Source organism: Schistocerca serialis, chromosome 1 (assembly GCF_023864345.2).
Source record: "Schistocerca serialis cubense isolate TAMUIC-IGC-003099 chromosome 1, iqSchSeri2.2, whole genome shotgun sequence".
NCBI classification, from domain to species: Eukaryota; Metazoa; Arthropoda; class Insecta; order Orthoptera; family Acrididae; genus Schistocerca; species Schistocerca serialis.
Genome location: NC_064638.1, coordinates 930002051 through 930285653, shown reverse-complemented (window position 1 = coordinate 930285653; position 283603 = coordinate 930002051). Strand labels below are relative to the sequence as shown.

Here is a 283603-nt window from a genome sequence, read left to right as displayed (position 1 = left end):
GATGTTTAGTACATTGTGATCCTGCCAAACCAGTGATTTTGCAAGTAGACGCTTCCTCTTACGGAATCGGCGCAGTGTTTTCGCACAGAACTGGTGCACAAGACAGATCTATTGCTTTTGCCTCGAAGTTGTTAACTCAAGCTCAGTGCCATTATTCACAAACTGAAAAATATCTATTGTGTATGGTGCGACAAAATTCCATCACTGTCCGTTTGGTCGCAAGACAGATCACAAGCCTCTGCAGTCCTTGTTTCATCCATCAAAATCGGTTCCTACACGTACTGTTCAAAAGTTGCAACGCTAGGCATTGCTTCTATCCGAGTATCAGTGCGAAATTGTGTACAGGACTACGGCAAAGCATTGCAATGCTGACGCCCTTTCTCGTCTTCCCATCGGCCCAGACTCTGATTTTGCTCCCTCTGACACATCTTGTTGCCAGATCGATACACAGGACTCTGAATTGCTGTAAACTTTTCCATCGAATTAAATAAAAATTGGACAGGCCATGGAAGCGGACCCTGGTCTGAAGATTTTGTTGCATTACATTCGCACGTCTTGGCCTCGCTCATTGAACAGTATTCAGAACTCAGTAATGCGCCGATACTTTGCTCGTTGGCATAACCACTCAGTACAAGGTGTGATCTTAGTACAGTCAGACAGTGGTCAATCGCGTGTGCTCATTCCCACAGTGCCGGCCATTGTGACCGAGCAGTTCTAGGCGCTTCAGTCTGGAATCGCGCTGCTGCTACGGTCCCAGATTCGAATCCTGCCTCGGGCATGGATGTGTGTGATGTCCTTAGGTTAGTTAGGTTTAAGTAATTCTAAGTCTACGGGACTGATGACCTCACATGTTAAGTCCCATAGTGCTTAGAGCCAATTCAACCATTCAACCATTGCCACAGTGTCGCAAAAGAATGTGTTACAACTGCTTCACCAAGGACTTTGGGAAATCGTTGGCACTGAACAGTTAGCACGCCGGCACTGTTCTTGGCAGGACATGGACGCCCACATTGAACAGATGACGTCATAGTGCCGCGCATGCGTGGACAACCAATGAGCTCTGCCACAGATATTCGCAGCTAGGCCTAAGACTCAATCGCCACGGCAACGAGTACACATTGACTCTGCAGGGCCATCCTGGAACACTCGTTGGCCTATTGTGGTAGACTCTTTTAGCAAGTTTCCATTTGCAGTGCCTATGAATTCTAGCATGTAACGTAGCACCATTAAAGTGTTGTCCGCAATTTTTTGCATTGAAGGATTGCCTGAAGTCATTGTTACAGATAACGGATCTCAGTTCACATCACACGACTTTGAATAATTTTGTGATCAAATGGCATTGGTCAGCTAACAATTGCTCCGTTCCACCTACAGTTCAGTGGAGAAAGGGAACGCTTTGTTCGCACCTTCAAACAACACGGGAACAGGCGCTGCAAGTCTTTCTCACTTCCTATCGCTCCCATCCAAGCGACGGACCATCACTGGCGGAACTTCTGCATGGCCACCGCCATCGGTTGCTGCTTCACTTGCTCCACCCCCCGCAGCATCGGCACCGCACGGTGTGATCTTATTCTTTACAGGGTTTTTGGCTGACATCAGCGCTGGGAGCGAGGCGAGATCCAGAAAATGCATTGGCACATGTATGTATCTAATTGAAGGGTCCATTGTTTTGCAGTGCCTTCACCGGAATCAAATTCGCATTTGTCGCTTGCCCCGTGATTCTGCTGCTTCTCTTCCCCCAGATTTACAGCCTCATTTGCCAACGCGGCTTTTGCAGCCGCCCGCTGGTGCCGTCACACCACCCCAGGACGAGTCAATGGACATCACGCCCTCACCTCCGCCGTCGCTGCTCTTTGACCCGATGGACCTGGACCTACCGTTGTCGTCGCCATCATCGCCCCAGGGGACGCCCTCAGGACTGGACACATATCCTGGGCAGTGTTTCCAGGAGGACTTTCCTCTGCTCTCGCAAGCCAGATGGCAGGGTCAGGCTGTGAGTACGCCAACCTCCACAGCTACGGCTCCTCATCTCTACGTCCAGCTTCCTGCCTACCCCCCCCCCCCCCCTACCCTAGTACATGACAATGGTGCGGCCAGCAGACCAGTCGACAGTAGTAAACATTGTATAGTGCAGGGCTTCCCAACCTTTTCAGCTTGCGGACCCCTTCTACAGTCGAAAATCCATGGCGGACCCCTAGTCAGTCAAGAGTACAGTAACTTTAAATGTCAGAGTGAAACCCATGGGAACTGAAAGCTTCTTAATGCAAGTGCCATGTTCCCAATGACCCTCCCCCCCCCCCCCCCCCCCCCCCCGAAGTATCAATAGTCTTTGGAGCTTCTTGTGATTGTTCTTTCTTTGGTCGTCCTCCTCCCTCCTCATTCATTTCAACTGGAAACTTCCCTTGTTGTGAAGGCGATGGAGAAACCGCACCCTTCTTCAATTATCCTGACTTCAGCCACGGATCCATGTTAGAAGTAACAAACTGGTCAAAAATCGACTTATGAAATAGGTAGTGCACTGACAAAGCAAGTTTAACATTTAACGATGTCTGGAGCCGCATACGTGCCAGCGAGTGCTGTGAATGGTCGACAAAGCTCGCTCCGCGCATGCGTAAAAGGTTTCAGCGCATCTAGCGCCGTGAACCGGCGCACAAACGACCCCCGTATTGTTGCGAAACAGTCGATGAGAGAAGCCGCGTTCTCCGGCACTAAACTGTGTATGCGTTCTCACTTAGTAACCGCAAAGGCTGCTTGGGATACGACCTGAAGTAAAAGTACACGTTTTTCACACGAAAAAAAATAGTGATGAATTTGATTTTCGCATTTTTATTCAATAATTTTACTCATTATTTTACACGATTTGGTGAAAGGTGGCCGTGGACCTCCTAGAAAGAGCCGGCGGACCGCTACGGGGTCCGCGGACCACACGTTGAAAACACAGCCCCAGGCTACGCGTCGATAATGCCCCCTGACCAGCGTGCATACAGGCCGCTGCCGCCGACCGAGCTGTCTTATTCTCTCAATCTGATTACCTCAGTACGTCGCATCGGGACTCAGTTCTCATTGCACGTCAATACGTGGCACTGTGCTCTAGTCTCCCACCACGGTGATAGTTGTCGCCTCACATCTTAGCTATCTGTGATATGTACATGGGCAAGATTCAAGAAGTAGTACATGTTATTTGATTGCTGTCAACCACAGAACTTCAGACTGGACATAATTGAAGTTAAATATTCAGTTGGTTCCTGTAATAAAGTGTATTTTAACCACGTGTGCATTTTGTGTCGTAGTGAGAGAAAATTGGCCACCCACCTATCATGCCATCCTCTCCTCACCCAACCAAGAACCACAAAACATTACAAGAGAGCAGAGCAGAACAGTAATTATCTGTTGTGAAGTACTGTCTCAAAGAAGCTGCGTAAATTTCATTGAGGTATTGCTATAATTTCAATGTGGTGTACACATTTGTAATTTGCTCTAAATGCTAAGAAATATAAAATAGTACTCTTAATGAAACGAAAAAAGGAAGTATCCGATGTCTGCAATATCAACAAGACACAGTTGAAATCAGCCAAGTCGTGCAAGTGCCTGGTTGTAATACTTTGTACGGATATGAAATGGAACGACCACATAGGCCCAGTCATGGGTAGGGCAGAGCAGGGCAGGTATCAGACTTCGGTTTATTGGTAAAATACTGGGAAAATGGCGGTTGCTTACAAATCACTCATCTGACCCATCTTAGAATATTGCTCGAGTGTGTGGGACCCATACGAAACAGGACTAACAGGGGATATTGAACTTCTATAGAGAAGGCAGCACGGATGGTCACAGGTTTGTTTGACCTGCGGAAGAGTGTCACCGAGATGTCGAAAGAACTGAACTGGCAGATATTTGAAGATACACGTAAAGCCTACTCACAAACTTTCAAGAATAGAAGCGGCTTTAAATGATGACCCGAGGAATATGCTAAAACCCCCAGCGTATTGCTCCCACGTGGATCGTGTGGACAAGGTGAGACTAAATACAGCAAGCACGGAGGCATTTAAACAGTCGGGTTTTCCTGCGCTCCATACGTGAATGGAATGGGAAAAAGCTCTTACAACTGGTACAATAGAACACACCCACTGTCACGCACTTCACAGCGGTTTGCAGAGTATAGATGGTTCAAATGGCTCTGAGCACTAAGGGACTTAACATCTGTGGTCATCAGTCCCCTAGAACTTAGAACTACTTAAACCTAACTAACCTAAGGACATCACACAACACCCAGTCATTACGAGGCAGAGAAAATCCCTGACCCCGCCGGGAATCGAACCCGGGAACCCGGGCGCGGGAAGCGAGAACGCTACCGCGCGACAACGAGCTGCGGACGCAGAGTATAGATGTAGATTTATGTCTGGATACGCAAAATAAATAAATAAATAAAAAATAAAAAGAAATTAGATCTAGGATACAATTTCGCAGAGGTGTTGCTACTTTCTCTTTCCTTTAAAGGTATTCATTTATTCATGTGTAATACTATAGTAGTCCACGAAACTACCTGTTACCGAGAATGCAACATAGCTAGCTCTGCAGCTAACTACATTATGAGATACTAGAGAGGATGTCTCTGCTGCTACGATATGGTCAGATTGATACGTGTTGACAGAGTTAAGATAATATGCTATGTAGTTGTGCAAAGCTTGCCATATTTTAAAGCAAACTTGCTTTACTGTCTTGAAAACGGCAGAATGTTCTACCTGAAGTAAAAATACGACTGATCTGCATTTGTTCGATTTTGTCAGGTACATGGAAAAACACCATTTACAACAGAATAAATGATAAATAAACTACTGTAGTTTTCGAAGTATTTTTACTTTTTTTACTTTAGTGTTACGGCTAATTTCGTGTCAGGTGTTATTGGATACAAATATCCTACCGAAAGTTTCTTTGGCCAGATCTGGGAAATAGTTAAACTGGGAAGTATTTAACCTGAAGAACTCTCAGAACTTTTTCTTCGTTTCATAAATGACGATTGATAAACGAAATTTTTGTCAAGTCTTGTCTTAAAGATAGGACATGTTTCAACTTCTCCATTATGCGGCTGTTGAAGTAGAATATCTTCATCATTTTCTTCCAGTAGTAAGTACAGTAACAATTCGCGACCACTAATTTGAAGAAGGTGCGTGTATTACTACGAAATGGTCACGACTGAGCTGCAGGCTACGGTACACAGCCGTGGAGCGCTCAGGCAGCACGCTCGGTGCCAGCGTGCACAAATAAACTACTTCCATTTTCTCCAAACTGTACAGAGATATGGCTTTCGTTCCAACTTTAAAAACAATCTCCCTATAATAGCTACACTTAGTTCGAAGCAATATATCACCAAAACCTACGAAACGTAAAACAGCTAGCGACCACATTTTTCACTGAAAATCCTTCAAAATTAATGCTATTGTACATCATACTTGGAAAGTAGGTATCACAGTAATCATCACCAACATCGACAAAATAGACACTCCATCATCAAGCTATAATGTGAAACTATAAGACATGCAAATATCAACTTTTTATGCCAATTACTGTGTTCAGAATCGAATGAAGAGTATTTTATAGCTAAAAAAACGCACAAAACCGAAAGATGTGGTTTCTAATTTTTTAAAAGAAAAGGAGAATCATACCGAAAAACTGACTCAACGAGTTGACGTAGCTTTCCTTCATTTCCGCGCAGAATTTCTTACGGAAAGAAATTCGGAAACTCATTTTTCACGTGTACCGCTCTGTGGGAACCGCCTCCTGTGTGGCATCCCTCGCCGCTTTTCGCCACTGCCAACCGCCGCAGAGTGAACCGCGCAGCCACATAGCTTTCTGCCTGACCGGGCCTTAAACCGGGTCACTCCATACGCTTGTGCAAAGTGGCAGTCCGTTGTGCTTGTTTCGATATGAGTTCGAAGTCGGATTCTGTATTTGTGGTGACAGCGCCCAAACAGGTAATATATGCTACGAAATATAACCCCAACGGGAAAAAGAAATAGTGTTCAGTGGTTGGCTCAGAAACAGCAAGAAAGGTTCATGTAATACCTACTGCCGTGCTTGTGATTGTGATCTAAAAATTGTGTTTGGGAAAAGTGATACAGTAAAGTACACTAGTGGTAAGAACCATGTAATTAATTGTGGTGTCCAGCAAAGACAACCCAAACTTACCGGTATGTCATCGTTTAATGGCAACTTAAGATTACATGACACAGTTATGGCCAGTGAAATTCGCCTTGCTAGTTTTGTTGCAGAGCACGATTTACCACTTCGTGTCATTGAACATTTACCGAAACTAATGCAGGCAATGCGTCCTAACTCACAAATCGCAAAACATATTGATTGTGGCAGTACAAAAGTAGCTGGAATCATAAACAATGTCACAATTAAGGCAAGTGTCGTGAAACTGATGGACATGCTTGAGACAAACAAATTTACCCTCATTGTCGATGAATCAACGCATAAGAAGTGCATAAACTATTTATGTTTAGCAGGACGTGTTCTAAGCGAAGGAAACGAAATAACTGATGTCTTTATACGACTGATTTCATTTACTGATACTACTAGCGATACAGCATATAAGGAGATTTCAGAGTCATCTGTGACAACAACATTACTGACAAAGAGAATGTGATTGATTTCGCAGCGGATGAAGCGAATGCTATTTTAGGGACCAGCCATTCCTCATCCACTTGGTTTAAGCAATATACACTGTGTGATCAAAAGTATCCGGACACCTGGCTGAAAATGGCTTACAAGTTCATGGCGCCCTCCATAGGTAATGCTGGAATTCCATATGGTGTTGGCCCACCCTTGGCCTTGATGACAGCTTCCACTCTCGCAGGCATACGTTCAATCTGGTGCTGGAAGGTTTCTTGGGGCATGGCAGCCCATTCTTCACGGAGTGCTCAACTCAGGAGAGGTATCGATGTCGGTCCGTGAGGCCTCGCACGAAGTCGGCGTTCCAAATCATCCCAAGGGTATTCTATAGGATTCTGTGCAAGCCAGTCCATTACAGAGACGTTATTGTCGTGTAACCACTCCGCCACAGGCCGTGCATTATGAACAGGCGCTCAACCGTGTTGAAAGATGCAATCGCCATCCTCGAATTGCTCTTCAACAGTGGGAAGCAAGAAGGTGCTTAAAACATCAATGTAGCTGTGATGTGATAGTGTCACGCAAAACAACAAGGGGTGCAAGCCTCCTCCATGAAAAACACGACCACACCATAACACCACCGCCTCCAAATTTTACTGTTGGCACTACACACGCTGGCAGATGACTTTCACTGGGCATTCGCCTTACCCACACCCCGCCATCTGATCGCAACATTGTATACCGTGACTCGTCACTCCACACAACAATTTTCCACAGTTCAATTGTCCAATGTTTACGCTCCTTACACCAAGCAAGGTGTTGTTTGGCATTAACCGGCGTGATGTGTGGCTTATGAGCAGCCGCTCGACCATGAAATCCAAGTTTTCTCATCTCCCGCCTAACTGTCATGGTACTTGCAGTGGATCCTGATGCAGTTTGGAATGCCTCTGTGATGGTCTGGATAGATGTCTGCCTATTACACATTGCGGCCCTCTCCAACTGTCGGCGGTCTCTGTCAGTCAACAGACGAGGTCGGCCTGTACGCTTTTGTGCTGTACGTGTCCCTTCACGTTTCCACTTCACTATCACATCGGAAAGAATGGAGCTAGGGATGCTTAGGAGTGTGAAAATCTCGCGTACAGATGTATGACACAAGTGACATCGATCACCTGACAACGTTCGAAGTTCGTGAGTTCTGTGGAGCGCTCCATTCTGCTCTCTCACAGTGTCTAATGACTACTGAGGTCGCTGATATGGAGTACCTAGCAGTAGGTGGCAGCACAACGCACCCAATATGAAAAACGTATGTTTTTGGGGTGTCCGAATAGTCTATTCCAGCGCTGCTCGCGATGAAATGTGTTTGCCATTCATTAGCATTATGCGCCTCTACGCTTGCTTAATTCTTCCTAGAGGCATGGAAGACCTAGCGATGGATGTATATAATTATAAAGTGTAGCTCTAAATGTATTAGTAAACTGAAAGAGTTCCAGAACTTTGTCAAAGTGAAACTGCACAAATTACTTCATCCCACCCGACACACTGTCTCCCTTTACACATGGTTGCATCCAGGTTTCTTTAGCAATGTGATTCTGTGAAACTGTTTTTCAAGTGCTGTGGAATGCGACAGACTTCTGGCCAGCGACACACTTCAGCATAAATTAAATGATAATACTACAAGACCCGTTCCGAATTTTTTGGATTTTGTGTTGACTGTCTTCAGCACGCTTGATCGTAAGATGCAATCAGAATCTCCTCAAATCCAAACTATGTATCGTGACATTGAGGCAACGCTGAAAATGGCGTTAGAACATCACCTGAAAGAAAATTATCTAGAATCAGCTGCTCTGATAGAAATTCAATATCGAAACACCATCAGTTTAAATCTCTTGATGAACTGTGTTAAGGGTCAAAGATTTCGTTGAACATTGATAAAAATCCAGATCTGACTTGTGACAATTAAGGACCTTTAAACTTCGATGCTTAGACTTTTTGATTGAGAGTACTCAACGGATAGGCAAACGGTTTTCTTTCAGTGATAATGTTCTAATAGATCTGGTGTCACTTGACCCAATTTGAGTTAGAGACAAGAAAATTCCGACTGCTGCCAGTCTTCCATCAAAGTTTCCAAGTTTTATTAAAAATGTCATTCAAGAAACTACACTGAAGGGAGCCTGTTGAGAAATTCAGAGGTGGGCTCGAAGTGTGCAGATCCTGCTGAAATTTGGAAGGTGAAGATGAAAAAACGGGGAGATGGAACACATGCGTTCCTCAAGCTAGCAGCCTGATGATGTCGCTGTTGTGCTTAGCCATTCGTTGGCTAGAGTGGAAAAAATATTTTCGGCAACGAACAAAACGATGGTCAAAGTAAGAAACACACTGAACACTAGAACGTTAAGAAGACTTTCACGTTCCAAAAGGAATACGAGATTTGTGCCGTGTTACGGCTTTCCGACTGGCACGGCATTTCTACGTCTAATGACTAATGACATTTACAAGGATGGCCAGAAAGCCTAGACTGGCGAATGAAAATAACATAACTTTCTCTCAACGCTCCTGTTTCTTATATTAACCTATGACTGGTATGGTCGGGTCATGTGCAGTGGAATTTTTTTTTTTGTTGTTGTTTAGTTTATGTGTTTGTGACACTGTTTTGCTGCATGTCTCACAAGGGAATGGTCCAATTCGATATGTCGAAACCCATCCTGATATTTTTATGCAAGAAGAATACAACGAAAGAAATGCAATGTAAAAATGTTAGCTGCTAACACGTACTACAAATATTTTTAAAATTGCTGATGTCAGTCATTTTTGCCTCACGAGGAACCGCTTGTAACATCGTTTAGATCATACAGTTCTTCCTGCTTTAGCGCGCGACTCGGTCATAGCAAGAGAGCTTAGCGCCGCGTGGCGCGAATATCCAAAATGAAACACGTGAATTTTTAGCACCCACAGCATACAAAACTAGCACGCAGCATTAATATTTTCAATAACAGGCAGTTCATATCGGCGACCAAACCGTTGCTGATGTAATTCTTACAAAGATGACTAGCAGAGGAATGCAAAGATAGTGTTTGATCTTACATTACAGTCGACTTCCATCAATTGATGCTTTTTTTTTTTTTTTTTTTTTTTTTTTTTTTTTTTTTTTTTTTTTTTTTTTTGGTCGTCAGTCTACTGACTGGTTTGATGCGGCCCGCCACGAATTTCTTTCCTGTGCTAACCTCTTCATCTCAGAGTAGCACTTGAAACCTACGTCCTCAATTATTTGCTTGACGTATTCCAATGTCTGTCTTCCTCTACAGTTTTTGCCCTCTACAGCTCCCTCTAGTACCATGGAAGTCATTCCCTCATGTCTTAGCAGATGTCCTATCATCCTGTACTTTCCTCTCCGATTCTGCGTAGAACCTCCTCATTCCTTACCTTACCAGTCTACCCAATTTTCAACATTCGTCTATAGCACCACATCTCAAATGCTCCGATTCTCTTCTGTTCCGGTTTTCCCACAGTCCATGTTTCACTACCATACTGCTGTACTCCAGACGTACATCCTCAGAAATTTCTTCCTCAAATTAAGGCCGGTATTTGATATTAGTAGACTTCTCTTGGCCAGAAATGCCTTTTTTCCCATAGCGAGTCTGCTTTTGATGTCCTCCTTGCTCCGTCCGTCATTGGCTATTTTACTCCCTAGGTAGCAGAATTCCTTAACTTCATTCACTTCGTGACCATCAATCCTGATGTTAAGTTTCTCGCTGTTCTCATTTCTACTACTTCTCATTACCTTCATCTTTCTCCGATTTACTCTCAAACCCTACTGTGTACTCATTAGACTGTTCATTCCGTTCAGCAGATCATTTAATTCTTCTTCACTTTCACTCAGGATAGCAATGTCATCAGCGAATCGTATCATTGATATCCTTTCACCTTGTATTTTAATTCCACTACTGAACCTTTCTTTTATTTCCATCATTGCTTCCTCGATGTACAGATTGAAGAGTAGGGGCAAAAGGCTACAGCCTTGTCTCACACCCTTCTTAATACGAGCACTTCGTTCTTGATCGTCCACTCTTATTATCCCCTCTTGGTTGTTGTACATATTGTATATGACCCGTCTCTCCCTATAGCTTACCCCTACTTTTTTCAGAATCTCGAACAGCTTGCACCCTTTTATATTGTCGAACGCTTTTTCCAGGTCGACAAATCCTATGAAAGTGTCTTCATTTTTCTTTAGCCTTGCTTCCATTATTAGCCGTAACGCCAGAATTGCCTCTCTCATCCCTTCACTTTTCATAAAGCCAAACTGATCGTCACCTAGCGCATTCTCAATTTTCTTTTCCATTCTTCTGTATATTATTCTTGTAAGCAGCTTCGATGCATGAGCTGTTAAGCTGATTGTGCGATAATTCTCGCACTTGTCAGCTCTTGCCGTCTTCGGAATTGTGTGGATGATGCGTTTCCGAAAGTCAGATGGTATATCGCCAGACTCATATATTCTACACACCAACGTGAATAGTCGTTTTGTTGACACTTCCCCCAATGATTTTAGAAATTCTGATGGAATGTTATCTATCCGTTCTGCCTTATTTGACCGTAAGTCTACCAAAGCTCTTTTAAATTCCGATTCTAATATTGGATCCCCTATCTCTTCTAAATCGACTCCTGTTTCTTCTTCTATCACATCAGACAAATCTTCACCCTCATAGAGGCTTTCAATGTATTCTTTCCACCTATCTGCTCTCTTCTCTGCATTTAACAGTGGAATTCCCATTGCACTCTTAATGTTACCACCGTTGCTTTTAATGTCACCAAAGGTTGTTTTGACTTTCCTGTATGCTGAGTCTGTCCTTCTGACAATCATATCTTTTCCGATGTCTTCACATTTTTCCTGCAGCCATTTCGTCTTAGCTTCCCTGCACTTCCTATTTATTTCATTCCTCAGCGACTTGTATTTCTGTATTCCTGATTTTCCCGGAACACGTTTGTACTTGCTCCTTTCATCAATCAACTGAAGTATTTCTTCTGTTACCCATGGTTTCTTCGCAGCTACTTTCTTTGTACCTATGTTTTCCTTCCCAACTTCTGTGATGGCCCTTTTTAGAGATGTCCATTCCTCTTCAACTGTACTGCCTACTGTGCTATTCCTTATTGCTGTATCTATAGCGTTAGAGAACTTCAAACATATCTCGTCATTCCTTAGTACTTCCGTATCGCACTTCTTTGCGTATTGATTCTTCCTGCCTAATGTCTTGAACTTCAGCCTACTCTTCATCACTACTATATTGTGATCTGAGTCTATATCTGCTCCTGGGTACACCTTACAATCCAGTATCTGATTTCCGAATCTCTGTCTGACCATGATGTAATCTAATTGAAATCTTCCCGTATCTCCCGGCCTTTTCCAAGTATACCTCCTCCTCTTGTGATTCTTGAACAGGGTATTCGCTATTACTAGCTGAAACTTGTTACAGAACTCAATTAGTCTTTCTCCTCTTTCATTCCTTGTCCCAAGCCCATATTCTCCTGTAACCTTTTCTTCTACTACTTCCCCTAAAACTGCATTCCAGTCGCCCATGACTATTAGATTTTCGTCCCCCTTTACATACTGCATTACCCTTTCAATATCCTCATACGCTTTCTCTATCTGTTCATCTTCAGCTTGCGACGTCGGTATGTATACCTGAACTATCGTTGTCGGTGTTGGTCTGCTGTCGATTCTGATTAGAACAACCCGGTCACTGAACTGTTCACAATAACACACCCTCTGCCCTACCTTCCTATTCATAACGAATCCTACACCTGTTATACCATTTTCTGCTGCTGTTGATATTACCCGATACTCATCTGACCAGAAATCCTTGTCTTCCTTCCACTTCACTTCACTGACCCCTACTATATCTAGATTGAGCCTTTGCATTTCCCTTTTCAGATTTTCTAGTTTCCCTACCACGTTCAAGCTTCTGACATTCCACACCCCGACTCGTAGAACGTTATCCTTTCGTTGATTATTCAATCTTTTTCTCATGGTAACCTCCCCCTTGGCAGTCCCCTCCCGGAGATCCAAATGGGGGACTATTCCGGAATCTTTTGCCAATGAAGAGATTATCATGACACTTCTTCAATTACAGGCCACAGGTCCTGTGAATACACGTTACGTGTCTTTAATGCAGTGGTTTCCATTGCCTTCTGCATCCTCATGTCGTTGATCATTGCTGATTCTTCCGCCTTTAGGGGCAATTTCCCACCCCTAGGACAAGAGAGTGCCCTGAACCTCTATCCGCTCCTCCGCCCTCTTTGACAAGGCCGTTGGCAGAATGAGGCTGACTTCTTATGCCGGAAGTCTTCGGGCGCCAATGCTGATTATTTATCAAAATTTAGGCAGTGGCGGGGATCAAACCCGAGACCGAAGACGTTTTGGTTATGAATCAAAGACGCTACCCCTTGAAATGAAATATTTCTTACACATATATCATTTTATAACAATTCCTATAGTACAGTTATTATCCTAATTCTTGTATATTTTGTGACTGTACACTAATTTTTCTTTCAGTTGGGGCCAGACTGACCCTACCATACCGAGTAAAATATGAGATTTTTCCAAAGAAGTATTTTCTTCTTTTCTAGATCGAATGGAGTTGCCTTCTCGTAATGAAAGAAATCTGTCTGACCCTAAGCTCGATGACTGTGTACAGTCAATGTTTGATGAAGTGGAGAATGAGTTTAACTTCAACAATGACTCAGTTCTTGATCAAAATTATAGAAGCAAACATGACTATAATTCAGAGTTAGGAGAGGGAAGTGATGTGGAAAATGAAGAGGTGTTAGAAACAACTGCTTCAAACGACAGGAAAACAAAAGTTTGCTGTTTTAGTTGTAGCACGCCAATATGCGGTGACTGTTGAAAAAAGTTTGTAGAAGTGTGTATAAAACACTATTTGGGTTTGTTTGCTTCATGGTTGGAGAAGTTTACAATTAATATTATTTCGCTGCAAATATCCTATTGTTATTATCCAGTAACAATTTGTAACTCAACTATTTTGTGATAGTAAAAAAAATGTACCAATTATTTGTACACAGAATTTTTGTTACCGTACCTTAAGTACTTATTTAAGAGGAAAATTTTTACGGTTCATTGTAAGTCAGTTATTTTTAAGTAAGTTCATCATAAAATATTAATAACTATTAAGATTAACTGATTTTAAGACATTGTTTTATTCTAGTCGCAGATAGAGGGCTAATGAAGACTAACTTGCGAATTTTTTTCTATATTTTCCGAAACTTTTATTAATAAGCACTATCTTCTAAAAAAAAAAAAAAATACGAACCTGGCAACATTGCCACAAACACTGTTTTGCTGTGAAATAAGTTAAGTTCTCAAAACGCTCTAGCCGGTAAGTTATGAAAATATGGTTTTGTAACATAAATAATGTTATTGACGATAACAGTATGAGTATATTTTGATACACGAGAATGTTTGGAATTTCATAATATACCACACGACACAAACATGTATAGGTGCAATTAATGAAAGATTATGCAGAAGTGACATGAACAGTAAAATATGCGAATCCAGAACTTCAAATTGGCACACGAATCTTGTATACACGGACTCTCACAAAGGGAAATTCCGAAGTCGGCTTTTATATATAAATATGCATATTGCACGGATTTTTCACTTATCGTAAAACGGGGTGACTTGGGACACTTTTTGTGTTTCCTTAGCTATTTCTCAGAGCCCATGCAACTTATGAAAAGGATATGTATATCAAAAGTTAGGTCTGGGTCAGTAGATTACATTTATGTATCAAATATTATCTTAAATTCGGTCATTTATTTTTAATTTAATTTTTTGTTGCTGTCCCAAGGCAGGGTGGGGTGACTTGGGACATGTGGGGTGACTTGGGACACGTACAAATATTTTCCAAAAAACTGCATTCACCTCACCAAAGAGGTGACTGGGGACAGTGAAAATGTTTTTCTTTTTTCACTTTAAATATGTGACACCAGTTTTAGTGCCTTTTAAGATGAAATAATCAAAATTATGATATATTAAAATTAAAAACAAATCTTGAAAAGTTGAAAAAGAATTAAAAGAAATTTTTATGATTTTTATTGTCTTAAAATAGTATTTCACAAATATGAAAGTACAAAAATGAATTGTTTCATTTTGTTTTTAATTACAGTAATTAGATTTTTTTCACATTAGGTACTCTGCAGTTTCTTACGGGAACTTGTAACAACCACAACGAATAAACAGGGGAACAAGTTTGCACAGAACTTGTGAAATAGAAACTTCTTGAATGTCTTCTACATTTGGAAAAGCATAAATGTCTGATTGCTTCTGAGACTTTCTCATAAATGAAGTTTTCACTTTGGAATCTTTTATGGCCAATATTTTCCCTATGAATGTTTTCAGAACAACCTGGGGTTTTCGTCCAACATAGTTAAACATTACAGAAATGAAGTCTCCTTCATTTAACTCATTCTCTGAAGTGATAGGCACTGGTGTATTAGTTTCTCTAATTGCGGCATCTGTGTGCTCATTGTATTCGTCAGTTGAAAGATGATCATCTATGTCATTATCATAGCTCGGATATTTTTCACTCTCTTATCTTAAATTGTTTTCAGCAGAAGGCTTAGAAGGTGAAGGTAGTAATGGAGCATTAGTGTCACTATTGTCATGAGAGAGTGAGTCATCAAGACCATCCAAATCTACATTTGAAATGCTTTTACCGGGTGGAACAGAAAGTCTCTTTCGTCTCACACGAAGTGGCTGTGTCTCCTTTCTGAACAATTCACGCAAAAATGTATGAAATGCATTTTTCAGCGTTTGAGAATCACCTTCATTTTCAGTAGCTTTGGAAATGAGTTTCAAGACCTGTTGTGGATTGAATGGAAAAACTCCAGTTTTCTTGAATCCGGCTTTTAAGTTGTGTCTTGTTTGGTCATTGTAATTCATAATGTTGCGCGTCTTCTTCAGTGCTGCATGAAATTTGTCCTTCGTAATAGGACCCCGATTCTTCAACTTCCATTCTTCTAAAACTTTGCGCCACTCAACCTTCTGTGTATGGAAGTAATCCATGTCAAGAGGTTGGCACAGATGTGTTGAATTGGGTGGCAGTAATATAAATTTAATGTTATGCTCCCTGCACTTTTGTAAAACATTTATGGAGATATGACTGGACAAGTTATCTCCTATTACAGCCTTCGGCACTTCTTCGGGCAGCATTTTCACATATGGAAGTATGATTCCTTTGAACCAATCTGAAAATATAATTTCATTAAACCAGGAAGTTTTTGAACATCTTAAAGTGCAACTTTTGGGCCGCCCTGCCTCCAAGTATCATACACATGCGATGCACCATAAACTACATAAGGTGGAAGCAGCTCACTACTAGCTGTGCCACAGAACATGACACTAATACTACTTTTTGAACTGTTCATTATACGGTACACACGTTTTGATCCTCTTCGGCCAATGACCCTTTTAACTCCGGGATCGTCAGTAATGTTGGTTTCATCATAATTGATTATTGCTTCAGGAGGAATGCCATCTAAACTTTTTTGAAGTTCAGGAAAATATTCTTGCATCATTGTTTGGTCAATTCTAGCATGTGCTCTTTTGATATTCATACACCATCGCTCAGACAGAATTTGCTTGTGTCTTTTTAGGAAAGACACAATCCAGTCCCATCCTGGAAGGTTGTTATTAAACTTTTTCACTCTTTTTCCCAGCCTGTCTAGATATTGTTTAACAATTACTCTAATATCCATTGAAGTCAAGGGAAAACCCCACTCACTCGCAGTTACAAAATTGCTTACTATGAGGTCTTCGTCATGAGAACTGAGAGAAGTTCGGCCACTGGCTTTCTTGGGTGGAGAGTCTTTTGCTCTGAATAGAGCTCTTGGGGACACCATACTTATCAGCTGCTTGTATTGCACACAAAGTTTTAGCTTGAACATCTGTCACAGCTTTTGCAAGATTCTCCGTAACATATCGTTTGTAAGGTCTACCACCAACCTTCCTAATATACTCTCTAGGCATCTGAAACAACATTAACAGTTTTCTTGTAGATATTGAAAGTAATATGTTCTTCAAACTATACTGCAAAACCAAACACATTGATAAACAAGTACACACAGTAATATCAAATGTGATGTAACTTAACATAACCTAACCTAATCCCTTAACCTAACCATAAAACAATAAGCAAATACAAACAGTGACTCCAATGTGTATAAGAAACACCAACAACTTCATTTTAATGCGCTTTTGTGCATACAACTCTCTTTAGTTAAGTCTAAAGAAAGGTTTCTGCCAATCAGCTACATGTCCCAAGTCACCCCTAGTTTGCTGTCATTTTCAAAATCGAAAATTTCAATCCAAAATATGGGCCTAAATTTTTATCTTTCGTGGTTATTATTAGAGATAGAAGTGGGGATCTCATTTAAACATTGACCACATTTCCACTATTAATCCATAACAACCAGGAGGCCTTTCTATTTCACTATCATTTTTTTGTTAATATTTTGACAATTTTCAAATATTTAAAAGTAGTACTTACATTGATAACAAGTTGTTCCCTTCAACCTGAGGACATCAGCACACCATCACCTAAACGATAACAATGAGCAAAACACAGTTCTGGCCACCAACTGCTGCCAACATAATAAAAAACAAAACACTGTCAAAATGTCCCAAGTCACCCCACTGTCCCAAGTCACCCCATTTTACGGTAGCTGTTTCTGTGCACACTTCTACAGTGACATGTCAAAGAAGAACACTGCAGCGTTAATTCATCTTGGTCACAATCGCTAAAATGTGCAGTTCCAACAAAGCATGTCTTCTGCCTGTTGGAGATAACAATGTTAAATAATTGTATGCACAAAACCTGAAAACCTTGATGAACAGTTACAAAAATTCCGGGTTGTCAAATACCTTACAAGTACTGATTTAAAAAGTTCACATTGGCAGTTAAAACTGTGGAACTCTAGTATGTAGTGACAGTGAACGAGAGATGACACAGTGGTATGTAGTACGGAACACATTCTATTTTATAGGAACTCGATATGCACAATAATACACAGCATAACACATTCGACCTACAGAGTGAACTGAACTGCTACAGTCTACCGTCAGAGACTGTGGGTTGTTTTCTCTGGCCTATGATGGTAATGCTTGCACAGAGACCCTCATCCAGTAGTGCAGAGTATGGTGTGGAGGCAACAACCAGGCATGCAGAAGTACAGGTGTGGCTGATCTGGTGCAGGGTGCAGAGATGATAGTCGCACAAATGGATTGCACAGCCCAGATAGCTAAGCATGGGAGGAGAGATGGGGAAGATGTATCGCCAGACAGCTGTCATCAGTCACATGTGCATCCAGAGTTGCAGGGCCGACATTGTCAGGAAAGGTGTGAACTTCCCAGAACTGCTGTACTGGGGTCTCAGGTGAGACTGTGCAGTCATCGTGGGTCCCTGTGACTACCAGCTCCTTGTCTGTAACCTTGTGTCTAAGCTCCTCTGGGCAGAAGCAGCAGATGTTGAATAGCATCTGGAAAGGACGGGACGCAGTCACAGGAGGAGGAGGGTCAGGAGTTAGGGGGCAAAGACATCGTGAGGGTAGAGGCCATATCGGGGCCTCATCAGTGAGATAACAGGCAGGTTTCAGTCAGTTGGTGGAGACTGTGACTGACTTGCAGTTAAGCAAACTGTCATAGGAACTGGGGCCAAGATGGAGAACTCAGTGCCAGCCCAAATATGTAGGCTGGAGTGGGGTGTGGACAGTATTATCGTGTGGTATGAGGGGGACACATATGGCTAGGTCCTTGAAGGCACAAAAATTTTAAAACGGGTATGGGAGGGGGGGGGGGGGGGAGACGGGAAACATGAAACATGATGGTTGGTTAAGTGATGCCAGATGCTGTCAACCAAAGTGGGAAGCGAGGTTGGCGGTGCGGAGGGGGGGTGGGGGGGTGGGGGTGATCGGAAGAGACAAAATCCCTGGAGAGGAGTAGCATCTCGCCAATAAAATCTCAGATAGTGAGGCATTGAGGTCTTGTTCATGCACCATGTGAACACCCAGAAGCACCCAAGGGAATGTGTCAGACCAGTCACCCCCATGCACATACGAGTGGCCCTTAGGGTGCAACGCCGCCTCTCAACAAGCCGTTACACTGAGGGTGCTAGGCAGTGGTTCTGTAATGGGTAGTGCTACATAGTTAACAGAGTTTGGCAAACAGTGAGGACTCTAACTGTCTACCTTGGTGCATGGTTATGAAGTCAGGACAACCAAACTGCACAAACTAGGTAGGCAAGAGAGCTCTGTTAACTGTTTCAGCAGTGATATCTCGGATGGGGGTAGCCTCTGCCCAGCTTGTTACCCTGTCAACAATGGAGAGGATGTTGCAATAGTTGCTGAATGGGAGAAGTGGGTCAATCAGGTAGGAAGTGCCCCTTCAGTATCTGCAATGTGCCTAGTGGGGCTGGGTGTGTCAGTTGGTTTTACATTGTTGGCATGGTACACAGGCCCTCGTCCACGACTTGCAGTCTCACTTAACAAGGGGCCAAGCATATGGCTCAGTTATGAGATGAATAGTAGGTCTGACAATGGGGTGGGCAAGATTGTGAAACAGGTTGAAAATAATTGTGTGCAATTTTTGTGGGACGAGTGGGAGTATGTACCCCTGGGATGTGTCTCCGAGAATAGGGTGGGTCGAACCAGGAATAAACTTTGGCTCAATGATGGGGGTGGAGGAGGTACTGTTTAAGAGGTTCTGTAGCTGAGGATCATCTGGCTGAGCCTGTGCAAACTTGCTGAAGTTGATCATGGCTGAGATATACAGACAGTGACTAGATTGTCTGTGCCTTTCCACAATGAATTGTGTGATGTATTTGAAGTACGGTAGTGGCAGAGGCACTTGTCCTTGGGTAGACTACAGATGGTGTCAGCTAGGTGCTCGTGGTCTTCAATATTTTCTCTGAAATACTGCATGGCCTTGTAAATGGTCAGTAGCTCCCAGCCATCAGCTGACCACATGCACTATGCCTCAGTCAGCTTATGAGAGAAGAAGCGCCAGGGTTGATTGGAGCCATTGACCTCTTGCAGAAGGACAGCTCCTATCGCTAAACAGCTAGCTTCAGCAATGGACAGGAGAGCTTCTGGAATTGGGTGAGCTAAGGTGGCTGCCTGAAACAGATCATCTTTGATCACTTGGAAGGTGCACTGCAAGTCATGGTCCACATGAGCTTCATGTGACCAGTTGTATTTTTGCCTTTGAGGGTGCGTGTTAAGAGCCCTGCAGGGTAGTGTCATGGGACAAGTGACGGCGATAGAAATTGACCATCCTGAGAAATCAGCAGAGCTCATGGTAGCTGGATCATGGCGGTAGCTTATGAATCAGCTCAGTATGCTCTGGAGTTGGGCGGATGCCAGAAGCATTAATGATGTGGTCCAAGAAGATGACTTGCACCTGACAGAGTTGACATTTGTCAGTGCTGATCACTACACCATTGGGTTTTAGAATGCCAAGAACTTGTTCAAGGTGGGCAGACTGTGAGTCGATGTATGGCAAAAAAATGAGGATATCATCCACATACACATAACAAAAAGAAAATTTAAAAAGCAGGCTGTCTACAAAGCATTGCCAGGTTGTACAGTGTTTTCTAGTCTATAAGGCATAAAAGGAACTCAATACAAGAAGTGTGGTTATGGCAGTGTTGCATATGTTATCTTTGTACATTGGTATCTGCAGATAGGCCTTCTTGCAATCTGTTACACTGAACAGTTTAGTGCCGGAAAGAAAGTGCATGAAGTCTTGGATATTAGGGACTGGATAATTTTCCATGTTTGTCCATGAATTTGGACTATTTTAGCATTCACTCGAAGGTTGAGGTCACCAATGTGAGACTCTGGTACACAGTGATAGTGAATGATAGACAGCACAGTGATATGGAGTACGCAACAAACTTTATTTTATAGAAACTTGATATGTACAAAAATACATGACATAACACACTCAAGTCACAGAATGAACTGAATTGTTACTGTGAACCATCAGAGGTAAGACTGCAAGTCATTTTCTCTGGCCAGTGATGCTAATGTTTCCACAAAACTAATACCAGAATCTAGAAAATATATGGCCTTTATTTTTGGCAGTAGGAGTTAGTGGTTTTGCATTGTACCTTTTGGACTTCATGTTATTTTTGGAGTGTTCATCACTGCTTTAGACACAGTACTAGGTTCAGAACTGCTAGAAAGAGTAGCACTGTATGTTGATGATGTTTCACAACAACAAATACTCAGGAAAAACACCTACATACTCTAGAAGGAATATATAGAAGTTTTCAGAAGCAGAAGTAACAGCAAATTTACAAAAATCTAAATTGGCAAGAGAGGAGATCATATTTTTAGGCCGTACAATATCCTCAGAAGGAATATGATCAGATCCTAATAAAATTAGCACAACCAAGAATTTCCCATATCCAAACACCAAGAAGTAGTTAAAAGCATTATTTTTTAATCTGTGCTCTTTCTTCCAGCATTTCATTCCAGACAAGTTATTAAATAGCACAGTATTATTAGATTTGTTGAAGAAGAACTCTTTATGACTTTGGACTTAGGAATGCACCAATCATTTTAACACAATAAAAGGAGCATTAGTTAATTCAGATATCTTTTGTCATCCTGATATGAGCAAAGATTTTTGCGTCACAACAGATGCCTCATACACATGTTTGTTTCAAATTGATCAAGAACAGAGTAAGTGTGAAGTAAAAGTCATTAGCTTTGAAAGTAGAACACTCACTGAATGTTAGCATTCTCATTCAGTAACAGAATTAGAAACACTAGTAATTGTGTGAGCATTAAAAAGACAAAACAATTACTACATTTATGGTGGAAATGTAAAGGTACCATATATACTGATCATGAAGCTTTGAGCTTTTTGATGTCTTATAGATTACTACATCCATGCCTAGCCCACTGGGCATTATCTTAATAAGAATATTCATTTGAAGTAATTAATGTAGCAGGAAAACAAAACAATGTATCTGACATACTGTTTAGATTGCCACAAGGTCTAATTGAAAATGCAGAAATATTAGAACAGGTAACAGACTACCACATTAAAATCATGAAAGACAAACACTATCGACGATACTACATTGATATGTGCAGAAACATGAAAGAACTGCTGATCCACGTACCTGAAACAGAATAATTGAAGCTGATTAGGGCAATATTACACATTAATGTATTGTTCTGTAGAAGACATCTAATACAGGCACTCAATACATTTCCACCATCTGAAACTGTAGATAAACTTATTTGGTGCACACATCTTGCCTGGGGGCATTATGCTACCACAAAAGTATAAAGAAAAGTAACCTGTTTTTCTACTATCCCTATACATGACAAAGAATACATTGATTGATGAATAGTTTTATCATCTGTCAGAAAGCAAAATCCATTAACAAAACTACTAAGACTGAATTCCCCTTTATTTTACCTATCAAATCTGTTGAAATCATAACTGCTGACACTGCTGATCCAAACTCAATTGCCCATGAAGTTATCAAATACATTATTGCATTATATGACATGGATCTGGTTTGTACCTGTACGAAGATTTGAAGAAGTTTCAATGCACACAAAACTAGCAGATAAACACTATGGAAGATAAATACCAGCTTTGAGAATATTCATTGTACTGATTGACTGTGGATGAACTAACATAAACATCATGTGTCATGACTTTGTTTGGAATGAGTGTTAAATTTGCAGTGTATGTATCAGTGATACGAGATCTACACTAGCTTACCATTTGCATCTCCACACATGTATCAATTTTAAGAAGATCTGCATTAGCACCAACTCATTTTTATCTATGGTTTTTCTACGTGTATTATAACGCTAAGTATTGTCACCTGTATCGCTATAAGGTTGTTTCTGCTGTGTGGAAACAACCTTACACATTGCTATATACTTTCTATGCTTAGTGAATTTTAATACTATGACATTTACTTTGTGAAGAGAGTAAAAGATGGCCAGAACTGGTAAAAGAAGTGACAAGTAAAATGGCAGAGAATGATGTCCTGTCATCAGCTATGCCGATATGCTGCATTGTGTGCCATGTACCATCTAAACACAACATGATCTTATGCATGTATGTAATGTACTAGCCTATTCATGAAGTAAACATCAGTAATACACTCACACAAAACACTTCTAAGCAACACAAGTGTTAGTGTATTGCTGATATGAAACTTGTAACTAGAGGTTTATTTCCTGTGCTCCTTTCGGGTGAGCACTTGTTTGTTTTGAAATTGAGTCATTTCAAAAAGCAGGTGCCTTTCTATTTTCCACTTGCTTACTTTAGGTAGTGAAGTAATGTAGTAACTTTTGTCTGGCCTGACTTTTATGTGTGTATAAGTACATGAAATATTAGCTTCATGATACATGAATCCTACAACTAGACTCTAAAGCATATTTCCAAAGGCTGAAAGTAGGAAGTGAAATTTGTAAAAAACATGTAATAGGTTAATGGAAAAATTTTAGTAGATAAAATGACTTGGACATAAAATCAGTGAATATGAAAGTCCATAGTAAATAAGTAATTAAAGTAATTACATATGAAAGTACCTAGGCTTCTATTACAGTGAAAAACAAACAAGTGGCGTGTAAGTGATAAACAGTGACTGACTGTGTGTTGTGACAGAGAATTAGTGCACTGTGCATGATATGGTGGGCTGCTAAATGAAGATTAGGACGAGTAAACAGCATTTCTGCTGAATATATAGGCACACACTTACGACGTGAAAAAACTGAAGCCATTTCCTCCAAGATGGTGTGCTACCAAAGGAGATCAGGCGGATTCCACTGTTCAGGAATTCATAATATATCTTCAACACCAATCCTTGCTGAGAAAGCTTCACATAATCTATAAACACAATGTGCCGCATCCAGCTGTCATATCTAAACTAAGGTGCAGGCACACCAGAAGTAAAATGTAATTGTTGCCAGATATCTATGTGGTCCACATTATCAAACATTCAAATGTGCACACTAATACAAGTAAGGAAAATTGTGGACATGTTGTTATTCATGTGAATTTAAAAACTTTTGGTCTTTATAAATAAGCAGTGTATTATACAAACAAAGAATGAACTTTCAGCTGTGTCTGAATTTACATTGTTCTTATGCAAAGAGCAATGTCCATGTCTTTCAAGTTGACAAAAATCTAATGAAAAAATAAGTAATTGTATGTTCTGACCTTATTTTGTTATCTATTGCTGAGAAATGAATCCAGTTTTTTATCTATTGCATACGTATTTGTGTAAGCATTTTAACTCTGTATGCACTATAGTAGTGCAGCCCTTCAAAAGACTGATGTCATGGTACAGATGTTTCATGATTCATGGAGCCTTTGCACTGCTGCATGTGTGTGAGTGGATACTAGAGTGAAAATCAATAGGCCAACAATGAGTGTGTTGACTACAGGCGTGCTGAGGAGAGCAAACCACTCAGCCTGACTCTGCGTGGGTGACATTATGCAACATGCATCTGGTGCCAGAGACTGCATCTGAAGTTAAAATTCACATCTGGTGTCATTCCTCTGAAGAACCCACAGCCAGCATTGTACAGTGAGTGCAAACCTACTTTCACCCTCAAAATATGATATTGCTCACATACCATGCTAATACATGCAAATAGGCAAGTCTGTGCAACAACTTCATAATGGGTGAGTTGTACACCTATTGAAATTTTTTTTTATCAAACTAGTAAAACAAGTGTATGCATATATTAACTTTTCTTTCCAAATACATAAAATCTGAATGACTTCTCACTGAAACAACAAATTATCTCGTAGTCATTCAGGGAGCATTGTAATACCCAAGAAAAAAAATTAAAAAATTATATGTGTAAAAATCCAATATGTCGATTAACAGTGAGAGATTTCATATGCAAATGTGATTTCATATGTAATATGTGTAATGAAAGATCGTGTGGCCTTCAAATTTTTTTAGGGTGCAGCTAGGAGAAGCTTGGCTGTTCGCACTGGTCTTTCTTCTTCCAACCATCAGAATGAAAGCATCAGGGAGTTTTGCTATAAATGATTTCTAATATAAAGAATTGATTTTGGCTTACCAATGTGTTGTATCTTTATTAATGCACCAGGTTATATGTTTATTTCAATACATATTGTGTATTAAATGTTATTTTCCAGCTTTTCTCTGAGGAAGAAGCAACACTTCAATATGGGACTGATCCATGATTGGCATGGTTTTATTATTAATTCATTATGTTGATTTTTGCTTACCTTACGACTAGAGCCTCCAGTCATTCAGAGAAGGAGTCTAAGAGTTTTTTTAATCAATCATATGGCACAAAATGGTTATAAAATTGTAATATGCAATTTACATTTTCTAAAACTCCATTGGTCCACATCCTCTGTTGTGCTGCTCCAAAAACAATCCAGGGCACCTACAAACTTATTTCTGGGAAAATTTTATTTGAAATATTTCAATGAGTGGAGGTGGAAGACAACTTACAATCATTAGCTCAGGATATTTTCACAGAGAGATTGAAATATTCCATTGCTAAATCCCCTATAAGAAATGTTCTAGGAGAAATATCAGTAACTACCAATCCATTTCACTACTGACATAATTTTCTAAAACTTTTGAGAAGGTGATGTATTCTAAAATAGTATCTGACTTAAGCAGCAATAACATCCTATGCAAATTAAAAGTTTCTAGAACAGTATCTGACTTAAGCAGCAATAATATCCTACGCAAATTAAAATTTAGTTTTCAAAAGAGTTGCTCAAGTGTGAATGCTATTTACATTTTCCAAAATTTTTGAGAAGGTGATGTATTCTAGAATGGTATTCCACTTGAGCAACTATTGTCTCTTACATGCGAATGACCTGCCATCTAATGTACAACCAGCAAAATTAGTTCTTCTTTCAGATTTACTAGTATTGTAATCCATCCAAAAGTACATACAGCAACAGGGGAAATGGGAAATAATGTTCTTAAGAATATTATTGAGTGGTTTTCTGTTAACAGTTCACTCTCAGTTTCAAGAAGACACAAATATATTCATTCTAGAGGTACTACATCATGATAACTATAGCATATGGTAAGGAAATAATAACCACAGTGGAAACTTCAAAAACTTTAGGTGTCCATACTGGTGAGAATTTAAACATGAAAAACACATTTTGAACCTCCTAAAACAATGTAGTACAGCAACATTTGCTCTTGGATTCGTTACCTAACTTATGGAGAGATAAACCAGTAAGCTGACATATTTTGCATATTTACATTCAATAATGTCATTGGGAATAATGTTCTAGGGTAAATCATTTTTATTGCTCAAAAATATGCTGTAATAATAACAATAATAATAATAATATGTGCTGCCTCCTACTACTAGACATTCATTTAAAATATAGAAATTTGGCTACTGTTCCACAGTATATTTATCGCTTTATGAAGTTTCTTTGTAAATAATCCACTGCAGTTCTAATGGAGCAATGATGTATACATTTACAACACCAAAAGAAAAACTGACATTTATTATTCCACATTAAGGTTGCCTTCAGCACAAAAGAGGTGCACAATACTGCAAAAAAAATTCTCTTTGAGCAAGAGAACGGTGTCCCCCAGGGCAGTGTTTTAAGCGTTACCCTCTTTGCCATAGCCATCAACAGTATAACATCTACAGTGAGGAGTCCAGTACAGTGCTCCTTGTTTGTGGACGACTTTGCTGTTTTCTGTTCCTCCTCCAGTGTTGCAACCGTGAGCCGTCAGTTGCAGCTAACAGTGCATTGGTTAGAGGAGTGGGCTGCAAAGACAGGTTTTCGGTTTTCTGCCGATAAGTGTGTTTGTGTTCATTTTAATCATTCTCGTCGTCTTTTTACTATGCCTGCCTTGCATATGGGGGATACTGTCCTACATTTTAGAGACACAGTGCGGTTTCTGGGCCTAATTTTTGACTCCAGGTTGTCATGGCTGCCACACCTACGTGACTTGAAAGCCAGAACCCTGAAGGCACTGAACATCCTCAAGTGCCTCAACTACAGGTCTTGGGGAGCGGACAGGGCGCGTCTCCTTCAGTTTTATCGAGCTTTTGTGCATTCACGGCTGGACTATGGGTGCACAGTATACGGGTCAGCAAGGCCGTCTTATTTGCAGATCCTTGACGCTGTCCACCATGCTGGGATTCGACTGGCCACAGGTGCTTATCGGACCAGTCTCATACCCAGCCTCTGTGCTGAGGCTGGCGAACCGCCACTTACCATCCGGCGGCAGCTCCTGCTGGTGCGCCAGGCTTGTAAGTTTCTTGCAGCTCCCAGCTCGCCTGCTCACCACCTTGTTGCCCATCCACCTCTGGACCGCCTTTTTTCCCACCGTCCTTGGGCTACGTTGCCATTTGGGATCTGTGTGCAACGTGTGCTAGAGTTGCTCGGTGTGGAGTCTGTACAACCCCAAATCCAGGGTTTTAACCGCCTGCCACCCTAGTTACTGAAGAGGCCCGGAGTGATTTTAGATTTATTGCAGTACAAGAGAGATTGCACTCCTGCCATCGTTTTTAATGCAGCATTTTCTGCTATTTTATCTGAGCACCATGACTATGTAGCTGTTTTTATGGATGGGTCGAAACAAGGGGATTCCGTTGGTTGCTCAGTTGTTTTTCCGGATCATGTCCTCAAGGTCTGACTGCCTCAGACTTTTACCGTCTTTGATGCAGAATTGTCTGCGATCTTGCGGGCACTGGAGCAGATGAGACATTCTTCCTCTCCTAAATTTCTTGTCTGTTCCGATTCACTCAGTGCCCTTCACTCATTGCACCATTTGTATCCAGCAGATAAAATAGTCCAGACCATCCAGGATGCCCTCCTCCGACTACAGCGACTGGGGAAGGTTGTAACTTTCTGCTGGGTTCCGGGGCATGTCGGCATTGCTGGGAATGAAAGGGCAGATCTCGCAGCCAAGGAGGCGTGTCTCGATCCACACGTATCTCAGTGTGCTATCCCCTTGCACGCACTCACCTCGCTGTTGAGCTCACGAGTCATGTGTCGGTGGGAGGATGAGTGGCTGGAAGTGACTGACAATAAGTTCCGTATAGTCAAGCCCACAACGCATGTGTGGTGTACTTCTTTTCAGCCCCATCGACGGGACGAGGTTCTCCTCAATCGGCTTCGAATAGGCCACAGCCCTATGACGCATGGCTTCCTGCTCCGGCGAGAGGACCCTCCAATGTGTAGTGCTTGCGGTGTCCAGGTCACTGTGCGCCACGTTTTATTGGATTGCGTTTTATTTTCTGACCAGCGGGCCACGGCTGACTTGCCAGCAGACCTGCCAACTCTTTTAGGCAACACTCGGATGAATGTGGTTAAAGTTTTAAAGTTCTGTGCCATGTCAAATGTTTTTACAAAGATTTTAGGGAGAGGATTTTAATTTGCTCACTGTGTGACAAGCTCGCCCGTATTTTATGTAAGTAGCCAGCCAGTGACAATTTCAGTGGCATTCTTGTTGCTATGTTTTCCCTTTCCTTCGGTTTTACTTTATTATGTAGCATTTTCTTTCTTTTCCTGCTTTCTTTGCGTGTGTGCTTCAGTTTTCTTAGGTCTGTCCACATTCGTTCCTTTTAATGTGTGTCAGGGCGCTGATGACTTCGATGTTGAGCGCCCATAAATCCCAACACACACACACTAGGTCCATCCAAGCTCTTCCTGTCTCTTCCTTCTTAAATGGATGTTGTAGACCATCCATTATTGCTAACTAGTAAGCTATTCAACTAAGTCATGACATGGAAAGCCATAAAATTTCTCTTCTATGTGAAATAGAGAAGACACTAGTTCCTTTTCCAATACAAGTTTTCTTCCAATTTTGGGTGAAATTAATTTTGAAGGAGAAATGCTTGTTACATTGATTATGGAACATTAAATATTTTAGTAGCCTTCAGTGTCCATATAGTTTTATCTCTGACAGCATGAAACACCTTGGTCATAGCCGTTCATTCCATTTCTTCCTTTTTGCCAGCAGGATATAGGTTTGCTTTTTCTCAGCATTCTAGAAGAAAGACGGCACTGGTTAGTCATATTGACAAAATGGTCAACAATCTTCCTAAAGCTCAAATTTAGACCATACGTAAGTCTGAATTTAGACCATTACTATCACTTAATGTTTAGGTTAATTACAAAATGATGAAAAATAGTAACTATTAAAACCAAATATGTACAGATAAAGGGACCAACCAGGGTGTGATGTCACAAAGAACTGCATCTGCACTCCAAGTTCTGTCTTGGGCATGGCCGTTTGTGAAATCACTCTAATTCTAATTTAATATATCTAAAAACAAAGATGATGTGACTTACCAAATGAAAGTGCTGGCAGGTCGACAGACACACAAACAAACACAAACATACACACAAAATTCAAGCTTTCGCAACAAACTGTTGCCTCATTAGGAAAGAGGGAAGGAGAGGGAAAGACGAAAAGATGTGGGTTTTAAGGGAGAGGGTAAGGAGTCATTCCAATCCCGGGAGCGGAAAGACTTACCTTAGGGGGAAAAAGGGACGGGTATACACTCGCACACACACACATATCCATCCACACATATACAGACACAAGCAGACATATTTAAAGACAAAGAGTTTGGGCAGAGATGTCAGTCGAGGCAGAAGTGCAGAGGCAAAGATGTTGTTGAATGACAAGTGAGGTATGAGTGGCGGCAACTTGAAATTAGCGGAGATTGAGGCCTGGTGGATAACGGGAAGAGAGGATATATTGAAGAGCAATCGTCTTTCCCTCTCCTTCCCTCTTTCCTGATGAGGCAACAGTTTGTTGCGAAAGCTTGAATTTTGTGTGTGTGTTTGTGTTTGTTTGTGTGTCTGTCGACCTGCCAGCACTTTCATTTGGTAAGTCACATCATCTTTGTTTTTAGATATATTTTTCCTACGTGGAATGTTTCCCTCTATTATAATTCTAATTTAATCTACATGAAATGTGTTGGAATAAAAAACTGGAGTCCAAAATGATGTAACAGCTGGTAAGAGACAAGCCAGCTGTGTGGAAGTGATGAGCAGATCAAATTACTGAACAACCTTTGCAAACTAACAAAAGATTTGTTAGACATGTGTATTTATACCAGGTGATATCTTTTTTGCTGCAGTATTGCATAGCATACTCGTTATTGTAGAGTCCTGAGACAATGACCTTCCTTTGTTTTTTATCTTCTTCATTGCAGAAAATAGCTGCTCACACAATATGTTTACCTGAATATGCACATAATTCCAGCTGCATTCATATGTTGCCTGGGGAATGTATTTGTCTTTACATTGCCAGGCGCCATGGACGAGCAGTTCGAATCCTGCCTTGGGCATGGATGTGTGTGATGTCCTTAAGTTAGTTAGGTTTAAGTAGTTCTATGTCTAGGGAACTGAAGACCTCAGATGTTAAGTTCCATAGTGCTTAGAGCCATTTGAACCATTTGCCTTTACATTTCAATAGCATTGGGACAAATTCAAACAACTGTAGTTCAAGTCCTTTAACAGTGTTTGAATTATGTAAGTCAGTTAGTTGTAATTGCATTATAGGTGCCACGTCATCGGGTACAACTGAAGAATTGTAATTCATTCTCTGAAAAGTTCAGTTCTTGGAACAATGATCTAAAACTATTTTTAGTTGATTAATTATATTTTGATAGTTTATGAAGGAGATGTCCACAGGCAAATTTAGGGAATAAAGGTGAATGATGAATGATGGCTTATGAAGATAGCTTATGTGAAGTCAAAACAAGGCATTTGTAGTAGATAACATTGCCCCATAATTACTACATGAGAACAAACTATCATGACAAAAGTGTCCCACCCAATATAGACAAAATATGAAATGGACAAACTACCCTAATTATATGTTGATAGGTTACAAAGGAGATGTCAGCAGGTAAATTTAGAGAATTGAAGTGACAGAATATGAAGACAGATTGTCTGATACTGTGAGAATAAGGAGAATAAGTTGACAGACCACTGACACACCTAAGTCAAAACAAGTTACCTGTAGTAGATAACATTGTCTCATTACATACTGTCGTGAGAACCAGCCGTGACAGAACTGTACCACCTGATATACAAGACATATGAGACAGACAAACTGCACTTGCACATATAATAATTCCAGTGCCAAAAAAGACAGGTGGTGTCAGGTGTTTGGATTACTGAACAATTAATTTAATAAGTCATGGTTGCAAAATGCTAACACAAATTATCTGATGGAGTGGAAGTTGACATGGGGAAGACTAGTAATGTACCAACATGCATGACAGTGCTCACTCAGTCTTATATCTTAGTAGGAAAGTTGAAGAAATGCAAATCCACATTTATAATTTTAGAAAAATCTTTTGGCATTATTTGCTGGAACGCACTCATGGAAATTCTCAAATTATCAAGGATAAAATACAAGGCATGCAAAGCTCTCTACAACTTCTACAGAAAGGAAGTAAGAAAAAGAAACAGTAGTTGAGAATGGAGTAGACAGGCTTGTAACCTATTCCTTGTGTAATTCAGTCTGCACAGATAGAAAATACTAAGTGATAGCAAGGATAAATTTTGGAAAGGAATTAAAATTCAAAGAGCAGAAATAAAAACATCAAGTTCTGCCTATGATACTGTGAGTCAGACAAAAATGGCAAAGGACTTAGAAGATCAGTTGAACATAATGAATGGTGCCTTGAAAAGAAGTTATAAGATGAACATCAATAAAAGTAAAACAAGAGTAGTGGAGTGTCATTGAATTAAAGGCAGATGATGCTGAGGGAATTAGTTTAGGAAATGAAATGCAAACTGTAATAGATGAGTTTTGCTATTTGAGCATCAAAATAAATAACTATAACAGTTGTAAAGAGGGTAGACCTACAAAATTTAGGTTGGAAAGAGAAACATGTTAACACTGAATATAAATTTATATGTCAGGAAGATTATTCTGAAAGTATCTATTGGAAGTGTACCACAATATATGAAACTGAAACAGGAACAACGGAAGTACAGACAACAAGAGAGTAGAAGTTTCTGAAATGTTGTGCTACAAAAGAATGTCGAAGAACAGATGGATAAATCAGGGTACTGATGATGAGGAACAAGACTGAATCAGGAAGAAAAGGAATTTATGGCACAATTTGAGTTAACTAAGGGATACATTGATAAGATACATCTTCAGGCTTCAAGGAATAGCTAGTTTGGTAAGGAAGGAAGTGTGGGATAAGAGCTGTAAAGGGAGACTAAGGCTTAACTAGAGTCAGCAGGTTAAAATTGGTGTAGGTTGTAGTAGTAGTGAAGAGTCTTGCATGGGATGGGCCAGCACAGTGAGTTGTGGGAAACCGCTCTTCAGACTGATGCTGGTTATCCATTGGAACATTATCCATCCTAATAACTGACCAAGCAAAGACAGTTGAATAAGGCTAACAATCTCAAGACAGGTAAAGAAATCAATCTACATCTACATCTTTGTGATTACTCTGCATTTCATAACTAAGTGCATGGTAGCAGGTTCATTGAAACACGTTTAAGCTACTTCTCTACCGTTCCACTCTCGAACAGTGTGTGGGAAAAAAGAACACCGAAATCTTCCTCTGTGAGCTCTGATTTCTCTTATTTTATTATGATGATCATTTCTCCATATGTAGGTGGGTGCCAACAAAATATTTTCACTCTCTGAGGAGAAAGTTGGTAATTGAAATTGAATGAGAAAGTCCTGTCACAGTGGAAAACGCCTTTGTTTTTAATGACTGCAGCCCCAATTCACGTATCATGTCTGTGGCACTCTCTCTCCCACTTCACAATAATACAACGTGAGCTGCCCTTCTTTGAACTTTTTTGGCGTCTTCCATCAGTCCTATCTGAAGTGGATCCCACACTACACAGCAATACTCCAGAAGAGGGCAGACAAGTGCAGTGTAAGCAGACTCTTTAGTAAACCTGTTACATTTCCTAAGTGTTCTGTCACTAAAGTGGAGTCTTTGTTTTGCTTTCCCCACAACATTATCTGTGTGAGCATTTCAGTTTAAGTTCTTTGTAATTGTAATCCCTAAGTATCCAGTTGAAATTAGAGCCTTTAGATTTGTGTGATTTATTGTGTAACTAAATTTAGCAGATTCTTTTCAGTGCTCATGTGGATGGCTTTGCACTTTTCATGATTTACAGCAATTGCCACCTTTTGCACCATACAGATATCTTGTCTAAATCATTTTGCAATTTGTTTTGATCATCTGTTGACATTAAATGATGGTAAATGAGAGCATCATCTACAAGCAGTCTAAGAGGAGTGCTCAGATTGTCCAAGAACAACAGAAGGCCTATAACACTTCCTTGGGGAACACTAGATATTACTCCTGTTTTACTCAATGTCTTTCTGTGATGTCATCGTAAAACACCACTCATGTGTTGCCCATCAAGAGCCCACCAGTGTGAACATCAATATCTGTTGACACCAAGGGGTGGCACCAGCATGGCAGCATACGCAAATCAGGTGCTGCACCTCCTCTCTCTGGGAAGACTTCATGACACCAGCACCCTCTCTGGTGCTGGCATAAAAGACCCCAATGACAGTGCTTGGAGACCAGTTCATCAGCACAGATCATCTCCTCAGTTTGAGAGCTCAGCTCTATGGGACACTGGCTACCAACATCATATTTAGGTCTTCAAGGAACAGCACAGCTAGAAAGGTAGTTTGCTGTTGAGTAGACAAAAGACTTTATTCAGAGATTGAAAGTAGATTGAAAATGCTTGTTGTACACGACTGCTTCTCAGAAGATAAGTAAGCTTGTCTGATTATTCATTTATAGCACTGCCTATTGATATTATGTTGCATGCCCAGCTACACTGGTATGTCTCCTACTTCCATGAATTACAGTTGTGACTACCCAAGATATCACACTTTCTATCAGTTATTGTTAACTATGACCTTGCTGAGCAACGGTTCTTTCGCATTCTGGTCAATACGGTACCAGAACGTTTAAGTTCTACCACTGTAAAGATGGAAGACCCGCAATTCAGAATGTCAGAACTGTGTAGTAAGAAGCGGCAGGAATACCACCATAAAATCACGCAGCACTAACACTCCAAACCATCGAATCTTGGAGAGAGATTTTAACCATTTTCAACCTAATGGTAAAGTATCAAACTATTTTTCTCTGAATCATACAGTTTGTGGGAAGAGCAGTGAGAATAATTACTTTTGGACACCTTTTATCAGACAAAGCCTGTTACAACAATAAACTGTTTTGCTTAATAAAACTGCCGCCAGCCCACATTGAGCACAGTGTCTACACAAAAAGATGAAGTCAATTTTCGACACTGAATAAATAACTACGTAATTGAAACACAACCACTTAATTTCCATTTACTACGGTCACTTGGCAGTAAGTACTATTAATCCCACTTTCTGTTACTTATGGAATTTATCACTATACTTCAGTAATTATTTAAAGAAGACACACATGTTTCAACAAGGATACAAAAATATATTAAACTTATAGCTATCATTCATACGACCAAAACTATTATTTAACACGACTAAATTTCATTTCTTTAGGACTGTTATTGGTTAACATTTTACTAACACCAATATTTGTCTGGCTTTCTTTGACATGGAGAAGCAACACAAACAATTACTGTTAAGATTGTTGCAGTTAAACAATTATGTTATTTTACTTTCAGAAATGCTATCGAGAACTTATCCTCATGGTCACGCAAAGTGGTGGCCCTTAAACTGATACGTGCAAACTTTAGTATTTAATAATTATTTTCAGAATTTACTACAAGAACAGTACTATTGCCAGTAATTTACTATTATTCAAGCTTCAATAAACATCAGGATACTAGGAATAAATTCATTTAGGTAAGGACCCTACTGAGGTAAATGAAATAGGAAAATTACGGTTAAACACAAAGGTACATTTAACACTTATATTCCACTGATTGAAGATGGATGGTTCATACTGTGATACACTTCTAAATAAAGTACTTTGCCTGTTACTGATCTCGAAGGTGGCGTGAGGCGGTGCCACATAATAACATCGCACAGGTACGGCTCTTAATGTACATACCTCTGTCTTCCTCTTGGTGGCGACGATAAAATTGCAAATTTCTGTGCTATTAATTTATTGCCATAGTCATGTAGAACACGTCCAAGGCCAAAACTCAGTCTTGCAGGTAAATTCAGGGCCTCTAGTGCTTGACCAATGTAATGCGTGTTCACCACTTGCAGGGCAGCTACCGACTGTGTGAGCCGCTTGTGCGCCAATTCTCACTTGCGTGCCCCACCACCTTTTTCATTACACCACAGAATGGAGTTCCGTTCTACCTATGATTCCTACACATTTTCAATTTACACTTCTGCTTACAAAAACCTTAAGTATGAACCATCTTCAATTGTATGACAGCATATACATACAAAATTGACATAATTAATTGCAGTTGTTCTTGAAATATTACATAATTATTTACAAAATATGTTTTAATACATTTATTCCACCTACATCAAAGAGGATATTTTAAACAGATAAACTGCACTTAACAAAAGCTTACTCTCGTTATAGTAGTTGCTTAATTTTTCAAAATTATTATGGAACAAAAAAATTTTAAAATATACAGATTAATGGCAGTATTATATTTACAAAAGCATTACAGCTGACAGGGAATCATGAATCTGTTCACCCAATTGAGATGATACTCCATAGGAACACAATTTAATTAGAATCACTTGTGAGGAACAGTGTCACAAGTCTACTGAAAATCTAAAAATATGGAATCAATTTGAGATCGCCTGTCAATAGTGCTCATTACTTCATGAGAATGAAAAGCTACTTGTGTTTCACAATAACGATATTTTCTGAAATTTTTGCCAACAAATCATATTCTTTGAGGTGATTCATAACATTTGAGCACATTATATGTTCCAATATCCTATTGCAAACTGATGTTAGTGTGTAGGTATGTAATTCTGCGGATTATACCTATTTCTTTTTTGGGTACTGGTGAGACTTGTGCAACTTTTCAGTCTCTGGGTACAGATGTTTCTGCAAGTGAGTGGCTGTATATGACTGCTAAGTATGGAGCATATTGTATCAGCATACTCTGAAAGGAACCTGACCGATATACAGTCTGGACCGGAAACCTTGCTTCTCTTAAGTAATATAATCTGCTTTGCTTTGCCAAGCATATCTACTTCTAAGGCACTCTTGTTGGCAGTTGTTCTTGATTCAAAGTCTGGAATATTTTACATGTCTTCTTTTATGAAGAAATTTCAGAAAACTGTGTTTAGTAACTCTGCTTTAGTGGCACTGTCTTCAAGAACATCACCATTGTTATCATGCAGTGAAAGTGTTGATTGTGTCTTGCCACTGGTGTACTTTACATGTGACCAGAACCTCTTTGGGTTTTTTGCCAGGTTTTGAGGCTGAGTTTCATTATGGAAACTATTAAAAGCATCTTACATTGAAGTTTGAGCTAAATTTTGAGCTTCTGTAGAACTTCACTAATCTTGCGGATTTTGCATTCTTTTAGATGTGGCATACTTTTTTCATTGCTTCTGCTATAGGGTTCTGACCTGTTTTAAGTACCATGGGAGATCTGTTATTAACTGATTTGGTGTATACCTCTCAACTGACATTGGTACTATTCCTTTGAATTTAAACCACATTTGGTTTATGTATACATAGGCAGATTGGAAGGAGTGGAGACTGTCTTTTAGGAAGGTATCAAACAATTTAAATAAATAAATAATAAAAAAGGCATATATCGAATTTATTTTTTGGTGGGTTTGGATGTTATGGGATTCAGTCTAGGTACAACAACCTTGTGCTTTCCAATCCCTGCATCTGTCATGCTGCATCTTATTTAGTCATGATTATATATCGCTAAGATGTCAAGTATGTTTTCACAACCATTTAACTATGAGTGAGCTCCTGAACTAGTTGTACAAAATAATATTCTGTGAAGGAATTCAGTAAAATTTTGAACAATGTTTTATGCCTATCACCAAATTTAAACATGTATTAAATGTATATTTTCACCAATGTATTGAGGGTAGATTGAAGTCACCACCAAATATAGTTGTATGAGTGGGGTACCTATCTGCAAAGACACTCAAGTTTTCTTTGAAGTGTTCAGTAACTGTACCATCAGAGCTGGGAGGTTGGTAAAATGAACCAATTATTAATTTATTCTGATTGTCAAGTATAACCTCTACCCATACTAACTCACAGGAACTACCTACTTCGAATTCATTACAAGGTACACTGTTTCTGACTTCAGTGAACACTACACCACCAACTGTATTTAATCTATTCTTTTTGAAAGTGGTTAGGTCCTTTATAAAAATTTTGACTGAACTGATTTCTGGTTTTAACCAGCTTTCCACACCTATAATAATGTGTGACTCAGTGCTTTCTATTAGTGTTTGGAGCTCTGGGTATTTTCAAACACAGCTATGACAGTTTAAAACTACAATATTTATTGTTCCTATATCTACCCTCTTCTTGTGTTTGTCTTGCACCCTTTGAAACTGAGGCCTTTTCTGCACACTCTCTAGACCCTCTAACTTAAAAAAAATTAGCTTCTATAGCACACTACCTAGTCAGCTGAATATGGTGGACTTCCATTCATTCATTCATTCATTTGTAAGTTTCATGAGTCCCATAAAGAAGAGGAACCTTTAGGGACATTGAACTAGTTGACACATACATTAACAAAACACAAACAAATTAACAAAAATTAATCTGTACACTGTATTAACAATAACTATAACTGTACTGATCAGTACTATTTGTACTTATATCAGATAAATACAACCAATTAAATTAGGAGAGCAGTCATTCCCTCAAGGAAAAAAAAAGCTGCTGCTTCCTCTGCTATATTACATAGATAATCTTTATCATCTGTTGGTAGCACAATAGTTTTGTGATTACATTGGTATTTTTCAAAGAAAACAACAGAGGTATCTCTACAGTTCACTCCCACTTCTCATACAGCCTTGCAATGAAAACTTTTACTTATTATGCAGCCAAATGGAATTTTCAGTCTTTGAATGCAGATTGTCAAATAATGTACCAGAGGAGTGGATTATTAGATATATTTATTTTTATTTTTATTATGAATTAGTAAAGATTCCGAGTTTCTTACATGATGTTAGACAGGAGATGGTTGAAGAGCTTTGCACCAGAGTACATGATTCCACTTTGAACCCTAGACATTGAGGCAGAGTCTATATCAAAATTATTTTTGACAGTATTATGAAAAGGATAGTTGCTACTTACCATACCATGGAGATACTGCGTCACAGACAGGCATAGCAAAAAGACTGTCAAACAAGTAAGCTTTCAGCCAAACCTTCATACATACACACACACACACACACACACACACACACACACACACACACACACACACACACACACACACACACACAAATGCAACTCATACACATATGACTACAGTCTCAGCAGCCAGAGACTCTGGTCATGTATGTGTGATGAGTTGCATTTGCATGAGAATGTGTGTGTGTGTGTGTGTGTGTGTGTGTGTGTGTTGTCTAATTCTGATGAAGACCTTTTTGGTTGAAAGTGTACTTATTTGACAGTCTTTTTGTTGATCCTGTCTGCAGCATATCCAATATATGGTGAGTAACAACTATTTTTTTCATAGTATTGTCATTATTCCATCCTAAATTTTTCATTGTTCAAAATTATTTTTATGTTTTATATTGTGATTGTGCAAATTACAGTCAAGCTGCAACTGATTTTTATTACTGGCTACAAAAACCATTAATGGATACATATACTGTAAAGTGAGTGTAAGAATTCCAAAATCTTTCAAGGGATTTCTGCAGGATCTATTTTACACAATATTATCATTGCTCACTTCTGCTGGATAAGTACTTTATTTACTCTTAGTTTATTGCCACAGAAGGTAATTGCATAAGAGTGTACAAAAGTATTGTAAATACGCTAAGTAGGTCAACACACTTTTTTTTAGTACAGCAAAATGAGAAATGCTTCTATTAGCAAAACATGGTGAACTGTCCTTCTTGATTAGTTTATCTATGTGTGGTCAAATGGAGCATAGTGAGATGGGATTGTGGAACTTAATCAGTCCAAGCAGATACCTATTGCTGTAATGTCTGTTTTTTTTTTTTTTCATATCTGAACTTGACTTGTGACTGAGAACACGCCATGTTGGATATATAAGACAAGAGGTATTAACATCACCAGTTGCAGTGAGAATTGTGGTCAAAAGTTTCAGAAGATGTAGGTAAGGAGGATAAATGAAGATGCTAATGCATTTATGTCAGCAAAAAAATAGTATTATGTGATGATATTTACTAAACATCTGACACATTTCTGACTGAGACTAGTGCAAGTAAATGTGACAGAAAGTGTATGATTACGACTATCAGATACTTTATAGTTACTATATTTAATTACAAAAGTGGAGACAATGCTGTCAATTTTATTAATTGGAAAGTCGATACAGCTACTGCCTATACCCTCCTTTTCAACTGTGATGTGTAACAAGCATTTACCTTTGTGTATTCTGTCAACACTATTAGACTTTTTGTTATCAATCATTCTTTGCAGCAGTCTCCATTTCCACACATTCTAATGGCCATCAGGCTGTAGAAAGATACTGATTGAAAGCATACTGCTTTGAAAAACATCTGGGGAAGAATTATTGAAAAACTGGAGGAAAGATGAAGTATGATGAATGTAGCCCAGCAGAGTGGCATAGCTCACATCATTGTTTCACATTCATGGAGAGCATTTCAAACCACAGGCACTATTGTCCAAAGGAGGGGAGCTGGTTGACTATGGTAAAGTTCAGCAACAACTGACTGCTACATCACACAACAGAAAAGAAGGGACCTCACATCAAACACCAGGTGCAACTGCAACCACATTTAACAGGACTGAAGGCACACAATCTCATGCTCCACAGAGGCATGGTGACTGCGTGGGGGTTGTCTCTTTACGTGATGACCAGTATGTTGTGTTCTATTGAAACTTGCACATCAGCAGCACTATTTGTGAGGGCACCAAGAGCGCTGGTACTGGACCAATGGGAGTGGGGTCACATGCTCTTTTTGAATGAGAGTAGATTCATTATTAGTAGTGATTCTGGATATACCTTCACAAAGTAGGGTGTGGGAGCATGTTATGCACCCAGGAACATTGTCAAACATGATCAGTTTGGTGATCCAGGTGATATAGTGTGGGGAGGCATAATGTTGCATGGGCATACCAACCTCCAAATCTTTTAACACAGTACGTGCACCAGTCAGCATTTTTGTAACGCTGCACTCTTCACCTGTTTGTGTCTTTTAAGGGGTTCATTTGACCCTGACTTCATTTTTATGCATGACAAAGCATGACCAAATCAAACAGTGCAGTCGGAGGAGCTCTAGGAATGAGAAAATGTTTGGCAAATGGACTACCCTGCTCATTCCCCTGACTTATATCCATCGAACATGTGTGGGGTAGATTGGGGAGACAGTTTGAATATATCTCTGCACACTGCAATTTTGCTAATCTTGTTTTTGTGGTCGCTATGGGAGTGATATGTTTCAGATGATTATATAATGGTAAGACAGAGATTTAGGAACCAGGTTTTAAATTGCAAGACATTTCCAGGGGCAGATGTGGACTCTGACCACAATCTATTGGTAATGAACTGTAGATTAAAACTGAAGAAACTGCAAAGAGGTGGAAATTTAATGAGATGGGACCTGGATAAACTGACTAAACCAGAGGTTATACAAAGTTTCAGGGAGAGCATAATGGAACAATTGACAGGAATGGGGGAAAGAAATACAGTAGAAGAAGAATGGGTAGCTCTGAGGGATGAAGTAGTGAAGGCAGCAGAGGATCAAGTAGGTAAAAAGACAAGGGCTAGTAGAACTCCTTGGGTAACAGAAGAAATATTGAATTTAATTAATGAAAGAAGAAAATATAAAAATGCAGTAAATGAATCAGGCAAAAAGGAATACAAATGTCTCAAAAATGAGATTGACAGAAAGTGCAAAATGGCTAAGCAGGGATGGCTAAAGGACAAATATAAGGATGTAGAGGCTTATCTCACTAGGTGTAAGATAGATACTGCCTACAGGAAAAGTAAAGAGACCTTTGGAGAAAAGAGAACAACTTGTATGAATATCAAGAGCTCAGATGGAAACCCAGTTCTAAGCAAAGAAGGGAAAGCAGAAAGGTTGAAGGATTATATAGAGGGTCTATACAAGGGCGATGTACTTGAGAACAATATTATGGAAATGGAAGAGGATGTAGATGAAGATGAAATGGGAGATACGATACTGCGTGAAGAGTTTGACAGAGCAATAAAAGATCTAAGTCAAAACAAGGCCCCGGGACTAGACAACATTCCATTAGAACTACTGACGGCCTTGGCAGAGCCAGTCCTGATGAAACTCTACCATCTGGTGAGCAAGATATATAAGATGAGCAAAATACCCTCAGACTTCAAGAAGAATATAATAATTCCAATCCCGAAGAAAGCAGGTGTTGACAGATGTGAAAATTACCGAACAATCATTTTAATAAGCCACAGTTGCAAAATACTAACGCGAATTCTTTACAGACGAATGGAAAAACTAGTAGAAGCCGACCACAGGGAAGATCAGTTTGGATTTCGTAGAAATATTGGAACATGTGAGGCAATATTGAGAAGCTTGCACAGGATAGAGTAGCATTGAGAGCTGCATCAAACCAGTCTCAGGACTGAAGACCACAACAACAACATGGGAGTGATATTTTGGGGTCTGTAGGATACTCTTGGAGCCTCACTTAATGCTAATTCTTGACATGCTGGAAGTGGAATTTCATGGGATGTTTGTCATCACTCTTCAAGCATCTGCCTCTTCAGGTTTTTCAGCGTTTTTGTAATGCTCATGGGACTAAAAAGAGATATTTGATGTATAGAAAGAAGGGCAGCATGAATGGTCACAAGCTTGTTGACCCACAGGAGGGAATAATAGAGATGCTGAAAGAACTGAACTGGCAACTGCCTGAAGAGAAACACCAACTGTCCCATGAAAGCCTATTTAGTAAGTCTCAAGAGGCAACTTTAAGTGACAAATCTAGGAATATACTACAATCTCCTACATAATGCTCTCTTAGGGATAGCATGGACAAGATTACACCATTTACAGCATGCGCAGAAGCATTTAAATGATCATTCTTCCCATGCTCTGTGCATGAATGGATAAAAATCCCAATAACTGATACAGTGGAAAGTATCTTCTCCAATGGATTTCATAGTGATTTATAGAGTACAGATTTAGATGTAGGTGTAGATGCTCTCCCAACCCAATACGCTTCCCTTCTTTCCTACATGCCTGATTTTCTAAGATAGGTCATACAAGTGTGTTTCGTATGCAATCTCCCTTGTAGACTGTTTGCATTTTCTCAGTGCTCTACCTCTAAGCCAAAGTCAGCCACATGCTTTACCCAAAACTGAATTTATGTGATCAAGTAGTTTCATATCCCCACAATTTTTCACACCCAAATATTTGAATGAGTTGACTGAGTCCAGTTGTGGTTCGTTGTTATTATAGTCAGAGAACTGCTCTCATTAATACACGGCCACAATGCCCACATAGTACTAGGGATGGAAAGTTGGCTGAAACCAGATGTAAACAGTAATGAAATTCTAAACTCAGATTGGAATGTATACTGCAGAGAAAGGCTGGACAGTGAAAGGGCAGGCGTGTTTATAGCGATAAAAAGTGCAATAGTATCGATGGAAATTGACGGAGATCCGAAAGGTGAAATAATTTGGGTGAAAGTCACAGTTAAAGCAGGCTCAAATTTCTTTAAGTGCGTTATCTGAAAACTACCTTGAGCAGTTAAACAGAGAACTGATTTGTGGCAATAACATATTAGGCCTTCTGGTGACAAACACACCCACTCTACTTGAAACAGTTGACACACAACAGGGAATCAGTGATCATAAAGCGGTTACAGCATCGGTGATTTCAGCCATAAATAGAAATATTAAAAAAGGTAGGAAGATTTTTCTGTTTAGCAAAAGTGACAAAAATCAGATTTCAGAATACTTGATGGCTCAACACAAAAGTTTTATCTCAAGTACAGATAGTGTCGAGAATCAGTGGACAAAGTTCAGAACCATCATACAATATGCATTAGATGAGTACGTGCCAAGCAAGATCATAAGAGATGGAAAAGAGCCACTGTGGTACAACAACCAAATTAAATTGCTACAGAAGCAAAATGAACTTCACAGCAAACATAAACATAGCCAAAGCCCTGCAGATAAACAAAAATTAGACAAAGCAAAAAGTAGTGTGAGGAGGGCTATGCGAGAGGCCTTCAATGAATTCGAAACTAAAGTTCTATGTACTAACTTGGCAGAAAATCTTAACAAATTTTGGTATTATGTCAAAGTGGTGGGTAGATTAAAACAAAATGTCCAGACACTCTGTGGCCAAAATGGTACTGAAACAGAGGATAACAGACTAAAGGCCGAAATACTAAATGTTGTTTTCCAAAGCTGTTTCACAGAGGAAGACTGCATTGTAGTTTCTTCTCTAGATTGTTGTACAGATGACAAAATGGTAGATATGAAAATAGATGACAAAGGGATAAAAAAACAATTAAAATTGCTCAAAAGAGGAAATGCCTCTGGACCTGATGGGATACCAGTTCGATTTTACACAGAGTACGCAAAGGAACTTGCCCCCCTTCTTGCAGCAGTGTACCATAGGTCTCTAGAAGAGCATAGGGTTCCAAAAGATTGGAAAAGGGCACAGGTCATCCCCTTTTTCAAGAAGGGACTTCGAACAGATGTGCAGAACTACAGACCAATATCTCTAATGTTGATCAGTTGTAGAATTTTGGAACATGTATTATGTTCGTGTATAATGACTTTTCTGGAGGCTAGAAATCTACTCTGCAGGAATCAGCATGGGTTTCAAAAATACGATCATGTGAAACCCAGCTTGTGCTATTCGTACATGAGATTCAGAGGGCCATAGACACAGGTTCCAAGGTAGATGCGTGTTTCTTGACTTCTGCAAGGCATTTGATACAGTTCCACACAGTTGTTTAATGAACAAAATAAGAGCATATTGACAATCAGACCAATTGTGTAATTGGATTGAAGAGTTCCTATATAACAGAACGCAGCATGTCATTCTCAATGGAGAGAAGTCTTCCGAAGTAAGAGTGGTTTCAGGTGTGCCGCAGGGGAGTGTTGTAGGACCGTTGCTATTCACAATATATATAAATGACCTTGTGGATAACATCAGAAATTCACTGAGGCTTTTTGCAAATGATGCTGTTGTATATTGAGAGGTTGTAACAATGGAAAATTGTACTGAAATGCAGGAGGATCTGCAACGGATTGACACATGGTGCAGGGAATGGTAATTGAATCTCAATGTAGACAAGTGTAATGTGCTGCAAATACATAGAAAGAAAGATCCTTTATCATATAGCTGCAATATAGCAGGTCAGCAACTGGAAGCAGTTAATTCCATAAATTATCTGGGAGTAGGCATTAGGAGTGATTTAAAATGGAATGACCATATAAAATTAATTGTCGGTAAAGCAGATGTCAGACTGAGATTCATTGGAATAATCCTAAGGAAATGCAGTCTGAAAACAAAGGAAGTAGGTTACAGTACACTTGTTCACCCACTGCTTGAATACTGCTCACCGGTGTGGGATCCGTACCAATAGGGTTGATAGAAGAGATAGAGAAGATCCAACGGAGAGCAGCCCACTTCGTTACAGGATCATTTAGTAATCATGAAAGCATTATGGAGATGCTAGATACTCCAGTGGAAGACTCTGCAAGAGAGATGCTCAGTAGCTTGGGACAGGCTTTTGTTGAAGTTTCGAGAAAATACCTTCACCGAGGAGTCAAGCAGTATATTGCTCCCTCCTAAATATGTCTTGCGAAGAGACAATGAGGATAAAATCATAGAGATTAGAGCCCACACAGAGGCATACCGACAATCTATCTTTCCAAGAACAATACGGGACTGGAATAGAAGGGAAAACTGATAGAGGTACTCAACGTACCCTCCACCACACACTGTCAGTTGGCTTGTGGAGTATGGATGTAGATGTAGATGTAGGATGTTACATTTTTACAATTTATGATGTGCAGAATGTTACATTAGTGAACATTTAAGGCAAGTTGCCAATCTTCACATCACTTTTAAATCTGACTGGCTATTTGCCCAGTATTTTTTAGGGTAGCATTTCATTATAGATTACTAAACAGTACACAAAAAAGTCTGGGGTTGCTGTTAATATTACTTGCTAGATCATTAATATACAGCATGAAATGAAAGGTCGCTTCCCTGCAACATGCCTGAAGTTACTTGTGCATCTATTAGTGACTCTTCCAAGTTAACATGCTACATCATACCTTTGAAGAAATCCTCAATCCAGTTACAAATTTTGTTTGATATCCCATATGTCCATACTTTCATTAATAAGTGGTGATGTGGTGTGGAGTCAAATGCTTTTCAACAATTCCCTGACTTAATGAAAGAAGCTGTTTTGCTTTCTCTCCTTGAACTTGGGAAGGACCACACACTAAAGTAGTTATCATTGTGTTGCCCTCACTAATTGTAGGGAAAAGACCTACAGCTTTGTCCAAATCACAGAATTATTCATCACTTTCAGTATGCTTTCAGGGGGTATCATTCCACTATTGACAAACTGATCCACCTTCACTTCCAGTATAGTTTCAGGAGGCATCAGTTCACTATTGATAAGACGAGTCAGCTTGAAGTGACTGTATGTAGGACTCTACTACACAGGTGACATATATAAGAGACTTTATTTGACATTGTACAATACTTCATCTCCTAATATCCTCAAACAACACCATACATGGGTTTCCAGAGATATCTGCCTTTTGTCTTTCTCTGCTCATTTTTTCTTTTCTTCTGTCCTTCCTGTCACCACATTATTTTTCACATAGTGTCAATGATGTCTTATCAGAGCATTTTATTCAAGAGAAAGGCACATGTCAAGCTAGTCTTCAGGTGTGACCCTATTTTTAATGGCTGTTAATGATATTACATCTGTACCTACACCTACACCTGCACCTACATCTACATACATACTCCACAAACTACCATACAGTGCATGGTGGGGGTACACTGTTCCATTTGCAGATATAGAATGCACCCTAATTTCTTGTATCTTATTTTCATGATCCTTACGTGAAATGTATGTTGGTGGCTGTAGGATTGTTCTACAGACAGCTTAAAATGCCAATTCTTTAAAGTTTCTCAATAGTGTTCCTCAAAAAGAACATCAGAAAGGTATATCAGTCTCCATCCAGGGATTCCCATTTGAGCTCCCAAAGCATCTTCGTAACACTTGTGTGTTATTCAAACCTGCCAGTAACAAATCTAGCAACCTGCATCTGAACAGCTTCAGTGTTTTCCTCTAATCAAAGCTGTTGCAGATACCAAACACTCTAGCAGCACTCAAGAATAGATCACACTAGCATCCTATATGTGGTATCCTTTCCTAAAATCATCCTAATAAATCAAACTCAACCATTCACCTTCCCTACCACAATCCTCACATGCTTCATTCCATTTCATGTCACTTTGCAACTTTATGCCAAGATATTTAAACAATGTGACTGCGTTAAGTAGAGCATTACTAATACTCTATCCAAACATTATGAGTTTGTTTTTCCTTCTCATCTGCATCAACTTACATTTTCCTATATTTAGAGCCAGCTGCCATTCCTCATACCAATTAGAAATTTTGCCAAAGTCATCTCATATCATCCTACAGTCACTCATATTCACCACCTTCTCATACACCACAGCTTCTCTGGAAAATAACTGCAAATTGTTGCCCATCTTGTCTACCAGATAATTTATGTACATAGAAAATAATAGGGGTCCTATAACACTTCTCTCTGGCACTTCTGATGATAGTCTTATCTCTAATGAACAATAACCGTTGAAGACAACATACTGGGTTCTATTACTTACGAAGCCTTACAACCACTCAAATATCTGGGAACCTATTCTGTATGCTTGTTCCTTTGTTAACAGCATGTGCTGGGGTACAATGTCAATTGCTTTTTGGATGTCTAGAAATATGGAATTTGCCCATTGTCCTTTACACATAGTTCACAGAGAAAATGGCAAGCTTAGTTTCACATGAGCGACACTTTCTGAAACCATGCTGATTCACGGAATAAGCTTTTTGATCTCTAGGAAATTTACTATATTCCAACTCAGAATATGTTCTAGAACTCTGCAGCAAACCGATCTTAAGGTTACTGGTCTGTAATTTGGGTCTGTTCTTTTACCCTTCTCATATGCAGGAGTCACCTGTGCTTTTTTCGTCACTTGGTGCTTTGCCCTGGGTGTGGGATTTGTGATAAATGCAAGCTACGTAAAGGGCCAGTGCCATAGGGCAATCTTTGTAAAACCAGATTGGGATTCCATCTGTCCCTGGTAAGCTATTTGTTTTCAACTCTTTCAGTTGTTTCTCTATACCAGGGACGCTTATTGCTATGTTCTCCGAGCAGGACACAGTGTGATGGCCAAACGACTGTATATTTGTAAGATTCTCATGTGTGAACCATTTCTTAATGTGGAATTTTAAACTGTGACTTTCATTTTGCTCTTTTCAGATTGGTCAAACAGTGCTTGGACAGAATTCTTAGACTCTCTGAGCGATTTTACATAGGACCAGAATTTTCTTGGGTTCTTGGCCAAATCTATTGTTAAGGTATAAAGGGGTAATTTTTGTATGCTTCATGCATACATCTCTTTACAGATGCTTGAATCTCTACTAACTTCTGCCTGTCATCATTTCTGCATTCGCTTTTGAACTAAGAGTGCAACAGTCTTTGCTTCCTCAGCATTTTCTAAATTTCATTGCTAAAGTGTGGTAGGTATTTTCCATCCTTCATCTGCTTACTAGAGACATATTTGTCCAGAGTGTAATCTGTTTAAACTGTGCCCATAATTCCTCTATGTCCATCAAACTGGAACTAAATGATTCCAGTTTATTGTCTAAGTGAGATGCTACCAATGCTTATCTGCTCCTTCTAGCAGAAACATTCTCCTAGCTATCTTGACTGATTTATTAACATTAGTAACCACAGTTGCTGTAAAGATATTATGATCACTAATCCCCATCTCTATACTGACATCATCAATAAGGTCTGGCCTATTTGTAGCTAGAAGGTCTAAGATATTTCCACTACATGTGATCTGCCAAAATGGCTGTTCAAGACAGTTTTCAGAAATCGTGCTCAAAAGTACTTTGCAACACTGTTTGTGTGCATCTCCTCCAATGGATCCATATGTCCCAATCTATACTTGGTAGGTTAAAGTCACATCCAACAAGTATCACATGATGTGGGTATTTATGTAGTACTGGCAGCAAACTTTCTTCCAATGAATCTAGAACTGTCACAGTGGAGTTGGGTGGCCAGTAAAATCATCCAGCAGTTAACTCATTTCGCCTAGAATTGTTATACATGACCAGGTAACTTCACTGTCACTCAATTTCAACTTCAATAGAGACAATATTTTTGTCAATAGGAATGAACACTCCCCTTCCTACAGCACCTAATCTGTCCTATTAAATGTCACATAACTCACTAAATATCTAAGAGCTTTATGCTTAGGGTTATAGCCAGCTCATGGTCCCAATATTAAATTGAGCATGAAAACTGACCTACCAAGAGGTGAGTCTTACAATTCCCCACCTGATAATCTAGATCTAGAAATCTGCAGTCAAGACCATCATACAGTTGATGAAGCCTTTAGTGGAGTCCCTCCACTCAGCTCCATATCTCAGTTGAGGCCTCTGGCAGACATACCGAGTACACGCTGACTTTCTATCCAGTCCTGAATGTTGTCTTCCTAAGGGGCTCCATAATGTGTCTAATGTTAGAGCTACTGAAATGTAGCAAGCTCCTGTCACTGCGTGCCCCCTCAGACCCTGGTGAAGGACCAGTCACTTGTTCACTCATAGGGCAAATAGGTGAGGCCAGATGCCCAACCTCCACAATGCTCCTCTGCCTCGAGCAATGCAAAGACGTTAAATCCCACCACTGATCTTGCTATGGGGATGGATCCATTGTGTTGGGTACATGAGGAGATGCCTCAGTGGCAGAGCCAGCAGGCGAAATAAGTGACACCTGAGGTGTCCAATGTGATGTGCCTGACTCTCTGCTACTGCTACTCTGCAGGGCATCAATCTGAAGATGGATGACCATACCCAAAACCACATTCAACTGTTCATGAACTGCTACCAGCTTACACACATTACACGTATCCTAGCAAGACCTAACTGAAGAAATAAACTATAAAAGCAGACAGATACCTAGATGTGCATCTTGTTAGCCTCCTGTGTCACCAATGGATGCTGATACCTTAATGAACCATGTGCTGACTGTTCAGAAGAAATGACAAGTGAGCTACAGAAGAAATGACAATTGAGCTACAAATTCCATGAATTTACACTTACAAAATGTGAAATCAAACCTCTTAAATACAAAAACATGCATGAAATTTAAGCAATATATACTACTACAAAAATGCAGGAAAACCTAAATACAGAACTTTCTGCCCCAGATATGTGTCACAGGTGACAGCTGGAGCTGGACTGAGTGGCTAATTATGGTGAACTGAACAGTCACTTGCCTTAAAAACAAACAAATGAGCAACTACTGGGCTGCTGACTGCCTGAATACACATTTACAAAATGCTAGATTTAACTTCTTAAATACTAAAACACACACAACATTTAAAACACAGCAAACACAATAAAAGCTAAATATATAATTTGGTGCACTGGGGATGTGTCACAGGTGACAACTGGAGCCAGACTGCTCCAGAGTAATCTTTATTCTCAGATCATTAAATTTTCAAATTTTTTGTGTATGTCTGTATGTAGTTCAGAACACCAGATTTCAGTGGAATGGCTTTCATATTCCAAGCACATGGCAGAAGAGAGTTAACTTGGGGCCTGGTCTCCATTTTAGGTAACAGTGAGTATGACAGAAATTTCAAAGTTTGGTGTATGGTTCAGTGGTCTAGCCTGCAATCTAGACAATTCGGCTGGAAGTTTCAGTATATTGTAGAGTGGCTAGCTCAATAATTTTTAATTAATGAGCAGCCAGTCTCAAGAATTTGCTGTAATATTTCAGTACTTTTACTTTCATACTTTTCTTTTTCACTGAGGAAGCAGCAACTTTCTTTTTATTTACTTGGATTAAATGATAACGTCAGGGTATGGGTTCCATGTTATACCCTGTGGGATTGGCTCTCCGCCTGGACTAAGCCACCCTATCACTCTGGTTTACAGGAGTGAACATACCAGTTAGGAATCTCTCAAATGAACGAATAAAAAGTATGACCCTGTCTTTCTTGATGTGGGTTAATGATTGTGCATAACACAACTGAAGGTAATAGGGAACAAAATAAAAGACACAGACTGAAATTGTGTCTTCTTGAAAACTAGTTCCACTTGGTAGAAGAATTTCTGTATATGTAATAACTGTGTGTGTGTGTGTGTGTGTGTGTGTGTGTGTGTGTGTGTGAGAGAGAGAGAGAGAGAGAGAGAGAGAGAGAGAGAGAGAGAGAGAGGCAGACAGAGTGAACATAACTGAATATAAATCACTGTAGGCAAAAAAAAAAAAAGAATAAACTTAAGGCAGTCATTTGTGTGGTCAGCATGTTGCCATATTTGTTGCTGTGGAAATGTACCTTATTGTAAAACTGACTCGTTTCACATCACAGAAAGAGGTCATGAGTGTGTTCCATGGAACATGCAAATATCTAAACTTATTCATTCATTATGTTCCCTAGATCCCATAGATAAGAAGAATCTTCAGTAACATGGAATCAGTCAAGGTATACATTAACAAAACATCAGCAAATCATAAAAAGGGCTACACAGATTAACTTTTTATGATTTGCTGATGTTTTGTTCAAGTATATCTTGACTCATTCCATATTCCTGAAGGTTCTTCTTCTCTGTGGTATCTAGGGAACATGATGAATGAATGAATAAGTTTAGATATTTGCATGTTCCATGGCACATACCTGTGACCTCTTTCTATGGCGTGAAATGAGTCCATTTTACAATAGGGTACATTTCCACAGCAACAAATATGGCAACATGCTGACCACACAAATGACTGCCTTAAGTTTATTCTTTTTTGCCTACAGTAATTTATATTTAGTTATGTTCACTCTGTCTGCCTCACACACACACACACACACACACACACACACACACACACACACACACACACACACACACGTTAGTACACATACAGAAATTCTTCTATGAAGTGGAAGTAGTTTTCAAGAAGACACAATTTCAGTTGTGTCTTTTATTTTATTACCTATTACCTTCAATTATGTTATACATGACCATTAACCTACATCAAGAAAGACAGGGTCATACTCCTTACTCCATTTGAGAAATTCCTACCTGGTATGTTCACTCCCATGAGCCAGAGTGATAGGGTGGCTAAGTCCAGGCAGGGAGCCAATCTTACAGGGTATAAAAGTAACTTGTACCCCAAAGTTGTGGATGAAGGCCTCATTGAAATCTGTAGCAAAGAAGGTGGACTGTACTATGCAGGATATGACAGAAGAAGGAGTCCTATATTTGGAGATTAATCTGATTCCTGGGGTTCCCCTGTAAAGTGTCAACAGCAACCTTAGACAGCAGATGAGCAGGCAGAGATTTGCAGCATTTGACCCACAATAAATGCTTGAAACTGGCTAGCACCCTTTCTGCCAGTACGGAAAGGAGTGAGAAGCTACTGCATTACTGCCTCCTCAAAGGTGCATGGTATCAAAGATTCCAGGCTTAAAATTTCCCCTTACTGAGATGTTCAGGATAGGAATGCATCGCTTCATTTATTATCATCCTTTTCATCATTTACATGATATAGGAATTGTCATAATACTGTCCAGAATATGCACAGCAGAATATTACAAATTTCTATCAAACACACAAAAATTAACATTATGTTGAAAATTAAAACATTGAATTAAAACACATAAAATTAACATTATATAATATGTTGAAAAATAAAACATTGAATTGATGTGTTGTTCTTTTACATGCTCCTTTAATGTGTACCGTATGTGATGGATTTATATATATTTAATACATTTTGGAAAACACATATTACACATAATTTCAGAGTTAAAAAGAGTATAAATGAGACATAGAACTGACAATGAGAACATGATATCAACAATACAACTATCAGTTAGTGATTTAAGGATTCAAAATATTCCTCTGGGCTATAAAAACATTTATTTATCATAAACTTTTTAAATTCTGACTTAAATTTTCCTTTGTCTTCTGTTCCCCTGATGCAGAGTGGCAGAGCATTATAAAGCTTTATTCCGTAGTGGCTCACATGTTTTTGAGTTTTTGTTTTTCTTGTTCTTTCTACATGCAGATTCTTACAGATACGTGTATTGTAGTCATGAACATCTGAATTTACACATAAACTACTCAAGTGTGTTCTTGTATGAGGTATGCTTTTTAATATGTACAAAGATGGTACTGTAATTATGTTTAGCTGCATGAACAAGGGCTTGCAGTGTGTTTGTGGGGAGCTGTGTGTAATAATTCTAATGGCCCTTTTCTGTAATTTAAAAACCTCTCTCAAGCAACATTTAGTTGCACCCCAGAATGTTATTCAATAGGATATAATAGAATCGAAATTAGCCATATACACTAATCTTGTACATTCTGCACTGCAAACTCTAGAAATTATTCTCAGTGTAAAACATGCTGAATTGGGTTTTTTTGGATATGTATGTGACATGGTCTTTCCAGCTCAAGTGCTGATCAATGTACATTCCCAAAAATTTTGTAGACCAGACTTTCTCTATTTCATGGACACTCAATGATAAATGGTGATCATCCTTCTCATTTACTTTACCATACTATATATAATTTGTTTTATTTAAATTGAGTGTTAACTTATTAGCATAAAACTACTGTTGCACACTCTTCAGAACCTTTTCAGCTGTCATGAATAAGGATTTGCTGTCATCGCTTATAATTATGCTTGTATCATCTGCAAATGACATAACTTTTGATCATCTGTTGGGCCTTTCAATGTCATTTATACAGATTAGGAATAATAGGGGGGCCAAGAACACTACCCTGAGGGACACCTATTTCCACTTTCTTAGCATCAGAAACCCACTTTATTTTTTGCTTATTCTGAGATGAGGTGAGTTCCACAACCTGAGTTCTATCTTGGAGATAGGATTCAGACCACTTCTTCCCAATTCCTCTGGTGCCTATTGCCTCCAGTTTGTCAAGGAGAATTTGATGAACTACCGTATTGAAGGCCTTGGAAAGATCTAGGTTGATCCCTACCACACATTTGTTTTTGTCTAAATTGCTAATAATTTCTTCCGTATAGGCCTGTATAGCTGTTTCTGTGCTGAAACCTGTATGAAAACCATGTTGATTACAATTTAGAAGATTGAAGGTGTCAAGGTAGCTTATGAGTCTAATTTTCATCAGTTTTTCAAAACTTTTTGATAAAGATGGAAGGAGGGATATAGGTCTATATTTTGCTACCTTATGTATATCCCCATTTTTGAATAATGGTTTAACCTTAGAAATTTTCAGCCTCTGAATGATAAATTGGCAATATGTACCAGTGGTTCCAAGATTTATGTGGTGATTTTTTATATTATTGTCACTGGCACTTCGTCCACCTACTGCAAATGAACAGAGTGACCAGAAGAAGAAAGGGGAAAGCATAGGGTTTGGAATGTAAAATGTTTTGTCACTTCTACAGCAAAGCAGATTACAAACTTCAGCACCTGAGATGGACAAAAAGGTACTAGATGTATTTGATACGGGTGGAGGAAGGTGGAGAGGGAGCAGAGAGGTAGGAGACTTTAGATTTGACTGCTCAGGGCATGAGAAAGCTGATAGTTATGGAATTAAAATACTCATTAGGTAACAGATTGAAAGGAAAAGTTATAAAAGTAAGATACGTAAATGAAACACTGGTACTGATAAGAGTCAAAGGAACAAAAAGAGGCTTGGTACTCATTCAAGTATACCTACCGACTAGGCAACATCCCAACAAAAAAGCAGAGGACTGTTTCCAGGAGATAGAAAAAAAGTGGGAGAGAAAATAAGAGGTGCATGTGTAGATGTTAGCAAAATTCTGTAAAATGAACAATATTCTGGTATCCTGGCCCAGCGAGTTTGAAGGCCCACCCAGTGGTTTGGAAGTCAATAATGGCTGTTAGGCAGTATGACTGCATCTTCAGGCACTGCTGTTGCTGCCATGAGCGTCACTGCAAAGACATGCCCACTGTGCTGGCCGATCAGTGCTCCAGCTTCCTTTTAAAGCCAGCACTGCAGTGGCTTCACAATCAGTTGTGATTTCTCTGCACTACAGTATTGAACTCACTACACCTTATTTTCTTGGTTCTGAATTCACTACATCTTAGTTTTCGACCTTGGTTTGCTCGTTGGATTTTTTATTCTGTCATACCGTCTTCTGTTGTCCATCTTTCACTTGTGTTGTCCACCTGTTAGTGTCTGGAGGCTCACTGTTGATCTTGGGCCAGTCTCCACTGGTTTTTGGGTCATAATTGGTTTTGCCTGATTCTGGTGACTATAACTGGTAATCAGATAAAAAGGTTAGTGGCATTCCTTGGACGCCAGGCTCATACTACTTGTGGAACAGCAACTGTTTCTCGATCAGCAGAAATTGCTAGAGCAGCTCCAACAGCAAAGTCAGCAGCAGCGACAGCAGTTCCAACAACATTTTCAACTTTTATCAGATTACTAACAGGTTATGGGTCCCCACCCATCCAGGCTGTGGTCACTTCCAAGGCAGAGTGCTGTCCACTCTCATTCCCACCATTTAATACTGCAAAAGTGGACTGGGACACATTTTTGCAGTGGCTGAAGCAGCATTTCACCACCTTTCAGGTTGTGGGTAATGATCTCTGGTGGTTGCTCTTCCTTATTTGGGCTTCCTCAGAGACGTTTTTTTGTGCTAAACAAGTTGGCTCCACTCTTAAATCCAGTTGCACTCACATTCAAGGAGATGTGTTCATTGTTGTCCAATTATTATACACAAAGATTCCATGTGGTTGCATTGTGCCTCAAATGCCATCAGCACCACAAGTAACCTGGTCAGTTGTATTACTTATGGGTAACAGATTTGCAAGGGTGGGTTTGATGTTGCTATTTAAATTTGTATGAACCTGTCTTGCAAAACTTCAGGTGTAGATTATTTGATTTGGACGTTCACACTACTGCTCTCAAACTGGACCACCCTTCCTTAGATTATATTTTGAAAATTATGGACCCTTTTGAGATCGCACAGGCAGCAAACAAACACCTCGTGGCTAAGCCCCAGGTAGCAGAGATCTAGCTATTGCCGCGAGGGCAAAATTTTCATAAGTCTTTTTCCTGCATTTGGCATCATGGTTCATCAGTTTTGGATATCTCCATGGCCTCTGAACAACGTGCCATGCCCCATCGATTTAACCATCAGGATCTGTCATGTCCTAACTGCTTCACAGTGGACCTGCATGTGGACAGTCTGGATAGCTAGAAGGACAGTGCTCATTGTGGGAAAGATCTGCATCTATGTACAGTTTGTCATCAACCATCAGGACAGTCACATTACATCTGCCACAGGTGTACAACCTCACAATTGCAAACCAGGACGTTCAATTCCAGGTGGACAAAGGAGCTAGAGTATCTCTGATTAGCCTCCAGACGTATGCTCATCTTGGTTTCCCTGCCTTTTCCCCACTCCACTGTATGTTGGTCGCTATGGTGACAATTCATGGTCAACTTCACAAATAAACAGGCCATGCAGCTGGTAACTCTGTTTGTTATTGATAGTCACTCAGCGGGCAACATTTTTGGTCTCAATATCTTCTCGCTGTTTGGATTCTCCATCACTGATAAGGTTCAGGCTACCTCAGACAGTGTTCTGTTCTAGAAGCTTGATGATCTCTGTACCATCTCATGCCTCTATTTGAACCTGGCATGGGGTGCACCATGGATTTCCAGACCCATATCTCCTTATGTTCAGATGGTGTGCCATATTTCTACTGACTGCAGCCTCTTCCTGTCTCTTTATGAGTAGCCATTACACAAGAACTTGATTGCCTCCATGAAGCTGTAGTGACTAAATCTGTCAAAACCATTGCATGGGCCACACCACTGGTAGTGGCTACAGTTCATAGTAATTGACAGAAAGTCATCGAGTAAAATAGAAGTGATTTCTGGTGTTCCCCAAGGTAGTGTTATAGGCCCTTTGCTGTTCCTTATCTATATAAATGATTTGGGAGACAATCTGAACAGCCGTCTTCGGTGTTTGCAGATGTTGCTGTCATTTATCGACTAATAAAGTCATCAGAAGATCAAAACAAATTGCAAAATTATTTAGAAACGATATCTGAATGTTGCGAAAATTGGCAGTTGACCCTAAATAATGAAAAGTGTGAGGTCATCCACATGAGTGCTAAATGGAATCCATTAAACTTTGGTTACACAATAAATCAGTAGAATATAAAAGAATTACAATTATGAACAACTTAAATTGGAAGGAACACATATAAAATTTTGTGGGGAAGGCTAATCACAGACTGCATTTTATTGCCAGGACACTTAGAAAATGTAACAGATCTACTAAGGAGACTGCCTACACTATGCTTGTCCATCCTCTTTTAGAATACTGCTGTGTAGTGTGGGATCCTTACCAGATAGAGCTGATGAAGTACATCAAGAAAGTTCAAAGAAGGGCAGCACATTTTGTATTATCGCGAAATATGGGAGAGAGTGTCACTGAAATGATACAGGATTTGGGCTGGAAATTGTTAAAAGAAAGGCATTTTTCGTTGCAACAGAATATTCTCATGAAACTCCACACCAACTTTCCCCTTCGAATGTGAAAATATTTTGTTGACACCGACCTACATGATCACCATGATAAAATAAGGGAAATCAGAGCTCGTGCTGCCACTGGGTGGGTTAAAATATATGTTTCGAACATTTGTTGTACTGTTCACATTAAATGTCCACATACCTCAGTATAGCTTCTGCTTGACATCGCTTCACTCTGCAATCTTAGGTATTTACTAGACAGCAAAAAAGCAGTGTTGAAGAAAATGTCACCTAATACCTACCCAGCAGAGTCCGCGTAACTCGAGTGGTGGAAACAGTTCCTGAGAGTTCCTATTTGTCAAGATTTCGGGTGGTAATTTGGTGTATTTTTACTGAAATAAGCGTCCTAAAATTTCGAGACCAGCAATGTTTATTGCTTAATAACACACATTTATGGCTATCAAGTCCACATTTAGTGAGGTACTGTTCTATCATTCTCAGTTCCCAGTCAAACAACAAATTTCACACACAAAGCAGCCAGAATTCTGCATAAGTCTGGCTCATTCACATTTACGATCTCACAGTCTCTGATTCACCACTATTTGTGAGTTCTACATTCGGTCTCATTCAGTGGTCTTACATAAACAAAGTGCTCACCAAACTCTCCATCAATGAATACAGAAAATGCCACAAGGAATTTTCAATAAGGCCGAAAGTTCACACGCTAGTAACTTTCCAACAAAACAATCCAGAAACTTCAAACTTTCATCAAAATGTTCGTAACTGTGACAGCTTTAGTCACAACTTGTGCTAAATATGACAACTGAATATTTCTTCATTTTACACATAATGAGCACCGTGTCATTTACCATAACCTGTCGCATCCGATAGCTGCCGATCAACTCTGTCGATGCTACCCCACTCTTTGCATATCTAAGTTTCTGTGCATGGGAACAGCTTAATCCTGATTGGCTGATCAATCTGACTGACCAATCAGAGTGAGTCTTTGATATCATTCTTGTGCTAAAACTTGCCTAAGCCAATCACTCTTCAGAAAGTAATTGGTGTCATTCTAAAATGCAAATATTAATATAATGTTTAATAAAAAGACTGAAAAGAAAAATAATCTTGAAATTAATTTAGAAACTGATTATGCTTCAAACTGATATTCTGGCTGCCTTCTTACAAAAGCAACCACACCTCGACATCCGTCATCAGCAGTATGGGTACAATACAGATTTCCCACGATCCGATTGCGTAATGTTTTACAGAAAGTAAAATCAGATTTTATATATGTCCCACATACACAATCTCATTCATTCCCATTTATTCCCACAACAACATAATAAACAAATATTAATTTTTCATGAATTTCATGCTACGAAATGAGAAATAATTAAAGTTTTTGAAAACAAAAATCCGAATTAAATGATTCTACACATTTAGAACTTTGGATATGATCTCAATTGATAACAAAAGACAAACAGTTATTGTTTATAGCTCAATTTTACACCCTAAGTGTCAGTTTCATGGTTTTTAGGTAATTTTCTCAATCTCTGAAACTACAATAGTTAGAAAGCTGTAGTTTTTATGAGATCTTCTACTGAATAACAAAAAGTATAAACAATTGGTTAATATTTACTATGATTTACTTAGATTTGTAGGGGGTATGAATATATGGTTACATTAGGTGACACGGTAGCCTATGCGCACAGCCACATAGCGTCAGCTGCGCGGTGATTCATAGCTGAGGCGTCTTCCTGCAGCTTCCTCACAGTCACCAGCTCCACATCTACACATCTTACTGCTATAAATGTTATCCCGTAATAACTTGTGACGTCACAGTATGGAAGGATATAGGTGTTCATTCTTTCCGCGCACTATACGAAATTGGAATAATAGAGAATTGTGAAGGTGGTTCGATGAACCCTCTGGCAAGCACTTAAATGTTATTTACAGAGTATCCATGTAGATGTAGATGTAGTTGTCTAGAAACACAATAACTCTCTCCAGCTATGTGGCCATTTTAAACTGATAATCAGTGCCTAGGCACAAGTGGTAAACTACCCCATCCTGTGTCTGGAGAACCTCCTCACAAAGATTGTTGGCTGTAAATATTTTTCTAACAAAGACCTTGCTGACGCATATTTGCAGATCTCCCTGAATGAGGAATAGCAATGCATTAAGGTCATCAAGACCTCTTTTGCAGGTGCTTGCCCTTTGGGAGCTTTTCCATCTGGGCAGTTTCCCAGAGGTACCTCTGTGTCCATTCCTGCTTGTACTAACTATCTTATTGACTTAATTGTCACAAGCACTATGTTTCAGGATCACTTGCCCAACTTTTGTACCCTCTTTACAGTGTTGCATGGTGAGGGACTCAAGTGCTGCTTACACAAACTTCAGTTTTTTCAGGATCAAGTAGAATACCTTGCCTACTTGCTTAACAAAGATTGGATCAACATCATCACTGACTGCCATGTTTCTGCCATTGACTCTTCCCCTGCCCGCAGCACTTACTGGTGCCACAGGCTTTTTGGGAAAGTTGAATTATTATTCTAAGTTTCTTCCACAAGCAGCCTACATTATGCATCCACTCAACTAGTTGTGAAAGAAGGGTGTTCAGTACAGGTGGACAGCTGCCTTTGAGAATGCTTTCACAGAGCTGAAGCATCTTTTATGCTCGTTTCCTTTGCTGCATCACATCCACTTTTTTTGGCTGCTGATGTTTCTCCCTATGCCACTGGCACAATACTAGTGCATAGCAATGATGATGGTACTTCCCAATCAATTGCCTGTACATCAAAGATGCTGTCATCTACTCAAAAAACTATTTGCAGAGCGAAAAAAAATTGGCAGTCATCTTTGCCATTAATGAGGTTCAAGTTTATCTATTTGGGAGGAAGTTTACTCTCATTATGGACAATAAGCCACTAGTAACTCTCTTTGGGCCCTGCTCTCAGCTTTCAGGCATTGTGTTAGGCCCTTTCCCTCAGCTCATACATTTAGACATTAAATGGAAGCCCATAGCACAATAAGCAAATGCGGTTGCCCTTTCTCATCTGCCCTCAGCCACATTTTATCAATAGAAAATATCCCGTGTCCATGATGGCACACCTTGGACAATCATCCCAGTACAGCTGCTCACATAGCTGCAAGCATACACCATGATCCCATTGCAATGGTACTTTGACAACCGCGCCTCCGCCAAAACAAAGATATGATTTACGATCATGCATGCAGATCGACCGATGTTTATAAATAATTTTGATCTTTTTTTTTTTTTTTACTTTTGCGTAGGTGTTTGTTTTTAACAACTAATTGATTACTCTCTTGTCTTCATACGAAAGACGTGTACTTTTCGACGCTGTGTTAACTATGCTTTTAAGTGAAAAATTAAAACTATATTACGAAATGGAGTTATTTCAGTAGTGATTCGAAATGGTTATCGCCAAATTTATAAATTAATCCTGACAGTGACAACTTAAAGAAATTTTCATCAGACGGAAAACAAGAGGACCAGCAAACAATGAGAAAAAAAGGACATCCTACAAAAAAATTAAGAAGTATTCCAGATACAGCCACGAAGACTATATTATAATTAATACTACATTTCTAACAGAATTATAAGGCAAATTTTCTTTGCAGTTGCTTTTCGCAGTGTTGCCGACCCGGTCTGCCATCCATGGTCAAATTACAGCACTATCTCAATCAGTAATACAAAGTCTACCTTATCCGTAACTTATTCCATCAAAGTTCAAAACCCAATCAGATTTTCTATTTTGTATTTTCACAGCACAACCCCGAGGAAAGGAAACACTACACCATCTTCTGGCAAGCACTATGTGGCCCACTTCTTTTTCCAAAGTCTGCTGATCAAGAGGATCAAGAGCTCTTGGAGTGGGCTTGTCTCTCCCACTGTTTGTCTCCAATGTTCTCCTGCTTGATACAGATGTGGACATTCATCATTTCATCACCTACCTACCTTGCACCACCATGTTCCGCAGCTACTCCATTGTGGGCATTGAGATATGTAATGGATGAAAGCACTTGCAAGATGACATGCCTACTGGTTAGCACTGAACAAAGACAAGACCATGGTGCACAGCTGTTCCTGCTTGTGCTCTGCATTTGGCTGCTCTGCCCCAGTCTTTCTTCCCTGCCCCCTCACCCCTGGAACCACTTTCATGTTGGACATTGCCGGCCACTTCCTGGAATCTGTAAGACTCATTGTCATGGAAACTTATTCCAACTACCCATATGTGATCAGCATGGGATCTAACTCCACAGACACCGCTCTCATCCAGATTCGAGCCATCGTAGGGCTTCCCTCCACCATCAGGTTGGACATTGGACCCTAATTCATGGTGGCAGTTTTTGAACAGATCTGTACCTCCAATGGTATCAAGTACCTGTTTAGTCCATTGTTTCACCCCTCCTTCACTAGTGAAGCAGAGCATATAGCGTGTATGTTTAAGCAACAAATATTGAAAATGATGCATACTTCCACTACCATGACTGTGCTCATGCTGTTTCTGAGCGCCTACAAGACCACCCCTGTCGATGATAGTAGCCCAGCAGATATCCTCCATGGGTGGCAGCCATGTACTCTCCTTCACCTCCTGGACTCATAGCCCACAGAGCCCTGCACCCCGTAGGCTAGGTGCTTTCCTCCAGTCTCAGAGGTGTGAGCATGCTTGTATGGGTAGAATCCTTGTGGATACAGGCCATGGTGGTTGCCGCCCATGGGTGGTGCATTATAATGGTGGTCACACCAAGGGATTTGGAGTGGCAGTGTACTGCCCCTGTTGCCTCAATCGGTCCTGGAACACCCACCTTTGCCACTCTGTCTCCCACACAGGTACAACTTATGCTCTTGAGCCCCAACAGTGATATCATAGGGCAAGGATACAGAATTGGAGGTCTCAGTGCAACCCCACCTTCTTGGCCATCATAACCATGCCATCACTGCCCAGGCTACCATGCCCTAGCATGTTTCCAAGCACCCCTGGTTTTTCCTCCCTGCCAATGGGCTTCTATGCCAGGCCTCAGCCTGTGTCACCTTTTTGCCTTACCCACCATCACCTGGGGTGCTTGCAGCTCTACACATCCTTTTTGGAGGGGAGGGATCTGGTAACCTAGCCCTGCGAGTTTGAATGCCTGTTGAACAATATGAAAATCGATGATGGCTGCTTGGCAGCATGGTTGCATCTGCAGCAGCTTCTGTCATTGTCACAAGTACTGCTGCAAACACATGCTCACTGTGTCACCCTATCAGCACTCATGGCTTCCCTTTAAAACCGGCAGCACAGCAGCTCCACAGTCAGTTGTGATTTCCCTGCGTTACAGTATTGGTCTCACTACACATCCTTGTCTTGGTTCCAAATTCGCTACACCTTAGTTTTCGATCTTGGTTTCTGCTGGTCTTGTTATTCTGTTGTGCCGCCTCCATTGTCTGTCTTCTTCTTATGTTGTCCACCTGTCACTCTCTGGCTTCTCACTGTCGATGCTCTTGACTAGTCGACCAGTCTCCACTGGTTCCTGTGTCGTTCTCACTTTTGTCTGCTTCTCGTCACCATAAGTATCATGGTAGGAAATATATTTGAGCACCATACGAGAAAGAAGTACACCTAGAAATCAAACTGAATGATAAATGCTGCGAAATTATTTATTAAACCAGCACAGATATAAAAACAACTTGAGGAATGCAGAAAGTTGCCCAGGAGCAGATACCTGCTTAAATCACAATCTTAAGCTGTCTGTTAGTCTAAGGAAGGTTTGGAAAGTTACAAAGAGAGAAAAGCAATTTAGTAACATTGAAAAAGAGGGAAATCTAAAGAACCAAAAGACTATTTTGTATGAAAACTAAGGGACAGTGGGCCAGGTAAAAATCAATGAAAGATGCATATTCTCTCTCCCTGTAAATAAATTAAATTAAATTAAATTAAAAAAAAGTGAAGCAGCCAGAACGTCAATGTAACTTTATACAGGTACACCCCACTGGTTGATATGTAAATGATTAGTATTGCAAGTCTCTGTGCAGGTAAAATGACAACAATAATAAGTTAGTGTTGTTTGCATTTAATGTTGCTACTGGGTCTGGTAGGATATATAAGGAGTGTGAATGCTATCAGAAGCTGAGTGATCACTGTGAAGAATAGAGAGATCAGCAGATTCATGTGAGACGGCCTTATCAGCACCTGACAGAGTTTTAAAGGGGCCTCATAGTATGTCCCTACTTGGCCAGCTGGTCAGAGCATGCAATATCAAGATTTGTGAGGCATTCGAGTGTTAGGGTGTTCAACATATTAGAGAGAAACTGGGAAGTATTTTCAGACAAATCTGGGAGCCAGAAATAGATAAAATGGTTGAATGGAGTGTAATTGAAAGAGATAACAGTGAATATGATAGTCTTCTCATTATTTTAAATAAGAAAGATGGAGGTGTGCAAGTGGTGATAGATGCACAAACTTTAAACAAGATTGTCAAATTGTCAAATGGGAAGTAGACTGACCTGAAAATTTAGATGAGATTTTGCAAAAATTTCCTAATATGCAGTACTTGACCAGCCTTGAATTGGTGGTTTATATCCATGTGCGTGCTGTGCATGTACACACATAGTCATTTACTCAGACAAGGATAAAATTTTATGTTTTACATTTTTATCCCCCTCCCATGAACCATGGACCTTGCCGTTGGTGGGGAGGCTTGCGTGCCTCAGCGATACAGATAGGCCAGACAAACGTGTGGTTCCTGATGAGGGGCAGCAGCCTTTTCAGTAGTTGCAGGGGCAACAGTCTGGATGATTGACTGATCTGGCCTTGTAACAATAACCAAAATGGCCTTGCTGTGCTGGTACTGCGAACGGCTGAAAGCAAGGGGAAACTACAGCCGTAATTTTTCCCGAGGGCATGCAGCTTTACTGTATGATTAAATGATGATGGCGTCCTCTTGGGTAAAATATTCCGGAGGTAAAATAGCCCCCATTCGGATCTCCGGGCGGGGACTACTTAAGAGGATGTCCTTATCAGGAGAAAGAAAACTGGCGTTCTACGGATCGGAGCGTGGAATGTCAGATCCCTTAATCGGGCAGGTAGGTTAGAAAATTTAAAAAGGGAAATGGATAGGTTGAAGTTAGATATAGTGGGAACTAGTGAAGTTCGGTGGCAGGAGGAACAAGACTTCTGGTCAGGTGACTACAGGGTTATAAACACAAAATCAAATAGGGGTAATGCAGGAGTGGGTTTAATAATGAATAGGAAAATAGGAATGCGGGTAAGCTACTACAAACAGAATAGTGAACGCATTATTGTGGTCAAGATAGATACTAAGCCCACACCTACTACAGTAGTACAAGTTTATATGCCAACTAGCTCTGCAGATGACGAAGAAATTGAAGAAATGTATGATGAAATAAAAGAAATTATTCAGATTGTGAAGGGAGACGAAAATTTAATAGTCATGGGTGACTGGAATTCGAGTGTAGGAAAGGGAGAGAAGGAAACATAGTAGGTGAATATGGATTGGGGCTAAGAAATGAAAGAGCAAGCTGCCTGGAAGAATTTTGCACAGAGCACAACATAATCATAGCTAACACTTGGTTTAAGAATCATGAAAGAAGGTTGTATACATGGAAGAACCCTGGAGATACTAAAAGGTATCAGATAGATTATATAATGGTAAGACAGAGATTTAGGAACCACGTTTTAAATTGTAAGACATTTCCAGGGGCAGATGTGGACTCTGATCACAATCTATTGGTTATGACCTGTAGATTAAAACTGAAGAAACTGCAAAAAGGTGGGAATTTAAGGAGATGGGACCTGGATAAACTGAAAGAACCAGAGGTTGTACAGAGTTTCAGGGAGAGCATAAGGGAACAATTGACAGCAATGGGGGAAAGAAATACAGTAGAAGAAGAATGGGTAGCTTTGAGGGATGAAGTAGTCAAGGCAGCAGAGGATCAAGTAGGTAAAAAGACGAGGGCTAGTAGAAATCCTTGGGTAACAGAAGAAATATTGAATTTAATTATTGAAAGGAGAAAATATTAAAATGCAGTCAATGAAGCAGGCAAAAAGGAATACAAACGTCTCAAAAATGAGATCGACAGGAAGTGCAAAATGGCTAAGCAGGGGTGGCTAGAGGACAAATGTAAGGATGTAGAGGCCTATCTCACTAGGGGTAAGATAGATACTGCCTACAGGAAAATTAAAGAGACCTTTGGAGATAAGAGAACGACTTGTAGGAATATCAAGAGCTCAGATGGAAACCCAGTTCTAAGCAAAGAAGGGAAAGCAGAAAGGTGGAAGGAGTATATAGAGGGTCTATACAAGAGCGATGTACTTGAGGACAATATTATGGAAATGGAAGAGGATGTAGATGAAGATGAAATGGGAGATATGATACTGCGTGAAGAATTTGACAGACCTTAGTCGAAACAAGGCCCCCGGAGTAGACAACATTCCATTGGAACTACTGACGGCCTTGGGAGAGCCAGTCCTGACAAAACTCTACCATCTGGTGAGCAAGATGTATGAAACAGGCAAAATACCCTCAGACTTCAAGAAGAATATAATAATTCCAATCCCAAAGAGGGCAGGTGTTGACAGATGTGAAAATTACTGAACTATCAGTTTAATAAGTCACAGCTGCAAAATACTAAAACGAATTCTTTACAGACGAATGAAAAAACTAGTACAAGCCAGCCTCGGGGAAGATCAGTTTGGATTCCGTAGAAATACTGGAACACGTGAGGCAATACTGACCTTACGACTTATCTTAGAAGAAAGATTAAGGAAAGGCAAACCTACGTTTCTAGCATTTGTAGACTTAGAGAAAGCTTTTGACAATGTTGACTGGAATACTCTCTTTCAAATTCTAAAGGTGGCAGGGGTAAAATACAGGGAGCGAAAGGCTATTTACAAGTTGTACAGAAACCAGATGGCAGTTATAAGGGTCGAGGGACATGAAAGGGAAGCAGTGGTTGGGAAGGGAGTAAGACAGGGCTGTAGCCTCTCCCCGATGTTGTTCAATCTGTATATTGAGCAAGCAGTAAAGGAAACAAAAGAAAAATTCGGAGTAGGTATTAAAATTCATGGAGAAGAAATAAAAACTTTGAGGTTCGCCGATGACATTGTAATTCTGTCAGAGACAGCAAAGGACTTGGAAGAGCAGTTGAATGGAATGGACAGTGTCTTGAAAGGAGGATATAAGATGAACATCAACAAAAGCAAAACAAGGATAATGGAATGTAGTTGAATTAAGTCGGGTGATGCTGAGGGAATTAGATTAGGAAATGAGACACTTAAAGTAGTAAAGGAGTTTTGCTATTTGGGGAGCAAAATAACTGATGATGGTCAAAGTAGAGAGGATATAAAATGTAGACAGTCAATGGCAAGGAAAGCGTTTCTGAAGAATAGAAATTTGTTAACATCGAGTATAGATTTAAGTGTCAGCAAGTCATTTCTGAAAGTATTTGTATGGAGTGTAGCCATGTATGGAAGTGAAACATTGACGATAAATAGTTTGGACAAGAAGAGAATAGAAGCTTTCGAAATGTGTTGCTACAAAAGAATGTTGAAGATTAGATGGGTAGATCACATAACTAATGAGGAAGTATTGAATAGGATTGGGGAGGAGAGAAGTTTGTGGCACAACTTGACCAGAAGAAGGGATCGGTTGGTAGGACATGTTCTGAGGCATCAAGGGATCACCAATTTAGTATTGGAGGGCAGCGTGGAGGGTAAAAATCGTAGAGGGAGACCAAGAGATGAATACACTAAGCAGATTCAGAAGGATGTAGGTTGCAGTAGGTACTGGGAGATGAAAAAGCTTGCACAGGATAGAATAGCATGGAGAGCTGCATCAAACCAGTCTCAGGACTGAAGACCACAACAACAACAACAACATTTTGATCACAATTGTCTTTCACTATTTATTATAGCTGCTAAAGATATAAATACTGAGTGTCCAAAACTATTGCCTTCATCTTGATTGCAAGGAAGTATATCATATTCCCGTATAGGGAACTCAGACATATAGTCACAGTTCGTTTCCAGATCACATCAAAATGAATCAAACAAGAACCCAGAAACATATCAAAATAATACTGAAAAAAATCTGCATCTGTTAAATTTTTTATTCTACTCTTAATATTTAGGTTACTTTTTGAGACTGTCTCTTCTGCATTTAAAAACTTCAGTACAGGTTGCTATGAAGAATGGAATACCCCTGAGAAACCTCCAAGAAAGATATATAAAGTAGCCACTTACAAGCTATCCCTGTGTCATACAACATTACGAAATGAAAAGTATCACATTTCTATCAAAAAGTCTCAGTTATGAATTGTGGGTCTGAAGAAAAGAAGGAAACGAACAATTTCATAATTCGCGAAAATATTCATTTACGGCTGGTATCATTTGAATTTGGAACTATATATTCAACACAGATAATACTGAACATAAAAAGATGAAAACCAAATGATTCAGTGGGAGTAAACATGTGCAAATTATTGACGTTTGTGTATACGAGGACAAAATAGTATTGTGTGATATGTTTTTTTTTAATAAAAAAATGAATTGCTACGATAAACTTGATAATTCTTGTTTGCTAATGTTGCTGTAAAATGAAATATACAATTTTTCTACTGCTTTTTTAATATTTAATAAAATGCTTCTTTTCAACGATTATTGTGATAAATGTATTATGTCAGTGATATGAAACGTATACAACACATTTGACTTCCTCATTTGCGATCTTGAATCTACCGCCCACCAATGACCGTCACGTGACCTGATTAAACCACCAACAAGCAGGTCAGAGTTGTCAGAAATAAACGAAAGTGAAATCGTGTTGTTATATGTCAGGTGAATCTTGTCATTATCTTCTATTGACGTATCCGCAGTGAATGCGCGCCGTTATATTGACTGTTTTCAACGTAATTATTTACCACGAGTTTGGACTTTAATTAATATTTCTGTTCTTACAGGTGGTATGGAAGTGTCGTCTGATCGCTAAATACCAATATTTACAAGTTCAGAGGTGCATAGTATGCGTTCATTTTGGGTACAGTTTATAGTTCTTGGTGTTTATTTACTTTTGGTTTTCATTATATCTCGCTTAATTGATTTTGCATCATGGTTTCAACATGGAATTTCGTCGACACAAGTTGTTGATCCACTGTTGTTGAGCGTCAGACAGCTGAAACAGTTATTAGACAACAGAGGCGTTAGTTACACAGGGTATGTGGAGAAAAAGGAGTTGGTGGAGCTGGTAGATGCTTCAGGTAAGTATTATGACTTTTTCTGATTGCCCCACTCAAATTACATCCATCAATATTTAGGAGCTTCTTGTACTGTCTGTACACGAACATATAGTGAAATATTATTGTAGCGAAGAATGTGGGCGTTGTACATCGTTTCTGGGTAAGAAAAAGTAAAAGTGATTCTCATTGATAATCAGCCTTTTTACTTTATGTTTATTGTATACTGAAATTTTCCTGGTGACAAGTCACGAACTGCATCGTAATTACACGAGGGACTATGAATTTGTTGCTTTATTCTTGGATTTATTCCTATTGCAGAAGAGAAACCGAATAATTACATTAATATATACAATATTCAATATCTTACACGACGCACAGTTTAACAAAGACCAAGTAATGAAAATAGAAAGTAGTGTTTTTTTATAGTGAAAGTATAGCTTGTTAGTTGGGCGTTATTTTGAAGTAGTACGTATCAGGATGCTGGGAAAAAAAATGGTAAGGGAGAGGAAGAAGTGAAATGAAAATCTTGAAAATGTGCAAGTGACCTGAGAGGATGATGAGGAGAGTGTAGAAAATGTGAAGAGGATGTTTTGATAATGATGGAAACGATTTTACTGGGAGGAGACTGTTTACTGTTGTTTAAATAACGAGTAAATACGGATCTCAGTTCTAAATGCCCTAGGCAGAGAGCAGTTTGCTATGTGCATCTTATATCAATCTTGCAGTTTTAAAATTTTGACACTTGATTCAAGACTCCCCAAGGATAACTTCCAATGGTAAGATTTTCATATACCAGTAGGGGACTTCCTACCACTGTAAGACAATTCTCCCCGTTTTCCTGATGCGTAACTGAAAATAGTTACACAATGGTTGGCTCACCAGTTCTGTATTTTGGAGCTGTGCAATTAAAAGAAATATTTCTCCATTCTATTTTTGTTTTCCTGTGGGATGTCCAAGTAATATTTGGATAATGATGGGTCAGTGTCTGTGCTATACTCTTGCAGTCACTTCCTTCCACCATTGTCATGAGTAAATACTCGATTTTTTTAATGTTCTCATTTCCAAGGGGAAGCTACAAATAACTACAAATTTCTTGATCGGTTCTTTGATAGAGATCATTAGATTTAACACTTACTCAGTTACCTTTTAATCATTGAATTGTCATATTCTGTAAATCCTGTAATTATGAGTAATTGTCAGGTGTGTGGATAAAATCAGCTTATGTATTTACAATGACAGACAGGTACTAAAACTAATAGTGGTGTACTATTAGTGATTACACAGGCTAAAAGTAAGATAGTAACATCATTTAGAAAAGCACTAGTTTAGGAGAGGGAGTAGCAATTACTGCTTCCTGTTATACTAAATGATTGTTGCTTATCTACTACTCATTGCTTAATATTTACACGACTTAACTGATACTCATCTATAATGAGATCAGATTAAATAAGATTCAGTTTTCATTCCATAGACCAAAGAATGAGATGATTCTTGTGGGTGTGGAACAAGTTAGAAAGTATAAAATAAGCATACAACATTTGAATATAATCCGTACTGCACTGATCATTAGTCTGGAGATTGTCACAATATGTCAATATATAACAGTAAACTGAAGCTGCTAATATTTACAGAATTAGTACACTGCCAAAATGAAATATAGGTATGCACTTTTCATAAGTTTGTCATACAAAACATACTTAATGTTGACTGTTGTGACCAAGTGCTGTCAAAACTGAAATTTGACACTTTAACTTAAACTGGTCTAGCAGTCCCTGTTAAGATATTCATCTATAGAGTAGAAGGAGTTGCCTACCAAAAAGTCTTTTAAACTCTGTTTAAACTGTGCTTTATCTGAAACCAAGTTTTTAATGGTTGCTGGCAATTTATTGAAAATGTCCGTTCCTGAATATTGGACCCGTTTTTGGACCAAGATATGTGATTGTAGGTCTTCATGTAGATTGTTCTTATTCATTAAGGAATAAATATTCTGAGAAGCAGTGGTTAGGATATCAAGTTCCCTGAACAGGTTTCTATGTAATGTTCTTGAATTAACACAACAAATGAGTGTTATTATACACTTTTGCACGCTTAAAACTTTTGCTCGGTTTGACGGTCTACCCCGGAATATTATTCCATGTGACATAATAGAATGAAAGTAAGCAACATATGCAAGTTTTTTTATACTTGTTTTGCAAATCAAACTGCCTTTTCCTGCTGCTAGCAAAACAAGTATTTATATGCTTGCTGCGGAGGATGGCCACACAAACAGACTTGTTAAAAATTTTTATATTTGTATTGCCTACTTCTGACATCACTCTCACTGCAAATACAGACTTGACGGTTATTTACGTGTTGTAGATATCTCACTGCAATTCACTTCACTGTGGTTTCCAGAATGTGGGCATAATGTAGATGTAGGTAGTAAGAATAAAGATCTATGTAGGATGAGGAGCAGTAGCACAGCCATAGACAATATTTTTATTCATTTTTCATTACTAGATGAGCATTCTGTTAATAAAAGGGTGGATGGCCTTTCAGACCATGATGCACAAATTTTAACAGTTAAAGACTTTTGTACTCTAACAAATGCAACATACAATTGCAAACTATGTAGGAAACTTAATCCAACAGCAATAGACAGTTTTTTAAACCTTGTCAAGGAACAAGAGTGACAGGATGTTTATATTGCCGTTAACATAGATGATAAATATAGGCCTAATGCTTTGCTTAACACATTTATGTTCTTTGAGAGTTGCTTTCCATTACAGCATTCTTGATGGGGTACTAACAGTAATAGGCAGCCCGGGTGGCTGACTTGTGGGATAATGATATCATGTAGAACAAAGTGGGAATTATATCAAAATGTTGGAAGTAGTTACAATCAAGCTACAGTGACCCATTACAAACAGTACTGTAAGATGCTTAAAAATGCTAATGGAATAGCTAATTCACAGGATAAAATTGAAACCATATGGTGAGTTGTGAAGGAAGTTTCTGGTCAGCAGCACAAGGTCAGTGATATAAAGTCAGTTTGTAGTAAAAATATTTCTGTTACTGATAAGTCAGATATATGTACTGTATTTGACAATCATTTTTTGAGCATTGCTGGCGAATTAAATAAAAAATTAGTTTGTACAGGTGATCATATAACTTTCTTGGTAAAAGTCTTTGCAAGATTAATGTCTGAAGTACTCTTCTGACACACAGACAGGAGGGGGGGAGCTTTGACTCTTTCCACATCCCAGAGACTCCTCTCCAAGGGATTCATGGAAAACGATAAATAATGTAATATAATGTAAACCATTGAATACTAAGGACTCTCATGGATATGATGGAGTGCTTAGCAGAATATTAAAGTACTGTGCTGCACATCTTAGCCCTGTATTTATCCATATTTGTATTTTTTTCTGTAGGGATGGCCAGTTTCCTGAATGACTAAAGTACTAAGTAGTAAAGCCGCTTTATAAAAAGGAAGAAAGGGATAATGTAGATAATTTTAAACTTATTTCTATGCCATCATAGTTTGCTAAAGTTATTGAAAAGACTGTATATGTAAGGATAATTGATGATTTTATATCACACGATTTGCTGTCTTATGTACATGTACAGTTCAGCTTTAGAAGTCATTCAGCAACTGAAAATGCTATATTCTCTTTTCTGTTTGAGGTACTGGGGTGGGTTAAACAAACGTTTTTGAATGTTGGGCATATTTTTTGATTTGTGTTGATCACAAAATATTGCTCCAGAAGTTGGTCCATTATGGAATACGGGGAGTAGCTCACACAGTTGGTTCACATCTTACTTTAGCAACAGGCAGCAAAAGGTCATTATTAACAATTTGATAACATCTGTGATGTGGGGTCTGAGTGGGGTCCTGTAGAGTGAGGGGGAGGGGTGGGGGGTGCCCCAGGGATCAGTGTTGGGGCCACTCCTGTTCCTCATTTGTATAAATGATATGTCCTCTAGTATTATGGGTAACTCTAAAATATTCCTGTTTGCTGATGACACTAGCTTGGTTCTAAAGGATGTTGTGTTTAACATTGGCTCGGTTTCAAATAGTGCGGTTCATGGCTTGTAGAAAATAAACTAATGCTAAATCATAGTAAGACTCAGATTTTACAGTTTCTAACACACAATTCAACAAAACCTGACGTTTTAATTTAATAGAATGGGCATATGATTAGTGAAACTGAACAGTTCAAATTTCTAGGTGTTCAGATAGATAGTAAACTGTTGAGGAAAGCCCACACTCAGGATCTTGTTCAAAGACTTAATGCTCCCATTTATACTACTCCAACGGTATCTGAAGTGAGTGATTGATTGACACGAAAATCAGTGTACTTTGCTTATTTTCTTTCATTTATGTCATATGTTGTTATATTTTCGGGCAACTCTTCCCATTATAAAAGGATATTTTTGGCTCAGAAACAGGTGGTTCAGGCAATAAGTGGTGCAAGTTCACGAGCCCCTTGTCGACCCCTGTTCATGAGTCTGGGTATTTTGACATTGGTCTCTCAATATATATATTACTGACTGTCATTTCGTAGTAACATTATTAGCTTATTCCCAAGAATAAGCAGCTTTCACTCAGTTAATACTCTGCAGAAATCAAAACCTGCATTTGGATCGGACTCCCTTAACTCTTGTGCAGAAAGGTGTGCAGTATACTGCTACATCCATGTTCAATAAGCTGCCATTAGAATTAAAAAGTCTTTGCAGTAATCCACGCACTTTCAAATTGAAACTGAGGAGTTTCCTCATGGGTCACTCCTTCTATTCTGTCGAGGAGTTCCTTGAAAAATTAAGCTTATTCTTTTTGTATTGTTGATTGCGTTTACTTAAACTTATGGTTTGACTTTTTTCGGGTTCATAAACATAGCTTTTATTACTTTTATGTTGTAATTTCATGTACTGACACATTCCATGACCTTAGAGATTTGCTCCTCAGTTTGGTTGTATGGAACTTTACTTGTAAATAAATAAAAATAATGAGAATAAAGATCTATTTGCATAGAAATTTGTCGTTATTATTGGGCAATTATGGAGGCAATGGGAATGAAAATTAACAACAAATAAATAAATAAAATATTCTTTTGTATGTACAAAGTTTTCCAATTTTCTTGCGTTAGATGTGCTGACGGTTTCCCTTTATGAATTTTTTTCTCCTTTCTTTCATTAAACCAAAACTTTGTCTTAAATTTCCATTTGGTGTTTATTTCACTGTGATGAAAAGATAAGATATAGGACAGCTTTCAGTGTTTTTCGAGTCAGTGGGAACTCTAATGATAGGATAGAAATAACCGCATGAGGGAATAAGTCCTTATTCACAGAGTAGCAGAGGCATTGAGCTGATGAGAGGCCTGAATGACTATAACTGAGATTTTAGAAGAACGCTTTTTTTTTTCAGAGAGCAAAAACACTCTCTGCTACCCCTCCCACCTATCTTCCAGTAAAACACACACACACACACACACACACACACACACACACACACACACACACACAGTTTGTGATTTTTGTTTCCTTATATACTTATTTCTTTATTCATTCATCCAGCAATCATCTGATAATTATACAGGATTTATTACCATATTACAATGAAAATAAATAGCTCAAACGTACAGCATCTTAGAAAATATTAGGATGTTTGTACGAGGATAGGACATGTGGTCCCCATGGCCTTGCTGAAGGTACCATTCCAGCATTTGTATGAAATTATTTAGGGCAAACTCTATCCTCATTTACATTAGATCACTGTTGTAACAACTGCACACTCTGTCTATTGTTTACTATTGTACATAGTGCATTAGTCCATAAACAGTTTCCATGAGATGATTTATAATGTAAAAAATAGTTCTTCACTGTTTCTTCACACATCTTTACACTATCATTGCACACTATATTACGGACACCCACTAGTGGCCTCAAACATTCTAGTATGCCCCCCACTCGTCCTTCAGACTGCCCAGAAAACTGATTCCAGGACCATAGTTATGCTACTATATGTACTCCATGACCTCTCTCAAGTCCATCTGTAAAATGGAGTCATCATCCTGCCATGATTAGTGATTGAACTCAGAAGAATGACATGACATTAACATTGTACCCTGTAAGTCTTAGATGTATGTTTTTTTTTTCTTTCTTTCTTTTTTTCATCTTTTCTTTTTTCTTTTCAAAAAAATTGCATTATGCTCGTGTAATATGACAGGTTGTTATAGTTGTCCCCTTTCTTAAATCCTACTCTTTGAGTTCACTGTGTGGTCTCTAATTGTGTAGTATACATTACTCATGAAGTACACTGATTAAAGGTATCCGGACAGTTGTTGTTGTTGTTGTTGTGGTCTTCAGTCCAGAGACTGGTTTGATGCAGCTCTCCATGCTACTCTATCCTGTGCAAGCTTCATCATCTCCCAGTACCTACTGCAACCTACATACTTCTGAATCTGCTTAGTGTATTCATCTCTTGGTCTCCCTCTACGATTTTTACCATCCACGCTGCCCTCCAATACTAAATTGGTGATCCCTTGATGCCTCAGAACATGTCCTACCAACCGATCCCTTCTTCTAGTCAAGTTGTGCCACAAACTTCTCTTCTCCCCAATCCTATTCAACACCTCCTAATTAGTTATGTGATCTACCCATCTAATCTTCAACATTCTTCTGTAGCACCACATTTCGAAAGCTTCTATTCTCTTCTTGTCCAAACTATTTATCGTCCGTGTTTCACTTCCATACATGGCTACGCTCCATACAAATACTTTTAGAAACGACTTCCTGACACTTAAATCTATACTCGATGTTAACAAATGTCTCTTCTTCAGAAACACTTTCCTTGCCATTGCCAGTCTACATTTTATAGCCTCTCTACTTTGACCATCATCAGTTATTTTGCTCCCCAAATAGCGAAACTCCTTTACTTCTTTAAGTGTCTCATTTCCTAATCAAATTCCCTCAGCATCAAGCGACTTAATTCGACTACATTCCATTATCCTCGTTTTGCTTTTGTTGATGTTCATCTTATATCCTCCTTTCAAGACACTGTCCATTCTGTTCAGCTGCTCTTCCAAGTCCTTTGCTGTCTCTGACAGAATTACAATGTCATCGGTGAACCTCAAAGTTTTTATTTCTTCTCCGTGGATTTTAATACCTACTCCGAACTTTTCTTTTGTTTCCTTTACTGCTTACTCAATATACAGATTGAATAACATTGGGGACAGGCTACAACCCTGTCTGACTCCCTTCCCAACCACTGCTTCCCTTTCATACCCCTCGACTCTTGTAACTGCCATTTGGTTTTCTGTACAAATTGTAAATAGCCTTTCACTCCCTGTATTTTACCCCTGCTATCTTTAGAATTTGGAAGAGAGTATTCTAGTCAACATTGTCAAAAGCTTTCTCTAAGTCTACAAATGCTAGACACGTTGGTTTGTCTTTCCTTAATCTATCTTCTAAGATAAGTGTTAGGTCAATATTGCCTCACATGTTCCAATATTTCTACGAAATCCAAACTGATCTTCCCTGTGGTCAGCTTCTACCAGTTTTTCCATTTGTCTGTAAAGAATTCGCGTTAGTATTTTGCAGCCGTGGCTTATTAACCTGGTAGTTCGGTAATTTTCACATCTGTCAACACCTGCTTTCTTTGGGATTGGAATTATTATATTGTTCTTGAAGTCTGAAGGTATTTTGCTCGTCTTATATATCTTGCTCACCAGATGGTATGGTATTGTCAGGGCTGGCTCTCCCAAGGCTATCAGTAGTTCTAATGGAATGTTGTCTACTCCCGGGGCCTTGTTTCAGCTACAGTCTTTCAGTGCTCTGTCAAACTCTTCACGCAGTATCATAACTCCCACTTTATTTTCATCTACATCCTCTTCCATTTCCATAATATTGTCCTCAAGTACATCACCCTTGTAGAGACCCTCTATATACTCCTTCCACCTTTCTGCTTTCCCTTCTTTGCTTAGAACTGGGTTTCCATTTGAGCTCTTGATATTCATACAAGTGATTCTATTTTCTCCAAAGGTCTCTTTAATTTTCCTGTAGGCAGTATCTATCTTACCCCCCTAGTGATATGCGCTCCTACATCCCTAAATTTTTTCACCCCTCGCCATCCCTGCTTAGCCATTTTGCACTTCCTGTTGATCTCATTTTTGAAACTTTTGTATTCCTTTTTGCCTACTTCATGTACTGCATTTTTATATTTCCTCCTTTCTTCAATTAAATTTAACATACCTTTTGTTACCTAATGATTTCTATTAGCCCTCATCTTTTTACCTACTTGATCCTCTGCTGCCTTCACTATTTCATCCCTCAAAGCTACCCATTCTTCTTCTACTGTGTTTCTTTCCTCCATTCCTCTCAATCGTTCCCTAATGCTCTCCCTGAAACACTCTACATCCTCTGGTTCTGTCAGTTTATCCAGATTCCATCTCCTTAAATTCCCACCTTTTTGCAGTTTCTTCAGTTTTAATCTACAGTTCATAACCAGTAGATTGTGGTCAGTCTACATCTGCCCCTGGAAATGTCTTACAATTTAAAGCCTGGTTCCTAAATATCTGTCTTGCCATTATATAATCTATCTGATATCTTCTAGTATCTCCAGGGTTCTTCCATGCATACAACCTTCTTTCATGATTCTTGAACCAAGTGTTAACTATGATTAAGTTATGCTCTGTGCAAAATTCTACCAGGCGGCTTCCTCTTTCATTTCTTACCCCCATTCCATATTCACCTACTACGTTTCCTTCTCTTCCTTTTCCTACTACCGAGTTCCAGTCATCCGTGACTATTAAATGTTCATCTCCCTTCACTATCTGAATAATTTCTTTTATCTCGTCATACATTTCATCAATCTCTTCGTCATCTGTGGAGCTAGTTGGCATATAAACTTGTACTTCTGTGGTAGGCGTGGGCCTCGTGTCTATTTTGACCACAATAATGCGTTCACTATGCTGTTTGTAGCAGCTTACCCGCACTCCTATTTTTCTATTCATTATTATACCTACTCCTGCATTACCCCTATTTGATTTTGTTTTTATAACCCTGTATTCACCTGGTCAGAAGTCCTGTTTCTCCTGCTACCGAACTTCACTAATTCCCACTTTATCTAACTTTAATCTATCCATTTCCCTTTTTAAATGTTCTAACCTGCCTGCTCGATTAAGGGATCTGACATTCCACGTTCCGATCGGTAGAGCGCCAGTTTTCTTTTTCCTGATAACGATGTCCTGAGTAGTCTCCGCCCAGAGATCCGAATGGGGGCTATCTTACTTGCGGAATATTTTACCCAAGAGGACGCCATCATCATTTAACCGTACAGAAAAAGGTGCATGCCTTTGGGAAAGATTATGTCTATAGTTTCCCCTTGCTTTCAGCCGTTCGCAGTACCAGCACAGCAAGGCTGTTTTGGTTAATGTTACAAGGCCAGATCAGTCAATCATTCAAACTTTTGCCCCTGCAACTACTAAAAAGGCTGCTGCCCCTCTTCAGGAACCACATGTTTGTCTGGCCTCCCAACAGATACCCCTCCGTTGTGGTTGCATGTACGGTACGGCATTAATTACAAGGCATACAACTTCACTTCTGCCATTTGGCAATAGATGGCGACAATGGTAAATAGCGGTTGAAAGAAACATATCGCAAACATCGGGCAGTTAGCTTGGACCTCGGTCAACATAACCTCATTCAAACATTAGTCGATTTGTGTCTGCACCATAAAGTTGTTCTTGATTGAAAATCTCAGTTTACGAGCGTAATTCTCGTCATTTGCGGGAGGTGTTACTGTTTTGTTTCAATATGAAGAAAACAGCGGCTGAGTCTCATCAAATGCTCTCAAGTACGTATGGTAAGGACACTATTAGTGAAAGAACGTGTTGAGAGTGGTTTCAGTGCTTTAAGAATGGTGATTTTAGTGTTGTAGACTGGCATAGTGGTGGAAGAGAGAATGTTTTCGAAGATGCAGAATTGGGGGCGAAAAATGGGTTCGTTACGATAACCCTAAACGCAAAAAATCATGAGGATATCGCAGCCATGCTTCCACGTCGATGGCCAAACCGAATATTCACGGCTCCAAGATCATGCTCTGCATTTGGTGGGACCAGCTCAGCGTCGTATACTATGGGGTGTTAATACCAAGCAAAACGTTCACACGTGCTCGTTATCGAACACAATTAATGTATTTGAGCAGAGCATTAAAAGGCAAATGGCCACAATACAGCAAGAGGTATGATAAAGTGATTTTGCAGCACAACAATGTTCGATCCCATGTTGCAAAAGAGGTCAAAACGTACTTGGAAAAGTTAAAATGGGAAGTCATACCTGACCTGCCATATTCTCCAGACATTGCTCCCTCTGACTATCACCTGTTTATATCAATGGCACATGGCCTAACTGACCAACACTTCCAATCTCATGAAGAAGTCACAAATTGGATCGATTCGTGGATCGCTTCAAAAGATGAACAATTTTTTTGTCGCGGGATTCGTACACTGCCCGAAAGATGGTAGTAAGTAGTGGCCAGTGATGGAAAATACTTTGAATGATCATGTGTAACCAGTTTGTTTCATTGAAGCCTGAAATGTTGGGGTGGGGGGGAGGGGGGGGGTTGGGGGGGGGGGAGAAAAATGGCAGAAGTAAAGTTGTACACCTTGTAATATGGGGTGTGTCTACCCTTCACCCTTATGCTGCTTGAACTCTGCTGGGGCACTTTCAGTTAGGCATCTAGGGAGGAATGGCAGCCCATTCTTTCTTAAGAGCTGAAACCAAAGAAGATAGTGACTTTGTAACACTGGGGTCTGGAGTGACATTCTAACGTATCCCAAAGGTGTTCTACGAAGTTAAGGATGGGACTCTGGACAGGCCAGTACATTTGTATTGTCCACAAACCATTGCCTCAGAGATGCTTCTTTGTGACAGTGCACAGTGTCATGTTGATACAGTCAGTCATTGCCTCGTAACTGTTCCTCTACTGTACTCAGTATGCAATGCTGTAAAATATGTTTGTATCCTCCTGCATTTAGCATTTTCTTAAGTGCAAATGGGGACCACACTCTAACCATGAAAAACACCCCAATACTCTAACACCTCATCCATACTTCACATTTGGCAGTACCACATAACAGCAGGTAACATTCTCGGGGCATTTGCCAAATCCAGACCCTTCCATTAAAATTTTTGCGTGTGTGAATGTGTGTGTGATGTGACTGACAGAGCACTTGCAAAAGACAAGAGTGAGTCAATCACCTTGTTAAGAGGCTAAGAGCATTGCCCTAAAATTCATCACGCCAAGTCACATGTTTCCAGCCATCCACTGGCCAGTGGCATCACTCTTTACACGACTTCATGTTAACACACAGTCATTGTACTAACTGGACTGCTGGTTGCATTTTGGAACTCACGAATGATTCCTTCTGCTGATTTCATGTGGTTTTGTCCTCCGCAATACTCAGTAGTTCGTGTCCATCAGTACATGAGGTCTAACTGGTCTTGGTTTAGTTGTGGATGTTTCTTCATGTTTGTACTTCAGTCACATCACCTACAGTTGATATAACCAGCTTTAGGACAGTTTGAAATACTCCTGATGGGCATGTTACTCAGGAGAAATCCAATGACTACTCCAGGTTCAACGTCACTGAGCTCCCCTGACCAACCCTTTCTTTTGTTAATGTGTTTCAATTGACAGCACAATACTATCTGCCTCCTTTTATAATCGTAGGTCTGCCTCTTGCAACATCTAGTGGTCAGATCTGCATTGCTTAGATTTGTTTGGATTGTTTTGATCTGATAGTGTATGTTTAAATTGCTTTTTTAAGTTGATATATTTTAGTAATCTTTTTCATGTCCTTGGACAATTTGAGGCCTATGCAGTTTTAATACTTGACTGAAAATACCGTTACATGTTTCTTTGCTCATTTTTCACTGGTAAATGTACCAATTAATTTAACAAAATCAATCAACAAAATTTAATGGAGCCAAACTGGCTCTTGCTCCATGATTATATACAGAATTATTGGTGGACACTTACTGAGGTTTTCCTGATACATTAGTTTGGTAGATGAACTCTTGAAATATAATAACGATATATAGTTTTTATATAAATATAGTTAAGAAAGTTCTAACAGAATGTAAAATAAAATAAATAAAAGTAAATTATAGATAAAGGAGATTACTCATGAGACAGCGGAACTGTTGAATCGTCTAAAAGTACAAACAAATGAGAAGGAAAACTTAAGTTAGCTTTTGCAATAAGAATAAATCCTTTGTCAAGCTAAAGTATAACAAGAGCGTGCGCGCGCGCGCGCACACACACACACACACACACACACACACACACACACACACACACACACACACACACAGCTGTTTCTGTATGTTATGCTGGCAGGACATTCTTCTTTGAAGTATATATATTTCCTTTGTGCTTTCGATCCCCATAAAAGAACTCAATAGCTAAGAACTGATTGTACGTAGGAATAATATGTCACCAGAAGACATAGGCTTCCACACATTGAAGATGTAAACAGTTAACCTGGTTTCTGGTACCCAGTCCCACTTGCAAGTTTTCTGTTAAACAGCTTCCAGAGGTAACAAAAATTTGATTTTCAATGTTTCTTATAATTATTGACTGAATTTAACATTTTTAAAATGATGTATCAATCTACTCACGAAGAGGTACAATCTTATGGTCAAGGTTTAACACAAAGACAACTACTACAGTTAGAAACAGTGTGTAAGTCTTGAGGCAGTTTAACTCACTGCACACAAATATACAGACTACATTAATCCAGTGATTGAGAATGAGAGTGTTTAGTGACTTGCAACAAAAACATTTACACATAATTTCAAACATTTATGACACTTTTTCTCCCAAACACCTCCCACAGCAAGGGAAAACCTCCATGGATGCAGTAAACAGTTTCATTAAGAAATAAGTACAACAAGGTGGGAGCAGCAAAGTGGTAGGAGTTCCCTGTGACCTCATACTGCTCACATTGCTTATTTACAAACATGAAAACCACGGCATTAGGGGCTGTTTACACCCTACTCACCAAATGGAAAGCAAAGAGTTAGCATCTCTTTAAATGGGGAAAATTATTTTTATGACAGGAAAACAAAAATTCTCAGGATGTTCCACACGGCTTCATATTAGTCCCAGATCTTTTTCTTCTATGTTAATGACTTACTATTAAATATTAGCTCTCTGTCATTTCTGTTTGCAGGTGATACTTCTGTCTTAATTGAAAATCAGGATTCGGAAAGAGTTTCCAAATCTGATTGGTACCCTCAGTACCTTAGAAATGTGGTTTCAGCCAAGTGGGTTGAATATAAACATACTAAGACTTGCATGATGCAATTCGAAATAAATATAAAAGAAGTTGATTCCGTCAAATTCTTAGGATTAAATCTGGATAAAAATTTGAGCTGGCAGACGCACATTGAGTACCTAGCAAACAAATTGAGCAGTTTTGTGTTTGGAATGCAAATAATACCAACTGCAACTGACATGGCGAGATGAAAGTAGCATGTAGTGTTGTTATTTATTTTAGTGTTATTGTTTATCAGTGTAAAAATCACTATAATTTTATTATAAATTTATGGCATGTTGCCTGAAAGCAAACCAAATGGGCTGCAAATGTACATCATAAGATGAATAAACCACAATTTCACAAAATGATGGCAGGAAAAACACCCCACTTACTACACTTTCACTATTCATGTAATAAAATTGCCGCATCAGTCAAGATGTTTTAGTTTATCTCTTCTTTACTGCTAAGTCTGTTGGCAGTCAGTACTCACATATAACACATAATGTTCCTGCAAAACTGAATAATTGTGTGACATGACATGTAGTTCAGGAGATACAATGTATTAAACATTGAGATTTGTGAAAAACTCACTTTCGCTTAAAATGGATTACCAACAACCCAGATGCACTCATCCTGAGTGGTTAATGAGAGCACTTTGCAACTTCCAACAAACTTGAAATATAATTCCACAGCTTTTCTAAATTGTTTCTTACTTACATGATTAATGTCAAATATTTAACACATTAATTCAGTTGCAAATCATTCAGGTGTTTGAAGATGTTTTATATATGGGTGTTTGATTCTTTGAAAGAATTTGGGTTTACTGGCAGAACCCAAAGATGATGACATGTGGTTGACATTCTTTTTGCCAGTACCTTTGCATGTTCCTCTCATGTTGATGATAATCAATATTCATCCCCAAATGCTTTGTGTTTGGTACACATATTTATGGCTATCAGTAATGGAAATTCCTGAAAGGAAAATACGTACAATGAGGGAAAGGCAACCACTCACCTGTAGCTGACTAATGCATGGCACACACCGAGCGAGGTGGCACAGTGGCTAGCACACTGGACTCGCATTCGGGAGGACGACGGTTCAATCCTGTGTCTGGCCGTCCTGATTTAGGTTTTCCCCGATTTCCCTAAAACACTTCAGGCAAATGCCGGGATGGTTCCTTTGAAAGGGCATAGCCAACTTCCTTCTTTGTCCTTTCCTAATCCAATGAGACCAATGACTCGCTGTCTGGTCTCCTCCTCCAAAACAACCCAACCCATGGCACACAGAAACACCTGTGCTTAATGGGATAGTTGTTTTACCTCTTTGTGCTGAAATGTACAGTGTTTGTTTTCTTTATATTCTATTTTAATTCATACTTGCTGCCCAGATGTACACATCCTTGAATGTTTCATTTTCCTTCTATGTGAGGAGTTGTTTTGTTTTGTCAGTGGCCACGGTGTTGCTGACATCAGCAAAGAGAACTTTTTCTCTGTGTGTTATACTGCTAGGAAAGTCATGGATATATGTTAAGAACAGAATTTGACTTAATATTTTACCCCGAGGAACATCAGTGTTCATATGTTTCTTGTTGAACACTTGTTTTATTGTTAGTTTATCATCAGCAGAAGGGTGGACTATCTCCATCTTTTGCACCCTGTTTTCCAGATAAAACTGAGACCTCTAGTTTTGTATTCCTCTTACTATCTTATTTATTTAGTGGTATTTTATCATAAACAATGTAAAAAGTGTTGGACAATTCCATGTATATCCCTGTAACCAGTCATCCTTGTGAAGAGCTTAAAGTACCACTTTTGTGAGCTCTATATTGGCTGATATTGTACTTTTACTACAGTGCTGCATTTTGTTTAGGTTTTATTTATTTAAGGGGTAGCTGATTAGTTTTATCTTTCACGATTGATTCAATAGTTTTTGAGATCTCAAACAGTAGACAAACTGCCCTGTAGTTTTTTATGTGTTGTATCTACATACACACAGTGCAAGCCACCATACAGTGCATGTCAGGGGGTACATTGTACCACTTCTGGTGGTCATTTATTTTCCTGTTCCAGTCACTAACAGAGAAACGGAAAGTTTGTGGTACTGACATGCAATGCATTTTGAGGGCAGTAGGCTCATTGTGCAGTCAGCTTCAAATGCTAGTTCTCTAAAATTTCTACCCCTATATCTACATCTCAACAGCATTTGTCAAAAAAGAGTTGTCGCCTTCCCTCTAGAGATTCCCATTTGTGTTCTCAAAACATCTGCGTAGCACTTACTTGTTAATCAAACCTACCGGTAACAAATCTATCAGCCTGCTGCTAAATTGCTTTGATGTCTTCTTTTAACGAACCCTAGTGGGGATCCCAGAGACTCAAGTAGTATTCAAGACCTGATTACACTGCTGTTCTAAATGCAGTCTCCTGTACAAATGAACCACATTTTTCTAAAACTCTCGAAATAAACCAAAGTTAACTATCTGCTACTGCCCCCCCCCCCCCATCCTACTCCTTGCACTACAATCCTGACATATTTGTTCCATTTCACATCACTTTGTAACATTACATTAAATATTTAATAGACCTGACTGTGCCAAGTGGCATGCTATTAGTGCTGTATTCGAACAGTAAGGGATTGTTCTCCCTACTCATCTGGAATATGATGCTGTGCAAGGAGCTGACAAAGCACTTAAAGACCTGCCAAAACAAGACCCGGCAGTAAAAGAAATTCTGTCAGAACTACTGAAAGCCTTGGGAGAGAGACAGCCATGCCAAAACTCTTCCATCTAGTGTGCAGGGTATATGAGATAGGAGAAATACCTTATACTTGAAGGAGAATGTAATTATCTCAATTCCAAAGGAAGCAGGTGCCGACAAGTGTGAAGTTATCAGTTTAATAAGCCACAGTTGCAAAATACAAACACAAATTCCTTTCAGAAGAATGGAAAAACTTTTAGAAGCTGACGTTGGAGAAGATCAGTTTGGATTCTGGAGAAATGCAGGAATACGCAGTACAATACTGACCCTGTGACTTCTCTTAGAAGATAGGTTAGAGACAGGCAAATTTACTTTTATAGCTTTTGTAGATTTAGAGAAAGCTTTTGACATTGTTGACTGGAATACAATTCTGTCACAGACAGCAAAGGACTTGGAAGAACAGGTAAACAGAATGGACAGTGCGTTGAATAAGATGAATATCAACAAAAGCAAAACAAGGGTAATGGAAAGTAGTTGGTTTAAACTGAGTGATGCTGAGGGGTTGGATTAGGGAAGGAGTCACTTTAATCAGTGTATGGGTTTCGCTGTTTGTGCAGCAAAATAATTATGATGGCTGAAATACAGAGGATGTAAAATGTAGGTTGGCAATGGTGGGGGAAGTGTTTCTGAAGAAGAGAAATTTATTAACATTGAATATAGATTTAAGTGACAGGAAGATTTAAGTGACAGGAAGATTTAAGTGACAGGAAGTCTTTTCTGAAAGTATTTGTATGGAGTGTAGCTATGTATGGAAGTGAAACGTGGATGTTAACAGTTCAGATACGAAGAGATGGAAGTTCTTGAAATGTGGTGCTACAGAATAAAGCTGAAGATTAGATGGTTAGATCAAGTAACTAATGAGGAATTACTGAGAAGAATTGGGAAGAAAGGAACTTTGTGGCATGACCTGACTAGAAGAACGTATTGGTTGATCACATTCTGAGATGTCAAGAAGTCACAAATTTAGTACTGGAGTGTTTGGGGTAAAAATTGTAGAGGGAGACCATGAGATGAGTTCAGTAAGCAGATTCAGAAGGATGTAGGTTGCAGCAGTTTTTCGGAGATGAAGAGGCTTGCACAGGGTAGAGTACCACAGGTATCTGTAGCAAACCAGTCTTTGGACTAAAAACTACACAACAATTGCATTAACTTGCATTTTTGTACATGCCATTCATCAAAACAATTAGAAATTTTGACTGTCATCTTGTACCCTCTTACAGTCACACTATGGTGGCACCTTCCTGTATACTTAGCATCATCAGCAAATAGCAACACATTACTTTTCACCTTCTGTCAGATCATTTACGTGTATTGAGAATAATAGCACATCCTTAGGGCACTCCTGACAATGCCAGTGTCACTGATGGGCACTGGCCATTTAGGATAGTTTACCAGGTTCTAGTACCAAAGAAGACTTCAAGTCCCTCATATTTATGAGAACCAATTCTGTACACTTACTTGTACCTTCGTTAACATCTGCAGTGCGGCACTATTTCAAATGCTCTCAGAGACCTAGGATTATGGAATATGCCCGGTGTCCCTCATCTATAGTTCAGACTATCATTTGAGAAAAGGCTGAACTGAGTTTCGCACAAGTGATGATTTCTAAAACTGTTACTTTTTTTTTTAGTGAGGTCATAATAAATTTGTGCTTTAGAGACTCCAGAAAAAAGTACTTGAACTGAAGGTCTAATTTAATATTTTTGTTGATGGGTTTGTACTCTGGCATTCACACATTTAGAACAGAGACTGGATCATCATAGCAAGTAGGGTTTCAAGGCCAACATCTTCATTAATTAAAACTTCCGAGTTAACCCTAGGACACCTAAGGGGGGGGGGGGGGGGTCGTTGAACCCACAATTTTTTTATGTCCCCTGCTTTTGCCCAAGTAACTTTCATATTACATATGCCCTTTGAGTTATTGTTTGTTGGCTATTTTATGAAACATTAGTGTCAATATATTTTACAGAAAATTCCTGCTTTGAAAGAAAAAATAAACAAACTTACTATGTGTCCAACAACCCCCTCCCCCAGGCTTCCATGATATAGAAAATTTCCCTAAGTAGTATTTCATATTTCTCATCTCTACAACAGTGCAAGTTAGTTTGTTGGTTGGTATTCTTAATATTCACAACAATCGCTTTACTTTGAGAGGAAGCGATTGTTGATGTCAGTCAGCTGTTATTTATCTTCTAAACTTGCAGTGAGTTAGTGCAGTTCCCTACTGTTCACACCCAGACTTAGAAATGACTAAAAGAATACGTGACTTGTCTTTAGAAAGTGCTCTGAATGAAATTTTAGATGAAGTTTCTGACTCGGGGAGTGAAAGTGAATATGGGGATGGTGTTATGGAGTATGATTCATATCGGGAAAGTGATGTGGATGTTAGAGAAGATGAAGATTAGAGAAGATGAAGATAGCGCAGCTTCAGGCAGTGACCATCAGGATGTTATTGTGGCCAAGTCTGGAAGAAGGTACATAACCACAAAGCCTAGAATTCCTCGGAGGTCTGTTGCTAATATAGTAAGAGAGCAGGCAGGAGTAACTCCAGCTGGTGTTTGCCATTCACCTGGAGAAGCCTTGAAGTTACTTCTTACGCCTGACATCATGGATGTTATAGTAAAACATTCAAATGAAGAGGCAGTTAGGTGAAATGTTACTTTGACTAATGAGAAAGAATTGTATGCCTTTATAGGATTCCTGATACTTATGGGGGCAAATAAGGACAATTCTGTCAGTGTACACAATCTTCTGCCAGACCTAATGGGATTGCCAGTTTACAAGGGTATTAGGGCAAGCGAACGTTTCAAGGAACTTGTTGCAATCATAAGGTTTGATGACAAAAGTACCCGCCAGCTAAGAAGGGAAGCAGACAAGTTCACAGCATTCCGTGATGTTTTCAACAAAGTGAATGATATGTTTCCACTACTGTATAAACCAGGAGTCCACCTCACCATTGATGAGATGCCCAGCTTGTCTAGAGGGCGCTGGAACTAGTGAAATTGCAGGTAGAAGAAAGAAGTGCCAATGCAAGAGGGTTATCTAACCAAATTGTTCAATCAATGGAGACTATTCTACAAAAGAAAATCAAAGAAGTGACAACAGAAGCACGTCAGCCTCCTCTAGGGAAAAGTCGGTGCCATATTTGTGTAAGAGAAGCTAAAACAAAGAAGCAGAAGTACAACAATCTAAGTAAACCAAAACAATATTGTGGACAGTGTCATAAACATGTGTGTAACACAATTCAGAAAAAAATTGTGAAGTGTGTCTCTTGCCTTGCAGTTGAGGATTCAGAGTAGTCTATTGTGTATGAACACATCTGTATTTTGTATTGTAATATGTCAATTTTTTATTCACTCAATCCAATATTTATAACAATTAACAACATTTATAAACCGATGCCTTAGTTAAAATACATAAACCATTTTGAAAGTTGTAATTTTTCGTCAGTAAACTTATTTAATACCTGTGGGTTCGCCGAACCCCCCCACCTCCCTCCCCCTTAGGCATCCAAGTTAGAAAAAAAGGCTTGGGTGTCCTAGGGTTAAGAGGCCGTGGTCGAACAGTAGTAATTCTTCCTCCTGATGTTGTATTGCCAACTGTCGGCAACATCTTCCGAGGTGAGCCAATGACTGGTTGCTAGGCCATGTAGGTCCAAATTATATAGAGCACCACCACCAATCACATGGTATCGACAGTTAAACCATCGATGACTAATGTCTTTACTATTGATCAAAGGTAATGATTTGTCAAATCGTTGGTACAAAGTCGACCATCGTATCTAACTTTAAGCCGTCTTCTTTTCTGTTAATAATATTATTGTGGTGTTTATAAATCTCTATGGCTTGTCCCTACATACATGCATAATAATGTGATGTCTTAGTTAGCGCCCTTGTCTTACTGAATTTTATTTCATGATCACCGTCTTCAAAAAGATGTTCCACTACTGCCTATTTGTCTGTGTGTCCCAAATGACAGTTCCTTTTGTGTTCAGTTAGCGGGTATTAACACTTCTTTTTGTTGTTCCAATATAATTCTTCCCACAACTGCATGGAATTTTGTACATCTTAGGGGTTGCAAAAGGGTGTTGTGCATCTTCGGCCAATGTTAAACATTCACTGATCTTCTCGGTGAGTCTAAAGATTTTCATCTCAATACTTGGCCAGAATTTTCCCAATATGGTCCATAACATTGTGAATAAATGGGAGAAGAACATTCCCAGCTAGCCGGCCGGTGTGGCTGAGCGGTTATACGTGCTTCAGTCTGGAACAGTGGGACCGCTACGGTCACAGGTTCGAATCCTGCCTCGGGCAAGGATGTGTGTGATGTCCTTAGGTTAGTTAGGTTTAAATGGTTCTGAGTTCTAGGGAACTGATGACCTCAGATGTTAAGTCCCATAGTGCTCAGAGCAATTTAAACCATTCCCAGCTGAATGTTGTTGTTGTTGTTGTATGTTTTCGGACACTTTTCTTCTGGGACGGAGTGCTCAATCTATCTCATTATCAGCATATCCATTTTTCTTAAAAGCTGTTCGCAAATGATTTAGTTCCTCTTGCAAATAAACTGTCTCACAGTTTTGTGAGCCCTGTCCACTAGTGTTTTAATGATACCTCTACATCTACATCTACATTTATACTCCGCAAGCCACCCAACGGTGTGTGGTGGAGGGCACTTTACGTGCCACTGTCATTACCTCCCTTTCCTGTTCCAGTCGCGTATGGTTCGCGGGAAGAACGACTGTCTGAAAGCCTCCGTGCGCGCTCTAATCTCTCTAATTTTACATTCATGATCTCCTCGGGAGGTATAAGTAGGGGGAAGCAATATATTCGATACCTCATCCAGAAACGCACCCTCTCGAAACCTGGCGAGCAAGCTACACCGCGATGCAGAGCGCCTCTCTTGCAGAGTCTGCCACTTGAGTTTATTAAACATCTCCGTAACGCTATCACGGTTACCAAATAACCCTGTGACGAAACGCGCCGCTCTTCTTTGGATCTTCTCTATCTCCTCCGTCAAACCGATCTGGTACGGATCCCACACTGATGAGCAATACTCAAGTATAGGTCGAACGAGTGTTTTGTGAGCCACCTCCTTTGTTGATGGACTACATTTTCTAAGCACTCTCCCAATGAATCTCAACCTGGTACCCGCCTTACCAACAATTAATTTTATATGATCATTCCACTTCAAATCGTTCTGCACACATACTCCCAGATATTTTACAGAAGTAACTGCTACCAGTGTTTGTTCCGCTATCATATAATCATACAATAAAGGATCCTTCTTTCTATGTATTCGCAATACATTACATTTGTCTATGTTAAGGGTCAGTTGCCACTCCCTGCACCAAGTGCCTATCCGCTGCAGATCCTCCTGCACCTCGCTACAATCCTCTAATGCTGCAACTTCTCTGTATACTACAGCATCATCCGCGAAAAGCCGCATGGAACTTCCGACACTATCTCTTTTGCCTGGGATGATAGAATCCTTATGGAGGTAATGATCAGTATATGTACCTTTCCTATTACCGTATGACCTAAAGTCCCATCTGCCTGTTTAATTACTGAAACATCCAAAAAATTAAGCTTTCTATTACTCTCCATAGTGACTTTAGTCAGAGGTAGTTTCACTGTCGACAGCACATGGTGAGTGGTGGTGCCCTGTATGCACTCTATATAAATGGAACCTCCACAGTCTAGCAGCCAGTCGTTGTCTCACCTCGGAAGATGTTGCCTGCAGTTGGCAATGAAACATCAGGGGAATGAATTTCTGCTGTTCAACCATAGCCTCTTAGCCCTGAAGTTTTAATTAGTGAGAGAGTGGATCCTCATCTATCCTGTTGAATTCTTATTTTTTAATTTCTGTATTGTCTTCATTACTTCAAGCTCTGTTGTGGGAAACATGATCATTGTGCTTGCTGTGTAATTCACTGTGGCAGCTACATGTATCGTAGGAATATTTGGTTGCAACTTCTGTACAAAACCAGAAATATAGTCGAATACAAGATTTGCTAATTATGGTGAATTTTCTATTACTCTACTTTCATCTTTGATTTGTATGTTATATTACTTGTGTCTGCCTTTCCCATTGTCATGTTTTCTGTCATCCTCTAAGACTTTGTTTTTAGTTCCTGCATTATCCCTCTATAGGAGATGAGGTCCTGGCGGAAGTAGAGCAGTGGAGGTGGATTGTGAGTTGTGCTCAGCTAACTCAATTGGTAGAGCAGTTGCCTGCAAAAGGCAAAGATCCCGTTTCTGAGTTCTGGTCCGGCACACTGTTTCAATTTGCCAGGAAATTTCATTAGCCCTATATATAATTTTGTTGTTGAATAATATATGTATCTTCCTTTATGTCCTGTTGTACTGTGGTAGCAATTAGGAACTGTGAATTAGTGCAGTGATTTTGTAAAGAACTGAGATATTGAAGTGTCTGGCAGGACCTTGTAATGTCCCCAGTCATTCATCCATTTTCCTTAGTTGCTGCTGTTGATGTGGCTGCTTTTGGAAATGTCTCCTCTTAATATATTTATAAAACTTAGCACTTAAATTGTTTTCCATATACTCTTCATCCCAGGTTTGATTTACCAGTGCTCTAGAAAATGCATGTATTTTATGTTCAAAGAAGATCCATTTGTAGTTCAGTTTGTGGGTCTTATCAATCTTGTTTTTAGCTTTCAAACAATAGAAAGTCCAGGTTTGAGTATGAATAATATTATGAAAAGAGTCCATTGTTACTCACTGTAATGATGAAGTGGTGAGTTGCAGTCAGGCACAACAAAGATATTGTCACACATTGTATTGTTGCACACTGAGCTTTCGCTTAAAGCCTTCCTTAAAAAAGAGAGAGAGAGAGAGAGAGAGAGAGAGAGAGACCACGCATTCACACACACCTCATGCATACAACAGCTATCTACGGCCAGAATTCTGGAGCAGCAGGTTTGTTTCCTTGTGCAAACGTGTGTGTGTGTGTGTGTGTGTGTGTGTGTGTGTGTGTGTGTGTGTGTGTGTTTTCTTTTCTTTTCTGAAGAAGGGTTGGGGTGAAAGCTCTACGTGTAACAATCTTTTTGTTGTGCCTGTCTGCTACTCTACATGCCATCTTTATGGTAAGTTGACTTTAGCTTAGTTGTATGATAGTAATGATCGAAGAGGCCAATATCTTTTATATATAGAATTTTCCCTGTCAAGATTTGTGAGTACATGGCTTAAGAGTGATACTGAGCTTTTCGACACCCTGATAGGAATGTTTACCATTTGTGCCATGCCAAAAGTGTTCAAAATGTTTCTGTAGTAACTATTAATATCACCCTGAACAGCTGCATTTATGTTTGCATTTCCACACATTATTATTGTAGTTTTGGGGGCTGAGAATCTTCCTAGGACTTCAGTAATCTGTTGAGAAAAGTATCCACTTTACTACTAGGTGAGCAATATATGCACAGAAAGATTAACTTTTTATGAATGTCGAGATTCATCAATTAAGTTTTTACCTTCAGTCATTGTGATCATCTCTAGTTTTAAAATGTGTGCCACTTCTTTTATAGATATTGTCCCATCCTTTAAAATAGTTCTACACCAGCAACTTGCTTTTTCATATGACAATAGCACTATGTGCTGAATTTCAGTGTTTCTGCACCAGTGCTGTGTAATGAATACCACTGTGATGCTCAGTGACTGTTATTCAGTTTAAGCTGGTGTACTTTATATATAATAGACTGCATATTTTGGTGAAGAATGGATACTTATCAGCAAATGTCTGTGGTGTTTGTCCTTACGTGCACTATGGTGCGATACATTCTATCTTCCTTGTATGTGTTGAGTAAATTTCTAAACTGGGTGTGAGACTTTTAAGAAAGGGAGATGCAGTATTTCTTGGTTTCCAAAAAGCATTTGACTCAGTACCACACCTACACTTATTGTCAAAAGTACAATCATATGATGTATCAAGTGAAATTTGTGACTGGATTGAGGACTTTTGGTATGGAGGATGCAGCATTTTGAAGTGTGTAGGGACCCTTGCTGTTCATGACCTTGTAAACAGTAGTAGTTGTAGTAGTAGTAGTAGTAGTAGTAGTAGTAACCTCAGATTTCTTGCTGTTGATGCAGCAAAGATTGGCAACTTGCTTTAAATGTTCGTACAGTTGTGCACTTCGCAAAGTGAAAAAAAAAAACCCCATGGCATCCTAACCATGATATCAATGAGTCACTGTTGGAATTGGCCAACATGTACAAATACCTGGGTGTAACAAACTGTAGGTGTGTGAAATGGAATGTTCACATGAGTAAAGGAGGCAGTAGATTTGGGTTTATTGGTAGAATACTGTAGAAGTGCAATCAGTCTACAAAGGAGATTGCTTGCAAATCACTTCTGCGACTGGTTCTGGAATATTGCTCAAGTGTGTGGGATCCGTACCATAAAGGACTAACAGGGGATATGAAACTTATACAGAGCACAAAACGAATGGTCACAGGTTTGTTTGATCCATGGGAGAGTGTCACAGAGATACTGAGGAACTGAACGGCAGACCCTTTAAAAATACTTGACCTATCCTGAGAAAGTCTATTCACAAAGTTCCGAGAACCAGCTTTAAATGATTACTCTAGGAATATACTACAATGCTCTACATGTCACTCACATAGGGATCATGACAATAAGATTATTCTAATTACAGCATGCACTGAGGCATTCAGTCAGTCATTCTTTCTACGCTCCATACGTGAATAGAAAGGGAAGAAACCCTAGTAACTGGTACAATGCTGCATACCCTCTGCCAAGCACTTCATGGTGGTTTGCAGAGTATAGGTGTTGATGTACATGTAGATTAAATCACTGAATAGATTCAAGTGCTGCTGTCACTAATTACTTTACTTTTTTATTTGCCTTCAATTAATTGACATGTCTAGTGAGCAACATCATCTTTTAACGCACATTTCAGACATCATAGTTCTGAGTGTCCACTATTCCAGAAAGAAAAAGAATAAACCAAAAAGATCCCTGTACCTGTACTGCTATTTACCACCCCCCCCCCCCCCCACCTCCCCCCAATCCAACAAAAGTAATTCTCCGCCTTTAGACGTATCTCTGACTGCTTTCTCTTTCCAACTATTTAAAAAATTGTGTTAGCGATTGGGGGACTTTAAAGCGGTCACTGAACAAGAAGCCACATAGTGATTAGTGCACTTTTAGAAATGGTTGTAACAGGTACTTATGTTTCATGCCAAGATTGCAATAAAAACCTCCATAGGCTTTTTAAGAGAATGGGAATTATTTTAGCTTTATTACTTAAAAAGAATCTGTGCACTCCAAATGTATGTTTTAACTCTATTTCTAATAAATTATGTGACAGAATTTCTGACCTATACTTACCATCAGGAAGCAAAATGTGCAATATCACCAGTAGACACACAAAAGTAAGAGACTGTAATATCAACTGTACTATGCATTTATCTCATAATTTATTAGTTTTCTTAACTGAATTTTCCTTTACTGTGTGTAATGTTGTGGACAAGCATCACAATTTTATAACAGTGTATGCTTATTACTCTGGACTGGATGTGGTGATGTAATGGCCACATTGTGAAAACCTGTAAGTTTGTTATAGTGAGACATTTAACACAGCCTATTCACAACTATCTGCATTCCATCTGTCTGTTGAATGTATTTTCCTTAGCTGTCTGTAAGCATTAAAATCTGTAAGAAATTTGTGGAGCCTGACTGTGTGAAGTTAAGTGTAGAATATATGGAAACTGTTGATCACAGTTTGAATAGATTGCAACTCTTGGCACTTACAATGTAGAGGTTAGTTTTAGATTTACTGGAGTGCCAGAAATATTGTGCCCCATAGCTCATTTTTAAATCATTAGAGCTTTCTATTTCGAAAGTGCACTATATCTTTGGCACTGACATGGCTAAGCAGAGGCATATTTGAGGATTCTATTGTGTTATCTTCTGAATCCTTGCAGTTTGTTTTTCATGTTGAATGTACCATATTGCATTTGACACTTTGCGCATGTGATCTTGAATGAAATTTAATTTTTTAAAGGGCATAATATTTGCTGTTGACCATGGAAATTATTTATTTCACTATTAAGATTTTGCCCTTTGAGCCATTTTCAAGTGGTACTAGTACTCAGAAAGATTTTACTTCAGTACGTGTCAGAATTCAAAATCCTCCAACATATATACATGTCATCATCAAAAAGAGACCTGTGCACTATAGAAATACAGTAACATCAGACAAGTGCAAAGCTCTGTACATTGTGAAATGACGACGACATATATACATGTTGGAGGATTTTAAAGTCTGACATGTGCTGAAGCAAAATCTTATTATAAGTGTTCATGCACTGTTGTACATCGTGTCATTCCAGTACACACAATTGTCCCAGATAAACATCCTTGGAGGTAAGTGGAATGACTGGCTGAAAGTGAAGAATAGTAATCTGCAGGTAACGAAACTTGAAAAAACTGTCGTCATACATTTTCTTGTTGCCATTATGTCAGAATTAAGTTATCATCTGTCTTCAGGTTAGAAGTTGCTTTTTGTTTCATCCAGCTGTAAGTAATTGTTAGCATGCAGTACTTAGGGCAAACTGGTTGCAATACGCTATGCCTAAACACAGGGGATTTTAAATGCTCTTGTTTTTTGTGTTGAAGGGTAAATTTGTTTCAATCCATCTCATTGCTGTTGATTGTCTGAAAACTATTTGTATGCAATTTCTAAGTGGAACACTTTTATGTTCCATTTAAAATAAAATAAGGCTAGAAATTTACCTTTCCAGTTAAATTAGTCACAGCTGTTACATGCCTGCTGCCCATTGAAAAGTTGCTGTTGGAATAAAAAATTCTCTCTAACAGGAGCAACTAACCATTAATTTATTTGAGAACAAAGACATAGTAATCATAGTGCATTCCTGCTTGTGATTATCAATATTAATCTATCTTAAGTTTTGACACACACACACACACACACACACACACACACACACACACACACACATATATATATTTATGAAAATAGTTGATTAAATTTTTATATATTCACTTTTTCTTGTAGCGGAAGTGACACATGGAGAGGTGGAACATTTGAATGGACCGGATTCCCGAATTGTGCTAGAACAGCCTGCACGCTTTTCTGGTGGAGCACATTTTTATGAGCAGGTAGAAGATACTAAGGACAGTGTGTGGCTTGTTCAAGTTGTGCCAGCTGATGGTGAACCTCTCCTAGATGACCTCAGCTGGCATGTTGTCAGGTCACATCTGGCACCCTTTGCTATTCGTACTGGAGTCTTTGACTGTCGCCTTGACCGGAGGTAAGTAATACTTAATTAAGGAGGACCCATACTTGGAAGAAATAGACTATAACCTATCAAACTGATCCAACTAGCTCGGCGTCTAATCCTCCACCTGACATAAAGTTACAGTACAAGTGCAAACAAGGAGGGGAAGGGAATAGCTGTTAACAAATCTCAGTAATAAAATAGCCCTGTTACTATGGGGGGACATAAATGGTTCTGGGAGACATATGGAGAAACCAATTTTTTTATCCTTTGTACCTATAGATCCAAGAGACTGACACATCATTAATATGTCGCAGTTGTTCATAGTCTGCTACAGTGTAATGTAAGTGGCATGTCACTAACATCTCTGATGCCGAGTTTAAGTTGCACTATCCATTACATCCTTTTTTTCTAGATATGATAGTTCACCAGCATAACAACAGAGTTTCTGTCAAGGTATGGGAGGAAACCAAGTGACAGATTGAATCTTCAAATTGTTAAATTTGGTGTGAGTGGATAGTACAATTAATTGATAGTTCAGTGATGACCAAATGCATTTATCAGTATCTGAATGCTGGTCCAATCACCAATTTATGGCATTCTCAGAGAAGATGAAAAAATCATCTTCATTAATTTCAGAAAGTAACATTCATTCTTGCGGCTCAGAAAGAGAAACAGTGATATGGTATTAGTTAATTCCAGGGACACCCCAGATAAGTTAATCTATCTTGGAAGAATCACTAATGCCCACAAAATACTGTGAACTGAAAGTTGTGCACACACTTGAAATCCACGCAGTGTGTCATCCGTGAGAGTGCGCCACGGAAGAGCAATACTGTGAACTTCTGATAGAGCCCACTACGGGCGACTGCCTATTTAAATCCTGTGATGCTATGCTCGCACTCAGTTATCATGTTATTACTGCTTGCATACTTTTGTCCTATCTTATTGTGTTCAGTGTATGTTATGGTGATTGGTATACATTCCAGTCTAATAAAGTTGTATTAACATTCTTGGTTGTGTCGTGTGTCAAAGTAACAACAAAAGTGACGAAGAGTGTGGGATTGTTCTGCATGCATTCAGTCTCTGGTTGGTCCACCGTTGCATCTACAATGTCTGATGGTGCTACTGACGAGTTTTTATTCAGGTTGGTGGATCAGCAAGGGGTAACTGCGACATTGTAGCATCTCTGTCACAGCAGGTGGTGTTAGCCACAGTGCAACATAATCAAACCCAGGTATTGCAAATGCTTGCCTCTTTTTCGGCCAGTTTGGGTCCATCTCAATCTAAATCGCCCGTCGCACCTCCTGTTTTGCACATTGCTACCCAAGTCATTTATCGCTTGTTGTTTCTGGCTTATGATGAATCTGACGAAGAATGGGAAGCCTACAAAAAAGGTTGTGGTAGCATTTTCATGCATTTGTATTGACTGATGTTAGCTTAAGCCACGATTTCTTTTTTTTTTTTTTTTTTGGTTATCATCTTGCATCTATCAACTACTTTGCCAACTGGCCACCCTGCAGGGTCAGTCTTCACTTTCTTTTAATAGCATGTGTGACCTGCTATCAAAATACTACTGTAAATGGTTGCACATCATTGCCACTTGAGTCGAGTTCTATTGGTGTCACAAGAAACTGGAACATCCCTATGGAACTCGGACAGCTGAGCTTCACGGTTCAAGCCATCATTGTCACATTGTCCCTGATGTGCATAAGAAGTCGTATGTTGACCAGATGGTTCGTGATGCTATCATTCTGTTGGTCCCCAATCATGAGTTCATGAGTGGGCCCTTCAGTGTGAAAACATTGCACAGTTTTTTGAAGTTTTGATGGCTGCAGGTTCTGAAATTAATCATGATGTGAGGTTACAAAAGTTAAATTAGCTCCCCACCACCACCATTTGTTGGACAGTCCACAGCGGTCTGTGTGCGAGCAAAACATCACGGCAGCCAGTCCAACTTGCTGCAGCAGCAAGCCCCAGTAATGAACAACAACATGAGCACTCCACACTTCCCTCTTGTCCATTGCGTTTTGTCACTCGTGATGGCCCAGATTGTCCTAAGTGGTGGGCAGTTTGCTGCCAGCGCAGTGCGACAAAACAGGCCACATTGCTACAGTTTGTAACACAAAATTTCAACAGCATATTGCAGTCACTGAAAGGGATGTCAGTTGTGTGTTGGCAATCTCCGTTGCACACAATAAGCTTTTTATTGATGTCAAGGTTTATCAGAAGGTTCTACACATGCAATCAACATTGGTGCTGCCATGTCATTACTCAACTTGCAAAAGGACAGGGACTTGTGATCTCCCCCTTTAGTGCCAGTGTCACATGCATTAGTCACTTAAACAAAGCAGTCCGATATTAGGTAGTTTCTCAGGCCCAGTCATATATAAATCAGTGGTTCATCCACTGACTTTTCTGGTGGTAAACAATGCACACACTGAAAATTTGTCTGGTTTGGACATCTTTAACCTTTTTGGATTTACTATTTCCGATGAAGTCAGTCTCGTCTCTGATCAAGTGTGTTATACACAGCTTGACTCTTTATGCTCTGAATTTTCCTCCCTGTGTTCTGTGGCCTTGGGTTGTGCCAATAATTTCAAAGCCCTCATCACCATGAAACCTTCGGCCAGACCCAGTTTCTTTTGGGATCACCCGGTGCCAATGGTGTTCCGTGACCAAATCAAGGCAGAGCTTGACCACCTCATGGTCTTCAGGGTCATCCAACTGATTGTATCCAGTGAATGGCTTACCCCCTTAGTCATTGTCAAGAAGCTGTCGGGATGGTTACGCCTTTGCGGTGATTTCAGAGTTTCTGTCAATGTTCAATGTATCATTTTCACATATCCCTTGCTGCGCCCTGATGAACTTTTTGCTAAGCTCACGGGTGTTCAGTATTTTTCAAAAATTGACCTCTTCAATGCATAATTGCAGTTTCACATTGATGCTGAATGTCAGCGGCTTTTGGTCTTTAACACACTTTTCGGCTTGTATCAATACTTGCGGTTACTGTTTGGTGCGGGCAGTGTCCTGGTGATTTTTCAACAGTTTCTCAAACAACTCATGAGGTCTGTGCCTGGCTGTGCCAATTATCTTGATGATATTGTGGTCTCTGGCAGCTCCACTGCTGAACATCTCAACAACTTATGTACGCCCTTTTCAGTGTTACAGGCCACCAGCTTAAAATGCAATTTGGAAGAATGCCACTTCTTTCAGCCTTCTTTTGTTTATCATGGGTTTGAGGTATCTAGTGCTGGTGTCAAACCCTTTCATCAGAATCTCTCTGCTATTGTGGCTCTTCTGCATCCTAAGTCGGTTAAGGATCTCCAGGGTTCTTTTTTAGATAAGATTGCTTATTATAGTCTGTTTTTGCAGAGGATGGCATCTGTTGCACAACCGTTACAAGCCTTGTTGCATAAGGGGATGTCTTTTTCACTGGTCACCAGCATGTGAAATGGCTTTTCCCAACTGAAGGCTGTGTTACAGTCTGCACCTTGCCTTGTAACTTACCAACCAGGTCAACATTTAGTGTTAGCAACAGATTCGTCCCAGCATAGTCTTGGGGCGGTGTTAGCTCATAAATATTGTGATGGCTCTGAGCAGCCTACTGCATACATGTCGAAGACACTTAATTTGGCTCAGACTAGATATTCACAAATAGACAAATAAGCCCTCGCCCCATTGTTAATGCCTTAAAGAATTTTCATGTTTTCCAGTATGATGCAAAATTCCTTATCATCGGTCACAAGCCGTTAGTTTTGCTGTTTAACCCCTCAGCTTCTGGGAGCCATGTCAGAAATTTTTTCCATTGAATGACTTCCGGCACTATTGGTTTCTGATAATGGCCCTCAGTTTGTGTCACCAGTGTTTGTCTTCTTCTGCAACGCCTGTAGGATTCACCACATTTTTGCCCCACCCTTCCACCCACAGTCCAACAATGAGACTGAAAGGTTAGTTAGAACCTAACAAAAATGGAAAACTAATGACTTAGTCCCCATCCGACATTGCCTTGGACCAATTTCTGTCTTCCTAGCAGTTCATGCCGTTCGGCAACAACAGCCCCACAAGTGTCAACCCTGGCTGCTTCTGCATCTGCTGTGGTCCGGGCAGGGATGCCAACCCTTGCAGCCATCGTCCCGTTTCTGGCCCTGGGTGGCTGTCTGGGCATGCGGGCTTAGTCATTGCCCACAATGGATTCCCTCCAACATCTCTTGATGCCGTGGCCACCATCTCTGCAACATCTGTATGGAGGAACGCCACTGTGCATGTCATTAAGACCATATGCTCCTGTGCTTGACAACTGGACAGGCCCAGCTGGCACTCTTGACGTCGTCATTCCAGTCTGATGTGGCTAGGTCACTGCCAAGACATACAAGGGGTCCCCCATCACCGGTGGATGAACCTGATGCAGCTTCTTCAGTACCACAACCAGTACCAATGCAGCCGCTGTCCACACCAGAGCTACCTCCTCCACCTCCCTCAGCCTCCCCCTGCGGGTCCGGGGGTATTCCTGCCTGTCGTAAGAGGCGACTAGAAGGAGTCCCTCCCCCTCAAGGGGGTAGTTTGCGCCTGCGTCCGGAGACGGACGGTTCCACAACTTATATTTGTGGTCATTTTGGTTTTTCACTTATTCTGGTTTCTTCCTTTCTTTGTTTGGTTCCTTTCTTTGTCCTTCTCCCTCTTACTGTCTTCCTTACTTTTTCCCTTGTCTTCTTCTCCTTGCCTTCTTCTCCTTGCCTTCTTGTCCACCCTCTGGTCTCCGCCTCGGCGTTTGAGACAGTCTGTCCTCTCTCTCCCTTTTATTTTTTCCTCTCTTCTTTCCTCCCTGTGCGTGCCTGAGGGCCGACCCACGCGTTCGCACGCGTAGCCGGTGACGGGGTAACGCGTAATTCCCCGCCCTGGGTAGCAAGTAAGGCACGCTCGTACCCCCTGGTAAAGGCCAGGCCCAGGGAGGGGTGATTGCCTGAGCTGACACCATCCAACCATGCCGATTGATCCCTCCGTCCATTTCTCGGGAGGTGTGACATGAGGTGTAAATATTCACCTAAGGCGGGAGTGCCCTCTGAGAGGGTCCCCACAAGGAAGGAGCGTGCTATCGGAGATGCTGACAATCATGGGGGATTCCTCCGCAATGGATTTCTCTTCTTCTTCTTCTTTTTCTCTCTCGACTTTTGCCCAAAAACGGAAACTTGACCAGACACCAGTGACAAAAGTACTACCGCCTGCCCCAAAGTTCCTCGTCATTTCTCGATCTGAGGACGGAAAGGATTTTTCATCTGTTAACCCTTTCGTTATCCAGAAGGCCGTGGATGCCATAGCCAGGTCTGTCAAGTCTTGTACCAGGATGCGTAATGGTACCTTGTTATTAGAAACTGAGAGCGCCTTTCAGGCACAAAAACTGCTTCGGGCCACACTCTTGTACATGTTCCCTGTCAGGGTGGAGGCTCACCGCACTTTGAATTCGTCGCGTGGTGTGGTATATACTAGATCACTTGACGGATTGACTGACGAGGAGATTCAGTCTTTCCTCGCTGAGCAGGGCGTGACGGCTGTCCATAGCGTCCTGGAACAGGTCAACAATGACCTTGTACCAACCCGGACACTTTTCTTGACCTTTGATAGTGTTCAGCTGCCGTCGCGCATCAAAGCGGGCTATAAGGTTATTTCTGTTCGCCCCTATGTCCCGACACCTACGCGCTGCTACCAGTGTCAGCGTTTTAATCACACTCGCCAGTCTTGTTCTAATGCGGCTAAATGTGTCACTTGGGGCAGGGATGCCCATGAGGGTGACTGTCCACTCCATCTCCTCGTTGTGTGAACTGTCAGGGTGACCATGCAGCATCCTCCCGCGACTGTCCCATCTACAAGGATGAACGCTGTATACAGGAAATTTGGGTCAAAGAGAAACTGTCCACCACGGCTGCTCGCAAGCTATTTGCTAGTAGGAAGCCCACACTGCTCCCAGCGGGGAAATACAGTACTGTCCTCGCCTCTCCTCGGATTACCAGGGAGGTGGCGACGCAGACTTGCGATCTGACCTTCAGCACTACGGTCGTCCGACGGTCAGTGCTAAGATCGCCCAGTCAACGTCTCCTCTCCCTCCCATCACCCCTAAGACACAAGCACCTTAATCAGCTTCTGCCAACACGAAGACCCAGAAGTCAGATGCACGGGCCTTAAAGAAGGAACCATCCCGTGCAAACTTCCTACGTATCTCGAACTCCCAGCCATCGACCAGTACTTCCACTAAACGACCTTCCGAGAAGGCTCATAGGAAGCACAGTTCTCCTTCTCTGCCACGGCGCGTTTCTTCTCCTGCGCCACCCAGCGGTTGCCGCCCCAGGCCGTCATCCGTTTTGCCTGGCCGCACCACTGGTAGCCAAACATCTGGCCATTCACCGGCAGAGGAAGCTCCCCCTCCCGATCATCGTAACAAGATGGCCGATGAACCTATCGAACCAATGGACGATGACTCTCCGCCTATTGATAGTGGCAGCAGTGCTCACTCGAAGCCAGGCCCTCAGCGGCCTTTGAGGTGACCCCTTCTTGCTTCTCCTTTTTCTTTTTCTTCTCACGATGACACTTCTTCATTGGAATATTTGCGGCACTCGCTCCAACCGAGAGGACTTAAAGTTGTTGCTCCGCTTGCACTGTCTGCTCGTTGTAGCTCTCCAGGTAACGAAGCTACGCCAATGCGATCAAATTGACTTGGCACACTATGCCTCTCTGCGTTTTGACCTACCCCCTGTGGCAGGTATTCCAGCTCATGGAGGGGTTATGTTGCTGGTCCGGGATGATATTTACTACGATCCCATCACATTGCACACTGGCCTGCAGGCAGTTGCCGTCCGAATTACTCTCCCCACTTTTACATTTTCCATTTGTACCGTTTACACTCCATTGTCGTCTGCCGTTACCAGGGCAGACATGATACAAATTCTTGCTCAGCTACCTGCACCATTTTTGTTAACTGGAGACCTCAATGCCCACCATCCCCTTTGGGGCTTTCCAGCATCCTGCCCGAGGGACTCCCTGTTAGCAGACCTTTTCAACCACCTCAATCTTGTCTGCCTGAATACTGGCGCCCCTACTTTTCTTTTGGGACACATCTCACACCTATTCCCATTTAGACCTCTCTATATGTACTACCCAACTTGCACGCCGGTTTGAGTGGTACGCACTTTCTGATACTTATTCGAGCGACCGCTTCCCGTGTGTTATCCATCTCCTGCATCATACCCCCTCTCCATGCTCATCTAGTTGGAACATCTCCAAAGTAGACTGGGGGCTCTTCTCTTCGAGGGCGACCTTTCAGGATCAAAACTTCGCAAGCTGCGATAGTCAGGTCGCACACCTCACGGAAGTCATTCTCACTGCTGCTGAATATTCCATCCCTCACACAACTTCTTCTCCACGTCGCGTACCGGTCCCCTGGTGGACTGCAGCATGTAGAGAAGCTTTACATGCTCGTCGACTTGCTTTACGCACCTTTAAATGCCACCCTACGGTGGCGAATTGTATCAATTATAAACGATTACGTGCGCAGCGTCGTAGTGTTATTAAAGACAGCAAGAAAGCCAGCTGGGCTGCTTTCACAAGCACCTTCAACAGTTTTACTCCTTCTTCTGTTGTTTGGGGTAGCCTGCGCCGGCTCTCTGGTACTAAGGTCCACTCACCAGTTTCTGGCTTGACGGTTGCAAATGACGTCCTTGTGGCCCCTGAGGATGTCTCCAACGCCTTCGGCCGCTTTTTCGCAGAGGTTTCGAGCTCCGCTCATTACCACCCTGCCTTCCTCCCCCGAAAACAGGCAGAGGAGGCAAGGCCACCTAACTTCCGCTTCTCGAATTGTGAAAGTTATAATGCCCCATTCACCATGCGGGAACTCGAAAATGCACTTGCCTGATCACGGTCCTCCGCTCCAGGGCCTGATTCTATTCATATTCAGATGCTGAAGAACCTTTCTCCTGCAGGTAAAGATTTTCTTCTTCGTACTTACAATTGCATCTGGATTGAGGGTCATGTTCCCACATGCTGGCGCGAGTCTATTGTTGTCCCGATTCCTAAGACGGGGAAGCACAAGCACTTGCCTTCCAGTTTTCGACCCATCTCACTTACCAGCTGTGTCTGTAAGGTGATGGAGCGAATGGTTAACTCTCGTTTGGTTTGGCTGCACGAATCTCGACACCTACTTACCAATGTACAATGTGGATTTCGTAGGCGCCGCTCTGCTGTTGACCATCTGGTTACCTTGTCGACCTTCATTATGAACAACTTCTTGTGGAAGTGCCCGACCGTGGCTGTGTTCTTTGATTTGGAGAAGGCTTACGACACCTGTTGGAGGGCGGGCATTCTCCGCACCATGCATACATGGGGCCTTCGCAGTTGCCTCCCTTTTTTATTCGTGCCTTTTTAATGGATCGACAGTTCAGGGTACGTGTGGGTTCCGTTCTGTCCGACGCCTTACGCTAGGAGAATGGGGTGCCACAGGGCTCAGTTTTGAGCATCGCTCTCTTCGCCATAGCGATCAATCCAATAATGGATTGCCTCCCAGCTGATGTATCAGGCTCCCTTTTCGTGGACGATTTTACCATCTATTGCAGCGCGCAGCGTACATGTTTCCTGGAGCGCTGTCTTCAGTGTTGTCTTGACTGTCTTTACTCCTGGAGTGTCGCCAATGGCTTCCGTTTCTCTGCCGAGAAGACGGTCTGTATTAACTTCTGGCGCTACAAAGAGTTTCTCCCACTGTCTTTATGACTTGGTCCCGTTGCTCTCCCATTCATGGAGACAACAAAATTTTTAGGTCTTACATTTGACAGGAAACTTAGCTGGTCTCCATATGTGTCACATTTGGCTGCCCGTTGTACCCGTTCTCTAAATGTCCTCCGTGTTCTCAGTGGTATGTCGTGGGGAGCGGATCGAACCGTCCTACTTCGCCTATATCGGTCGATCGTCCGCTCAAAGCTGGATTATGGGAGCTTCGTATACTCCTCTGCACAGCCCTCCATTTTACGCCGCCTCAACTCTATACAACATCGGGGTTTATGTCTTGCGATCGGAGCATTCTATACTAGTCCCGTCGAGAGTCTTCATGCTGAAGCCAGTGAATTGCCACTAACATACCGCCGCGATATACTGCTTTGTCGGTATGACTGTCGGCTATTGTCAATATGCGACCACCCATCTTATCGTTCCTTTTTTGATGACTCTCTCGACCGTCAATACGAGTTGTATGTCTGTGCCCTGCTCCCCCTGGAGTTCGCTTTCGTCGCCTCCTTCAGCACCTTGATTTTTCACTCCCTACAACCTTTAGAGTGGGCGAGAGCCAAACGCCACCTTGGCTCCAGGCTCAGGTTTGCGTTCACCTTGCCCTCAGCTCGCTCCCAAACGAGGTTACCCCCGCTTCGGTATACCGCTCCCATTTTGTCGAACTTCGTTCAAAGTTCATTAATATGATCTTCATTTATACAGATGGCTCTGTTCTGGTGTTCTTTTATTGTCGGGGCACACAGTTTCAAATACCGGCTCCATGGCCATTGTTCGGTCTTCATAGCTGAGCTGTTTGCCCTCTACCAGGCTGTTCTTTACATCTGCCACCACCGACATTCTGCTTATGTCGTCTGCTCCGATTCCCTGAGCGCCATCCAGAGCCTCAGTTATCCATATCCGGTTCACCCTTTCGTGCACCGGATCCAACGCTCTCTTCAGCAGCTGGCGGACGATGGTTCTCCGGTTACCTTTATGTGGGTTCCTGGCCATGTCGGTATCACTGGGAACGAAGCTGCAGATGCTGCAGCCAAGGCTGCGGTCCTCCAGCCTCGGACAGCTTCTTGTTGTGTCCCTTCATCAGATTGTAGCAGGGTCATTTGTCAGCGCATTTTATCGCTGTGGCATGCCGATTGGGCTGCACTTATGGACAACAAGCTTCGGGCCTTGAAACCTCTTCCCATGACTTGGACGACCTCTTCGCGCCCTTCTCGGCGGGAGGAGGTCACTTTGGCCAGGTTATGAATTGGACACTGCCGGTTCAGCCATCGGCATCTGCTGATGGCTGCGCCGGTGCCGTTCTGCCCATGTGGGCAATCGCTGACGGTATGCCACATTTTAACGTCCTGTCCGAATTTTAATACGCTGCGCATTGATCTTGGCCTGCCATGTACTCTGGATGCCATTTTAGCGGATGACACAGGAGCAGCTGCTCGCGTTCTTCGTTTTATCCACTTGACAAACCTGTCTAAGGACATTTGATTATGCTGTTTTTTTTTTTTTTTTTTAATCCTATGCCTGTCAATGTCTTTTATAGTGTTGTCCCTTTTAGTTGCTGTTTTAGCCTTGTGCCTCACGGTGCATTCGTAACTTAGTCTGGGCGCTAATGACCGCTGTAGTTGTGCGCTCCCCCCAAAAAAACCTCCCTCAGCCACGAACTGTGGGGGAACCACCACCACCAGGCCCTAGACCTGATGTGGACGTGGAGCTCATGCTATTGTCACCTGTCCTACTTTGTGGTTTGGCACAAGGTGGACTGCAATGCTGCCTGTGCCCAAAGTAATTCCAACCATATGCCCCAGTATCAGTACATCACTTGTCAGAGCCTCACTAAGGAAGACTGCAAAAACATCTCAAGAGTCCAATGTGTTCCCCAAGGGAAGCCGAATGAAGTAATGTGCACACATTTGAAAGCAGCATGTATTAGCAGGGCATCCGCAAGAGTACACCATGAAAGAGCAATACTGTGAACTACCGATGAGCCCGCCACAGGCGAGTGCCTATTTAAACCTTGCTGCACTACGCTTGTGTTCAGTTATCATGTTATTACTTCTTGTGTACTGTTGCCTTGTCATCTTACTGTGATCAATGTATGCTATGGCGGTGGCGTACATGCCACAACCTAATAAACTACCACCTTTCTTGGTTGTATTGTGTGTCCAAGTTAAAACATTTAGCTGAAACAAGAAGGGGATAGTACCAAAATGCTTAAATTCTATATGGAATATATGTGTATATTCCATTGGTGGCAGTGTTTTCAGTGGGATAAAGAACTAGAGTGTTCGCTATTTACAGTTCCAAATCTTAAATAATTGAGTTAAGGTAAAAATCAAATGTGGATCAAAGAAGTCTAGAAACTTACCTCATATACTGTAATAACAGGATACATTGGGGAAGCCTCAAAGAATGTAGTGCATAAATTTACCAATAACATTAAGATAACAGAGAAAATACTTGACTTTACCAGCTGCAGCAGGGCCAGGGTTTCATGTGATATTGTAATAAATGTTTCATATGAAAGTTACATTGAGTGGTTAGCTAGCAAGCTAACTCATAAGGATTATGTTACATGTCTTGTGGAGAAAAACAGACCCCAAATTTAAAACTTAGTTATTACAGAGTAAGGAGTGAGTGCCTTATAGTGTTTACCATATCATTGACTATAGGCTTTGGTTGTATGTTAAGAAAGGCAGGAAAATATTCCTGGTTAGAAAATAGGACAAGACACAGCTTGCTGATTACATGAACAGCCAACATCAGACTTTAGTATAAGGGGCCAAAAATTTTAGAATCAACAACAAAAATTCAAGAATGTTTACATGTAATTCATCTTCTCTTCAAGATTGTGAGGGATATGTAACACCAGCTTTGATTCAACAGGCAAATTACTAAATTACTATGAAGGCAAGAAAGCACCATCACAGACCTGAACAAAACCAAAGTCTTGAGGAATGGTGTGTGAGGAGTGTTTCAACCTGAATAGGACTCCAAATGGATTCTTTCTCCCTCTGATATCTCCAGCCTCCCCAAAATAAATAATTTTTACTGGCTGTGCTGTCTCTCCAGATTTACAGTGGATTACGTCCAAGACTGTACACACTTGTTCATACTTTTTAGCTAACAATCAGAGCTTGGTGTTGGGTGGGAGCATAGGGTGTACCTCTCTTTGCAATCCTGTTAAACAGAAGCAACATGTGAATACCAAATTAGTACAGAACTTTCAGTAATTTAAAGGTTGGCAATATAATACATATTAATGGTTTGGGAACAGTGAATTGTAATGTACAGGGCGTTTCAAAAAGAAAGAGCAGATTTCAAACATTTATTTCTCAAAAACTACAAATGATAGAAACACAATTCCAACGGTCCTTCACTCAATATGAGTACCAAATGTTACACAACAAATATCAAAACTGTACCTCAATATGAGCACCATTTGTTACACGACAAATATCAAACCGGTATCTCATTTCTTGCCACACACGACGCAACTGGTCTTTAGTTACCGAATTCACGGCCGCAACAATTCGATGTCGTACCTCTTGAAGAGTAGCGGGCATAGGTGGGACATAAACACAGTCCTTTATGTACCCCCACAAATAAAAATCGCAGGGAGTAAGGTCTGGTGACCTGGGAGGCCACAGACGATGACATTGATCTTGTGCTCCTGCTCTTCCAATCCACCGTCCTGGAATGGTGTTATTTAGGTACCGTCGTACAGGTTCAGAGAAGTGTGGTGGGGCGCCATCTTGCATGAAGATGAAGTGATTTGAATCTTCCTGAAGTTGAGGAAATAGCCAGTTTTCTAACATGTCCAGGTAAATGGTGCGTGGACGACCCGTGCTTTTTCGCTTGCAGATGCAACCATCTTCTACGAATCTGTGATGCCACTCATAAATTTGCTTATGACGAGGCGGCTGTTTGTTGAATTGACGGCGGAATGCACGTTGCACACCAACAATGGACTCTAACTTTGCAAATTGCAGCACACAAAATGATCGTTCCTGTGGTGTCGTCGCCATTTTCCTACAAACAAACGCCAGCGCCACTGCGGATTTGCATGGAACTTCTGCGCGGACCATTGAAAAACTTTGAACCTTTCTCTGACAAGAAACGTTTGAATTGTGTTTCTATCATTTGTAGTTTTTGAGAAATAAATGTTTGAAATCTGCTCTTTCTTTTTGAAACGCCCTGTATTTAGTCATGCTAGGAAGGATAATTAGGCAATTGGTCATTACTGCAGGTGTACTGTAGTTCAAGAACCTAACTTCCAAAAAAGGAAATCGTTAGCTACATAAATGCTGACACTGGATTCTTGTGAGTTGTACAGATGTCAGAATTAGTAATGATGACATAAAGCTCAAACATGCGCCTTTGCATTCAAATAATCTTCAGTGAAAACTGAAATACATCTGCCAGTTAGTTTCACCCAACTATAAATGTATCAAAAGCAGTTGCATCCCCGAAACACAATTAGATGACAATAAAGTGAGCAGAATTCCTGGTAAATCCTGTAATTAACTTCCAAATGAATAATCAGTACTGTTAATTATTTGGAGTGTTATCACATGATAAACAAACAAGTATAGTGACCAAATTAAACTGAGTCCCTAGAAAATAGCTCAGGCATAAATGGTCACTATCAAATCATTGGCCTTATGATGCCACCAAACAACGCTGCATCCACATAGAAACAATAAGATACAGAGGCATTGTTTTTATTAGTGTGGACACTCCATGTACCACCAACAGAAATAAATTTTAAAAAACACAGATAATAAGGAGATTAGAAAATTTATAAGAGCACTAAAAAGCAGTAGTTCTGCTGTTTATGGTGGTGTTTTTATCAGAATATTAAAATATTGTGGTGACTTGATAGATGACCCTTGAGCTATCTTTGTAATCATCGTTGACTTCAGACATGTTTCCCCGACAGATTTAAACGTGGTGTTGCAACACCCAAGTATAAAAATGGAACCAACCAAGGTAAAACAGTAGTTGGCACACTAGTCTCGCATTGAGGAGAATGATGGTTTGAATTCCCATCCAGCCTTTCAGATTATATTTTCCATGATACCCCTAAATTACTCAAGGCAAATGTTGGAATTGTTCCTGTGTAAAGGGCATGACTAATTTCCTCCCATACCTCAAGCTTGTGCTCTGTCTCATGAAATGACCTTGTTGATACACTCCTGGAAATTGAAATAAGAACACCGTGAATTCATTGTCCCAGGAAGGGGAAACTTTATTGACACATTCCTGGGGTCAGATACATCACATGATCACACTGACAGAAGCACAGGCACATTGACACAGGCAACAGAGCATGCACAATGTCGGCACTAGTACAGTGTATATCCACCTTTCGCAGCAATGCAGGCTGCTATTCTCCCATGGAGACGATCGTAGAGATGCTGGATGTAGTCCTGTGGAACGGCTTGCCATGCCATTTCCACCTGGCGCCTCAGTTGGACCAGCGTTCTTGCTGGACGTGCAGACCGCGTGAGACGACGCTTCATCCAGTCCCAAACATGCTCAATGGGGGACAGATCCGGAGATCTTGCTGGTCAGGGTAGTTGACTTACACCTTCTAGAGCACGTTGGGTGGCACGGGATACATGCGGACGTGCATTGTCCTGTTGGAACAGCAAGTTCCCTTGCCCGTCTAGGAATGGTAGAACGATGGGTTCGATGACGGTTTGGATGTACCGTGCACTATTCAGTGTCCCCTCGACGATCACCAGTGGTGTACGGCCAGTGTAGGAGATCGCTCCCCACACCATGATGCCGGGTGTTGGCCCTGTGTGCCTCAGTCGTATGCAGTCCTGATTGTGGTGCTCACCTGCACGGCGCCAAACACGCATACGACCATCATTGGCACCAAGGCAGAAGCGACTCTCATCGCTGAAGACGACACGTCTCCATTCGTCCCTCCATTCACGCCTGTCGCGACACCACTGGAGGCGGGCTGCACGATGTTGGGGCGTGAGCGGAAGACGGCCTAACGGTGTGCGGGACCGTAGCCCAGCTTCATGGAGACGGTTGCGAATGGTCCTCGCCGATACCCCAGGAGCAACAGTGTCCCTAATTTGCTGGGAAGTGGCGGTGCGGTCCCCTACGGCACTGCGTAGGATCCTACGGTCTTGGCGTGCATCCGTGCGTCGCTGCGGTCCGGTCCCAGGTCGACGGGCACGTGCACCTTCCGCCGACCACTGGCGACAACATCGATGTACTGTGGAGACCTCACGCCCCACGTGTTGAGCAATTCGGCGGTACGTCCACCCGGCCTCCCGCATGCCCACTATACGCCCTCGCTCAAAGTCCGTCAACTGCACATACGGTTCACGTCCACGCTGTCGTGGCATGCTACCAGTGTTAAAGACTGCGATGGAGCTCCGTATGCCACGGCAAACTGGCTGACACTGACGGCGGCGGTGCACAAATGCTGCGCAGCTAGCGCCATTCGACGGCCAACACCGCGGTTCCTGGTGTGTCCGCTGTGCCGTGCGTGTGATCATTGCTTGTACAGCCCTCTCGCAGTGTCCGGAGCAAGTATGGTGGGTCTGACACACCGGTGTCAATGTGTTCTTTTTTCCATTTCCAGGAGTGTAGTATATTAAACACTAAATCTCCCTTCTTTCTATAAAAAAGGAGATAAACTAACCACCTCTAATTACAGACATATTTCTCTCCTTCCAATCTTTTCAAAAGTGTTTTAGAAAGCAGCTTGTCATAAAATATTAATTTATTCTTCTGAGGAGAACTTGCATACTGCCTCATAGTTTGAGTTTTGTAAAAGATTCTCCACAGAGAACTCACAAATGAAGACCAGGCAGAGCTAAACAAGAAAAACATTATCCTGTTGGTATATTCTGTGACTTAGCCAAAGCCTTTTTGTGAGGACACAAATATCTACTTGGAAAGGAAAAATAAAGATTAGGGTTTAATGTCCTATTAATGATGAGGTCATTAGGGACAGAGCAGAAGTTCATATTGGAGGAAGGACACCGAGGAAGATCGGCCCTGTCCGTTCAAAGGAAGCACCCTGGCATTAGATGTAGGCACATTAAGGAAACCATAAAAAAACCTAAATCTGGATGCTTAAAAAAGGATTTGAACCACAGCTCTCCTGAACACTAATCCAGTGTCCTAAGCACCGTACCACTTCACTTAGTTCTATATGCAGGCTTATAATATTGTGGCATTAATGAGATTACTGTTGCATATACTGGTCTTAATTTAATAATGAAAAGCAGAGAATCACATTATCAGGCTCTAACACATAAGTGAAGCTAACGTGAGAATGGGAAAATGTGACAGGAAGGGGTCTCATAAAGATAAGAACTAGGTGTGCTGTTGTTCGAATCCTACATAACTGACTTCCAGTGGCAAAAGCATACCAATTCAGTGTCTAAAATGAACATTAGCAGATGCAGCTCAGACGATAGCCGAACAAGCCCATGGGGTAGTCATAAAGTTTTAATTATTACCTCAAAAAAGTAAAGTCACACAACAAATTGTGCAAGAACTTGATTTTGGCAGTAGCAGAAATGTTTCTGCTGTGTCAGGTCAATCCAGGTCGGTAAGGAAGTCTTCTGTATTGGGCTGACACAGCTGCAATATTCCCATTGCTGCCAGAAATGAAATTACCACATGAAACACCACTTTACCATTTAGCTGCATCATTTTGTTTGGGCTCCTGTAGTGTCATTAAAAAATAAATAAATAAAAAAAATACATGACTTTATTTCTTTCAACGTGATAATTAAAACTTCATGACTGCCCCTTCTAAAGTCCTGCTAGGTCAAGAGTTTGTCTTAATCTAACACACACTCATATTATGCAATTTCAATTATGGAATAATGACCTGGTGGCACCAGAAAGAAGGCATTAATGGTAATACATTTAATGAAACACACTGTATAAGAATACTTGTTGTCCAGTTAAATTGAATTCAACATGTACAGGATGGGCAAAGTAAAACTGCCACAGAAAACATTTACAATAAAATTAATCCAGGATTGGCCCTTGTTAATGAACATCTCGGAGGATGACATAAATGGTGATTTTTGATATTGATGCAGTGCTGTGCTCAATTTATTGAAGTGTGCTGCAGTTCTGCCTGAAGGGTAACATCAATAGGGTTTTCAGTGTTCTGCTGCAGCTACTCCAGTGCGTACAGACTATTTGAGTACACTTGACCATTCAATTTGCCCAATACATTACATGGACTCTGTTTATCGTCCTCTCCTCACTGAGCACCTCATGCACTCATGACAATTTGTCTTGCTAAAAGTATGTATACCGTCATTCATAATCTGTGAGTTGATCCATGTATGTATTAAACAGTTTCTGGATGTACTGGTTAGCGTTAACAGTTTGGTTAAAGAATCATATGATGCGGACACCAGACATTGTGCACTAAGTACCAATCTTGAAATTGTGCAACAGCTCTTCAGAAGTACTGATGGAGATTTTCCGATGAACAGAAGTACATGTTCTGTGACTTCATACCCGTTACAGGCTGAACCAGTCTTCATACGAGGAAATTAAAACTGAAGATCCGATAGTTCTGATTTCACATCATTCAGACACCTCAATAACAACTTTATATGCAAAATTTGGTCTGGGGACTTTAATTTGTGCAGAACAGTAAATTTGTAAGGATAAAGATTCAGGTACTTTATGATAATATTTTGACATGATGATCTCTGTTTTCACTTGTACACATAAACAGCATTGAACTTTTGTTGGACTTCATTCTGGGCTTTCCTTCAGTCAAGCAATGTTTTCTAGTGTTCAAATGCTTTCCAGGTAGTTACAGCTTTTATTCACTGCAGAGCCAGTTTTGACTATTTTACCACTAAGTTTTGTATTTAAGCCCTTTCTGGAGGTTTTCAAGGAATATTTCACATCTTAAACTCTCGCATAAACACTTCCACACAGGCTGTAGCTAAGCCATGTCCCCTCAAGCCTGCTTCTCTCACTGGCTCACTTGAACATGACGACGCAGCAAAGTACACATACAGAACACATGGGAAATGCACATGTGCAGACATGTGATACAACCGATTAGTGTACCGAAATCATGATTTGCAGCATTTGCTGTAATAGGCTGTGCTTCTTTACTTTAAAAAGGATCAGTTCCACGTCGGACTTAAAAATATTTTTTGGGCCAGTTTCATTTTTCCCATCCTGCAGATAAACTAATCAAAAAGCTCAGTTCAGTGTGTTTTGACCTTATGAGCACCATTCATTTTGTTGAGCTAAAAGCAGATGCGTTGCTTATCTTGCATGTTGTCCCTTCCTAGAAAGTAGATAATCTTACATTTTGCATCTTGCAGTAAGCCTTTTTAAGGCTCGTGGCTTTCTTATACTAACTTCTCCAAACATTTATTCCTTAGTATTTTATGTTGCTGACCAAAAAAAGTTTTTTTTTTTAACTGAACTGTTATCTACTCAGTCACAGTACAAGAAACAAAGATAATTTTCACATAGACTTTGATCTTTGACTAGAGTCCAGAGTGGCATTACATAGCCTGGTGAGATGCTGTTCAGCAAACTCCCACTGGATTATGAATAGTAATGCACTGTAAATAGGACTCAGTATTTACAGGTGTAGGTAAATATTTTCTTTGAAAAATACCACTGTAATCAATGTGAAGTAACTGTTACCTATTCGTTATAACAGAGGACACAACAGCAATATTGTGAAAAGTATAGTTGCTACTCACCATATAGCAGAGATGCTGACTCGCATAAGGCACAACAAAAAGGCTGTGAGAAAGTAAACTTTCAGCCAGCAGGGCTCTTGTCAAAAATAAACACACACACACACACACACACACACACACACACACACACACACACATGCAGCTCAGACACACATGACCACAGTCTCTGGCAGCTGAAGCCAGCCAGAGATTGTGGCCATGTGTGTGTGAGTTGCGTTTGCATGAATGTGAGTGTGTATGTTGTCTATTTTCAATGAAGGCCATGTTGGCCGAAAGCTCCCTTTCTGACAGTATTTTTGTTGTACCTACCAGTGACTCAGCATCTCTGCTATATGGTGAGTAGCAACTATCCTTTTCATAATTTTATTACATTCCATCATGGATTTTCCATTGTTTGATTTTGTGTTGGAGGACACAGCAGCTTATTTAAAGGTAGCAGATTTATTTCTAATCTACTTGATTAAATTTAACTGGTATAGAGATATGGTGATAGTTTACCTTTTTTTTTACACAATGACTGAATGAATGAAAGACTAGACAAATGAATGCTCTGTCACACTGAAAGTTCTCACAAATATTTCGGAAGAGTGCAGGACATTAAATGATAATTGTATTTATCTTCATAAAATACAAGAACACATTATTATTTAAAAAATAAAAGCTATTTCATTTTAGAATGTATCTCATTTAATCACCCTGGATTCTGAAATCAAAGTGTGTTTGGGAGAAAAAAAAGTTATTTTTTTTCTGTAGACTATGTGGCAGTAAAGGATGGGATCAGCCTCTTCTACTCCTGGCTCTACCAAAGGGGTCAAGGCCTAAAGATAGAGTAATTCTTCGTACTTTCACTTCAACAAGACCACAGGTAAGATATAATACTGCTTTTTATTCTATTCGCAAACTATAACAACAACACATGTTCATGGAATATGTCATTATACTAAGTGAATTAATTTGTCCAAGAATTTATTTCATGAATATTTTTTTTTTCTCCATCTTAACAGAGATGTAAACAAAAAACCAAACAGTGGAGTAATTTATTTGAAATTCATATTTAGCTGAAAGGAAAACCTTTTTATAAAACCTTACTTCAATTACTTAAGCTACACATACTTTTTTTTAAGTGTGAAATTATGCATATATTAAATGAATCTTTGAAAAGAATAGCATGTTATTATCCTGTGCAAGCCTCCTCATCTCTGAATAACTACTGCAACCTACATCTTTGTGCATCTGTTTACTATATTCATCTCTTTGTCCTCCTCTCTGGTTTTTACCCGTCCCCCCCCACTTCCCTCTGGTACAAAATTGGTGGTCCCTTGATGCCTCAGAATAAGTGTAATCCCTCCTCCTTGTTAGTTTGTGTCCCAAATTTATTTTCTTCCCAGTTCTATTCAGTACTTCCTCATTAGGTATGTGATCTACCCACTCAGTCTTCAGCATTCTTCTGTAGCACCACATCAAAATCTTCTAGTCTAGACTGTTTATCATCCACATTTTTTGCTTCCATACATGGCTACAATCCAGGCGAATACCTTCACAAAAGACTTTCTAGCACTTAAATCAATATTCGTTGTTAGATTTATATTCTTCAGAAATGCTTTTCTTGCCATTGCCAGTCTATATTTTATATTCGGTATGCTTCGGCCATCATCAGTTGTTTTGCTGCCCAAGTAGTAAAACGCATCTACTACTTCAAGTGTCTCATCTCCTACCCTAATTCCCTCAGCATTACCTGATTTAATTAGACTACATTCCACCCTGTCCATTCCCTACATTCCACACTGTCCATTCCATTCAGCAGCTCTTCCAAGTTTTATGCTCTCTCTGACAGAACAACAATGTCATTGGCAAACACCAGAGTTTTTATTTCTTATGCCTGGACTTTAGTTCCTACTCCAAATCTTTCCTTCCCTTTACTGATTCCTCAGTGTACATATTAAATAACATCAGAGATAAGCTACAATCCTGCCTCACTCCCTTCTCATCCACAGCTTTGCTTTCATGCGCGTCGACCCTCATGACTGCTGTGTGGTTTCTGTACAAATTGTAAAAAACTTTGCACTCCCTTGTATTTTACCCCTGCTGCCTTCAGAATTTTGAAGAGAGTATTCCAGTCAACATTGTTGAAATCTTTCTCTAAGTCTACATATGCTATAAATGTAGGTTTGCCTTTCCTTAACCTATCTTCTAGCATAATTCATAGGGTCAGTATTGCCTCGCATGTTCCTCCTTTTCTCTTGAATTCAAACTGATCTTCCCTGAGGTTGACTTGTACCAATTTTTCCACTCTTCTGTAAAGAATTCGTTTTAGTATTTTACAACTTTGACTTATTAAACTGATAGTTAAGTAATATTCACACTGGCCAGCACCTCCTTTCTTTGCAATTCGAATTATTATATTCTTCTTGAAGTGTGAGGGTATTTTGCCTGTCTCATACATCTCGCTCACCATATGGAAGAGTTTTGCCATGGGTGTTTCTCCCAATGCTATTAGTAGTTCTGATGGAATGTTATCTACTCCTGGAGCCTTGTTTCTGTTTAGGTTTACCAGTGCTCTGTTACATTCTTCTCACAGTATCATATCTCCCATCTCATCTTCTATTCTGTCCTCTCCATCTCTATAATATTGTCCTCAAGTTAATCTCCCTTGTATAGACTCGATATATACTCTTCAACCTTTCAGATTTCCCATCTTTACTTACGACAGGTTTTCCATCTGAGCTCTTGATATTCATGCAGTTGCTTCTCTTTTCCCCAAAGGGCTCTTTAATTTTGCTGTAGGTGGTAGCTGCTTTTTCTCTAGTGATATATGCTTTTAAATCCTTACATTCCTGATTAGCCATATTGTACTACTGTCAATCTCCTGTTTTAGACATTTCGCCTGCTTCACTTGTTGCATTTTTATATTTTTTCCTTTCATCAATTAAATTCAGTATCTCTTGCATTATCCAAGGATTTCTAGTAGGGCATGTCTTTTTACCTATTTGACCCTGTGCTGCCTTCACTATTTCATCCCTTAAAGCTACCCATTCATCTTCTGCTGTATTCCTTTCCCCTGTTCTAGTCAACTGTTACCTAATACTTCCTCTGAAACTCTCAGCAACCTTTGGTTCTTTCAACTTACCCAGGTCCTGTCTCCTTAATTTCCTACATTTTGCAATTTCTTCAGTTTTAATCTACAGTTCATAACCAATAAATTGTGGTCAGAGTCCACATCTGCCCCTGAAGTGTCTTACAGTTTAAAACCTGGTACTGAAATCTCTGTCTTACCATTATATAATCAATCTGAAACCTTTCGGTGTCTCCAGGTCTCTTTCAGATAAACAGCCGTCTTTCATGTTTCTTAAACTAAGTGTTAGAAATGCTTATATTATACTGTGTGACAAATTTTACCAAGTGGGTTGTCCTTTTATTTGTTTCCCACCAGTGCATATTCACTTATTATTTTTCCTTGTTTTCCTTTTCCTATTACTGAGTTCCACTCCCTCTTCACTTAAATTTTCATCTCTCTTAAGTATGTGAATAATTTCTTTTATCTCATCATACATTTCTTCAATCTCTTCCATCACCTGTGGAGATAGGTGGCATATAAATTTGGACCACTGTTGTTAGTGTTGGCTTTGTGTCTGTCTTGGCTACAATAATACATTCACTATGCTGTTTATAGTAGCTTACATGCATTTCTATTTCCTTATTCATCACTGTACCTACTCCTGCATTACTCCTATTTGATTTTGTATTTGTAACCCTGTATTCACCTGACCAGATGTCCTGTTCCTCCTGCCACTGAGCTTCACTAATTCCCACTATATCTAATTTTACTCTATCCATTCCCCTTTTTAAATTTCTAACCTACCTGTCCGATTAAGGTGTCATTCCATGCTCCGATCTGTAGAATGCCAGTTTAGTTTTGCCTGATGACAACATCCTCATGAGTAGTCCCCGCTCAGAGATTTGAAGGGAGACTGTTTTACCTCCAGAATATTTTACCCAAGGGTATGCCATCATCATTCAACCATACAGTAGAGCTGCATGCCCTCAGGAAAAATTATGATAGTTTCTTCTTGTTTTCAGCCTTTCACAGTATTAGCACAGCAAGGTCGTTTTGGTTGATGTTACAAGGCCAGGTCAGTTATCCAGACTGTTGCCCCTTCAACTACCCGAAGAAGCTCTTCAGGGACCACACATTTGTCTGGCCTCTGAACAGATATCCTTCTGTTGTGGTTGCATCTATGGTATGGCTATCTCTATCACAGAGGTACGCAAGCCTTCCCACCAACAACAAGGTCCATGGTTGAGAGAAGCATTTAAAGTATTCCAGCAAGCGTTAATTAAACTAGTCATCCTATCAAGGGAACACAGTCACTGTTAAAGTTTTTAATGTTTGGTATTGCGAAACATTGACCGATAAGTTCAAAACCTGAAATTTCTTCCACAGAATAACCTACAGCTGTAACAGTGACACCCATCAGGATGTGGTTCACAAAGACAGTTATTTATTTCCGTACGTTATGCTGTGGCAATGTACATCAGCACATAAGAGAATCCTGACACACAGTTTTAACACAGGACTTAAACACACATTTTGCCAAACTGCTGACTCAAATTAATTTATTGCGTTTAATACAAATACTGGGACCAGTTCCTTGTGCAGGAAATTTGCAGTCATATTAAAGGGAGAGAAGCACTGTCACATAGGTAATACATTCAAGTCCAGATACAAAAGCACAGATTGTCAACAAAATTACAATACATAATAAGTAAATAGAAATCCCAAGCCAGTAAGACTAAGAAGGATGATCTACAATAGTTTTTAAAAATAACGAAATGCACACAAGAGAGTGGTGTTCCGCTATGCTTCTATCTTATGCCAGCCAATCTGACATGATATAACACCAGGCGACTCAGTATTGTAAAGTCTTGTCAGGTGGTGCACTGTTGTAAAGGCTCTAGCTGCAATTTGTAGACAAGCAGCATCCATAGAAACTCTGTCAATATGCCATCTTCTGAGCCTGACTGGAATGCATTACATCCCATACTGTGATTAGGAAACAGTAAGCTTGAAGATAATCAATTGTTGTAATATGTGTATACTGTCTTGACCATAACACTGTTGTAAGCACATTTGTGTTAGAATTCTGTTACCAAAACAATGCCACCGTAAAAAAGCCCACGTATTTTCCACTGAGTGAGTCTTTATGCATGCAAAAATCAGTGAAAATGCTTGGCTGCTGTCTGGCAAATATCCACATCTGCTGAGATTTTCAGTACCAATTGCACTTTTCCGTATTTTCTTAGTTGTTAATAACATCATAATGTTAGGATTTTTATTTTCTTCACACAATGTTCTTTTATCCAATTTAGTGCCATCTGCAAACAGTTTCTGACCTACAAAATTAATTTTTAAAATTTTGCAGTAGTGATTGACCACTAAGGGTACCTGTTATTCAGGTTATGGTTTTGCAACAGTTTCTTTGCAAGCAGTACGCCGTTCTTAATGTTGGGTACATTCTTGAAACAACAGCCTACTCTGGTTTTACCAGAAATAAAATTTGTCTTTATGTTCCACAAATGTTTTTAAATGTTTAATAGATAAACACAATCCAGTAACTTTGTGAAGGATTAGAACCGTATCCCCTCCCCATCCTGTAACCCTTACAGCATTAGTACCTAGGAGTTAGTGATGTGCCAATGGAAGGAAGTTATTTATTGACATTGGCTCAGCATATTACTGAAAAACTGAATGACATTAATTTTTTTATGTGTATGGTTTGGATGTTTATACAAATGCAGAGAGATCATTTGCTTTTTAAATGTGAAATGTGTATGCATATTATATGTTTTAAGAAAAATTTTTGTCCACAGGCAATAGTGGAATGGGTAAGAGAACAGCTGTCCATCAGAGTAAAAAGAGTGAAAAGTGTTGAGGAAGTTCAGTCAGAGTGGTTCGGTGAGGATGAAGCAGCTGTTAATGCACAAAACAGTGAAGTCCGTGTGCTGTTATTGACTCATCTTTTACATCCACCACTCTTCCTGGCAGCACTCAGTGTGAAATTCACAGGACGAATCAAGTTTGGAGTGTTTACTGTGAAAAAAGAGGATGCAGAAATGGTGCGCAAGAAACTTGGTCTGTCAGATCAGAAGCTTCCAGCATATGTTGTTGTGACACCAGAGAGGAAGGTTGTTTATGGTCGCAGAAAATTTGAACACTTCAATTATGCTGCTATGAACCTCTTTCTTCGTTCTGTACAGCCAGAAACTAATGATGTCTTCCTGTGTAGCTTAGTGCTGGTCAACATGCTTGTCAGTATTCGGATGTTTCAGGTATAGTTTCAGTTCTTTACTGTATATTTACTTATCTTGTGAGCTTCATAAAAGATAAAATTCAGAAAACATGAAAGACATTTTTGTCTCTGCTTTGGCTATTCAAAAGTAGAAGCTCGCACTTAAACTACCATCATTTGGGTATTCAGTATCTGATTTAAATGGTGCCCATTCAACATTATTCTGCAATATTTGCACTTTGATCAGGTTTTTCTTTTACGAGTGCTAATTTATTTATGTATTTATTTCCATTGAACAGATGTTTTTCAGTGATTACTTATGGCTTTAACCACAAATTGTGCGCTAGTTGACAGCAAGTGAGGAGGACTTATGAATGTGCTGCTGATCGTGGAGAGTTGTTCATTCATAACAAAATATTTTATTTCAGTACCTTCTCTCTCTCTCTCTCTCTCTCTCTCTCTCTCTCTCTCTCTCTCTCTCTCTCTCTCTCTCTCTCTCTCTCTCTCCCCCTCCCTCCCTCCTCCTCCTCCCCTCCTCTCATTTTTAGGTAGTACTGTTAATTATTAAATTTGTTAATATTCCCCCCCTCCCAGGGGACACGCAGTTCTTGAGTGAGTATGTGCATGGTGAGCATGGGAGTCAAAGCCACTGCAGTACTTCTTCCTTTCCTGTGCTGCAGTTTTATGTTCTGAGTATATCTTTTCTCAGATTTATTCTCTAGCACAGATTTCCTACTAAAAATCTAGCTTGCTTGCAGGATATAGAAGCCCCTCCCACTATGTTCCTTCATTTTACACCAAACAATGGTAAATCTAGGATGTACCAATGACAATATTGCAAAAAGAATAGACTGCTACCACAATACAGTGGAGATGTTGGCTCACAGACAGGCGTAACAAAAATACTACTAAACAAGTAAGCTTTTGGGAAATGGCCTTCTTCTGAATTAAACAGCATACACACACAAACATTCACACAAATGCAACTCCTACACCCTTGACCACTGTTTCTGGCTGTCAAGGCCACATTGCGGAGGCTAGACTGGCTGGTCTCGACAGCCAGAGACGGTGGTTGTGTGTGTGTGTGTGTGTGTGTGTGTGTGTGTGTGTGTGTTTTGTTTGCATGAATGCATGTATGTATGCTGTCTGATTCACAAGAAGACCATTTGGCCAAAAGCTTTCTTGTTCAGCAGTCTTTTTGTTGTGCCTGTCTGTGGCTCAATATCTCCACTACATAATGAGTAGCACTCTGTCCTTTTCATAATATTGTGTTTATTTTACATCACATATTTTAACTTGCATTAAATCCTCAGTATTTTAACTTGCATTAAATCCTTAGTCCTGGGTGTGACCTACACCTTTTCAAAGCTTTTTACAGAAGCGTGGACTGTGTGGGAAAGGTCGACCAATGCCCAGAACAGTATCTAGTCCACTTGGAGGGTTGTCTGGTACCCATATGGTCATAGCCCCTAGCTATGCAGAGAATGCATTATTGATGCTCGAGCTGTCACCTCCCACATACGCCAGGGATTAGGCGCCTGTCCTTTTAGGGGCTTCGAGACTCAGGGCCCTGCCATCAAGCCAGATGGCCTTTGCTCTGGCTGAGTGGTGCCCATGGGGGAACCGTCATTTGGATTATGTAGTATCATGGTGGGTACCTGACACTATGAAAAGACCAAGGTACCACCCAGTGCTCACAAAACTCTGGCAGTCTCTTCACACAGACCACAATTCAGTGCACATCATTAAGATCCTAGGCACTTTTCTTTCATGGTCATACCATGAGAAAAAAGCAAAACTAAATGGCTTGCAGACACTTATTCTCCTCAATTCCTAGTTTTTAGTCACAGACAGAGGGTCCATTCTCTCTGCAAACTCAGTGTTCTTTTTGGAGAATATTGAAAACATATACAGTGAACTGTCTTTCCTTAGTAAATTACAGAATGATTCCATTGTTATTTAGAAGCCAAATCATACCCAGTCTTGGGCATCATTCTCTTGGAGTTCCGTGATACACATCTTACCATAACACCCCATAAGAATGTAAACATGCAAGGTTTCATTTTCCACCAGGACTCAATGCAGCAGATGGATGAAAAACTACATGAACAGTTGGAGAAGTGTAGGATCCATTGTGGCCCGCCGGACCACAAATTTGATGCTAGAGCATTCATGCTCACTTTTCAGTGGGGTTCACTTCCAGAGGAGTTCAAAACCACGATTTACTGCTGTGATGTGAAGCCATATTTCCCATCCACAATATGACACTTAGAATGCCAGTACTTGGGGCTTATGTCTTCCTGGTGTATGTATGACCCAATTTGTGGAGAATGTGACCAGCCAGTTCATGAAAATTCACAACATGCGCCACCACCTGCCTGTGTCACTTGCAAGAAGGACCACCCTTCCCATTCCTGAAGTCTGCTATCCTAATCAAGGAATGCAAAATACATGAACTGTAGGTCTTCGATCGCCTCTAATATTTTGAAGTTCGGAAAAAATATGATACTTTATATCCTGTCTTCATAGTATTGATTTTTGCCACTATGTGGCCACGTCGTCAGTGGTACCTGATGTATTTACTCCCCCGGTGTCGCCCTTTGGTAGTGGTGCAAATAAATTGGACTATTGGGGCAGTAGGCCCTCCCCCTTGTGGTACCTGCAGCACCATCTTCATAACCATGGTTCATGCAGCACCATCTTCGGAACCACTCCCTGCACTTGGTCAGAGAAGCAGCATCCTCTTATGGCATCTACTGGTAACAGGACTCCCTTTTGGGAACTCCCTCCCCAGAAACCTACAGATGAGCCACCCAACACCAATCAGTAGCTGAGGAGCCTTAAAGAGTGGAGCCCGGGACTCCCCGTCCCTCTTCCATTCCTACACTTTGTAATCTTACCCTCCCACACATCACTATTAAATTTTTCGGTGTCCTCATTAGTTTCAAAAACTTCGAGAGGCATAAAATATACACACATCAAAAAAAGTTTTGCATTACCCCAGTTCCTAGAACTCCGCAAGATAGTGTTGACTGTGGATATTGTATCACAGACACAATCCCTTTGACTGTTCAGAGATGTTACTGAACCTTCCCAAATATGTAAAAAAACCATGCATGAGCAGCGCCTATTAGATGGAGGGGATCCTAAGCCAATCAGTTCCAATCATTCCTCCAGGAAGGAGGTACATGGCTCGTGTTTGTCTGTAGTTAACTGTGCCTAGACGGTCAATACCGCAGTTCGATCGCATCCGCATTGTTACTTTGTGCCAGTAAGGGCTCTCAACAAGGGAAATGTCCAGGCATCTCGGAGTGAACCAAAGCGATGTTGTTCGGACATGGAGGAGATACAGAGAGACAGGAAATGTCGATGATATGCCTTGCTCAGGCCACCCAAGGGCTGCTACTGCAGTGAATGACCGCTACCTACAGATTATGGCTTGGAGGAACCGTGACAACAATGCCACCATGTTGACTAATGCTTTTTGTGCAGCCACAGGACTTAATGTTAAGACTCAAATTGTGCACAATAGGTTGCGTGATGTGCAACTTCACTCCTGATGTCCGGGGCGAGGTCCATCTTTGCAACCACAACACCATGCAGCTCGGTGCAGATGGGCCCAAAAACATGCCGAATGGATCACTCAGTATTGGCATCACGTTCTCTTCACCGATGAGTGTCGCATGTGCCTTCAACCAGACAATCATTGGAGACCTGTTTGGAGGCAACCTGCTCAGGCTGAATGCCTTAGACACACTGTCCAGCAAGTGCAGCAAGGTGGTGGTTTCCTGCTGTTTTGGGGTGACTTTATGTGGGGCCCACATACGCCACTGGTGGTCAATGGAAGACGCTGTAATGGCTGTATGATACCTACAGCGGATAAGCCCTCACAGGATTCTCAACCACCAAAAACAGAGGAGGAGGAGGAGGAGGAGGAGAAGAAGAAGAAGAAGAAGAAGGAGAAAGCTTGGGAGAAGGTTACTCTTCTGACCCTGGAAGAATGAGATCCCTCAAGCCACCTGACTGTTGTTCCATCCCAACTGGTGAGGTGCAGTAACCCTGAGATATGACCTTTCCTCCTTGCCCCTTCACATCTAACAAGGACACCCTTAACTTGATAATTCAATGGAACTGTAATTGATGTTATTGCCACCTACCAGAACTACAACTAATTTCCTCTTGTTCCACAATCTGTGTTGCTCTCCAGGAAATACTTTTTTGGATATTGAATTTGTGGTTCTTTCCTCCAATCTTGTGACTTTGCTACAGTTTACCGCAGGCAAGGGACTTAGTTGTCTGGAGATGAACACCTTTATCCAATGATGCCCCCTACCGCCTCTTTATCCCTACTCACTGATTTCAGTGCCCACCACCCCCTGTGGTGAAGTATCATGTTGTCTCATCTGGATCTTCTGATTGATCACGTTCTTTCTGATTTTGATCTCTCTCCCCTCAGTGATGATTCTCCTACACATTCAGCACCCATCCACGTCACCTTTCCAGCTATCAACTGTAGGTTCCTTTCTCCCAGTCACGGAGCTTTGCTACAATAGCTGCTACACAGCGATCTTTGTGACAGTGACCGCTTACCAGTGATTCTGCCACTTCCATGTCACCACCCGACAGACCAGTTACCGTATTGCGCTCTTTAAAGAACCAACTGGCAGTTGTATACTTTTGCTGTCATCTCTATCCACTCTTTTCAAACTGCATCAATGAGGTTGTGAGAAATGTCTCCTATGCGATCACTGATGCCATCAGAACTGCTGTTCCCATTTCTGCAGCCCCCTCTCTGCTGCCTCCCTGTGCCATGGTTGATCAAGGACATTGCAACAGCTATCTAGGATTGTCGAAGGGCCCTGAAACTTCTCAGATGACATCTTTCACAGACCATCCCTATTCAGTTTAAAGCAGCTCTGTAGTAAGGATTGCTATCTAATTAAATTCAGTAAGAAGGAATGCTGGGAGTGCTGAACCTCTTCCTTTAGAACATATATCTCTTCATCGCAGATGTAGGCCCTGTGCTGTAGTCTTTATGCTGCCAAAGACCAGCAACTGTTCCAGGCCGCCTCCTTCATGATGGTATGTCTACCAATTTCATTTCTTGTTTAACACCTTGCAACACACTTGTCAAAAGTGTTGGCATCCTCTTCTTAGCCAGCTATTTTGAACCTATTAAAGACTAATTGAATACATCCCCTTTTCCCCTCCCCCCTTGTCAATCCAAATTATAAAATGAACATTTCATTGACTGCCAACTTGTTCAGTCTCTTGATTCATCACATAAAACAGCTGCAGGCCCTGATTCAATGCATAATCAAATGATCCAACATCTGAATGTTACTCAAAGAATCCACCTACACAGGGTCTTCGACCTTCTTTGGCTAGTAGGTGTTTCCCAACCCTTAAACCTGGCAGAAACCACACGTCCATAGACAGTTGCTGACTGATTAGCCTCACCAATGTGTCTGCAAACTGCTTAAAAGGATGGTAGCCCAACAATTGTGCTGGGTTCTCAAATCACTGGACGTTTTATCCACTATCATTGTGGTTTCCTAGAGGGACAAGCCACAATCAACAATCTGGTTAGGTTGGAAGCAGCAATCTGATAGGCTTTTTTCTGAATTCCAACATCTCCTTGCAGTCTTTTTTTTTTATCTATATAAGGCATATGACATCGCTTGGTGTCATCACATTTTACTTACTCTCCTTGACTGGGGCATTTGAGGCTCTTGACTGGTATTTATTCGCTAGTTTTTATCCCACCAATTGTTTCAGGTTAGTGTTGGTGTATCGTTCAGCTTCCTATGGTTCAAGAGAACGGCACCCTACAGTGTTCTGTGCTGAGTGTTAAAACTCTTCCTGATCATCAACATTGAGCTAGAATTACCTCCATTGGCCCATTTTTCAGTCCCTTGCTGTATATCAGTCACTTCTGCATTTGGTATAGCTCCAAATCTGTGGCCTTGGCTGAGCGTCAGCTCCTAGATGCCATCTGAAGGGCCTCTGCTGGGAGTCTTTCCCATGGCTTTCAGTTCCCTCCCATGGCTTTCAGTTCCCTCCCACAAAAACAAGAGACATGCATTTCTATCATCATACAATGGTTCTTGCAGACCTAGAGCTATATTTGGGTATGCAGCAATTGGACATTGTTGCACAATCTCAGTTTTTGGGACTCCTCGTTTGATGAAAAGCTGACATGGCTACTCCATATTTGTCAGTTAAAGACTAACTCCAAAGTGAAAGCTTAAGGCTCTCTGCTTCCTTGTTCCCACCTTTTGGAATGTGGATCACAAACTCTAGTCTGTACTTACTGTAGCCTGGTATCTCCCACTGGTCAGGAATAACAGTTGTAGAGCCTCACAAAAAGCATATGGTAATCTGGACAGCAGCTATGCATGAAGTACTTGAATAATGATAATTGAAACTAACAGCTGTATTGTAATCCAACATTGTTCATTCAAAACATGCTACTGCTTGAGACACCAAAATGTGTCATTTTCAGACCCCAAGCATAATCTGCCATCAATATAAGAACCACAGTGATAAAGACCAAGAGTTGTCATCCTGTCATTGGTGGGCTTATTACTGGAAGTTAAGGAATCTAGTTGATTTTGGCCACAGTCCACTTGACTTTGTTGGTTGCACATGCTGTCGTAACTTCCTTAGTAAGTTGTACTGTTTCCATTTCAAGTCTCCATTGGTCGTTGTCATTGTGGTTCATATGTTGGTGGCAGATTACGATTGGGGCTTGAAGATCACAGTTTTCACCGTCAAAACTGGTAGCATGTTTTGAATAAATGATGTAGGATTACAATACAGCTGTTGGTTTCAATTATCATTATTCAAGCACTTCACAGAAAGTATCTCACGTGCTGGTGCAATGCACTTTATTTCAGATGTTTTCTCTGAGGAAGTGGTTTTGGTCCTCAGCTATAACATTTTAAACTATTTTCGGGCTGGGGGCAGGGTTGTTGGGGTTGGGGTGTCTCCTACCACATGCTGGGTCTGGGGGGACCCTCATCTCCACCTCCTCTGCTAGCTCCTGTGGTCACCCCAGTTTTACTCTGTTTTAATTACTTTTAGATGTGGTTAGCTCTTATTTTCTGGCGCATTGTATTTTACGGATGAGGGATAACACTCTGGCAAGATATTAAGGATTTCTTATCCTAGGTCCAAGCCGATGATGAAAGAACAATGAAAGAGGTTTATATGTTTCCTCCAAGATAGTGGGTACTGTTCTCATCTCTAACACTTCACTTTAGATATCACAGATTGGGGGTGGGATGACTTTTGGAGGGACAGCATCTGTTGCATGCAGAGCTCAGGGGTCAACACTCGCCTGGGCCCACCCACCTCTTTACTGATTATTTCTCTCACCTTTTTTTATTGTCAATCCAGCTAATGTTCATTATGATTTTAGCTTTCTCACTTTTACTGTTATGAATCTCTCAGCCAGGAGGTCTTCTTTCCTCTGTAACTGTCTTAGCACTTTGTCAGATTGGGGGGGAGGGAGAGGTGTCAGATACAGATGAAATTTCCCCCACCTTATATGAGACATGGAGCAGCCCTCATATGTGCTGTGACATGCACACCATCCCAACCCATATACTGTTACTTCTCTCTAAATTATTTCTCAGCTTCAGCATCAATATTGCTTTCAGTTCCTCAATTTTACCACTCCTCTCTGCTTTCATAATTTGTAGGTCCCGCTGTAACTGGCTAGCTAAGTCAGTTCAGTGGTTGGAGAAAGTCAGCGGCATACCACCTCCAACAGAATCATGCCTAGTAAAGCACTGTGGTTTTTAAAACAACCTTCAGATTGATGACTACTTTAGTTTCTTAAGTCAAACAATGGAAAATCCAGCCGAAGTCCCCAGGCTGCCAGAGACAGTGGTCATGGGAGTGTGAGTTGCATTTGTGTGTGTGTGTGTGTGTGTGTGTGTGTGTGTGTGTGTGTGTGTGGGGGGGGGGGGGCGCGGGCGCGCGCGCGCATATGCGTGTGCATGTGCGCACGTGCACGTGTTTGTGTTGTCTAAAGCCACTCCACAGTATGGTGAGTAGCACTCTATCCTTTTCATAATATTGTCATTACTTTTTAAGTGTTGCACATTATATATATAGAAGCGCATGCAAGTGAGTAGCACACACTTTTTCATACATTTATTTACAGTCTCATTCTCATATTACTTCCCACCTCAGATAGTAAGTACATCAGTTTCTGGTTGGGAAGTTCGGAAGCAAGGGACTTGTGCCCAGCCATATTATATAAGGCATTGCCTAATGGGATTGCCTCTACAGGAATTGCATCGTCATCACTATTGCTGTTTTGGTTCTGGATCTGCAACATCATCTTCCCAATGATCACCACTATTGAAGCATTCATTTTCTTTGTTCACTGTAGAAATTTTCAGTTCTATGTTGGCAGCATCGCACCTCGGCTGCATCGGACAGGTGACTGAGGCTATTTATTGATTCATCGCCACCTGCTTGTCCTCCAGCGTCCACATTTTGTAGAGACTCAAAACCAGAATTAATGAAGCATTTTGTAATTGTTTCATTTTTCACTTCATTCCAAGCACTTTTAATCCAGCTGACAGCATCACCTACAATCACAGACTTAGCTGGGTCATACACGGATATGTTGTTCATTTTCTTAACTAGGGAACACAGAAGATTCTTTTGGTAATTTAATTTAAAATACTGGATCACTCCTTGGTCAAGAAGCTGAACACAGGATGTTGTGTTGGCAGGAAGAAATGTTACTACCACATACTTGATACATTTTGCTGCAATAACATGGTGCATTATATACGAAAAGTAGGATTTTACTTTTCTGAATTCTCATTTTTGAATTTAAGTTACTCATCCAAAAATGAAAGTCACACATCGTCCGTGCATTTTATTTGCATGCCAAAAGATAACAAGCAAGGAAATGTCATTGTTTTTGAAGTGCTGTGGACAATTTGCAGTATGTATGACCTTCTCACTGCAGAGGATAGCACAAAGATTGATTGTTAATTTTTGTTTTGCCATTTTTCAACCTTTGCACTGATTACTCTTCACAGTTAGTGTTTGTCTGGAATAAGTTCAAAAAATGGACCAATTTCACCCATGTTCTAAAAGTCATTGTCATAATAGCTACTTGGAAGTCTCGACTTCCAGTTGGATACATCTTTTTGATTAACTTCTGCACTTTCTCCAGGGACTGCTCAGAAAACAATACTATGTCGAACATGAAATCGGTCATGCCAGTCATTGCTTGCATTGAAATTCCAAGATCAGAAGCAAATTTAAGAGCTTTTTCTTGTAGCATCAGTACACTAATAGACAATCCTTTGGCACTTGCTCCATTAAACCGCTCTAAAATAGCATTGCCGGCCGAAGTGGCAGTGCGGTTAAAGGCGCTGCAGTCTGGAACTGCAAGACCGCTACGGTCGCAGGTTCGAATCCTGCCTCGGGCATGGATGTTTGTGATGTCCTTAGGTTAGTTAGGTTTAACTAGTTCTAAGTTCTAGGGGACTAATGACCTCAGCAGTTGAGTCCCGTAGTGCTCAGAGCCATTTTTTGAAATAGCATTATTCACATCTTAAAATGGTTGCCACAGTCTTTTATTTTAATTTTAGTTCGCGTTTTCTTCTCATTTCTTAACACACCTGTAACAAATTGAAGTTGTAATCTGTATTTGACTTTTTCACTCTTTTCCTTTTTCACTCTCTCTAATAACAGAAATTCTGTGTTCTAGCAAGAGAACAACAAGATTTCTTTTATTTGAAATAGCTATGACTATTCACTACAGAAGAAAAATCGGAAATGTTTGCTATTAGAAGTAAAATTACAATGAAATTTTAGAGATTGTTGTGTCCAATTGTCAGTGAGAAACCTCACACTAATCAGTATTGAAAATCCCCCTTCTGTGATTGTTTGTGGTCCTCTTAAAGGGAAAACAGTGTTAAAGAGTGGTGGTTGGTCGGGAAAGGGTTGGTCGTTTTAAAGGGGGTGAAGATGCAGTGATATTGTGAGATTTTATTTCCGTCTCTTAAAAATATTGTTGTTTAGAGAGAGGGTCTGCCTTAAAGGAATGGTTTTTCTCAAGATGTTTTACTTCACTGTGTGTGTGTGTGTGTGTGTGTGTGTGTGTGTGTGTGTGTAAAAATCTTCCCCTTTCTATATTGCTAGCCGAATCTCTTGCATCGAGGGCATCCCATTTTCCTCTTCTTATGTTGGTTTTCAGATAGTTGCTATGTTCCCATGCTTCAGCATTCCTTAAAGTACTCTGCCCACTGATGTAACACGCCTTCATGTGATGCTATTAGTTTATCGTCTTCTCCTCTGCATTGGATGGTATACAAGATGGTTTGAAAATTATTGGTGTCAAAGGATGGAGATGCAAGATGATGCCCCCCTGCAGGTTCGGGGTTAGAATAGGCTGGAGGTATTCCTGCCCGTCATAAGAGATGACTAAAAAGAGTCTCATACTTTTTGGCCCTATGAGTTCAGGTCCCATTCTATGGTTTGACCTGCCACTTTCAAAATACAGAAGTGCGGGCCATATGGGGGAGGACACCTTACGTGGTGCACGAGTTATCCATAGTGCCCTTAGATTCAATCTCCTGAATCTCTTGTCATGGCTTTGCATCTCCAGCTGCGATACCCTATTTGGGCGAGGACACTGCTTTAAGTGCTGGAAATTCGGGGTATGTCGTCTTCTTCCATTGTCTCCTGTCCTCTTTCGCCCCCATGACAATATTGGATTTCTCTGCACCCAGTATTGAGCACGGTAGACAGTCTGTTGTGTTGGGGCTGTCATGTACCCATGTGGTGGTAGCCCCCTGACAGCACAGGGATCGCACTGCTGATGCCTGAGCTGTAAACTCCCCACGTATGCCAAGGAGTAGATGCCTGTATTCTTGGGTCATCAGAACTCCCAGCAATGGCCATCATAACAATTAGCCTTTGTTGTCGCTGGGTGGTGCCTTTGGGGAGTGTCGCTGACCAGAGTGGGTGGCATCAGGGCGGATGACCCGCAGTGAAGTGGACTAAGTCCTCTCTTGCTGGTGACCGTACAGCATCAGCAGTCTCTAAGAAGGACAAGATCGAATACAATGCCAACAGGTATGACCCTAAATCGTTTCCCTCCCTTGCTACACCATGGGAGGAACCTAGGGCTACAGAACAGAGAGAGCCATATTCGCCTCAGTTTTTAGTCTGTAGCAGAACTGAGGGGGACTCCTTTCTACCTATGAAGTCTCAGTTTTTCGTTGAACACCTTGAGGATAAGTTTGGAGAAGTGACACCACTGTCCAAGATGCGAAACGGCGCAGTCTTGATTCACACAGCATTCCCAGCCCAATCCAGAGAGTTAATCGCCTGCGTCGAGCTGGGTGATATTCCTGTTTCCGTCACTCCCATAAAAGCCTCAACATGGTCCAGGGGATCATTTTCCATCGCAATCTCCTATTGCAGTCTGACGAGAGCTCTACGCCGGTTTAGAACGGAAGGGTGTTCATTTCATCCGGTGCGTTTACAGGGGAACCAAAGACAACAGGGTGCCTTCATCTTGGCCTTTGAGGGTGATTCATTGCCTGAAAAGGTCAAGGTGATGGTTTACCGCTGTGACATTAAACCATATGTCCCTCCCCTTACGCGATGCTTTAAGTGCTGGAAATTTGGGCACATGTCTTCCTGCTGCACTTCCAGCTCCCTTTGTCGAGACTGTGAACGTCAACTACACCCAGATATACTCCATGTGCACCTCCTCCCACTTGAATCAGTTGTGGAGAGCACCACTCCCCTTGCTCACCACAGGGCCCAGTACTCCAAAACGAGGGAAAATCATGGAGTACAACACCCTGGACCGGTTGACTTACACACAGGCTAAATGTAAATTTGAAAGATTACACCCCATTCAGTTGACGTTGTCATGTGCTGCAGCTATGTCACCATTGCTGTCCTAAGTGTCAGTGGTTCCTCACTCTGTGCCACAAACAGTGGGCCCTCTGGGCCACCAGAATACATCTGCCCCTTTGGTGGTAGGGGGCAAATCTTCCTCCATTGTTCCCAAAGCACCTACTTCGGGAGCAAGGCCTCTCCAAATGCAGGGGACATTGGTCCCCTCCCTGCTGCCGGAGAAGAAACAGCCTCCTCTGGCTTTTCTCATGCGGAAGGGGTCCCTTGGGGCCCCCTCTCCCAAGGTCTTTCAGTCTCCACCAATGCCACGGCCATGGCCAAAAGATGCTGGACAAAGAATTTCACAGTCTTCCTTTGTGACTGAAGCTGTTTCGGAGAAATATTCCCAGCAAGCCCCTAAAGAGAAGTGAGAGAGCAAGCAAACTAAGAAGTAATCTGCTAAGAAACTGGACCCTCTGGTAGCCCCAACTCCACCACTCCCTATCAGTTCAGCATCTGAGGATGCGGTGGAGATCTAGGCATCCCCTGCAGACTTGGATGTCACTGATGCCTCATCCACCATAAAAATGGCTACAAATACTCAATCAGTGGCAGCAGGTGACCCTGAGGCATAACCTGCCTCCTTGCACACTTCATGCCTTCCCAGCCTCATGATAACGTCATCTTCCACTGGAATTGTGGTGGTTTTTTCCACCACCTGGCTGAGCTGTGGCAACTCTTAAGCTTTACACCTGCTTTCTGCATTGCCCTTCAGGAAACCTGGTTCCCTGAAATGCGGACCCCTGCCCTCCATGGCTATAGAGGACATTACAAGAACCGTAGTGACTATATTAGAGTGTCAGGTGGAGTTTGTGTCTATGTCGGGAACTCTGTATGCAGTGAACCTGTGCCCGTTCAAACCCCTCTTGGAGCTGTGGCTGTCAGGATAAGGATGACACAGGAAATAACTGTCTGCAATGTATATCTTCCTCCAGATGGTGTGTGTACTTGAACACATTGGCTGCACTAATTGATCAACTCCCTAAACCTTTCCTACTTTTGGGAGATTTTAAAACTCATAACCCCTTGGGCCCCCCCATGAACCATGGACCTTGCCGTTGGTGGGGAGGCTTGCGTGCCTCAGCGTAGGTGCAACCACAACGGAGGGGTATCTGTTGAGAGGCCAGACAAACATGTGGTTCCTGAAGAGGGGCAGCAGCCTTTTCAGTAGTTGCAGGGGCAACAGTCTGGATGATTGACTGATCTGGCCTTGTAACATTAACCAAAACGGCCTTGCTGTGCTGGTGCTGCGAACGGCTGAAAGCAAGGGGAAACTACAGCCGTAATTTTTCCCGAGGACATGCAGCTTTACTGTATGATTAAATGATGATGGCGTCCTCTTGGGTAAAATATTCCGGAGGTAAGATAGTCCCCCATTCGGATCTCCGGGCGGGGACTACTCAAGAGGACGTCGTTATCAGGAGAAAGAAAACTGGCATTCTACGGATCGGAGCGTGGAATGTCAGATCCCTTAATCGGGCAGGTCGGTTAGAAAATTTAAAAAGGGAAATGGATAGGTTAAAGTTAAATATAGTGGGAATTAGTGAAGTTTGGTGGCAGGAGGAACAAGACTTTTGGTCAGGTGATTACAGGGTTATAAATACAAAATCAAATAGGGGTAATGCAGGAGTAGGTTTAATAATGAATAAAAAAATAGGAGTGCGAGTTAGCTACTACAAACAGCATAGTGAACGCATTATTGTGGCCAAGATAGACACAAAGCCCATGCGTACTACAGTAGTACAAGTTTATATGCCAACTAGCTCTGCAGATGATGAAGAAATTGATGAAATATATGACGAGATAAAAGAAATTATTCAGATAGTGAAGGGAGACGAAAATTTAATAGTCATGGGTGACTGGAATTCGTCAGTAGGAAAAGGGAGAGAAGGAAACATAGTAGGTGAATATGGATTGGGGGGAAGAAATGAAAGAGGAAGCCGCCTTGTAGAATTTTGCACAGAGCATAACTTAATCATAGCTAACACTTGGTTCAAGAATCATAAAAGAAGGTTGTATACCTGGAAGAATCCTGGAGATACTAATAGGTATCAGATAGATTATATAATGGTAAGACAGAGATTTAGGAACCAGGTTTTAAATTGTAAGATATTTCCAGGGGCAGATGTGGATTCTGACCACAATCTATTGGTTATGAACTGCAGATTGAAACTGAAGAAACTGCAAAAAGGTGGGAATTTAAGGAGATGGGACCTGGATAAACTGAAAGAACCAGAGGTTGTAGATAGTTTCAGGGAGAGCATAAGGGAACAATTGACAGGAATGGGGGAAAGAAATACAGTAGAAGAAGAATGGGTAGCTCTGAGGAATGAAGTAGTGAAGGCAGCAGAGGATCAAGTAGGTAAAAAGACAAGGGCTAATAGAAATCCTTGGGTAGCAGAAGAAATATTGAATTTAATTGATGAAAGGAGAAAATATAAAAATGCAGTAAATGAAGCAGGCAAAATGGAATACAAACGTCTCAAAAATGAGATCGACAGAAAGTGCAAAATGGCTAAGCAGGGATGGCTAGAGGACAAATGTAAGGATGTAGAGGCTTGTCTCACTAGATAGATACTGCCTACAGGAAAATTAAAGAGACCTTTGGAGAGAAGAGAACCACTTGTATGAATATCAAGAGCTCAGATGGCAACCCAGTTCTAAGCAAAGAAGGGAAGGCAGAAAGGTGGAAGGAGTATATAGAGGGTTTATACAAGGGCGATGTACTTGAGGACAAAATTATGGAAACGGAAGAGGATGTAGATGAAGATGAAATGGGAGATAAGATACTGCGTGAAGAGTTTGACAGAACACTGAAAGACCTCAGTCAAAACAAGGCCCCGGGAGTAGACAACATTCCATTAGAACTACTGACGGCCTTAGGAGAGCCAGTCCTGACAAAACTCTACCATCTGGTGAGCAAGATGTATGAGACAGGCGAAATACCCACAGACTTCAAGAAGAATATAATAATTCCAATACCAAAGAAAGCAGGTGTTGACAGATGTGAAAATTACCGAACTATCAGTTTAATAAGTCACAGCTGCAAAATACTAACGCGAATTCTTTATAGACGAATGGAAAAACTGGTAGAAGCGGACCTTGGGGAAGATCAGTTTGGATTCCGTAGAAATGTTGGAACACGTGAGGCAATACTAACCTTACGACTTATCTTAGAAGAAAGATTAAGAAAAGGCAAACCTACGTTTCTAGCATTTGTAGACTTAGAGAAAGCTTTTGACAACGTTAACTGGAATACTCTCTTTCAAATTCTGAAGGTGGCAGGGGTAAAATACAGGGAGCGAAAGGCTATTTACAATTTGTACAGAAACCAGATGGCAGTTATAAGAGTCGAGGGGCATGAAAGGGAAGCAGTGATTGGGAAAGGAGTGAGACAGGGTTTTAGCCTCTCCCCGATGTTATTCAATCTGTATATTGAGCAAGCAGTAAAGGAAACAAAAGAAAAATTCGGAGTAGGTATTAAAATTCATGGAGAACAAGTAAAAACTTTGAGGTTCGCCGATGACATTGTAATTCTGTCAGAGACAGCAAAGGACTTGGAAGAGCAGTTGAACGGAATGGACAGTGTCTTGAAAGGAGGATATAAGATGAACATCAACAAAAGCAAAACGAGGATAATGGAATGTAGTCAAATTAAATCGGGTGATGCTGAGGGGATTAGATTAGGAAATGAGACACTTAAAGTAGTAAAGGAGTTTTGCTATTTAGGGAGTAAAATAACTGATGATGGTCGAAGCAGAGAGGATATAAAATTTAGACTGGCAATGGCAAGGAAATCGTTTTTGAAGAAGAGAAATTTGTTAACATCGAGTATAGATTTAAGTGTCAGGAAGTCGTTTCTGAAAGTATTTGTATGGAGTGTAGCCATGTATGGAAGTGAAACATGGACGATAACCAGTTTGGACAAGAAGAGAATAGAAGCTTTCGAAATGTGGTGCTACAGAAGAATGCTGAAGATAAGGTGGGTAGATCACGTAACTAATGAGGAGGTATTGAATAGGATTGGGGAGAAGAGAAGTTTGTGGCACAACTTGACTAGAAGAAGGGATCGGTTGGTAGGACATGTTTTGAGGCATCAAGGGATCACAAATTTAGCATTGGAGGGCAGCGTGGAGGGTAAAAATCGTAGAGGGAGACCAAGAGATGAATACACTAAGCAGATTCAGAAGGATGTAGGTTGCAGTAGGTACTGGGAGATGAAGAAGCTTGCACAGGATAGAGTAGCATGGAGAGCTGCATCAAACCAGTCTCAGGACTGAAGACCACAACAACAACAACCCTCCCTTGGGGGGTGGCACTGTGATTACTGACCGAAGCAAATATATCGAACATTTACTGTCACAAATTGACGTGTGCCTCTTAAATACAAGTGCCCCCACACATTTCAGTGTGTCACACAGCACATATTCAGCCATTGATCTCTCGGTTTGCAGTCCTGTCTTTCTTCCATCTATCCACCGGAGAGCACATGATGACCTGTGTGGTAGTGACCACTTCCCCATCTTCCTGTCACTGCCCCGGTGTCAGGCACATGGACTCCTGCGCAGATGGGCTTTAAACAAGGCAGGCTGGAACGCTTTCACCTCTGCTGTCACTGTTACTTTCCCCCACGTGGTAACATCGATGTGGTGGTTGAGCAAATAACTACAATGATTGTTTCTGCGGCGGAAAACGCGATCCCTTGTTCTTTAGGGTGCTCTCAGAGAAAGACAGTCTCTTGGTTTTCACCTTAAGTCGCTGAGGAAATTAAGGTGTGTTGGCAAGCTCTACATCGGTATAAGCAGCACCTTTCCCTGGAACACCTCACAGCCTTTAAATGGCTCCATGCCCGCGATCGCCAGCTTATCAAAAGACGCAAACAGGAATGTTGGGAGAGATACGTCTCGGCCAATGGGTGCCATATGTCACCTTCCCAAGTCTGGGCAAAGATCGAACAAGTTTTCAGGTACCAAACCCCAACAGATGTTCCTGGTGTTAACATAAATGGTCTGTTATCTTCCAACGCGAATGTGATTGCCGAGCATTTTTCTGGGCACTCTGCTCGCGTCTCTGCATCAGAGAATTACCCTCCAGCCTTTTGCACTCCCAAATGGTGGATAGAATGGAAAGTCCTCTCATTCACTACACACCACAGTGAACCCTATAACACCCCATTTACATAGTGGGAGCTCCTCAGTGCCCTTGTACATTGCCCCAACACAGCTCCTGGGCCAGATCGGATACACAGTCAGATGATTAAACATCTCTCGTCTGACTACAAGTGACATCTCCTCATGATCTTCAACCGGATCTGGTGCAATGGCATCTTTCCATCATACTGGCTGCAGAGCACCATCATACCAGTGCTCAAAGCTGGCAAAAACCCATTTGATGTGGATAGCTATCGGTCCATAAGCCTCACCAACGTTCTTTGTATGCTGCTGGAACGTATGGTGTGTCGGCAGTTGGGTTTGGTCCAGGAGTCACATGGCCTACTGACTCCGTGCCAGTGCAGTATCCACCTATGTCGCTCTACCACTAATAATCTTGTGTCCCTCGAGTCTGCCATCAAAACAGCCTTTTCTAGATGCCAACACCTTTTTGCCATCTTTTTTGAGTTGCGAAAAGTGTATGACACCACCTGGCGACGTCATATCCTTGCCACATTATACGAGTTGGGTCTCCCTGAGGCCCACTCCTGATTTTTTTAATCCAGAATATCCTGTGGCTTTGTACTTCCCGTGTCCAAGTTGGTGCCTCCCATAGTTCCACCCCATATCCAGGAGGATGGGGTCCCACAGGGCTCTGTATTGAGTGTCTCTCTATTTTTAGTGGCCAATTACGGCCTAGCAGCAGCTGTAGGGCCGTCCGTCTCACCCTCTCTATATGCAGACGACTTATGCATTTCGTACTGCTCCACCAGTACTGGTGTTGCTGAGCGGTGCCTACAGGGAGCCATCCACAAGGCCCATTCATGCGCTGTAGCCCACAGTTTCCAGTTTTCAGCCCCAAAGTTGTGTGTTATGCACTTCTGTCCCATTGTACTGTCATCCGAAACCACAACTTTATTGTAATGACGATCCCCTCACTGTAGTGGACGCATATCGATTCTTAGGACTGGTTTTCGACACCTGATTGACTTGGCTTCCTCACCTTCGTCAGCTTAAGTGGAAGTGCTGGCAGCACCTCTCAATGCCCTCCGCTGTCTGAGCAACACCAACTGGGTTGCAGATCGCTTTAAGCTGCTGCAGCTCTACAGAGCCCTTTTTCTATCCTACCTTGATTATGGGAGTCTGGTTTATGGTTCGGCGGTGCCCTCAGCATTGCATTTACTCAACCCAGTGCACCACTGTGGTGTTAGACTAGGAATGGAAGCTTTTAGGATGAGTCCAGTCACCAGCATCCTGGTGGAGGCTGGAGTTCCTTCATTGCAGGTCAGGTGTGCGCAACTACTCGCCAGTTAAGTCGCACGCATTCGTAGTTCTCCTGCGCATCCGAATTACCATCCCCTTTTCCCACCCACGGCGGTTCATCTCCAACATCGGCGGCCCAGGTCAGGGCTTCAATTGCAGTACATGTCCAATCCCTTCTATATGAATTGGAGTCCTTGCCATTATCACCTATACTCGAGTTCCATTTGCGTACACCGCGGCTTTGCCTGGACCTTCCACATGGCCCAAAGGACTCAATTCACCCCACTGTCACTTCCTCTCGATTGTTGACATGTACCGAGGCCATGAATGGTTTACACCCATGGCTCGAGGGCTGATGGTCATGTCGGCTTCGTGTATGTCCATGGAGGACATATTGAACAGCTGCCCGATGGCTGCAGTGTTTTCACTGTAGAGCTGGTTGCTATATCGTGTGCTCTTGAACAGATCTGTTCATGTCCTGGGGAGTCATTTCTTCTGTGTACTGACTCCTTAAGCAGCCTACAAGCTATCTCCCAGTGCTACCCTCGTCATCCTTTGGCAGTGACCATCCAGGAGTCCATGTATGCCCTGCAATGGTTCGGTCGTTCAGTGGTGTTCGTGTGGTCCCCAGGACACGTCGGAATCCCAGACATCAAACTTTATGACATGCTGGCTAAGCAGGTGGGTTTTATCATTTGATCTAAGTTTTAGCGCATGTCCTTTGTGCCTATGTGTCCTCCACCCTAGTGCTTTTAGGGTGGAGGTTTTAATGTGTTGCAGAGTGGCTGGCTTTGCCTTTTTATTGTCATGGTTAGCCAGCTATGGTAATCTGTTTTGTCGTTTTAACCTCTTCTACCTGTTTCTTTTTCTTGCATGTCTGTGGTTTTCTTCTTCCCTTTTGTCCATTTAAGTGTTTTGTTGCCCTTCCGTTATTGTTGTGGTTTTTCCTTTCTCTCCATTTTGTGTCATCAGTTTTGCTTGTTTTATTCTCATCCTTGTGGCATTGTTTTATTCGGAACAAGGGACCGATAACCTAGCAGTCTGGTCCCTTCCCCCTCTTTTAAACAAACAAACAAACCAACCAACCAACCAACCAACCACAAGATGCCGGACAGGGACAAATGGAATGATGTCCTAGTGCAGGCCAAGGCATATCTAGGGCAGTAGGGCCAGGAAGAAGAAGAAGAAGAAGTTCATTCCCTTTAGTTTCTTCTCATACAGCTGCCTGCTGTGACTCAGACTTTGAATTGGTACGAGAGCTGACCCGTAGTCAGACTTACTGTCCAAAGGGCATGCTGAAAAGCAGTGCCTACAATATTTTTGTGTGAAAGTTCTTAAAACTTTTTAAATAAAAAGTCTTTATTAAAAATCTACATCTTTATTATTCATGTCTACGTATTTGCAGCACTCTGCCATTAGAGAGCTCCGAACTGTAGTGTGTAACATGGCGGTGTGAAGTGTAACTATCTTGGTGCATGAGAAAAAGCATGCTGTAATCGAGTTTTGAATTCAGAGTTTTTCCACACATGGAGCACCCTCTACTTCGGTACGCCAATGTCAGATATCATGTGAGAACTGTGACATATGCAACAATCTAATGCTTTGGGTTCACTTTCACCGATTATCTTCCATACAGCCCTGACTTGGCCCCATCTGATTTTCATCTGTTACCAAGTTTTAAAGAACACCTCCAAGGACTTCACTTTTATAGTGATGAAACAGTGCAAGCTGAGGTGAGAGTGTGGCCCTGTCAACAAAGTAAAACATTCTACAGTGATGGTATCAACAAACTGCACTCTCATTGTTCGTTACCAGGTTGACTGTGTTGAGAAGTAAATATGTAACATGAAGAATAAAGATTTAATGTGTTAATGTGTTTGTATTATTTAAAAAGCTTTGCCTTTTCACATAAATGTATTTAAGACATCACTTTGCAGCAGGACTCTCATAATATGAATACTTGGCTGACTTCTTTTAAAAATTCTCCAGACTCCCTTGGGAGTCCCAGTTTTTATGATTGTTCCACATTGACGGTAATGAGACAAAAATAAAGTAAACCTCCCCCTCCCCCCCCTCTCTCTCTCTCTCTCTCTCTCTCTCTCTCTCTCTCTCTCTCTCTCTCTCTCTCTCTCTCTCTCTCTCTCTCCCCCCCCCCCCCCTCCTCCTCCTCCTCCTCTCCGCCATTTCTCGCTCCCCACCATTCCTCCTACTCTGCCGTTTTCCCCTTTCCCCTCCACACTGCTTTCCCCTCCCCTCCACCCATCACTTACTTCACTCCCCTCCCCGCCAGTATCCTCCCCACCAGTCTCCTCCCTGTCGTTTCCCACGCCCCCTCCCCACTGTCCCCCACGCCCCCTCCCCACTGTCCCCCACGCCCCCTCCCCACTGTCCCCCACGCCCCCTCCCCACTGTCCCCCACGCCCCCTCCCCACTGTCCCCCAGCCCCCCTCTCCACAGTCCCCCATGCCCCCTCTACACCTCTTCCCATCCCCCCCCCCCCCCCCCCCCCCGGTTCCACTCGTTTTTGGCCAGTGGGGATTGTTAATAACCACTGTGTGGTTTGATGGGAATGCAAGGTATTGTGTTGAAAGCTGCTTTTAGTTGTCTATGAGAATATACCAGGCTGGTGGTCTGCTTTATAGAGATGTACTGAATCTAAACTTTGATACTGGACCCATTCAGAGCCTTGCATTGTCCACTGTGACTGTCAAACATGATGACTGTGTGGGTGCCAAGTTAAGCTAACATATCATACCTGAACTTGCATACAGCCTTGTGATACGCAAATTATTCTAGAATACACAGCAAACGACTTGTGTCAACTGAAGCAGAACTTCTAAAGGATGAATAGAGTTGTCAGTACTGGCCATTTGCTTCTACCAATGATTCCATCAACACAATTCCAAACAATGTCCGCTACAAAATCCTGAAATTGCATTGATCTTGCAACCTATAAGCACAGATAGCTCTGTGGGGTCGGGATGATATTTGTGCACCTGAAACGTATTCATTTCTTTGGAACAATCCACCAAAACTGTTCTGCGTTACAGCTATTACTTATTAATAGGTCTGCCTGAGTAGTATATTGCTTGCAGTTGGAATGTGTTCATTTCTTCAGCAGCAGTTATCAGGGATGGACTGCAGAATACAGAGTTGTTCCTTTGCACAAGCAGTATCACTGTTCCAATTTAGAAGTCATGACAGGTTTACTGTTCCAAATGCATTAAGTGTTCTTGACGGTAATGCTGATCTCCCATATTATGCAAAGTGATATGCTATAGGAGGGTGAAGTATAGATGTTTTCCATTCCATTTTGTGTGTAGTTGCGCTTGGTTTTCAACACAAAGAAAAGACAGAGATCTAGTTGTTCACGGGGATATTTTTCTGCCAGAGGTGAAAGTAATTAAGATAGATTCCACATGTCAGTGGCATGAGAGCCTATCAATAGAATTTTTTGAAGAGTATGCTGTGTAATAAATGGTTGTCATATGTACCTAAGTACACAACTTATTGAAAAGATTCTGTATTTAAATCTGAGCACTTTTCTGTTAATTGATGAAAGAATACACTTTTCCAACTTTCAGAAAGTCTTAAATAAATCAGACTTCAAAATGATTTCCCTAACTGCATTAAATACTTAAAATATGTTGTGACAATAAAGTCATTATTTCGCATTCCTATGTAGAACCTATTAAAAAATGAACAGGTTTGGGGCACCTTTAACCGGTTTGGAACTGTGAAATTGAATCTATCAGTCACAGTTAATAGTTTAGCCAATCCTTACCTAAAACTGACATACCCCAGGCTGTATTAGCTGACATGTTTCCAACATATGGGTGATAATGACAAAGCATCCCAGCTGGCAGTTAACCATATTTAACTCTAGCCATTCCTTTGTAATTTGTGTTATCACATGAAAAGTTCTGCCTTAATAAATGCATCACTGTAATAATAATGGAAATTCATGGATGGAGTAATATGTAAAATAAGGGAAAGGTAACAACTCACTTATAGCTGATCAGCATGAGGAGCACAGAAACACGACAAAAAATAGCATTTACACTAACTTTTGAGCAACTGCTCTTTTTCAAGCACTGACAATAGATTTCACACACACAAAACCACACAGACACCCAAACACAACAACCACCCAACAAGAGTGTATGTTGGTGTGTATGTATCATTGTATGTGTGAATGTGTGTGCTGTTGCTAGAAAAATAGCTAGTGAATGCTGTTTTATGTTGTGTATTTCTGTGCCCCAGATATGTGTGAATGGCCATCTTTCCTTTATTTTACATAAACTCATCATTAAATATGTGTATTCTGATGCCTATTTACAGCAAGGTATCATTTTGGTATATAAACACTGCAGAGTCCAAAGTGTTTGTTTCGTTCAGATCTGCGGTGGCTTCCTGATATCAGTTACTAGCCTAAGAGATAACTGAAACAAGTTAATTCACAAATAACAGATTTACCAGATTCTATAATTATGATATTCATTTCAGTTGCAATTTCACTGAGTAGGCAAGAGAAAATCTTCCTGCCAAGCTATCATTGGAAAACTGTGTGTGTCAGCCTGTTATTTTCTCAATTATTGGGAGGAAAAAACTCTTAGAATTCACTATTGACCATTGTTTCATTGTATTATGTGTAATTGCTTGGTCATCTATAAATTAAGTGAATTCATAGATATTATAAACATGTGTGTTTAAATATGTTTTTAGGTCACAGTGAAGTTGTGGTGGAAGCATTTGGCACAATGTGTATGGACGCTTGTGAGCTACAATCTTTGGCTGTTTGCAATTTGGCTGCTAATTCTTGCAGTTTATCGCTTTTGTGTCATTGGTTTTATTTTGGACATGATACTCATTGTGGTAAGTCACTGCTATAGTGTTATTATTTAATTCTTAAAAGCTACAAAAACATAAGGAATATATTATATAAAAATTTAGATGCTTACAGCAAATTGTAGATTCATCTGTCACATGCAGCTAGAACAATTGCCTGTTTAAGAATGAAGCCACATAACAGTGACGGTTCTTTGATTATTAATGTAAGTTGTGAGGCATTTGATGTGTTTCAAGCTGCTGATAATATTTTCTTGTGCATTGGTGACTTTAACAGCTGAAATTTAGCTCATAGATATTGTATCTCACAGGACATTAATGCAAATTAGTTGTTATGCACCTGAAAATGTGAATTTTGTGTAGCAGTAGCTTAAGTTGAAAGCCACTTACCTACAGACATTGGCCTATATATTGGTTAATGTCACATATACCAAAGTTTGGTAAGTTTAATGTTATTACAAGCCTACATATAGGGACAACCTACTTCATGTACTAAGTGCCCAAATTGCATCCATGCTGTAATCCGAAAACAAAGTGAAGTCTACTATATAACTGTGATATATAACGGTAGGCTCCATGCGCATATGCAAGTTGGTATCGATTTACTGCACATGCGGCTTTATATGGACTCATCTGCCAAGGAATCTACCTATCACAGCTTTTTATTCTGACCTCTCTTAATGCTGGGTTATGGTGCTTGGTGCTCATGCTGTGCTAACATTACCCATCGCTTCATATTCTATATCACTGCCTGGTGGGCATTTGAATGGTTCTATTTTTGCATTTTTTGGGGATATCCGTGTCCCCCGTAACCAGTTGGGAGGGCCAATGTCGTTTTGAGTAAGGCCTAGCTTGGTGCTGCAGATATGATAGTAACTATGACCTTCCTGCCAATGATTCAGGCAGCAGGATGGTAACAATGAAACAGTGATACCTGCCTCATTCAGGGGTGGCAACATGGTTTCAGTCTCAGTAGTTTGTGTGGGAATTGTTCTTGTACCTGGCTCTTAAAATGTATCAGGGTGATATGGCCTGGATGAAGACAATAGTCCACCTCCATGGGTTTCCCTAAATGTTTGCCCATTGCAACTGGCTGTATTCACACTTGGTGGCATGGGCAAAAGTCACAGCTGTGCATTTGCAATGGCATAGCTGGAGGCATGGTTGGTGTACTTGGCCTATATCAGCTGGCAGGTCTCAGAATTAGCCTATGAATGTAACTGTTTTGGATCATTTACCATCATATTGTCTGTCTGGTATCTTGGAACTGAGCTGATTTCAATGGTGGATCAGCAGAGTCTGCCTAAGTGTGACTTCAAATAATTGGCCCTCCCCTACCCTGCTGCTTTGTTTTTGAAGAAGATACTTGAGGTCCACCCAGGATTAATACAAAGTACGTGAGCCCAGGTGGATGTGCCTGCATAGTACCATGGACTAGTGTGCTGTCCCTGGGCATACTGGTCCAGATGCAGTTGGTTGAACAATGTACGTAGCCTGCTGCAATTGTTGTCATTCGTGGACATATACGAGGGTTGAATGAAAAGTAATACCTCCACCTTCATTAATTGGGTTTGAATGGGAATATTTTGATAAATCAAATGCAGAAATAATCCTTAGAATGTGATCTTTAATTACCAATATTCACTTTTCCACATAATCACCAGCCAATTGGATAAATTTCTGCGAACGATGATCAAGTTTTCTGGAGCCGTCACGGAAGAAGTCGACATTCTGTTTCTGCAACCACAATCTCACATTTCTCTCAACGTCTTTATCAGAAGCATAATGATGTCCGCGCAGATCGTCTTTCGTTATCAGGAACAGATGGAAGTCGGACGGTGCTCAATCTAGACTTTATAGAGAATGCCGTATGGTGGTGAGATACAGTCTCTGAAGTTTTGCTGTGGTGGCACATGAAGTGTGTGGTTTGGCATTGTCATGCAATAATGTGACCCACATGTTCTTGTGAAATGTTGATTGTGCTTCCAATTTCTCTCTGAGTGATACGATGATTGTCCTGAATCAATCTGTCAACATTTTGCTTGTGAAACTTGGTGGTTGCTGTAACAGGACATCCAACTCTTTGTTTGTCACACAGGTCAGATATTCCCACCTCAACATCTTTAAAGTTATTTGCCCAATGATGCACAGTACTCACATCAATACAATCACCATAAACTTTCACTCTCTGATGAATCTCCTTTGGGGTGACACCTTCTTCTGTCAAGAATTCAATGACCGCACATTGCTTAAATTGCATTGACCGACTGTCTGTGTAGGGTTCCATTCATTACACTGTAACAACACAACCGTTCAATGCTAAGGCTTCCTGCCAACTGGAGCCGTAGAGAAGAGGCTACAGAACGAGCCAGTACCTGTCACATACCAATGCTGCCAACTGTTGAAGAGTTAAGAAGGTGGAGGCATTACTTTTCAGCCAACCCTCTTACATTGTGAGGGATTTGATGAGTGTCTCCTGGGTGGACTTCATTAACACACCTTCATCTATCTAACTTTTGAATGTACATACTAATCACTCGACCTGTGAATTTTACTTCAGGTGGAAGGTACTCAACATTAGGTACCCTCGATACTGTTACACTGGCAGAATCTCAAAAACTCGGACGTGATAAATGCATGGCAACTGCTGGAGACAGTTGTCTGAAGTTCTCCTTCCAATTGCAAACATGTAGGACAGAGAATAGACTATATTACATGGATAGTGCAGTATTTTTAGATTTCCAAAAAGCATTCCACTCAGTAAGACATGTATGCTTATTGAAAGTAAGTTCATATGATGTATGAAGCCAAATTTGTCACGGGATTGAGGATTATTATTATTATTATTATTATTATTATTATTATTATTTTGGGGTGGGGGGGGCGGGGGGGGGGGGGGGGGGAGGACACAGAAAGTTATATTGGATGGTGAGTCATTGACAGATGTAGAGGTGCTTCAGAAGTACACCAGGGAATTTTGTTGGGACCGTTGCTGTTCGTGTTGTATACTAGTGATCTTGCAGACAATAGTAACCTCAGAATTTTTGCAGATAATGCAGTTGTTTATAATGAAATGCTGTTTGAAAGAAGCTGCCTAAATATCTCCATTGCAGACTGATTACATATCCCCAGTATTCACCCAATAAACCACAGTTTACCACCTGCTTTACTCACAGACTGAGCCTCTGTGATCATTTCATTTCATATCATATCTTGTTAAGATCTGAAAGTAGTGCAACGTTTGGTACTGTGCTTTAAGTCTTCAGAAATGTAAATTGTGCACTTCACAAAACAAAAAAACTAGTATCATATGACTATGATATCAGTGAGTCACAGTTGGAATTGGTCAACTCATACAGGTACCTGGGTGTGTAACAGTTTGTAGGGATATGATATGATATGAAATGAAATGAAATGATCACATAGGCTCAGTCTGTGGGTAAAGCAGGTGGTAAACTGTGGTTTATTGGGTGAATACTGGGGATATGTAATCAGTCTGCAATGGAGATTGCTTACAAATCACTTATAAAACCCATTCTAGAATATTGCTCAAGTGTGTGGGATCCATACCAAGTAGGACCAACAGAGGGTTTTGAATGTATACGGAGAATGGCAGAATGAATGTTCATAGGCTTGTTTGATCCATGGGAGAGTGTCACAGGGATGCTGAAGAAAGTGAACTAGCAGACTCTTTAAGATAGACTAAACTGTCCCAAGAAAGCCTACACATAAAGTTTCAAGAACCAGCTTTAAACAGAGACTCTCGGAATATTCTACAACCCACGGAGGCATTTAAACAATCATTCTTCCTGCACTCCATACATGAATGGAACAGGAAAAAACCCTTATAACTGGTACTGTGGGACGTATCCTCTGCCATGCACCTCACAGTAGTTTGCAGAGTATAGATGTAGATAGATGAAAACAAAGCAAAGTCTGTTGTACCATTATGACATCTAACAGTCATACTTGACCTGCTAAGTTGTGGTTGACTTACAAGACTCAAATGGGAAATTAGAGAGTGTGTCCACTAAAAACAAAGCACATTAGATCTTTGAATGACCTGACAAAATTGTTGTCCTAATTCCCATGGGCTCTTGTTTGGGTCACAGGGAGGACTGATTTTGAGTTAGGCATAAGAAAGCCAAACCATTCATTCTGGTTCCTGTTCAGTCCTTGGCTGTGATATGATGCCAAGCCTTTCCATCGTTCTTCTCATCCCCATTGCTACTGATGCAGGAGTTGAGCGATGTAGACCAGAGTAGTCTGATTCAGCAGTCTGCTTCTTATGTGTCCTGTAATAGGACTCATTCATTGGCATTAAGAATGTGTAATAAGAAGAGTAAGTTGTATGTGCCATTTCCATACTTTTGGGTAGGTGCTTTAGCCAACTCCAATGGACTGATGATAATTACATGTGGAGGACAGGTTGTTAGTCACTGTATTCAGAAAATTGTGTAATGTGGGGTGAGCCTCATGTTGCCTTTGGTTGCTAAACAAACTGACTCCTGGGTGTTGAAATTGTGTTGTTATGTGGACCTATAAATTCTAGTTCCAAGGCGTAAGGCTCTCCTCTTCACCTTTTTCGCCATTTTTCGTCTGAGGGTTCAAATAGGGCTCAGTAGTAAATATAATTTCTTTATGTAATATATTACTGCCAAGCTTTTCAATTTGTGACTGATTTTTTATTTCTTTAATAATATTTTTGAGGCAACAACTACTGACTGTTCTTTCAGCGGTTTTATTGGACAGATTTACATCAGTCATATACAGCAGCATGTTTTTCACCAGAGTGAAGTGACTTCCCCACTGCCAGGCAATGAACAGATTTCAGACTTTTGTTTAATGTACACAAATTCAGCACTTATTTTGCATACTTATTTAGGAGATACGAAACTCGGACTACCTTGAGTATAAATTTCCTATAATTTTCTTTTCCAAGATAAGATCATAGTTTTTTCAGATCTTTTGAATTCATTTGTATGTTCATGTTGGGCTTAAAACCATTTTTACTCCAAATATGCTCAAACCATTTAACCTTAGCTGAATAAAACCAAATTTATCCAGCCCGCATCACAGGTCATTGGCTCAGAGGCTGACTAATACACAATGAAAATTTTTCTTGTCTTGCTCCTGAGTGACTGCTGTTATGGTTATGTTATATAGGTAAAATCAAACATGGAAACTCCAGGTAGTTCCATTGTTATCTAGATAATTTGCCCATTGTGGAATATTGTGGAGTAGTTGTTAAAAAGTATGCTAATTTCACAAGTACCCTGTCTTGGTGTGGTATAAGGTATTGGTCACTGTCTGGCTGGGCATTGATAGTTTACTAAAAATTACTACATCTTCTAATATTTAAGGCTAAATGATTACTCTGCAATTCACAATTAAGTGCTTGACTGAGGGTTCATCGAACCACCTTCTAGATATTTCTCTATTGTTCCACTCCCAGAACAGTGTGTGGAAAAAACTGACACTTAAATCTCTCTGTACGAGCTCTGATTCCTCTTATTTTATTGTGATGATAATTTCTTTATGTATATACACTGAAGTGGCAAGTGAAAATTTGTACCAAGGCCAGGAATTGATCCCAGGTCTCCTGTCTACTAGGCAGGTGCATTAGCCACTAAGCCCCTTGGTACAACGATTCACACAACTACACTATATACACAAAATCATATCTATATGAGACCTGTAAAATCTCTGAAATTGTGTCATTACACGATAATTTCTCCCTATGAAGGTGGGTGCAAACAAAATATTTTTGCATTCGGACAAAAAAGTTGGTGATTGAAATTTCATGAGGAGATCTTGCCGCAACGAAGACACTTTGTTTTAATGATTGTCACACAAATTTGTGTATCATGTCCACAGGACTCTCTCCCCTGTTTAGCTATAATGCAAAATGAACTGCCCTTCTTTCAACTTTTTCAATTTCCTCTGTCAGGCCTATCTGATGCAGCAATATTTCAGAAGAGGGTGGTCAAGTGTAATGTAGGCTTCTCTTTATTAGACCAGTTGCATTTTCAAAGTGTTTTGCCAATATATCACAGTGTTTGGTTCACTTTCCATACAACATTATGTATGTGATCATTCCAATTTAAGTTGGTTGTGGTTGTAACCCATAGGTATTTAGTTGTCTTGACACACTTTAGATTTTTGTGATTTATCGTGTAACCAAAATTTAGTGCATTCCTTGTAATACTCATGTGGATGATTTCACACTTTTCATTATTTAAAGTCAATTGCCACATTTTGCACCATTCTTGTACAAATAGTTTTGTTCATATGATGACTTTACAAAATGGTAAATAAAAGCGTCATCTGAAAACAATATAAGAAGGCTGCACAGATTGTCCAGGAATAACAGAGGGCCTATAACATTGCTCTGGGGAACACCAAATATTACTTCTATAACAATGAAAACTATCAGTTTTTGACAATATAGTGTAATAGGATAGATAAAAAAATCTACTCACCAAGTGGCGGCAGAACAAGCACATAAAAAAGATTACAATTATGCAAGTTTTTTGAGTCAGGAGCTCCTTCTTCTGGCAGAAGGATTGAAGGGGAAGAAAGAGGGATGAACGAAAAGGACTAGAGAGGTCTAGGAAAAGGGGTAGGTTTTCGGAAAGTCACCCAAAACTGCAGGTCAGGGCAGACTTACTGGACACGATGAGAAGGAAAGACTTATTATTGGGGACTGCACCAGACGAGATTTGAAAACCTGAAAGCTTAAAGGTGGATGACAGGGAATATGCAAGACAGAAATTGTTGCTAAAGCATCATGCATGAGTTAATAAAGAATGAAAAGCTAAGTATATTTTACATAAGGGAGGTGGGTGGGGGACAGCAAAAAACAGACATGTCAGAAAGTGAAATGTGTAGAAAACTAAAACAGAGTGAAGAAAGGAATATTTACTGTGAATAAACGCCGAGACAGAAGAAATTAACAAAAATTAAGGGTAGGCGGGTGGCGAGAACCAAGGACATAATGTAGCGCTAGTTCACACCTGCAGAGTTCTGAGAAACTGGTGTCTGGGGGAAGAATGCAGATGGCCCATGTGATGAAACAGGCACCAAGGTCATGACTGTCACATTGTAAGGGATGCTCTGCAACAGGATATTGCTTGTTGCCAGTATACACCCTCTGCCTACACCCATTCATCCTGACCAGCACTGTTTACATTACAGCTTGTATATGAAGTGTCGTTTCACAGGTGGTTATCTCCCTTTTATGATATATGTTTTACCAGTTACAGGGCAAGAATAGATGGTGGTGGAATTGTGCATAGGGCAAATCTTGCAGTGGGGATGGTCTTGGGTGTAGGAGCCATAGGGTAGGGAGATCAATGCAGAAGGAGAATGGGGTCTGACAAGGATATTGTGGAGATTGGGAGAGCGACAAAAAGCTGTTCTAGGTGTGGTGGGCAAAATCTGACTGTACAGATCTCTTTATAGGACATGGTTTTAGGAAGTCATGGCCTTGTCGAAGTAGCTGATTAGTACATTCCAGACCAGGATAATACCCATGATAAGTGGTGTGCTCTGAAGTTGTTTCTTGGAAGGATCAGCAGTACCAGAATTGGATGTGATGGCCTGGGAAATCTGCTTTGAACTGGGCTGGTGGGATAATTATGTCCAGTAAAGGCTGAGGTGAGAGCAGCAGTGTATTGCTGTAAATAGTTTGCATCTGAACATATATCTATGCCTCGAATGCCAAGGCTGTGTGGGAGGGAACGTTTGACATATTAAATCTATTTGGTTTGAAAACATGCTTCTGCACTATCGAAGCTAAGGTCGCACATTCTGTTTCTTGAAACCTACCTGTCCCTTGGAGTTACTCCAAAAGGCCAACATTGTAAGTCCCTGTTTCTGGATGTAATCCTACTATACACCAGGCTCTCTAACAGTTTCAAATAAAGCAATCTCTTGCTAACAAAATGTGCTCAATCTGCTGCTTGCAGTCTCACAGCGGAAATTCCAGATTGGGGCCATCTATGTCTGGGGTAGTGTGGTAGAGTGACTCGCTCTATTATGTCAGCAACCAGCTGAGTTCTAAACTGACTGAAACAAGATTTTTTTCCTAACACTTTGTTTAGTAGGACACATAAATTGAAAATCCCAGTGTCCTTCAGGAAAAAGAAAAAATTCTTGTATCCTTTGGTGTATGTTCACATTAGAGGGAAAGATGACAACTGCTGGTCCTGTCTGTCAACTGCATTCATTGAATTGTTGTTTTGTATAATACTTGGGGCTTCTGGACTGGGATTTGGTTTTCATATCAGTTTTTTCTGTTGCTGTGATATTGACATCTGTATAGATAGTGGATAGAATATTTACTTCTTTTTTACCCTTCCACTTCAGAGCCATGAGCTTGTGTGAAAATACCCCAAGAGTATCTTGTAGATCTGTCACTGCAGCATTTGTGCCTCTTTCAGTGAGCCTTGCAAACAATGAAGGGACAGTGTACAAGTTGTCAACATATACTGTATGACCATGACAGTTGCATGAGATCCATAACACCGTCACTAATTAGGATTTCTTTATTATTTGCCTCACATATTTTTCCTGTATAGTTATCAAATCCTGAACAATAGCCACTATCTGTTTCACAAATTTCGGAGAACTTTATTCCAAAACATGCTCCTTTTTGGGGATCGAATTGTATGCAGTGAAGTCTATCTCTGAATATCATTAGGCACTCATCAATTGCAATATCTTATTCACAATAACAAAAACTTTGGAAGTTTTGTTTCAGATGGTCAGTAACAGATTGTAACTTGTTCACGTGCTTTGCAAGGTCAGCATTTTCATTATTTATAAAATGAATGAGCCTAGAAATACACAAGAATCTTGTATAGGGTATGACGTCAAAAAAGAGAGGAGTATGAATTGATTTATTGTTGTTGTTGTTGTCGTCGTCGTTGTCGTTTTCAGTCCGAAGACAGTTTGATGCAGCTCTTCATGCTACTCTGTCCTGTGCAAGCCTCTTCATCTCTGAATAACTACTCCAGCTTTCATCCTTCTGAATCTGCTTACTATAGCCATCTTGTGGTGTCCCTTTCGATTTTTACACCCACAGTTCCCTCCAATACTAAATTCGTGATCCCTTAATGTCTCAGAATGTATTTTGTTGAGTGACCCCTTTTTCTAGTCAGTTTGTGCCACATATTTCTTTCCTCATCAGTTCTGTGCAGTACCTCTTCATTAGTTATGTGATCTACCCATCTAGTCATCAGCCTTGTTCTGTAGCACCACATTTCAAAAGCTTCTTGTCTAAACTGTTTACCATCTACGTTTTACTTCCATACTTGGTTATGTACCAGACAAATACCTCCAATAAAAAGATTCATGACACTTAAATCTATACTCCATGTTAACAAATTTCTCTTCAGAAACGCTTTACTTGCCATCTCCAGTCCACACGTCATATTCTCTCTACTTTGACCATCATCAGTTATTTTGCTCCCCAAATAGCACAACTCATTTAGTAGTTCAAGTGTCTCATTTCCTAATCTAATTCCCTCAGCATCACCTGAATTAATTTGATTACATTCCATTACCCTTGTTTTGCTTTTGTTGATGATCATCTTATTTCCACCTTTCAAGACACTGTTCATTCCGTTTATTTGCTCTTCCAAGTCCTTTTCTGTCTCCGGCAGAATTACAGTCTCTTCAGCAAGTTTCAAAGTTTATATTTCTGCTCCCTGAGCTTTAATTCCTACTCCACATTTTTCTTTGGTTTTTGTACTGCTTGCTCAATGTGCCATTTCAGTAACATCTGGGATAGGCTACAACCCTGCCCCACTTCGTTCTTGACCATTTCTTCCCTTTCATGCCCCTGGAATCTCATAAATGCCATATGGTTTCTGTACAAATAGTAAGTAGGCTTCTGCTTCCTGTATTTTACCCCTGCTACCTTCCGAATTTTGAAGAGATTATTCCAGTCAACGTTGTCAAAAACTTTCTCTAAGTCTACAAATGCTATAAATGTAGGTTTGCCTTTCCTTAACCTGTCCTCTAAGGTAAGTCATAGGTTCAGTATCACTTCGCTTGTCCCTACATTTTTCTGAAATCCAAACTAATCTTATCTGAGTTCAACTTCTCTATCAGTTTTTCTATTCTTCTGTAAAGAATTCATGTTAGTGTTTTGCAACTGTGATTATTAAACTGATAGTTTGGCAATTTTCACACTGATCAGCACCTGCTTTCTTTGGAATTAGAACTATATTCTTGAAGTGTGAGGGTATTTTGCCTGCCTCATACATCTTGCACTCTAGACGGAATAATTTTATCATGGTTGGCACTCCGAAGCTATCAGTAGCTCTGACAGAATGCTGTCTACTCCCAGGGCCTTGCTTAGACTTAAGTCTTTCAGCGCTCTGTCAAATTTTTGTCACAGTATCGTATTTCCCCCTCTCCTCCTTGTTTACATCCTCTTCCCTTTCTGTAATATCGTTTCCAAGTTCACCTCCCGTGTAAAGACCCTGTACATACTCCTTTCACCTTTCAAATTTCTCTTCTTTGGTTGGGACTGGTTATCCATCTGAGCTCTTGATGTCGTACAGCTCCTTCTCTTCTCTCCAAAAGCCACTTTAATTTTGCTGTAGGTGGTATCCATCTGTCCTCTGGTAAAATATGGATCTAAATCCTGACATTTCTCCTCTTAGCCATTCCTACTTAGCCGTTTTGCACTCCCTGTCAATCTCATTTTTAGACATTTGTATTCCCTTTCACCTGTTCCATTTGCTGCATTTTTAAATTTTCTCCTTTTATTAGTTAAATTCAATATCTCCAGTGTAATCCAAGGTTTTTTACTAGGGCTTTTTACCTATTTGTCCTCTGCTGTCTTCACGACTTCATCTCTTAAACCTACCCATTCATCTTCTAATGTGTTCCTTTCCTCTGTTCAAGTCACCTGTTGCCTAATGCTCCCTCTGAAACTTTCAACAAAGTCATATACTGGCCCCATATCCTTAATTTCCTACTATTTTGCAATTCTTTTAGCTTTAATCTACAATTCATGAACAGTAAATTGTGGTCAGAGTCCGCATCTGCCTCTGGAAATGTCTTACGTTTTAAAATCTGGATCCAAAATCTGTGTCTTACTGTTATGTAATCAGTCTGAAACCTTCCAGTGTCTCCAGCTCTCTTTCATGTGTACAATCTTCTTTTACAATTCTAAAACGAAGTGTTTGTAGAGATTAAATTATGCTCTGTGCAAAATTCTACCAGGCAACCTCCTCTTTCATTCCTTTCCTCCAGTCCATATTCTCATGCCCTTCCTCCCCCCCCCCTCCCTCCCCCTCTCTCCACCCCCCATCCCTGTAGGTCTGGAGGTTAGAATAGGCCAACTCACATGTTTGTGATGGTCCCCTGCAGGGTTTGACCTCCATTTTTCAAAATTTTCCTGAAGAGCAAGCCAATTGGGGAAGGGCGCCTTACATGGTGCGTCGTGTCCATCATGCGCTGTGGCTCTCAGAATATGGACGATGCGGGAAATAACTGTCTGCACTGTATATCCTCCCCCAGATGGTGCAGTACCCCTGAATGTATTAGCGGCATTGGTTGATTAACTCCCTAAACCTTTCCTACTTTTGGGAGATTTTAACGGCCACAACCCCTAGTGGGGTGGCACTGTGCTTACTGGCCGAGGCAGAGATGTCGCAACTTTATTGTCTCAGTTCGACCTCTGCCTCTGAAATACTGGGGCCACCACACATTTCATTGTGGCTCATGGTAGTTACTTGACCACTGATTTATCCATTTGCAGTCCAGGACTTCTCCCATCTATCCACTGGAGAGCACATGACAACCTGTCACTGCCCATGCGTCAAGCCCATGGACGCCTGCCCGGATGGGCTTTAAACAAGGCGGACTGGGAAACTTTCACCTCTGCTGTCACTGTTGAATCTCCCCCACACAGGAACATTGATGGGATGGTTGAGCAGGTGACTACAACAATTGTTTCTGTGGCAGAAAACATGATCCCTCGCTCTTTAGGGTACCCCCAGTGTAGACAGTCCCTTGGTGGTTGGCGGAAGTCACTGAAGCAACTAAGGAGCGTTGGCAAATTCTACAACAGCATGAGCGGCACCCTTCCCTGGAGCACCTCATAGCCTTTAAATGGCTCTGTGCTCGCATTGACCATCTTATCAAACAGCGGAAGCAGGAGTGTTGGGAGAGATATGTTTCGACCATTGGGTGCCATACGTCACCTTCCCAAGTCTGGGAAGATCAGACGTGTTTACGGGTACCAGACCCCAACAGGTGTTTCCGGTATTAACATAAATGGTGCGTTATCTACCGATGCAAATGTGATTGCCGAGCACTTTGCTGAGCACTATGCTCGAGCCTCTACGTTGGAGAATTACCCCCCAGCCTTTCGCACTCCCAAATGGTGGCTGGAAGGGAAAGTTCTCTCGTTTACTACATGCCACAGTGAACCCTATAACGCCCCATTTACAGAGTGGGAGCTCCTCTGTGCCCTTGCACATTGCCCCGATACAGCTCCTGGACCAGATCAGATGCAGTCAGATGATTAAACATCTCTCATCTGACTACAAGCAACATCTCGTAATCTTCAACCGGATCTGGTGCGTGGCGCCTTTCCATCACAATGGCGGTAGAGCACCATCATACCAGTGCTCAAACCCGGTAGAAACCCACTTGATGTGGATAGCTATCAGCCCATCAGCCTCACCAATGTTGTTTGTAAGCTGCTGGAACGTATGGTGTGTTGGTAGCAGGGTTGGGTCGGGACCTGGAGTCACATCGCCTATTGGCTCTATGTCAGGTCGGCTTCCGCCAGGGTTGCTCTATCACTGATACTCTTGTTTTCCTAGAGTCTGCCATCTGAACAGCCTTTTCCAGACGCCAACACCTGGTTGCCATCTTTTTTTATTTACGAAAAGTGTATGACACGATCTGTCGACATCATATCCTTGCCACATTATACGAGTGTGGTCTCCAAAGCGCACTCCCAATTTTTATCCAGAATTCCCTGTTGCTTCGTACATTCAGTGTCGAAGTTGGTGCCTCCCATAGATCCCTCCATATCCAGGAGAATGGGGTCCCGCAGGGCTCTGTATTGAGTCTATCTCTATTTTTAGTGGCTATTAATGGTCTAGCAGCAGCTGTAGGGCTGTCCGTCTCACATTCTCTGTATGCAGACAACTTATGCATTTCATACTGCTCCGCCAGTAATGGTGTTGCTGACAGCGCCTACAAGGAGCCATCCACAAGGCGCGGTCATGGGCTCTAGTCCATGGTTTCCAGTTTTTGCTGTAAGGTCGTGTGTTATGCACTTCTGTCGATGTCTTTCCATAATGACGATTCACTCACTGTAGTGGAGACATATCAGTTCTTAGGACCGGTTTTTGATGCCCCTTTGACTTGGCTTCTTCACCTTCAGCAGCTTAAGCGGAAATGCTGGCAGCACCTAAATACCCTCCACTGCCTGAGCAACACTAACTGGGGTGCAGATTGCTCTACACTGTTCAATTCCGCCTTGACTATTGGAGTCATGATTCTCCGGTGCCCTCAGTGTTGCATTTACTTTACCCAGTTCACCACTGTGGCATTGACCCAACAACAGGAGCTTTTAGGTTGAGTCCAGTACCAGCATCCTTGTGGAAACTGAAGTGCCTCCATTGCAGGTTAGGCGTACACAACTGCTGGCCGTAGCACATGTTCGTAGTTCTCCTGCACATCCAAATCACCATCTCCTTTTCCCACCCACGGTGGTTCATCTCCTGTATCGGCGGCCTAGGTCAGGGCTTTCAGTTGCAGTTCGTGTCTAATCCCTTCTTTATGAACTGGAGTCCTTGCCTTTACCACCTATACTTGAGGTCCATTCAAGAACAAGGCTGTAGCTTTGCCTGGACCTTTCACATGGCCCTAAGGACTCGGTTAACCCCACGGCTCTCTGCTGCCACTCCCTCTTGATTCTTGTCAAATATCAAGACCATGATGTGGTTTACACAGACGGCTCGATGGTTGATGCTTATGTCCGCATTCCTTGCCTGATGGCTGTAGTGTTTTCACTGCCGAGTTGGTGGCTATATCTCATGCTCTTGAGCACATCTGTTCATGCCCTGGGGAGGCGTATCTTCTGTGTACTGACTTCTTGAGCAGCCTACAAGCTGTTGACCAGTGCTACCCTCGTCATCCTTTGACAGTGACCATCCAGGAGTTCATCTATGCCCTGGAACAGTCCGGTCGTTCAGTGGTGTTTGTCTGGACCCCAGGTCATGTCAGAATCCCAGACAACGTACTTGCCGACAGGCTGGTCAAACAGGCTAAGCGGTAACCACTTATGGAGATCAGCTTCTCTGCAACTGACCTGCGTTCAGTACTACGCCTCAAGGTTTTGAGGCTTTGGGGGACAAAATGCCATAACCTCAGCATGCACAACAAACTGCATGCCATTAAGGAGACTATGATTGTGTGGCAGTCCTCCATGCGGGCCTCTCGCAGGTACTCTGTGGTTCTCTGCCGGCTCTGCATTGGCTACGTTTGGGTGACACACAGCTACCTCGTGCGCCGTGATGACCTGCCTCATTGTCAGTGCGGTGCCTGGCTGATAGTGGCCCATATCTTGGTGAGCTGACCTTCTTTGCCTGCCCTACAACGGACTCTTCAGTGAACAGACTCATTGCCATTTAATGCTTTTAGGGTGCATGTTGTAATGTGTCGCAGAGTGACTGGTTTTTCCTTTTTATTCTTGTGGTTGGCCAGCCACAGTCATCTGCTGTCTAGTTTTTACCCTTTCTACCTGTTTATTGCTTCTCTCTATGGTTTTCTTCTCCTATTTTTGTCTGTAGTAGTGCTGGTTGTCCTTCTGTCATTCTTCTGGTTCTTCATTTCTCTTGTTATTGTGCTGTACGTCTCCTTTCTTTTCATCTTTCCCTTGTATAATTATTTTATTGGGAACAACGGACCGATGACCTCGCAGTTTGGTCCCTTCCTCCCCTCTTTTAAACCAACCAACCAACCAACAATCAACCAACCTCCTCCCCCAACGAACCATGGACCTTGCTGTTGGTGGACTGGCTTGCGTGCCTTTGCAGTACTGATTAGTGTACCGTAGCTGCAACCCCAACAGAGTGGTATCTGTTGAGAGACCAGACAGATTTGTGGTTCCTGAAGAGGGGCAGCAGCCTTTTCAGTGGTTGCAGGGGCAACAATTTCGATGATTGACTGATCTGGGTTTGTAACATCAACCAAAAGGGCCTCATTGTGCTGTTACTGTGAACGGCTGAAAACAAGGAGAAACTAAAGCCATAATTTTTCCCAAGTGCATGCATCTCTACTGTATGATTAAATGATGGCATCATCTTGAATAAAATACTCCAGAGATAAAATAGTCTGCCTCTAGCCAGGGACTACTCAGGAGGATGTTATCATCAGGAGAAACAAAACTGGTTTTCTGCAGATTGGAACACAGAATGTTAGATCCCATAATTGCATAGGTAGGTTAGAAAACTGAAAAGGAAAATCGGATAGGTTGAAGTTTGATATAACGGGAGTTCAGTGGCAGGAGGAACAGGATTTCTGGTCAGGTGAATACAGGATTATAAATACAAAATCAAATAAGGATAATGCAGGAGTAGATTTAATAATGAATACAAAAATAGGAATGTGGGTAAGTTACTATGAACAGCATAGTGAATGCGTTGTTGTAGTCAAGATACAAACAGTCAACATCAGCAACAGTAGCACAAGTTTATATGCCATCTCCACAATGATGAAGAGACCGAAGGATTGTACGTGGAGTTAAAAGAAATTATTCAGGTGGTTAATGCAAATGAAAATGTAACTGTGATGGAGGCCTGGAATTCAGTAGTATGAAAAGGAAGAGAAGGAAAAATAGTAGGTGAGTATGGACTGCCATAAGAATACTTAAAGCAAAATATGCTTGAATTTCTTCAGAATTAGCAGGAAACAAGGCATTGTTTGATTTCAAAGTATGACACTTTTCGTAAAAATCTTTTGCATATCTGTCTTTTTCCACTGCTACATTCTCTCAGAACAACAAATGGACCCTGTTTCTGTAAATATCTAAGGGGGTTAGTTGTCGAGGAAGTTGTCTTTGAACCCTAGAATTGATGCCACTAGAACCAGAAAACGAAATTTTGGAAGGTTTATCGTGATTTATTCCCCATTTTAATTTTTCTACCTTCTGTTTTTTACCAGCACTCATACCTGTTGGTGCAACATCACTGTCACTATCTCTTTGATCACTTTCAGGTTTATCACCGTCACCTTTATTCAACAGACTTTTGATTTCCATGTCTGAGAGAAACTTTTTATGGTATGAAATTGCTTGTGACTACACAGCTGGTGAGAAACCTTGAGAATTGTTGTTTATAACTCACAAAATATTAAGGGAAATAGTGTGTGTGGTACACTGCGACATAGATATATTTCTCAGCTTTCCAATTGATTATAACGTGTTGTGCCATCTTTTGACAGAAAAGAAGAAACTATAGCTGCTTGGCCTGTCTCACAGCCAGCATTGTAATAATGAATTTGAAACCTGTGGCCATCTGTATAAGCCAGTGGGTTTAGCTGCTTTTCTACATCAAGTTACTCATGTTGGGAATTGTTCTTGATTCAAATTCTGGAATACATACTTTTCTTCATTGCTGAAGGAATTTCAGAAAACCGTGTGTTCAGTAACTTGGGTTTATCATCAGTATCGTTACCATTGCTATCACACAGTGAAGGTATGAAGTGCATTTTACCACTAGTGTACTTAGCATAAGACCAGCATTTCCTTAGGTTTTCTGCCAGATTTATAGACAGGATTTAGTTTTGGAAACTATTAAAAGCATCTCACATACAATATTGTGCTGATTTTTGAGATTTTATAAAACTTTGAAAGTCTTGGGGATTTAGTATTCTTTTAAATTTGGCTTGCTTTTTTCGTAGTGTCTGCAACAGTGTTCTGACCTGTTTTATATACCATGGGGATCTGTACCATCAGTTATTAATTTATTTTTGTGTATCTCTCTCGATTACCATCGATACTGTTCCTTTGAATTTATAGCTCTCTGAGGTTTCTTCATTACTCTGATGGATGTAAACAGAGACTCAGTAGTATTGGTGTGATTCTAACATAATTTTTTTGTCCATATATGTGGTATCTTTATTTCTGGACAAAATTCTTTTATGAATTAGTTTAATATGTTGTCATGGAGAATACTCAGAAAACTGTTTTGTTGATAATGAACTTTCTCAAAAATACATGGAAACAATTGTAGGTGCGAGAACTCAACTTGACAGAAGCTGCGGCAGCTGTACGTTCTGATCTGTGGTTAATGTGCCAACGCCCATATGTGGTGATGGGTTCACTCTTGGTATATTTGGTGGCAATAGCAGGCTTCATACAAGACCCTTTGCCAGAGGAAGATGAAGATAATAACAGATCAGGAGTCCCAGGAGGTAGATCATGGTGGTATTCATTACCAATTGGCTCTCGTTGGATTGACTGCTTCTTTCGACCTGCCCAAGCTCTTGGAATGTGAGTAGTTCTTTAACAATACTTTGCTTGTGTGATCAGTGTACAGTAATTCCATTTTGCTTTAAGAAAAGTAGAATACTTGCATTCAGTCAAAGAAAATACTATTTTTTGTAACTCTAGTGTAAACTGAAATTGCAGCTGATACATTTGAGTATGTACATAGTTAGTCACCATGAAAGTGCAATGCTATCACGTAATTTGTGTGCCATTAGTATCACTTCTTTAAATTTATGCTGTGTGTTGTTGGACAGAAATGTCATACCTTCAAGACCTTTCTTTCACTTTCTGCATTCATTTGGTTCGTAGTGGATTATCGAGACATAATTACATTCACACAATTTCATTTCTATATTACTAAAGACATATTTTAGTGATGTTTCCCATCTTTCATCTATATATTGCTTGGATTCTTTACGTATCTCTGTGAGCCATTTCTGACTGTTCTCTCTCTCTCTCTCTCTCTCTCTCTCTCTCTCTCTCTCTCTCTCTCTCTCTGTGTGTGTGTGTGTGTGTGTGTGTGTGTGTGTGTGTGTGTGTGTGTGTGTGTGTGTGGGGGGGGGGGGGATACCATCGAACTTTAGTTGCCATTTCCTTATTGACTCAATCAGCCTTTCATTATCCCTGTACAACTCTTTTCTTCCTCACAGTCGATACTGTTCATCCAGTATCTTAGGACCCAATATTTTCCAAAGGATCTTGCATTCAAATTTCTTGGCATCTCTCAGGCCAGCCTTTCCTATCTATCTGAGGCATTCACTTGTATATAGACTTTCAGTTTCGATCAGTGTGTTATAGTGCCTGAGTTCAGCTTTTCTTGTGATTGTCCTTTTCTTATATAGGACAATTGTCCTATGAAAGCAATGCTCATCCTCTGTCTTCTGCTGTCGTTGGCCTTTATTTGCTTGTTTTTATCTTTATTACTTCACCAAGGTATCTGAAACTGTCCACTTTTTCTATTTTACGGTACTCTGTTGTTAGGTGATGAGTTATTGTTCAGATGTCGGTAATGTACTTTGTTTTCTAAAGAAGTTTGGAGACCAGCTTTTTTTGCATTTTTGTTCAGTATGTTTATCTGCTTCACAGCTGCCTCTGCATTTCTTGACAGGATTCACCAGGTAATTGGCAGATGCAAGACAGCTGACTCTTAACATCTTTCTTTGAACCTCCAAAATATCTTGTGTTCATTATAGCTGCATTAATAAATTGTTTTTGGAAAAATTTTTATTCAATTAAATTTTGTGTCCTGATTTCTCCTTTTTTATATTGAACAAATATGTTGCTTGACAGCTTTTCATTTTATCTTTAAATAAAATCGTCCATGATGCAAGTGAAAATTCTAAGGTTTCTTGAAAGTGAACATTTATTTCCAGTCATTGCCCATTTTACTAGTCTCCGTATTTAATTGATTCACTATTATGTAATCTTGGGGGAGGACACTACTCTTTGAATGACAGGTTGACATTATGTGAATTCATAATGTCTTGTCTTTCTTGTAGCTCCGTGTCAACAAAACCACCTCTAACCAATGATTTTGTTGCAATATCTCATCTTACAAACTGTGCATCTTTTTTCATGAACAATGCCAAAATAATTTCTACTTCTGTAAGTGCCATCAACCAACTTCCTCAGTGTCAGGTGAAGGTAAAAATGTAACTACACTCCTGGAAATGGAAAAAAGGACACATTGACACCGGTGTGTCAGACCCACCATACTTGCTCCGGACACTGCGAGAGGGCTGTACAAGCAATGATCACACGCACGACACAGCGGACACACCAGGAACCGCGGTGTTGGCCGTCGAATGGCGCTAGCTGCGCAGCATTTGTGTCCCGCCGCTGTCAGTGTCAGCCAGTTTGTCGTGGCATACGGAGCTCCATCGCAGTCTTTAACACTGGTAGCATGCCGCGACAGCGTGGACGTGAACCGTATGTGCAGTTGACGGACTTTGAGCGAGGGCGTATAGTGGGCATGCGGGAGGCCGGGTGGACGGACCGCTGAATTGCTCAACACGTGGGGCGTGAGGTCTCCACAGTACATCGATGTTGTCGCCAGTGGTCAGCGGAAGGTGCACGTGCCCGTCGACCTGAGACCGGACCGCAGCGACGCACGGATGCACGCCAAGACTGTAGGATCCTACGCAGTGCCGTAGGGGACCGCACCGCCACTTCCCAGCAAATTAGGGACACTGTTGCTCCTGGGGTATCGGCGAGGACCATTCGCAACCGTCTCCATGAAGCTGGGCTACGGTCCCGCACACCGTTAGGCCGTCTTCCGCTCACGCCGCAACATCGTGCAGCCCGCCTCCAGTGGTGTCGCGACAGGCGTGAATGGAGGGACGAATGGAGACGTGTCGTCTTCAGCGATGAGAGTCGCTTCTGCCTTGGTGCCAATGATGGTCGTATGCGTGTTTGGCGCCGTGCAGGTGAGCGCCACAATCAGGACTGCATACGACCGAGGCACACAGGGCCAACACCCGGCATCATGGTGTGGGGAGCGATCTCCTACACTGGCCGTACACCACTGGTGATCGTCGAGGGGACACTGAATAGTGCACGGTACATCCAAACCGTCATCGAACCCATCGTTCTACCATTCCTAGACCGGCAAGGGAACTTGCTGTTCCAACAGGACAATGCACGTCCGCATGTATCCCGTGCCACCCAACGTGCTCTAGAAGGTGTAAGTCAACTACCCTGGCCAGCAAGATCTCCGGATCTGTCCCCCATTGAGCATGTTTGGGACTGGATGAAGCGTCGTCTCACGCGGTCTGCACGTCCAGCACGAACGCTGGTCCAACTGAGGCGCCAGGTGGAAATGACATGGCAAGCCGTTCCACAGGACTACATCAGCATCTCTACGATCGTCTCCATGGGAGAATAGCAGCCTGCATTGCTGCGAAAGGTGGATATACACTGTACTAGTGCCGACATTGTGCATGCTCTGTTGCCTGTGTCTATGTGCCTGTGGTTCTGTCAGTGTGATCATGTGATGTATCTGACCCCAGGAATGTGTCAATAAAGTTTCCCCTTCCTGGGACAATGAATTCACCGTGTTCTTATTTCAATTTCCAGGAGTGTATTATCTCGTCATTGAAATTCTGTGCAGTTGCGAAGTGACTTCAGCACTGTACATCAGGAGAAGAGCTTGCATTGTTAAAATTTCGGCCATCAAATATTGCCAAATCTACAAACAAAATCAGTCTCCAAATTACTGTGCTCTGCATTTTATAATAATTATTTTTTTTTACTTGCAGTTTACAGACAGAGTAAATTTATTTTAATTATTTAACATACAGAGATTTTTGAAACTGTAGAAAATAAAAGCTTGACGTTAGAAATCTCTCTAGCACTGTCAAAAAGTGTTGTCTTGGTTGAGCAGTTAGTATTATTTAGTTCCACAACCCACCTCAACTTTTATTTCAATTGCAGCATTTGGTTTCTCTCTACCACTAATGTTAAAATGAAAATTTGTGAGCAGTAAGTACAGTAATAATTTGATTGTAAAATTTGTGGATAGTGAAATTGCAAACATCATGTTATTCATACAGTGAATAATGTTTTACAATGAGGAGAAATTATCCAGAATGAGATTTTCACTCTGCAGCGGAGTGTGCGCTGATATGAAACTTCCTGGCAGATTAAAACTGTGTGCCAGACTGAGACTCGAACTCGGGACCTCAGTCTTTTGCGGGCAAGTGCTCTATCAACTGAGCTACCCAAGCACGACTCACGCCCCGTCCTCACAGCTTTACTTCTGCCAGTACCTCATCTCCTACCTTCCAAACTTTACTGCGAAGGTTCGCAGGAGAGCTTCTGTAAAGTTTGTAAAGTAGGAGGTGAGGTACTGGCAGAAATAAAGCTGTGAGGATGGGGCGTGAGTCGTGCTGGGGTAGCTCAGTTGATAGAGCACTTGCCCGCGAAAGGCAAAGTTTCCGAGTTCGAGTCTTAGTCCGGCACACAGTTTTAATCTGCCAGGAAGTTTCAGGAGAAATTATATTAAAATTCCATTTAGGTGTTGCTCATTTTCTTTTAAAGATTTTCCCCAAATCACTCATGGTGATGGCAGGCTGTAGAGATACGAATGAAATTGATCTACTAAACAGAAAAGAGAATGTTATAAATTAGTTCGAATTTTGCTTCATGGTATTGTTGTGCAAACTGTTTTAGTGGAATAGAAATCTGTTAAATGATGCCATTTTTCTGTTTGTGATTTGACTTGTAGGTTAAAGTGTTGAATTTCAGTGTCAACCACTTCCATATCACACACCATATGCAATCTGTCATATAAATAATTTATCATCATATAGTCTTTTGCGTCAGAATGTTCGCAGGTGTATGTCCTATCAGTCTTGATAGGTCTACATAACTTAATTACATTTTAAACAGTGGAAAAAGTAGGATCAAATAACAGTAATATGGAAAGGATAGATTGCTAGTCACCACATAGATGAGGCATAGAGTCACAGACAGGTGCAATGGGTGAGTGCATTGGTGGGGTAGAAGGACTTGAGTGGGAATAAGGAACGGGATAGGTTGTTGGTGGAGGACACGGGTTAGCAAAGGTTGAAGGCGAAGGGGGTGGGGGGGGGGGGGGGGGGGAGGGGGGGGTTATGGGAATTATTAAGGATATGTTGTTGGGAGAGATTCCATCTGCTCACTTCAGAAAAGCTATTGGTAGGAAGAATCCAGATGGTGCAGACTGTGAAGCAGTCATTAAAGTGAAGCACATTGTGTTGGTTGCATTTTCAGCACCTGGGTGGTCCAGCTGACACTTGACCACAGTTTGTAAATCACGCAGCTGCTTTCTTAGGTGACCCTGCCTTTTACAGCAAAGGAGATGTCTGTGACAAGACTAGTAAATAGTAGCAGGAGGACAGGTCTCTCATCTTCGTCTATTGTAGGAATATGAGCTATGAGGCGAGGGGTTGGTAGCAGGGTTGGAGTAGGGAAGAACAAGGATATTGTGTAGATTCGATGGGTGGCAGAATACCACTATGGGAGAGATGGGGAAGAATTTTCTCATTTCAGTGCATCACGAGAGATAGTCAGAATCCTGGCAGAGAAAGTTATTCAGTTGATCCAGTCCTGGGTGCTACTGAGTCACAAGAGGAGTGCTCCTTTGTGGCCCGACAGTGGGTATGTTTGAGGTGGTAGGTGATTAGAGAGACAAGGTATGAGAGACCTGATTCTGAATTAGGTTAGGAGGATAATTTTAGTCGCTGAAGGCCTCAGTGAGAGCCTTGGAAGCTTTGGAGAGGGGCTGTTTGTCACTGCAGTTGTGATGACCACAGGTGGCTAAGCTATATGAAAGGGACTTCTTGGTATGGAATGGGTGGTAGCAGTTGAAGTGGATGTTTTGTTTGTAGTTGGTAGCATTGATGCGGACAGAGGTACTTAAGTAGCCATCTGTGAGGTGGACGTAAACACTGAGAAAGACAGCTTGTTGTGTTGAGGACCAGGTAAAGTGAGTGGGGAAGAAAGTGTTGAAAGAATGTTTATAGGTCTTCTCATCCTTGATCTAGATCACAGTGATGTCATCAGTAAGTCTGAAGCAGGTGAGAGGTTTGGGATTCTGGGCGCATAGGAAGGATTCCTCTAAATGGCCCATGAATAGGTTGGCACTGGGTGGTGCCATTCGGCTTCCCATTTGTGTACTGCAGATTTGTTTGTAGGTGATGCTTTAAAAGGAGAAGTATTGTGGGTTGGTTTCATTTCCTCCACCAACCCTCCACAGTTCCTGTTCCTGTTCCTGTTCCACCCAGCACCCTCTTCGTTACTGTCTATATCACCTCTCCCTACACTAATATCCTCATTGCTCACGGCCTTGCCGCTTATTGAATGCTATCTTTCCCAACACCAAACCTATAATGTCCTTCCTGGTCACCATGGCAAACTGAATCCTCACTGAAAATTGCTTTTTCTTGGAAGTCATCACCTACAAACCTATATGTGGTACAGCAGTGGGCACATGCAAAGCACCAATCCATGGCAACCTATACATGGACCATCTAAGGAATCTTTCCCAAACCCCTCACCTGGTTCAGGTTCACTGATGACAACTTCGTGATGTGGACTGAGGTTGAGAACATCCTATCCACATTCATCCAGAACCAGTGGTCATCGCCACTGTAGTGTGATGAACAGTCCCTCTCCAAAGATGCCAAGGATTTCACTGAGGTCTTCACAAACCAAAATTACCCTCCCATCCTTGTCAATAGAGAGATCTCCCATGCCTTGTCTACCCAGTCACCTACCACCTCCCACATACCCAGTCTGGCCTAAAAGGAGCACTCCTCTTGTGACTCAGCATCACCCAGGATTGGATCAACTGAATCACTTTCTCTGCCAGGTTTCGACTACCTCTCCTGTTGCCCTGAAATGAGGAATTTTTCCTCATCTCTGCCCCCCCCCCCCCCCCCAGTATTCATCCGCCCACCGAAACTATAAAATATCCTTGTTCATCCCTACTTCACATCTGGTCCCAACCCCGTACCTCATGGCCCATATCCAGACAATAGACCTGCCCAATCACCCTCCTACTCCCTCCTACTCCAATCTTATCACAGGCATCTCCTACCCGTCAAAGGCAGGACCACATGTAAAAAGCAGCCATGTGATCTACTAAGCAGAAACAATTGTGCTGCTTTCTGTGTGGGGATGTGACTACTAAGCTGTTCGTTCATGTCAATGACCACTGTCAAACTGTGGCCAAAAATCAGCTGGACCACCCAATTGCTGAACGTGCCACCCAACACGATGTGCTTCACTTTAATGACTGTTTCACAGCCTGCACCATCTTCATTCTTCCTACCAACACCAGGTTTTCTGAATTGTGCATGTGGGAACTCTTCCTGCAACACATCCTTTGTTCCCATAACCCCCCCCCCCCAACCCCCACCCCCCCACCCTCCTCCCTGGCCTCAAACTTCACCAGTGTCTCCCCTGCTCACACTTCAATGTTACACGCTCCTTCTATCCTGCCAACACATCTACTAGTCTTTTTCCCTTCACTACTTCTGCCCTCTCCCTGCTCCTAACTGGCACTCCCCCTCCCCACATAGCCTCCCAACACTGCAACCACCAACCCTATCCTGGCCCCCCACAACACCTCCCTATGTGCTTCCACAAGCAGCACGGTGCAGCATCTTTTCCCATCATTATCCTGCAATCCCCCCCCCCCCTCCCACATGCCCCCTTCATAACCCCCTCCCACCCACCCCAGCAGCCTGCTAATAACGTCAAATGCAGTCGCAGTTGGGCGCCATCACCTGGAAGCAGTGGCCATGTATGTGGGAAGCAGTGGCCATGTATGTGAGATTTGTGCATGTGCAAGTGTGGTGTATTTTCTTCTTCAGAAGAAGGACTTTGTCTGATAGATTAAATATTTTAACAGCCTGTTTCTTGTGCAAGTCTGTGACTCAACACCTCCTCAATGTGATGAGTAGCAGTATGTCCCTTCCACACTTTTGTTAATTATGTCATTAAGTGACATGGCAAGTGTTATCAAATAATGATAAGAATTCTAACATTCATGTTAGGGAGTTTCATTTAATCAAAGTAATCTGTAGTAAAATAAATATCATAGCCAGAAACAAAGGAAATGATACATTTACTTCAACACTAGATGATACTTCACAAGTTACTTGAAAAGCCAGACTTAGAATGACACTAAATTCCTTGCTCATGGTGTCCAATATTATTATAGCAAAAACCATGTTCAAAGTTTAAAATAAACATAACTTAGTGCAACTATGGGCTGTTTTTCATTCGAGAAAGGGAATGAGTGTGATTGACAATATAGATTAAAATACTTGTTCCAAAGTGGCCTTGTGCTAAATCTATATAGATGTGGTAGTGATGTATGTGTATGTAGTAGTGATGTAAGTTTGGGAATCAATGCATTGTAAACATGACTGATCATATGCTCCAGTTAAATGATGTACTCTTATTTATTCCACAATGTGTAGGGATGTGCTGTAATGGAAGTGGTGACTGCATGATGAGTTAAACACTGGTTGTCGGGAAGAAGGAGGCAGTACATTTTGTAATGTTTGAGTGAATCCCAGAATGTATTCTTAAGGAACTGTCAACCTCTTCTAATTATTCTCTGAAAGGCATTCAGTTCTTCTTTGAGAAGTTCTTTCAAGCGTGAGTTGCACTGTATTAAAATATGAAGATGTCATTGTTGTTTGGCAGGTATATCAGGTTGTTTGTTTTACTCAACTACACTATCCTTTTTTTAACAAATATCCAGGCATGTAATGGGCTCAGCACATGTTTTGGAGTGCAGCTGTAGGTCACTGTGCTTAGTAGCTCCATTGTACGGTGGTGATAAGTTGCGTACTGTGTCACTGTTCATCTACCAGTACTTCTCACAAGTGCTAATTTTACATGCAGTACTGGAAAATCATGCACAAAATACAAGCATAGTAATTAGTAAATGTAGCTGTTATGTGATTTTACTGCCTCATAAATTTTCCCTATGGACATAGCCATTGGATTTGATTTTTCATAATGAGAAAGTGTTCATGTTATAACCATAGAGTTGTGCCAGTTTTTTGAAAATAACATAATTATGGATCTAAGTTCTCTGTAGGTAAAAAGATTTGAGAATACGTTAGTCTGAGTTTATTAAGTTTGCTGACTACACAAATCTTCATAGCAAGCTTAGATGTTAATGATTTTATATGACTGAGATGCAATTAAGAACACTAACAGAAATTCTAGCTAACATGTTCTCTTTAACTAATGTTTAGTCAACTTTCCAGCTGTATTGTAGGCAGGCATCAAAATTGTTCAAGAAGTGGAATAAACAAAACATGAACTTCACTTATTGGTGTTCATGTTTGTTAATAAAGCATCACAAGATCCGTGGCAATATTGAAATATTGTAAGTAGAACATTTTCAAAGACTAAGAGGGTTCTGTTTGCCTGCACACCACTTACCTATAATGGAGACATTGATTGATGAATAAAAAACTTGAACATAGTAACTCAGCATATGAACTTGTATCCTCTTGAAATGTGTGGCCACCCCCCCTCCACATATACAGATATAAGGGCAACGTGAAACATTTTTGCTCTGGCCATGAAAGTTAGTATTCTTTGGATCAAAGATTCCCTGATTTCAATGTTGTTCCCTTGTTGATTAATATACTTTGGATAAATGATTCTCCAGTGAACTCATTGCATCCCTGTAATCCAGTCCTGAAATGTTTGCAAATGCACATGTATGGATGCTGTCATCTCTCCATTGGGGTGAAAAAAATTTTTGTCTCACATTTCTAAAGACTTAGGTGGAATGAGAGGCTGCCAAATCTGGTAAACAGGGTGTACATCCCAACAATTTGTATATCAAATCCTTCAGGTCTACCAGAGGTGGGTTATTTCCTCTAAACAGTCCCAGCTTCCTGTCATGTATGACTTACACAGTATTTGCTAGTTGTTGTTTTAGCATTTGAATGGTAATCACATCAAGTATCCAAATTCATCTTAGAAAACACTTGCCGTAACTTATCTGACTGATGAAATTAAATTTGCCTTCTTTCAGTCAGTGTCACCGATTTCCACCCTCTGTTTTCATTTCTAATTTCTAGCATGTGGTGGTGGATTTATGTCTGATGCACAATAACAAAGTAGCACATAAAATCAGACAAAATTTTTAAAAGAGTCCAAAGATTACTGAGAAATTCATTTATTTACTTGCTTTATGTATTTATGTGTCCTTTAAATAAAGTATTGTATAATGCCCAAGAGAAGTTGGACGAGTGCTTAAATACTACAGTACACAGAACAGAAGCAGTGCTTGACCAAGTAATCTTTTGCATGTGACTTGAATTTATCCTTGTCAGTTATTATTTTTATGTAGCTCGGTAATGTGTTATACAGTTTGATGCTGGGACGAAGAATAACTTTTTGGAATAGTGCTGCATTTGTCACTGAAATTGTATGTCATTTGTTTGTGTTAAGTTTTTTGTAGTTATTATTTTTTCTGATTTTTTTTTTCTTGTCCAATCTCAACATTAAAGTATTATATTTTCTGTAGCCTGAAAAGTTTCTGACTTGCTCAACAGTGTTCTCCAACTACTACTCAATGTTGAGTGAGCATATGCAAAATATATATTCATGAGTTTATTATATGAAATACAGCTCCTTATTGTTCTTATTATTAAATACATTTTTCTCATGTTGCCTCTCAGGTTTTCTTGGTGTGATTGATTAATAGAGTGCTTCCAGGTTCCCAGTGTAGTAGTAGTAGTAGTAGTAGTAGTAGTAGTAGTTTCCGTTGTATGCAGAATATATGGTGGCTGATCCTGTCATCTTCAGGTGCTGCGAGTGGTGCTGTTATGTGGACTAACAGTCTGGAGTCCAATCAGACTGTAAACTGTTGTTGGCAGAGTTCTGCTCCCATTGCACATATGCTCGTGATCCTCTCTTGTTTTGTGAAAAGAAAATATTGCAGTTTCAGTTGAGTAATTCCTTGTAAACCCATCCTGACATACTATATTATTAGGTTGTATTTCTTTAAGAAATCTTACTGTCTTCTAAGTAAAAAAATTTCAAGTATTTTTTAAAAGACTGACAGTAAAGAAAATACTCTGTATCCAGAATCAATCTTTCACTCTAAAAAGGGGTGTGTGTGCTATTTTGAAACTTCCTTTCAGAGTAAAGCTGTGTGGCAGACTGACAAGGCAAGGTTCCGGATTTGAGTCCTAGTCCTGCACATTGTTTTAATCTCTCAAGAAGTTTCAAACTGATCTGTAGTTTGTCACCACAACATGGCTTCTTTTCTTATGTAGTGGTCTCACTTTTTAAGTAGTCTGGGAAGATGACAGTAGGTAACAACAAACTTAAATGGTGTTTACATCAGTGGTTCAGATGTTATGTCTGCAAAAATTTTTGGAATCAAATTCAGTATATTGTCTATTTCCACGCAGTGTTTAGTTTTTAGTAGCTTAATTTCTTACTGTATGTGGACTCGGGTTCAATCCTGGTACTGTCAAGGGGATTTTCTTGGCGGGAGGGCAGGTACGTGTTGCACTTATCCTCGTGATGCAAATTAAGGTGCTAGTTGATTGAGAAGTAGTGGCTCGAAGGTTGGGAAAGTTGGAAAACGGCTGAATTACTTAGTCCCTATGTAGGTAAATGCCCTCACCATATCCGTAATTCCGTGGATTTTGTGAAACGTCTCGACAACTTCAGACTGAAAGATACTGATATCCTAGTGAGCTTCGACATGGTTTCACTATTCACCAGAGTTAGTCAAGCTTATTGAGCAGAAATTTGACGAGAAGACCACCAAACTCTTTAGGCGTGGATTGTTCGAGCTACTAACATGATGTTTACATTTGGATTACATAGTGCAGATGAAAACTGCATGAGGAAACATAAAACAAAAACAATATAATGGTTACAGTTTCACTTTTGGCCACTGACTGTCTCGTACTGAATACGTACTTTAACTTGATACTGACAGCATGGTGATTAAGTAATGAGTGTTGTCCTCCAGCTGATTTATAACATATTGTCATATAGATGTTTACGTTTTGGTAGATAAGCACAGACTAAGGCCTTGTGCCTATTTACAGAAGTAAATAATATGGAGAATTACAGTTTGTTGAAATATAGAGCTATTACAAAGAACAAAGACACAATAGCCCTTGATAAGAGTTTGTTTAACCAATAGCTGTAAATTAGAAAATGGCAGAATTAATGATAATGTTTTGTTGGAGAGCAACTCATTGTGGAAGGGGATTCCCAAAATTTGCTAGACATTCTTGAGAAAGTGTTATTTTCTAATCAGAATAATTAACAAACAAACAAGTTATTTTAGTGGAAATTTGCATTTTTGTACACAGAAAAAAATCAGGACGATGAAACTGTGTTACTGACTTTTATAAATAATTGCATTTTAATGTTGGAAATTATGGAACATCATACATTTGAATACAAATAACTTTTGAAGTATAAAGTTTTTGTTGAATAGAGAAAAATGGGGGCTTTCTTATGAACTGTTCTAATTTGAGAAACAAATAATTTCTAGCTCATCGAAAATTTCACCTTCCCATGTTTTGTGTGTGCAGTAAATCACTAATATTTCTCAAAATAAAATATTTCCCGTTAAACTAATTATTCTATAGTTATTAGTAATGAAGAAATTACACAGTGAATAGTAAAGTTTTATGAATGCCTATTTGCATAAGGAATTGGATGTTTAGAGTATCCACTAGGACAAAATAATATTGATGTCGAATGGTATAAGAATGAATAGGATAGTTCCCCTTTGCTGTGTTACACTCTGTGTACTTAATTCTGTACCACTGATTTTGTAAAATTAATGTCATCTATTACTTTCATACACTATAGTTTTTCTCTGTATTTATGTTTGCTTTTTTCAGCTGGTGCATCTGATTGCCTCTCTTTCTGATGATTTTGCAGACATGTTTATACATCCTGCTAACTGTTATAGATCCCAGTCTATGTAAATGCATACCATCCTTTCCTAGGCAGTTTTAAATTATAAATTTGTTTGTGTCTATGAACACTGCTATCACAATATTATTTAAGACACAATTTATCTTGCAGATGTATTTATAACTCACTAATTTCCTTTTTATAATGCTACAAATTAGTACTTAAATGAGGCAGGTTTTTAGCGAATGTGTCCCAGTGTGTATAAAGACACCTCTGTATCTATGTTTGATTTCAGAGTCAGACTGTCCTACATTATCTGGTTTTGCCTTTCCAATATTTCTTGAGCTGTTGTGTTCTATTTCCAGGTCACATACAAATTTTCCAGTTTGGAACAATGACATTTGTCAACAGCGAATGACTTATTAATATAAATGCCATTTGGTTATCTTGCATAGTTGCAACACTGCCTTTCCTTTCACTATGTGTTACCAACTTTCATTTATATTTTCAGAATTTTCTCTTATTGGGCTTTGTGCAAAAGCTTCTGAAACCCTACATATGTTTTTGTGTTCATTGTTCTTACTAAGTCTGGGAACCTTCGGAGTGGCATAATAAAAAAGCAATTTCTCTCAACTTGGACGGTGGTGGATTTACAGGGTGGAAGAACATTAAGGATGCTGGTACAGCTTGATGAGCTTCATGCCTAGCCATATTAAAGGCAAAATTCAACTATGGTATGGTATTGTCCCATTACAGTGGCACCTCAGAATGGTAAATAATAAGAGCAGTGGCCGGCTGTGGTGGCCGAGCAGTTCTAGGCACTTCAGTACGGAACCATGTGGTTGCTACGGTCACAGGTTCGAATCCTGCCTCGGGCATGGATGTTTGTGATGCCTTAGGTTTGTTAGATTTAAGTAGTTCTAAGTTTAGGGGACTGATGACGTCAGATGTTAAGTCCCATAGTGCTTAGAGCCATTTGAACCAATAAGAGCAGTCTTAGAGTTCCTGTTAACTGTTTCCACAAAAGATAGTTGAGGGGTAATAGGGGGTGGTAGTTTCTTGATGGAAGCCATTCTAAAAACAAAATCTGTGGAACTTGCGAGACACGAAGGCTGGGCTGTCATTGCTGATGAGAGTGACAGAAGGGCCAAAGATAAAATAATTTTACTAAGATGTTTTGTGCTAGTCCCTGCGGTTAACCACCCCACTTGGCATCAACCATTCAAAATGCAAGGAGGGTCCACTGCTACAAAAATATAGTGGTATCCTGCCTGAGTCTGGGGAAGGAGACCAACATTGTCAATGAAAATACATTCCATGGCATGGTTGGAATTCAGCAATCCACTCTTACTTCTCCAACTTTGTTTTGACAACTTACATTCTCAGCACTGTCCAACCATCCTGTTTATATAAATAAAGAGCAAGTGCCACATTGCATGTTGTTTGATCTTCTGTATGGTTTTATAAGTGCCTAAGTTCCCACCTAACAAACACTGATGGTAATATTTAAAGATGGCTGAAATGAGATCCCGAGGCAAACAAATTTTCCAGTCACCATTGCCCTTCAATTGTAAATACACAATTCCCGTATAAGCTGGTACCTGGACACTTCTTCTCCAGATTGAAAATGCTGTTTAATATGTAACAGCCCCTAGGTCAGAATCCTGTTGTTGTGCTAGATCACCAAACAACTCGGGCACCTCCATCCTGGTTGGACATTCAACGAACCAAAGTTTCCTCATCACCAGACACAAACATATGGCTCAGCATGTCAGCCACCCTTCCCACAAAAAATGTGCAATAAACCATGGGTAGCGAACTGCTGCCTGCTAACTGTATAATATATGGTAATCACGGGTCACAACTGTGTAAAATATGAATAGCCAGATGTCTGAGGTACACGTCATAAATCAATAAAGGCACCGAGGTATCAGAATCAAGGAGACCACACACTGCTTCGTGATTAAGACTTGTGCAAGCTTAGGGAAGGTATGCAAACTATCCGCACTTAGGTGATCACAGATGTGAGGAACAGAGATAGCTCCTCGGCATCTGTTTGTCCTCTGGTGTCAGCCGTTTTGCACAGATTTACATTTTCAGTAATACAAGCAGGCAAAATGCCCAGGCTGCCGGCTATGGAAACACTGTCCCTTACTGTGAGTGACTTTATTAGTAACAGTAGTCTTATCAAGTGGAGGAAATCCACCTTCCCTAACATGCTCATGTCTAGCATCAGCTTGAGCAACCCCAATGACATCAGAAACCAGATGCTCTAAATCTTGATAAGTGATAGGCCTTTCCAAAACAAATGTGGGAGCGATCCTTGGAAAGTTGCACATCGAATGCAAGGGCGGCAGTACACACGCCCCACATGTAATCCGTTAGGGGTTCCCCAACCTGCTGTACACAAAACAAATATTCGTTAATTAACTCATTCCTGACTCAAGCAGACAGTCTTTGCTGAAGGATCATGGAGCATAGCTCACACAGATCACCCTTACAGGCCAGGACATTACTCACCATATCAGTTAACAGGCCCTTATGGAAAGGGTAACTGATTTGGTGTACCAAATCTGGTTAACGGTATCTTGGCAAGGTTATCTGTGCCCTTGATAATTCTAAGAAATGAATTGGGAAGTTTGGCAAAACATGCATATTTCGTTGGACAGGACTGTAAGTCTCTCCTAGACACTCTTCTGCTGGACCACTCCCCGCACTTTGCGGGACCCTCGGTCCTGTTCTAACCCATTTAGCTTTCTGTGTACAGACATTACTGTGACCAATAATTTATGCACTTGAGCCTTAGAAAGGACATCAGAAAATAAGGACCACAAGTCTTCCATTCAACTGAACAAATGTGCAATCTGCGCTTCCAGACGAAAAGTTTGTGCGTGAGGCGTAGTAGTATCAGAAGGGAATTCAACATTTTTATGTATGTCTACCAAGGAAGTTGAGCAACTCGCTAGCATGGTATTCACCTAGCCTATATTCTCTTCCATGACGTGCATGGGAAGCATGACTGCTGCACAGACACTTGCATAACTCACTGACGTCACCATCCTCAGTTTGGCCCCATAGTCACAACTCGTACTTGAACTGCTCTTTCCTGAGAGTCTCCACTGTGGTCACAGTACGAGCTTCCATGTTGCACAGTGTGCCTGAAACAACGATCAACAGTGAACAGTTTCCAAGTAATAACATATAATTTACAATAAACAAGAAAATAACATTAAGAAAGAAAGAAAAAATATGATGTTCAATGAGAGCAGGATAAGGCCAGAACATAACCACACTATAGCTACCAAAATTGACACAGGCAACAAGAGCTTATATCTTAGGACATCAACCAACAGGATCTAGAGGAAGGGCTGAGGGAAAACTATTGGACATTATTTGTTGCCAAATACTCCCAGCAATACACTTAAAAAGGGCGTTAAATGTGAAACACTGGGAGCAGAACAATTTAGATACTCTTTGAAGGTTATTCTTTTCCCTAAAAAGTACCAATTCATCAAAACATTAATTTTTTAATAATTTACTTCGGAACTCATACCGAGGCCACACGTGAGGTCAGGGCTGAAACCTGCTGATAACACAGCAGACCACAGACAAGAAGCTGAGAGAGGATAGGTAATGCACTGCAACATATACAGCAAAGTTCTCTTGAGCAGTGAACAGATTGTATAAAGCCAAAGTCTGTGCCGCGGCTCTATAAGAAATCCAATAACTAATATTAAGTTACCCCAAAAATTTTAAAAACGTTTACTCTAAACATAAGCCAATTTCCCCATGAGAGAGAGTTGAGGACGTACTGCAAACCCTTTCAAAATCACATTAAGAGAAAATGAGGGAGGGCAGAACAACAAAAATTGATAAACCAAGTGAAAGGCCAGCATCCAGCTGCTTCAAACACAACCAGCAGCAGGGAATGGAGACAAGCCAATGGAGAATGTACAAATAGCGCTCACCATAACCACAGGGAAGCTGATCCGGGCTCTGTTCATGACCAAGGAACCCGAAGAAGGCACTGACTCAGTTCCCAGCAAAATCATGCTGTGAAAGTATCCCAGTCATGTAGTGCAGAAGCGGAGACGACCGCACAATCACACCATATTCTCTGGGAGGAACCTGGGTACTGCCAAACAAGGACAGCTAGAGCAGGACCAGGCTGGCCCAGCATGAAATGTCAGCAGCTGCATTGCACTGCATGGAGAGTGCCAACTGCCATCACGCACGCCAGAAAAATGATGCATTAGTGATGCTGACCTATTGCTCTCTAGGAAGCCCCTATGTTTCACTGGACACACCATCCACCGTAACTGCCCAGTTCCAACTATCCCCTTCCTTTTCGTACAACCCACTTCCTCCATTCCACCAGAGAGAAAAACAAAAACCCTCTAACTGTCAGACATTGCTCAACTTGCCAGGCACGAGCTATTGAACTAGGTGCACAACTCGTTAGCTCCAATGATACGTGATCGCATCATGTCTTATACACTTGCATTTGTTCAACTTCTAGCTAATTCATTAGTTTGCCTGTGATGGTGAGCTCATAACTCCTTACAAAAATGCATACTTTTACATTCTGAAAACAGTCTGTGTATGATGGAATGTAGCTATTTAATATTTTTAATGCAATAGGTTGCTTTGTAATTCTGGTAAAATTTTTTGCCAGCTTTCATTACGTCACTGCTATCTGAAAGGTGCTGTTCAGACTTTTTTTAAACATTGCACAGAACCTTTAATGAAACTGTATAATATACAGGCCATATTTTCAGGACAGGCCCACATTCTTATAGTAATGTGTGAGCTGTTCAGAATACTTCAATTTTGAATTGACGAAATTTGAAAGACAGTCTTAAGTTATTAGCCACAATAAAAACTATATATTTTCACAAATTCATAAAATCAGATCAGACAGGATGTAACCTGTACAAAATGTAAACAGTTTCATGAATTATCGTATAAACCAGTATGTATTATATGACAAATATACTGTATTTTAACTAAAGTGAAATAATTTTGTGATTGAAAGGAAACATTTTTAAGTGTGTTTAAAGCCTTTTCAGTTGTTTCTATGAGTGGACAATACTTACTTGAGGAAAGTTGTCTCCATTTATTGCATGTTATTATCACTTCTTCCATAATGCAAAGAAATAGAATTATTATGAAGTTGGTTGCTTATTTGTGATGTATGTATTGAGAAACAAATACAACTCATTTCCAGACAAGCTCCAACAGATTTTGACATGGAGGAAGGTATCGAGATGTTAATTGAACGACTGGCTGTTCCAAATTTGTGGTTGCAACCTTCTGTTATTCCTACAGATTATGTGAAGGAGCTACCATTATGGCGGTTCAGAATTCCTAGTACATCAAGGTAATGAAATAATTTCTTACATAGTCTGTCCTGTACAAAAATAAATTATTTAGAATACCTGTGAGAGAAAAACAACCACATAATGAGGAAAAGAAACTTGTGCAGATTTCTCCTGCTAGAAATACTCAAGAATGCTTGATTCTGCATTTTTAATCATTGTTCATTGAGAAAGCATTTCTTCTGAAAAGTATTTATATTAGAAAGACAAGTACTGAGTGTTTAATTTTACTGAAGTTTTAAAATGGGTACCATTATAATAATAAATTTTGAATATAATTTCATAACTACTTAGTAGATTTTGAAGAGATACAAGTTTGGTTACTGTTGAGAACCATGCTCCCACTGCACTGCACTGCAAGACAACCAAACTACACAGTTTTATCTTTTCATTCAATTTAATAATTGTTTTGTACCTTTCAAAAATTGTACTTTTTTGGGAATATTGTTAAATGAATGGATGTTAAATTTTTGTATTCAAATAAAAACTGACCAACATTGGAGTGCACAACTGTAGAAGAGAAATGGAATTATCTTTGGAGTCGTCTTCTGAATCAGTCACCTTGAACTGATCAGAAGGTGAATGTGAGGGAGAGACAGGATGCGGATGATTTCTTTGGAACAGAAAACTGTTCAATCACCTTTCATAATAAAACTGAAATTTATTTAATTTCATAGTTACCTGATATTAGACAGAATTTCCACACGCATTATTGAATTGTCACTGTCTCGTCACTAAACTGTGAACTGTTTTACATTGAAAATTAAGTGTTTTTTATTGTGTTTGCAGTCAGTGTCACCTTAAATTATAATATTGGTCCAGTCAGGCCATATTCAATCACACTCTGTGTGTTAATTACAATGGAAAATTAATTTCATTTCCAGATTAATAATTTGTCAGGAAGTCCTGGTATCCCCGCAAAAAACTGATTTTTACCTAGTAATAAAAGTGAAATGTTAAGGAACTTTTTAACATTTGAAGATTTTTTTTTTTTAATGGAGCTGTTACATAAGTATAAACAAAACAGTGTATTGAGTTCTTACAGTGTCTGTTGCTTGGTCATGACATCTGTGGAATGCCCACTGGCCTTGGAGAGCTTTGCCATCAGATTTGGTTTTAGAGCTACCAGATCAATATGTCATTGCTTTGTTGCAAGTGCAGTGTTCATTACAAATCACTAAAAAGTTTCCAACTACAGATTGCTTCAGTATATGTTGAAGACACAAGCTACGTCTATTTCATACGATTGCAGTAGCTGATGTGTTTGAGAACTCCATTTGCCATTTGAAAAATTTAAAGCCTGTCCATGTAGAGAACTGTTTTAATGCACATGTTCTTAAGTGAATATGTTTCACATCAAATTACTAATGAGTTGGCTTCTCAGATCAGCTATGAGCACATTATCACCATATCTTTTCCAGACCAAAATTTTCTTATTGCTCTTGTACTAACATTCACACTGCGACTTAAGAAAACTGTCTGCCCATTAGGGATGAGTCAGTAATGTGGGTCATCTGATCTCAAATGTCTTATTTGAAACGTGTGTAAATTATACAGTCATGGCAAAGTTAGTCAGAGTTATTCTTGCTATCAAAAAAGAAAGCTTCTGTTATGTGCTTCTTATCCATTGCCTTACATAACAGCTCAACCATATGCAGCGATCGATGGATTGTGCTGTGTTCTATGTGGAAGCCAAACTGCTCAAGTTTGTTGTTGAGGTACTTAAGTGGTAAGTCAAGATCTTTATACAAGAGTGTCAAAAATGAAATAGCAAGCTAGCTTTGGGGAAGGAGGGAGATTCTTATTAGGTCTATCTACGATTACTAACTGGTCAGTTTTTGGGGCTGTTTGAAAGATGTGATAAGGCAGATTGGAAGTTGTGTCATAGTTGATTGCAAGAATGAGAAGGGGCTTTTGGTGTGGGACAAGGTACTTATTCTATAAATGTGTGGTGTAACCATACAAGACGTACTGTAAAATAAGAAATAATTTTATTGATGTACTGCTTGCTAGTGGTGTCCAGAGGGCGCAGTATATCAGTGATCTGTCCTGTCGCCATTATTATATGTGGACCTGAGGAAGGCAACAGGATCAACAGCAAAATATTATGCCCTCTGGATGCAAAAAGTCTGCAGCACACCCGTGGATTATTTTGTCTTCAAATACACTGGGAGAAACTGGAAGACCGTTAATTCTGGTGTTACCTTAATTTCCCTTGGTTGAGCCACTTGTTGAGCATTTCTAATCGCATGCCTTTGTCATCATTGTCAGTTGTGCAAGTTCAAAAATTTGAACCCCAGCAACATGTGAGTAATTCTGCTTTATATTTATCTAAGTAAACTAATCTGTTTTCACATTGGTATGGGATTTGCCTTGAGTTCTGTGTGATCTTCCACACACAATTTATATGCAACTATCTTTCTAGAATTGTTTTAGTATGTTCGTATATTGACATTTTTATATTCAACTGTTTAATTTTGATAATATGTACACATTTGCTATTTATGGTGACGTTTACAAAGTAAATCAGTGGAAGTGTCATCCTTCTCTGCAGCTCCGAAAATACAAAGTGCTGCAAATCCAATAACCAGTTGCAGTTAAAGGTTCTTGACACTCACTGTGTTGACTCTCCAGAAACAGTAGCACGTATGATGGATGGTGAAGAACCAGGACCTCATTTTAGGGAGCCAAACTTGCCTCATCAGAATAATGAATGCAAATGTGTACCTGCTGCAAGGTAAATATAACTACCTCACTGTCATTGATATAATGCTGATTTACTTCACACTACAGTTTTTATTTTCTTTCTAACATATGCTTTTTAAATGTATTACCAGGGAAGAAAGCTCAGAAAGTGAGGAAAGTACAAGTGCTTCTTCTCCTGAGGAGAATACCATTTTAGGCACAATGGGTTGCTGGTGGGAATCAGTTCCGCCAGGAATGTTGTTGGCTTTAGACTGCGCTGTCTGTCTGGAACCATATGCTGATGGTGCAATACTTTGTGGATTGCCATGTGGACATAGCTACCACCAGCCCTGTATATTTACTTGGCTGTCAAGGGATAACCATCATTGCCCTGTCTGCCGTTGGCCAGCTTATCGCAACAAGGTGCATCATCCTCATGCAGACTGAATAACGTTGCGAATGGAACTTTCATTAAGGTACAGGGTTATATACTTGTTTACCCTCATTAATTTAGTTTCAATCTCTGTCTCTCTCTCTCTCTTGCTTCTATTTCCATTCAAGTGACTGAGTTATTTCTCATATAGCTTATATTCTATTGGTGGTGCAAGGGAAAGACACTGGACTTGTAGTTGGGAGTATGATGGTTGAAATTCCTATCCAAGCATTCAGATTTAGATTTTCCTTAATTTCCTCTAAATCAATTGTCACAAGTGCCAGGATGTTTCCTTTGAGAATAAAGTGGCAGACTTTCTATCCCGTCCTTCCCTATTTCAAGCTTCTGCTCCAACTGTAATGAGCACATCATCAACAGCATGTTAAAATGTAATTTTCCTTATTATCCTGTTTGGTTTCCTCAGATATGCTTAATGATCTTTTAGCCATATGTTCTGGATTGCAATTTATTATGAGGTAACCACATCTTAACAATAAATATATATGTGTCAGTGTTTTCCACACCCATTTACACAGAACTGTTGCTATCTCAAGCTCTCACTATTTTGAACTACTTGGAAGAAACTGATGTAGCACTATTACACTATTTTATTCACCATAAGACTCAATTCTGTATTGGAATTATGTCAAGAAAAATATCTGCATCTACACCTGTACTTCGCAAGCCACTATGAAGTGTTTGGCAAAGGGTAAGTCCCATTGTACCAGTTACTAAGGTTTCTTCCCATTCCACCCATATATGGAGCAGGGGAAGAATAATTGCTTACAGTCCTCCATGTGTGCTGAAATTAATCTAATTACGTCTTCACAATCCCTACAGGAGTGATAAGTTGGGGGATTGTTGTGTATTGTTAGAGTCACCATTTAAAGCCAGTTCTTGAAACTAAGTACGGAGGCTTTCTCAGGTTAGTTTTCATTTTGTATTTCCAGTTGAATGTTCCACAATTTTCGGGAGCATATTTCTTCATATAAACTTCAAGCTCACTTTTGTTTGCAATTAGTTTTGCAGTTGACTTTGATAGTTTGTATCTCAAAATGTCACATTTTTATTTACATACAAAATAAAATCATGTGAAGTATTTAATAGTCTAAAGTCAGTGTACAAATCCAGCATATGCTTCTGTTGTGCTCATATTGGGTACCATATAACTAGAATCCCTTGTAACATACTTGGATAGAATCCAGGCAAAACCTCGGAAAGAGAGAGAAAATACATTAAGGTAAGTGTTTTGTTAATTTCCTTTCTAGCATCTGATGGTCCAATGAATGTAACTGGCAGTTGCTCATATGCTATTCGGCCGATATGATATAGCAGTCTGACATGGTTCTTGCATTGCTACCTGACTACTGTGGGGTTTGTTAGTAAATATAACATTTGGAAAGCCAAATTACAACTTGACAGACAAAAATAAATTATTTGTGCCACTCTTTCATAGCCTCACAACAGAATTCTAGGTATGTTCAGAAAGTAAGTGTGCTAGGGTTTTATATTTTTTTAGAAAAAGTGTATTTGCAAAAAAAGAATTACATGATATTGTTGATACGCTTGTTGACAATTTTTCCATATAATCGCCATCCCGTTCAGTGCATGTGAGCTCCGGCACAAGCTTCGTTATGCCCTCCTTGAAGAACTCTCTTGCTAGTTCCTTCCCCCACTTTAGAACCTCTTTCTGCACCTGCTCATCAGGTGAAAATTTAATTGCACTTTATGTGCCTTCAGGGGAGGTGGAAAGATGACAATCTGAATTCGGGGGATAATGAGGCTGGTTCAAAACAACCAAATGACTCCAAAATCACCTTGATGGCTAAGGCTATGTGAGGTTGGGTGTTGTTGTGCAACAAGCACACTCTTCTTGTCCGCATTCCCCTCTTTTTATTTTGAATGCTACTTTTGGGTTTTTTAAGTTCTTACAATATCACTGTGCATTGATGGTATCCCAAAGGCAGAAATTCAACAAAAATTATTCGTTTTTGATCCCAAAACACATAGGCCATGATTTTTTGCCCAAAATTGTGATTTTGCATTTTTTGGAACATGGGGAATTGGTACGATGCCACTGTGACAACTGTCTTTTTGTCTGTCATGTCATGAGCCACTCACGTTCCATCCAGAAGCATAGTAGAGCTCAGAAAATCCTTACCTACCAATTCAAGTCGCTCAAGAGACTTGCTGGTGCTGTTGACTGATTTTTCTTGTGCTGTTCTGTCAGCTGTTTTGCGATCCAACCTGTGCACAGTTTCTGGTATCCCATCATTTCTGTGAGTGTCTCATATAAGAGAGTTCTGGAGGCTCATGAAAACACCACAGAAATTTTACCCACTGTCAATTGACTGTCTTCACAAACAGTTTCCTTGATTTTTTTTGCACCAAGTCATCTGTCAGAATGGAAGGTCTTCCACTCCTCTCTCTGTCATGGACGTTAGTTCGATCTCCACTAGACTCCCTACACCACTTAAATACACTTGTTCTGTTCACAACACCTTCACCGTAAACTGTTTTGATTTGTTAAAAAAATGTTGGTGCGTATTTTTCCTTCAATGAGTAGGAAGCCGATCACAGCGTTTCAGGCAACTGTACACTACAGCATGAGTTTATGTACTACCATGTTCCTGCAATGTTTGCTATGGTCAGGAGATTGCTCTCTACCATTCAGTGTTGCCAACCCTCAAGAAACTAAAATCACTGCTGGTTATGGATACTCTACTTATTTTTTGAATTAACTTCATATATAATAAAGTATCAAAACAATTACAAAATGTTGCTTGATTGCGGAAGTTTGAATCGATCAGTTTTAGAACTCTACCTGTTACCTCCTTTTTATGAAAGTATAAGGGGGGAAATGCGATATGAACATACAAATACAGGATCACTGCACTGAATGACGACCATTTCTGTGCCCCTTGTGCAGCTGCCAAATGAGCTTCAGCGAGTACTTCCACTATACATATATTCTAGGACACATTTTCTGTGCATTACCTTACAAGGGTCGTGAGTCAGTGTATTAAAGTGTTATAAACTACAATGTGAATCCTTTAATCTTAAATTGTAAAGTCAACTGCACTGCAACACCTAATTTTCATAATTCATTAAGTTTTTTAGTTCACAATTAATAGATACCTAACTCTAATGCAGCTCTTGTAAGTAGTGCAATTGAGAGTACAGAAATTGCTCACCTGGAAGCCAAGTGAGTTTCCTGTCTGGTCTCTCCAGGCAACAAAGAAAGGAACAACACTGTTGTGGCATCTCACCATAATAATATTGTGTCATTCCATCAAAACAATGTGACATCCCAACAGTGCGGTGTGAAAGTGAATTTTCTGAAGGAACACTTGCAGCCAAGGATGCACAACAGATCTGAAGCCATTGAATAGGGAATACAGCAGAAGTTAATCCAAAAGTCAGTGATACACTGAACATAAATTCAAGCCTTCCTAGGAAACTCGACAGAAATCTGAAAATTTGCTGCCACAATGTCCAGTCCTTACCCAATAAAACTGAAGAATTAAAAATTCTGCTAACTAATGAGGCCAGTGAGCTCTCAGTAGTGTGCCTTGCAGAACACTGGGTTTGCAATGCTGTAGTGAAGTTATTCGCTGTGAGTTTTCTAGTTCTGTGAAACTACTAGAGAACCAGTGATAAATGTGGTAGGGTAGCCATCTTCATAAAAAAAAGGGTACTGAATCTGACTCACTATTAACCCTAAAGGAAATAGCAGCAGACAAAGTCTTTGAAAGTGCTGCAATAAAACTTAAAAATTACAAATCTAAATCTCATTACACCTATAGTTTACTTTCCCCCGTCCCCTTTCAGTAATATTAATGATTTAATTTTTTTTTATTTATTTATCATATTTAATTTTTCAGGAAAACCCGCAGCTGTGTCAGTCATGATTTAAAAAATAACTGCACTAGTTACTTACTTTTTTATGCTTAGCACAACCAGTATCAAAAATTTGTTCTCATTTTCAAGTGCATTTGTTTCCATTAATATGTTAGTGATTTCTGCATGTGTGATTTTGTGCCTCTTCTGCATCTTTTTGAGGTTTGACTGCAACTGGAAAATCAGACAAAATGAATCTTTGAGTGTTTTTAAATGCTAATGTTAGGAATGATAGTTTTTCTACTTACAGGTATTGTGCCTCCTCCATTATACAGTATATCACCCACATGCAAATCATCACGTGCACCTTTTTTCCCAAAATGAAAAGATATACATGTTTATGAAAACAACTACTGTTATCATATCCAAGAGAAATATCTTGGAAAAAAAACTGATTCAGTATCTAGTTTGTCATTAAGAATTTTTTCTCCTTGCTTTTTGTGGTGTACAAAAATTTCAAGCTCCTCCATTAAATACATTGTATGAGATTTGTGGAAGTTGTAGAGCATCTTAAGATCTCCTTCTGTGTTTTTGAATGGGTATCCAGTGGTTTTTATGTGTGTTGCTATAGTTGATTTCGTTTGGTTGTGTGTGTAACAATTGATGTGTTCAGTGTATCTTAATTTGACAGCTCCCTCCAGTTTTCTATGTAGTAACTTGAGCAATTTTTACATGTTATTTTGTATATTTCTGAGTTTAATTTATCTTTTTTTATTGTTTAAGGTGTGAACTAATTTCTGTGTACTTTGTTGTTTGTGGAGAGAGCTATTTTTACTTTGTGACCTAAGTAGATTTACTATTTTTTTAGAACTGTTACCTATGTGCAGCATACTAGCCTTACATTTGATTGTTCTATCAGTTCCTTATAAAGAGCCAAGAATTTTCCTTTTGTGTTATTTGTCTCAGCATTCTGTCTATCACTGAGCTGGGGAAGTCACTGGTTACTTTAATTTGCTTAATAATGGTCAATTATTTCTCAGTGTCCTCTTTATATACTGGAGTTTTATTTGCTCTGTGTATCGTCGATTTGTATGCAACTTTCTTGTGTACATCTGTGTAATGTGATGTGACAGGGACATTGTTTCTGGAGGTTGTCTTTTTCTGTATACCTTGAAATTGTGCCTGTTGTTTTTGTTTTCTATGCACAAATCTAGAAAATTAATGCTATTGCTTTTTGTATTCAGCTGTGAAATTTTTCCCCTTGTGTACATTATTTAACAAATTTATGATGTTATTGGTGTCACCTTTGAGTAAAATTAAGGTATCATCTACATACCTTTTGTAGTATACTATTTTTTTAAGCAGGGTTGTTGATAATTGTTACCATTGAATGTGTACTTTTTGTAGTTGAGGATTATTTCTAGTAATTCTAGACATTCAGTGATTTCAGCTTGTGAACAGTTTTTGTGCTTTAATAATATTACAAAATGCATAACCGGTAGCAGAATAAATATCATTATCACAGACAGCACAGTGTTATGCATTTTGTGAAATTCGTACGTGCTGTTGATCAGTGTCTAAACAAGATATTCAGTGCTTCAGTAACTTTTTCTCAACTACAATTACTTTGCATTTGGTAGTATCATTTATCAACACACGGATGTGCTCGTCATGTGCTCATCCATATCTGGCACCATAACAGACATTTTCATAAACCACCTAGAATTGAAAATATTCAGCAGCCAGGAACCCTGCTTAAAAAAAAAAACAACATAGTATACTACAAAGGATACATCAAACAGTGGAAAATCCCGGATGAATGTAACAATAAAATGAAAAGGAAACTTGCGACTCACCATATAGCAGAGAGGCCAAGTCGCAGATAGGCACAACAAAAAAACTGTCACGAACAAAGCTTTCAGCCAGTAAGGCCTTTGTCAAAATACAGGCGCGCGCACACGCACACGCGTGTCCTTAGCGTAAGTTAGTTTAAGTTAGATTAAGTAGTGTGTAAGCCTAGGGGCCGATGACATCAGCAGAAAAAAAAAACATAAGTTTATTTTTGAATGTGTGCATAGTGTACGTGATGCAGGCAAAAGGGGACCGGGCTATACAAGCTGAGTGGAGTAAAGCCGAATGAGTGAGCGCCAATCGCTGTCTGATTATGTGGTTGATTGGGTTTGCGAATGATCAGTGTTGTTATAATTACTAGGGAAATCCATAGTTTCAGACTACCAGAGTGGAAATAAAAGACTAACAGGTAAGAAAGATTACGTATTATCTTCTCGGTGTATCCAGGAAAATGAAATTTTGTCAAATTTTTGGCCAGATCGCTACACTAGTAAGGGCCAGTTGTACAGTCCCTGTCTAGCAGCCGCGTAAGTTCTATTCTGGAAGTAGCACGGAAAATGGTTTGTACAAACATAACAATGCCTACCCGTACAATAATCAGGGATGGCTAAACCGGTGATTCTGGCAGGGTTAGTGAATTTAACCGGCGAATAAGTTTTGACAAAGGCAGGACTAGTTCCAGAATTAGTCATGACAAGATTGTTTATTAGAACGAGGAAAGAGAAGAAACGGGGACATCACACAAATTAGGGAAGAATATGATGATTACAAATTTATATAAAAATCTCGAACTACTAATTTTCGATCTCATGCTCGAGAAACTTGAGCGTATGAATGAAATTTGAAACTATTTTCTAACATAAAGCTTTTTGCTTGTAGTAGGCCTAAGAGGCATTTTATGTTGGTCTTCATGTATTATATTCTGTTGTATTTTAAAAATTACCATTTGGGGCAAAACAGTCTCATTTATTTGGTGTGTGTTACAATGCAGTGTTAGAAAGGCCTATTTTGTTTTATCTAGCAGACAGTGACAAAATAGACGTGTGGGTACTATTCATATTAACAGCTTGCACAGTATTAGACAGCGATATTTCGATTTTTCATGTAGCAAAACGTTTGATGAACTTTGATGAGGTAATAGATCCTTTCCCAGAAAGGAAAGCACGCCATGTAAAGCTGTAGCAAGATTAGAGACAAAACAATACGAGGAGCTAAGGATTGAAGAAATTGCTTGTCTCTTGTCTTTGCTCTTTTTGTGTATCCTATATTTAATTTTATGTCACCCAAAACAGGGAGTTTTTAACTAATAGGCAATAAAGAGTGCAAATTTTCTGAAGAGTTCTTGTTCTCCCGATTGCAAATAATACCATCCAATTTTTTTTTAAGAGGGGCAGGAGAGGCACCACAGGACATTTTAATTTCCACTGTCCTGAATATAGTTTGATGGCATCCAGTACAAAATATACACGTTTCAATTCCACGGAGCGAAATACAGTGACATACGATAGAAGAATGCTGTGCGAAGCGGGGTGGCACAGCACCCTGGCACACTTAAGACCAAATAACATGTCTTACATTTCCTCGATCATATATGTTTTATGTATCAGATCCTTCAGAAAGATGTGCGCTACAGAATGAAAATAATTTTGAAAATTCGATTTTTTCAAGTTTTTGACGCCGTATCTCAAACCCCTGAGGGAGGGGAGGGGTGCGCCACTATCTTAGTATTGCCCCGGCTCGGAAACATCGTAGATCCGAGGCTGATGCACGGAGCAGTCAGAGTTATAGTGGGGAAGTGTGTAGTCTCCACGTGACCTCTTCATTTACTGCTCTCACGTCAACTGAAAACAAAATAGATTTCTGTGGCCGGGAGCTATCAAGTGAATTAAAATACATTCACATAATTACAGACGGCTAATATACTTTATTAGTTTCAGATTTTATTTTATTTCCACTTTTCTGACAGCCATGCGTTAATCGCCTTGTAGAACAATGAAGTTATTTTTGTTGGTTTGCTAAATAAATTTGGTTTTTATCAATCTTTGACATTGAGCCAGTCAATGTGTTTGAAACGAAGTGTTTAGTTCCACGGTATTGGCTAATTTTAACAGCTCGTTGCATTTCAAGTGCAAGTTTCATCTTCTAGCACGTATGGCATTATGCCATAATAAAGAATCAAACATGAGTTAATACAATACTGGTACACCAAGAAAATTTAAATCCCGCAACCCAACTGAAAAGCTTAACATCAGGTCGAGGCCTACTTCATTGGGAATCTGGACATACGAATGTGCTCTTTTAAGTATGAGCTTAAAATGTGCCATTTTAGTATGCTTCACAAAATTCCGATGCTCTTGGAGTATCCTCTGATGTCTTCTTTCTTTTATGAGATAATGTAAGATCTTCTGATGTTTTACACGTATGAACATACGGGCTTCCTGCATCATAGCAGCTGTCAAAGCGCGGTGGCACCTGTTATCTGGCGCTTTCTGACGACTACTGAAACGAGCCTATTTATCACAGGTCGCAGGAAAATATTGCGAATGGTGTGAAAATCGTTACTTTCAAAGTAAATTTCCTTTTATGCAAGTTGAACTATGTGCGAGAATGTATGATGGATTTCTTAAATCACAGAGTGTTTGATGACGAGCCATTTAGAAATATTTCGAGCCCAGAAGATCAGACATTCATGTCGTTATTATGAATAAATTGATGTAGTGCTATGGGAAGCTCTCTCTCCTCTGCGGTAGCGAATTTATTTGTGGAAAACTTTGAGGACAAGTCACTGGACTCGCCTAAAAATTTTACTGGCACATTTGTGTGATGTTTTTTGTGTGTGTTACGTTTTAAGATATCTCAACATTATATGTGAAAGCTTTGCTTTTCTTGTAGCAACTCTATGTATATTAACTTTGAACATTAACTTTTCCTGTTTGTGTATCCGGGCTACATAATTGATGTTGGTATTAGCTGACTACATCACATGTCCCGTGGGCCGTCCGCCGCCGTCATCGGCTGGCGGGATCACGTGACCTGAGCTATGACTGGCTTACAAAAACGCATCGCTATCTTGATTACAATGGTTCAGAAAGTAACATACAGTGTTTGGTGGAATTAGAATTTACACTTTCGTAATACGAAAATATGCAGTGTACATGTTGCTGCACATCAAAAATCTTTCCAAAAGGAGTTTTCTTCCCTGAGTTTCGTTTTATAAAGTGCTGGGAAATTCTACACCCATGTATAAAAACATAATCATTCAAAGGATTGATAAGTTTTACAGTTCAGAGGGAAAATATACAGCCACTTAGTAACACGCAAAAAGTGTGTTTTCATCTGGGAGAAAGTGTGTGTTTAACCGGGAAATCTGGGAAAAATCCAGGAATTTTTTTTCCTTGTCCACGTATGCACCCTGATAATGTACACAAGAGGGAAAATTTCACAGCTGGATACCACAAAAACAATAGTATTAATTTTCTATTTGTGCATAGAAAACAAAAACTGCAGGCCCAATTTCCAGGTATACAGAAAAAAAGACCACTTCCAGCAACAGGACGCATGCCACATCACGTCACCCAGATGTACACAAGAAAGTTGCATACAAAACGATGATACACATAACAAATAAAATCCCTGTAAATAAAGATGACATAGAGAAATTAAGCAAATTGCAGTAACCAGTGACTTCCTTTGCTCAGTGATAGACAGAATGCTGAGACAAATAACAAAAAAGAAAGAAATTCCTTGATCTTTAGAAGGAACCAATAGTACAATCAAATGTACTGCTAGGATGTTGTATGTAGCTAACATTCCTCAAAAAAAAATAAAATAAATAAATAAATAAAAATAAAAAATAAAAATATGTAAATAAAAAAAGGCAAATCCACTTACGTCACATAAAGTGAAAGTAGCTTTTTTGACAAACAACAATCTGCAACAGAAATTAGCCGACACCGTAAACAACAAACAAACAAAAAATTACATTCTCAGATTCATGAATGTACAAAATAACATGTAAATCTTGCTCAAGCTACTATATAGGACAAACTGACATGAATTTTCAAATTAGATTCATGGAACACATCAACCGTTACACACACAACCAATTTACGAAATCAGGAATAGCAACACACTTAAAGACCACGGGACACCCATTTGAAAACATAGAAGATCTTACGATACTCTATTACTTCCACAAATCTCATACAGTGTATTTAATGGAAGAGCTTGAAATTTTTGTACCCCACAAAAAGGAAGGAGAAAAAATTCTTAATGACACACTAGATAGTGAGTAAGTTATTTTTTCAGATGTTTCTCCTGCATATGGTAACTGTAGTCATTTTGATAAACATGTACATCTTTTCATTTTGGGAAAAAAAGATGTAACTGATAATTCAGTAACCAATAGTGGTAAAAATACATTTTGTAATTGACAACCTAATATATATAATGTAATCCAAAAACAGTGTAACACCTCTAACTATAATGTCATAATATCCTTGTAGCATGTTTTGTAAACAAGGAGCATGATGACTTGAGTGTGTGTGTGTGTGTGTGTGTGTGTGTGTGTGTGTGTGTGTGTGATATTCCGTATAATGGAGGAGGTGCCATACCTGTAAGTAGAAAAACAAAAATACCATTTCTAACATTAGTATTTAAACAACTCAAAGATTCATTTTATCCTATCTTTCATTGCAATCTAAACTCAAAAAGATCAAGAGAGGCACAAAATGACACGTGCAAATGTCACCAAACATATTCATGTAAACAAATGTACTTGAAAATGAAAGTAAATTCTTTGAACGTGTTGTACTAAGCCTCAAAAAATAAGTAACGGGTGCAGTTTTCATTATTTAAATAATGACATCTTAATGATTTACTGCAGAAATTTGACTTGTTTTAAAGCAAAATTAGCCAGTGGAAACATAATGTAATTATGTGAGGAGAATTTAATATTGACTTACTTACCAAAAATAAAAACAGGGAGACACTGCTCATTCAAAATCTTACAATCTGTGTGATGTGGTAAATAAGCACATCACAATAACACCTACATCCAAGATAGCCTCAGGTGAGATTTTTGTAAACAGAAATAAACTTAGCACAACACTGCAAAAATACAGTGCAGGATTCAGTGATCACCAAGCTCTCATATGAAATGTCTTTTTAAACAAAGATACCTCAGATGCCGTCCCACCTAAAACTTTCCAAAGATATTACAGTCAGGATAATTTAGACAAAGGAAACAGCCTCCTAAGTAAGGGAAAGTGGACAGCCATATATGCAGTAAACGATGTCAACAAATTTAAAATATTTCGTTACAATAGCCCAGCATTTCAAAGAAGCATTTTCACAGAAAACAATGAGGGGCACAACAATTGGATTACACAACCTATAAAAACACCCTGCAAAAATAGCACAACAATTGGATTACATGACCTATAAGAACATCCTGCAAAAATACACTGAAGTGAAAAAAGTCATGGGATAGCGATAGGCACAAATGCAGATGGTGCTAGTATCCCGTACACAAGGTATAAAAGGGCAGTGCATTGATGAAGCTGTCATTTATGTATCATGTATCTCATGACTTTAGTCACTTCACCGTAAGTTATGTAAACATATTAATGACTTGCCCAACTACTCAGGTGCTGCAAAAGCTACACGTATATCCTAAGAAGTGTGCTAAAACAGTCTAAAATGGTGCACAATGATGAGTACATTGACAAATCTAACAATAAAGTAAAAGTGATTCAAAAATGACATAAAAGGCTGAAACCTGGCTTGTAATTAAATAAACAAATGGCAGTGTGTTCATTTAAAAATTATTGTATGACTGTTGCTCAGCAGCATCAAAAACTGTTTTCAGCAACTGTCGTCAAAAATTGTGCACACACTTTTGCTAAACAGCAAACTCAGTCTCTTTGCCTGTACATTCAGGCAGGTACCTTCCCAGAATCACTGAAAAATCTCAAAAGTAATTCCTGTTTTCTAAAAAGGTGATAATAAAGACTTGAACAACTGTAGGTCTATCACTATTTCATACTGCTTCTCTAAAGAAAAAAAAATTATGTACAAAATACTGATGGGCTTAATTAAAAAGGGAGGGGGGGGTTTATACTGCATATATCACAACATGTGTGCAGAAACATAAGCTCTACAGAAACAACTTCATGTGACTGCATTAATATGGTACTAGATATGCTAGATATAAAACAACTGACTGCAGGCATATTTTTTGATCTGTCAAAGGTTTTTGACACAGTGGATCACAAAGTACAGATTGTTCGGAAATTCCCATTACAAACTTCTAGGACTTGTAGAGGGGAGTGGGAACATAATATTTTTAATAGGGACACATGTCGGGAAAGGTACTGTTTCTGTGCTACAGCCATTTTGAAAACATGTATGCTAGGTGTATATGCAGAGGGTAGTTGTGGGTGGGTGGTTATGTGGTGGAATCGTCTGGCATGATTTGACATCTACCCTTATATTTCTGACCTCGTTCAGGCCTTATCCAGTGTCTGTGATTGTTGGAGTAACATGGTTCAGTACACATTTGCTGAAGAACCGACACAATCCTTCTGAATCGTGAAGCTCGTGGTAATGGAAGAGCTGCTCGTCACCTTTGTCAAGGTTGTTCTCCACAACATCCAACTCCATCACATAGCCTTTTCACCACAATTATGCAATGGCTTTGAGAAAGGGTACCTTTACCGTCAGCAGGTGTGACCATGGTGCTCCAAGGAGTTACTGGATCACATTGAAGAGAACCCATCAATGAGTACATGAGCAAGTTCTTTAGCTATTAATATGTGGAACAATAAAACAAGTGATGTACTGAGTCACGCCTAATCAGTTACTTGTGAAAGTGGTTGTGTTACTAACATATTTTCAAATGGTTGTAGTGTGGAAACATGTTTGCATGGTCTGATGAATCCCTATACATTCTTCATCATGCCGATGGGATGGTGTGAAGCTGTCGTCGCCTAGTGAACCTATTCACTCCCTTTTACAAGTCCTAGAACTTTGTAATGGGAATTTCCAGACACCCTGTGTAACAGATAAAAACTGAAATGTAGCATACCAGAGGACTTGCATACAAATGGATTACGTTGTTCTTAAGTAATGGCACACAGAAGGTTGGTATGAAGTACACTGACAAACAACTCGGAGAACTCAGAATGTTATGTCCATCTCCCTAATTAAGATTTGCTATCTTCCACTGAAACCAAAAATGAGCCAATTAGACTCACTTCACTAGTTGAGAAACATGCTCTCTCTCATGTCGAGGGGAGGCAAACATAAAAGGGAAGGTCTATTAACCATCAGCAGTTCAAATGTAAGGAAAGTAATGGTGCCCCCTAGGAAAATGCAACAAGGGAGAGTAAGGAACACCATGTACACTCAGTGTGTAAACCTAGGGACCTCATTCAACATGACAAACAGGCCAGCAGCCTATGAGGGAAAAGGGCGCAACCAACTGAAGATTTCGATGCATCTTGGAACAAGCAATGCTTGTCTTCTAGGTTTCAAAGTCGTACTTGTATCATTCCAACAACTGGCAGAGAAGAATACCAGGCTTGCTCATGGAGTTTCAATGAAGCTCACAATCTGTAGCATGTCCACAAAACAGATTGTGGCACCTTGGTTCTGAGTCAAGTGGAAGTCTTGGACCAGAGACTGCAAAGGTCCTGTGACAAGCTAGACTGTGATTTCTGGGACTTGTGCCATACAGTGGAGAACCCTCTAAATGGAGCAGATGTACACTGCACATCAGAGGCTGTTACGCAGGTAACTGTCTGTTGTAGAGTGCATACAAGGCTCTTTTTGGATTGGGCAACTCCATCTATTCCAGATAAAGATAGCTATGGGAGACCCATAATATGAATGTAAGATACAAAGAAATACCCGCCACACAGGTGAGAGTATTAAAATCGAAGTGGTTAAGTGCCGAAGCATTTATAACAAAGTGCCAGAGTTTGAAGTGCAACTAAAAAGCAGCGAAGTTCACATAATAATAGGTATAGGAAGATGTTTGAAATCAGAAGTTGACAACAAGAAGGTATTTTGGAGAAAATGTAAGCATATAATGAAGGAATGGGCTTCTGGGAAATGGGAGGTGGTCTGTCGGTTATAGTAGACATGAAACTCGAATCCGTCGAGGTAGGAATTGGAGCGGCATGCGAGATTGTTCAGGCAAAACTTAGTATCAGTGATAGGCATAAAATTAAAATTGTAATTGGATCCTTCTACTAACTGCCAGGCTCGCCTCCTGATGTAAGTGAAATCTTCAGAGAAACCCTCAGTTTGCTTGTACATAAGTTTCCCAGTTGTACTGTAGGTATTGGAGGTGACTTTAATTGTCCAACAAACAGCTGGGATAATTAAAGTTTTGTTAGTGATGAGCATGAAAAAACAAGCTGTGAAACTTTGCTAAATGCCTTCTCTGAAAACTACATAGAACAGATAGTTCGGAACCCCACCCATGATGGAAATTATTAAATGTAATGGTAACAAATAGACCAGACCTCTTTGAGGATCTTCACTTCAAATCTGGCATCAGTGACCATGAGGCACTAGTAGCAATAATAATTACCAAAGTACAAAGTCGAACTAAAAAAAGTAGAAAACATTATGTTAATCTAGTTACAGAAGCAGCAATGTCATGTTTCAGTGAGGAACTTGAAACTCTTAGCACAAAACAGGAACATGTAGAGAACTATGGCTCAAGTTTAAAAGTATATTTGACCATGCATTGGTTAGATGTGTGCCCAGCAAGAGATTCCATGGTGGGAGGGACTCTCCGTGGTACACAGTCACTGTAAAGAAACTTCTAAAGAAGTAGAGATTTTTGCATAAAAGATGTAAAACAATGCATAGTGCTGTACCTATAGAGATACTGAATGAAACTTGTTTGGCTGTCTAGAGAGCAGCACGTGAGGCCTTCAATAATTACTGTAGCAGAATACTATCGAAAAACCTTGAAGGTCCTTAACCTGATGTAGGCAATCTCCAGTCTGTAGATAAAATAGAACTGCAAAAATCTTATTGATTATTGAAAGCTTTCTATTCAGTAATGTACATGGCTTAACAGTTCAGCAATTAGTTTCATTAATTTGTATAGTTATTCACAATTAGTTGTTTCCATTGAGACAGTGACCAGTTTGTTAGATATAAAAAGTAATTAGTGCCTGTATCAGGCTAACCCACAGAATAATTAGCAATATCTGTGGTGAAGTTTGTCACTCCAAGTACAATAATTCAGTGTGGTACAGTCTGTAGTTTCCAGATCAGCATACAAACACAGTTTCTATAATATTTCTTACACAATTTGACACAAGATATGAATGCTTTTATGTATTTCAACACAGCCTCGACAGAAGAAAGTCTACATTCTGACTGCAGACTGCCAATTTTGGGACCAAATAAAAAGGTGTTTTGTAAACTACATGATGCTTTGAAAATTGGCAGTGATTAGATTTTACTATTTCAAATGGACTACAAAAGCTAGTTGTGTTTTGACTTAAAGGTAATGTTACTGGTTAGAAATTTAGAAAAGAATGTGGACACTGTTATTGTTCCACAATATGGATACCCTTGTTTACATGTATAAATGCCATATTGAAAAACATAGTAAATTACATGAAATTATCAATTAGTAAGTTAATTACTAAATGCTGTCTATCATATCATCCAGAAAAATTAAAGTAATGAAAGTATATAGCCAGAGTTCGGAATCTAACAGTGGTTATGACAAAAAGTGCAATGAAAAATGATACTAGCTTGTAACTACAAATCTAATTATTTCGGAAGGTAGTTTCAGGCAAAATTAAGTATGTTACTTGACAATTGGAATACTTAATTTTAGAATGGTACGGTGGCATATGTTATTACATGGAAATATGCCGATTAGCTCACAAAGTTTTACACATTTTGAACTATAATGCTAATTTCAGTTAACTATAACTTTCAATTAGCATTCTGTGCAACCAGACTAACCAAAAGGAATATATGAACAATAAATTTAAAAGGGGGAAAGTTTCATATTTTTTGGAACATCTTTACATACACCACATTCTACTCATATAACAGTATTGAAAATATAGCAGAAAAAAGAGAAAGAAAACAATAATTACCCAGGGATGAAAACATATCAAATGGGGTAAAAACACATTCCTATGTCACAATCTCTCACAATGTAAAAAGAAATTCTGGTCATATGTAAGGGCTATTAATGGTAACAAAGTTAGTGTCTACTACACTCATGTACAAGACAAACTGAAATTGAGGGTAGCAAAGCAAAAGCAGAAATGCTTAAATCCTATTTCAAATGTCCCTTTTCGAAAGAACATTCAGAAGTATTGTCCCTATTCTTGTGCCACTGAAAAGATGAGTGAAGTAGATATTAGTGTCAATGGTATTGAGAAATAACTGAAACTGTTAAAAGTGAACAAAGCTCCAGGATCTGATGGAACACCTATCAGATTCTATACTGAACTTACAGCTGAGTTATTTCTTCTTCTAACTACAATCTCTCATACATCATTCAAACAAAAACCATGCCCAGTAACTGGAAGAAAGCAGATATCACATCGGTTTACAAGGTGTGTACCACAAGCCATGCACAAAATGACCATCCAGTATCCTTGTCATTCGTTTGTTGTAGAATCTTAGCACATATTCCAAGTTCAAACATAATGAGATACCTTGAACAAAATGATTCCCTCTGTGCCAACCAGCATGGACCATGCAAACAATGTTCATGTGAATCCAAAAGTCTCACATAATATACTGAAAGCCATGGATCGAGGCCTGTTTGGGGAGATGCAGTATTCCTCAATTTCCAAAAGCATTTGACTTATTGCCACATCTTTACTTACTATGAAAAGTTCAGTTGCATGAAGTATGAAGTGAAAATTGTGACAGTATTGAGGATTTCTTGTTGGGTAAGGCAAAGCATGTTGTTTCGGCTGGAGAATCATTACCAGATGTCGGAGTAACATGGGAACTGCCCAAGGGAAGTATGCTGTGACTCCCTTGCTGTTCATGTTGTATATTAATGACCTTGTGGGCAATATTAATAGTAGCCTCAGCCTTTTTTTGCAGATGATGCAGTCATCTACACTGTACTGTCTGAAAGACGCTGTACAAATATTCAGTGAGATATTGATAAGATTACAATGTGATGCAAAGATTGGCAACTTGCTCCCAGTGCTCACAAATGTAAAATTGTGCACTTGACAAAACTAAATATGTGGTATCCTATGACTATAATATCACTGAGTCACAGTTGGAATTGGTTAATTGATAGAAATACCTGGGTGTAATACTGTGTAGGGATATGAAACTCAGTGATCACATAGTCATGGGTAAAGCAGGTGGCGCACTTTGGTATATTGATAGAATACTAGGGAAATGGAGGAAGTTTCAATAGCCACCCCGAAATTATGACTAGAAATATACCCCAACCCACAAGGAGGGTTGGAACTTAAATAGTGGCAACTATTTATTCACAACCAGTACAAAAGAGTTACATGTTTGCACCTGTTACTGTCCTTCAAAGTAGTGACCAGTGTTGTCTAGAACCCATTGCCAGCAATGTGAAAGGCATAGTATACCTTTTTTGAGAGCCTGTTCTCTTGGTGCAAATGGAGCAGTCTACTGCCTGTCGAATCTCCGGAACACTTCTGAAGCGAATGCCATGAAGTGGTTCCTTCATCTTCGGAATCAAATCAAAGTCACAAGGACTTTATTCCAGGGAGTATGGTGGGTGGTACATTACTTCCCAGTCCCATCGACTGAACAGAGCAGCCACAGCTTGCGCTGTATGCACCCGTACATTGTCATGCAAAATGATGGGTGGGTTGCACAGAAAGTGTCGCCACTTCTTTTGCAAAATTGGTCATAGGTGATGCTCGAAAAATGAACAGTAATACTGTCTGCTGTGGAGGATCATAATGCATTAGGATAAGACCATCACAGTCGTACACAAGAATCACCATACTGGTGCCCTGACGCACTTTCAGTTTTCGAGGCGACCCATGATGATACCATTTGTTGGATTGGCGGTTCAGTTTTGGCTCGTACAATGTGGCCCATGTCTCATACAGTGTTACAATATGGCATAAGAAAGCACTCCAAGTGCGTCTGAGCAGCATCGTAACGCATCCATTTCTGTCAAGTCATGCGGAACCCATTGTGATGCAATTTTTCACATGCCCAGGCATTCCTTCAGGATGCGAAGCACAGTCGTATGCACTAATCTGGTTTTGTGGACAAGCTCATGAATCGTATGGCGTCGATCACTGTCAACTAACGCGGCAACAGCATGCACATCTTCTTCAGAGATGCTAGGATGACCTGCCCGATGCATGTCTGCCACAGGCTGCCGACCTGTATTGAAGGCTTTTACCCAATGGTGCTGATTCACTGCTTGCCTCATGAAGACCTTGATGACACTGTCGTGCTGTATGACCTCTGGCACATTCAATCTTGATCCAACTCTGTTGTTCCTGTTTCGAAAACATAGTGACACCGTTATGTTAGACTGCTCGCTCACAAGTGACCATGTTTTCCTCGATTGTGCGCACGCCGGTGACGTGGGACAGGCAAGTCCATTTGCTCGGAGGTAAGGTAGGTATGTCAAAAACATGTGCTATCAGCGACAATAGTAGATTCCATTGCATAGTGTCTCCACAGCAGTGTTAAGTTCCAACCTACATATGTATCACACCCATAGGGATCGTGAGGACATGATCAGATTAATTACAGCACAGACAGATGCATTTAAACACTCATTCTCCCTGCTATCCACATGTGAATGGAATGGGGAAAAACCTCCAATAACAGGTACATTGGGACATATCCTTTGCCATGTAGTATACAGTGTCTTGTAGATGTAGGTGTAGAACAACTCAGCAACTTGGGGTATCGTGTATTAAACTGGATACCTAGAAACGACGGAGAGGCTTTGACCCCCCCATAGCCCTCAGTGGTCCACAATCCCACAACAGGCCACAGCAGTCCACCCACCCAAACGCCACCCCACACCGAACCCAGGATTATTATGCGGTTCACCCCCCATCCCCCTCCGGGAATGTCTCGTACCAGAGAAGTGCAAACTCAAATGTTTGCTGTGGTAGAGTAATTGAGTAATTAAGGTGTACGCATATGTGGAGACAGTGTTTGCTCAGCAGCCACCGACATAGTGTAACTGAGGTGGAATAAGACGATCCAGCCCACACTTGCCGAGGCAATTGGGAAACCACCTTAAAAACCTACTACAGGCTGGCCGGCACACCCGGATCTTGACACTAATCCCCCAGTTGGATTCGTGCCGGGGACTGGTATGTCTTCCCCCTCAGGAAGCAGCACATTAGACTGCACGGCTAGCCAGGTGGGCAACTGGGCTATGTTCAACAAATTGCTCATCAACACTCAGAAGACTGTTTCATTGAACTTCTACAACACACAAAACACAAACCCCTCTCAATCACTTATAACAGTAAATAACCGACCAATAAAAACAAACACAGAATTCAAGTTCCTGTCTTTGTGGTTGCAAGATAACCGGAAATGGAATGAATGTATTGACCAGGTAAACATTATAATATTTACTGGCTACTGTGCAGTGACTGTGCTGCAAGCATGCACTAGTCAGAAAATGGGAATAAGTGCATGGCATGCATATATACAGGCTCACCTAAAATATGATGTAATATTCTGGGAAATTCTCTTGCTGCCCTTTGCACTTTTATAATGCAGAAGAGAATCACGAGGATCATTAGTGGAAGCAAAACTACAGACTCTTGCAAACCAATTTTCAAGAATGAGGGATTTAAAAAAAAGTGAATTTCACAAAAATTCACAGAATTGGGTAAATAATATCATCAGGAGCAATATGACCTGTCATTTATGTTCTGTCAAAGTTTTTTCCATTATTATATTAACAAATGCAAAATTTTAAACAATGGAAAATCCAGAATGGAAAAATGGCAATTTTATGAAAAGAGTCTTATTGTGAAGATGTATAGTCGTGGACAGGGGGGAGGGAAACTGTTAACTGTTAGATGAGTAAGTTTTCAGCCAAAAGGCCTTCTCCTGAAATAGACAATTCACACTCACTGCCCACTGTTTCTGGCTGCCGAGACCTGTGTGTGTGTGTGTGTGTGTGTGTGTGTGTGTGTGTGTGTGTGGGAGGAGGGGGGGGGGGGGGCGAGTTGTCTACTTCAGAAGAAGGCCTTTTGGCCAAAAGCTTACGTATTTAGCAGTCTTTTTGTCATTCCTGTCTGTGACTCAACTCCACTGTATGGTGAGTAGCAGTTTACCCTTTTCGTAATATTGTCAAATGTACAATTTATTTTCTTCCTATATTGTTTAACTCACAATTTTCCCCTGTAGAAACAATATGTACTAGTCAAATATTATTTTATAAGATCAGATGCACAGAATGTTTGAAAGTATGGTCTTTTTTTTTCCAGGAACACATGGATATGCAGATATTTCTTTCCCCGCTGAAGTGTCCCATCACATTGATCAATCTCGCCACTTTTGATCAAAAATATTGATGTATCATGTACATTTGAAATTAGATTAAGAAATACTTTCTTCAGAAGTCATTGTTTAATTTTATATTTGCCATATGTCATGTAATCATAAATCTGTTTTTGTTACCTTTATATTTATAATTTATATATACACAAATCTTTAAAAGCTTTTATATTTATAATTTAAATATACAGAAATATTTAAAAAGGAAAATAATAAGTTGTTTGAATTGAGCTTTAATTCTGCTGGAGTCTGGTAAAATATAAATTCATAAGCGCTATAGAACTCGCATTGTTTATACTGAGAGGAAAAAAAGAGACAGAGCAACGGAAGCTTTTTGTTATGATTTCTCTATTCATGATAATATTAAACTACATTCCAATGATGTGGATTGTGAGAAGTATGACTGTTCAGTGAGCAAAATAGTACTGGGAGAGTTATGTCAATTTATAATATGTATGTGTTCCTTATGTATCATAGATTTCACTGTGCCACGTATACTTATGAGCTGCATATACATTCCCTAAAATTTGGTGGCACAAAACCGTGATATTTTGTTGTTCTGTCATTTTCTTGTATTATATTTCCTTTAAGCATAGAAACAAGTTCCTTAAAAATTGTTTTCCTTAGTTGGTGTACATATTGTCATTAAATGTTGTTGTTCCTCATGTACCATTATATGTATATGCACACACACACACACACACACACACACACACACACACACACACACACACACACACACACATACAGATATAAATAAGTATCTTAGTACATTCTGCGTATATACAACTTTAAAGAAAATTGAAATCATACTGTTCGAATGTCCCAATTGATGTCTATGATTAAAAAATAATGAATTTGTGTGCCATATGTGCTAACTACATTATGAACTTTTTTCCCTAAGTGAAGCAATAAGTTCATTTGGGTCAACAGATGAAGAGAGAAGTGCTCATTCCAAATAATCATTATTTCTTGTTTTTATATATAGAAACAAGATACTTTGAATCACAGTTATTAAAATACACACTCACACACATAAATAAAGAAAGAAAGAAACAATAAATCTATTCTGGTAGAGACTTCCAGTTTTACTCTGGAAATCTGGACGGTTGCTGAAAATTTTCTCTGCTTTGACTGTTGCCCAAATTCCCAGGGAGGTTAAGGAAGATTTATGGCTGGCAGGTATCACTAGAGAACCATTATTTATGTTTCAGATTGTACTGATGTGTATAAGACTGTCCTTCACAAGTGTTAACATGGCAAGTCTGATTGATCTGACTGTAGAATATGGAAGCATTGAAAACATATATTTTATTCACTATCTATCTAAATAAAATAGTGCTCTTGACAAAGAAATCTTTCATTTAAAACACACTCCACTTCCAACCAGGTAATTAAAACTGCAACTATGATCTCACAGTCTTCAGAGAAACACGTAATAGACAAAACTTGTATGTTCTGTTTTCAGTGGATAGCTGACTGTCCCAGAAGAGAAGCAAAACAGATTTACTTACCTCATATTTTATTATATGCTGTGCTTTCGTAGGCACGGGAGTCCAAATAGTCATGCAGCAATGAACTTAAGTTACTAGTGAGAAGGGTCTGTCATATTTCTCAAGTTCGGTACATTAATGGACTTTGAGATGAATAATGTAGAACACATTTCAGACCAATCATGCCATAATCATTACACCCTGTTTCTTCTTGGTGTTATTACATGGCTAAGTATTTCAGGCATTCTTTTTTCCCATGACTTGAATGCTTTTCAGAATAACTTTATTGAATGATTCAAAGTTTAGTAACATCCTCACAATATGCGAACCCAGTTTTTTGTGGTGACATTGTTGAATAAATGCTTCAGGAAGTTCTTGGCCGTGTCAGGTTTGTCAATCTCAAGCTTCCACTGATTTCCTCTGTCATCATTATCAGCAGGTGCCTCAGTAGGCTGTTAGATACTTTGATTTGAACAGAGAGATAAAAACAACAACACTCCGTGCCCACTATTGCCTGTACCAAAAAGCAAAAGTTCTCTCTGTTATTTAGTTCTTCAGTGAGTTCATTCACAACTAGGTTCCACAGTAGTGGGGGGAGAACCCCTCCTTGTGGACATCCTCGGATGGTGTTCATCACCATTTTTTCATTCATCATAGTGGGCTCTTCCTTTCTTCTGTTCAACATAGTCTTTATCTATATACGGTGCTCTCAATGCCATGCTCTTCTGCATCTGTGACCACATAGATTCGAAAGTTGTATTGCTAAAAGCCACTTCTTTATGCAGAAGATGCAGAGAGCAATTTTGTAAAAGTATAGCACACTCTCCAACTTCCCAAGAAGTTGATGAAGTGTTGTTTGCATGAGTTGCCTGGTTGACATGGTTGTCGGTTTATGTGTGGAGAAACCTTAGCCTCCTTTCGTTAATGTGCGCATTAATGAGTTTTTCTAATGTCTTTAAAAGAAAGAAGGAGAGACTGACTGGTCTCATATCCTTGGCCTTGGTAATAAGTTCACTCTGGCTTCGGAATGAAAACAATCCTCACTGTTTTCCAAGCAGCATAGATGTAGGTTAGGAATGATTTCTGATGCTAGGATAACCCTAAACAGGCTACATAGGAGTTTAATTAAACTCTCTCCTACTTTTTCCAGTAGGGCTGAAATATTCCATCTGGACCTGATGATTTGCAAGGTTAAAATGTTCCAACCATCCACTGGAAATCTTTTATATCAATACATTTTCTGATAGATTCTCAGTTCTTCCTTTATCTGTAAACCAAGTGCCTCTCAGGGACTGAATCATAATCTGTCTGCCAGAGTGTACTGAGGGAAGTGATTCTTGAGGAGCACATCAAGTATCTTGTTCACTGTCTTTGTCTCCTCACCATCGCTCTTCCGTAGAGCACCTCTTGGATTATTTGATTATCTGGTGATCTTGTGAAGTCCGGTGCAAGTAGCTGTATCTTCCTCCTGCTCAAAGAATACCTTCCAGGATGGTAGATTTGCTTGCTTAAGCACAAGATTATATTCGGTGTGGGGCTCATGATATTTTGTCCATTGTCCTTTCCTTCTTGCAAGGTTTAACAGTCTTCTTACCTGTGTACTTTACAGTTCCAGGTTATTGTTCCAGCAAGGTACATTCCTGTCTATGCACTTTTGGTGCTTGAGCAGTTTTCTAAGTAAAAGATCACAGTGACAGAAAGCAAGGGAAAACCACAGCCATAATGTTTCCCAAGGGCATGGAGCTTTACTGTATGGTTAAATGATGATGGCATCCACTTGGGTAAAATATTCTGGAGGTCAAATAGTCCCCCATTCAGATCTCCAGGTGGGGATTACTCATGAGTATGTCGTTATCAGGAGAAACAAAACTGGCGTTCTACAGATTGGAGTGTGAAATGTGAGATCCCTTAATCGTGCAGGTAGGTTAGAAAATTTAAAAAGGGAAATGGATAGGTAAAAGTTATATATAGTGGGAATTAGTGAATTTCGGTGGCAGGAGGAACAAGACTTCTGCTCTGGTGAATAGAAGGTTATAAATTCAAAATCAAACAAGGCTAATACAGGAACAGTTTTAATAACGAATAAAAAAGTAGGAATGTGGAAAAGCTACTATGATCAACGTAGTGAACGCATTTTGTAGCCAAGATAAGCGTTAAGCCCGCACCTACCACAGTACTAAAAGTTTGTATGCCAACTAGCTCCGCAGATGATGAAGAGATTGAAGAAATGTATGATGAGATAAAAGAAATTATCCAAATAGTTAAGGGAGATGAAAATGTAATAGTCATGGAGGATTGGAATCCAATAGTAGGAAAAGGAAGAGAAGGAAGAGTAGTAGATGAATATCGACTGAGGGTAAGGAATGAAAAAGGAAACAGTCTGGTAGAATTTTGCGCAGAGCATAACTTTGACAGCTAACACCTGGTTTAAGAATCGTGAAAGAAGGCTGTATACGTGGAAGAGATCTGGAGACACCAGAAGGTTTCAGATTCATTATATAATGGTAAGACCTAGATTTAGGAACCATGTTTCAGTGGTTGTAGAGAGTTTCGTATGGAGTGTTGGAGAACAAGTGACAAGAATAAGGGAAAGGAATACAGTAGAAGAAGAATGGGTATCTCTGAGAGATGAAATAGTGAAGGCCAGACAAGGGCTAGTAAAAATCCTTGGGTAACACAAGAGATATCAAATTTAATTGATCAAAGGATAAAATGTAAAAATACAGTAAATGAAGCAGGCGAAAGGAATACACATGTCTCAAAAATGAGATGGACAGGAAGTGCAAAAGTGGCTAAGCAGGAATGTCTAGAGGACAAGTGTGAGAATGTAGAAGCATATACGAGGTATGTCCTCAAAGTAAGTTCCATTTGGTTATATAAAACAAACTTGTACGGATACAGATAAAAATATTTATTGTACAAAAATCTAAAACTGTTAACAACTATTGTACATAGCTTCTGAAATTTTGTAGGCACTTGTCATTGTGTGGCACAAGTTTATTTTATGCTTTCTTCATTGAAGGTTGCTGCCTGTGTAATCAACCATGCGGTAACATGTTCTTCCAGCTTGTCATCATTGTTGAAGTGTTAACGACAAAGGACAGATTTTAGTGCAAGAAGAGAATAAAGTCACTAGGAGCGAGGTCCAGGCTCTACAGAGGATGATCAAACCCGTCCCAGTGAAATTCCCGTAGGAGATGTTTGATCACATTCGCCGTGTGAGGTTGGGCATTGTTGTTGTTGTTGTTGTTGTTGTGGTCTTCAGTCCTGAGACTGGTTTGATGCAGCTCTCCATGCTACTCTATCCTGTGCAAGCTTCTTCATTTCCCAGTACCTACTGCAACCTACATCCTTATGAATCTGCTTAGTGTATTAATCTCTTGGTCTCCCTCTACGATTTTTACCCTCCACACTGCCCTCCAATACTAAATTGGTGATCCCTTGATGCCTCAGAACATGTCCTACCAACCGATCCATTCTTCTAGTCAACTTGTGCCACAAACTTCTCTTCTCCCCAATCCTATTCAATACCTCCTCATTAGTTATGTGATCTACCCATCTAATCTTCAGCATTCTCCTGTAGCACCACATTTTGAAAGCTTCTATTCTCTTCTTGTCTAAACTATTTATTGTCCATGTCTCACTTCCATACATGGCTACACTCCATACAAAAACTTTCAGAAACGGTTTCCTGACACTTAAATCTATACTAGATGTTAACAAATTTCTCTTCTTGAGAAAGGCTTCCCTTGCCATTGCCAGTCTACATTTTATATCCTCTCTACTTCGACCATCATCAGTTATTTTGCTCCCCAAATAGCTAAATTCCTTTACTACTTTAAGTGTCTCATCTCCTAATCTAATTCCCTCAGCATCACCCGACTTAATTCGACTACATTCCATTATCCTCATTTTGCTTTTGTTGATGTTCATCTTATATCCTCCCTTCACGACACTATCCATTCCGTTCAACTGCTCTTCCAAGTCCTTTGCTGTCTCTGACAGAATTACGATGTCATCGGCGAACCTCAACGTTTTTATTTCTTCTCCATGGATTTTAATTCCTACTCCAAATTTTTCTTTTGTTTCCTTCACTGCTTGCTCAATATACAGATTGAATAACATTGGGGAGAGGCTACAGCCCTGTCTCACTCCCTTCCCAACCACTGCTTCCCTTTCATGTCCCTCGACTCTTATAACTGCCATCTGGTTTCTGTACAAATTGTAAATAGCCTTGCGCTCCCTGTATTTTACCCCTGCCACCTTCAGAATTTGAAAGAGAGTATTCCAGTCAACATTGTCAAAAGCTTTCTCTAAGTCTACAAATGCTAGAAATGTAGGTTTGTCTTTTCTTAATCTAGCTTTTAAGATAAGTCGTAGGGCATTATCATGGAAAAAAACACCTTTTGACAGTAATCCTCGGCACTGCTTCTGTATTGCATGGCACAATTTCTTAATGGTCTCGCCGTAACCATGTGCATTGATTGTTTGTCCTCGTGGTAAGAAATCAACCAGCAAAATGTCTTTTCTGACCCAAAAAACAGTGCTCATGACTTTTCATTGGAGATTAAGTGTGCCTCCATTCCACTGATTGCTCTTTTGTTTCAGGGGTGTCATACAATACCCAATTTTTATCCCCTGTGATTATCCAAGAAAGAAAACCATCGCCTTCTTCATTGTAGCGTGTCAAAAACTGAAGTGCACTGCCCATTCGTTGTTTCTTTGCGTTGTGCAGTAAGAATTTTGGGTACCCAAAGTGAGCAAAGTTTTAGAAATTTCAGTTTTTCAGTAACAATTTCATGAATTAGTGATCATGATATTTGTGGGACTTCCATAGAAATGGCACTAAGTGTAAACCCACGGTTGTGCTTAATCTTCTCTTCAATTGTGTGAACCAGTTCATCAGTAACCACAGATGGGCATCCACTTCATTCTTCATTGTGCATTTGGTTACATCCTTCAGTGAACTGTCTGACCCATCTTCTAACCATTGAATCACTCACAGCATTTTGTCTGTAAACCTCGCAGATTTGCCATGAGTTGGTTTAACTGTCTTTGCATTTAGAAAAAGAATCACAGATCTGATTTCACACGTGGCAGCATTTTCAATTACATCCGACATTATAAAGAAGCACTACAAAGCACACATTGACAGCAGCGATCAGAAAATGGTATACATGTCTTCCCTTCCGCACATGCTCGGAACTGCGATCGTAACGCTGCTGCGGATAAAAATACAAATGGAACTTACTTTGTGGACGACCCTCGTATCATTAGGGTTAAGAGAGATGTCACTTACAGGAAAATTAGAGAGACTTTTGGAGAAAAGAGAACCACCTGTATGAATATCAAGAGCTCAGAGGGAAAACCAGTCCTAAGCAAAGGTGGGAAAGCAGAAAGGTGGAAAGAGTATAGAGGGTCTATAGAAGGGTGATGTACTTCACGGTAATGTTCTGGAAATGGAAGAGGACATAGATGGAGATGAGATGTGAGATATGATACTGTGTGAAGAATTTGATAGAGCACTGAAAAACCTAACTCAAAACAAGGCCCTGGGAGTAGACAACATCCCATTAGAGCTATTGATAGCCTTGGAAGAACCAGCCAGGACAAAACTCTTCCATTTGGCGAGTAAGATGTATGAGACAGGCGAAATACCCTCAGACTTGAAGAAGAATATAATAATTCAAATCCCAAAGAGAGCAGGTGTTGAGAGCTGTGAAAATTTCCAAACTGTCAGTTTAATAAGTCACAATTGCAAAGTGCTAACACGAATTCTATACAGACAAATGGAAAAATTGGTAAAAGCTTACCTCAGGGAAGATCACTCTGTATTCCGTAGAAATGTAGGAACATGCAAGGCAATACTGACCCTACGACTTATCTTGGAATATAGGTTAAGAAAATGCAAATCTACATTTACAGCATTTGTAGACTTAGAGAAAGCTTTTGACATTGTTGACTGGAATATTCTCTTTCAGATTCTGAAGGTGGCAAGGATAAAATATGAGGACCAAAATGCTGTTTACAATTTGTACAGAAACCAGAAGACAGCTTCAAGAGTCAAAAGGCATGAAAGGGAAGCAGTGGTTGGGAAGGAAGTGAGACAGGGTTGTAGCCTATCCCTGATGTTACTCAATCTGTATATTGAGCAAGTAATAAAGGGAAGAAAAGAAAAAATTGGAGTGACATTAAAATCCAGGGAGAAGAAACAAAAAGTTTGAGGTTTGCTGATGACATGGTAATTCTGTCAGAGACAGAAAAGGACATGGAAGAGCAGTTGAACGGAATGGATAGTATCTTGAAAGGAGGACATAAGATGAACATCAACAAAAGCAAAACATGGATGGTGGAATGCAGTCGAATTAAATCAGGTGATACTTAGGGAATTAGATTAGGAAATGAGACACTTAAAGTAGTAAAGGAGTTTTGCTATTTAGGGAGTAAAATAACTGATGATGGTCGAACTAGAGAGGATATAAAATATAGAGTGGCAATGGCAAGGAAAGTGTTTCTGAAGAAGAGAAATGTGTTAACATTGAATATAGATTTAAGTGGCGGGAGGTCCTTTCTGAAAGTATTATATGGAGTGTAGCCATGTATGGAAGTAAAACATGAATAATAAACAGTTTAGACAAGAAGAGAATAGAAAAAAGATGGAGCAAGGGTCCATTGTGGCAGGAATGGTGTGAAGGAAATGTAAGTGACGCAGCAATGGGCAAAATAGATGTCGATGGTTTTGACAGGTGCTCGATAAGCGAAAAGGCACATAAAAATGCATAAAAAAATTTGTAAAGACATGCAGAAACATGCATAGATATGAAAAAATACGTTAAAAACTTGCAGAAATGTGAGTGAAAAAGAACTCTAAAGTGTGTGTGTTTGTGTGTGTGTGTGTGTGTGTGTGTGTGTGTGTGTTTGTTTGTTTGTTTTTACGATAAGCAAAGAGAGATTGAAGGGGGCTAAGTTTATGTGGCACGGGCAGGTGTGGAAAAATTTGAAGTACATCAGGATGAGGGATGAAGTGGGATCAATAGGAATAAATGTAATTATAACTGTTGGAGGAAAGAGTTTGGAGCATCAGACAGCAATCCATGCTGTCATGAAGTCTGTGTTGTGTGTGGACGATTGTAGATACAGTGTGGCTCAGAAGTAGATGTGGTTTGGAAGAGAGCAAATAGGTATAGGAAAGAAGAGAAAGAACAGACATTGTGAAGAGTAATGCTACAGAGAAGAGTAACAAAGGAAAACATCACAGGGTTGTAGGATGAAAGAAAGCCATTCTGCAAAAATAAAACAATGGAAACTCCAGGCAGGAATATCAACAATGTAGGAAGACAGATTGCTAATTGCTGTAAAGAAGACAAGTCAAGTTGTAGACAGGCACAATTAAAAGACATGCACATAAAGCCTTTGGTCACAGATTACTCAGTTTAAACACACACACAAATGAGAACACCTTACTATAACATAACTATAAAATGTAACTACTCTTGGGTTCAGCATTTATATATTGGAGTTTTTGTGGACTCATCCTTTCTGCAGATCTGTCGCAGCTGAAGTCCTAAGTTCTCAGTAAATGTCAAGAATTTTAACTTCGGAAAAGTTAAAATTCAAAATCGTCTTGTATTATGTTTTTTAAATACATTTATTATACTTTCAAAACAAAATTAAAGTATTATTACATAGGCAAACAATACTTACAATACAAAAGGAGCAGCTACATGCTCACTGCTCGGTATTGTTTAAAATTATTATTTCATTAATTAACAATTAAAACTATCATCCTAAACAAATTACACATTTCAATGATGACCTTGATTTTTATATATTAAACACATGAATAAATTCTAGTTTACATACTAATTGTATAGTGTATAAACGCTTAGGTGTTAAATGTTAACAATACACTTGTTATATTTACTAATTACAGAAGATTCATATCATATAAAATGTTTCTTACCAATAACAGACTTCTACACATTAGTGTAATTAAGATTCCTTAATTATTTTCTTCGCAACTGTTTCAGAAGTACATATTTCCATACACCTCATGTCTCAGAAACTACTTTTTATGGTTAAAATTTATGTGTTTTTTCATTAGTTTTGATTGGACTGTTATGTTTCAACAACGCCAAAAAGGATTTGTGCAACAGAAAGTTGAACAAAACCTTTTCTGACAAATGTACGTAACAGTCCTCATTTTACAATAAACTGGAGAAACAAGCAGTTTACTTATGGTGTGAGATAAATCCTATGTTTGATTAAAAATGTAAATTAATTATGAAGCATTATGCAATCATTATTACTCAACAGTACAAGGGAAGAACAAGTTATTACTTAACTGTATGAGCTAACATACAACTTACAGTTTCAAACTAGTACAAAATTCTTATGTATAAATGCACTAATCCCTGTACTTTACATAAATGTAAATAGTCTTGATGTTTGCAGTATGCAGACTGATCCATAGTGAATCTTGAGATATGTAGTACGCAGACTGCTTTATAGATAATCTTGAAGTCTGCAGTATGCAGACTGCTTTGTAGAGAATCTTGAAGATTACAGTAAGTAGACTGCTGTTTGGGATGAAATGTCTGACCAATGACCAATCTTACTATTCCTCATTTGTCAAGACACTTCCAACGCCACTTTCCCACCCTTACGATCATTCAAACATGACACGTAAGAGTGCAGTTACATATAACTCTTGAGTGACAATGTAAGTGACTAATACATGATATTGGCTGTGTTTTATAAGTAATTGAAACAGCACCAACTACTATGTGGTTGGGCGTTATATACAGGTACGTGTTCACCACTTGGTTGTGAGTACAAAATAAATGAATCATAAATGATTGGTACATCATGATGAAACATGGTTAGGTATTATACATTGGTAAGTGTTCACCACTTAGGTGTGAACACATGATAGATAAATCATAAATAATTGGTATATCATGACAATTATATGGTTGAACATTATACATTTGTAATTGGTTCATAAGTGTCAGATACACCATGACAATAATGTTTGAGCATTGCAAATTGGCACAGAAGTGACACATACACAATGACAGTTATATGGTTGAGCATAATACATTGGTAATTGGTTCATAAGTGACAGATACATCGTGACAATAATATGAATAGGTTTTATACATTGGTAAGTACAAATATTAATAATTGTTCACAACTTTGAGTGCTGGTATGGAGCAAAATAAATACATAGGTAAAATGTTTATCAATTCAGTGACAACATACAACAAAATTAGACATAAATAAATAATATAGTATCACTGAGAATAGTTGCATCTACTAATGCAGAAATGCTAGCTTGTTCCCCGGATCCTCCTATAAAATAGGTTTCAGTCGCTTAATAAAGCTGACACGGTAACTAAGAAGGGTCTCAGCAATAGAGACATACGCATGTGGACAGGGGGAAGGATAACTTGGTACTCTAATGAGAAGTAAGAAATGAAATAGAAGGCTCAGAGTGTTGGAGTTGAAGAAGAAAAGACAGACCCCAAAGTCAGGAAACCCCCCTACCCAGGACCCCCACTGTTGCAGTACTTCACTGTGGCTCCGGAGGGAGAAGAATGTTCGGCATTCCCTACAGAACGGACTTTCCACAGCTTCACCTTTCAAGTCCCCAAAAATTAACCCCAACACTCCCTATTGATTGATCAACAAAGGGCGAACAAATAGCATTCTGCTGGACAGAGTAAATGACAAATACAATGCTGTATTGGTTAACCAAGTAATAAATGCTAGATCCTACCAGCTGACTTATAAGCAGTCCCTCTAGTATCTGGGTTTGATAAAACATAATCAATTACATAAACATATAATATTGAAACCTGTGACATATCTGAGACATATCCATGAAAAGTACTAAAGCGAGGTACAGAATTGCTGTATTCCTCTGAATAATGTTACAAAATTTTATATAAGGCAAAGACAAAAGATATATATGTATATGTTTTTCAAGTGGAAGTACTTATAAATGAACAGTCATTAGCAGAGTGATAGGCTCAATTATAGTTATTATATTGCTGTTAATAACTGCAAGGGTAGGCTGAATGCCACAAGAAAGCAGTTTACCACAAATACAATGAATAATTACAAAGAATCAGGCTGCATGTGACAGCACATCATAGTATATGTCAGTACATCAGTAGTTCCAATTTTGTGCCTGTAAGTTGTAGATTAATTGTAGTAAGTGCATTTGTTCTGAAAAGAAAAGAGCACTGATAAAAAGGATTGCTGAGAACAGTATAGCATTGTATTAAGTATAGGTAGAGAATATTACAAGCAGCAGTGCATACGAATTAAACTCTCAAAGTTTGAAATTACTTTGACAATAGGTTATTATAAAGTAATATATTGCATGTAACAGTATATCATTGTATTGAGTCTAGACAGACCAGATTAAACAGATGATTATAGTATGCACTGTCTCATGTATAGGTAGTTGTCAAGCAATTTACAAGAAACAGTAATTGTTAGCCTTTCAGGCATCTATTTACATTGGAAAATTATGTCAGTCTTCAACTGTTGAAATGCATGTAGATATAATGACCGTACCACTTGTAGGACCAAACGTCCTCATTTCTTTACATGTTAAACTCCAACTTTAGAACAACTGAACCGACACGAACATTTCAGGTCAGGAAACCATGAGGACGGATAAAGAGATATGCCCACAATAACTGTCAAAGGTACCTTGTTCTCGTAGCTTGAAACTCAGCATCTTCTCGTAGAGACAAAGAGCCACAATAACCACATGCCACTGTAGAATCAGATTTACATTGGCAAGTTAAATATCAGCAAGTTACTTCCATAATACATACTGCTCAACAACTAGTTGACAAATTTCTCGTTGGTCATCACCACATTAGACATGATGTAGCAACATCAGATCAGACTGTAATTAAAATTGGGCTCAGATAAGGTAAATTCCAACATAGATTAAGGCAAAGGGTAAAGTACTAGTGGTTAAATATGAATGGGTTAATACTAGGAGTAAAATGGTTAGTTCAGCCACTCTGAAGGTATGATAAATATATATTCCCTAATCAGTTACATATTAATGAATCAACTAGTCATCAGTTGAAAGTAGATGTCTGCAAGAACTATAACTATATCATGAATACGAATCTTCAATCTTTAGTTTTTCCTTTGCTAGTCATTACACAGGAATCATTACTGGTCATCAGATTATTTTCAATGAGATACTGGAAAAATTTAACCAGTTTTCATTAAGAATCAGAGTGTAAGATAACATTTGTATATATTGAAAAGCATTGACTTGCTGTAACAAAGCAGTATTGAACAGTTCAGATTTGTGTAGGCACTGTAACAAAGAACACCTCATATCTATACTGAGGACAAAGCATGACTTGTACAGATACCAGACATGTTGTAAACATCATCCATATCTTATAGTATTAAGATGGCAAAAGAATAATTAAATATGACTACCATTGTCAATCGGGTGAGTACACTTGACTTGAGTGGTGAAATCACACGGAATAATGGTTGCTGCTTCTGAGATGGTCCATGCTGGCTTTAAACGGTTCACGGACATGGTTTGTGGTTGTCCGTTGATGGAGATTTGGAACGTGTTTTGGGTGCATGACAGTACCTTGTAAGGTCCTGTGTAGGGAGGTTGTAAAACGGCTCGCACAGTGTCATCCCAGAGCATTACATGCTCGCTTTGAGCCAAGTCTTTGTGTACGAAAACGCGTGGAACCATGTATGCACATGGAGGGGGTACATGGATGCATGAAATACACATGCGAACACGCTCGACCAAGTTAGGGAGCTCGTCCGATGGAAGGGGATGTGAATCCTTGATGAACTCGCAAGGAAGAACAAGGGGCTCGCCGTAGAGCACTTCTGCTAATGATGCTCGCAGGTCCTCTTTGAAGGCTGATTGCACACCTAAAAGCACCCAGGGAAGGGCCTCCGACCACTGTTCCGCATGCCACATGAGGTCTGCTTTTAGTGTTCTGTGCCAGCGTTTCTACTAAACTGTTAGCTTGTGGATGATAAGCGGTTGTATGGAATTTATTGACACCTCGTAGTTGGCAAAGTCTGGCGAAAAGGATGGACTCAAACTGCTGGGTCTGGTCCGTAGTAATCGCGGATGGACAGGCAACGCGGGCGAGCCACGTTTGGACAAAGACACAAGACACCGAGGCAGCAGAAATGTCAATAAGCGGTACAGCTTCCATCCATCTGCTGATACGGTCGATCATAGACAAAATGTATCTGTAGCCCTCAGAAGGGGGGAGGGAGCCGACGATGTCAAGGTGGACGTGGCGGAAGCAACCCTTAGGAACATCGAACTGTCTGAGGAGCAGCTGGGCGTGACGTCTGACTTTACTGCGCTGACAGGGTATGCACGCAAGGACCCAGTCACAGCAGTCACGCTTGACATTAGGCCATACAAAACGTTCAGTTACAAGGCGTGTCGTAGCCCAAATGCCAGGGTGGAATAGGTCAAGGAGGGTATCAAAAACTGCTCAACAGAGCGAGGCAGGTATGATCGGGCGTGGTGTACTGGTGGAAGTGTCGCATATGACTGGGGTGTCAGATCCCGGTAGGTGGTGGTTCTCCAAGGTAAGAGATGTGTTGGTGTCCTGTAATAAGTCTTGTATGTTGGGATCTTGTTGTTGAAGGGGTGTCAGACTAGCCATGTCAAACGGCGAAGTAATGGCATTTATGCATGACATATAGTCTGCAACGACGTTGTCTGCACCTTTTATATAGCAGACGTCCATCGTGTACTGACATATGAGATCCATATGTCGGAACCTAAGCGGTGGGAGGTCGGTAGCAGGATTACAAATGGCATCTGCGAGTGGATGGTGATCGGTGAAAATAGTGACATCGCGACTTCTGATATCGTCACAAGAGTGTCTGACAGCTTCGTAAATGGCCAGTAACTCTCTATCAAATGCGGACCACTTGGGTTGAGAAGCAGACAGTATTTTAGAGAAGAATCGGAGTGGTTGAGAGGTATCACTGACATGTTGCTGAAGCTCGGCGCCGATACTGGTGACGCTTGCATCCATAGTAATAGAGATGCGCGGGTCGGCAAATGGGTGCATGAGTGTAACTGCGTTGGTCAGGGCAGAGTTGAGATTGTCAAACGCGCGTGTCATATCCTCGGATCAAACTACTTTGCGTGTGCCAGAAGTGTTCTTGCCTGCCTACGCGTCTGTGAGCGGTGCCTGGAGTGAAGCTGTGAGCGTGATGTGTCGGCGGAAATAGTTCACCATTCCTAAGAAACGACAGAGGTCATGGCACGTTTCCGGAAGTGGCAGTTCGTTAATAATGACGACACGTTCGGATGTAGGCCGTATGCCATTGGGGGTGACCTCATGGCGCAGAATCGTCACACGAGAGTGGCAGAGCTGGTTTTTATCTTCGTTAATCGCAACGCCATTGTCTGAGAGAATTTGTAGCACACGTGACAAAAGTTCTTCATGTTCTGTTTCGGACGCTGAGAAAACAAGGACGTCATTGAGATATGCGTAGCAAAAAGGCAGTGGGAGAAGGAGTGAGTCAATGAAGAGTTGCCACATCTGCGCAGTGTTTTTGAGGCCGTACGGCATGGTACAGTATTCATAGATGCCAAAGGGGGTGATAATAGCCGTTTTTGGAATGTCATCAGTGTGCATAGGGATCTGATGATATGGTTTTTTACAGTCAATAACGCTGAAAACACGTGCACCGTGTAGTAGTTGTGCAAAGTCCTGAATATGTGGAATCGGATAATTGTCAGTGATGGTGCGTGCATTTAATTTGCAGTAATCTCCACATAATCAGTACGAACTGTCTTTCTTGGAAGCCAAGTGAATTGGAGAAGACCATCTGCTGGATGCCGGACGGACAATACCGGCGTCTAATAGGTCCTGTATGATAGCTTTTGCCTGGCGAAGTTTGTGAGCCGACAGGCGCCTGGCTTTGTGACGAACTGGCGGGCCTTCAGTAGTATTCAGTCTGTGGCACGTGCCGTTCGAAATCACCACAACGTGGGGGCAATGGGAGGATGTCGAATCACTCACGGTCCTGACAGTTGAAGAGTCACTGACCTGTGGTGGCAGCTGTGGGAGCCACGCAGTCGGCGTTGTAACAGGAGCTGCATGGGCGTGGTCGGTGGAGGCCTTCATGTGAAGTGCTGTCGCAAGAGGAGATCTGTGGTCCGTGGCTGTGACCTGTGATGAGGTGGGGTCTTGTGTCGGCTCGACGTGAGCAGGTCACTCGACATGAGAGCGAGGAAATAACTCGAGCTGGAGTTCATCAGTAGAATCCGCAACAGGTGCAGAAACGTGCGTGAGGTTGGCAATGTGAGTGACCGCAGATGACAGGAGAGCGTTTGTAGCTGAGAGGTTGGCAATCACGCTGCGTGCGCATGCCAGCTCACGTGATGTGTCCGCAATCAGTTGTTGTAATCTGTTGTTGTCATTACGAATAGCATCTATTTCACGACGTTGGCGGTTGACTTCGGCGATGAAGGCGACGAGTTGAGCCGACAAGTTGGAGCAATCGGCAGAGGCGTCAATGAGTGAATCATAACTAAGAGGCAGAGTAGTAACACGTGGCGCGAAGGAGCCAGGGATGCATGTGCCAGAAGCGTGGTGCACCGGTGTTGCAGACTGTAGGTCTGGAGAAAGTCCATAATGTTGGAGGAAATCAATACCGAGCAGCGGTTCGTCGATATCTGCGACGTGAAACGTCCATGGGAACAGCATGTCGGGTGCGAGCTGAAACTGAATGTTGAGTGTTCCGTGAACGCTGATATTGGAATTATTCTCTGCACAGAGTGTGGAAACGGTAGGTAGTAAGCTCGACGGAGCAGTGTTTGTGGCAGAACGTTGGAGTCCGCGCCTGTATCCACAAGAAAGTGGAGGTTGGAGCATTCGTCGAGAATGTACAGATGGCCGGGTGCACAGCTGGCGTCGTGTGTAGAATATTTTGTGCGTTGGAGGCGCCCTGAAGAGGCGGCGTGTGACAAGGTGCCTAAAGCGGCTCGCACCTGTAGTTTTCTGCTGCGCATGGCGGTCGACATTTGCGGGCGGTGTCGCCGTGTGTTGCATGGAACCGGCACAGCTGATGAGTGGAAGCCAGGCAAGGAGTTCCCGCCTCCGTCGCGGGGCTGTGCAGGGTGCCAGCGGTGGGAGTGCTAGCAGTGGTGGGGCAGGCAGCGCTAGTAGTTTTCACGTGTGGCTCCCAGGAGGGGACACGATCGGCTCATGCGATGCGTTGGAGTTCGTGCAGCCATTCCTAGGCGGCGCTGGTGGGGCACTGACACTTCCAGGCGTGCCACCAGTTGGCGCCGTGCGAACATGGCTTGCAAGAACGAGGTGTCTGTGTGAATATAGCTGATGCATGCTGTCAGCGACCCATAGGCACTGTCCAAAGGTGCCGTCGAGAGGGCGAGCAGTTGCATTTGCATGTCATATGGTAACTTAACTGAGCAAATGGCCCACAGGGTGGTGTCTGACAGGGTTTGCTGGTCGACCATTGAGCGTAGTTGGCACCACAGCTGGGACGGCAATCTGTCTTGAATTTGCTCGACATGGATGATTTGCCGCAGCACCTCATCCGTAGTGCATGCTAAATGGGCCACAATAATTTTCTTCGCCAAAATATACCGTGGTGGAGGTGGTGGTGAATTAATTATATCACTCACCGGCTCGAGCTTGTCGTGTAGATGAGTAATCAAACTGGAGTAACGTGCGTCATCCAAGATAACACCATTAAGTTCAAACACATGCTCGACTAGAGCAAACCAAGTGACAGGATTGTTATGATTGAATGGTGGCAGTTTTGGGGGCTTCGATAGCTCTGCGACTGGAGACAAGGCGGGGGCCTGGAAACTGGTATCCAGCTTGGAGCGACATGCGACGTCTGGCGTGGCAGTTGGAGGTGCGAAGCAACGCGACACGGTTGGCACAGAAGACGCGTGGTGTGTTGCCGGCGCGGATGAAACAGCCGGTGCTGTTGAAAACACGGAACGGTCCGAAATACGATCAGCGTATGTCGTGGTAGGCATGGCAGGGGTGGCCAATGCCACCAGAACAAACGAGCAGGTGATCTGGTCGTATTGCGTAGCCTGTGTGCCGTACGATGTAGGTAACACAGAATACACAGCACCTGATGTGTTGTTGATGTCTTATTTTCACGCAAACACTGTCGGGTGGCATTGTCACAACACAAGTGTCTGTCGTAAGCTGCAACTGTGGAGTGTAATAATTCGTAAGAGGCGCAAATGTAGGATTTGGTGTAAACGGTAGTTGTCCTGGAGCAGTTCGTGAGAATTCACTCGCACTCACACAGGACAGCGGAATCGTAGGCACACTCGCGTTCTTTATGGGCCATGTTGTTTATACACTGAGTTGTATCAGAAGCACATGAAATAACAAAAGTTCAGGGTCACCAGTGTGGTTGTTGGGTTGTATAGGGGTTTGTAGAACCGAAACATACCACTTAACCGATTGAATACTTTTATTGTTGCTAGAAATAAATACACGAAGTGACGCATTGAAAATCCACAGTCGCTTGATTCAACAACCTGGTGAACACTCCAATAAACAATTTTTCAAGGAAGTTAGTTCGAAGATAAGTAGGTCGATTGCTTGTGGTTGATAACCGCCACCAGGTTGTCTGCACAATTTCAGCTGTGTCACGTTCCTAAGTGTAGATAACAACAAATTCAAATGGTCTCACATAAAAATCAAACAATCCCCAATCTATGCTAGGTAAAAGCATACACAAAAATTCAAACATACCCTTTTCAACCCCCATTCTATGAATAGACAAAATATAGGCAAAATATGCAAATATTCACACATAAAAGTAATATGAATATACTACAAAAAAAAAAAAAAATATTTTGCAGTTTTAGCTTCAAATGTGTTAAGTTATCCAATTTCTCACTTGTCAGTGTTTGCATTTGCAAAAAGCTTTTTATGAGTTGTAATTTTCTTTCAATTACTGTCTTCTTTATTATTGGATCAGAGTATTTATAGCATGGCATGACAAGGTGTACAGCATGGGTTTGTCTGTGTGGCATAGAGTATACATTCTTCAACACAAGTTTACTATTTGCTGGTTGTTTATTTGGTTTTGTGGCATATTCATTAATTAGATAATTGTTTTTGCAAAGCTCCCTCAAATCTGCCTGCAAGCTACTGATGTCAACACGCAAACTCCCTTCCTTCACTACTTATACACATTCACTACTTAAGTTCCTATTAGATGCCTGTTCCAAATTTCCAAAACAACTTTCCTTTCCTAGATGCACATTTTGACAAATTTCATTTATGGTTTCAAACTTTTGGCCACTATGGTTGCATCTGTCACCATAGTCACTAAATATTTTCACCACTTTATAACAATCACTATCTTTTATTACAGATTCTACACATTTACTAATCATATTACCACCAGGAGACTGTTCTAGATTTTTCATGGCAATTTTATCATGTGAGTACACACTCTGACAAATTTCAGTTAAGACCTCACACTTTTGATCACCATACTGACATTTGCTACTATAGTCATTGACTACACTTAGTACTATTATCACTAATTAGATCTTCCTTTCCATTTTCACAAACACATTCAGACACATCATCACTAACATCAACTGGTAACATTAATCTATTAGGCACTGCTCTACTGGTTTCTAACTCATTACTCGAACGCACACCAGAAATTCCAGAATAATTGAGCATGAAATCACCAACATTAACTTCTACATATACCATCCCATCTAATTCTGTAAGTAACATATCATTAACATCATTATCATTATCACCTGAATCATTCTCATTGGAAACATTATAATCACATTTAATATTATTTTCAACACCAAACTCATTTCTCTCTTCACACACTTCTTCAACAACCTCAGCACTGTGACTACTCTGTTCTACCACATCTTCATTTTCCTGTTTATTATCTACTGTAATTTCATCTGGAATTATTCTGTCATTCTCACTTCCATTGCCTAGCACATGAACACCAGCTTCCACACATACAGCACCAGTGTCGGCATTTTCACTCTATTTCACAGTCACTCAACATTCTCACTAAACCATACTCATCAGATCTGTTCTCATCACTATCAACAGCTACTACGGCATTACTACAGTTAAAGAAACTTGTCAATGTGTTTTCTTCTAATTCAAATTCAGATTTTTACTTTTTTGTTCATCTTTGTTTTCAGATAAAAAATTTTCCCAAAATTCCCTATCAAACTTCATTCTATTCACTTCAGGTTGTATTCTGGGTACAAAATTTTGGCATGATCTATTTGTCCTGCACCTTCCCCTTCTGAAATTAATACAATGTGCCTGATTGTAATTCCCATGTCTATTTGCCCCATCTCGCCAGACGCCAAAAGTGGCAGGTCTTAGTTTACTGGATCATTTCTTCTGTTTTCAAAATTGTTACTATTGTTTCCCTGATTTTGCCCCCATTGCCTTTCTTGGTTCGAAATTCCTATTCTCAGGTGTCTGCCTATCATTCCTCTCCCTATTTCTTCTGTCATCATTTCTAAATCTGCTATTGAAATTATCATTGAAAGCTCTATTATTGTTATTCCTGCTATCATCAGGTCTGCCATTACATCTGTCATTTCTCTCCCATGCTAAATCCAATTTATCTATATATCTAAGAAATTGTTCAATTGTATCATCAGGTCCGTAGACAGAACTCCACTGTATCCCATTGGGCAACCTACGTTTTAGAGCGTCCATTTGGATCATTTCATCAAGTGGTTTATCAAGAAGTACAAAAGTTCTTAACTGTTGTTCACAAAAAGTTTTCATGTGTCCATTACCCGGTTTGAAATTTGACCCATTCGAAAATTCTGACTTAATTCTAGCTTGTTTAGTTTCTGACCAGAATTTGTTCATGAAAGCTCGTTCTACCTCATTAAACAACATTTCGGGGTTGATTGCTTGGTTCGCCCATGACAAAGCCTCCCCATCTAAGAACTTTTAAAAAAATTTAATTTTCAAATTATCACTCGTTTTATCAGTCCAGTTGTCTTTAATATGGCACATGAATTCAACTTCTTCCGTAAGTTGAACTAACCTATCCAAGGGTGATACATTAGGATCAAATCCACGAACGGGTGAACACACACTACTGCGGTCACTATCCTCTCCGACTTCATTGTCGCAATTAACTACATTATTAGCAGTAATATCTACGCTGTTTTCCAAGTTTCCATTAACCTCCCCATTAGCATCAACTTGCCTATTGTTGTTAACCTTTCTATTATCCTCCATAATGACAAAGCAGATGAAAAACAGTTTCCAAAAGTAAAAATTAAAATAAAATTTGTACTTACATTTTGTTCTCCGAGTTGCGTTCTCACATAAGTATACTTTGTAGTGTTACTCACGTTCTTCTTTGTCCTGTTCTCGTAAAAATGGAATATTATTTCAACAATTGGGTTAACTCTGAAACAAAATACAAGATTGGTTTACAGATTTACACTGCATCCCAGCTCCTCCACCAATTGTAACATAACTATAAAATGTAACTATTCTTGGGTTAAGCTTTTATATATTGTGGTTTCTGTGTACTCATCCTTTCTGCAGATCTGTCACACCTGAAGTCCTAAGTTCTCAATAACTGTAAAGAATTTTAACTTCAGAAAAGTGAAAATTATAAATCATCTTTTATTATGTTTTTTAAATACATTTATTATACTTTCAAAACAGAATTAAAGTATTATTACAAAGGCAAACAATACTTACAATACAAAAGGAGCAGCTACACGCTCACTGGTCAAAAACTAAAACCAGACTCACTCACTTTGCCAACATGGCAGTCACTATTTATATTTTCTTAATATTGTTTAAAATTATTATTTCATTAATTAACAATTAAAACTCTCATCCTAAAACAAATTACACATTTCAATGATTACCTAGATTTTTATATATTAAACACATGAATAAATTCTAGTTTATATACTAATTGTATAGTGTATAAACTCTTAGGTGGTAAATGTTAACAATACACTTGTTATATTTACTAATTACAGAACATTCATATCATATAAAATGTTCCTACCAATTAATAGACTTCTACGCATTAGTATAATTAAGATTCTGTAATTATTTTCTTCATAACTGTTTCAGAAGTACATATTTCCATACACCTCTATGTCAGAAACTACTGTTTATGGTTAAAATTTACCTGTTTTTTTTATTAGTTTTGATTGGACTGTTACGTTCCATTATGCACATGTGACCACCAACTCCAGCATCTCAAGCTGGAAGGCAATATCGCATGGGATGCAAGCAGCAGTCTGGAGGGGGCAGGGAAAGGGAAGGGATAATAGTGTACAGGTGAGGAGAGAGAGAAACACTACCTGGTAGTGTGCAGGGACTAGACTGCCAACAGGTGCAGCATGAGGAGGTTACACATTGGCAGAGGGCTGCAAAAAAACAGGGTGGGAGATTATAGTGGAGAGGAGATGGTAGGATAGAGGGGATGGAAACTGTTGGTTGTAGGGTGTGGGTAAAGTATGATACTGTAGATTGAGGCTGGGATAATCTTGGGAGTGGAGGATGTGTTGTATGGATAATTCCCATCTGTGCAGTTCAGAAAAGTTGGTGGTGGAGGAAAGGATCCAGATGGCTCAGGTAGTGAAGCAACCATTGAAATCAAGTGTGTTACATTCAGCTGCATGCTGTGCCACAGGGTGGTCTACTTTGCTCTTGTGCTCTTGACCACAGTTTAGCAGAGGCTGTTCATCCTGTTGGACAGCTGGTTGGTAGTCATACCAATATAAAAAGTTATACAATGATTGCAGCAGATCTGGTAAATGATACGGCTGCTTTCACAGGTGGCCCATCCCACAGGGATATGATCCTTGTGACATGAGGTTGGGATTGGGAGTGGCATAGGGATGGACTATGATGTTGTGGAGGTTTTCCCCTCCTCCTTGCCCCACAACCTCCTGACACTGTGCCTGTTGGCAGTCTAGTCCCTGCACACTCCACCAAACAGCCTTTGCCTCCCTCCCCACCCATACACTACTATCCCTTCCCCTTTCCTGGCCCCCTCCAGATTGCTACTTGCATCCCACATGATGATGCATTCTGGCCCGAAATGCTGGAATTGGATATCGTGTGTACTTGAGGTGTACTTTCTCTCTCTCTCTCTCTCTCTCTCTCTCTCTCTCTCTCTCTCTCTCTGTGTGTGTGTGTGTGTGTGTGTGTGTGTGTGTGTGTGTGTGTCTGTCTTTTACTGATGAACACTGTGGCTGGAAGCTTTTTGTGGATGTCTTTTAAAATGAATGGTAACATGCTTGTTTCACTCAAATACTGAAAAATTGTAGTGGACAGTATAACTCTGCCAAATCTAATGGATAGCTTACATTGGTGAAATGCAAAAATATTTATAATTGCTTTCTACTAGTACTCCAAGACAGGAAGTAAATTTAAAGTGGTAAAAAATTGAAATTATTATTGTGTAATATCTTTGTGTTTCTAGATCACTGAAATGAAAATAATACTCTGTTATTTAAATGAAATTTATTGTTATAGTGCATATTCTGTTAACTGAATTCTGAATACATTAGCTTCTACTATTTACCTGAGTTCAGTTCAAGCCAAAGTTACTGAATAGCATGTGCTCTGTGTGGTTGCATTGAAATACAAAAACAGATTCATCCAAAGCAGCCCATGTAAAATTATCGAACTTTGTAAAGTTATAATGAACAAAGGAGGTTCTCATTTGCAGGTACTGAAATCCAGATCTGTTTAAATGCTGACTGATCACCTACATTTCCACACAAGTATCAGCTAATACAATTACTAAGGCCAAAACTATTTATTTAAATGACCTCAGTTCAAAAGATGACTATGACTGCTTAAAATTACTTTAGTGAAAATAAGAATTCTTTTGTGTTGATATTATTGGAATAAAATAAAACAGCATCATATTTTTAATCCTTAAAGAAAAAAACAATCTAGGTGTGACAATGAATGTTACATAATAGTTTCTTTGGATCATGTTTCATTTCTCTGATAATGACAATGATATCTGAAGCACTTTGCCAGTATCTCAAGACACTTTACACCTTTTATTTGACAGATGTAATTGTAAAAAAAGCTTAAGAAACCAAACTGGCTATGAACAGAAAAAGGAGCATCATACAGCTCCCTGGAGTCTTGAAAGCATGTGTGTTTACACACATGGCTTTGAGAGTTCAACATGTGTTAAATTGTCTTATGGAGTATTGAAAGCTGAAGGAAAAAAACTTTATTATTGAAATAATTGTTAAGTTTATGAGAGTTTTGTTATTATCTTCCCATACATCGCACTAGCATCGTATTTTTCATAATTATTTGCTAATAAATGTTCACTCATTATGTTCCATTAGATTAGATTAGTACCTGTTCCATAGATCATGAATAAGACACTTCGTAATGATGTGGAACATGTCAGGTTAATAAAAGGTGTCAATACAAGATATTACATTACACAAAATATTACATGACACTCATTTTTCTTGGTGGGGGTTGGGAAATTACCCACTTACTACATCCAAAAATTCATATAATGAGTAGAAGGAGTTGCCATTAAGAAATTCTTTTAATTTCCTTTTAAATGCTATATGGCTATCTGTCAGACTTTTGATGCTATTAGGTAAGTGACCAAAGACTTTTGTGGCAGCATAATTTACCCCCTTCTGAGCCAAAGTTAGATTTAACCTTGAGTAGTGAAGATCATCCTTTCTCCTAGTGTTGTAGCCATGTACACTGCTATTACTTTTGAATTCGTTTGGATTGTTAATAACAAATTTCATAAGTGAATATATATATTGTGAGGCTACAGTGAAGATTATTAGCCCTTTAAATAAGTGTCTGCAGGATGATCTTGGATGAGCTCTAGCAATTATTCTGATTACACGCTTTTGTGCAATGAACACTCTTTTACTCAATGATAAGTTACCCCAGAATATGATGCCATATGAAAGCAGAGAATGAAAATAGGTGTGGTAAGCTAATTTACTCATATGTATATCACCAAAATTTGCAATGACTCTAATAGCATAAGTAGCTGAACTCAAACGTTTCAGCAGATCCTCAGTGTGTTTTTTCCTGTTCAACCCCTCATCAATGCATACACCTAGAAATTTTGAATATTCTACCTTAGCTACCGATTTCTGATCAAAGTCTATATTTATTAATGGGGTCATTCCGTTTACTGTGTGGAACTGTATTTACTGTGTTTTGTCAAAGTTTAATGAAAGCCCATTTGCAGAGAACCACTTAATGATTTTCTGAAAAACATCGTTTACAATTTCACCAGTTAATTCTTGTCTGTTGGGTGTGATAGCTATACTTGTATCATCAGCAAAAAGTACCAGCTTTGCATCTTCGTGAATATAGAATGGCAAGTCATTAATATATATTAAGAACAGCAGAGGACCCAAGACCGAACCCTGCAGCACCCCATTCCTGATTGTTCCCCAGTTTGAGAAATCACCAGTTTTTTGCATATTATGTGAACTGTTTATTTCAACTTTCTGCACTCTTTCAGTTAGGTATGAGTTAAACCATTTGAGCACTGTCCCATTCATACCACAGTACTTGAGCTTATCTAGAAGTATTCCATGATTTACACAATCAAAAGCCTTTGATAGATCACTAAAAATCCCAACGGGTGACTTCTGGTTACACAGAGCATTTAATATTTCATTAGTGAAAGTATATATAGCATTTTCTGTTGAAAAACCCTTCCGAAACCAAACTGACATTTTGTTAAAACTTAATTTTTACAAAGTTGTGAAGCTATTCTACAATACATTACTTTTTCAAGTATTCAAGAATTTTAGAGAAGGCAGTCAGAAGAGAGATTGGGCAGTAGTTGTTGACATCAGACGTATCCCCTTTTTTATGCTGTGGTTTAACAATGGAATACTTCAGTCTATCTGGGAAAATACCCTGCTTCAGAGAGCTATTACATATGTGGCTAAGAATCCCACTTATTTCGTGGGAACAAGCTTTTATCATCCTGCTGAAAATGCCATCAATTTCATGTGAGCTTTTATTCTTGAGAGAGTTTATTATCTTCCTAATTTCAGAAGGAGAGGTGGGTGGAATTTCAATTGTATCAAATGGTGTGGGTAAGGCCTCTTCCATTAACTGCCTTGCTTCTTCTAATGAACATTTAGATCCTATTTTCTCTACAACATTTAAAAAATGATTATCCAAAATGTTTTCGACTTCCAGCTTGTTGTTTATTAAGTTTCTATTCGCTTTGATGGTGATGCCATCATCCTGTACTCTTGGTTGTCCTGTCTCCCTTGTAATAATATTCCAAATTGTTTTGATTTTGTTATCAGAGGTATTAATCTCAGACATGATGCACATGCTTCTGGACTTTTTAATAACCTTTCTTAATGTAGCACAGTAGTTCTTATAATATTTGGCTCTTTCTGTGTCATAACTCTTTCTTTTTGTTGTTAGATACAGTTCCCTTTTGTGGTTACAAGATATTTTTATTCCTCTAGTAAGCCAAGGTTTTTTGCATGGTTTCTTATAATTAGATTTAACTACTTTCTTGGGGAAACAGTTTTCAAATTCTCTTACAAGTGTATCATGAAATAAGTTATATTTTAAATTAGCATCGGGTTCCTTGCACACCTCGTCCCAGTCTAACTGATGAAGATTTTCTCTGAAATTTCTAATTGTTGAGTCATTAATTGAATGCACAACTTTGGAGGGTAGTTTTGAATTACTGAATGGAGCTATGTCATATACTGTAACTAGCTGAGCATCATGATCATAAAGCCCATTCTCAACAGGACAAGAATTTATGTTTTTAAACCTATCTTGGTCTATAAAAGTGTTATCTATCAATGTGCTACTGTCCTTTACTACCTGAGTAGGAAAATTAATGACAGATGTCAAATTGAAAGATCCGAGCAAGACTTCCAGATCATTCTTCCTATTACACTCTTTCAGTGAATCAACATTGAAGTCCCCACAAATAATAATTTGATTCCCCCTATCTGACAGATAGCACAACAAGGTATCCAAGTTTCCAGGAATAAATGAAAGTTTCCTGAAGGGGATCTATATACTGTTACAATTATAAAAGAGCCCTCCTTCAGTTTAAGTTGACAGGCACATGCTTCTATATGTTGCTCTAGACAAAACGTTTTTGTATCTAAGCTTTCTACACAGTGATAACTTATGACATATGTGGCAACTCCTCCTCCCACCTTATTCTCTCTACTCATATGCGCACCTAGTTTATAACCATACAAACAGAAGTAATTAATTTGATCAGTGGTCTCTGTAGTATGGTTCAAAAACCATAATTAGATATTGTTTCGAAATAATTTCTTGCCTATAGAATCCTTTTGTTAAAATTCAGCACATGATTTTATGTTTTTTTTCATTTTTTCATTTCATTTATTATCATCCTTTTCATCATTTACATGATATAGAAATTGTAATAATACTGTCCAGAATGTGCACAGCAGAATATTACAAATTTCTATCAAACACACAAAATTAACATTATGTTGAAAATTAAAACATTGAATTAATGTGTTGTTCTTTTACATGCTCTTTTAACATGTACCGTATGAGATGGATTTATATATATTTAGTACATTTTGGAAAACACTTATTAGACATAATTTTAGAGTTAAAAGAGTATAAATGAGGCATAGAACTGACAATGAGAACAACATGATATTGACAATACAACTATCAGTTAGTGATTTAAGGATTCAAAATATTCCTCTATGCTATAAAAACATTTATTTATCATAAACTTTTTTAATTCTGACTTAAATTTTCCTTCATCTTCTGTTCCATGATGCAGAGTGGCAAAGTATTATAAAGCTTTATTCCATAGTGGCTCACATGTTTTTGAGGTTTTTTTTTCGTTGGTTAGTTAGTGAGTTATGTGTTCCATTGATCAATAGCACGGATAACCCTTATGATGTGGAATGTGTAAAATGCACAAGAAATGCACACAGGAAACAAGTTTTTTTTCCATTATAGTGTTATACCTAAATATTTCTATTTTCTATCCCATTCCCTTAAATGGCACAAAATGCATATATTATATCGCCAGATTTATTTACTCATATTCAAGAATTCATCTGTGGTATAGAAGGAGTTGTCAAGGAGGTATGATTTCAATTTATTTTTGAAATTATTACTGCTGTCTGTCAGAAATTTTATTTCATCTGGAAATGTATCAAAAAGTTTTATAGCAGCATATTTTACCCCTTTCTGTGCCAAAGATAGGTTAAGTAAAGAATAGTGTAGGTCTTTCTTTTTTCTGATATTGTAATCATGAATGTTGCTGTTGATTTTAATCTGGTCCATGTTGTTGAGAAAAAATTTCATTACTGAGCAAACGTACCGTGAAGCAGTTGTAAGAAGTTAACCTTTCAAGTAGATGCCTACAAGATGTGCGACTATGAACCCCACACATTATTCTAACTACTTTCTTTTGAGCAGTGAATACCTTTTGCCTAAGTGTTGAGTTTCCCAGACTATTATTCCATATGACATCAGAGAGTGGAAGTATGCAAAGTATGTTAGCTTACTAATTTCTACATCCTCAAAATTGGCAATAATTCTGATTGCAAAAGTTGCTGAACCTAGTCGCTTTAGGAGATCCAAAATATGACTTTTCGAGTTAAGATTCTCATCTATATGTAGACCCAAAAACTTAGTATGCTGTACCCTGGCTACTGACTTCTTTTGATGTGTTATGTTTATTGAAGGAATTATACTTTTTGCAGCAGAAAATTGGATGTACTGTGTTTTTTCAAAGTTCAGAGCAAGTCCATTCCCAGAATACCAATTAATAACTTTTCCAAAGACCTTATTTGTATCATTTTCTATCGGACTTTCTTTTACTGGATTAATAATTATGCTTGTATCATCAGCAAACAGTGTCAGTTCAGCATCTTGTTTCACATGAGAAGGGAGGACATTCACATATATCAAGAACACAACCCATGATCGAATCTTATGGAACACCTAATGTAACTTCATCCCAGTTAGATGAAGTGGCAATGTCCTTTGAATCACTTGAAGCATATAAAGAGACTTTTTGCTCCCTGTTCTGTAGATATGAGTTAAACCACTCGTATGCTGTTCCATTTATACCATAGAATTGTAATTTCTCTAACATAATGTCATGGTTCACACAATCAAATGCTTTGGATAAGTCACAGAATATTCCTACTGGTGACATTTTACTATTTAAAGACTCTATTATGTGGATAGTGAAATTGTATATTGCTGTCTCAGTGGAACAGCATTTCTAAAATCCGAACTGTGATTTACTAAGAATCCCATTACTGTTGAGATGGCTAACCACTCTTGAGTACATTACCTTCTTAAAGATTTTTGAAAATGCTGTAAGCAAGGATACTTGCCGGTAGTTATTGACATATGTGGTTTCCCCCTTTTTGTAGAGAGGCCTGACAATGGCATATTTTAACCTGTATGGAAAAATACCCTGAGTCAGTGATGCATTACTTATGTGACTCAAAACATCAGCTGTAATTGCTCCACATTGTTTTAATAACTTGTTAGAGATGTCATCTACTTCAACAGAACATTCATTTTTCAAAGATTTAATAATTTTCCTTATTTCACAAGAGGTTGTTAGATGAAACTTAATCTGACTAAAATTTTTCAAAACTGACTCTTCAATGTACTGCCTGGCTTTTTCTTTTGAACTATTCTCACCAATTTTTTCTCCTACACTTAAGAAGTGATTGTTAAATACATTGGCTACCAGTGTACTGTTGGTTAAGATGGTCTCATTCTCTTTATCAGTAATACTACCTACCCCAGTGGTTACTTTTCCTGTCTCCCTTCTAACCCGAGCACGGGGTCCCAGGTTCGATTCCCGGTGGGGTCAGGGATTTTCACCTGCCTCGAGATGACTGGGTGTTTGTGTTGTCCTCATCATTTCATCATCATCCAGGAAAGTGGCGAAATTGGACTGAGCAAAGATTGGATAATTGTACGGGCACTGATAACCACGCCGTTGAGCGCCCCACAACCCCAACATCATCATCATCATCATCATCCCTTCTAACAACATTCCATATTGATTTGATTTTATTGTTGGAGTTGTTAATTTCTTCTCTAACATACATATTTCTTGATTTCCTTACAACTTTTCTCAGTATGTTACAATAATTTTTATAGTGTAAAACTACTTCTGGATCTTTACTAGTTCTCACTGTCTCATACAGTTTTCTTTTTCTTTCTGAAGACACTTTAATACCTGTAGTAATCCAAGGTTTCTTTGAAAAGTTTGTGGTATTACATTTAGTAATTTTCTTTGGAAAACAATGTTAAAAAAGGGATAAAAATTTATCAAGAAATATGCTACATTTATCATTAGCATTTGGCTCATTGTATACATCTTCCCAGTTTACATTTCCTAAACTTTCTCTGAAGTGATCTATAAATACCGGGCTGAGCACTCCCACACTTTTACTTAATGGTTTCTGAAGTGTACACCCTGTTAGGTTTTGTAAGTTAATCAGTTGTACATCATGGTCAGATAATCCATCTATCACAGGGAAAGCATGTGTTTGTTCTCCATCCTCTTGCTGTACAAATACATTATCTGTTAGAGTACTACTGTCCTGAGCTATACGTGTAGGGAAATTGATCACTGATTCTAAGTTATATGTTGTTATCAACACTTCTAGTTCACTTTTCCTATCAGAATTGCTTAGAAAGTTAACAGTGAAATCACCACAGATTAATAACTTCTTCTTTTTGTCTCACAGACAGCATAATAGGAAGTCAAACTATTTTATGAATAGCTCCCAATCTCCTAGTGGAGACCTGTACACTGTGGCTAATATCAACACAACATTATCTAGCTGAAGTTCACATGCACAAACCTCAAAGTGCTGATCAATACAAAATATGCTTACTTCAACAGTTCTGTATTTATACCCTTGTTTTATGAAAATGGCAACTCCTCCATTATCCATACTACATCTACAAGTGTAAGATGCTAAATTATACCCATTTATACTGACATTTTCCATCTCCACAGTTACATGGTGCTCACACAGACAAAGGATGTCAATCTCATTCTCATTTTTGAGATCGTCTAAACACATTATCAGCTCATCTACTTTAATTTTTATTCCCCTGATATTTTGGTGAAGTAACTTGATGCCACCCTTAGCTTTATCCCTATTTGCTGTGCATGAAGTTTCTTTTCTTCTATTTTCCTTGGTTGTTGTCTGTCTGGAATTTGGCTTTAACCTAAAAAACCTGTCTGCCTGGTCCCAATAACCGCAGGGATCAACCTTTGTGTGACTGTGGCCCCCCTTACGGTATCTGCTAATAGAGAAGCTAACTTATCTTTCCCCTTCCTATTAAGGTGCAGGCCATGTGTAGTGTAACCCCACCTACCAATAGCATCAACTGGAACAACACTCATGTGAGATTTTGCTGGTGTCTGGAGCATCCCGTTCAGCTCAGTGTTAACACACCTTACAGCAGTGTTTACCCAGGGCTGATCATGGTGCTGAAAGACCTCCACAAAGCCCACATTCGTGTGTCCAGTTCCTGATCCTATTTTACCCAGGTCACTCCTAATACTTTATCTTGGATTCATAGTCAGGCTGTTTCCTGCTCCCCCAACTATAATTACCTGATCTTCCTTCTCAAAGTCCTTGCATAGCTGACCTAAGTTTTCTGTCACCTGGCTAAAGCTAGCACTTGGTTTCACAAAACTTGTGACCTGGTACTCTGTCCCTAATTTCTCCTGAAGCTGTTGGCCCACAGTGCTCCCATGACTGCTACCTATAAGCAGAATTCTTCTTTTACTATTCTGGTTTGATCCCGACCTTTCTTTTTTCTTTAAACTAATATTCTGCTTCAGCCTACATTCAACTAAATCTGAATGAGGCCCTTCCTCCACTACTTCGGATAGCAAGCCAAACTGATTTGCTAACTGAATTTCAGAAGTTTTTCAATTGTTTCCCTTTTTTGCCCTTTGCTTGCTACCTTTTTCCAGCACCCAGAGTCCTTTTCCTCCCTTAGCTTACATAAGTCCAAATTCGTCATTTCTAATTCAGCCTTAAGGGCACAAATCTTTGCCTCCTGTTCCGCGATTTTTCTGTCCTTTCTACATAACCTACACTGCCATGGAAGAGCCTCATTATCTACCCTCGTTTCCTCTCTGCTGCACTCACCCCAATGAAACCACAACCTACAGTCTATACAGAATACCCCCTCTTTCAAATTTTTGCGGCAACCACCACACTTGTAACACAAAAGCAGAAAATAACTTCAACAACACAATAGTTTCGTAACCTGTACTAATATGTAACTAAACACTAATATAAACAAACTTATAAACTTGCTTCAGAAACTTTTAATTAATCACACAAATTCTGGATGAGAGACATGAATTAATTTTAACTTTGAAGCACTAAGTCCAGTCAAACACAAATATCTATGCTCATACGAAGTTTACACCTAAGTATGTAAACAAACTCGCAACTGCCAGCCTTTACAAAATACTTTCTTTCTACATGCAGATTCTTACAGATACGTGTATTGTAGTCATGAAGATATGAATTTACACGTAAATTACTCAAGTATGTTCTTGTACGCAGTATGCTTTTTAATATGTACAAAGATGGTACTGTAAGTATGTTTAGCGGCATGAACAAGGGCTTGCAGTGTGTTTGTAGGGAGCTCTGTGTAATAATTCTAATGGCCCTTTTCTGTAATTTAAAAACAGAAACATTTAGTTGCATCCCAGAATGTTATTCCATAGGATATAATAGAATCGAAATAAGCCATATACACTAATCTTGTACACTCTGCACTGCAAACTCTAGAAATTATTCTCAGTGCAAAACTTGCTGAATTGAGTTTTTTGGATATGTATGTGACATGGTCTTTTTCAGCTCAACTGCTGATCAATGTACATGCCCAAAAATTTTGTAGACCAGACTGTCTCTATTTCATGGCCACTCAATGATAAATGGTGATCATCCTTCTCATTTTCTTTACCACACTGTATGTAATTTGTTTTATTTAAATTGAGTGTTAACTTATTAGTGTAAAACCACTGTTGCACACTCTTCAGAACCTTTTCAGCTGTAGTCAATAAGGATTTGCTGTCATCACTTATAATTATGCTTGTATCATCTGCAAAAAACATAATTTTTGGTCATCTGTTGGGCCTTTCAATGTCATTTATATACATTAGGGATAATAGGGGGCCAAGAACACTACCCTGAGGGACACCTACTGCCACGTTCTTAGCATCAGAAACCCACTTTGTTTTTTGCTTACTCTGAGATGAGGTGAGTTCCACAACCTGAGTTCTATCTTGGAGATAGGATTCAGACCACTTCTTTCCAATTCCTCTGGTGCCTATTGCCTCCAGTTTGTCAAGGAGAATTTGATGATCTACTGTATTGAAGGCCTTGGAAAGATCTAGGTTGACCCCTACCACACATTTGTTTCTGTCTAAATTTCTAATAATTTCTTCCGTATAGGCCTGTATAGCTGTTTCTGTGCTGTAACCTGTACGAAAACCATGTTGATTACAATTTAGAAGATTGAAGGTGTCAAGGTAGCTTATGAGTCTAATTTTCATCAGTTTTTCAAAAATTTTTGATAAAGATGGAAGGAGGGATATAGGTCTATAGCTTTCTACCTTGCATATATTCCCATTTTTGAATAATGGTTTAACCTTAGAAATTTTCAGCCTTCACTGAATGATAAATTGGCAATATGTACCAGTGGTTTCAAGATTTGTGTGGCGACTTTTTTTATTATTGCCACTGGCGCTTCGTCCAGTCCTGCAGACATTTTGGGTTTCATACTGTTAATTACTTTCAGTATTTCATATTTATTAGTGAAACTTATTATCATACTATTGACTACTTTTGGAGCTGTTGTTTTCTCTTCTTTGGTAAAGCTCTTGCTTAATTTAACAGGTACACTTAGAAAGTAGTTTTTAATGTAATTGGGCAAGACTTCCTTCTTTATTTCAATGTTATCACTAGATTTAAGTCTAGAGCTTTTTCCTATTTCTCTTTTAACAATTTCCCATGTGATCCTTGATTTATTGTCTCACTTCCTTATTAGTCTATTGTTACTTAACACTTTTGCTAGATTAATTAGCCTTCTGTATACCTTTTTGTAGTTACTAACATGTTTTTTGAAATTAGGGTCAGTATTAGTTTTCATTTCATAGATTAGTCTTTTCATAGTCTTGGAAGAGTTTTTAATGCCAAATGTGATCCAAGAATTTGAGTGTCAATGGCTAGATGAGTTGATTTTAACTAATCTTTTTGGAAAGCACATTTCAAAATTTGTCATGAAAAGAGAGGAGAAAACATTGTATGCAGCATCTGTATCAGTTTGTGACAATACTTCTGCCCAAGATTGGTTAGTCAGTGTGATACCAAATTGGTTGCAGTTTTCGGGATAGAAAATTCTCTTATACATATGATGTACTGTTTTTGTATGTATTGGAACTGTGAGCAGTTTAATAATAAGTGCATTATGATAAGATATTCCTAGGTCAATATTCAAAACTTCCGTATCTGGGCTTTCTATATTTGAAAATATATTATCTATAAGACTTTCTGAAATTAATGATATAAATAAAATAGAAAGAAACATTCCACATGGGAAAAATATATTAAAAACAAAGATTCCATGACTTACCAAACGGGAAAGCGCTGGTAGATAGGCACAATAAAAAAAACACACACACAAAATTCCAAGCTTTCGCAACCCATGATTACTTTGTCAGGAAATAGGGAAGGAGAGGGAAAGAAGGGAAAGTAGAAAGGATGTGGGTTTCTTCTTAACATCGGTCATTGGCTCTTGGAATGTAGGCGAGTGCCTGTGATCACATGTGACAATTGAGAAACACATGAGCCGGTTGGACGATGCCCTGAGGCTGAATCGACAGCTTCCGCTTATGTGTATGTGTGTGTGTCGGGGGGGGGGGGGGGTGATGGCTTCTCCTGACGTGCTGATTTCATGGTCATTGGCTCTTCTGTCATTGCTGCTCTGCCCGCTGTTTGCCAGTGTGTAATTCTTCTAAACTAAACTAAGTTTTTCATTTATTTTCTAATTTCTACTTCACTTCACATTGATTTTACTAATTTATTTACCTATCTAAGTACCACCCAACAAATGATACATGTACTACACTGTTTTTGCAAGTTTTTAACAGCTTTACTGGTGGTGTAGCATTACTTTGGTTACCCTTGTTGCCAGGTAAAGATTGAACACACTGAATGGGTTCCATAGCACAACCATCACCACTTATTAGAAAAGGAACACAAAATATATTACTGCCAAAATAACATTTCCTACTTAGATCTTCTATTACTTCATTCCACCAATTTGGATACAAATTTTGACTAACCACAGACAACTTATTCTAGAATGCAAATTTATCCATGTTATCATCAATATGATACCAAACAAATTTTAAAAAAATTCACCTTTATGCTCTAGGCTTACAGATAACCCACCTTTAGTGTTTGGATCATTACTTTGCATGATGTTCATGAAAAACTGCTTTGACTGGTCTAGTATTCCGTGACTCTCACATCAACACAAACACCACCTGCCTTACTGTATTCGCAAACAACTCTGAAATGTCATTATTCTTAACCTCCACAAAAACCTGATACTCCTCCTCCTCCTCATCATCATCATCATCATGTTCTTCAAAAACTACTTCATCAATAACACCATTAACAATGCAAGACTCATCACTATCAAAGTCACATACCTCACGTACATTGATTTGCAATAAGCTACCAGTCTCAGACTTACCAACCTCAGTCATTTCACAGCTCTCGTTCACATCTACATCAAAAATACCACCTAATTCATATCCAATACAGTCCTCACTTGCTTTACATATATCCATAACACTGTTTTCTGACCAAGATAAGAAATCATTAGTACATACTACATCAAAATTCTCATTACTCTCACACTCTGATTTGTGATTAGTATCTACATCATTGTAGTTAAACATAGTATACCAAAACTTATGATCACATCGTAAATGAGAAATCTGACGTTTCTTCTGTTCAACTTCAGATACCTGTGATACATTATTTATACTATTATTATTGTCTAAATGTACATTTAAATTGTGGGTCCTGTTCTTGTTATGTTTCTTTGTCCCAAAACTGTGGACCTTCATTGAGGTGGACCACCATTCCCCGAATAGTTGCCTCTATAATTGTTTCTGCTATTATTTTGCCAATGGTTATCCCCATTATTCCTGTTCTGCTGAGGTTCAAATTTCTGTCTCTATTACCATTTTGACCCTGATTAAAATTACCATTATCTCTGCTTCTGTAGTTGTTACCATTTTGATCTCTGTGCGTCCGTTGCACTGAGGGTGTAACGGAGTTGTGCGTAATTTATGTATTTTTACTAAGTGGCATAGCTGTTTCATTAATTCAGACACAAAATTAGATCCCTGATCTGTTATAATAGCTTCAGGCATGCCAAATTTAAGTATCCAGTTGTTAACTAAAGCCTGGGCTACTGTATTTGCTTGCTGATCTGGGAGACTCACCATAGCTAGATAGCGTGAAAAGTGATCTATAGTCGTAAGAACATACTTATTACCACCAGGTGTTTTATGAAATGGTCCGTAGCGATCTATTCCACAGATTTGAAATGGGCAAGAAGCCTCAGGGAGCCTCTGTAAGGGTATCTTTAAACGAGAAAGTTCAGCTCGTTGTGCGCATGCAAAGCAATTACGAACGTACTGCGCAACATCCTGCTTTCTGGTTTGCCACCAAAATTGCTCTGCTACGCATCTTTCGGTTGTCCGCTGTCCACCATGTCCTGCAAGGATATGATTGTGGGCCTCTGCCATTATTTCTTGTCTAAGGTGTTGGCGAACAACAATTCGCGGTCCAAGTATTGTTTTACGGCATAATACACCATCTTCAAAGCAAAATTGTTTTTGAGTTGCGTATTTTTTGCATTCTGGGGTGAGATGACTAGATGGATCCTTTAACCCAAGCAAACATTTTAAGCTGTGTGGTCTGTAATAATCTTGAATTTCCTACCATACAAGTAGCATTTAAAGTATTTGTTGCCATAAATAACACTTAACAATTCTTTCTCCGTTGTGGAATAATTTCTTTCTGCCGTTGTTAGTTGTCTCGAAGCATAGGCTATGGGGTGTTCTGCGCCATTAATATTCTGACTCAAAACAACGCCTATTGAATGACCACTTGCATCACAGGACAAAATAAATTCTTTATTATAATCTGGGTAGGCTAATACTAGGCTGTGTGTTAACTTATGTTGAAGGGTTTGAAATGCTGATCCACAATCTTCAGACCAATGAAATTTTGCACCCTTTTTCAATAACTGGGTTAAGGGTCGGGCAATTTCACCAAAATTTTGAACATATTTTCGGTAATACGATGCGAGACCAATGAAACTTTGTACTTCCTTAATGTGTTGTGGTGTTGGGAAGTGCTTAACTGCCAAAATTAATCAAGGATCTGTTTTAATTCCTTTTTCACTAATGACATGCCCTAGGTATGTAACCTCTGTCAATGCAAAACTACATTTTTCCATATTTAATGTTAATTTAGCTTTTCTAAGTCTCTGAGAAACATTACGCAGATGCACAGCATGTTCATTAATGTCTTTGGAGAATAAAATAATATCGTCTAGATATACACAACATTGCTGAGTTTTGAGTCCTCGCAATACTCCATTGAATACTCTTTGAAAAGTTTCTGGTGCGTTCTTCAAACCGTAAGGCATTCTTTTATATTGCCAGTGGTCTCCAGGGGTAGAAAATGCTGTTTTATGCCTATGTTCAGGTGCAACTTCCAATTGATGATATCCGCTACATAAATCGATTGTTGAAAAGTATTTACTGTTACCCAAACTGTCAATGATATCTGTAATGTTTGGAAGAGGATAAACATCTGAGATAGATTGTTTGTTAAGGTGTCTGTAGTCACAACAAAATCTATATCATTTCGTACCGTTGGGAGACTTCTTTGGAATAATTACAATATTTGAATTATAAGGCGAATCAGAATATTCTATAATTCCATCTTTTAGATGCAGTTCTAAAAATTCATCCAGTACTGGCTGTAAGTGATGTGGAACTCTATAAGGCTTCCTATAAACTGGGGGGCTATTTCCTGTTGGGTTCTTATGCTGTGTGATATCTGTTGCTGGCAGTGGATCTTCTGCATTAAATAAATCTTGGAACTCAACTAAAACTGCTTCTATCGTGTCTCTATCATTTCCTTTCAAATGCTCAATCTTCTGGCGTAATGCGGTTTTATAGGCGTCTGGTTTCTGACTATCAGTAATATCTGACCAAATGAAATCTTCTTCTTCAAAAGTACTGACTGTAGCTACTAATATTCCCTTATGCAACTCTTTGTCCTCCACTCTGAAATTGTCAATATGTACCGGTACTTTTCTTTCTCCCTCAAAATCTTGAACCCGTACAACACTTCTACGTACAAAACAATGTGATACATCTTATTCCTCATTTTCGTCTAATGGCTCTATTAGACATATTGTATCTGTAGGTACCTCGGGGTCAACGGTCATCCAGAAAAGTTTTCCTGAGCCAAATGGTATCTTATCCCGCGAACCAACCTTCAAGGACGTTGCACGCAGTGTAGCTGATTTCGCCTTCCGGTTGGGGAAATCTTGCGGCAGCGGGCCCTTTGCAGCGGTGTCACCTAGCTGAAACACTATTCCGCTAAGTTCTACAGTTTGCTGTCTGAGGTCGATTTTAGCATGATGTTTATTCAGAAAATCCAGCCCTAGGATCGCATCGTACCTGTCAGTTACCTTTGTTACCATTTCTACATCTTCTTCAAATTGTACACCGTGAATACAGAAAATCAATGGTGTACATCCTAATGACTTCACTGTACCTCCTCCTACCCCACTCAATCTATACCTTGGAGGGTCATATTTCTTTTCTCCAATGCATTCATTACTCACTATTAATATGTTTGCGCCTGTATCCACCAGTATCCTTGCCTCTTTATCCTGTATGGTAGCAGATAACCAGCATTCCACCTTCACATTTGCCTTAATGGCATGAAATTTTATTGGGAATGCCTGGCGGCTGTTCCAGCATTCCCATTTGAGTTTAACTGATTTCTATTTCCAAAAATTTTCTTAGACCTGCATTCCTTGAATGTGTGACCTATTCTTTGACAATTAGTGCATTGAGGTTGTCTGCAGTATTTTGCTATATGTCCCTGTCGATCGCACCTAAAACATCGAACTCCTGCTGAAAATATATTTCGCTTCTCCTTGTATCTGGTGGCAATGTCTATTTCTTCGAACGCCATCGCCACAGATACAGCTCCGCAAAATTTTTAGGAAACTCTGCCCTGACTCGACGGGATGTTTCAGGAGGTAACCCACGTAAAAATGTATCCAGAGCTCTATCGTCTGCCTCTTGTAAAATAACTTTATTTGTTTCATCACTAGTTGTCAACTGATAGGTGTTAATATGAACTTTTCTAATCCTATCTACAAAGCTTTCTAATGACTCGTTTTGCCTCTGAGTGATAGTGTTTAATTTTTCCCTATAAAATCTACAGCTGTTCTGATTTTGAAAACGTTTAAGTAATCCTTTCTTCAATTCCTCGAATGTTGGAGCATTCCGTAATTCTTCATGATATAATATGTGCGCTTTAGCCTCTTCTATCAATATTAACTTTGTCATTTGTAAGAGCTGTTGATCTGACCATGAGCCTAACTTTGCAGCTGCTACTAAATCACCAAAAAAAGGCTGTTATGTCCTCTCCAGGTTTACCTGAAAAAGGAGTTACCAAGGCTGCTGCTGAGGAATCTAGGGTGGGAGGGATTGAACTGGTTTGCCTAAACTCACACAACTGTTTAAATAATGCGTTATTATCATTTTTAAGCTGTGGTATTTGATTAACTAAGCTCTGAATAGCTTCCTCAATAGAAACCGCTTGTGGTGCTGACTCTGACTTTGTACGATTTCGTGCCGTCATTTTACAAACTATTAGTTACACAATCTTACTACACTGAATTAAAAAGATGTTTAAATATTTTCGACAAACTCTTGAAATTATGAGAGAAAATACACTTCTTAACAAAGAAAGTATTACGACTGCTACGCAAACCTCTATCCTTTCACACATTAAACAATACTAACTATGGACCTTTAGTGACTGTCATTCACACTTCAGATTGAGCCAAGGGTTTTTTCTCTGGCACCAAATGTAACTGGGTTTTCTCTTTTGATGCTAGTCAATTGTCAGGATGAGCATTACTGCAAAGGGCATTTCATTCTAAAGCATTATATCAGGGTGAAAAACACTAACAAAATTACTTTTTCTCTCTTAAAAGCATATGGGCAGGGTGGGTTCTTCCTTGGCTCGGGTATGAGGTAGAATGAAACAGCATTTTTACATAAGATAACTTTTATTGAAAGTTTTGTACAATGGTGTTCTTACTGGATTGTTCTGGCTGGGAGAGAGGCAGCTGTGTCATCTGCGAAGCTTTCATGCTGCGTGAGCGGCGGCGTCTGATTATGCCTGGCGGTATGTATCTCGTGTCACCGTTTCGCCCAGTTGACTGGAGACGCACATCACACTGTGGCCCGTTTAATTATTGAGAACGAAGTCATGAATCGGATGGTGATACCTTGGATGTGGTGTCCCAGTGTTTCTCTTTTCTAAGTGGCCATGTGTGTCAGGGTTGTGCGTCGGCTAGCAGAGCGGCGTGGCGGGGGAAGGCCAGTGTCCCAGACTCGAACAACGGACTCCAGCCTGCCAGTCTTCGGCTGTCAGATCTTCATCCCAGGTCACAGATGACTGCTGATGTGAGTCCGTCTCCTTCCCGTCCTCACTAGTCACCCGGGTACGTAAAAATCAGTCTTCAAATACCTTCTAACTTCTGTCTTCTGGCGGCAAGGCTGCTGCTGGCTATTCCATTACAGTAGCGGATTTGGTGCTTCTGTGTACGATGTAGTCTCTTACTGCAGGATGGTCTTCAGCACCAACTGAACTATACTGTAACTGAAAACTACTCCCGTCGGGCCCACTGCGTCTTGCGTATTTATTTACTTCAGTTCACTGGAGGTGAATGACTTCATGGCCATTGCCTCTTCTGTCACGTTGAAAAGCTTCTCGAAGAATCTTCTTAACGTCGGTCATTGGCTCTTGGAATGTAGACGAGTGCCTGTGATTACATGTGACAATTGAGAAACACGTGAGCCGGTTGGGCGATGCCCTGACGGCTGAATCGACAGCTTCCGCTTATGTGGGGAGGGTGATGGCTTCTCCTGACATGCTGATTTCATGGTCATTGGCTCTTCTGTCACTGCTGCTCTGCCCGCTGTTTGCCAGTGTGTAATTCTTCTAAACTAAACTAAGTTTTTCATTTATTTTCTAATTTCTACTTCACTTCACATTGATTTTACTAATTTATTTACCTATCTTAAGTACCATTCAACAAATGATACATGTACCACACGGTTTTTGCAAGGTTTTAACAGCTTTACCGGTGGTGTAGCATTACTTTGGTTACCCTTGTTGCCAGGTAAAGATTGAACACACTGAATGGGTTCCATAGCACAACCATCACCACTTATTAGAAAAGGAACACAAAATATATTACTGCCAAAATAACATTTCCTACTTAGATCTTCTTTTACTTCATTCCACCAATTTGGATACAAATATTGACTAACCACAGACAACTTATTCTAGAATGCAAATTTATCCATGTTATCATCAATATGATACCAAACAAATTTTTAAAAAAATCACCTTTATGCTCTAGGCTTACAGATAACCCACCTTAAGTGTTTGGATCATTACTCTGCATGATGTTCATGAAAAACTGCTTTGACTGGTCTGGTATTCCATGACTCTCACATCATCACAAGCACCACCTGCCTTACTGTATTCGCAAACAACTCTGAAATGTCATTATTCTTAACCTCCACAAAAACCTGATACTCCTCATCATCATCATCATGTTCTTCAAAAACTACTTCATCAATAACACCATTAACAATGCAAGACTCATCACTACCAAAGTCACATACCTCATGTACATTGATTTGCAATAAGCTACCAGTCTCAGACTTACCAACCTCAGTCATTTCACAGCTCTCGTTCACATCTACATCAAAAATACCACCTAATTCATATCCAATACAGTCCTCACTTGCTTTACATATATCCATAACACTGTTTTCTGACCAAGATAAGAAATCATTAGTACATACTACATCAAAATTCTCATTACTCTCACACTCTGATTTGTGATTAGTATCTACATCATTGTAGTTAAACATAGTATACCAAAACTTATGATCACATCGTAAATGAGAAATCTGACGTTTCTTCTGTTCAACTTCAGATACCTGTGATACATTATTTATACTATTATTATTGTCTAAATGTACATTTAAATTGTGGGTCCTGTTCTTGTTATGTTTCTTTGTCCCAAAACTGTGGACCTTCATTGAGGTGGACCACCATTCCCCGAATAGTTGCCTCTATAATTGTTTCTGCTATTATTTTGCCAATGGTTATCCCCATTATTCCTGTTCTGCTGAGGTTCAAATTTCTGTCTCTATTACCATTTTGACCCTGATTGAAATTACCATTATCTCTGCTTCTGTAGTTGTTACCATTGTGATCTCTATCATTTCAATTGTTATGGTACATGTTTCTTTCTACTGCCCTATCCAGCCTGTCTACATATCATAAAAATTGTTCATTGTCCATGTACTAAATCCCCTTCTGGTTGAGTGCATCAATCAAAGTCTCTTGTAACAATTAAAAAATATGTATCAAATATTTAATTAATTGTGTGATATGGTGGGCACTTTAAAATGGTTGAGATTTGAATTTAAATTAAACCCTGTCAGCAGGGTTTAACTGTTTATAAAAATGTCTTCTTCAGATGGATATTAGTGACAACTTATTGGTTGCTTATTATTTCTTCACTAAGATTTCATACTGTGGTTGCTGCTCCAGCCATGTACAAAATATTAAAATAATTTCAAAGACTTTTATAATAAGAATGTAATCCTAGAATCTTTACCTGATGTAAGTGCTATCCATGTGGGGGCAAATTAATTTTGTATCTGTGGCATGAAGAAAGTATAATAAATAGTGTGATGGGTGCCAACTCAAACAATAGGAACTGGGTGTTGGTATGCAAACATGTAAATGTGAAGATGCTAACATATACTCTGAAAAACTGATGTTAGTGCTTTATATCCATAGTGACAGTAAATGGACACTCAAGTGCGAGCAAAACACTATTCATCAATATGGACTACATAAAACATATGCCAAAAAATTGTGATGAACTAATGTCTTACTTACCTTTTTGTGGAGCTTGCTGTATACAGACATGACTGTATTATACATAAAAGACAAAAACTCTGGATGATCTTGGCGAATAGCTCACAGCACAAAACTTTACTTCAGTAAATGATGTTGGCAGCATGAAAGGAACATGGTCATGCAATAATAAGAACTCCCTTGCTAATTGTTGGTCAGGAATATAGCACATGCTGACAGACTTTGCAAAATGAAATGATATTGTTTCACGCACACAGTGGAGGTAGAAGGACACTTAGAAAGTGCTTGTATCCTGTGTCATGATGTGAAATGTGTATGGACTTACTGACTGATCATGACAAATAAATAACACTTATAAACTGTAAAATTATTCCATAATTCAATGAAATGTACATGTATCTGTTGTAGAGAGACACAAGAAATTCAAAAGACCCCAATAACATATAGATCTGAATGAAACATTGAACATGAACCACAACTTTGTGATGTAGTTTATAATTTTTATGTACTGTGAAAAACTTTCTCTGTTTACTGTAAATATATTTACTCAGGAGAATATCTGGTACTGCCATATGATTTTTCATGTTCACCAACAGCAATGAGCTGCATGTAATCCCTGATGCCAGTATCCAACCAACTCCAGAGGGACGTTCACCGCCTGCAAGCCGGCCTATAACTACAAACAGATGTCTCCACAGTGTGCCACATGTCCTAGATGGTACTCTGCATTCCAATATTACAATGCAGCAGTTGCCAGTGACAGAACAATAAGAAACTATTGTAAATTGTATAATGAGGTTTAAACTGATATACACCATATAACTTGTTCCGTGCATCAGAAATCTGAGTATGAACATTCACAACACAGTAAAATAAAAAAAATTATGTATACTCAAAAAATTTATTGCTTGATAATCACATACCAGAGACATAAAAACCATATAAAAATGTAGTATGAAACCAATTGTTCTACAAATTTAGTAACGAAATATCTTTTCAAATAAATGCATATCTACTCAAGTATATTGACAAAATAGGGGATATGAATATGAAGGCTCTGTCTTGGTCTTTAAGCTCAGTTCTCCTGGTGATTGTGCCCAAATGGGAAACTCAGATTCAATTGATTTTCCTGAGTCAATCTAAAACATTGTTTTTGGCCTTACCCTTCTGTTGTTGGCCAGCTGGAGTGGCTGTGCGGTTCTAGGCACTACAGTCTGGAGCCCAGCGACCGCTATGCTCGTAGGTTCGAATCCTGCCTCGGGCATGGATGTGTGTGATGTCCTTAAGGTTAGTTAGGTTTAATTAGTTCTAAGTTCTAGGTGACTGATGACCTCAGAAGTTAAGTCGCATAGTGCTCAGAGCCATTTGAACCTTCTATTGTTGTTGTTGTCTGAGACTGGTTTGATGCAGCTCTCCATGCTACTCTATCCTGTGCAAACTTCTTCATCTCCCAGTACTTCCTGCAACCTACATCCTTCTGAATCTGCTTAGTGTATTCATCTCTTGGTCTCCCTCTACAATTTTTACCCTCCACGGTGCCCTCCAATGCTAAATTTGTAATCCCTTGATGCCTCAGAACATATCCTACCAACTGGTCCCTTCTTCTTGTCACGTTGTGCCACAAACTCCTCTTCTCCCCAATTCTATTCAATACCTCCTCATTAGTTATGTGATCTACCTATCTAATCTTCAGCATTCTTCTGCAGCACCACAATTCTCTTCCAGTCCAAACTATTTATCGTCCATGTTTCACTTCCATTCATGGTTACACTCCATACAAATACTTTCAGAAACGACTTCCTGACACTTATATCTATACTTGATGTTAACAAATTTCTATTCTTCAGAAATGCTTTCCTTGCCATTGCCAGTCTACATTTTATATCCTCTCTACTTCGACCATCATCAGTTATTTTGCTCCCCAAATAGCAAAACTCCTTTACTACTTTAAGTGTCTCATTTCCTAATCTAATTCCCTCAGCATCACCCGATTTAATTCGACTTCATTCCATTATGCTTGTTTTGCTTTTGTTGATGTTCATCTTATATCCTCCTTTCAAGACACTATCCATTCCGTTCAACTGCTCTTCCAAGTCCTTTGCTGTCTCTGACAGAATTACAATGTCATCGGCGAATCTCAAAGTTTTTATTTCTTCTCCATGGATTTTATTACCTACTCTGAATTTATCTTTTGTTTCCTTTACTGCCTGCTCAATATACAGATTGAATAACATTGGGGAGAGGCTACAACCCTGTCTCACTCCCTTCCCAACCACTGCCTCCCTTTCATGCCCCTCGACTCTTATAACTGCCATCTGGTTTCTGTACAAACTGTAAATAGCCATTTGCTCCCTGTATTTTACCCCTGCCACCTACAGAATTTTAAAGAGAGTATTCCAGTCAACATTGTCAAAAGCTTTCTCCAAGTCTACAAATGCTAGAAACATAGGTCTGCATTTCCTTAATCTTTCTTCTAAGATAAGTTGTAAGGTCAGTATTGCCTCACGTGTTCCAATATTTCTACGTAATCCAAACTGATCTTCCCCGAGGTCAGCTTCTATCAGTTTTTCCATTTGTCTGTAAAGAATTCATGCCAGTATTTTGCAGCTGTGACTTATTAAACTGATAGTTCGGTAATTTTCACATCTGTCAACACCTGCTTTCTTTGGGATTGGAATTATCATATTCTTCTTGAAGTCTGAGGGTATTTTGCCATCTCATACATCTTGCTCACCAGATGGCAGAGTTTTATCAGGACTGGCTCTCTCAATGCTGTCAGTAGTTATAATGGAAAGTTGTCCACTCCTGGGGCCTTGCTTTGACTTAGGTCTTTCGGTGCTGTGTCAAACTCTTCACGCAGTATCGTATCTCCCATTTCATCTTCATCTACAAAAAAATGGTTCAAATGGCTCTGAGCACTATGGGACTTAACTTCTGAGGTCATCAGTCCCCTAGAACTTAGAACTACTTAAACCTAACTAACCTAAGGACATCACACACACCTATGCCCTAGGCTGTATTCGAACCTGCAACTGTAGCGATCGCATGGTCCCAAACTGTAGCGCCTAGAATCGCTTGGCCACTACGACCGGTTCTTCATCTACATCCTATTCCATTTCCATAATATTGTCCTCAAGTACATTGACCTTGTATAGACCCTCTATATACCCCTTCCACCTTTCTGCTTTCCCTTCTTTGCTTAGAACTGGTTTTAAATCAGTATATATTCATTTTTTTATCATTTGTAAATGAATCTTTTAGGACTTGTACGTAGGTTAGTGTCGAAGCCCACGCCTACCACAGTAGTACAAGTTTATATGCCTACTAGCTCTGCAGATGACGAAGAAATTGAAAAAATGTATGATGAAATAAAAGAAATTATTCAGATAGTGAAGGGAGATGAAAGTTTAATAGTCATGGGTGACTGGAATTCGGTAGTAGGAAAAGGGAGAGAAGGAAACGTAGTGGGTGAACGTGGATTGGGGCTAAGAAATGAAAGAGGAAGCCGCCTGATAGAATTTTGCACAGAGCACAACTTAATCATAGCTAACACTTGGTTCAAGAATCATAAAAGAAGGTTGTATACATGGAAGAAGCCTGGAGATACTGACAGGTTTCAGATAGATTATATAATGGTAAGACAGAGATTTAGGAACCAGGTTTTAAATTGTAAGACATTTCCAGGGGCAGATGTGGACTCTGACCACAATCTATTGGTTATGAACTGTAGATTAAAACTGAAAAAGGTGGGAATTTAAGGAGATGGGACCTGGATAAACTGAAAGAACCAGAGTTTCAGGGAGAGCATAAGGGAATAATTGGCAAGAATGGGGGAAAGAAATACAGCAGAAGAAGAATGGGTAGCTTTGAGGGATGAAGTGGTGAAGGCAGCAGAGGATCAAGTAGGTAAAAAGACAGGGCTAGTAGAAATCCTAGGGTAACAGAAGAAATATTGAATTTAATTGATGAAAAGAGAAAATATAAAAATGCAGTAAATGAAGCAGTCAAAAAGGAATACAAACTTCTCAAAAAAGAGATCGACAGGAAGTGCAAAATGGCTAAGCAGGGAAGGCTAGAGGACAAATGTAAGGATGTAGACGTTTATCTCACTAGGGGTAAGATAGATACTGCCTACAGGAAAATTAAAGAACTTTGGAGAAAAGAGAGCCACTTGTATGAATATCAAGAGCTCAGATGGAAACCCAGTTCTAAGCATAGAAGGGAAAGCAGAAAAGTGGAAGGAGTCTATAGAGGGTCTATACAAGGGCAATGTACTTGAGGACAATATTATGGAAATGGAAGAGGATGCAGATGAAGATGAAATGGGAGATATGATACTGCGTGAAGAGTTTGACAGAGCACTGAAAGACCTGAGTCTAAACAAGGCCCCAGGAGTACACAACATTCCATTAGAACTACTGACAGCCTTGGGTGAGCCAGTCCTGACAAAACTCTACCATCTGGTGAGTAAGATGTATGAGACAGGCGAAATACCCTTCAAGAAGAATATAATAATCCCAATCCCAAAGAAAGCAGGTTTGGCAGATGTGAAAATTACCTAACTATCAGTTTAATAAGTCATGGCTGCGAAATACTAACACGAATTCTATACAGACGAATGAAAAAACTGGTAGAAGCCGACCACGGGGAGGATCAGTTTGGATTCCGTAAAAATATCGGAACACGTGAGGCAATACTGACCCTACGACTTATCTTAGAAGCTAGATTAAGGAAAGGCAAACCTACGTTCCTAGCATTTGTAGACTTAGAGAAAGCTTTTGACAATGTTGACTGGAAAACTCTCTTTCAAATTATGAAGGTGGCAGGGGTAAAATACAGGGAGCGAAAAGCTATTTACAATTTGTACAGAAATAGATGGCAGTTATAAGAGTCGAGGGACATGAAAGGGAAGCAGTGGTCGGGAAGGGAGTGAGACAGGGTTGTAGCCTCTCCCCGATGTTATTCAATCTCTATATTGAGCAAGCAGTGAAGGAAACAAAAGAAAAACTCGGAGTAGGTATTAAAATCCATGGAGAAGTAATAAAAACTTTGAGGTTTGCCGATGACATTGTAAGTCTGTCAGAGACAGCAAAGGATTTGGAAGAGCAGTTGAACAGAATGGATAGTGTCTTGAAAGGAGGATATAAGATGAACATCAACAAAAGCAAAACAAGCATAATGGAATGTAGTCAAATTAAATTGGGTGATGCTGAGGGAATTAGATTAGGAAATGAGACACTTAAAGTAATAAAGGAGTTTTGCTATTTAGGGAGCAAAATAACTGATGATGGTTGAAGTAGAGAGGATATAAAATGTAGACTGGCAATGGCAAGGAAAGCATTTCTGAAGAAGAGACCTTTGTTAACATCGAGTATAGGTTTAAGTGTCAGGAAGTCGTTTCTGAAAGTATTTGTATGAAGTGTAGCCATGTATGGAAGTGAAACATGGACGATAAATAGTTTGGACAAGAAGAGAATAGAAGCTTTCGAAATGTGGTGCTACAGAAGAATGTTGAAGATTAGATGGGTAGATCACATAACTAACGAGGTGGTGTTGAATTGGATTGGGGAGAAGAGAAGTTTGTGGCACAACTTGACTAGAAGAAGGGATCGGTTGGTAGGATATGTTCTGAGGCATCAAGGGATCAACAAATTAGCATTGGAGGGCAGTGTGGAGGGTAAAAATCGTAGAGGGAGACCAAGAGATGAATACACTAAACAGATTCAGAAGGATGTAGGTTGCAGTAGGTACTGGGAGATGAAGAAGCTTGCACAGGATAGAGTAGTATAGAGAGCTGCATCAAACCAGTCTCAGGACTGAAGACCACAACAACAACAGTGTCGAAGACATTTACTAGTATGGACAATATAATAAGATGTATGCATGTTTGCTTTAATGCTGTTTTTGGTTCTCAAGCTTCTGGATTGTGTCATTCAAAGCTAACTATGACTATGTTTACCCCAATTTATCCTGAATATTGCAGTATTGTATCTAATTGGATCTTGGGTTGTGGACAGACTCATGCTTAGCTCTGTTTTGGGTATTTGGGTATCTCTGGTCATTGCAGCTGGGTAAGTGTGTACTGAAGGAGTGTGTACAACCATTGATTGAAGCTAGATGCTTCTCAATTGCTCTTTGCATTTGATTTAACTTACTGAAATGATTATGAACTTTATTCATTTTGTTGTGTCGAAACGTTTTTTTTTTTGCTGGTTTGTACCCGATGTGGTTTAGATTCATTGGTTGATCCCCACATTGTAAGCTTAGGCCCTAATATTTTTCCATTAGTTTGGTCTATTAGGAGTCAACGTATCCTTGAATACTGTTGTTTATTTGGCTGATTGATTCCTACTCATTACAGTACACTTTTGGTGGTCTATACCAGTCATTGCGAGTTTTTCGAGTCGGCTCCCTTGTATACTCAAGCTCTGAAATTTTTCCTCTTTTTTGAAGGTTTTAAAGGTTTGATTGTATAGATCTTAACTTAAAATTTTGTATAGTAGATATTTTTCTTATGTTCTCTGTAATACATTATGTATCAGATACTTCTACACATCAATCTGCTATCGTAGGTATCATTTTGGACACCATTTGTCCAACCTTAGAGCCTGTCACCAAATATTGTAAACACCCTGTTTCCAAATTTTGGGAGGAGGATATTGTAATGAAGCATCCTCCTCTAACATTACCTTTTGTTTATAGAGTTAACCAATATTATGTAAGTTACCGATTCTTGCGTACGTTAAAATTATCTCAGCTGTTGCATTAAAAGAATTCATATGATTTTGTATATGATGTATTATATTTCAGGCTAAGATGTAAAAAAAAAAAAAAAAAATGAAATTAATGTGTTAGAACCGATATGTACTAACAGTTAAAATTACTCTTCAATTAAGAATAATTGAAATTACAAAATTTCTGGCATGCTTAAAATTCACATTAGTAATTATGCAAACAAATGCTAATTATTAAATTTGTTTCTGGATTTATTTATGAAATAATGATATAATTTGGTAAAGATTCTTCTCCTGTTAAGAAAGTTTGTAAGCTCTTTGGAAATTGTGAGTACTGCAGAATGTAAAGTAGTGGTGGGCATGCCTCTGATGGAAATGCATGTATTTTGCTAAAGTTGTCAACAAGAATGTAATTATTGTTTTTTGAATGTGGAATTTGTTAGGTCAGTGTGATTAAGGAGAATATAATAAAGAGACATTCATAGCAACAGGCAACTCTTCAGTTATTTCGCCAGCAAGAACCTAAGAAATCAAAATTTTCAACTGCAAGAATATACTCCTAGACAATACTGAGCCATCGACAACAACAATGAGATAATCTTATTTTGTAATTTAATCAACTTGCAATTTTCAAAAAGTTGTGCAAAGAATGAGAACTTTAATGGTGATGTGTTGGGGTTTAAGATTACAAAGTGACAGTTGCACTATGAGCATGTGTGTGTTTTGAGCTTTGTGAAAACATTTATCCTTTCAGTTACATCTACCACTTGTGTAGAAATTATCACTTACCACCACCATCAGCCATGACTTCTCATGATAAATGAAATAAAAATTCACTACACTCACATTTAATGTTTTCATTGGCTATGATATTCTTAGTAAGGTACTCAGAACACTACTGAATGCTCATTGGTTGTTGAATATTGCTTGGTGATGTGTGCAGAACAAGACTGAACTCTACCTCCATTGTTCGTGATTCCAACTACAGCATAAAGTCAGCATGCAGACTGGCTTCTGTACATACTATAAAACTGCATGCTGTATAATGGCTCCAAGTAGAAGCAAATGCAATTAACCATAGTTGTCACAGCCTGTCCCCTGTAACTTTAGCTGCTACAGAATTTCACTTTTATAAATTATCATTTTATACTTTTTGTGGGTTTTATATTTTCAGTGTTTTAAAATTTTTAAGATTTAATAACAACAATTCTGTTTTAGATACTCAACACAATTCCACTAATATAATTTTACAAACTTCACGTCTTATTATTAGTAAATCCATTATTCTGTACTTTAAATGATAATTTTCATATAATTTTACTCTTTATACTTTATAGAACCTTATGGTTGTATACTTTCAATGTTTCACACACAAAGTATTTTAAGACAATTTAGTTTTAGTTACTTGATTCCCACTTTTATAATTGGGGTCTTTTGCAATATTTTGGACAAGATACATGTATTTCAGTTTCCAAGAAATTAGTGAAAGTGGAATATGAAATGAAAAGTAATTATATGTATTTTCCAAGTATAACAAAGTTAACCACCAGAAATCAATGTACCAAGACTGGTGTAATAGTAAACATGAAAATTGCAAAATTCCTGTTAGGCATGTGATGATTTTTTTCATCTTCCCAGAACAAGAGGAAAGTATTTTCCAAAGTTTGTATCATTTATAGTTGCAACTAGTGTCCATGAATCATATGTGGCAGCATTGCCCAAATTGTTCAAAATGGCTGTACACAATCTATCTGAACAGGTGGTTCCTAGTCACATGCCTAACAATATAAGCTAATATTTCTGTGCTGAAGCTGCCAAACAGTGAGAAGGAGATCTTCTATGCCCTAGTATCATCATCATCATCATCATCATCATCATCATCATCATCATCTAGGGAATAATAGAATATAATAGGGAAAATTGTCTGCAGAGATGAGAAAGCACTGCCAATGTCACCCCATAAACAGGCAGTGGTAATACAGCAAGTCTGCTTCAAGTTGTCAGCGATGAGATAGTAGTTAGTGAAACATCATGCAAGGAAAGATCTAATAACACTGTGCATATCTGTCATGTGACAGGCTTTGTGTGTTCATTATATTAGCATTATTCAAGCATGAGTCTGACAAGTCTACATGGCATCTTAGTTTCACCAAATACACATGATGGGATAGTGGAGACATTTTATAAAAACTAACAACGCTATCTTTGTGTGGCCAGATGAATATGTTCTGACAAAGTACCAGCGTAGTGCCTATTTGTGTGCTGTCTTTTTTGGGTGAGTTTGAAAAAATATAAACCATTTTTGATCCAGCAGGCACTATGAATCAAGACAAAGGAATGGGTAGTTGAGAATTTAGGTCTGACAGGAGGCATATTAGGGTAGTACATGCAGTTGCGATGACTGCTATGCCCAGATGGCTTAGTGGTCAGAGTATCTGCCTAGCAGGCAGCAGACCCAGGTTCATATCCCGATCCAGCACAAATTTTCAACTTTCCTTATTGATTTAATCAGTGCCCACTTGCAGTCACTGTTTCTATATCCTTTTTAGACAACATAGCGCGTTTCAGGTGAATCAATACCTGGCAGGGGGGATAAACTGTTTTTGCTGTTGAGACTCATGGGTATGATATTTAGTTGTTTCAAGTATACTGCTGCCGTATTCCATTTTCAGTGCTCATTTATAGTGTAACTGTGGACCCACTCTGACATCTTTTTTGTGAAGTGTAGGTGTCATCATGGGTTGCCTGATAAATTCATAGAATAGATAAGCTTTTACTCTTTTTTATCATGCTGTTCTGGTATATTTCAATAATTTTTTTAAGCTCTATGGCATTTAAAGTTCCTATAGACAGAGTGTCACATGCCTAATAGCCACACACCTAGCAAGCATTTGTATTTATAATACACAAAACTGATAGAAATATAAAAATAAAATCTCATTTCACAATGAAAGGTTATGTTTATGAGTATTATGCACTAAATTTGTAACAAAGCTTTAGATTTTCTTAAATTTACAAAATTTTGTACTTCCATATCATCTCTGTCTCACACCTAACAGATGTTAGGTATCGTTAATGGTTATATCTTTACTGTATTAATTGCCATAATTATTTCTAGATTAGAAGATACTTTACAACTATTAAACAAAAGGAACAATGGCCAGTTTAACTATTAAATGTCACATGCCTAACAAAAAATACTGTTAAACCCTCCAATTTACTATTTTCTCTCTTTTACAGTTTTACCCATCATTGGCCAACATTTAATTTTTACATAATTGATTTTTTTGCAATTTTAGTACAAGACCCTCGTTTGTTAATGCCATAACATCCCTACCATATGCCTGCCTCCCCCTTTCCCCTCCTCCCCCTAACCCCTCTTGCGTTCTTTCCCTGTTCTCAGTTCCCTTCGATCAATTTTATAATTTTACTATATTATGCCACACACATTTTAACAAGAATTTTTATATAATTGTATTTTTTTATAACTTCAGCAAGACCCCTCATTTTAAACTGAAGAAATCCCTATCCCTAGCATTCCATCTCCCTGCTGCCTTCCCCTCACCCAATCAGTCTCACTCCATTTTCCCCCATCCCCCCCTTTTCTCATCCACCCCATCCATATTAGAACACTATGGAGGGAGGCCTGAGACACAAAATTGAGGGCCCTGTTAATGGCTAGCTGCTCTGCTGTGAAAACACTACATGATCCCTGCAGTAAATGATGTACCATGCCAGTAGGAGAGAAAGTATCCCACCTATTCTATTGTTTTAGAACCATCGGATATTAGCACCCCAGAGCTCTTTAAGGATGGAACATACAAGTTGTCAGAATATCATAGGGGCATTAGAGACTTTAGGACGCTGGAACAGGTCAGCACTAATCCCTAGTCAAGGAACTATCCAAGAGCAACAGCAGGAGGCGAGGGGGGGGGGGAAGGAGGGGGGTTCAGGGGGTCCGGAGGAAATACACAGAGCACATTCCAGGGAGAGCAGATGCAGATCCCAGAGAGAGAAGTGAGACATTCCAACCAGCAATCCCACCCGAGGGTGTAGGTCAGGAGGGAGACATTCCTCATTTGCAAAGAGAACAGGGTACACAGGATGGGCAGGGAATCCAATGATGATGGCATGAGAATCCAGGAGGTGGCTCAGTCTTATTTGTAGAGTCAAAATCCCTACTTCTCCAAGGAGACTGTCTACAGGATTAGTGCAAATGGCAGCAATTGCCAGACAACCCGTAATGAACAAGGCCCAGTAGTTTTAGAGCGGAAGCAGCTGCCGAGCTATAAACCTGACAACCATAAGTCTGGACAAAACCAGAGCACAATAAAGGTGGTGAAGGGTAGCATGGACTGTGCCCCAACATATGTGGACCAGGAGGTGGAGAACATTAAGGTTCCAAATGCAGGTAGCCTTCAGGTGGCGAATATGGGGCAGCCAAGTCAGCTTTTTGTCAGAAATAAGCCCAAGAAATGGGACTGCTACAACATCTAGGTACTGGTTACCTAACTTAAGTTTGGGGTGTACTGTGGGTCAACAGCAAAAGTGCATAACCTGCATTTTGGAGGGAGCAGACTGGAAGGGGGATGGCACATGCAGAAGCCCATTGGATGGTGCCTTGGAGCTGTTACTCAGCAGATGCTACCAAGTGGAAGCACCACCAGATGCAAATATCGTCCACAAACACCAGGTAAACAGAGGCCCAACAGAGGTCAAAAGCCCATTGTTGGCAATGAGGAAGAGAGTGACACTTAACACACAACCCCACGGGATACCATTCTCCTGGATCCGAGAAGTCCCAATGCAAACCCAGAAGCGCCAGTGGAATAAAAAACTCTTGGATAAAAATCTGAAGGAGGTCGCAAAAGCCCCGGTCATGGAGGTTAGCTAAATGCGATAGTGCCAAGCCATGTCTTGTGTGTGTTACATGTCAAAGAAGACTGTGATAAGGTGTCAGCATTGAGCAAAAGCCTTTCGGATTGCTGTTTCCAGTCTGAGTAAATGGTCTGTTGGAGATCGTCCTTCCCGAAAGCCACACTGATATGGGGACAAAAGGCCCTGAGATTAGAGTACCCAACATAATCTGAAGCTAACTCTCCCCTCTAGCAGTTTACAAAAGGAAGTTGGTCAGGGTAACCAGTTGGTAGCTGTCGAGAGACATCGAGTTCTTCCTGAGCTTAAGTATAGGGATAACTATGGTGTCTTGCCATTTCGAGGGGAAGGCACCCAAGAGCCAAATGCGGTTGAAGAACCTGAGTAGATGTTGCCTTTGGGCAACATCCAAGTGTTGGATCGTCTGTGGATGGAATCCGGGCCTGGAGCTGTGTAATGTGAAGAGGTAAGAGCCTGCAAGAATTTCCATTCAGTGAAGGATTCATTACGGAATTCAGCTTGGTGGGGTTGAAACAGAGAGGGGTGTGTTGAAATCTGCGTTTCTGCCAGAGAAAGGTAGCAGGATAGGGGGGGGGGGAACGCCAATGCTGTCACAAAATGCGTCGCGAGATGTTCTGCAAGAACTGATGGATCAGATCCTGTGGACAGTTTCATCCACATACAATGACATGCGCAGTGGCATATGTGCATGTGTTTACAAAATGTGTCTTGAATACAGTTAATAGTAAAGAAGAAATTATGTCGTGCCTGATGCGGTACTGCATGAACAGCAGGAAAGCAGTAAGCAAACATACATTCTTACTTTCATCATTTTTGTAGGGGCTGCCAGTGAGGAAAAAATGTCAAAGGTTTGAAGTTAGGTGTAAAGTTTGTCACAAGTCACTAAGTGCTCTCATTCTCCCCCCCCCCTCCCTCCCCCTCCCCAATCATTTGACAGGTAGGTGGCTCTTACTCCCACAGCCACTGTCACCTGACAGTAATGTGTGTATTTAACAAGTTTGGCTGAAATCCGTGCAGTGGTTAGGAGGAGGTGTTGCAAACGCAAACACACACACACACACACCACTTTTTATGATATGTCGTAAGCATGGATATGCATGATACAAAGTACAGTGCGCGTGTGTAGTGGGAGGAGTACATGGGAAGATGCTCACACAGTCGTTTCACAATCTGTAACCACCACATGCGTTAATGCAAGTATTTGAAATGAAAATTTAGGTATTGGTAATTTATGGATATAAGTTACGTATTTGAGCCCCTTGCCTCTTCAGTACGGTGCAGACGTAAACTATGCGCTTCACTATCGGTTAATTTGTTACCACAACCAGATTTTCTGCTTTGACACTCGTTGGCTTCAAGTCACAACCAATTTGTCACCTTCCAATTAACAGATATCGGGCTGCTCTACAGGCCCGTCCATCACCACCAAGATTTCAGGGAGGAGGGGGTCCTACACACAATTTAGCCAATTTATGTAATCAGTGCTACAGTGCCAAAATAGAGGTACCAGTAATAGAAATGATTTAAAAATAATTTAGTTTCGTGACCGAAATCTATCCTTTTTCCTTTAAGCCATCAAAGTTTCATTTTACTATCCCCGGATTGAGAACCACTGCACCAGATTGTTGCCCGAGAAGGGCAGGGAGAGGCTATCAGCAGCACGTTTATTTCGAAGATTTACGAAACAGATGTGAAATGTCACAAAAAATATCCTTTGTTGAGCTTTCTACTAGCCACTACCCACGATACGCTCCGCTTTACCTTTAAATGATACTGAGTTGATAACTCAGTCTAGTGGGACCGGATGAGACATCGGTTCTTTTCAAAGGAGCCTCCTGCTACCCCTCGCTGGGTACGCCATAGCACACGCAAAGGATACAGTACCACCGGCTTCCCCAAATGAACATAAAAGAAGTTCGTGTGAATCAATATTTCTAACAGATTTTTCGCTTTCAATCGACCAAGCTTAGTACCAGAGTGACTTTCTGAACGACCGGACGACTTCAGGCAACGGAAAAAAAGAATCCGCCCGCAGCACAGTAGGACGGGGACAGAGTCCATCACATCAAATTACGCATGAAAATCTATGTGCCATCCGAATACTGCCAAATTATGATAATCACGAGGCGATGTCGGTTATTCGAAATACATGTTGCAACGTTTCTTTACAGCAAATGTAAACTAAATTGTGGTTCACGAATATGACTACTTGAAGACATCACTCGACAACAACAAACGCCGACTTTTAAACGTCAACAAAGACTCAAAGCAACTAATGTAGACTATCAAAACTCCAGGAATTTCACGATTACTGGGCCTTTCGCAGACGAACGTAGCACCTCGTACCGTATGTAACAGCGATAGCTCTAATCTCACTGCGCTATCAGTCGTGAAAACAGAAGCGTCAAATGTGTAAGTGAGCAGTGTCTCCATGTAAGTACACATTTCCTCGCTGATTCGGACTAAAGTTTTCCGACAGAAATTTCACGTATGTGGCGCTGGTGTAGCAAGCGGTTGCGCCGTGGCGCTTCCGTTTATTCATATTACCGAAGTATTTTATTTAGGTGAATCCACTTCTATACATCTAAATGGTAAATAAATGATGCTGGTATTTACTTTAAGAATAGCATGCGCATAAAACAGCTACAGGTAACGTTGATAACAGCCGCGAGGATCGCGCCGTCTGCCGTTGAATGCACAATGTCGTGCGCCTGAATCCTATAAATTCCCGCCTCAGCGAAATCTGAAAGCAGTCTTGTGGTGGTCCTCTATTACTGATAACTATTGTGATTGTAAGTATGTAGATATGACTGATTATGGGGAGCTGAATTCTGCAACATTTCAGTGGTAAATATATGTTTTTATTATTAGCTTTAAGAGACAACATGCCTCAACCAATGGCTTTTAATCGTGAAGAAGGAAAGCTACCCCAGGCTGAGAGCTCTGTTCCGCCAGCACCTGCTACTGTACCGGTCCAGCAGCCTGTAGCTGCGGAGGTACCAGAGCAGACATACAAGACGGCTGAGCTGCTGAAACGCTGGCCAGCAATAGTAACTGCTTTCCAGAAAAGCAGAGACGCTTATTGCTCTGTAAAGCAAAAGGCCAGCATCATCACCTGGTCACTTAACTTGACCGAAAAAGTTGTCGGCTCCGTTCTCAAACTTGCAGAAAGCAAAGTGAGTAGCTTGGTGCCGCTTATTCAGAATGTAGACAAAGCAGTCAGCGAAGGTTTGGTAGTAATAGAGAAGAAATTTCCTGCAGTGAAGGAGTCACCGGAAAAGGTAACAGCTAGTAAATGTAAACTTGAAAACAGTTCAGTGAAAACTGTATAACAAATCTTTCTCCTTTTCAGCTGTACAATGCTATCACGCAACAGATAATAATCATCCGTCCCGCGCTGGATAAAACTGAAGCTGTAAACGAAATAGGTAGGAAGAAACTTAACAGGGCTGGTAAAATAATAATGAAGAAATATTACAACTTGATCAGGATCGTGGACAGCTGGATGGACAAACTGGAGAAAAAACTGAATGTGGCAGCACCTGGTGAGTTGTCTAACGCGCAGTAGACGTCAGATACGTAGCGTACATAACGTTTGTAATCTGTCAAACATTTAATATTTGGAATCGTGGTTTATCATGCACAAATTTATAACGAATGAAGTTATTTCAACAATAACTTGTAACTTATATATACTAGTGACTTTATTTAACATACGTTTTGTAGTATTTCCTCCTCCGTAAGCGTGACAAGAGACATTCACACTTCCAGCCAATGTTGTCCAAAGGGCAGCTGTCGTGTCACTGTAGCAGTGTGGATGTTGAAAGCAGGTGGCGTTTGCGTTACCTGTCGTGTTCGCTTGTTCAGGTGTGGAGATGGTTGTACCCGAGACGTCTTCTTCGGCGTTGATGGCACCAGATGAGACCACCATGCCCACAGCCGGACCGACCCTGAATCCCCCGCCGTGTCGGGTGCGACAGACGCTGACGCTCTGCAGTCGTGCCGCCACGGCGCTGGTGGTCTTCCAAGTGGGCGCAGCTTTCTCCCTGCTGTCCCGTGCGCCGTTCGTGGACCGCTTCTTCAGAGAGGTGGAGGCGCCCGCATCTTCGTCCTCCAGCGATGCGTCATTCGCCAGGCTCCCTACGCCAACGCCTTTGGAGGAGCGGCCGCTGTCCAGGCCTCTATCCATGCAGTCGCTGCACCCGGAGCAATTTATTTCCCTGCCGCAAGAGTGACCACCACCAGACGTCTTTCCGTAACTCGAATCTTCAATTACTTAAGCTACTCTACATAAATGTTTTAAGAGTTAATTATCGGTGAAATAAAAAAAAATATTCGTACTTGTGTGTATTACTCACCTACATTATGCCATGTTCTCAGTTTCATATAACAAATGTTGAAAGCTAAGGGTTTTGATAAGGGAAAAAAATAGTATTGCCTCTTCTGTAGAGGAGGCTTGCCTTTACCGGCAACATTTAGCTAGGTTAAGCTACAAAGTTAGGGGCCACTCAGAAATGTGACATGAATTTGGTTTTTGGAGTTCCTCTTTGTTACAGTCATACCCTCTCCTTGTCTAAAGCAGCACGTTTTGCAGTTTTAAATCTAAAAAGTAAAATACTGCTTCCAAAATTATTTAATTCTCAATGAAATCAAAAATATTTGTAATGTTCCAAAAAAAAAAAAAAAAAAAGCGAAACATAACCAATCGAAGGGTGCCAAATTCATGTCATTAAACACGTTCCTCTTTGCCTGCTAAGTAGGATAGCAGGCACATCGTTCTCGATTTGCATTATATTGGTAGCATTCCACGTAATCTTCACCCAATTGAGTCATTCTTCATCAGAGACGTTCCCTGGAACGTCTAGCTGCAATTAATTGATGAATCTTCGTAAAGGGCAACACATCTTGTTGGCTCTGGTGTGATTGCATACATTTGTTTAATGGCATCGTATGATGAAAAATATGCGCCCCAAAGACCATACGATCGTTTAAATAAGCATGATTCGAAACTGGGGCAATAGTCATCGTATGGAACTTGCTTCAAATGTGACGACGCTCGGAGATACAAAGACAACGGTAGTAACAGCAGAGTAAATTTAAGTCGTCCTATTCCACGTTACAGACCAGTCTTAAGTTTGTGTAATCAAAACAGGTGATAGAAAGAAAAAAAAAATCCTAAGAGACATTAGTCGCAGCCTAGATAGTCACACTGCGACACGCGGCAACCTTGCATTCTATAACTTAAAAAAAAAAAATTAATAAATTGTAATCTGCGTACCAAGTAGCATTTTTCGACGTCCTGCCTGTGCGATATCCAATCTGGTTTCTGCTGACACGTTTTCGGCTACTACAAGAAAATCAATGGCCAAATAGCTCCAAATATTAGCCAGCACGATGCCTGCGTTCTCGAAGTCCAATTTTTTCTAGCTCAGTGTCAGTAGCAATTAAGATGTGAACCGAAATTGTGATCTTTTAACACGACTAAAAGGCGCCTTTCTGTTAAAGGCACTTCCTGGAGCATTTGTGCCAGTTTAAATAGCGTCAAAGTAAAAAAAAAAAAATTTTTTTAAATGTTGTACAGCTGATATAACTCGTTCCTATCGTGGATTTTCGTAGGTATCACCGTCGCAAGCCGAAAAAAAGATGGGTTTCTTAAAACCCTATCGAAGTCTCATTAAGTTTTATAAAGCTGGTAACTCAGGAACTGCATACGTCTGTGTCATGAGTCGCTGCGTTAGAGAGAGAACGTTTTCGATTACAAATCGCTACGAATGCAAGCCAACAGTGTATCACAGCTTTAGGTTTCCCTCCACCATATTTCTTTATTAAAATACCAGCATAAGCAGAGGCAATAAGTTTATCAGCTACCACGAAATACTGATCCGGTAATTTTACACTGTACTCAAGGTGCATTAAATTGGTGCTTAATCATTTGCTGCTGCAGTACCTAACGTCATATGTGCTTTCTCATCCAAACTTAAAAATACTTGATCAGAACCCAAAATTGAAACCAATGATTCAAGGTTTCTTATAGTAGCTGTACGGAATTTGCCATCTTTATGCTTTACATGAATCGTAGTCTGATTTGCACGATTTAAAACTAATATATATATATATATATATATATATATATATATATATATATATATATATATATCTGCCTCCCTCCACTGTATTGACCTGTCTGGGAAGGAGTCTTTACCTATAACCTTTATCGGAGCTGAAATGAGTTGGAATTACAGTACTTTCAAAAATTACTAAATTTTTTTTAGAGTCAGGACTTTTTTTTCTGTCGTTCGGCTTACAGTTGAACGTAACTGGGTTATTCTTTTTTCCAATTTGCCACGGAACACTAAATATATTTTTAGCAGTAGAGGACGAACTGTTAATATAAAACTAAAACTTTTAAGCTCATGCGCTCTAGTTATTCTGATGGTTTTGACGACGAAGATATTTTCGAACAAAAAATTTATAAGTCTCGCTTTCTTTTTCGTCAGTCCCATTTGCAATCGCGTTGTATATTTTATGTTTTTCAGCGTAAGTTGCATTGTATATTTCATATATTTTGCGGTAAAGAATACCTAAATCACTTTCGTTACTCATTTTAAATTTGTTAAATAAACTGAAAATCACAAAATAGCAGAACGAAAAAAAGTCCATCCCTCTGCGAATGTCAAATTTATAATGAGTGATATAAACAATTGAACATAGACGAAATCTGAGCGGTGGCGGTTTTGCCGAAGACTTCAAAGGCGGCCGACGCGCGGCACCTTAGGTACAGCGAGCGGCCGCCACTTGCCAAAAAGTGATACAACCAAATTTAAAGCTCAGTAAATAATAATGATAAATTGATAATTTTTTAAAATTTTTCGTTCAAGTTGGAATTTTGAAGTTTGGAGCTGTAACACAAAACTTGATACATGTAACCTCACGAAGATTGTGACTTCCCCACGTGCGTCTCGCGGGCCCCGAGGAATCGCTTCATGACGTCATCAGTAAGGCTGAAAGCGTGACAGCGCTGCCTGGTGACTAGACCTGTAAACAACTCTGTTGACGTAAGTGACGTCACACGTTGGCCACAGTACAGACTTGCCATCAGCTATTGTTTTGGAACGTCAAATCAATCCAGATTGTTTGAATGGAGCTTCCATTAACAGAATTAAATGTAGAAAGAAGGTTTGAATGCGAATAATCTGGATTATGGTGACATAATAATCCGCAGCGTAGTCAAAGTTACACATTAGAGTCTTACGTGATTGATTGAAGCCAAGTGATAACAAATAATTGGTCGAAAGGCAGAGTGATTTATAGCATAACACATATTACGCATTGAGGACAATGTGTATAAATGTTTTTAACGCATGAACTGCAGCTTACCAATGTAGGCTAACTACCACTGAGACGTTTGCAGCACGAATTTTGTCTTTGAACCCATACCAGCAGTAGCAAATGCGGAAAAACAAATCAAATATGGTAAAGGATACGTAGTGGAACGCCCATTGCATTTTTCCAGTTTGTGTACGATATCTGTAAATAATATGCATCAAAACACGTCGGATGATTGTTCATTTTCTACTATATGTTTTTTTGGGGATGACCCAGTAGTTTTATTTTTTTATTATGAGAAATGCATTAAATGTGGGAAAGTGCATTTAAATACGCCGCAAACGAATATTAGGCAAAGCCACACGTCTGTCTGTTATCACAACCGTTATTTCTCATTCGCTGTGTTCCACAACTGTCGACGAAATTATCGCTTTTCAACCTAATGTAGACCTCAGACTATGCTACAAATAGTTATTACTCCATCCAAGGTTTCTAGGGATAGGGGGGGAAGGGGGCGAAATCCAGTATAGTGCTCTAGCCCAGATATGTGCTCTTCCCCAGTGTGCGTTACCGATATGCTTAAATTTTGATCGCTGTTTTTCTGTAAACAAACAGCTATATGCCAATCACATCTCCCTGTATGTAGTTTCTCAAAAATCCAGTTTATGTGATCTTAAGATAAAAAGAGCTCAATGAGGGAATATTAATAGATCTAAGCAGTAAGCCTACTGACATCTCCAAATTGTAAGACTGCTATAGATGCAAGTCACTGATTGTCAGAGTGTATCAGTGGGACAAAACATTTGAAGTAAATCACAAAGCTTAGGTACACCTCGCTAAGGACATTTGATGATGTTTTTTAATCCTATGCCTGTCAGTCTGTCGTTTATTGTGTTTTCCCTTTTAGTTGTTGTTGTCAACTTGTGCCTCGCGGTGCATTCTTAGAGTAGTCAGGGCGCTAATGACCATTGAAGTTGTGCGCCCGAAAACCACAAAAAAAAAAAAAAAAAAAAAAAAAACAAAGCTTAGGTTAGTTCAACTATTACTTCTTAATGTAGTAGGCAGTCACAATTTTCTTCCGTATTTTGATGTACATACATACTACACAAGCAACCAAATGGTACCTGGTGGAGGGGTACCTTGTACCCCTACAAATCATTTTCTTTTCTGTTCCACTCGCAAACAGAGAGAGGGAAGAAAGGCTATCTACCACCCGGGCCCAGATTTCTCATGCCTTCTAAATTTTCTCAATAGCGTTGTACAAAAAGAACATTATTTTCCCTCCAGGGATTCTCACATGTGTTTGCCAAGCATCTTCATTATACTCGCACATATTTTGAAACTACTGGTAACCTATATAGTATCCACACTCTGAGTTGCTTCAATGTGTTGCTTAAATCTGACTTGGATCTCAAACACTGGAGCAGTACTCATGAATGTGTCACATAATTGTTCTATATGGGTGGTGTAAGTGATCTTCCCCTCATTTCCAGTCACAAACTATATTCCTCTTCCCAAAGGAAGGAAGTAAGAACCCTGAAAGCTAGAAAGGTTGTGTTTTTTTTTAAATTCAAGTGCTGTTTTTCTCTCATACTTTGTACAAGTCATTTCATAATTTTACAATGAGTATTGTCAGCTGCACATATAATGGTAACATTAAAATCCTGTTAATTTGAACCTTAGTGTTAACATTAACTAGCAATTGCATTCGTGAGCTGAAACATTATGTTTAATTATAATTATGGAAGGAGAAGCTAATAAAATATTTTTTTTTTACTTTGTATTTTTTTATTACCTTAGGATTTTCAGTTTTCTGCCTGATGTCTAGCAGCAACCTGTTAAAGACTTTCGACCAGAATGTGATATTCCATTGTGAATCGTAGGCAGGGATGTATAGTCTACATGGACATTGTTTTTACTTCCAGTATTTTGCAAGTTCATTTCACTGAACAGAGTAAAATTACCCCTATTATGAACAACAAATACTATTAGGGAGTAAATATGTTGACATGTAAGTGAAAGACTCCGAAGGGCCCTGAAAAGACTCGCTGCGCTATCAATTTTACACAATAATTTTACTCACATGGATAAAAAGTTTTGTTAACTTGCCACATCAGATTTGAATAAAATCGCAAGCTTTTCATAGCAGCCTCCATCACTGGTGTGGTGTACTGTAGCAGCACATTAAAAGTGAAACTTCCTGGCAGATTAAAACTGTGTGCCCGACTGAGACTCGAACTCGGGACCTCTGCCTTTCGCGAGCAAGTGCTCTACCATCTGAGCTACCGAAGCACGACTCACGCTCGGTACTCACAGCTTTACTTCTGCCAGTATCTCGTCTCCTACTTTCCAAACTTTACAGAAGCTCTCCTGCGAACCTTGCAGAACTAGCACTCCTGAAAGAAAGGATATAGCGGAGACATGGCTTAGCCACAGCCTGGGGGATGTTTCTCATTCTGGAAACATTAAAAGTCTTTCAATTGAATTGATTCTGCATTATTTCTCTTCCTCATGTCCTTGGCATTAATGCTACCAAGTTGTGTTCTTGTACAGTAATTAGTTTCCATGTTATAACATGTTAAATATAGAAAGTTTAACTGTAACCAAGCAGTAGTTTTCTTTGATGACAATATCAGTTCCAGTGCACAACTGAATTTCAAAATCTGTCTTGTGGGGTGAAAATCCATTACTGCTGCTATCTTGTGCTGACAATGAGATGACTTTCTTAGAAATACTGAATTATTTCATTTGTAATACAGTTTCATAGTTTTTGTAGTTGCTCGTGACCTTTACACTTGCATGCAATGGATGTAGCATCAGCATACAGAACTCTCCTTGAATTTGGGGAGCAGTATTTTGTCATTTACACAAATCGACAAAAGAAAGTATCCCAGTACAAAGTCCAGGGTACCCTGTATTACCTATCAGTAATGTTAGATCAGTGTGTGCCACTCGCCATTCTTAAGAGTGAAAACTGATTTGTGTGAGATAAGGTTTTATTAAACTGTGAACAATTATCAGCATTATTACCCAGCCGTTTTCGCAGAGTATTTACTATCTCTCTCTACAAGCAATTGATAGAGATTAGCTTTCCCATCTATAGCTTATTGCAGAAAGTTCAGTAACACCTTCAACACGTAAGGAATTGAGCACCAACTATTGGCACTTTTTGCAACATCACCATAAGGTTTGATATCCCTACTGAAAGACGAGCAGAAATTTTTTGTTAATTGGTGCATAATAAGGTTCTTTTTTGGTATACCAGTGCTCAGTAATAACTGAAACATCTGGTTTATTAAAACATGCTATTATGTCCAAATCACTGTGCTTACTTCCTAGGCTCGTAAAGTTTTGGAGGATGATCTTTGTTCGCAGATTGCATTGTCACCACATGTTTTCTCTTTTTTCTTTTTTTTTGTAATCATAAATATCCTCATTAAGTAAATCAGATGTACTTGTCAAACTGGGAAGAGGACACAAAAAGGTCACACATGTACAAAATAATAATAAAAGGAAAGATTCCAAACGAGTTTCTTACAGCAAAATGTAAAACTTAATTGGTTTTGGATATATTACTTACTTATATCCTTCATCCAAAAACTTAAGAAGGCTGTTAGTTTAGTGTCTTCAAGGCATAATGCTGTTTCATTGAGCATCGCAACAATCAAGCCTGAGATAGTAGTGTACTATGATACTACCTATGAAGAAATTGATGCACTGGATGTGAAATGCACTGTTTAGTCTACCCAGCAGGTGTTCCAGAAGATGGCCCTGCACTATTCTATAGCATCATGAATACTTGTGTGGTATATACATTAGTGATATATTCATCACTGACAGAAAATTTAATAATCACATTTTTGCTTCAAGTTTCTGAAATGGCAGTTGATGAGATCATATCTGAAGAGACAGCTATCAACCCACACTTTCAGCATGAAGTAGGACTACAATTACCAGAATTCTGAAATGTGGATCTAGTAAACCTAGAGTTGCTCTAGGAAAATAAGTAAGATGTGACATGTGTCCCAGATCAAAGATGAGAAAATGAAAGGTTGCTGTATTAGTTATAGCACACAAATATGCAGTGACTAAGAAGTGTGAAATGACTGTGTTCAAAGCTATGTAGACTTGTTTAATTCCTGGTTTAAGTCATTCACATTATTTCATTGCTGTGTTTCCTGCTGCCATCCATTAATACCAGAATGTCAACAACTACTTTGTTACTTTAAAATCTTCAACATGTTCACTGTGGCTGACACAAAGGTCAATAAGAGCTACTAGCCACGAGCTTTTAAGTGTCAGCTGCAGTGAATGTGCAAAACAAGAAAATTTTTGCAATTTAATTTAAAGTCCTATTCAGCTTCCTTTTTCAGGTGTGTTTATTTTTAAATATTAAAACTGATGAGAGTTTCATTACAAGACCCCTAATTTTGAAATCTGGATGACATCATCCCAGCACTGCAACAAGATATGCACCACACACAACAGGTTCAATGCAATCTCTCCTCTCCACAAATTTGCACCTCAGATGTGTTATATGTCATATATATGTTATACATCATATAATATTACAGTTAATTTTCCATATATCTGAGCAAAACGAGTTATTGTGTGTCCATGTTTATCTCATCTAGGCATTGCATCTTTCCCTTAACTTCAGTGCGCTTTACAATAAAATTTGTATGAAAAGTTTTCTCTGTAAATTACCTATTCTACACCTACAGCTAATGCTTGTGTAACCCAGTGTGCCATTCAGGTGGGTTTACTGGTGTGTCAATATAATTGTCAGGTTTGGTTTGAAAGGGTTTCTTGAAATATATTCCCACATAAATTTTTAAGTATATATTCTCAGTTGCAAAATATATTACGCACTGTCAGTGCCATTTCAATGCAAAGATTTTAAATCATGCTGGGGAATATACCAATAACACAGTTCCAGCATACCTCAGAAATTTAATTTTAGTTGCTTCAATCAATGACAATTACGGACCAAGTCTTGCACTGCCCTGTTTTGTGTATTAACCCGTTGGCTGGCATGAAGGTGCCGGTGGTCACAGCAGATTGCTCTGCTGGGGCCAGCACTGATCTCATGGTAACAACCAGGTATCAGCAATTTTTACACTTTAATCTTACCGAGGAAAAATATTTACTTATATTTGACATCCCTTACCATTTCAAGACGATTTTTCGGTTTGCGGTATTTTTATTTAAACGACTACAAAGTTATTCATGAATTCAGTTTTAGATACATATTTAACTGTGTAAAGGTTAATTCCTGAAACAGTAATTAGCATTCTAGCTGTATCTTTTTAGCCAAGGCTGTACAGATGCATATACTTCACACTAGTTCCTAAACGACTGCTTAACACATTGACTACCATGCTGCTGACAGCAGAGCAGCACACTTAATGCTGTATTCCAGACCTAATCATGTCAGGGCCAAGAAATGCATAAGATAATCTCTCAGGGAGTACTATAATCTAATAATGTAAACTTATAACTAAAAAGGCCATTTCCAATTATGTCTACCAAGCAAATTATGCTTTGAGTCAGTGATTTCTTTTGCCATAACTGACTAGTGAACATGCATGCCAGAGTATGGTGAATATTTATACTTTGCCTGTGAGAAGCAGCTATGCACATAGTCCAATTTATGTTGAAATTATCACCTGGGTATTTTAATTAAATTTGGTCTACTATAAGCAACATGATAAAGGAATCAAAAGAAAGACACACACAGAATTAATTTCTTTATTAACAATGCTCGGATTTCCACATCACCACAGAGGTACCAAGCTGGATGCGTTACTCGTTTTTTTTACATGGCGAGTTTCCCCAGTAGGCCTATAAACCATGAAACAGACAAAAAAGCTACTTCTCGTTGTCTTCTCTTCTTTGGACTTTCACTTCAGAAACTCTGAAACATCCATTACAAAAACACATTACACCACTCACAAATCTGGATTCAGTCACTGCAATTCATATCTATTTTACTGTCACAAATACTGACTATGATCAATGATTAATTATGAACATTCAAAAGTTTTCAAATGTGCAGGTTACTGTTAGAATACAGTTACTACACAATTTTTGATCAGGAAAAAGTTACGATGATTGCAACTTAAATACCGAAGCCATTTGTTATGAGAATACGCCGTTACCACAAGTAATCCACATAGATGCATTGAAAGAAACTTTACTGAGTAACATAATGCATCAGAATACTATAGGCACAAAGAATGAAATTTCTGTAGATTTACCATACATTTTACTTTTCTTGCGCATGATAAGGTTACTAACAGAAGTTACTTACCGTCCATTGTCTGGAATATAAACTATCCTTTCTCCTCTGCAAACATGTGCTTTTGCAGCAAGTATTATCAATTTTTTTCCGTGATTGAAAAGCTTTAACGCACACAAATCACGCCATCATACACAAATCCACAAGGCATCAGCATGCCATGTTCAAAGAATATCCGCGTTTCGAAAACTACCAGCGATATTGGCTTGCATGAGAGACGACGTCATGCCATGATATGACGTCATGATTCCTCGGGGCTCGCGAGACGCTTCTGACTTCCCCACCCTCCATGTCGATGTACTCTTTGTTGAAACCTCTCTCCCCTTAATGTGTGACGTAATTTATGATCAAAATGTTCAAATGTGTGTGAAATCTTATGGGACTTAACTGGTAAGGTCATCAGTCCCTAAGCTTACAAACTACACACACCCACACACACACACACACACACACGCCCGACGGAGGACTCGAACCTCCGCCGGGACCAGCCGCACAGTCCATGACTGCAGCGCCCCAGACCGCTCGGCTAATCCCGCGCGGCGGTAATTTATGAATTGCCCGTTATGTGCAGTCAGTTGCGAGGTTGAGACGTAGAACAGATTGCGAAATATTCAAACGAGTTACTACGGAAGAGATTTGAGCCAGTGGTCAAACATAAACCATGGCAGACATTAAACTGCTAAATCGCAAACCTTTCGAATATAGTTTAAATACTAATATGACCTACCTTAGCTACTACGAGGGACTGCACACCTCTACCAAAAGCAAAGTTATTCACTTGTTTGTCTTTTATTCCTTTGTCGACCACTCAGGACATCCAATACAACTGCTTGAAAAGTTCCAGTAAAAAGAGATGCAGAAAACTTTATCTCCTGATAGCGTGGTGTGTTAAGGAGTTCAATACTTAAGCACCAAAACAACGAAAAGTATTAATATGTACAACGATCCCTAATCTGTAAATACACGAGCTGTTGTTGTTGTTGTTGTGGTCTTCAGTCCTGAGACTGGTTTGATGCAGCTCTCCATGCTACCCTATCCTGTGCAAGCTTCTTCATCTCCCAGTACGTACTGCAGCCTACATCCTTCTGAATCTGCTTAGTGTATTCATCTCTTGGTCTCTGTCTACGATTTTTACCCTCCACGCTGCCCTCCAATACTAAATTGGTGATCCCTTGATGCCTCAGAACATGTTCTGCCAACCGATCCCTTCTTCTAGTCAAGTTGTGCCACAAACTCCTCTTCTCCTCAATCCTATTCAATACCTCCTCATTAGTTATGTGATATACCCATCTAATCTTCAGCATTCTTCTGTAGTACCATATTTCGAAAGCTTCTATTCTCTTCTTGTCCAAACTATTTATCGTCCACGTTTCACTTCCATACAAATACTTTCAGAAACGTCTTCCTGACACTTAAATCTATACTCGATGTTAACAAATTTCTCTTCTTGACAAACACTTTCCTTGCCATTGCCAGTCTACATTTCTTATCCTCTCTACTTCGACCATCATCAGTTATTTTTTTCCCCAAATAGCAAAACTCCTTTACTACTTTAAGTGTCTCATTTCCTAGTCTAATTCCTTCAGCATCAACCGACTTAATTCGACTACATTCCATTATCCTTGTTTTGCTTTTGTTGATGTTCATCTTATATTCTCCTTTCAAGACACTATCCATTCCGTTCAACTTCTCTTCGAAGTCCTTTGCTGTCTCTGACAGAATTACAATGTTATCGGCGAAACTCAAAGTTTTTATTTCTTCGCCTTGGATTTTAATACCTACTCCGAATTTTTCTTTTGTTTCCTTTACTGCTTGCTCAATATACAGATTGAACAAAATCGGGGAGACGCTACAACCCTGTCTCACTCCCTTCCCAACCACTGCCTCCCTTTCATGTCCCTCGACTCTTATAACTGCCATCTGGTTTCTATACAAATTGTAAATAGCCTTTCGCTCCCTGTATTTTACCCCTGCCACCTTCAGAATTTGAAAGAGAGTATTCCAGTCAACAGTGTCAAAAGCTTTCTCTAAGTCTACAAATGCTAGAAACATAGGTTTGCCTTTTATTAATCTAACTTCTAAAATAAGTCGTAGGGTCAGTATTGCCTCACGTGTTCCCATATTTCTACGGAATCCAAACCGATCTTCCCCGAGGTCGGGTTCTACCAGTTTTTCCATTCATCTCTAAAGAATTCGCGTTAGTATTTTGCAGCCATGACTTACTAAACTGATAGCTCGGTAATTTTCACATCTGTCAACTCCTGCTTTCTTTGGGATTGGAATTATTATATTCTTTTTGAAGTCTGAGGGTATTTCGCCTGTCTCATACAATTTGCTCACCAGATGGTAGAGTTTTGTCAGGACTAGCTCTCTCAAGGCTGTCAGTAGTTCTAATGGAATGTTGTCTACTCCCGGGGCCTTGCTTCGACTTAGGCCTTTCAGTGCTCTGTTAAAATCTTCACGCAGTATCATATCTCCCAGTTCATCTTCATGTTCATCCTCTTCCATTTCTATAACATTGCCCTCAAGTACATCGTCCTTGTATAGACCCTCTATATACTCCTTCCACCTTTCTGCTCTCCCTTCTTTGCTTAGAACTGGGTTTCCATCTGAGCTCTTGATATTCATACAAGTGGTTCTCTTTTCTCCAAAGGTCTCTCTAATTTTCCTGTAGGCAGTATCTATGTTACCCTTAGTGAGATAAGCCTCTACATCCTTACATTTGTCCTCTAGCCATGCCTGCTTAGCCATTTTGCACTTCCTGTCGATCTCATTTTTGAGATGTTTGTATTCCGTTTTGCCTGCTTCATTTGCTGCATTTTTTATTTTTTTTTCCTTTCGTCAATTAAATTCAATATTTCTTCTGTCACCCAAGGATTTCTACTAGCCCTCGTCTTTTTACCTACTCGATCCTCTGCTGCCTTCACTAGTTCATCCCTCAACGCTACCCACTCTTCTTCTACTGTATTTCTTTCCCCTATTCTTGTCAATTTTTCCCTTATGCTCTCCCTGAAACTCGGTACAACCTCTGGTTTAGTCAGTTTATCCAGGTCCTATCTCCTTAAAATCCCGCCTTTTTGCAGTTTTTTCAGTTTTAATCTACAGTTCACAACCAATAGATTGTGGTCGGAGTCCACATCTGCCCCTGGAAATGTCTTACAATTTAAAACCTGGTTCCTAAATCTCTGTCTTACCATTATATAATCTATCTGAAAGCTGTCAGTATCTCCACGCTTCTTCCATGTATACAAACAAAATAGAAGTTTTACGCTTCAGTGATGTACCGGGTGTTGCAACCCCGAACTGGAGCCGGCGGTGGTTGAATGGGTGGTTGAATGGGTAGCTCCGTAATGGCTGGCTCAAGTCCGCCTCTTTTTTTAAAAAAAAAAAAAAAATTATATTTTTTTTTCAACATTATATTTCGCACTCATTACATTCAAAAAGTAGTATGATGAAAAGACCCGTGCATTTGCGTGAACTTTTATCGAATTTACAGTGTTATTTGGTTGTTTGCTAATTTGTATTATACGCAAATATATTTATAACCATCGACAAGCAAACGACTAGACCCACAAGATTTTCTTGAAATTGTATGCCAGTCGTGTTTTCCGAAATCCCTTATACCTGCATTCGGATAAGATACCGAGAACCCCTTTGCTCCTGGGCGCTTCGATTTGCAGACGCATGTTTCAAGGTCGAGGGACAGGCTTGGAAAGCCAGAGTCAAACATCGATAAAAAAGGTATAAATAACTTCATTGAACGATACAATGAATTACAAGATGCCAGAATGCGAGGGTAATGTACAATTACGTGTCGGATGTGCTTCCGACGTTACAAGTCTCAGAATGTTATTCTTCATACAGGCGGAAAACATAAATTAAAACGGCACCTATTACACCGAATGTATGTAGTTTCCCGTATGCTCAAAGTAGGTTCAGAGCTACTAAGGAAAAGCAAAGCCCATTGACATTTTGAAAAATTTCTCTTTCTTCCCACAGTTTGGATCCAAACCACTTGCAACGCTACATTTTCGTAAATATCGGTGTCGAAAATTAGCGATGTACAACTGAATGTACTTTAACAGCATCCGTCAGTGAAGCAATTTCTCGCTCGTTGCCAATAAAATCTGAACAAGTCTGAAGGCACTTGATAAAGTTTTTATCTTGCCTATATAAACAAATGTTGCATAATATTTGTTGTAATACTAAAAATTAGTAAACAGTGAAATAAAATTGGAAATTCAATAAAAGTTCATGCAAATACACGTCTCTTAATATGATATGTACGAAATAATAAGACTAGTGTTGAAAAAATACAAATTTTTTTTAAAAAAAAATCAACGGGACTCAGTCGATTGAACGCTTCCCACTTAACTACTGTCAGCTCCAGTTCAAGGCTGCAATACAATGGTGCATTGTTGATGCATAAAACTTCTCTTGCGATTTTGTCAAAATGGCCGAAGTAGTACGCCTTGTTGGGTGGACGTAATCTTGTCCTAATGGACTCCTAAAAGTGTGCAAAGTCCGAAGCACATCTGTGATCTGAAGATCGTGGGTCCGCTTGTCGGTAAGTAGAGACAACACGGCGAACGGACAAGCAATAATTGGCACCATTACGAATAAATTTTCTTTTTTATTAGCAGAATCTGCCGCACAGCTCATTTTACGACGAGGTATTTTCCCTATTTGAGATTCAAATTGTTGCTAAACTCTTCTTTTGGACACAGAATTTATGTTTTTAAGAAACTACATTGGCGATTTTAGAAAACCCTATCGTAAACCTAAGGGGAAGCCTCAGTTGCGCAGCTAATGCTTTACTTCACGCTGTGAGGCCCAATAGACCGCGCGCTGCTTTGAGAGATTGCCTCCACTTCAGCCTGTCTTTAGCTCCTTCCTGCCATCCTTCAAGCAGTCCCACTCTCTGAAGGTCTTTGGACACGTAGTCACTCCAACGAGTTCTCGGTCTTCTTACGGGCCTTCTACCGATTGGCTTGGTGTACTCAACCTCGGAGAAAGGATCCTACACTCTATTAATAAATTGCACAAAAGGTTGGCAGAAACTACCGAAAAATTAGATTTCCCTAACACTATTCGTGGAGGGGGGGGGGTTGACATCTTCAATGGAAATCAAACGTAAGTATTAAACTGCACTTTTGATTTTGAACAAAATGCCTGAGAGCTATAGATCCTTACCGAATCTGCGCCACGATTTTTTTTTCTAAAAAAACATGAACATTTGTTGATAGTGGTTACATTAACGGAAAATACATCTGACATTTTAGTCATAAAATGCTATTAATACACACGTGCAAGTGCTGTAATATATATGAACTTTTTTTTGTCAGTTGATACCAGATTTTAAAGAAAGTATACGAAAAATTTTAAAATCAACGTAAGGACAATATTTTAAGCGTCAAATAAATTTATTTCTAGCCATTCAAACATACGTTACATAATATGGACGAGTATTCGTGCACCAATTTTAAACGCCACGTACCTCGTCAAGTTTTGGTTTCGCATCCTGACTGAGCTGTGGCGCTAGTTTTGACTAGTTTAAAGTGTGACACCACTGTAAAACTTTCAAAAAATCTTTTTTTGTTGGCTTTACAGTTGCTTCGAACGTCCTGAAATATGAGGCAAAATGTCTAATCACTGAAAAAAAAAATTGTTGTATTGTATTCCGAGCTGCTCCTCTAGTGCTTCGGGTGACCAGAAACGGCCTACCTGCTCCAACTCGACACCCCCTTTAATGTCTGGGTATACGAGGGTTGTTTTTTAAGTAAGGGCCGTTCGCGCGTATAGTCCCGTAATTCGCGCGGACGCCGCAACAAGCCACCGTGCCACTTGCCGGCATCCTTCCCGTTCACGCTGATGCAAGTTGCAGCTCTGTAGCTGACGTGTACGCATCGCTGTGCTACTTCATAATGTTTACGATTATTGAATCGTCCGCCGCGTGTGAGATACGGTCAGTGATACGTTTTTTGACCACGAGAAGCCTATCAGCTGCAGAAATTCATCGTCAGTTAACAGAAGTTTATGGCTTGAATGCAATGAGTGAAGGTAAAGTGCGACAATGGGTTAGAGAGTTTAAAAATGGCCGTCAAAACGTCCATGACGAAGAACGCTCAGGCCGCTCCTCTGTGATCACTGATGATTTGGTGGCTGCAGTCGAAACAAAGATTCGTGAGGACAGAAGATTCACAATTTCCACTCTTTCTTTGGAATTTCCACAAGTTTCAAGATCGGTTTTGTACAAAATTGTGTCTTATAGCGTCCCCAGTGCCATATTACGAAAAGACTTAAAAACAATATTTATAAAGAAGAGACATTCATAAACTGAATAATATATTTTTTTTTCATGTAGCCATAAAACAATAATTTCTCTGTCGAGAAATGCAAAGAAATGCAATGCAAAGAAATATAATGAAGTGATCTAATAGAGACGAGAAGATACGCTCTTTTGTTAATTTTTTAGTCGTCTTCACTTCTTCTCTTGTCTTTATTGTGTATCGACGGACATCTTTCGAGTGCTGGCAAATGTAAGCATATTTGTATGAGTTTCACTCTGCAGCTGAGTGTGCGCTGATATGAAACTTCCTGGCAGATTAAAACTGTGTGCCCGACCGAGACTCGAACTCGGGACCTTTGCCTTTCGCGGGCAAGTGCTCATTCTGGAAACATCCCCCAGGCTGTGGCTAAGCCATGTCTCCGCAATATCCTTTCTTTCAGGAGTGCTAGTTCTGCAAGGTTCGCAGGAGAGCTTCTGTAAAGTTTGGAAGGTAGGAGACGAGGTACTGGCAGAAGTAAAGCTGTGAGTACCGGGCGTGAGTCGTGCTTCGGTAGCTCAGCTGGTAGAGCACTTGCCCGCGAAAGGCAAAGGTCCCGAGTTCGAGTCTCGGTCGGGCACACAGTTTTAATCTGCCAGGAAGTTTCGTTTTAACATAATATTAATTTTTCTCCACAGCCGCCCGACGTTGCAGAAAATACTTAGCTTTAAGATTCTTATTTTCAGTACCATAGCCGAGACCCAGAGCCAGGACTCCGACTACAATACAATGGTTAACGGAGGTAAGAAAAAATACTCTCGCGCGTGTGTGGGCCGCAATTGCAATTAATAACTAAAGATCTTTTACTTTAAAGTGAATTGACTAGCCGAGGAAATTAATATGAAAAGTTTATTATATTGTTCAGCTTGTATGCTCATGTTTTAAGATGCAGCGAGTCTAACATTCATTAACGTAACAAATAATTTGAGATTAATATTGTTAAAAAGGAGAACTTCAGGAAGCATTTAATCGTAAAATCAAAATTAAATGGAATATCATTTTTATTAAGGCCCACCACGTAAGTCGGCAACAATCAAATAATAATAATAATAACAATAATAATATATTAAATTACGACGGCCGACGGACGCGAGAGTCTGAAAACCTAAACTTTAAGAAACTGTGTTCTCGGTGGGTACCCAGACTCCTCACAGAGGACCACAAAGGGAAGAGATTTGCCACTTCATGGGACTTTTTGATTCGTTACGAGGAAGAAGGGGTGACATGTTGAGTCAAATTGTCACTGGAGATGAAACATGAGTATCTCATATCACTCCCGAAAGCAAGCGACAATCGATGGAATGGCGACACACAACCTCACCCGTCAAGGTCAAAGCCAAACAGACGCTGTCAAAGCGCAAGATTATGGCAACTGCGTTCTGGGACCGGCGCGGTGTTTTGCTAGTGGACTTTATGCCACGAGGAACGACAATCAACTCAGATGCCTACTGTGCAACTCTAAAGAAGCTTCGCAGAGCAATTCAAAACAAAAGGCGCGGCATGCTGACAAAAGGAGTTTTGCTCCTGCACGATAACGCTAGGCTTCACACCTCTCAAAAGACTCGGGATTTGAATGATTCTTTTGGCTGGGAAGTTTTGGACCATGCACCATACACCCCCGACCTTGCTCCTAGCGATTTTCACCTTTTCCGGTACCTGAAACACCATCTTGGCGGGCAGCGCTTCAATGACGACGATGAAGTGAAAGCGGCCATGAACTCTTGGCTGTCATAGCAGGCGGCCGAATTCTTTGAAGAGGGAATTAAAAACTTAGTTGTACGGTATGACAAGTGCTTAAATAAACAAGGCAACTATGTAGAAAAATAGGTAAAAGTGTGTAGAATCAGAAAATAAAAGTTTTTTTACAAAAGTATTTGTATCTTTTTTTAAAAAATAAAAACGGCCCTTACTTACAAAACAACCCTCGTAGTTCCAAGCGTTTCACAACAATGATACGTTAACTTGGCGCCAGCAAAGCGCCAGTGCCTGTACGAAGAAGAATCTTGATTTTTTTATAGTGTATTACTGAACTTTTGGTATACAGTTTTGTCTTTCAAGTAACAAAGAGTAGTAAGAAAGTGTACTCGTGCAGAAAAGATACGAAAATATCATATCCACAAAACAATCTTACCCAACGCAGAGTCAAAGCATCATGTCATCAAAGAGTCCAAAGAATAGATGTGAGGCAGAGAGCGGTTCGGAGGGAGTCGGTGCCTCTGCTACCAAACTGAAAGACAGTGATCAGGATTTTAATGTGAACTGCGAAATGAGCTATAGGATTATAAATTTTCTCGACTTTTCTCTGTTATTTCTCCACTCCTGAAGTATAAAACGTGCAATGCAGACATCACGTTGCAAGATCGAAGTCCTCGTTGCTTAGGCTTCACAATAATTATTGCTTGTCCAAACTCTACAGAAGTTGTTATACTAAGTAGTAAGTTTATGCGTAACGCATATGAAATCAACGGTCTAATCGTCCTAGTATTGCGCATGTTTCTATTAGGGTTAAACGGAATTAAAAAGTTTTGTGCGTTCGTGGAATTTCCACGACCGATATTTCAATCGTTCTGTGATAAACTAGTGGACATGATTTCGATCGTAACGGCAGCAGTACGGCAGCCCAGGCCTGGAAAAACAGATTAATGTTAAGAGTTTTCTAAAAGCAGAACTTTTTTTCATTTGTTCACGTCTGTAACATATTTCATAACTTCAAAGGCATTTTTCTCGGAACATTATTTTTCAAAAGTGCACTCTAACAATTTTCAGTCTTTAACCACGACTGTTAAATAACATTTCAAGGTGAACCACTGCACGACCGATCTCGTCCTCGAGCAAACATCGCAGCCCATACAGTAACTTTTAGTGAATTAAAAGGCTTCTCATGCTTCTGTTTAGGATTCGTTGCAGTAGCGGCGATTTTGTTTACTGACGTGACCGTTCCGGTGAAAATGAGCCTCGTTAGAAAACAAGAGGTTGTTAAATGAAGGACACCCAGTCATATCATCAACGAACTGCAGCCTATGTCTGGCATCCTGAGGCTTTAATTCTTGCAGTAATTGTATTTTGTAAGCTTTGCAGTTTGAGGTCTTCTTGCATAATTCGGCGCAGTTATGACCCAAGCACATTTAAAGAATTTGCACGCTTATGAATGTAGTGGTTAAGATTGCCACGAACAAACCGATTTACACTCTCCACGGATTCGCCCGTTCTTGGTGACCTTGGTCATCCGGATTTCGATTGGCCAATGTTGAACCGGTCTCCTCAAACGTTTTGATCCATTTACGGATAAAAGGAACACTTGGAGTATCGTTTACTTTATGCAAACCACGATGACTCCAAAATTTTGTCTGTACTACAGTCGCCGAATCACGGTTTTTGTAAAATTCTCGCACGCGGTCCGTTCCCGAGAAGTGCTCCATATCGACTGAATTCCAAGAGGCCAAGCAAGCAATGAACGCGTCGCACACTCTCACGATTTGTTGCACATGCGCAAGCAGTTCTTCAAACATAAACTTTCTTTTGAGACTACCTGTATATGCACTTGAGCTTCCTGATAGAAGCCAGTCACTTAATTCCTGTTGCCATAACCTGCCCACGACAGTCTGAAAGCTGTAAACCATAACGTTTCAGCTTATCCCAAATAATGTTAGCGATTGACTGACCAGTTTCACAGTCACAATTCACAAAGTCAAGTAAACGCTCTCTAACTCTATACTGGTTTTTTTCACCGAGAGCAATGTAACACAGTAGAAAAACGTTTTCCTCTGTGTGGGCTTTATCGAAAATCGCATCTACCGTAACAGAAAAGTATTTATTACGTTTTACCTCCGATAAAATAGTTTGGCGACCAGTCTCCTGCTGTTTCAATAAATTCGTTCTGAACATAGTGTGATAGATAATGAACCGTGCCTTTTCCTCATTGTTGTGACTCTTCAACTTTTCTTAAATGCTCTTTCGTAACTTGATGAAACTTCGCCCAAAACTCTAGGATGACCAAAAAATTTCCATTTTGACGATCTCCGACTAAGTCATTATCACCTCTCAAAGCTAAACCTCTTTCCGCGAGAAAAAGAATCGTTTCGATTACACATTGTAATAGCTTCTTCTGTCTAATACTGCTCTTCTCTTACTATATTTCAGTCTAAAGGATTTTCTATAGCTGAACTACTGTTTAGCACATTTTTAATTTTACACTCTACTAATTACGACATTTTGTGCTCAGTGCTGCTTTTATGTTCAGTCACTCATTGTATTAGCCTTTACCACCCTTTTGATAATTCCCAGCCATGGCCTACTGCTACACTGTGTGATCAAAAGTATCCGGACACCTGCCTGAAAATGACTTAAAAGTCGCTAACGCTGGAATTCATTATAGTATTGGCTCACCCTTAGCCTTGATGACAACTTCCACTCTCGCAGGCATACGTTCAGTCAGGTGCTGGGAGGTTTCTTGGGGAATGGCAGCCCATTCTTCACGGAGTGCTGCACTCAGGAGAGGTATCAATGTAGGACGGTGAGGCCTGGCACGAAGTCTTGGCGTTCCAAAACATCCCAAAGGTGTTCTATACCATTCAGGTGAGGACTATGTGCATGCCATTCCATTACAGGGATGTTATTGTCATGTAACCATTCCGCCACAGGCCGTGCTTTACGAACAGGTGCTCGATTGTGTTGAAAGATGCAGTCGCCATCTCCGAATTGCTCTTCAACAGTGGGAAGCAAGAAGCTGCTTAAAACATCAATGTAGGCCTGTGCTGTGATAGTGCCACGCAAAACAACAAGGGGTGCAAGCCCCCACCAGGGAAAAATACGACCACAACATAACACCACCGCCTCTGAATTTTACTGTTGGCACTACACACGCTGGCAGATGACGTTCACCGGGCATTCGCCATACCAACACCCTGCCATCGCATCGCCACATTGTGTACCGTGATTCGTCACTCCACACAAGGTTTTTCCACTGTTCAATCGTCCAATGTTTACGCTCCTTAGACCAAGCGAGGCGTTGTTTCGCATTTACCGGCGTGATACGTGGCTTATCAGCAGCCACTCGACCATTATATCCAAGTATTCTCACCTCCCGCCTAACTGTCATAGTATTTGCAGTGGATCTTGATGCAGTCTGGAATTCCTGTGTGATGGTCTGGGTAGATGTCTGCCTATTACACATTACGACCTTCTTCAATTGTCGGCAGCCTCTGTCAGTCAACAGACGAGGTCGGTCTGTACGTTTTTGTGCTGTACGTGTCCCTTAACGTTTCCACTTCACTATCACATCGGAAACAGTGGACCTGGTGGATTTGGTATGTTTAGGAGAGTGGAAATCTCGCGTACAGACGTATGACACAAGTGACACTCTGTGACCTGACGACGTTCGAACTCCGTGAGTTCCGCGGAGCTCCCCAGTCTGCTCCCTCACAATGTCTGATGACTGCTGAGGTCGCTGTTATGGAGTACCTGGCAGTAAGTGTCAGCACAATGCACCTACTATGAAAAAGTATGTTTTCGGGGTGTCCCGATACTTTTGATTACATGGTGCATATCAGACTGGAGAGAGCCCTCTCCTTGGAGAGTTCCGTACGTCGCGGAAACAATAGGTAAGCAAGGCAGTACAATGATTGCTTTTCTTTGTTCCAAACAAGCCAGCTCCTTTTTAAAATTTGCTCCGTTCTTAAAATGCGCTCAAATATATTTGACGGGAAAGGTATTACTTTATCGGACCCACGGCGGCCTTGTAGGTGTTTGATCTGGACCTCGCCTAACAGCTTCTCCTACCTTTAAACCGCTGTAGCGTTTTTCTTTCCTTTTATTATTATTTTTTATTTCTCCAGCTTCTCATTTCCTGACGAGCTAGCCGTTAAAACATGTACAGTTTCTGCAGACGATTCCGAGACGTGTCACTGCCAATTGTTCTCTCTCTTACACTTTTGTGTCCACTCTTCCCGATTGCAAATGTCACTCTTACTGACGCCTCTCTCGTCATCGACATGGTCCCGTCCGTGCACCGCCGATATTTCAGATGCTTCTAAACAACGTGTGTCTTGCAGATCAAGAGTTACAATTTTTTTTTAAGTGGCACTTGTTTTTGCACGAGAAGGCCGTTCTTAAATGCCTACACGTGGAATTGTCTAATTAACGACGTGCCTTTTCTATGAGAACCCTGATCCTCCACACCGTCAATTAAGTAAGCCTCAACTTCATCTCCCACATCCCACTAACTTCCTCGACACTACCGGTTTAGCGAATGGCGCAAAGGGTAACAATGTCTGTCTCTTTTTCGCATCATTATCTTTTCAGCTTTCGTTTTTGACAAACCTATGAAGCGCTTTAACACTTATTCCCACTCGGATTTTTCGTTTCCACTACCAAAAAACTTTTAGAACTGTGTGACGCAGCTATACAAAAATGTAGCTAGTCACACAATCACATTATACGGAGAGAGTGGCTATTCAGCTCGACGAACTTCTGTGCACTACAGTGACAAGCCAATACAAAACAAACTAAAACAACAGAAACTTTTGTATGTCCGCACTAGTACGATTTCGGTGCTGTAACCTCGGCTTATTAAAGATTGATTTCGACCCCTGGGCAGTGGCGGATACAGAAAAACCTCAAGGAGGGGGCGCTGAAGTATCTTGAGCTACCTTTACTTTTACCATAACAAAAAATAATCAAGTCACATGCAAAGCTTAAGAAAGTTTTATTTAAACTGATTATACACATATACAAGAAAATCTTATGATATAAAAAAGTTACAGTTGATGTTCTCTTCCTTAAATGATGAATTTTATGCGCCTACTCTTCCTGTCAAATGGGATAATTACATCGTCAATAGGACAATCAATGTCATGGTGAGTGTTGAACATAGCTAAGCAATTAAGTAGATCCTCCTTCATTGTCGACCTCAGCCATGTCTTTGTAAGACGCAATGTTGAAGAACTTTCTACTGTAGTAATAGATGTAGGTAGGTAGACAAGCAAATATTTTGTACAGCGTGTCAAAGTAGGATAGTCAGATCTAGGACAAACGGACAATGCGTGTGTAACAGAACCATGGTTCAGTGGACAGGCCGTCGAAAACTGAACACAGATGAACCATGAAAACAGGAAGGAGGTGTACTGAACTGTGAAGAAGCAGCAAAATAGAAATAGTGAATAGTCAAAGGACGACAAGTTCAATATAGAGCAGCACCAAACAGCAGCGGCGTTGTGGCTGCCGGCACGGTAGCTCAGC

General features: G+C 40.0%; 1 protein-coding gene across 1 annotated transcript; it reads left to right on the top strand.

The window, feature by feature from the left end:
* The first annotated feature begins 67344 nt into the window (after window positions 1-67344).
* On the top strand, window positions 67345-202565 carry LOC126412444 (E3 ubiquitin-protein ligase RNF103-like). Its single transcript, XM_050082052.1, has 11 exons — window positions 67345-67430; window positions 67553-67849; window positions 94939-95194; window positions 114412-114523; window positions 119527-119985; window positions 143033-143182; window positions 160429-160688; window positions 178330-178482; window positions 181035-181217; window positions 181318-181641; window positions 201773-202565. Exons 2-10 carry the CDS (start codon window positions 67615-67617, stop codon window positions 181610-181612), a joined length of 2103 nt encoding a protein of 700 aa, XP_049938009.1. The 5' UTR covers window positions 67345-67430; window positions 67553-67614; the 3' UTR covers window positions 181613-181641; window positions 201773-202565.
* Window positions 202566-283603: the final 81038 nt, after the last annotated feature.

Coding starts and splice junctions, on each gene's coding strand:
- LOC126412444 (XM_050082052.1), top strand. CDS start 67,615: ATGCGTTCATTTTGGGTACAGTTTATAGTTCTTGGTGTTTATTTACTT. Junction 114,524..119,526: donor TCACTTCAACAAGACCACAG/GTAAGATATAAT, acceptor TTTTGTCCACAG/GCAATAGTGGAATGGGTAAG. Junction 119,986..143,032: donor TCAGTATTCGGATGTTTCAG/GTATAGTTTCAG, acceptor ATATGTTTTTAG/GTCACAGTGAAGTTGTGGTG.